This window comes from Bufo bufo, chromosome 3 (genome assembly GCF_905171765.1).
Source record: "Bufo bufo chromosome 3, aBufBuf1.1, whole genome shotgun sequence".
Taxonomy (NCBI): Eukaryota; Metazoa; Chordata; class Amphibia; order Anura; family Bufonidae; genus Bufo; species Bufo bufo.
Window position 1 is genome coordinate 64512707 of NC_053391.1, and position 288358 is coordinate 64801064.

The 288358-nt window shown below is 45.1% G+C and overlaps 1 protein-coding gene and 1 long non-coding RNA gene across 4 annotated transcripts; both read right to left on the reverse strand.

The window, feature by feature from the left end:
• Window positions 1–56776: 56776 nt before the first annotated feature.
• On the reverse strand, window positions 56777–200897 carry USP25 (ubiquitin specific peptidase 25). Of its 3 annotated transcripts, XM_040423223.1 has the most exons (26): window positions 200622–200897; window positions 177371–177448; window positions 168101–168245; window positions 161671–161794; window positions 156314–156476; window positions 148878–148964; window positions 145707–145844; window positions 144331–144407; window positions 135452–135525; window positions 133135–133283; window positions 121047–121174; window positions 120861–120956; window positions 118666–118827; window positions 117052–117254; window positions 115974–116044; window positions 113854–114082; window positions 110456–110656; window positions 103518–103654; window positions 101947–102060; window positions 88660–88755; window positions 82178–82356; window positions 66429–66507; window positions 65098–65177; window positions 61934–62057; window positions 60910–61105; window positions 56777–57838 (listed from the first exon to the last, which is right to left on the reverse strand). In XM_040423223.1, the coding sequence occupies exons 1-26, from the start codon at window positions 200661–200663 to the stop codon at window positions 57666–57668; spliced, it is 3345 nt and encodes a 1114-aa protein (XP_040279157.1). In that variant the 5' UTR covers window positions 200664–200897; the 3' UTR covers window positions 56777–57665. The 3 variants fall into 3 exon arrangements, with proteins under 3 accessions (XP_040279157.1, XP_040279158.1, XP_040279160.1); XM_040423224.1 differs by lacking the exon at window positions 88660–88755; XM_040423226.1 differs by lacking the exons at window positions 88660–88755; window positions 101947–102060 and having other exon boundaries at window positions 200622–200896.
• A 2300-nt stretch (window positions 200898–203197) lies between these two features.
• LOC120993222 lies at window positions 203198–216748 on the reverse strand. The gene is made up of 3 exons (XR_005777170.1): window positions 216673–216748; window positions 214071–214074; window positions 203198–203635 (listed from the first exon to the last, which is right to left on the reverse strand). It is a non-coding gene; the product is annotated as an uncharacterized LOC120993222 (long non-coding RNA).
• Between the last annotated feature and the right edge of the window lie 71610 nt (window positions 216749–288358).

The window sequence follows — 288358 nt, forward strand, 5'->3', positions numbered from 1 at the left end:
CGCCCACTTGGAGGGCACATACTGGCGGAAAATGAGTCTCCCCTTGAACGCAATGAGAGACTCATCAACCGCGACCTCCCTTCCAGGTACATAGGCCTCCATAAATTTGGCCCCAAAGTGATCGATGACCGGCCGTATCTTATACAGACGGTCATGGGCAGGATCACCTCAGGGGGGACATGCTGCATTATCGGAATAATGCAGACATTTCCGGATGTCCTCAAACCGGGAGCGTGTCATGGCCGTACTGTAAAGTGGGGTCTGGTATAGGACGTCCCCACTCCAGTAATGCCTGACACTGGGTTTCTTGACCAGGCCCATATGCAGCACGAGGCCCCAAAATGTCCTCATTTCGGCTGCACTGACCGGCGTCCAGCCACCGGGCCTGGCCAAAAAGGAGCCCGGGTGTTGAGCCACGAACTGTTGGGCGTACAGGTTCGTCTGCTCCACCATCAGATTTACCAGTGGGTCACTGAAAAAATGACAAAAAAAGTCATATTCAGTGTAGCACACTGTGGAAATCTGGATTCCTGATTGGCCTACAAAATCAGGAATCACGGGCTCGTATCGCTCTGGGCTACACCAGACTAGTTCACCGGCAGGGTACTCTGGTGGATTTAACTGGTGGGCCGGGAAACCAGTACGAGCCCCAGAGCTGCTCGTACCAGGCTGGGCCACAGGGTCCCTAACATGGCGGTCCCCTTGCTCCGTCTGGCGGCGTTTCCGCCGCCTTGGGGGCTCATCATCATCGCTAGATGATGAGGAGGACGCGGATGACAACAGGAATGTGGGGTCATCCTCGTCCTCACTGGGACTCTCTGAGTCGGAGGCAAGCTGGGCGTACGCCTCCTCGGCCGAGAACGTCTGGCGGGCCATAGGGGAGTGTTTGTCTGCGTGTGTATGTGCGTGTGTGAAACTCTTTATTTTGTGTGCGTGTGTGTGGGGGCACGGGTGTTCACGAACTCACCCTAAAACTAACAGGAAAAAAAAAAAACTAAAAAAAGGGCAAAAAATGTGAAAAAATAAATCTAAACCGCCGATCAACCGTCCGAAGTTGATCAGCGGTGGGGTGTGCGATTCGCTAACAGTGGCCAGACGCTAAGAGTGCCGGCCACAGTCAGCGTACACAAAAAAAATAAAAAATCCTGCACCCCAAAAAAGTAAGGGGGGGGGGGGCAGGGGGCAGCACCCCTGGGAGGTCTAGGGTCACACAGCTGTGCTGTGGACCCCAGACACCCTAACTTAGGGTGATGCAATCAAAGTTGAACAAACTAACTTTCCCTTTTTTTCCCCTGCCTAACCCAAACTTTCCCTATGTACCTGCTGGATAGATGGGGGGTGCTGGGGCACAGATTGGGTCCTGGGGGGCACAGATTGGGTGCTGCTGGCAGCGATGGAGGACACGTGCAGGCAGCTCCTCTCTCCTCCGGCTCCGGAACACAAAAGGAGGAGGAGAGGAGCGCCTGCATCTTTTGAATCTGCCGCCGGCCCGCCCACAGACCAATCAGAGGCGATCCTGAGAGGTGATGTCACCATCACCACTCAGGATCGCTGGATGGTGATTGGTGGGGTGAAATCACACCACCATCACCATCCTGTTCCGGGTTATCGGGTCTTCAGAGACCCGAATAACCCAGAAACGCAGAAAACCGCAGGTCTGAATTGACCTGCGGTTTTCTGCGATCGCCGACATGGGGGGGTCACAGGACCCCCCGCCGCATTTAGCCTAGGTGCCTGCTCAATGATTTGAGCAGGCACCGGGTTCCGATCACCGCCCGCCGGGCGGCAGTGATCGGAACCATACATGACGTACCGGTACGTCATGTGTCCTTAAGCACCAGGACATCATGACGTACCGGTACGTCATGTGTCCTTAAGAGGTTAAACTGAAAATGGCTGTTTTTCAGCTGATCCAAATTTTAGGACCACATGCCTTTAAAAGGCCAAATCTGTGAGAAGATGTGAATTCATTGTCATTTTCTGTCAGGTAGTCACACGTTGTGATGGCAAAGGCAAAAAAAACTCTCCCTTTTTGAACGTGGTCGGGTTGTTGAACTGCATAAGCAGGGTCTCTCACAGCGCGCCATTGCTGCTGAGGTGGGACGCAGTAAGACAGTCATTTGGAATTTCTTAAATGATCCTGAGGGTTATGGAAAAAAAAAAGTCAAGTGGAAGACCCAAAAAAATTTCATCAGCACTGAGCCGGAGGATCCAATTGGCTGTCCGTCAAGACACTGGACGATCCTCAACACAAATTAAGGCCCTTACTGGTGCTGACTGCAGCCCCATAACATCAGACGGCATCTGAGACTGAAGGGCTTCAAAAACAAAAAACGTCTTCAAAGACCTCGTCTCCTTGAACGCCACAGACCTGCTCGTTTGGACTTTGCAAGAGAGCACCAAACATGGGGCATTCAAAGGTGGAAGAAAGTTTTATTCTCTGATGAGAATTTTTTTTTACCTTGATGGTCCTGATGGTTTCCAACGTTACTGGCATGACAAGCAGATCCCACCTGAGATGTTTTCTACGCGCCACAGTGGAGGGGGCGCCATAATGGTCTGGGGTGCTTTTTCCTTCAGTGGAACAATGGAGATTCAGGAAGTGCAGGGGCGTCAAATGGCTGCTGGCTATGTCCAGATGTTGCAGAGAGCATTCCTCATGACTGAGGGCCCTCGTCTGTGTGGTAACGACTGGGTTTTTCAACAGGACAACGCTACAGTACACAATGCCAGCAGGACAAGGGACTTCTTCCAGGAGAATAGCATCTCTCTTTTGCCCCATCCTGCGTGTTCCCCTGATCTAAATCCAATTGAGAACCTTTGGGGATGGATGGCAAGGGAAGTTTACAAAAATGGACAACAGTTCCAGACAGTAGATGGCCTTCCTGCAGCCGTCTTCACCACTTGGAGAAATGTTCCCACTCACCTCATGGAAACGCTTGCATCAAGCATGCCGAAACGAATTTTCGAAGTGATAAACAATAACGGCGGAGCTACTCATTACTGAGTTCATGTTTGGAAGTTGGATTTCTGTTTTGGGGGGGGGTTTAGTTTTTTTTTGGAGGTGTTGTCCTAAACTTTTGATCAGCTGAAAAACAGCCTGTGTTAATTTATTCGTTGGTTTCATTAAATTGAATGCTCAAAAAATGTTTTGTCTCACTCCCATTTCTTCTTGTTGCATGTTGAAGCTCTACTTGGAACCTTGTTAAGATCCAGCCATGCTAAATATGATTTTTTGCCATTTTTCAAGTGGTCTTAAACTTTTGATCAGGACTGTATTTCTCAATGTATTCACACCAGACAACTGGCATAAATACAAGGTGAGGCAAAATTCTAGACACGCCCCTTTAACTGGTGTAATTTGTACTAAAAATTGACCTCCAATGTGTCGAAGTGTTAAATCGGAGGGAGGCTGTATATAGGGTATGGCTCACCAGAAATGGCGCATCTTACACTGCTGTAAAAGACGTATCACCTGCAGTTCTTTGGTGTGTTCATGAAGACTAGATTAAATATTTAACCATGTGCATCTGGCAGAATGGAGGACACGTAGAACACATCATGTAAAGCACTTTAGGAAATTTATAACCTCACGTAACTCATACACAAGTAAAGATGGGTTAAAGCTGACTAGCCAAGACTAATATATCACATGACCCAATTTCCATTGGAAAAACCTGAGCTGAATTCAATATGGCCGAAATTTGGGTGTGAAATTTGTGTTATGGCTGATAACCTGCAACCACATCGGATTTTGGTACTTTAGAAAATTTAGCTGATCCCTGCCTGTACAACAGATTACAATTTTTTTTTTTATTAGAAAATTTAACTGATCCCTGCCTGTGGAACAGATTACTATTTTTTTAAAGTTAGAAAATTTAACTGATCCCTGCCTGTAGAACAGATTACAATTTTTTTTTAAAGTTTGAAAATTTAGCTGAGTCCTGCCTGTGGAACAGATTACTATTTTTTTTAAGTTAGAAAATTTAGCTGATCCCTGCCTGTGGAACAGATTACTATTTTTTTTAAAGTTTGAAAATTTAACTGATCTCTGCCTGTGGAACAGATTACTATTTTATCCCCACTTTGTTACAAATATGGAACATTTTAAATTTTTTACCTTGTATCTCAATGGAACAATTGGGTTAAAATCCTAAAGGGAAAAAAAGATATTTGCTAGCAGTTTATTTTTAGTCTTGGTTTTGGCCAGAGAACCCGATGTAATCCTAGCTTGCAGCTTTTCTCCTCAGACTGAATTATTAGCATTGGAGAGAGGAATGAACTGACTTGACTGATATCTGGAGTCTCACTTCTAAACAATCCCCTTTAATGTACAATCTGAATGTAAATCCTCACTGGATTTTCATCTTAAAAGAAATTAATTCTTAAGAAGAACCAGGACAAACTTGGAAGAGTAGCATAATGTGACATAATGTAGCATGAGAAAAAGCCAGCAATCCTCCTGGGGCTTTCATCATCTTTACGGAATTACCATAACTTTTATATATTTTATGTAAGATGGGAGATGAAAAGCGGGGTACTCTCAGCTTCTTTTATTCTTCCAAAGACGAATTTAACAAAAAAGTGCCACCAATAATCAGCAGCAGAAACCTCCTACTGCATGCTGGGGCTGAGAATAGTGATATCAGAAGTACATGACCGCCTCCTGCTGCTAAAATGTAGGAATTACAGTTCAAGTTTAAAACATCACCCTTATTTAATCCCATTGATTTTAATTCAGTTTTTTTTAAAGTTTCTATAAGATAGTTCATCAGGACATAAGCTACCGAGCTGCATTGCTGGTCTTTCTTAACCCCTTCAGGACTTTTAGGATGAAGCATTTTGTTTCATTTTTCCATTACAAGAGCTATGACATTTTTATTTTTCTGTCGATATGGCTTATTTTTTGTGGGAAGGGTTGTATTTTTCAATGGCACTAATTTTGGGCTACATATTAATGACCTATTGATTAATTTTTTTAGTGTTTCTGGGGGAGAATGGAAAAAAACCCTGCAATTCTGAAGCTTTTTTACATAATACATATTGCCGAGATCATCACGTGGGAAAAATAAAGTTACTCCATGCGTCCATAGAATTATGGCAATACCAGGTCTATATATTTTTTTATGTTTTACCACTTTTGCACAATAATAAACATATTCAAACAAAAATCACTATATTCTAAGAACCATAACTTTTACATTTTTTTATTGATGAAGTATCAGGGCTTGCTTTTTTTTTCATTGGTACCACTTTAGGGTTCATAACACTTTTTGATCACTTTTTATTAAAATTTTTGAGGGCAGAATAAACAAAAACAGCAATTTTGGAATATATTTTCACAGTGTTAACTGTGTGGTACAATTTTCATGTTAAAGGGAATCTGTCACCTGCTTTTACCATTTTAAGCTGTCACCATCGCCATGTTCAGTAAAGTACCTTATTTCCTGCAGTCTTCTTCTTACTTTATTTCATTTTGTCCTTTTGATAAAAAAGCCCTTTTTATGATATGCTAATGAAGCTCCAAGGTGCCCAGAGGGGCGTTTTTTTCCTCTCTGGTGCCCAGTGACGCCCCCCTGCAGTGCCCAGCCCGCCTTAATTTGAATCCCAAGAACGCCTCCTGATCCTCAAATAACCTCCCCCTCCCCACGTCATCGTCTATCTTCTAGAAATGCCCCGTCCTTCTTCCTGTCGGCGGCCAGAAATCTCGCGCAGGCGCAGTATCGCCTGCGGCCTGTGCGATCATCAAGCTCCTGAGGGCAACAGCCTCAAAAGTCTCACTGGGCATGCGCCGAGCCCAGTGACGTAATCTGAGCGCTGTTGCCCTGAGGAGGTTGATGATCGCACAGGCCGCAGACGGTACTGCGCCTGCGTGAGATTTCTGTCCGCCGACAGGAAAAAGGACGGGGCATTTCTAGAAGGTAGACGATGACGTGGGGAGGGGGCGGAACCATTTGCCGGGGCTGTAGGAGGTTATTTGAGGATCAGGAGGCGTTCTTGGGATTCAAATTAAGGCGGGCTGGGCACTGCAGGGGGGCGTCACTGGGCACCAGAGAGGGAAAAAACTCCCCTCTGGGCACCTTGGATCTTCATTAGCATATCATAAAAAGGGCTTTTTTTATCAAAAGGACAAAATGAAATAAAGTAAGAAGACGACTGCAGGAAATAAGGTACTTTAGTGAACATGGCGATGGTGATAGCTTAAAATGGTAAAAGCAGGAGACAGATTCCCTTTAAGTTTATTCTGCTGGTTGATATAATTACTGTAATATCATGTTTATATATATTTTTTTATGTTTTACCATATTTGCACAAAAATTACTTAAAAATCACTCTGAGCCATAACTTTTATTTTTCTTTTATGGAGTGCATATGATTTTCTGATCACCTTTTCTTGTTTTTGTGTGAAAAGATGAAAAACAGATTTTTTTTTTACTTGATTCCCTATGCAGTATAATTGACATGTTAAGTTTATTCTGCAGGTCTGTATGATTACTGTGATACCAAATTTATACAGTTATTTATATTTTACCGTTGTTGTACAAAAAAACACTTTTTTTTTAATGTTATTGCTTATTTTTTGCAAGAACAACCAGTAGTTTTCCTTGGTACCATTTGGGGCTGCATATGACTTTTTGATCATTTGAATATTAGGATTTTGGGAGCATAGATGAACAAAACAATTTCTGGTGTTGATTTTTATTTTATTTTTACAGCATTCACTTTCCGGGTTAAATGACTTTATAACTTTTTAGAAGAGGTCATTCTGGTTACAGCAATAACAAATTTTTATAGGTTTGATTTGCTGTGGTTTCCTATTAAAGACTCTTTTATAAGTAAAAATGTGATCTTTGGCCCTTTTAAAAAAAAAAAAAAAAAATGTAACTATATTTATTAATAATAATAAAGACATATAAAAGTGTAAAAAATAGAAAAATAGAAAAAAAGAAAAAGAAAAACAGACATCAGATATCACCCTGTCAGGTGAACGCAGTGAAAAAATAAATAAAAACTGTGCAAAACAGCAATTTTTGGTTACCTTGCCTCACAAAAAGTGCAAAACCAATCGATCAAAAAGTCTTATGTACCCCAAAATGGTACCAATCAAACCCTCACCTCATCCTGCAAAAAATTAGCCCCTACATAAGGCTTTCAGAAAATGGCAACACAAAAACAAGATTTTATTTTCAAAAATGCTTTTGTGTAAAAGGTAAATTAATTTTAAAAAGTAGATGCATCGCTGCATCCGTAATGACCTGCCCTATAAAAATATCACATGATCTACCCCGTCAGGTGAATGGCATAAAAAAAGTGCCAAAACAAATCATATGTACCCAAAAATAGTACCAATAAAAATGTGTACTCTTCCCACAAAAAAATGAGCCCCTACATAAGACAATCAGCAGAAATTTTTTAAAAAAATATTTCTTTCAGAAAATGGAGACACAAAAACATGATTTTTTTCAAAAATGCTTTATTATGCAAAACTGAAAAAAATAATACACATATTTGGTATTGTCGTGTCTGCTCCTGCAACCTGCTCTATTAAAATAACATATGACCTATACTGTCAGGTGAACCCTGTAAAAAAACCAAAAAATAACAATTGTGCCAGAACAGCCACCTTGTCTCACAAAAAGCGTAATATTGAGCTATCAAAAATTATGTTACCCAAAATAGTACTAATAAAACTGTCACCTTATCCTGTGGTTTCCAAAATGGGGTTACTTTTTGGGAGTTTCTTCTGAAGGTGTGCATCAGGGGGTCTTCAAATGTGACATGGCAACTTAAAATTATCCCAGTGAAATATGCCCTCCAAAAACCATATGGTGCTCTTTTCCTCCTGAGACTTGCACTGTCCCCATATAGCAGTTTACGACCACATATTGTCACGGATGATGTTGCAGATAGCTGGAAGTTATGGATAAACATCCGAGAGGCTTGATCCCAAACTAAGGAGCATAAAGGTGACCCCTATAAAACCCTAAGAGCTCACCCTGACTGCTAAGCACATACAAGGGTCTCAGAGGTAGACGATTGCATGCCCTCGTACCTAGACTGTGTGACACCTGAAAGCCCTATAATAGTGAGGGGACACGACCACCAGCTCCCTGCACTTAATACGGAGGGAGTCAGGGTCACCTAGAATCAAGCCAGCAAGGAAACACAATACATGAAAGGACTTATCTGAACAAGCAGCCACAGAAGTCTCCAGCAGTGAACACTTCAATCCAGGAAGTAGTATAAACCGCAAAGTGAGGCAGTATGGGAGGGAATATAAAGGAAAGAGGATTAGTCTAAATAGGTGACACCTGGGAGAAGGAACCGAGATGACAAAGTGAAACCAAAACAAAGAACATCATGCAAGAGGTAGAAAAGGACGTCTGTCAGACCTTCTCACAGAAGTGGCGGTGACACATATGTGGCCAGGGTAAAATATATTGAGTTTTGTTTAACCCTTGCTGTAATGCAGGAAAAAATGATTAAAATGGAAAATCTGCAAAAACAAAAAGTGACATTTTACCTCCATTTTCCTTTCATTCTTGTGAAAGACCTAAAGGGTTAACAAAGTTTGTAAAATCAGTTTTAAATAACTTGAGGGGTGTAGTTTCTAAAATAGTGATCATTTATGGAGGGTGACTTCATAACTGAACTGGTCCTTAAAACAATGGGTTTTGGAAATTTTCTTAAAAAAAAAAAAAAGAATTGCTGCTAAAATTCTAAGCCTTCTAACGTCCTAAAAAATAAAATTACATTTATAAAATGATGCAAACATAAAATAGACATATGGGAAATGCAAAGTAATAACTATTTTATCTGCCATAAAAGCAAAGAAATTAAAATGTAGAAATTTCGAGAATTGCAAATTTTTCCACATTTTCAGTAAAAAAAAATTTTTTTTAGAAATAAAGGTAAAACATATTGACTCAAATTTATCACTAACACGAAGTACAATGTGTCTCGAGAAAACAATCTCAGAATGGCTTGGATAAGTAAAAGTATTCCAGAGGTATCACAACATAAAGTGACAAGTCAGATTTGTAAAAATTGGCCTGGGACTCAAGGTGAAAAGTGGCTAGGTACTGAAGGGGTTAAAGATATGCCCACTTTATAGTTTATAAAAAGGCTACCCCCTTTATTAATTCTCACATCACCTTTCTGGGTAGCAGTGTTTGAATGTAAACACTGCAGCCATGGCTCAGCTTTTATATGGCTGCTTCTTCCTCACATACACTTGCAATTTAGTAAATCCTTTGGAATTACCCTGGACCTGAACCGGGGAGTCATGTTTTCTCTTGCCTCTGTATGAAGCGCTGGTCTGTACAGTGCACAGCTACAAGAAAAAGTAAGTGCAATTACTTGAATTTCTGCATTGATTAAATTTATTACTGATTACTGCATTGACAGACAATAACAAGTAATAACACACAGACAGTTGTACCGTTCATGTCTTTTATTGAGAACATTGAGCAAACACTCATAGCTCAGGGGGAAAAAAGTATGTGAACCATTGAATTTATTAATCTGTAGATCCTCTTTTTTTAGCAATCGCCTCCACCAAATCCTTCCTGCAGCTGCAAATAAGATTTGCACAATGTTTAGGAGGAATTTTGGACCATTCCTCCCTGCAAATGAGTTTTTTCGTTTTCGACCATTCTGTAGTTTACTTGTGGAGGTGATTGCCACTAAATGGGGATCTTCAGATTATTAAATTCATTAATTGTTTGTGTGTTAATAGTTTAGATTGTGTGTGTCTATAATTGGGGCTTAGATGACAGTCAAACCATATTTTATTAGTAATCAATGCAGAAATCCAGGTAATGCAAAAAGGTTCACTTTGTTTTTCTTGGCACTGTGCACTTTACAGAGCAGAGCTCCATATACTCCCTGGTTCAGATCCAGTGTATTTAGGTCCTTCAATCTGGACGAAGCACAGGTCAGAGATGAGCAAAGTTTAAAAAAATTCAATTTGGCTGCTTTGCTGAAATTCAACAAGAAATTTGTTTCATTACGAATTAATTGTCACAAATCGCTATAAATCAAGTATACCCAGACCAATCTACCTAAAAGCAGCGTTTTCAAATCTGGCGTAAAAACAGTATTCAGATAGATTAGCTATGAATCTTGGTGCACTGCACGCTTATCTACACAATGATAAATTAGACATGCCGGTAACAGTAACAGACATAGTTTATAAGGCCGAAAAAAGACATTTGTCCATCCAGTTCGGCCTGTCATCCTGCAAGTTGATCCAGAGGAAGACAAAAAAAAAAAAAACCCTGTGAGGTAGAATCCAATTTTTCCCACTTTAGGGGAATAAAAAATTACTTCCCGACTCCAATCAGGCAATCAGAATAACTCCCTGGATCAACGACCCCTCTCTAGTAGCTATAGCCTGTAATATTATTACACTCCAGAAATACATCCAGGCCCCTCTTGAATTCCTTTATTGTACTCACCATCACCACCTCCTCAGGCAGAGAGCTCCATAGTCTCACTGCTCTTACTGTAAAGAATCCTATTCTATATTTGTGTACAAACCTTCTTTCCTCCAGATGCAGAGGATGTCCCCTCGTCACAGTCACAGTCCTGGGGATAAGTAGATGATGGGAGAGATCTCTGTACTGACCCCTGATATATTTATAGATAGTAATTACATCTCCCCTCAGTCGTATTTTTTTCAAATATGAATAACCCTAATGTTGATAATCTTTCAGGGTACTGTAGTTGCCCCATTCCAGTTATTACTTTAGTTGCCCTCCTCTGGACCCTCTCCCACTCTGCTATGTCTGCTTTTTTCACAGGAGCCCAGAACTGAACACAGTACTTTATGTGTGGTCTGACTAGGGTTGTTGCGGGTATCGAAATTTCGATACCCAATCGATACTTTTGTCCCGGTATCGATACGATACCGGGATTTTCGTTTTTTCGATACTGGGCTGCGCTTCTGCGCAGTCTAGTATCTCTGAACATGAGCGCGCTGCTATCGGCGCGCTCATGTTCTCTCTCAGCAGCACGGGGAGAAGGAAGCAGTCCTCCCTCCCCCTGTGCTGCTGCCGCTGCCACCAATGAGAAGAGAGGGGCGGAGGAGGGGCGGCAATGAGAAGAGAGGGGCGGAGGAGGGGCGGCAATGAGAAGAGAGGGGGCGGAGGAGGGGCGGCAATGAGAAGAGAGGGGCGGAGGAGGGGCGGCAATGAGAAGAGAGGGGCGGAGGAGGGGCGGGCGCACTGCGCCACCAATGATAGGATTACTATCGGAGCGATGGGAGGAGACATCAGCTTCACTAGTGGGCGTTCCTTTTCCCTGCGCTGCGATTGGACAGCGCTACAGCCAGGGAGAAGGAACGCCCACTAGTGAAGCTGATGTCTCCTCCCATCGCTCCGATAGTAATCAGCAGCATGTGGAGCAGGAGAGGAGACAGTAATGGGGCACTGCGGGCGAACGGAGCGGCGCCCAGGACTAAATGGTGAGTGCTGAGACATCGCTGGGCGCCGCTCTGTGTGGCCTAATAGTGAAAGTCTGGACTCATATACAGTAGTCAGTCTTTAACACATACAGGAGGCGGGTGCCGGCAATAGAATCGCATTGCCGGCACCCTGCCCCTGACAGGGAGCTGCGATCAGCGGCAGTTAACTGCCGCTGATCTGCTAGTACCCGCCTCCTGTATAAAGGGGTAAAATCATTGGTGGTGCAGTGTGCCCCCCCCCCCTCAATCCCCCCATCCCATTAAAATCATTGGTGGCACAGTGCGCCGGCCCCTCTCAACCCTCCAGTATTAAAATCATTGGTGGCAGTGGCCACAGGGACCTCTCCACTCCCCCTCATTGGTGGTGCAGTGGCAGCTTCTGATCGGAGCCCCAGCTGTGTAAGCCTGGGGCTCCGATCGGTTACCATGGCAGCCAGGAAGCCCTGGTTGCCATGGTAACATCCCTGATGCTGTGTGCACAAAGCACAGAGCAGCAGGGACAGTGTGGAGTCCTATTCACCCTGATAGAGATCTATCAGGGTGAATAGGAAAAGGGATGAAAGATCCCAGGTTCTAGCCCCTAAGGGGGGAAATAGTTATTAAATAAAAAGTGAAAAAAAACAAACACTAAAATATGAAGTATAAATCACCCCCCTTTTCCCAATTTCACATATAAAATATATAAATAAACATATTACATCGCCACGTCAGAAAAGTCCAAACTATTAAAATATAAAAAAAAAATCTAGGTGGTGAATGCCGGAACAGAAAAAATAAAATAAAAACTTGCGCGATTCGCCATTTTTAAAAATGAGGAATGCACGTGGCTTTTTTTGTTTATTTTTTTCGCGTGGTATCGAATGGTATCGAGTATCGCAATACTTTTTCATGGTATCGAAACCGAATCAAAAATTTGGTATCGCAACAACTCTAGGTCTGACTAATGATTTGTAAAGTGGTAGGACTATGTTCTCATCACAGGCATCTATGCCCCTTTTGATGCAACCCATTATCTTATTGGCCTTGGCAGCAGCTGCCTGACACTGGTTTTTGCAGCTTAGTTTTCTGTTTATTAAAATTCCTAGATCCTTTTCCATGTCAGTGTTACTGAGTGTTTTACCATTTAGTATGTACGGGTGACTTGCATTATTCCTTCCCAAGTGCATAATCTGTAGGTCAGCAGTCTCCTATGCTTTCTCTCCTCTCTCTCTGCAGCCTCTCCAATATTGTCCTACACTCTCTGACAGTTTGCAGCAGCACTGTCCCTAGTGCATAAGCGTCTTGTCACATCTCTCCCTATGCTCAGCTCACAGGAAAATGGTGGTGATCATGTGGGATCAGGGTTTCATAGGGCTCTGCCTACTTGTGACATCACAGGGGGATGGCTACCTGCAGATTGGCTGGTTGCACAGCATTATGGGTGATCTTGCGTTCCTGGGCTTGTCTCTTCTACACCTACATTCAATTTCTAACACATGCATCAGCCATTTTAGGAAAACTGATTTGTTACCACGAAGCGCGAGGTAATTCAAATTAGTTTGGAATCAGTTTTCCTAAACTTCGGACTGAATTCCGCTTCGGATGCCTCGTTTTGCTCAACACTAGTTATAACCTTTTTTATTTCACACATTGTTTTGCTTTTTTTAAATTGAAGAATAATTAGGCTTTTAATTTATAAAAATGGTAATAGAATGGTAAGAAAATTATACTTTTGTAGCCCAAGTTTCTTATGATCAAAGTCTAATTAAAATGTAATCAAATTCTTGTAATCTCCATCAACTCACTTACATGGAGCTGGCACTACATTGATTGCTGTTTTTAGGAGATTGTGTTAACTTTCTTTATATTTCATTTTTTCCTTTTTTATATTATTGCTTCTTGAAACACCCCGGTCCTATAAGGATAATGAGATGACTCTGCTCATTCTGTCTCCCCTTATACAGCAAAGCTGACAAGTTAAGGCCCTTTTACACCGGCTGATGATCAGGATAATTGCTATGTGTAAACCTGACGCTGATCACCCAACAAATGAAGAAAAAAATTCTCATTTGTTGGGTGATCCTATCTTTTATGTGGCATTAGAAGACATCGATTGTTGGCTGCATATTGCCCTGGGTAGATGATGGGATATGCTGTAGACCATTGAAAACTGTATTGGGAAGAGCAATCTTATGAACAGTTGTTCATCCCCATTCTTACAATGATAGCCACATGTAGACGGCACCTAAAAAGCACTAATTAAAGAAACACTCACACAGAAAATTTTATTCTCTGACCTGTTAAGGTACATTATGTAATCTGTAGTGAAGGTAATCTTCTCACCAGCTTTTGTATTTGTGAGTTATAACCTCCCTTCTGAGCCTCAGCTGTGTCATGTGACCAACACTCTGATCTCCAACTGACACAGAACAGGAAGTCTTATCTATTCATTCCTATGAGACTGACACTGAGGCTCCTATAGAGAAACTGGTTTTCTGCCCACACATAAGATGCTGTGTTATTTGAAGAGTCAAAGTGTTGGTCACATGACACAGCTGAGGATCACAAGAGAGGTTATAACTTACAAATACAGTCACTATTAAGAAGATTACTTTCATTACAGTTTACATCATGCACCTTTCTAACAGGTCAAAGAATAACATTTTTATGTGGGAGTGTTTCTTTAACATGCTATATCTTCGAGGGCGCTTGATAATGGCAGAAATCAGACCTTGTGACTGCTCTCGTGGCCAGTATGAAATCTGCAATATTTCAAGATCCATTTTTAGAAACTAAAAATTTAATGTTCCATAAAAACCTCTTAAATGAAGGTGGTCTATTGACCAGCTGTTCAGATACTAGATCCGCTGCAAAACCTCAGCAATCATCTAATCTTGCTGGAGAACACTGTGGTCTGCATGTAATATTGCCCTCCAAATGAATGGTGGATCGCATAATACATGGACAGAGATGCTCTGTTGAAAGTTCTCTGCTCTGGCTTATAGAGCGAGTCCCAAATGTCACATCATTTCATCCTAATAGGGTATATGGACAGGAGTCATTTTATTGAAACATCCTTATTAACCTCTTGCCGCACATGTAACGCCGAAAGCCTTTTGGCGTCATCTCGTGAGAGCCGAGATTTCGCGTGAACGTGCGGGCGCATGCACGCGCGTTCACAGCGACGCGCTGCTAAGAAGTTGAACTACAGCCTGCCAGCGATGATCATTCGCTGGCAGGCTGTAGATTCGATTTTTTTAACCCCAAAAAGGTATATTAGACGCTGTTTTGTTAACAGCGTCTAATATACCTGCTACCTGGTCCTCTGGTGGTCCCTTTTGCTTGGATCGACCACCAGAGGACACAGGCAGCTCTGTAAGTAGCACCAATCACCACACTACACCCCCCCTGTCACTTATTAACCCCTTATTAACCTCTGATCACCCCATATAGACTCCCTGATCACCCCCCTGTCATTGATCACCCCCATTGCGGACAAGAATAGGACATATTCTATATTTTTGCGGAACGGAAGTGCGGACCCGGAAGTCCGCACCCATGCTGGGTGAGAGAAATAACTCTGTAAATTGACAACTTTGTATAAAAAAATTGAAAAAGTTGTCATTTACAGAGATATTTCTCACACACAGTATGGGTATATGTAAAAAGACACCCCAAAACACATTGCCCTACTTCTCCTGAGTACGGCGATACCACATGTGTGACACTTTTTTGCAGCCTAGGTGCGCAAAGGGGCCCAAATTCCAATGAGTACCTTTTAGGAGGGCATTTTTAGACATTTGGATTCCAGACTTCTTCTCACGCTTTAGGGCCCCTAAAATGCCAGGGCAGTATAAATACCCGACAAGTGACCCCATTTTGGAAAGAAGACACCCCAAGGTATTCCGTGAGGGGCATGGCGAGTTCATGTAAAATTTTATTTTTTGTCACAAGTTAGTGGAATATGAGACTTTGTAAGAAAAAAAAAAAACATTTTCCGCTAACTTGTGCCAAAAAAAAAAAACTTCTATGAACTCGCCATGCCCCTCACGGAATACCTTGGGGTGTCTTCTTTTCAAAATGGGGTCACTTGTGGGGTATTTATACTGCCCTGGCATTTTAGGGGCCCTAAAGCGTGAGAAGTAGTTTGGAATCCAAATGCTTAAAAATGCCCTGTGAAATCCTAAAGGTACTCATTGGAATTTGGGCCCCTTTGCGCACCTAGGCTGCAAAAAAGTGTCACACATGTGGTATCGCCGTACTCAGAAGAAGTAGGGCAATGTGTTTTGGGGTGTATTTTTACATATACCCATACTGTGTGTGAGAAATATCTCTGTAAATGCCAACTTTTTTTTTTTTTTATACAAAGTTGTCAATTGCGGACAAGAATAGGACATGTTCTATATTTTTGCGGAACGGAAGTGCGGACCCGGAAGTCCGCACCCATGCTGGGTGAGAGAAAGATCTCTGTAAATTGACAACTTTGTATAAAAAAAATTAAAAAGTTGTCATTTACAGAGATATTTCTCTCACCCAGCATGGGTATATGTAAAAATACACCCCAAACCACATTGCCCTACTTCTTCTGAGTACGGCAATACCACATGTGTGACACTTTTTTGCAGCCTAGGTGCGTAAAGGGGCCGAAAGTCCAACGAGTACCTTTAGGCTTTACAGGGTTGCTCACAATTTAGCCCCGCCCAAAATGCCAGAACAGTAAACACACCCCACAAATGACCCCATTTCGGAAAGTAGACACCCCAAGGTGAGTCCGTGGGAGATTTATTTTTTGCCAGAAGTTAGCAGAAATGGAAACTTTATTATTTATTTATTTTCCTCAGAAAGTGTCATTTTCCGCTAACTTGTGAAAAATAATTAAATCATACATGAACTCACCATGCCCCTCCGCGAATACTTTGGGGTGTCTTCTTTTTAAAATGGGGTCATTTGGGGGGTATTTATACTATCCTGGCATTCTAGCACCTCAAGAAACATGACAGGTGCTCAGAAAGTCAGAGCTGCTTCAAAATGCAGAAATTCACATTTTTGTACCATAGTTTGTAAACGCTATAACTTTTGCGCAAACCAATAAATATACACTTATTGGATTTAAAAAAAAAATTAAAAATACACTTTTTTTTGAGAAAATTGCGGTCTATTTTGATTAATATAAAAAAAATGAAAAACGTCAGCAGCAATCAAATACCACCAAAAGAAAGCTGTATTTGTGAGAATAAAAGGAGGTGAAATTTATTTGGGTGCTAAGTTGCATGACCGAGCAATAAACCGTTAAAGTTGTGAACTGACGATTTGTAAAAAAGGGCCTGGTCACTAGGGGGGTATAAACCTGTGGTCCTTAAGTGGTTAAAGGCGTTATCCACAGTGGTGTATCTTGGTTTTGTGCTGCCCTAGGCGAGACTAAACTCGGGCACCCCCCTAATATAAATTTGACCCACCCCTTCCTGTCAAGGCCAAACCCCTTTCTCTCAAAACCCCACCCCTTCCTGTCAAGGCCAAACCCCTTTCTCTATAAACCCCACCCCTTCCTATGTGCCATCCACAGATCCCCCTCCCCGAAACAGTGCCATCCACAGATCCCCACTCCCCGAAACAGTGCCATCCACAGATCCCCCTCCCCTAAACAGTGCCATCCACAGATCCCCCTCCCCTAAACAGTGCCATCCACAGATCCCCCTCCCTAAACAGTGCCATCCACAGATCCCCCTCCCCTAAACAGTGCCATCCACAGATCCCCCTCCCCTAAACAGTGCCATCCACAGATCCCCCTCCCCTAAACAGTGCCATCCACAGATCCCCCTCCCCTAAACAGTGCCATCCACAGATCCCCCTCCCCTAAACAGTGCCATCCACAGATCCCCCTCCCCTAAACAGTGCCATCCACAGATCCCCCTCCTTAAACAGTGCCATCCACAGATCCCCCTCCCCTAAACAGTGACATCCACAGATACCCCTCCCCTAAACAGTGCCATCCACAGATCTCCCCCCTAAACAGTGCCATCCACAGATCCCCCTCCCTTAAACAGTGCCATCCACAGATGCCCCTCCCCTAAACAGTGCCATCCACAGATCCCCCTCCCCTAAACAGTGCCATCCACAGATCTCCCCCCTAAACAGTACCATCCACAGATCTCCCCCCTAAACAGTGCCATCCCCGACGCTCACAGGAGAACATTTATAAACTAATCATTAACTTTAACTTTCATCATTGCTAATCTCTTTACTGGATATCTTACTCTGTCTTGACTCTTAGTTCTGGTAACAGCAGGCAGTGCGGGCGGCGCTCACTCACTGACATCACGCGCCTGCTCCTCCCACTAGGCGGCGCAGGCGCGTGACGTCAGTGAGTGAGCGCCGCCCGCACTGCCTGCTGTTACCAGAGCTAAGAGTCAAGACAGAGTAAGATATCCAGTAAAGAGATTAGCAATGATTAAAGTTAAAGTTAATGATTAGTTTATAAATGTTCTCCTGTGAGCGGCGTGGCCCTGTATATTCTAACCCCCAGGCAAGCGTCCCCGTCACCATGGGAACGCCTGGGGGTTAGAATAAACCATCGGATCTTCTGAGTATACCGGCGGCAACATATAAGACGGATGGAACAGGGGCAAACAAGGCATTTTGCTGCCCCATTGGCAAGTGCCGCCCTAGGCAAATGCCTTGTTTGCCTCGTGATAGATACGCCACTGGTTATCCAACCCTTATAATGACCCCCCCCCCAATGCCCGGGCCCCTTGTATACATTATACTTACCTGCTCCCCGGCAGGTGACGCTAGGGTGGCTTGTGCAGGGGCGGCTGTGCCAGGATCTAGAGGGAGGCGAGTGCCGAAGAGCAGGTAAGTATAATGTATACAAGGGGCCCGGGCATTGGGAAGGAAGGGGTCATTATAGAAATTGGATAACCCCTTTAAATGATTTACCAGTCTAATTGTTGCACATCTGTAGCCAATAGCAGGATAAAAGTACAATAATGAAACATATCATATATACAGTACACAGAGTGTTGTAAAGGCAGAATAAATATTTCATTCTATGGAAAGTGTTTGGAAATAAATACCACGTTGAAAAGCTGCAAACACTTATACAAATCTGATATTTCACCTTATTACAGTCAGTATGTGGTCTGTATGCTGTCGCCGAGAGCACAGGCACTAAATATTAACAACCTGTCTCCCCAGTAACAGCGCGTTCTTTGTGTTTTCGTCACATGATTAACGGAATTTCTGCCGCCGACACGCTCGTCCAAGAATATATTACTGTAATCCATCTATTTCCCGGAATATAGTGGTTTACCTGCTATAAAAGTATGATCAGCCAGGCTTGAAATGGTAAAGCAGGCATTTCCGGGCAAACAAAAATGAAATCAGCAGCCCCTCTTCCTACTTAATAATTTTTTTTTTTTAAATATAGAAACAAATAAAAACTTACCTTTTTTTGTAGATAATAATTATTAAGATTTTGGTGCAGTTAAAAACATAGCTAAACCTACAATGATCCTCAACCACAACTATATTGAAATATAATAATAAAATAATAATAATATAAAAACAACGATAGACAATACAACTGCTATGGTGTCAAAAGGTGAGACTACATTTAGGTCCATAGAAATCTGTAAAACACGGCGGAGGCAGTGTGATGGCTTGCGCATGCATAGCTGCCAGTAGCACTGGGACCCTCGTGTTTATTGATGATGTGACACAGGACAGAAGCAGCCGGGTGAATTCTGGGGTTTTCAGAGACATACCGTGTGCTCAAATTCAGCCAAATGCAGCCAAACTGATTGGTCGGCATTTCACAATACAGATGGACAATGACCCAAAACATAAAGCCAAAGCAACCCAGGAGTTTATTAAAGCAAAGAAGTGGAATATTCTTGAATGGCCAAGTCAGTCATCTGATCTGAACCCAATAGAGCATGCAATTCACTTGTTAACTCCTTAAGGACGTGACTTAAGGACCAGAGAAGTACATATACGTCAGGGTGATGTATCGGGCGTACATATACGTCACGCCCGATCAGCGGTAGGGGTCCGGCAGTTACTGATAGCCGGACCACTGCTGTATGTGCCGGTGATTTCACGGCGCATAAACCCCTGCACGTGTGGGCTTCAGACATGTGCGGAGTGGCCATCGGGTCCCCGCGCTGCTGTGACGGGGACCCGATGGCAGGGAAGGCAGCCTGATGCCTTCCTTAGGCATTGTTGATGCCTTCCGGGAGAGCCTGTGAGATCCAACCCCCTGGATCTCACAGGTAAGCAGGCTGTAAGTGTATTACATTGAGTAATACACTTACAGCCAATGCATTACAATACAGAAGAATCAGATCCCCAAACGTTTAAGTCCCAGAGGGGGACAAGAAATAAAGTTGAAAAAAAGTTGAAAAAAAAAAAGCGTTCTTTTCCCAAAAAATTTAAAAGTTTCAAGTAAAAAAAAAAAAGCGTTATTTTCCCAAAATAAAGTAAAAGAAAAAGTAAATTAGGGAAAAAAAAAGAAAAGTACACATATTAGGTATCGCTACATCCGTATCAATTGCCTCTATAAAAATATCACATGACCTAAACCCTTAGGTGAACACCGTCAAAAAAATAAACTAAAAACTGGGCTAAATAAACCATTTTTTGTCACCTTACATCACAAAGTGAAACGCCAAGCGATCAAAAAGGCGTATGACCCCCAAAATAGTACCAATCTAATCATCACCTCATCCCACAAAAAATAAGCCCCTAAGACAATTGCCCAAAAAATAAAAAAAAACAATGGCTCTCAGACTATGGAGACACTAAAACATGTTTTTTTTATTTTTTTAAATGCTGTTATTGTGTAAAACTTAAATAAATAAATAAAAAGTTGACATATTAGGCATCGCCACATCCGTAACAACCTGCTCTATAAAAATACCACATGACCTAACCCCTCAGATGAACACCGTAAAAAAAAAGAAGACATTTTTTGTCACCTTACATCACAAAAAGTGTAATAGCAAGCGATCAAAAGGTCATATGCACATATGCACCCCAAAATAGTGCTAAACCGTCATCTCATTCCTCAAGAATGATAGCCTACCTAAGACAATCTCCCAAAAAATAAAAAACCTATGGCTCTCAGACTATGGAGACTCTAAAACATTATTATTTTTTTTGTTTCAAAAATGAAATAATTGTGTAAAACTTAAATAAAATATAAATATATATATAATAAAAAAGTATACATATTAGGTATTGCCACGTCCATAACGACCTGTTCTATAAAAACATCACATGACCTAACCCCTCAGGTGAACACCGTAAAAAACAAAAATTAAAAACGGTGTCAAAAAAGACACTGTAATTATGGTACATACCCAGCATGGTTACTCCCACTCACTATTTACTTTCTCATTGAAAAACACTTGAGGAAGAACTTATTAAAGTGGTTGTCCCACAAAAAAATTCTCTTTTCCTTATTTCGCTGTCCACCTCAGTAACATCACAAATGTGGTCACACATGGCCAGTTCCAGCCTTCAAATGCCATCAGCTATTGTGAATGTTAGAAGCTGTGACAGTTAGTCCTTATACACACGGCCGCTGCGTGCATTGGGGACTGCAATTTGCGGTCCCAAATGCACGGGGCACTATCTGTGCAGCTGCCGCAGATGGATCCAGACCGATTCAACTTGAATGGGTCCGTAATCCGTCCACACTGCCAAAAAATAGAACAAATTCTGTTTTTTTGGCGGTGTGGAGGCACGGAAACCCCACAGAAGCACTCCGTAGTGGTTCCATGTAGAGTTGAGCGGACACCTAGATGTTCGGGTTCGGCTGAACTTCACAAAAAAGTTCGAGTTCGGGACCCGAACTTGACCCCGAACCCCATTGAAGTCAATGTGGACCCAAACTTTTGAGCACTAAAATGGCTGTAAAAATGTCATGGAAAGGGCCAGAGGGCTGCAAATGCCAGCAAAATGTGGTTAAGAGCATGGCAAGTGCTCTGCAAACAAATGTGGATAGGGAAATGACTTTAAATAACATAAAATACGTAAAAATAAAATATAATAATCTTGATCTAGGAGGACGAGGTCCATATGGAGTAGGAGGTTAAGGAGGTGATGGATGTGGCGGTGTAGGTGGAAGCGGCGGTGGAGGAGATGGCTTACACTGATTTTTGTTTTTAAATTTATTTAACTTTTTTTAAATTAGGGTACACCCCAAAACATTGGGAAAAATAACCTGTGATAACCCCCTCCAGTCGTGCTAAACACACGTTCAGACAATACACTGGCTGCAGGGCAGCCAGCACCTCCAAGGGGTAAAGGGCAAGCTCAGGCCATGTGCCCAATTTGGAGACCCAGAAGTTGAAGGGGGCAGACCCATCATTCAGTACGTGTAGGTGTGTGTACACATACTGCTCCACCATGTCACACGTCCCCATGATGTCCACGATCCAATTGGATATCTTCTCTATTACCTTTGATGTTCTTTAATGCGCCTACCATGATGATCACGGGTGGCGGTAAATCAGGGTTCCAGGCTGGAGAGGGAGCCTGAGAAAGGGATACCACATCCAAGGGAGGTCAATGGATGAAATTAAATGTAATCGAGCGGAAATGTGGGACAAAGTATTAAAGCATAAGCTTCCAAGTTAAGGAGGGGGCGCGCGGCAATTATCCACTCCCGAGTCGGGGAGGTAGTGACGATGAATAACAATACAGGACTCTTAAGATGCCCTGTTATTGGAATGATTAATAAAATATAATAGGGAATGTCACTGGCGTATTTGGGATTTGGAAACGTTAGACAGGAGAGGCCCTGCTGCCGCTTTGTTGACTCTAGATAACTTCTGCCTGATCACACGTCCCTGTGAGGTCCACGATCCATTTGGATATCTTCTCTATCAACTTTCGATGTTCTTTTCTGAGCCTACCATGTTGATCATGGTTATCGGCGAATCAGGGTTCCATGTCGGAGAGGTAGCGTGAGAAAGAGAGACCACATCCAAGGGAGGTCAATGGCTGCAATGGGATGAAGCGGAAATGTGGGACAAATTATTAAAGCAGAAGGATCGAATGAAAGGGCAATTAAAGACGAATTTTAGAAATTTAAGTCCCTGTCACCTATGCAGAGCAGGGGTTTTTCATCGCCAGAAATGGGTTAATGTCACCCACCAATGGAACAGATTATTTTTAAAAATTTCGGTCCCTGTCACCTATGCAGAGCAGGGGTTTATTTACGGCAAAAATTGTAAAATGTTAACCCAAGAATGTAACAGAAAAATTTGTGAAATGTATTAACCTGTCTACTAGGTAGAGCAGGGGTCTATCACAACCAAAAATTGGTGAATGTCACCCAAAAATGTAACAGAAAAATTAGTGATTTTTTTTTACCTGTCTACTATGTATAGCAGTGGTATATCACACCCAAAAATTGGTGAATTTCACCCAAAAATGTAACAGACAAATTAGTGAATTTTTTTCATCTGTCTACTAGGTAGAGCAGTGGTATATCACACCCAAAAATTGGTGAATTTCACCCGAAAATGTAACAAATTAGTGATTTTTTTTTTTTACCTGTCTACTAGGTAGAGCAGTGGTATGTCACACCCAAAAATTGGTGAATTTCACCCGAAAATATAACAGACAAATTAGTGATTTTTTTTACCTGTCTACTAGGTAGAGCAGTGGTATATCACACCAAAAAATTCGTTAATTTCTAACGATAATTTGTTTTCCCTTAGTCCTAACAGCAGCACAGATGGGGTTAACTGCCCCCTGTGGACTGGTAGGACCGGCGGAATTTTTAATGAGCCCAAGAACCAATAAGCGATCTTAAGCTCCCAGAAAGGGAGGAGATCGCCCCCCAGCCCACCGTGTCTTTAACAAGCCTAATGTAACTAGGGTGGGATATTTGTGTGCTGCTGTTAGGACTAAGGGAAAACAAATTATCGTTAGAAATTATTGATTCCCTTACGTCCTACCAGCAGCACAGATGGGGAGATAGCAAGAAGAATCCCCTAGGGAGGGTCCTCATGCCTGGCAGAAGTAAGAACTGTCTGCCCAAAAGCCGAAAACTCTGCCACCCTAGCATCTATCATATAATGGGAGATGAAGGTTAACTCAGAGCTCCAGGAAGCCGCCTTACAGATCAACTCTAAGGGGAGAAGTCTTCTCTCCGCAACAGAGGTGGAGACAGCCCTAGTAGAATGGGCCCTCACAAACTCCGGAGGATCTAGAGATTGGGAGACGAAAGCTTCCCTAATGGCTTCCTTGATCCAGCGACTAATGGTAGCTTTAGACGCTTTACAGCCTTTAGACTTACCGGCAAACAGGATGAGGAGATTCTCATCTATCCTGAACTCTCTGGATCTATCCACATAGACCTGGAGGCATCTCAAAATATCCAGCGGGTGTCTGGCTGGAGTATCAGAGGAGGAGGCTGAAAACAAAACTGGTAAAGAGATTACCTGGTCAATATTTTGGAAGGTTGGAACCTTAGGCCTGAAGTAGGGTAAGAACTTCAGGAGTACTCTGTCCTGCAAGAAGATGATGTAAGGGTGAATTGCAGAAAAAGCCTGTAGTTCAGAGATCCTTTTGGCTGAAGCTACAGCCAGAAGAAAAACCACCTTTAAGGTCAAAAATCTTAATTCCACCTCCTCTAAAGGCTCAAAGGGGGGAGATGCTAACCCCCTGAGCACTACTGAAAGATCCCACTGGGGAATAGGTTTCAGTATAGTAGGCTTTAGTCTTTCAGCTCCCTTCAGGAAGCGTTTGATGAGTGGGTCCCGAGAATGCGGCCTGTTAAGGCAGGCCGAGATGGCACATATCTGTACTCTCAAGGTAGCTGGAGAGAGACCTTTATCTAGTCCATCCTGGAGAAATTGTAATATGGCAGGAAGGGGCGGATCTGCAGACGCCACCTGTTTGGAATCACACCATGACATGAAGATTCTCATAATTCTGGAGTAGGCCTTCTTCGTAGACTCTGCTCTGAAATGCGACAAAGTTCTCAGGACCGACTCGGAAAGCCCTTCTATGTTGGGAAGGGACTGATCAACCTCCAGGCTGTCAGGTTGAACCTGTGCAGATGTGGGCAGAGGTGAGTGTCCCACGACACCAGGGTCTGCTCCGGGGGGAGTCTCCAGTATTGTCCCCGACTCATCTGAATGAGCTGGGTAAACCAGGATCTCCTGGGCCAGAACGGTATGATGGCTATTACCGAGGCCTGATCCTGACGGATTTTTGTCAATACCCTCGGTATCATGGAAAACGGAGGGAAGATGTAAGCCAGCCTGAACCTCCACGGTATCGACAGAGCATCTATCGCCAGGGGGTTGTCTTCCCTGTACAGGGAACAGAACCTCAGCACCTTGGCGTTAAACCTGGTCGCCATGAGATCTACCTCTGGCATACCCCATCTGTGAACTAACTGCCTGAAGATCTCCGGATACAGAGACCACTCCATGGTCGGTAATCCTCGACTTAAGCGGTCCACGATCATATTGAGGGAGCCTCGAATATGAGTGGCAGATAGATGGGAAAGGTTCGTCTCTGCCCACCGAAGAATTACCCCGATCTCTGACAGAAGGGGCAATGATCTTGTGCCTCCCTGCTTGTTTATATAGAGAACCGCAGTCATATTGTCTGACTGGACTTTCACTGCTTTGCCCCGGATCTGAGGGGCGAAGTGAAGGAGGGCTAGCCGGATAGCTCGCATCTCGCGAAGATTGGAAGAGAGACGCCGCTCCAGAGGAGACCAAGATCCCTGTACTGGGGATCCGTCCAGGTGAGCGCCCCAGCCTACAAGGGACGCGTCTGTAGTCAATATGAGCCAAACTAGTTGGGTCATAGACTTTCCTGCTGGTAGCTGGAACCACCATCTGAGGGAATTCCGGGTTTGACCGGACAGGGAGCACAGGGCTGCCGTTCCATAAGTGTAAGACCTCCGACTGAAGGGGACGGAGGTGCCATAGCGCCCAAGGGACTGCGTCCGCAGCCGCTGACATGAGCCCCAGCATCTTCATGAGAGTCCGGATGGAGACTCGACGAGGGACATAAAGGACCCTTGCCAGGTCCTGAATCCGCGCTCTCCTTTCTAGAGTCAACCGGAGGGACATCTCTACAGAGTCGACCACGAATCCTAAATAATGGATTGAAGTCGATGGGCTCACATTCGACTTCTGCCAGTTGATAATCCAGCCCAGGCGGAGGAGAAAGGAGATTGCGATCTGAAGATGGTGGGTAAGGATCGGAACTGAAGAGGCTATGAAAAGCCAATCGTCCAGATAAGGAACAATAGTCAGTCCTTGAAGTCTCAAAGCTGCCACCACCGACACCACTACCTTGGTGAAGATAAGAGGGGCAGAACAGATTCCGAAGGGAAGAGCAGCAAACTGAAAATGCCTGCGAACCCCTGAAATCTGGACCGCGATCCTGAGGAACTTCCGGGAGGCGGGATGGATCGGGATGTGGAGGTAAGCATCCTTGAGGTCCAGAGTAGCCATGATGTCCCCCGCATTGAGGATATGGCTGACTGACCTTATGGTTTCCATCCGAAACCTGGTTTTCCTTACAAATCGATTGAGGAATCTGTCAATGATCATCCGGAGATCTCCCGTCTTTTTGGGAACCAGAAATACTGGAGAATAGATCCCTAGTCCTCTCTCCCTTGTCGGTACCTCCTCCAGAGCTCCCTTGGAAATATAATCCTGTATGTAGGATTCTACAATTTTCTGTTTGGCAGACCCGAAACTTCGCGTGGCGGTGAATCTTTCTGGGGGGAGAGAGATGAGATCTACCTGGTAACCGGCAGAGACTATACCCTGAACCCAGGGGTCTGCAATCTGATGGGCCCAAAGATGTTTGAAATGGGAGAGACGGCCCCCCACGGGAATCTGGGGGAGGGGTACGGGAAAGTCTAGAGGGGTCACGGCAGAGGCAGGAGGATTTATCCAAGAGCCTTTGGGAGGCCCAAAGTCAGGAGGGTTTCGCCTCCCTAGTGGGTTTGCGGGGGCGTCTCGAGGGTCTACGAGACGGCCCCCCCAATCTCTACGCCTAGTCTGCTGCCCTGAACGACCTCCACGATCCTGTCTGGTGCGTCCTCGAAAGGGCTGCTGGGGGAGACTCTTCCCTTTCTTGTCGGAAAGTCCCTCCATAATCTTATCCAATTCGGCCCCGAATCTGGCTCGAAAGGGAGCGCACATAGATTAAATTTGGACGCGTTGTCCGCATTCCACGGCTTCAGCCATAGTGGTCTACGGGCAGCCGAGACCAGAGCCATTGTTTTGGCTGCCAGTTTTAGTTGCATCTGGGTGGAGTCACACAAGAAATCCATGGCCAGATTGACTGACTTGAAGGCGGACAAGATGTCATCTCTGGAAACGCTCTGGTCCACGTCTGTCTAAATTTGATTCAGCTTGGAGCGTAGAAAGGAGGCTACTTCAGTGGCCGTAATAGATGTCGATGCTGAGGCAGCGGCCGCCGCGTAACCCCTCCTAAGGGTGCACTCTGCCCTCCGATCTAGAGGGTCCTGCAGACTAAACCCATCGTCTGCAGGGACCAGAGTGCGCCTGGACAGCTTGGCTATCGCCATGTCCACCTTGGGAATGGAACCCCACGATTCCACCAAGGGTTTAGCCATCGGGTACATAAGCTTGAACTTCCTGGTGAGGACTGGACCTTTCTCAGGCTTTCTCCACTCTGTGCGCATCACAGAGAGAAGGGTCTCATCCACCCTAAAGACACGCTGTGTCCGGACGGCGGGATCGGAGGACTCCCCCATGTCAACATCATGGTCCCCCGACCTGATGGACTTCAGCAACTTCGGTGTTTTCTCTGGAGGGAAAAAACAAGAAGTTAGTTCTTCTTTCTCAGAAGATGACCCCACCGAACAGGGGGTGGGTCTCTCGACCGGTGCAGCCACTTCCATGGGAGTCTGGGAGGATCCAGGTAGCCTCTCATTAAGAAGGCGCACAACTCCCTTTATGGAATCATCCACGTAGGTTTTCATCCACTGGAACATCTCCTGCATCGTGGGTTCCGTGGTTGCGTGTGTGCGACAACTTTCACACCTTGAGTAAGGGCAGTTGTCGTCCAAGGTTGTGTTACAGTCGTAACAGGCCAAGTGCTTTCTTTTGGCCCCGGACTTCCGCTGTTGATCAGAATCCCTAGGGGAAGCCATCACTGTAACAGAAAAAGAGACAGGTCATAACACCTACAAACACACAGGGAGGTGGAAAAAAGACCATATGGGCACCCACCAGCACTTGAAGCAATTAGAGCTGGAAGAAAACTACCCAAAGCAAAGCAAAGCAATATAAGCAAGCACAGGGAACTCTGGAGCTAGCTTGTCAAAGCGATGCTACCAGAGACTGAATGACCGGCTCTGGGCCGATTAAAAAGGGGAAGCCCCGCCCCCTGGGCGGGACCTCCAGAGAACAAACCCAGAGACCTCAAGGAGCCTTATTATAGGCTCAGCTTAAACCTATACATCTCCCTAACTATCCTGAAACTTCAGGATGTCGCTTGGAGGAAAAACAACCGAGCGGTGAGGAGAAAACCCCCACCGCGTCGGACATACGAGAAACCGGAAGGGACGTTGCGCACCTGCGCGTCAGTTCCGGAAGATGACGGCGCCGCACGAACGCAGCCGAGAGCAATACAGGGCACCGATGAGTCGCCAAAACCAGGCGGAAGAAGAGGGGAGCCCCCCCCCCCCCCCCACGGTACACTGTTTACAATATAGCCGCAATTAGGCCTAAGTAATAGGCAAAAAAAGGCAAAGGCAAACAAAGGGGCGATTTGTTTAGAAAAAAACAAGAGAGCCCCCTTCAGCACTCTTCAGCTCCCCGAAGGGGGACCCTCACGCCAGTCCACCTGTCCAAAGGACAGAAAAAAACACGGTGGGCTGGGGGGCGATCTCCTCCCTTTCTGGGAGCTGAAGATCGCTTATTGGTTCTTGGGCTCATTAAAAATTCCGCCGTTCCTACCAGTCCACAGGGGGCAGTTAACCCCATCTGTGCTGCTGGTAGGACGTAAGGGAATGGTGAATTTCACCCGAAAATGTAACAGACAAATTAGTGAATTTTTTCCACCTGTCTACTAGGTATAGCAGTGGTATATCACACCCAAAAATTGGTGAATTTCACCCAGAAAATGTAACAGACAAATTTGTGAAATGACATAAAATAAAATAAAATCTGTACAAATAAAAAATAAAAATAAAGATTTATGAGGTGGAGGTCCACATGGACTAGGAGTTTAAGGAGGCAGTGGACGTAGTGGTGTAGGTGGAAGCAGCGGTGGAGGAGGACGAGGTAGCCAACACTGGAATTTGGTTAAAAAATTTTTTTTTTTATTAGGGTACACTCTAAAAGAGTGTGAAATATCCAAAATACAAGAATGAGCAATTGCGCTGCAGTATAACAATGGCTGGTTCAGGCCGGTATACATGTCTATTCTGCACAAGTGCGTTATCGGCACTGGCCAGGTTGGTGGAGTACTCGAAACAGCGCAACAAGGAACACAGGTCTTGCATGGAGGCCCAGTCATTGGTGGTGAAGTGGTGCGGTTCCGCAGAGCGACTCACCCGTGAGTGCTGCAGCTGAAACTCCACTATCGCCTGCTGCTGCTCGCACAGTCTGGCCAGCACGTGCAAGGTGGAGTTCCACCTTGTGGGCACGTCGCATATGAGGCGGTGAGTGGGAAGGCCAAAGTTACGCTGCAGCACTGACAGGCGAGCAGCAGCAGGGTGAGAACGCCGAAAGCGCGCACAGACGGCCCGCACTTTATGCAGCAGCTCTTACATATCGGGGAAATTTTTAAGGAATCTCTGCACCACCAAATTCAGCACATGCGCCGGCAAGGGATGTGATTCAAACCGGCTAGTCTCAGAGCTGCTACGAGATTTTGCCCATTATCGCACACCACCAGGCTGGGCTTGAGGCTCACTGGCACCAACCACTCATCGGTCTGTTGTTCAAGGCCCGTCCACAGCTCCTGCGTGGTGTGGGGTTTGTCCCCCAAACAGATACGTTTTAAAACTGCCTGCTGTCGTTTACCCCTGGCTGTGCTGAAGTTGGTGGTGAAGGTGTTACGCTGACCGGATGAGGAGGCGGTAGAGGATGTGGAAGCAACAGGAGGCAAACTGAAGCACCCTGCAATCCTCAGTGGTGGAAGGACATGCTCCAAACTGCTATCCGCCTCAGGCCCAGACGCCACTGCATGTAACCAGTGTGCTGCTATGGAGATATAAACGTCCCTGACCGTGCTTACAGGTCCACCTATCCATAGCGATTTTGTCCCCCACTTGGTTGTGCAGGGAAGGGATGGCACGCCTGGAAAAGTAGTAGCGGCTGGGCACGACGTACTGTGGGACAGCCACCGCCATAAGGCTTTTAAAACTCCCCGTCTCCACCAGACGGAATGACAGCATTTCAAAGGACAGTAATTTTGAAATGCTGGCATTCAGGGCCAGGGATCGCGGGTGGGTAGGGGGGTACTTTCTCTTCCGCTCCAGTGTTTGGGAGATGGAGAGCTGAACGCTTCCGTGGGACATTGTGGAGATGCTTGGTGACCCAGGTGGTGGTGTTGCAGGCAGATCTTATGTTTGTGGGGTGGCAGGTGGCACTGTCACTCCAGAGGTGGATGAAGAGGCCGAGACTGCAGCAGAAGAGGAAGCAGGAGGAGCCAGAGACCTTTCTTGGTTTTTGAGGTGTCTACTCCAATGCAGCTTGTGCTTTGCACTTAGATGCCTGGTCATGCAGGTTGTGCTCAGGTTGAGAACGTTTATGCCTCGCTTCAGGCTCTGAATGCACAGCGTACAAACCACTCGTGTCTTGTTGTCAGCACATTGTCTGAAGAACTGCCACGCCAGGGAATTCCATGGAGCTGGCTTTGGTGTGCTCGGTCCCTTGCTGCGGTGGGCTGTAGCAGGCGTACTGTCTAGGGGACGGCTGCTCCGCTTTTGCACCCTGCTCCCTTTTCTGCTGTGCTGGTGGCTCTGTGCGACCACCGCATCTTCCTCCGAACTACACAGGTCACTCGCATGACCTTGATTCCATGTGGGGTCGAGGACCTCATCGTCCTCCACATCATCTTCCACCCAGTCTTCACCCCTGCCCTCCTTGTCGGTCTGCACACTTTCGAAAGCCCCAGCAGTTGGCAGCTGTGTTTCATCATCATCCGAGACGTGCTGCGATGGTCCTCCCATGTACTCATCTTGAAACATAAGTGGTTGGGCATCGGTGCACTCAATCTCTTCCACTTCTGGGGCAGGGCTAGGTGGATGGCCCTGGGAAACCCTGCTAACAGAGTCATCAAAAAGCAGAAGAGACTGCTGCATGACTTGGGGCTCAGACTGCTTGGCTGATTTGCAAGGGGGTGAGGTGAAAGACTGAAGGACATCGGCTGCAGGTGCCAACTCTGATCTTTCAGCAGGAGACTGGGTGGGAGACAATGTGAAGGAACTGGAGGCACTGTCAGCAACCCAATCTACTATCGCCTTTACTTGTTCTGGCCTCGCCATTCGTAGAGCCACATTAGGCCCGACCAAATACCGCTGCAGGTTCTGTCGCCTACTCGCACCTGAGGAAGGTGTTTCATTTGTGCATGTAGCTGGCACAGATCGACCACATCCTCTCCCTGCAACAGGACCTCCACCAGCAGTACTACGACTGGGGCCACGTCCCTTATTTGATGCTCTCCTATTTCTCAAATTTAGGATCTTGCCCAAAATGGGTGCTTTTTTTAATACCAGAATAGCACAGCAGTATCTAAAGCATGTATCTCACACGTACAGATGCAGACAAGGCCGCAAATATAGATTTTTGCCAAAAATGGGTGTTTATTTAATACCAGAATAGCACAGCAGTATGTAAAGGGTGTATCTCACAATGACAGATGCAGCAAAGGCTGCAAAATTAAGATTTTTGCCCTAAATGGGTGTTTTTTTAATAGCAGAATAGAACAACAGTATCTAAAGGGTGTATCTCACAATGACATATGCAGCAAAGGCTGCAAAATTACGAATATGACAGCAGTATATAACGCTTGAATTTCACACACACAGATGCAGCAAGGGCTGTAAATTTTTTGCCCAAAAAGGGTGTTTTTTTTTATTTTAAACCCAGCAAATTATAGCTGTATTTCTAGTTTAAATTGCACACTGACTAATGCAGCGGAGGCCCAAGATGGATGTTATTGCCAAAAATTGGTGTTTTTTAAAACCCAGAAAATTATTAAAGTATTTCAAGCTTGTTTTAACAATAACAGATGCAGCAAAGACTGCAATATTAAGTACTTTGCACAAAATGGGTGTTTTTTTTTTTACTAACAGAATATGACAGCAGTATATAACGCTTGAATTTCACACTGATAGATGCAGACAAGCCCGCAAATTAAGTACACTGCTCAAAAAAATAAAGGGAACACTTAAACAACACAATGTAACTCCAAGTCAATCACACTTCTGTGAAATCAAACTGTCCACTTAGGAAGCAACACTGAGTGACAATGAATTTCACATGCTGTTGTGCAAATGGGATAGACAACAGGTGGAAATTATAGGCAATTAGCAAGGCACCCACAAAAAAGGAGTTGTTCTGCAGGTGGTGACCACAGACCACTTCTCAGTTCCTATGCTTCCTGGCTGATGTTTTGGTCACTTTTGAATGCTGGCGGTGCTTTCACTCTAGTGGTAGCATGAGACAGAGTCTACAACCCGCACAAGTGGCTCAGGTAGTGCAGCTTATCCAGGATGGCACATCAATGTGAGCTGTGGCAAGAAGGTTTGCCATGTCTGTCAGCGTAGTGTCCAGAGCATGGAGGCGCTACCAGGAGACAGGCCAGTACATCAGGAGACCCAGCAGCAGGATCGCTACCTCCACCTTTGTGCAAGGAAGAACAGGAGGAGCACTGCCAGAGCCCTGCAAAATGACCTCCAGCAGGCCACAAATGTGCATGTGTCTGCTCAAACGGTCAGAAACAGACTCCATGAGGGTGATATGAGGGCCCGACGTCCACAGGTGGGGGTTGTGCTTACAGCCAAACACCGTGCAGGACGTTTGGCATTTGCCAGAGAAGACCAAGATTGGCAAATTCGCCACTGGCGCCCTGTGCTCTTCACAGATGAAAGCAGGTTCACACTGAGCACATGTGACAGAGTCTGGAGACGCCGTGGAGAACGTTCTGCTGCCTGCAACATCCTCCAGCATGACCGGTTTGGCATTGGGTCAGTAATGGTCTGGGGTGGCATTTCTTTGGAGGGCCGCACAGCCCTCCATGTGCTCGCCAGAGGTAGCCTGACTGCCATTAGGTACCGAGATAAGATCCTCAGACCCCTTGTGAGACCATATGCTGGTGCGGTTGGCCCTGGGTTCCTCCTAATGCAAGACAATGCTAGACCTCATGTGGCTGGAGTGTGTCAGCAGTTCCTGCAAGACGAAGGCATTGATGCTATGGACTGGCCCGCCCGTTCCCCAGACCTGAATCCAATTGAGCACATCTGGGACATCATGTCTCGCTCTATCTACCAATGTCACGTTGCACCACAGACTGTCCAGGAGTTGGCAGATGCTTTAGTCCAGGTCTGGGAGGAGTTCCCGCAGGAGACTGTCCGCCACCTCATCAGGAGCATGTGCAGGCGTTGTAGGGAGGTCATACAGGCACGTGGAGGCCACACACACTACTGAGCCTCATTTTGACTTGTTTTAAGGACATTACATCAAAGTTGGATCAGCCTGTAGTGTGTTTTTCCACTTTAATTTTGAGTGTGACTCCAAATCCAGACCTCCATGGGTTAAAAAATTTGATTTCCATTTTTTAATTTTTGTGTGATTTTGTTGTCAGCACATTCAACTATGTAAAGAACAAAGTATTTCAGAAGAATATTTAATTAATTCAGATCTAGGATGTGTTATTTTTGTGTTCCCTTTATTTTTTTGAGCAGTGGATTTTGCCCAAAATGGGTGCTTTTTTGAATAACAAAATATGACAGCAGTATATACAGGGAGTGCAGAATTATTATGCAAGTTGTATTTTTGAGGATTAATTTTATTATTGAACAACAACCATGTTCTCAATGAACCCAAAAAACTCATTAATATCAAAGCTGAATATTTTTGGAAGTAGTTTTTAGTTTGTTTTTAGTTTTAGCTATTTTAGGGGGATATCTGTGTGTGCAGGTGACTATTACTGTGCATAATTATTAGGCAACTTAACAAAAAACAAATATATACCCATTTCAATTATTTATTTTTACCAGTGAAACCAATATAACATCTCAACATTCACAAATATACATTTCTGACATTCAAAAACAAAACAAAAACAAATCAGTGACCAATATAGCCACCTTTCTTTGCAAGGACACTCAAAAGCCTGCCATCCATGGATTCTGTCAGTGTTTTGATCTGTTCACCATCAACATTGCGTGCAGCAGCAACCACAGCCTCCCAGACACTGTTCAGAGAGGTGTACTGTTTTCCCTCCTTGTAAATCTCACATTTGATGATGGTCCACAGGTTCTCAATGGGGTTCAGATCAGGTGAACAAGGAGGCCATGTCATTAGATTTTCTTCTTTTATACCCTTTCTTGCCAGCCACGCTGTGGAGTACTTGGACGCGTGTGATGGAGCATTGTCCTGCATGAAAATCATGTTTTTCTTGAAGGATGCAGACTTCTTCCTGTACCACTGCTTGAAGAAGGTGTCTTCCAGAAACTGGCAGTAGGACTGGGAGTTGAGCTTGACTCCATCCTCAACCCGAAAAGGCCCCACAAGCTCATCTTTGATGATACCAGCCCAAACCAGTACTCCACCTCCACCTTGCTGGCGTCTGAGTCGGACTGGAGCTCTCTGCCCTTTACCAATCCAGCCACGGGCCCATCCATCTGGCCCATCAAGACTCACTCCCATTTCATCAGTCCATAAAACCTTAGAAAAATCAGTCTTGAGATATTTCTTGGCCCAGTCTTGACGTTTCAGCTTGTGTGTCTTGTTCAGTGGTGGTCGTCTTTCAGCCTTTCTTACCTTGGCCATGTCTCTGAGTATTGCACACCTTGTGCTTTTGGGCACTCCAGTGATGTTGCAGCTCTGAAATATGGCCAAACTGGTGGCAAGTGGCATCTTGGCAGCTGCACGCTTGACTTTTCTCAGTTCATGGGCAGTTATTTTGCGCCTTGGTTTTTCCACACGCTTCTTGCGACCCTGTTGACTTTTTTGAATGAAACGCTTGATTGTTCGATGATCACGCTTCAGAAGCTTTGCAATTTTAAGAGTGCTGCATCCCTCTGCAAGATATCTCACTATTTTTGACTTTTCTGAGCCTGTCAAGTCCTTCTTTTGACCCATTTTGCCAAAGGAAAGGAAGTTGCCTAATAATTATGCACACCTGATATAGGGTGTTGATGTCATTAGACCACACCCCTTCTCATTACAGAGATGCACATCACCTAATATGCTTAATTGGTAGTAGGCTTTCGAGCCTATACAGCTTGGAGTAAGACAACATGCATAAAGAGGATGATGTGGTCAAAATACTCATTTGCCTAATAATTCTGCACTCCCTGTAATGCTTAAATTTCACACGTACAGATGCAGCAAGGGCTGTAAAATTGAGTATTTTGCCCAAAAAGGGTGTTTTTTTTAAAATCCAGAAAATTATAGCTGTATTTCTAGCTTAAATTGCCCACTGACTAATGCGGCAGAGGCCCCAGATGGAAGTTATTGCCAAAAATGGGTGCTTTTTAAAAGCCTGAAAATTTTTGACGTATTTCAAGCTTGTTTTTAACAATCACAGATGCAGCAAAGGCTGCAATATTAAGTAATTTGCCCAAAATGGGTGTTTTTTTACTAACAGAATATGACAGCAGTATATAATGCTTGAATTTCACACGTACAGATGCAGAAAGGGCTGTAAAATTGAGTATTTTTTCCCAAAAAAGGGTGTTTTTTAAAACCCAGATTATTATTGCAGTATTTCAAGCTTGGATTTCAATGTCACAAAAGCACATGTGCTGTGCTGGTGCACTGAGCTTGCATAAAATGGATGCAGCCGCCCGCCTAACCAACAGACGGATAAAAGTTCTTCTTCTCTGTCCCTGGGCTCAGGGCAGGGTAAAAAGATTGTGCACTGCACCCACACAACAAAGTCTATGTAGATCGCTGAGTTCAATTGCAGTTTTAATTAAAGTTTCTTTCCTATTCTCTCCCTTACAGCAGCAGCATCCTCTCCCTACACTAAGCACAGCAGAGTGACGTGCAGCGCTACGTGACTCCAGCTTATATAGAGGCTGGGTCACATGCTGCACTGGCCAATCACAGCCATGCTATTAGTAGGCATGGCTGTGATGGCTTCTAAGGGCACAGAGTTAAACGCTTGTTGACTGGCTGCTCTGCAGCCTTTCAAATAGCGCCAATAAATCGCTGAACACTGAACCCGAACTTCTACTGAAATGTAGGTCCATGGGGGTCCAAAAATCCAAAAGTTTGGTACGAACCTGAACTTTACAGTTCCGGTTCGCTCAACCCTAGTTCCATGGGGTTCCATGCCTCTGTTCTGCACCACAGCTTCCGGACACTTTCAAGTGAATGGGTCCGCATCCGTGATGCAGTGTGCACACAGCCGGGGCCCGTATATTGTGAACCCACTGTTTGCCGGCTGCAATACCAACACGGCCGGGTAACGGTACATGAGGACTTACAAGGAGCTCTGCAGCAGAAAGAACACCCTCTGAGCTGTGAGAATGCTGAAGAAAGGACACACCCCTGAGCTAATAGTGAGAGAGCTGCAGCATAAAGTACACACCCCTGAGCTGAAAGGGAGAGAGCTACAGCAGAAAAGACAAGCTCACTGAGCTGCCAGTCTGAAGAGAATCTAGCAGAACTGGAGCAATGAATGGGGAAACCTCTAGATCCATGTGAGGTACAGGGCTGGTTCTAGAAAGAGATTGTCATGTATTATATTATGTTAGATTTATTTATTTTTTTTACATTAATTGCGGGACAACCCCTTTAAGACCTGCATTTCATCTCAAGTGCACCAGAGCAGCACAACTGTAAGACATCTGAAGTATCAATGGTCGGCTGTGCACCACAAAATGAAATTGATGCCAGCTTAGATTGCTATTATTTAACCCAATTTCTGGTGCAAATTATGGTAAATCTGAAAATTTGTATTGACAGAAAACTGTCACAAAACCCAGTGTTTTGGACTTAAAAAGGCAAACCAAATTTATTTGTGAAGGAGGCCTTAACCCCTTAGGGACCGGGCTCATTTTCACCTTAAGGACCAGGCCATTTTTTGCAAATCTGACTAGTGTCACTTTATGTGGTGATAACTTTAAAACACTTTGACTTATCCAAGCCATTCTGAGAATGTTTTTTCGACACATATTGTACTTCATGACACTGGTAAAATGGCGTAAAAAAAAAAATCATTTTTATTTATAAAAAAAAACTAAATTTACCAAAAATTTGGAAAAATTTGCAAATTTCCAAGTTTCAATTTCTCTACTTCTATAATACATAGTAATACCTACAAAAAAAAGTTATTACTTTACATTCCCCAAATGTCTACTTCATGTTAGGATCATTTTGGGAATGAAATTTTATTTTTTAGGGACGTTACAAGGCTTAGAAGTTTAGAAGCAAATCTTGAAATTTTTCAGAAATTTTCAAAAACCCACTTTTTAAGGACCAGTTCAGGTCTGTAGTCACTTTGTGAGGCTTACATAATAGAAAACACCCAAATTCTAGAAACTACACCCCTCAAGGTATTTAAAACTGATTTTACAAACGTTGTTAACCCTTTAGGTGTTCCACAACAGTTAATGGCGATAACATTTCAGAATTTCGATTTTTTGGCAAATTTTCCATTACAATCCATTTTTTCCAGTAACAAAGCAAGGGTTAACAGCAAAACAAAACTCAATATTTATTGCCCCATTCTGTAGTTTGCAGAAACACCCCATATGTGGCCGTAAACTACTGTACGGGCACACGGCAGGGCGCACAAGGAAAGGAACGCCATATGGTTTCTGGAAGGCAGATTTTGATGGCTTTTTTTTATACCATGTCACATTTGAAGAACCCCTGATGCACCCCTAGAGTAGAAATTCCATAAAAGTGACCATATCTAAGAAACTACACCCCTCAAGGTATTCAAAACAGATTTTACAAGCTTTATTAACCCTTAAGGCGTTCCATAAGATTTAATGGAAAATGGAGCTAAAATTTCAGAATTTCACTTTTTTGGAAGATTTTCTATTTTAATTTTTTTTTTCCAGTAACAAAGCAAGGGTTAACAGCCAAACAAAACTCAACATTTATTACTCCGATTCTGCAGTTTACAGAAACACCCCATATGTGGTCGTAAACTGCTGTACGGGCACACAGCAGGGCACAGAAGGAAAGGAATGCAGTTTTTGAAGGCAGATTTTGCTGGATTGGTTTTTAGACACCATGTCCCATTTGAAGCCCCCTGATGCACCCCTAGAGTAGAAATTCCATAAAAGTGACCCCATTTTGAAAACTATGGGATATGGTGGCAGTTTTGTTGGTACTATTTTAGGGTACATATGATTTATGGTTGCTCTATATTACACTTTTTGTGAGGCAAAGTAACAAAAAATAGAAAATCTGAAATTTCATTTCCATTTGCCATTATCTCTTGTGGAACACTTAAAGGGTTAACAAAGTTTGTAAAATCAGTTTTGAATACCTTGAGGGGTGTAGTTTCTTAAATGGGGTCACTTTTTGGAGTTTCTACTCTAGGGGTGCACCAGTCCAGTCCTGCCTTCAGAAAACCATATGGCGTTCCTTTCTTTCTGCGCCCTGCCGTGTGGCCATACAGCAGTTTACAACCACATATGGGGCATTTCTGTAAACTACAGAATCAGGGCAATAAATATTGAGTTTTGTTTGGCTGTAAACCCTTGCTTTGTTACGGGAAAAAAAGGATTAAAATTGAAAATTTGCCAAAAAATAGCTGTTTTGGCACAGTTTTGATTTTTTATTATTTACAGCGTTCATCTGACAGGTTATATCATGTGCTATTTTTATAGAGCAGGTTCTTACGGACGCGGCGATACCTAATATGTATACTTTTTTTTAATTTATTTAGGTTTTACACAATATCATTTTTGAAACAAAAAAAAAATCATGTTTTAGTGTCTCCATAGTCTGAGAACCATAGTTTTTTCAGTTTTTAGGCGATTGTCTCAGGTTGGGTATCATTTTTGCGGGATGATATGACAGTTAAATTGGCACTATTTTTGGGTGCATATGACTTTTTGATCGCTTGCTATTACACTTTTTCTGATGTAAGGTAACAAAAAAATAGCTTTTTTGACACAGTTTTTATTTTTTTACAGTGTTCACCTGAGGGGTTATGTCGTGGTATTTTTATATAGCAGGTTTTTACGGACGTGGCAATACCTAATATGTATACTTTTTTTTATTTAATTAGGTTTTACACAATGATATCATTTTTGAAACAAAAAAAAACATGTTTTAGTGTCTCCATAGTCTGAGAGTGATAGTTTTTTTTAATTTTTTGGGCGATTGTCTTATGTAGGGTATAATTTTTTTGGGGGATGAGGTGACGGTTATATTGGCACCATTATGGGGGGCATACGCCTTTTTGATCGCTTGGTGTTGCACTTTTAGTGACGTAAGGTGACAAAACAAATGTTTTTTTAGCACAGATTTTTTTTTTTTTGACAGTGTTCACCTGAGGGGTTATGTCATATGATATTTTTATAGAGCCGGTCGTTACGGACGTGGAGATACCCAATATGTATACTTTCTTTAATTTTTTAAAGTTTTACACAATATCATCATTTTTGAAAAAAAATAAAATAAAAATCATGTTTTAGTTTCTCCATAGTCAGAGTCATAGTTTTTGGGCTATTGTCTTAGGTAGGGTATCATTTTTGTGGGATGACATGACGGTTAGATTGGCACTATTTTGGGGGGCATACGACTTTTTGATCGCTTGTTATTTACACTTTTTGAGATGTAAGGTGACAAAAAAATTGCTTTTTTGACAGTTTTTATTTTTTACAATTTCACCATAGTTTTTATTTTTTTAGGCATTCACCGTGCGGGGAAAGTAACATGACCGTTTTATAGATCAGGTCGTTACGGACGCGGTGATACCAAACATGTATAGAGAACTTTATTTTTGAAATTTTTGATCAGTGGTAAAAAAAAAAAAATTCCCACTTTTTTTTTGACCCAGACCCACTTGGTTCTTGAAGATCCAGTGGGTCTGATGTCTGTATAATACAGTATAATGTACTGTACTGTATTTTCACTTTACAAAGTCTGATCAGACTTCTGCCTTTAGCAGAAGTCTAATCAGCACCGTGGACAGCAGGAAGCCTGTGAAGGCGTCCGGTTGCCATGGTAACCATCACTCAACGCCACAACAGAGCAGCGGGTGATGGAGAGGGAGGGGGCCCTCTACCATCTAAGGCTGAAAATGCACAGCAGCCCCTGATGGGAGAGGGAGGGAGCTCCCTCCCTGTTAACCTCTTCCATACAGCGGTCCCTACGGAAGGGGTTAAACGGCTGACAAATGCGGTCCGCAATACGGCAACGGGCCGCACACGCCAGTGTGAAAGAGGCCATATTCAGAGAGCAGGAAGAGCTGAGCAGATTGCTACATAGTGTTTTTGTAGGACAACTTATATTTAATTAATTTAACTTCCTGCTTTGAAGTCAAAGAGGCAGTCCTATCAGTGATTGACAGACATAGATAGGACCACCTCCTTGACTTCAAAGCCCAGAATGAACAGAAATAGAAAGGAATAAATTGCAAGTTACAATGAATCTTTTCCCACAAAACTATATACCAATCTGCTCTGCTCTGCTCCTCCTGCTCTATAACATGCTACCTGCAGCTCAAGGTTCAACATGACAGCAGTCCTCACAATTTTTCAGTGTAGCTGTGTGCGCTGATCGCAGGGGGGCAGAGGGCATTAGAAAAATAAAAAAATAGCAACCTGGACTCTTTATCTGTAGTACTACTGAGGTAGTAATGGAGATCATGATCCTGGTGATAGATTCCCTTTAGCTTCTTCGATAGTGGGCATCACATTTGACTCTAGAATTCTTTGGATTTTATGGTTGACTCAACAACTGCAAGGTGCCAAGGGCCTGTGGCTGCAGCAAAAGCCCTAACCATCACCCCTCCACCACCTTGCTTGAGTTGGTATAAGGTATTTGTGTTGCTAGGCCGTGGTTGTGTTCATTTTTATGTCAAATATCTCCACTTTGGTCTCCTCTGTCCATTGCGTCAGAAGTCTTGTGGTTTGTTCAGACGCATCTTTGCAAACTTATGTCATGCTTCCATATTCTTTTTAGAAACAAGAGTCTTTCTTCCAGCAACCCTTCCAAACAAGCCACACTTGTTCAGTCTTTTTCTAACTGTACTGTCATGAATGTAAACATTTAACATACTGAGCCCAATTTCTCAGCATTGCAAGGTCTGACTTTAGGGTGAATTTGCAGGGACATCCACCCCTGGGAATGTTTTTCACTGGTGAATACTCTTTCTCACTGTAAAAAGATAGACTTCAAATTGTTTGGCAATGGCCTTATAACCCTTCCCAGATCCACGATCAACAGCAATAGCTTCTCCACGATCACGGATTATGCATTTCCTTCTTGGCATTGTGTTACACTTCTGAATGCTCCAGACCAGCAAACTGCCAAAATGTCTGCTTTTATAGAGGCAGCCACAGTTGCCGATGATCAATTAGTCAAGGACTTTTGCTTGGCAGCACATGGCCGCCACTTACCCTCTTAATTCCTATAGAAGCGGCAAGGGTGTACTTGATTTTTCAGTTTCTGAATTTTGGCCTTGTTCAGTTAAGTAATTTGTCATGTGTTGTTGTTCATCTGAGTTTATGTCCTTACACGTAAAACCATATAATTTGAAGTGGGATTACCTACTAGAGGTGATATAATCAGTTAACAGAGCGCACCTTTCTTTCTGTTTATCTGATGTTGAAAAAACTAAGTTAGATTATATATATATATATGCTCATAATTTGCAAGTGCCCGTGGCATTCCCTACTGACACAAGTGCCCACTGGAGACTGCTGTTGATCCCTCCTCCAATGTTTCACTGTAAGACAGCCCAGTGTCCTTAGGTCACTGACTCTGTTCATGCCACTGCCAGTTCACTGATGCAGCTGCCCACAGTGGGCAGTGCACTGCACATGCCTGGGCCCAGCAGTGAAGGATGCAAAGTCAGTGGGACGCTGGGAGAAGCGGTCAGCGGCAGTCTCCGGAGTGCATGGTCACTTGGATCAGTGAGGAATGTTCCTGGGCCCTTGCAAGTCATTAGCATATACACTCACCTAAAGAATTATTAGGAACACCATACTAATACGGTGTTGGACCCCCTTTTGCCTTCAGAACTGCCTTAACTCTACGTGGCATTGATTCCACAAGGTGCTGATAGCATTCTTTAGAAATGTTGGCCCATATTGATAGGATAACATCTTGCAGTTGATGGAGATTTCAGGGATGCACATCCAGGGCGCGAAGCTCCCGTTCCACCACATCCCAAAGATGCTCTATTGGGTTGAGATCTGGTGACTGTGGGGGCCATTTTAGTACAGTGAACTCATTGTCATGTTCAAGAAACTAATTTGAAATGATTCGAGCTTTGTGACATGGTGCATTATCCTGCTGGAAGTAGCCATCAGAGGATGGGTACATGGTGGTCATGAAGGGATGGACATGGTCAGAAACAATGCTCAGGTAGCCCGTGGCATTTAAACGATGCCCAATTGGCACTAAGGGGCCTAAAGTGTGCCCAGAAAACATCCCCCACACCATTACACCACCACCACCCTGCACAGTGGTAACAAGGCAAGATGGATACATGTTCTCATTCTGTTTACGCCAAATTTGGACTCTACCATTTGAATGTCTCAACAGAAATCAAGACTCATCAGACCAGGCAACATTTTTCCAGTCTTCAACAGTCCAATTTTGGTGAGCTCATGCAAATTGTAGCCTCTTTTTCCTATTTGTAGTGGAGACGAGTGGTACCCGTTGGGGTCTTCTGCTGTTGTAGCCCCTCCGCCTCAAGGTTGTGCGTGTTGTGGCTTCACAAATGCTTTGCTGCATACCTCGGTTGTAACGAGTGGTTATTTCAATCAACATTGCTCTTCTATCAGCTTGAATCAGTCGGCCCATTCTCCTCTGACCTCTAGCATCCACAAGGCATTTTTGCCCACATGACTGCCGCATACTGGATGTTTTTCCCTTTTCACACCATTCTTTGTAAACCCTAGAAATGGTTGTGCGTGAAAATCCCAGTAACTGAGCAGATTGTGAAATACTCAGAGCGGCCCGTCTGGCACCAACAACCATGCCACGCTCAAAATTGCTTAAATCACCTCTCTTTCCCATTCTGACATTCAGTTTGGAGTTCAGGAGATTGTCTTGACCAGGACCACACCCCTAAATGCATTGAAGCAACTGCCATGTGATTAGTTGACTAGATAATTGCATTAATGAGAAATAGAACAGGTGTTCCTAATATTTCTTTAGGTGAGTGTATAATCTAACTCCTTTTTTAACATCAGATTTACAGAAAACAGACAGAAAGGTGCGATCTGTTTATATCTACAGGGCAAAGATAGTTTAATATGTATAAGGTCTGTGAGCTCTTAGGTCTCTTCCTAGGCCATGTGATGACACATTTATCAGTCGTGGATCATTCAAGTGAATGGGGCTCAGCTGCGCTACCAAGTACATCTACTATCAAATGGACAGTGCTGTGCGTGGTGAGCTGCAAGAAGGTCGTGGCTTCACCAACCAAAAATAGACCATCAATATGAAAATCCAGGAAAACTAATATGGAAAATCCTACCAATCCACCATAGGCTTATGTGATTGGATTACCCATTATTTTTTTTTAAGACGTTTGCTTCTTGTATGCTCTAAAACAGCAGTAACCAATAAGTAGGTGGAGACCAGTATATCTTAAATCCCATGTTTGGCTAGGCTCTTACTGCGTGAGGTTTGTGATTGAAAACGGTAGTGACAAACGCACTCAACCGTGTTAGTGAATTACCAAGAGGCTTGTCCCAAGCAGTGCTACTAGCTAATGTATCCTACGTGTTCCCTGATGACCAATATACAGGGTGGGCCATTTATATGGATACACCTTAATAAAATAGGAATGGTTGGTGATATACTAATGTGCCACAAACAGGAAGTTAATATGTGAGGGGGGAAACTTTTCAAGATGGGTGGTGACCATGGCAGCCATTTTGAATCCAACTTTTGTTTTTTCAATAGGAAGAGGGTCATGTGACATCAAACTTATTGGGAATTTCACAAGAAAAACAATGGTGTGCTTGGTTTTAATGTAACTTTATTCTTTCATGAGTTATTTACAAGTTTCTGACCACTTATAAAATGTGTTCAATGTGCTGCCCATTGTGTTGGATTGTCAATGCAACCCTCTTCTCCCACTCTTTACACACTGATAGCAACACCGCAGGAGAAATACTAGCACAGGCCTCCAGTATCGGTAGTTGAAAGTTGGATGCAAAATGGCCGCCATGGTCACCACCCATCTTGAAAAGTTTCCCCCCTCACATATACTAATGTGTCACAAACAGGAAGTTAATATCACCAACCATTCCCATTTTATTAAGGTGTATCCATATAAATGGCCCACCCTGTACAGTACATTCTCATGTATAAAGAAAGCATGCAAAACTAATTATTGGATTTTTGTACTTACCGTAAAAATCAGTTTCTCGTTCCATTCATTGGGGGACACAGCACCATGGGTATACGCCCAGCTACCAGTAGGAGAAGACACTAGATATGAAAAAGGTTGGCTCCGCCCAGGTGGTCTATACCCTCTCCACAGACAGTAGGCTGATCAGTTTGTACCAATAACAGTAGGATAGAGAAACAAAAGCAAAGAACCAAAATGTCCTGAATCGGGGAAAACAAAGGGAGGGATCTGTGTCCCCCAATTAATTGAACGAGAAACGGATTTTACGGTAAGTACAAAAATCCAATTTTCTAGTTAATGTCATTGGGGGACACAGCACCATGGGATGTCCCAAAGCAATCCTCGATGGTGGGAAGGAAATCTTATGCAAAAAGTTGGGCGCACAGGTGCAGGAGAACCATGTGACCCATCTGGACTAGGAGAGGCCATAGCATGAAATGGTAGATTGAAAAATAAGGCAGTGAGCAGAGGTGCTCCAGGACCAGGAAGAGTCCAAATAAATAAAAAAAAATTGTGGGAGACCACCAGGATTTCAAGGACACGTGCCTGGGGAAAAAAGGCCATATGCAAGAAAGGAATAAAGGGAAACACCCAGCTCCACACAAAGTAGGAAAAATAAAGAAGCTAGAGGATAGGGAGAAGAGCTAGATGTCCTGCGCAAGAACCGAGAGTTGAACAAGTGCGCACTAGAGAGCCAGAGGAAAGATCTGGAAGAACCAGGGCTCCCTCTGAAGAAACAGGAGAGAAGTACAACCAGAAGGTGTCTGTTGGTAATGGCCTAGCATTCTGCATATAGAAGGAGCCTCCAGGAGGAGGAGTTATAAGAGGACAGACCCAACAAGAAAAAATAGACCATGAGGGAACCTGGCAGGAGAGAAAATGCCTGGGAAAAAAAGGACAGGAGGAGTCCTGAACCAAGGAAAAAAACTACTTGAAGACAAACTAAAGGAAGACCCTGTGGACCACTCCTCGGCAAAAGGAAGGCGATTCCATAAGGCCTGGAAGCAAAGGAAGCCGACCAGTAAGAGCACTCAGCAAGAAAAAAACTCTAAAATTGTCTCAGACCAAAAACATGGCCTGTCCCTGTCAAACACCATGTGAAGGCCAGGGTAGAGAGGAAACAAGGAAGCACTGAACGATTGAGAGAAATAATAGCAAAGACTCCCCATAGGAAGGGAAGCAAGCCTCCTTCCACTGCAAGGCAGGTGGGAAAAGAGAAACACCCTGGAAACCCCATCCTGCCAGAGAAAGCAACCAACCTCTGGGGGAGAAGCGGGTCCTTGGTAATGACCAGGAGAAGGGAATGTAAAGACATGGTTCCCACACAAAGAAGGTGAGAATCGAGCCTCAGAAAAATTGGAATAAAATATCACTGTGAAATGTAAGACCAGAGAAATCCCTGGCCACATCAAGTCTCAGGAAAAAAGGAACCAGTCACAGGCACTGGTAAAACAAGTGGGGACACACTCATCCAGGGATGGCCAACCTGTGGCTCTCCAGCTGTTGTAAAACTACAACTCCCACCATGCCCTGCTGTAGGCAGACTGGACATGCTGGGAGTTGTAGTTTTGCTACAGCTGGAGAGCCTCAGGTTGGCCATCCCTGCACTCGTCTGAGAAATATTGGAGTAGAAGAGAGACGACTCCAAACAGTTCTCAAATCGAGGGAAAGCGCCATCCCACAAGTGGCCAATATTAATGTAAATTACAAACTGGGGCAACAAACTCCCAGGTACCAGGACCTGGGGAGAAGGGAAGAGAGGTTAGAATTTTAAGAGGGAAACAAGCCTATGAGGACCCAGGAGGGAAAAGAACCAAACCGGGCCCAAAGAAGCAGCTGTCATACAGAGCATGTGGGGTGGCAGAGATGCCATGAGTAGCTTCCCCAGAGGGAACAAGCCAGCTAGATGGTCTAAGAATCATTGGGGCAGGGACTCCAAGCAGGATTACCCAGTCAGAGGCTCAAGTAGGGTCCACAGAACTGGACCACATGAGGACAATAATAGCCAGATTATAAAAGGAAAAATTAAATGTAGCAACCAAAAGGGAAAAAAACACATCAGCCATGGTTAACCAACCATCCTAAGTGTAGCGACTAGCCTGCTGTATAACACTGCCCCGAAAGAGGCAAGTACAGCAAACTGGATTTTGTAAAAGAATCACCAGACTTCCATATGTCAGAAAAGGATGCAGAATTTGCATGGGGAAGTCGGGAGAGACTACACTGACATGTAGAAACCAGCTAACAGCAGAGCAGAATGAAACCCCAGAGGAAGGGGGAAGAAACTGACAGGTGCAGACAACGGCAAGGCCCAAGAGAACGGGCACTTCTGTTATGTAGCACAACTAATCAGAGAACATAAGGGAGTACCAAGAACGCCTGGACAATGGAAGAACTACGGGACCATGTCCGATCCCAGAGAGGGCAGCGGAAAATTCCACCCACCAAGTAGGTGTGTGGTGCTCACTAGTCCTGTCACAGCCATATCAGAGAGGACGTCCAGCGATGACCCAGAAACTGCAGTAGCTGCTATGCTCACAATGCTGTGTATCCCTGCAGGATAGAACATCCAGTGGTGATCCAGGTACTCTGCCAGGACTGGGCAATGTAACTCTGAAAACAAAGCAGAGAGGCAGTAACAGGGCGAGTACTCCATCCATGAAATGGGGTAACGCGGCTGTGTGGAATACATGAGTACTTTATAGGGTTGACAAAGAAGAAACCTAGCATGATAGCCAACAACCTGCCCATAGCAAAGGGAGTGTGGTTGTCTGGTGCATAACAGGACTGAGAAGTCCTGTTAAGTAGTGCGTCAAGCAATAAAGTAAACATCATGCCTAGTACAGGGGCATTGAGAAGACTTGGTGCACTCAGAGGGCCTGGTTCAAGAGACACTGCATGTCAGATCTGAACAGGCCAGCCATATACTGGATCTAACAATTAGAACTCTACTCCACCCAAAAAGAGGGGGGAACATATGGTTACCAGGTACAAACTACAACCAGGATTGTTTGTCGGATACAGCGCCTTGAGATAGTACAAGTACACCGCCGAGGACTACAGTAATGGGGTGCCAGATGCATACTAGAACCAGAAAAATTGGATTTTTTGTACTCACCGTAAAATCCTTTTCTCGTAGTAGGCATTGGGGGACACAGCACCATGGGTATATGTCCAACTACCACTAGGAGGTGACACTAGACATAAAAAAGTGTTGGCTCCTCCCCGTTGGGCTATACCCTCTCCACAGACACTAGGCAGCTCAGTTTGTACCAAAAGCAGTAAGAGAGAGAAGAAAGGCAAGGAACCAACAACTCCAGTACCGGGAAAGATCAAGAGACCAGCCCGGAGAAGCGGAAGTAAAACAACATAGGGTGGGATCTGTGTCCCCCAATGCCTACTACGAGAAAAGGATTTTACGGCGAGTACAAAAAATCCAATTTTCTCGTGCATGGCATTGGGGGACACAGCACCATGGGACGTCCCAAAGCAGTCCCCAAGGGTGGGAAAAGGACAGCCATGCCACCGGTTGGGCATACAGGTGCGGGAGAACCACGTGACCCAACAGGGGGAAAGCACAGAATAGGCAAGAAACCTCATAATAAGGTAGAAACCCCAATGAAGCAACAGCGAAGATTGCCCGCACTCCAGGACAAATGCCTGGGAGAAGGACCCAAATGCAAGAAGGCGGCAAAAGGGAAACACCGAGCTCCACCAAAGGCTGGAGAGAGAAAGTAGGACAGCACCACGTAGTGGAGCTACCCAACATTCTAATTGACTCAGGCAAAAGCACAAACACCCTGAAGTCAAACCCTGACAGGCCAGGGAAAAAAGGGAACATGGACTCATTGAAGGCCATACGAGTGAGGGAAGCCATAGCAAGGCTCACATGAGAAGGGAGCAGGCCTCCCCTCAGCGCAAAACAGGTGATGAAGATAAGCGCCCTATTGAAAGGAAAAAACCCCAAAGACGATGACGGAAACCGACAACCCTTGTAAGGGAAGGGGTTGTAAGTAAATGCCAGGAAAAGAGAAAAGATGAGGCCGGCATCACAAAATCAGGAGACGAGGAACGAGCCCCTGAAAACAAAATATCGCTGAGAAGCGCAAGACCGGAGAAACTCTGGCCAAGAAGTATCAGGGAAAAAAGGGGACCAGATGCAGGCCCCGGAAATCTCAGCAGGGACACCCTGGAGTGAGAGAAGCCATAGCAAGGCTCACAATGAAGTGAGCAGGACTCCCCCCACCGCAAAGCAGGTGATAAAGTTAAGCGCCCTATTGAAAGGTTGAAACCCCAAAAGGCGCCAAGGGAAACCGCCAACCCTTGGAAAGGGAGGGGGTTGCAAGTAAAGGCCAGGAAAAAAGATAAGATAAGACCTGCATCCCACAACCAGGAGACGAGGAACGAGCCTCTGAAAACAAAATATCGCTGAAAAGCGCAAGACCGGAGAAACTCCGGCCAAATGGAGTATCAGGGAGATGCAGGCCCAGGAAATCTCAGCAGGGACACACTGGACTGAGAGGCATGGGAGGAGAAGGAGAGTACTCCCAACAGTCTAAGGAGGAAGATTCTACAAACAACGATTATCATACAGAATCTGCGTGGTCCATGAACGGGGACAGGGACTCCAGAAAGGAGTACCCGGTATGGGCTCACAAGGAACCAGGAACTGAACCACCAGAGGCCAACGAAAGGTAGAATAACCAAGAAAAAATTAAGAGAACCGCTACATGGGAAGGGATTGGTCATGGACAACTAACCATTCTAATAATAGTGGCTAGCAATCTATATACATTGTCCCGGAGAGGACAAGTACAGCGGCTTGGGTTGTACCACAAAATCGACAAACACCCATACGCATAAGGAATGGCGAAATCGTTATAAAGAAACTGGGAGTGACTACACGAAATGTAGAAACCAGCTGCGACCGACACACAGAAGACTCCCAGGGGGAGAAAGTACCAGACAGGCGCAGACAATAGCAAGGTCCAAGGGAACTGCCCTCTGTCATATAGTACAACTAAGCAGAGAATATAAGGGAACACCCGGACCCAGAAGGAACTACGGAACCCTGTCCGATGCCAGAGCAATCAGCAGAAAATTCACCTACCAGGCAGGTGTGTGGCGCTCAGTGTTTCCGTCCCTGACCATTAGGAAAGACGTCCAACGAGGAAAAAACGGTGACCCCAGAAGGATTCCGTGTGGCGGAGGACATCCAGTGATGGCCGAAAACCGCTGCAGCGGCCGGAGCTCACCAAGCTCGTACCCAAACAAGGTAGAAGATCCAGTGGAGATGACTGTACTCCACCAGGAGTGGTCCGCCCTGTAACAGAAAACAACGCGGGTACTCCTTATGATATGGGGTAACGCGGAGTGCCGCGGACAGAAGTACTTTATAGGGATGGCAAGAGCAACCCTAGCACGAAAGCCAACAACCACCTGGCCATGGTGTAGGGAGCATGGTTGTATGTGGACCACCCACCAGATCAGATCAGCCATATACTGGGTACACCAGAAGTAGTAGTAGACCGACAAGGTGGCGGTGGGGGTTGGGCTGGCCCACCCCTGCCAGATATGGTTACCGTACACATGCTGAACCAGGATGGCCTGTTGTAGTCAGTGCCTTGAGAAAACACAAGAAGACCATAGAGCACGACAGTAGATGTCTGGAGTATAGAATAGAGTCCAGGGAAGGAAGCACCCCGTAATACAGAAACTGTATGGGCCACAGATTGCACCCTAGGGCCCAGCACGTGGGCTAAAAATACACGCCTAAAACCGAGCTAAAGTGGCAGCATGTTGCACACTAAGGAGAGTGGAAACAAAGCCACAGCATCCGGAAATGCAACCGCATTTGGAGGGTACAGGTCTACAACCTGGTAAAGTAGCAATACGGCTGTGTAGTGCAGAGATACAACCAGACAGGTGCAATGGGTACAGCATCTGGAGATGGTAGAAGTACTAGATTTAAGATTAGAGAAATGTGGCCGCATGGTGCCCCCTAGGACCAGAGAAGTCCAGCGGCTACCGCGTTAGCAATGCTACCTATATTCCGCTCGGGAGGGGGAAAATAGGGCCACACGGTACCACAAAGAACGACAGGTGCACACCACAATTAAGTAAGTGCAATGGCAACTGAAGGAGGCCCTCTATTTCACCAGAGGGAAACAGGGCCGCAAAGTACTCCATAGAGCCAGACAGGTGTAACGGTTGCAGAAATCTACCTAAGAAGAGAGTAAGATGGCTGTTTGGTGCACACTATGATGAGGTAGGTGCAATGGCCACGGCAATTGGAGGAGGCCTCAATATCTCGTCCGGTAAGGGAGAGAAAATGCCACATGGTAAACCATAAAGCCAGACAGGAGTAACGGCTACAGCATCCGGAGATGGTGCAGGTACTCTACCTATGAAGGGATCAAGGTGGCAACTTGGTGCCCACTAGACACAGAGAGGGGCAATTCTGTGGCAATTGAAAGTGGCCTCTATATCTCGCCCGTAGGGAGAAATGTTGCCGCATGGAACACAATAGAGCCCGCCAGGGCCATAGAGCCAACCAGGGGTAATGGCTACAGCATCTGGAGTAAGTGTAGGAACTAATCGCCACGGCAACAAAAACAGGCCTGTATTCACTGATACAGGCTACTACAAAAGAACCTTTAGAGGCCGAGGAGGGTTACCAACCCTACAAGAGGCGTTTGCCTGAATTATCAGCTTGCCTGGAACATAGCCCCTGGTGAGGGGAACCAGGAAGGTCTGTCGTGTACAGCCTACGAGGGCGCACGTACCAAAGACACCACGTAGGTGTCCTAGTTGCTAAGCACGGAGACGGCTGGCTTACCAGTGCGGTAATTACCTGTGCAGGTAGGAGAGCGCCATCCGAAAGTCCACTAGAGGGACACCGAAACCTGGGTAGGGTAGGTTCCTCCGTGCACGTTTGTCTTGACCTCACAGAAGGCTTCTGTATGGTGGAAGACCGCCTGATGCTCTGTTCCGAGAGAATCGGTGCAGAGGTGTCCCCAGAGGCAACTGACAGAGAAGGCTTCGTCACCAGCCTCAGGCCTGTCCTGGGGAGATCCAAGGATGCCGAGGAGGGGTGGAAGCTAGTTAAGACCACCAGAGGTTGGTCCGTGGGCTACTCCTTGCGTGACCCTGTATCGACGTGAGCCTAGGGGGGAGAGGAGACCGCAATTCGTGGGTAGCGCTCCAGCGACTCCGCCGGGGATTGGGCGAGTCAGGCCAGGTTCCCATGGTTCGACAAGGAGGGAGCCCATTCAGGGGGGACCTACACAAAAGGGTGGAAAAGGGGACGACGACGACAAGGCGACCACATGGAAACCTCCGTAAGACAACGGACGCACGTGAAATACGTGGCGATCCGATGAGGAGGCTGGGAGAGGAAGCCCTCATAGAGCAGCAGGGCTGACCTAACTGTCCCCGGAGCCACTGTTCCAAGAGGTGCAGCAGCAGCAATAGATCAGGTGGCAGGGCCGGAGGAAGAACCGCCCCTCTGACAGAGCAGGGCAGCTGGAGCTGGATTGGGTAAGGAGCAGAGGCCCCTCCCACGGAGGGAGGGAGAATGAGAGAGCCCGGGAAGCCAGGAGTGGGCGGAGAGAAGGCTCCGCCCCACGTGACGCTGGATTGGGCAAGGAGCAGAGGCCCCTCCCACGGAGGGAGGGAGAATGAGAGAGCCCGGGAAACCAGGAGTGGGCGGAGAGAAGGCTCCGCCCCACGTGACCTGCGGCCTAGTCGGCCGAAAAGCCGGGGCCTAGATTAGGGAAGTGCAGCCGGAAACGGACGCTTGCGATCGCGGGGGCGTCCTGAAGCCGGGAGGAACACAGGGCCGAGGGGAATTGAGGAAGCCCTCAGGAAAAACACCCGAAAATGACCCCCATTAATGCTGCGGCTTCTGTGAAAGTGCCGGACCCAGAAGAGACATGGGCCTCTCTGCAGGTATTTTGGCCCCCAAATAACCCCCCCTTCATGGGGATAGGGGAGATAAAGTGGGTGGACCACCCAGCAAAGTGCCCCAGACCCTAAGAGGCCATGGGAGGGAGTTGGGGAAGGAGGGAGGGAGAAGGGGACTACAGGGCCCCCACAATGGATCCGGATCTCTACTTACCTTCCGATGTCTTCAGGCGCAGCAATGACCACCCCCTCGGCGGACTCAACACGGGAGCCGTGGGTCTACCGGAATTCCACTGCGAAAGCAGTTACAAGTGGGGACTGGGTGGCTGCCAGGTACCTGAGTACGCGCCCGCAGGGGGGCAACTAAAGTGGAACACGATGGAGCCACCCCTGCCGCAGGCCGAAACCTGCAGAGAAAGAAAAAATGATTGAAGAAAAAATAAAATAAAAAAGTAGCAGGATGACCTGCACAAAAAAGCAGGTCAGGTCTGCCTCCTATGGACACTAGAACAAGACTGAGCTGCCTAGTGTCTGTGGAGAGGGTATAGCCCAACGGGGAGGAGCCAACACTTTTTTATGTCTAGTGTCGCCTCCTAGTGGTAGTTGGACATATACCCATGGTGCTGTGTCCCCCAATGCCATGCACGAGAAAGAGTAATGAACACAGTGTCTGAGGATGGTACCATCACTCTGCATAAAGAGGGGTTACATGATTGCCTAGCACACAGAGCCAGGAAAGGGCAATGCAGGAGTCGTATGGGCCACAGGTTGTACCAATAGGGCACAGCACTTGGAGATACTACAATTACTCCGCCTGAGAATAGGAGTAATCTGGCTGCATGGTGCACACTATAATGAGAGTGGAAACATGGCTACAGCATCTGGAAATGTTATAGGTACTCCACTTGATAAAGGAGTAATATGACTGTGTAATAACTGTGTTATTGGGCAGACTAGATGGGCCAAATGGTTCTTATCTGCCGACACATTCTATGATGCACACTAAAACCAGACAGGTGTGATGGCTACAGCATTTGGAGATGGTGCAGGTACTCTACCTAATAAAGGAGTAATACGGCTGTGTAGTGCAGAATAAAACCAGACAGGTGTAATGGCTACAGCATTAGGAGATGGTACAGGTACTCCACCTAAGAAAGGAGCAATGTGGCTGCATGATGCACACTAGAACCAGACAGGTGCAATGTCTACAGCATCTGAAGATGGCATCTGTACTTTGCCTGATAAGGGATAAATACGGCTGCATGGGGCACACTAGAACCAGACAGGTATAATGGCTACAGCCTCTGGAGATGGTACAGGTACTACACCCAATAATGGAGTAATATGGTTGCGTGGTGCACACTAGCACCAAGATGGTGTATTGGCTACAGCGTCTGGAGAAGTAATACGGTGGTCTGGAACACTCTCCGACTAGGAGGGAGTGTTGAATATAGCCCCTGGTAATAGTGAAATTACTCCAGCTGAAAAGGAGATACATTGGAACCAGGAAAGTCTGCCGGATACAGCATTTGGCAGTGATACAAGTACCCCCCTGTGAAGGGGAAGGCGTACGTACCTGGGACACCACATAGGTGGGCCGGCGTGCTAAACATGGTGGCGGGTAAAGCACCACCTACTGGAGAGGCGGCAAGCTGACTTACCTGTGTGGATAATTACCTGTGCAACCAGAGGAGTGCCATCTTAAAATCCGCTAAAGGGGATACCAACCCTGGAGAGAGGTTCCTCAATGGACATTTGTCTTTGACCACCCAGAGAGATTCTGTATGGTGGAAGACCGCCTGATGCTCTGTTCCGAGTCAAAATCGGTGCAGAGGAGTCCCCCTGATGAGGCAGAAGAAACCTGAGGCGTTTCTCCCCAGTGCTAGTCTCGTCCTGGGAGGAAACCAGGATGCAGGGGATGAGCAGGACCTATGAGGGGAGACCCTAGGCCGCTATTGGACTCTGCCCCCTGATATGGACTGAGGCAAGAAGCAAAGGACTCCTGGGGGGAAGGGGGGGGGGGGGGGGGGGGGAAGAGATGTATGCTGCCGCATGAGGGCAGGGAAGAGCGCCATAATATCATCATAGCTGAGAATCGGCGCAGGCTACGGTGGAGGTGAGGGACCCACGTGGGGAGGTGACCCCTGAACAAAGTTTAGGGTAACCCGACTGAGCCCAGGATCTGATAGCACAGCAAGCCCCAGCCACACAAAGATCCTGGATGCTAGAAAAAAGGCGGGAACTGGCGCGGCCTAGTCCAGGCACAAGCCGGGGACTAGAGTAATTAGGAGGCCGAGGAAGGGAAGGACGGCCAGGGGGAGGGGACCCCGATAGAGTATGGATGGATGGGAGGGAAGGAATCCCTAACTAGGGTAGGGAGCATACTCACCATCTGGAGTCTTCGGGCGCCGCAGGGTCACCCCTTTCGGTAAACTCGCACTAGAGTGGGATTACCGGTACTCCACTGTGGATGCAGTAATGGGGGACTGGGTGACCAGCGAGGAATGCGCCCGCAGGGGGTGCAACTAAAGTGGACTTCCACAATTAAGACCCCCTGCTGCAAGATAAAACCTGCACCTCTAAAGTGAAGAGAAAAAATTTAAAAATAAGGAAAAAATCAGCAAGACCTGCAGGAGAAGAGCAGGTTGTGTCTGCCTCCTACGGACACTAGACTAAAACTGATTAGCCTAGTGTCTGTGGAGAGGGTATAGCCCACCTGGGCGGAGCCAACCTTTTTCATATCTAGTGTCGCCTCCTAGTGGTAGCTGGGCGTATACCATGGTGCTGTGTCTCCCAATGACATTAACGAGAAACTCTAGCCATCCCTAGTCCCATAGTAGACCACCTAAACAGACTCCACAAAAACTACATTGCATACAAGAAAAAGTTTGCTCAGTACTGCTCAGTATCCTACACTGCTCAAAAAAATTAAGTGAACACAAAAATCCTAGATCTGAGTTAATTAAATATTCTTCTGAAATACTTTGTTCTTTACATAGTTGAATGTGCTGACAACAAAATCACACAAAAATAAAAAAATGGAAATCAAACTTTTCAACCCATGGAGGTCTGGATTTGGAGTCACACTCAAAATTAAAGTGGAAAAACACACTACAAGCTGATCCAACTTTGATGTAATGTCCTTAAAACAAGTCAAAATGAGGCTCAGTAGCGTGTGTGGCCTCCACGTGCCTGTATGACCTCCCTACAATGCCTGTGCATGCTCCTGATGAGGTGGCGGACGGTCTCCTGAGGGATCTCCTCCCAGACCTGGACTAAAGCATCTGCCAACTCCTGGACAGTCTGTGGTGCAATGTGACGTTGGTGGATAGAGCGAGACATGATGTCCCAGATGTGCTCAATTGGATTCAGGTCTGGGGAACGGGCGGGCCAGTCCATAGCATCAATGCCTTCGTCTTGCAGGAACTGCTGACACACTCCAGCCACATGAGGTCTAGCATTGTCTTGCATTAGGAGGAACCCAGGGCCAACCGCACCAGCATATGGTCTCAAGGGGTCTGAGGTTCTCATCTCGGTACCTAATGGCAGTCAGGCTACCTCTGGCGAGCACATGGAGGGCTGTGCAGCCCTCCAAAGAAATGCCACCCCACACCATTACTGACCCAATGCCAAACCGGTCATGCTGGAGGATGTTGCAGGCAGCAGAACGTTCTCCGCGGCGTCTCCAGACTCTGTCACATGTGCTCAGTGTGAACCTGCTTTCATCTGTGAAGAGCACAGGGCGCCAGTGGCGAATTTGCCAATCTTGGTGTTCTCTGGCAAATGCCAAACGTCCTGCACGGTGTTGGGCTGTAAGCACAACCCCCACCTGTGGACGTCGGGCCCTCATATCACCCTCATGGAGTCTGTTTCTGACCGTTTGAGCAGACACATGCACATTTGTGGCCTGCTGGAGGTCATTTTGTAGGGCTCTGGCAGTGCTCCTCCTGTTCCTCCTTGCACAAAGGCGGAGGTAGCGGTCCTGCTGCTGGGTTGTTGCCCTCCTACGGCCTCCGCCACGTCTCCTGATGTACTGGCCTGTCTCCTGGTAGCTCCTCCATGCTCTGGACACTACGCTGACAGACACAGCAAACCTTCTTGACACAGCTCGCATTGATGTGCCATCCTGGATAAGCTGCCCTACCTGAGCCACTTGTGTGGGTTGTAGACTCAGTCTCATGCTACCACTAGAGTGAAAGCACCGCCAGCATTCAAAAGTGACCAAAACATCAGCCAGGAAGCATAGGAACTGAGAAGTGGTCTGTGGTCACCACCTGCAGAACCACTTCTTTATTGGGGGTGTCTTGCTAATTGCCTATAATTTCCACCTGTTGCCTATCCCATTTGCACAACAGCATGTGAAATTGATTGTCACTCAGTGTTGCTTCCTAAGTGGACAGTTTGATTTCACAGAAGTGTGATTGACTTGGAGTTACATTGTGTTGTTTAAGTGTTCCCTTTATTTTTTTGAGCAGTGTATAAGGCCTTTCTTAGGTGCCATTCACACTACCGTATTTTTGGTGCGGATCGCACACAGACCCATTCATTTCAATGGGTCCTCCAAAATTTTTTTAAAAAATAATGACAGCACACTGTCCTGTAAACATGTCCTACTCTTATTGGATGCAACACGGACATCATCTGTATTTTTTGCGGATTGCAATGCATACGGTTGTGTGAATGCACCCTCATAGCACGTTAACCCTTTGCTGGCGAGCAGTGCACATTTGGGTACTTATGGGTCTAAAACTCAGGAGGTGGTGGCAGCAGGTTGAATGGACCGTGTTGTGGTTTATACCCAATTTGCAGCCTGAGTGTCAGGTGAGAAAAGGACTGATTGAGCTAACAGATTAACCCCTTATAGTCGCACCCACGTCACATCCTTTTTCTTTTAAAAACAAATTTATTCGAGAAATAATGTGCTGATTTTCTAAAGATAAAAAAAAAAATAATAATCCTTCAATGAATCAAGAAACAGATTTTAACCCCACAAACCCATCCATTAAGTACTGCTCAGCTCATCAAAAATAATCATCTGTTCATACAGAAATGTACAGTATCTTATTTTTTTTGCAAACAGAGTAGCCATAAATAAAAATTTATTCTTAAATGTCATTTACAAGCTACCAGGTGTCATGTCCTTTAACACAGCGCCTGATAATTAAAATGGCTGCTCTCACAGATAATAAATCCAGCCGTAATGAAGAAGAAAAGAAAAGGCGGTTGATAAAATTATTTTTTTTGTAGATAAAAGCAATGTAATACTGTCACAGAAATGTGGCCAATGAAGCGGACTTGTCATAAGTATTTTGGGATAGTTTGGTTGCATTTGCTCTGTTTAAAATGGATGCTGAAGGCCATGCGTAACTCAGGTGTGGTTGCGGTCTGGCTAAAAGTCTATACAGTCATTTTGTCTTTAGCAGTTTGTAACATAAGGAAAAGTTAAAAACTATAGCAGCAACAAAGCAAACCTTGTCATGGGAAGGCATGAGTTAAAAACTAAAAGAAAAAAAAAAAAAGTCTATACAATGTGCGTAAAAAGGTGCATTGTTCATCTCCCATCAGCCGGTGTACGACTAAGTGACAACATAATTCGAGCAAACCGCTCGCACAGCTCGTGCGTGGAGAAAGTAGGAAGCTTTGGCGGGTCGTTGAAACCTTTGATTTCTGTCGAGCAATCGAGCAGTTTTGGCAGGAAGTCAGTCAGCTTTTCTTGCAGACAGGCTGGAGAGAAGAGAGGAAAAAAAAAAAAGGATGAAGAGGATCAGTGAATACACAAAACAAGCCCATCCACTCTACAGCTGGCCAACAGTCATGTCCATGGTGTCTGGCCAGAAGAGGACACAGGAACTGGACAAGGTTGAAGGGCATCTGTCAGCAGTTTTGTACCTATAGAAACATAGAATGTCTCGGCAGATAAGAACCATTTGGCCCATCTAGTCTGCCCAATATACTGAATACTATGGATAGCCCCCGGCCCTATCTTATATGAAGGATGGCCTTATGCCTATCCCATGCATGCTTAAACCCCTTCACTGTATTTGCAGCTACCACTTCTGCAGGAAGGCTATTCCATGCATCCACTACTCTCTCAGTAAAGTAATACTTCCTTATATTACTTTTAAACCTTTGCCCCTCTAATTTAAAACTGTGTCCTCTTGTGGTAGTTTTTCTTCTTTTAAATATGCTCTCTTCCTTTACCGAGTTGATTCCCTTTATGTATTTAAAAGTTTCTATCATATCCCCTCTGTCTCTTCTTTCTTCCAAGCTATACATATTAAGGTCCTTTAATCTTTCCTGGTAAGTTTTATCCTGCAATCCATGTACTAGTTTAGTAGCTCTTCTCTGAACTCTTTCTAGAGTATCTATATCCTTCTGGAGATATGGCCTCCAGTACTGCGCACAATACTCCAAGTGAGGTCTCACCAGTGTTCTGTACAGCGGCATAAGCACTTCACTCTTTCTACTGCTTATACCTCTCCCTATACATCCAAGCATTCTGCTGGCATTTCGTGCTGCTCTATTACATTGTCTTCCCACCTTTAAGTCTTCTGAAATAATTACTCCTAAATCCCTTTCCTCAGATACTGAGGTCAGGACTGTGTCAAATATTCTATATTCTGCCCTTGGGTTTTTACGCCCCAGGTGCATTATCTTGCACTTATCCACATTAAATTTCAGTTGCCAGAGTTCTGACCATTCTTCTAGTTTTCCTAAATCCTTTTCCATTTGGCGTTTCCCTCCAGGAACATCAACCCTGTTACCTATCTTTGTGTAATCAGCAAAAAGACAAACCTTACCAGCGAGGCCTTTTGCAATATCACTTATGAAGATATTAAACAAAATCGGTCCCAGTACAGATCCCTGTGGAACCCCACTGGTAACATGACCTTGTTTTGAATGTTCTCCATTGACTACCATTGTCTGTCACTCAGCCACTGCCTAATCCACTCAACAATATGGGAGTCCATGCTCAATGACTGCAGTTTATTGATAAGTCTTCTATGTGGGACAGTGTCAAAAGCCTTACTAAAATCTAGATATGCGATGTCTACTGCACCTCCACCGTCTATTATTTTATTCACCCAGTCAAAAAAATCTAAGATTTGTTTGACATGATCTCCCTGAAGTAAACCCATGTTGTTTTTCATCTTGCAATCCATGGGATTTTAGATGTTCCACAATCCTATCCTTTAATAGGGTTTCCATTAATTTGCCTACTATTGATGTCAGACTCACTGGTCTATAGTTGCTCGATTCCTCCCTACTACCTTTCTTGTGAATGGGCACGACATTAGCCAATTTCCAATCTTCCGGGACGACTCCTGTTACTAATGATTGGTTAAATAAATCTGTTAACGGTTTTGCCAGCTCACCACTAAGCTCTTTTAATAATTTTGGGTGTATCTCATCAGGCCCCTGTGACTTATTTGTCTTCACCTTAGACAGCAAACTTAGAACATCTTCCTCTGTAAAGATACATGCATCAAACGATTTATTAGTCATTCTTTCTAGTGGAGGTCCTTCTCCTTTTTCTTTTGTAAAAACTGAACAGAAGTATTCATTAAGGCAGTCGGCTAGCCCTTTATTCTCTTCTACATACCTTCCGTCCTTTGTTTTTAATTTAGTTATTCCTTGTTTTAATTTCCTTTTTTCATTTATATATCTGAAGAATGTCTTATCCCCTTTTTTCATAGACTGAGCTAGTTTTTCTTCTGCCTGCGCTTTAGAAGTTCTTATAACTTGCTTGGCCTCTCTCTGCCTAATCTTGTAGATTTCCTTATCTTCATTGCTCTGGGTTTTTTTATAATTACAAAATGCTAGCTTTTTATTTTTAATGATTTGGGCCACTTCTGCTGAGTACCACAGTGGTCTCTTCCTTTTTTTGTTTTTACTGACAAGTCTAATGCAATTTTCTGTTGCCTTCAATAATGCACCTTTTAAGTAGTCCCATTTCTCCTGGACTCCATGTAATCCTATGACACAGGCTGACCTGTTACATGTGCTCTTGGCAACTGAAGACATCTGTGTTGGTCCCATGTTCATATGTGTCTGCATTGGTGAAAAAAATGATGTTTTAATATATGCAAATGAGCTTCTAGGAGCAACGGGGGCGTTACCATTACACCTAGAGACTCAGCTCTCTCTGCAATTGCCGCATCCTCTGCACTTTGAGAGGGCAGGCAGTGAAGATGTCATATTACGCCTGGACCTGTCAATAACAGTGGAGAGGGCGCGGCAGCTGCAGAGAGAGCAGAGCTTCTGAGTGTAACGGGAACACCCCTGTTGCTCCTAGAGGCTCATTTGCATATTAAAAATATAAAAAAAAAAAAAAAACAACAGCAATTCGGGCACATATGAACATGGGAACCACACAGATGCCTTCAGAAGCCAAGTGCACATGTAACAGGTCAGCCAGCTTCATAGGCACAAATCTGCTGACAGATGTCCTTTAAATGGGTTACCCGGTAATAAATATTGAGGGCTTGGGCTACATGGTGATCTTGACCGTGACACCCGAGGCCACAATATCGATGTGTAGACCCAGCTTAACAGAGACTCACTTACTATTTCGGTCGATGACATGAAATACTACATTTCATCTGTAGCGGCCATGGCAGAGGATCAGGGGGAAGTAACAGCGACTGCAGCAATCAGCGGCCGACATTATCTAAAAAGGGGTTGTCCTGAGGAGTCAACCCACTTAATATGATCATTCTCAACACTAATTAATATGGGCCATTTGGGACCCGGCTCCTGCTAGGTATAAGAAAGGTTACACTACAGAGACTCACGTTCCATTTCTTGTCCCAGGTAGGAACACCAGCGATTCCTCATGTCTTCTACAGCAATAATGTCCTTTTCCTCCATTTCATCAACCAACAGCATGGGCAGGCATGGCACAATGAGTTCGTTCATGAGAGTCAGGCCGTTGCTGACCGCTTCGGTGTCTCCAGACTCGAACATGATTGCGGCTTTCTCATTTAGTTTCTTCGAGACACAAGAAATATGGGTTCATACGCAACTGAATGTGCATGAATATGGTGCATTGTGCAGACTACTACAGTAGTAGTCCATACACCAAGAGCTGTACCTAGAGACAGGACCACATTTCCAATGGTCGGGAACAGAGGTTACATAGTACTAAATACCACTTAAAGGGGTCGCAATGGAATTTCACCCATTGAAGCGAATAAGCATCATTTATAGGAAAGTTTATGCTGGAGCTCTGAGCAGGATTACTATGAATAAACATCATGAATTTAGGGAATCAAGGTCATTGAGTTAGGGTTAAAGGGGTTGTGTCACTTCAGCAAGAGCATTTATCATGTAGAGAAAGTTAATACAAGGCACTTACTAATGTATTGTGATTGTCCATATTGCTTCCTTTGATGGCTGGATTCATTTTTCCACCACATTATGCACTGCTCATTTCCATAGTTACGACCACCCTGCAATCCATCAGCGGTGGTCGTGCTTGCACAGTATAGGAAAAAGCACTGGACTTTCTGGTGGCTGGGACCGTGGCACCGCACATAGGCTGGCGCTTTTTCCTATAGTGTGCAAGCACGGCCACCGCTGATGGATTGCAGGGTGGTTGTAACTATGGAAACAAGCAGTGTATAATTTGATGGAAAAATGAATCCAGCCAGAAAAGGAAGCAATATGGATAATAACTGTATATTAGTAAGTGCCTTGTATTGAGTTTCTCTACCTAATAAATGCCATTTGCTAAAGTGACACAACCCCTTTAAGCTATACGTAGAATGGGTTGTGTGACATCAGGCACATTTTCATAGGCTACAGCCATTTACTTACCAGAAAACACTCTCTTCGATAATGGGATATCAGCTCGTCGTCATGTCCTCTGTACTGGCCTCTTGAAAGCAGATCCTTGTTGTACTGGTAGCCATAAATGAGGTACAGCAATGCGTCAACATAACTAAAAGACAAGACACAGTCCCTTTCACCTAATAAGCTTGAAATATTCAATTTATCTTATTAATAAACTAAAATGTGTTTATGTGTATTTTTTTAATTTATTTATACAAAGCGTTTACCTTTTTTTCCCTCCAGCACTTCAACCCCAGCCATTCTCTGTTGTTACATTTAAATTTTTCACTCTCTCCCTTCCTGAAGCTATAACTTTTAAAAAAATTTCCATTTGAGGGCTTATTTTTGTAAGGACAAGTTATACCTTCTATAGGCACCATTTAATATGGCATATGATGTAGTGTAAAAAAATTCCAAATGGGGTGAAAATGGAAAAAAATAATTCCGCCATAGTTTTATGTGTTTTGTTTTAGCAGCGTTCCCTATGTGGTTACCTTTATTCTCCAGGTTAGTATGATTACCACATTTATATAATTTTTCTTTAATAGAAATACATTAAAGTAAAAACATTTTTTTTTTGCATCACCAGATTCTGACCCCTTTAACTTTACAAAGCTGTTTGAGGGCTAATTTTTTGAAGGACTGTGTCATATTTATTGATACAATTTTGGAGTGTGTATGACTTTTTAATAAATTTTTATTCAATTATTTGGGGAGGTGAAACAACAAAAAAAAATTGTTTAAGTAATTTTTTCCCCCTGTTACAGCAGTCACCGTATAGGATAAATATTTTTAGATTTTAATAGTATGGGCGTCTTTGGGATGCCTACGATTTTTTTTTTTTTTTACTGTATTTTTATAAATTTTAAACTTTTTATTTTAAAACATTTTAAAAAGTACCCCTAGAGGACTTGAACATTCGATCATTTTGCTTCTCCCATAGATTCCATAATTTAAGAAAGCAGCCTATGGGAGATTCAATATATTCCTATGGAGTACTGCCACCTGCAGGCCTACATAGGAATATACCTGTGGGTAGGCATCATAGCCTCAAGCAGGCTTAAAGCTACCATCACCAATGAACAGCTTTCCTGACCTCAGCAAGGGGAGGTCGTTTGGGCTGCAGTTCTCCTGGAGAAAGCTGCCTCAGATGTAGTGATCACAACTGACTGCGACATCGGAGAGGTTAAATGTCTGCAATTGGTGTTATTGCCAATCACAGACCCTTGTGCTGTTTCACATGGGCGAGTCTATTGCGGGAATCACACGCCGTGTGTGAGAGTGATCCTCTGCTCTGAACTTGCAGAAGCGCACAGCACTATAAATCATGATAATGCCATGTGCTCCTGGAACTGTGATTCACGCAATGGACTCGCTCGTGTGAAGCAGCCCTTTAGCCCTAGGTGCGTCCTGTATAAAACAGCAGAAACCCGTTGGCTATTTTTAAAGACAAGATTTGTACCATACATGTATAGCGCAAGTTCAAAAGGGTTTTACTGGGACCTCCAGCAATGACAAAAACAGTAATTCTAGAGTCCCCTCCCTAGTTGCATGAGTAATAACGGCTCCATATGGTACTGCCATAGATCGTGCCAAGCACTGTAGTTGACAGTCACATCAAAGTGAATGGAGCGGTGATCATGCATGTGCACTTGTTATTAGTGCGAAAACCCCTATAATTTCCAGGATCTGTGGTTTCTCCAAATCCTGAATTAGAAGCAGGAGCCCTGTAATGTATTACAGTCCCACTCCTGTGGGGGATAGGTCATCATTAATTCCTGAAAAACCCCTTCCCGACTGCCTAAACAAAGATGGCGCTCGCTTGCGAACTCCCTAGTGAATGTATGTGAGCGCCTATCACTTCGAACGCACACATTTAACCCCTTTGATGAGGTGGTAAAATGCGACCACGGCAATTGTGAGGTTAAAAACCAGGAGCGCAGCAGCCTCGGTCTTCCTGAATGATAGGAGGCTGGTGCACAATAGGAACACAATAAAATTCTCAGTAAAAATGCTAAAGCATTGGAGTCTATGAGAGAAGCAATCTAATGAGTGCTTGTTCAAGTTCCCTAAGGGAATTATTAAAAAGTGTAATGAAAAGAATAAAAAAAAAAAAAAGAAAAATTCTAAAATCAACCCCCTTTCCCCAAATTATAATAAAAATACATAAACAAAAAAAAAAACATCACGGTTAGCGTCACATTCGAAAACGCCCGTACAAATATAAAAATATTTATCCCATACGGCAAAATATAAAAAAGTCAAAATTGGCCAATTCGCCATTTTTTGGGATGCTTCATCTCCCATCAAAATTTTAATAAAGAGTGATCACAAAGTCACACACCCCAAAATAGTATCATTGAAAAGTACAGATTGCCCCACAAACAAATGAGCCCTCATACAACTCCGTACACATGAAAAATAAAGTTATGGGTGCCCGAAAATGGCAACGCAAGGAAAAAAAATAAGTTTTTCTTTTTCTTCCAGCATTAAAATTCAAGAAACAAATCAACATATGTAGTAGTATTGTTGTAACCGTACTAACCTAAAGAATGAACGTAATAGGTCAGGTTTACGCATAGGAAACTATGTAAAAGCAAAACCCATAAAACTGTGGCAGAATTGTGTTTTTTTATTTATAATTAAACCCCCTTTGGAATATTTTTCCCGCTTCCCACTTCATTGTTTTCAACCGTAAAAGGTACCATTAGAAAGTACAACTTGTCCGGCAAAAAAAAACGAGCTCACATATTGCCATGTGAATAGAAAAAAAATATAAGTTATGGCTTTGGGAAGGCTGGGAGTGGAAAACAAAAGATAAACAGAAAATTGCCCGGTCCTGAAGGGGTTAAACTGTGCTAGTACCAATACCAAAATAGAGTTAAGTGTAAGGAAGAGACTGCAGGAGAGAAGTTTGTTACTTGAGATGGTAACCTAATCTTCTCCAGGTGGAGGTAGAGCACCTGGGGGACCCGTAGGAATGAGAGAGGACATTGTATTCTGTGTATGAGATGAGCAGTAGACTGGGAGATTCACGGTAAAACAAGGAACATTAGAAACCGAGACGGGAAATCCAGAACATAAACTAAAACGTGACCATACCAACACATGTACAACTGCTGAAATGTCTGAAAACCACAGCCTCGTACCTCTTGTTCTGAAACAGTTCCAATCCAATCAGGATTAACATTGTTGTGTCTCGAAAAGTGCGGTATTCCTTGTGCCACCTCTATTCAAGAGAAAGTCAACAAAAAGGATGGTTAGACGAACAGGATCCATAAACAGAAGTCATTATCGAGAACAGGAACCGTGAGAACAGACATGTACCCAGCAGTCAGTCACATTAACAAAACTTGTCCCAAAAAAAGTCACATTGTTCCAGCAGCAGGAACGCCACTGCGATGAAATATGTCCGTTTTCAATGGTGAAGGGGGTTGTGCCTTTCCCCTATGGGGAAGGTTGGCAAACCCAACTCTTGGGAGACCTGTAAAGGGAAGCATATTTCCCTGCTTCCCAAAGTTGGCTCCATGGCTCCTTCTCTCCCTAGGCTCTGCTACTCTGCACGCTCCCAGGATGCAAACTTCCATTTTGATGCTGTTGCAGCCAATCGTTGGCAGCTGCTCCCCTTGCATCATGTCAAACGGTCACGCGACGCAAGGGGAGCGGGTCAAAGCTCTGGCCAGTGATTAGTTGCAGCGGAGTCAAAGCAGAAGTTTACGTCCTCTGCCAAAGGGAAGGGGTGGGGGGGGGGGGGGGCGGCCAAAAGGTGCACATCCCCTCTAAAGGGGAAGACTTATTTACTCCACACTGAATGGACAGGAATTCTAACTGGTGCACGTCAGGACTGGTTTGGTCTAATCGTGGGAACACAACAAAGTGGGCGGACAATGTGAGGCTGTTGTCCAGGTGCTATGGCTGATCTGCTATGCCAGATAAAGAGACTGGAAGAAAGCAGCATAGCCGATGACAAAATTATAAAAAAACAGACAACCCCCTTTTATTCACACTATAAGGGCTCGTGCACACGACCATATGTATTTTGTGGTCCGCAAAACATGGACCCGAACAGCCAGCCCCTAATAGAACAGTCCTTTCCTTGTCCGTAATGCGGACAATAATAAGATATGTTCTATATTCTTGTGGAACGGAGATACGGAAACGGGAAAAAACAGAATGGACATGGAAAAAAAATATATACATTCAGGTGTATGAGCCCTAATAGGTGTGTTTAGCACTAGCTGACAAAAATGCACAAATATAGTATTCTAGTAAATCAGTAAGGTCAATAATGAGCCACCAGAAAGGGTGAAGACGTCCCCCGGAGAGAATGAAGCAGTGGACTGATGAGCATGACCGATCCAATCAGCAAGGGACACAGGGACCGCTAAGCGTGCCAGCGAAAGGGTGGTTATAGGTGATAAATACTTTGAGGGACAACCCCTTTAAACGTAACACATATAACGTTACATTGTATACCAACCTTGTACTCCTCCATGTTAACCTCATCTGGTTTTATCAGTTCCAGCTTAGCTTGGGCCACTTTCATAATGTTCCGACAACTTTAAAAAAAATAAAAAAAATGTATATGTTAAAAGGTTTTCCTTGCGTCGAGAATAAAATGTATACTTTTTCTTCCCTGGGTTGTGTCTGGTACTGCAGCTCAGCTCTATTCACTTTAAGGCTACTTTCACACCTGCGTTAGGAGCGGATCCATCTGGTATCTGCACAGACGGATCCGCACCTATAATGCAAACGATGGTATCCGTTCAGAACGGATCCGTTTGCATTACCATGAACAAAAAAAATAAAAAATAAAAATAATTTATTTTTTTGTTCATGATGATGCAAACTGATCCGTTTTGACTTGCATTGAAAGTCAATGGGAGACGGATCAGTTTTCAATTGCACCATATTGTGTCAGTGAAAACGGATCCGTCCCCATTGACTTACATTGTAAGTCAGGACAGATCTGTTGGGCTCCGCATCGTCAGGCAGCGTTTTGGTGTTCGCCTCCAGAGCGGAACGGAGACCAAAACGCAGCCAAACTGATGCATTCTGAGCGGATCCTTATCCATTCAGAATGCATTGGGGCTAAACTGATGCGTTTTGGGACGCTTGTGAGAACCTTGAAACGGATCTCACAAGCGGACCCAGAAACGCCAGTGTGAAAGTAGCCTAATGGGGCTGAAATTCAATATAATGCACAACCCAAGGACAAGAGTGGTGCCATTTATGCCTAAACTAGAAGAACAAAAACATTAAAAGACAAGAAAGCAATATAAAAATTAGCATAGAATATTAAAGGTTTTGTCTCACTTCAGTAAATGGCATTTATCATGTGGAAAAAGTTAGTACCAGGCACTTCCTAATGTATTGTGACTGTCCATATTGCCTCCTTAGCTGGCTAGATGAATTTTTCCATCACATTAGGCACTGCTCATTTCCATGGTTACAGACCACGTTGTAATCCATCACTGGTGGTCGTGCTTGTACACTATAGGAAAAAGCGTCAGCCTCTCTGGTGGCCGGGACCATGGGAGCACATAGGCTAGTGCTTTTTCCTATACTGTGCAAGCACGGCCACCACTGATGGATTGCAGGGTGGTCTGTAACGATGGAAACGAGCAGTGTGTAATGTGATGGAAAAATTTATCCAGCCAGCAAAGGAGGCAATATGGACAATCACAATACATTAGTAAGTGCCTTGTATTAGCTTTCTCTACATGATAAATAGCACTTACTGAGGTGAGACAATCCCTTTAAGAAAAATAGAGCTCAACTCGCCCACAGCTTCACAGTCTTTAGATACTTCAAGTCCAAAGTAGGCCAGTCTAAGTAGCGATTCACACGACAGTTCACACGGCCGATGCCTGTGTTTTGCGGACCCGCGGTTTGCTCTCTGCAACACGGGCACCAGCCGTGTGAACTCTGCATCGCGGACCCCCTAATTTCAACGAGTCCACAATCAGCAAGATGCAGCAAAAGCTCGGACATGTTCTATATTTCGCTGCATGTTGGGAATTGCGGACCCACTGAGCTCAAAGAGTGCGCACCATGATGCGGAGTTCTGTGGTGTTTTGCAGACCTGCAGTTTTACGGTCTGCAACGCAGGCACCAGTCGTGTGAATGGGGCCTAAATGTAGACTGTATGCAGCCATTTCAATTCAGTTTAGGGGGTGTTCACCTTCAGATAATTCTCCAAGTCCTAACATGACTTCCTGATCTCACCTGATACTGTACCAATAGTATAAGGGTTCATGCACACAGCCGTAGCCGTTTTTTTTCAGTCCGAAAATTACGGATTAGCAAAACACGAATACCAAATTTTGTTGATCGCTACGTTCTGCCCTCTGTTAGAAGTGCCTATTCTTGTCCCCAAAAAGGAGGCAGCGGAACGGTCGTGTGGATGCGGACAGCACACTGTGTGCTGTCTATCTTTTGCGGCCCAGTTGAAATGAATGGGTCCTCATCCGACCCACAAAAAATGCAGATCGGATGCGAACAGAAACTACGGTGGTGTGCATGAACCCGAACAACGTGAAAAAGTTTGTTGAGCTAATGTTGGCAAAATTAGTATTACTGTGGAGGGACACATCCCCAACTGGTAACACCCAGCTGGACATTCATTTCAAACTGCTAGTGATTTATTCATAACTTCTAAAGGCAGATAATTACTAAAGCAGACATTTCAGGAGAAGTGACAGGTCCTCTCTAGGAATCTGACTTCTAATACATTTCCCTCTTCTCGGCCCCTGAAAATTACATGCTTATGCCTGAAAGAAAAGCTAAATAGCACAAAATAATTTTAGAAAACACCACTATAGTTATAGCTGGCTGTAATGTAAGGCACTGTGCAAATGCCTTTAAATGAAAATGAGGATTATTTTAATATTTACAAAATTTTGGGGTGTGAATTCATTACCGATGCGATGATTATACCGGGGAGGACATGCCCCAATAAACAATACTAGACCCAACCGGATAAGGTGCCTTCAGAGCATTGTCCTAACACACATACATACATTAGAGAGTCCCAATCTGAAACCACTCCAATACATTCCTGACCCCCTGCATATCTGGCCAGAGAATTGATAACCCCCTCACCATCTTCTTGGAATCTGTGAACGATACTACACGTTACTACAGGGCAACATTAAAGTTACTGCACTTGCCTCATCCAAGAGGCCTAATATATTTGATTAATTGTGACACTTCCCTATAATCCTCAAGCTGGCTTGTGAAAAGGGTCAAAAGCCAGTGGCCGAAAATACATAAGGTCACAAGTGTGTCATCGCCTCAGCTCTAGTCAGCAATGGACGGATTGTTTTTCATTCCATTTATTGCCACCAAAACCGAAAAACCCAACACGAAAGGACAATGTTGAACGTTCCGATGAAAAGGCTTCCTTCTGTATGTGACATTTCTTTTAGAAACATCAGACCCAAATAAAAAAATTTAAGCAGAGACCTTAAAGGTTATGTACACCTTTGGGGGCATTTGTTTTTTTTATGGTTGCATTATACTTATTTTGAGCTCAAAATTTTTTTTTTCAATTGGTCCTTATTAAAGAGGACCTTTCATAGGTCCAGACATTCTAAAATAAGTAGCACGTTATGTAAGGCATAAAGCAGGGATCTAATGGCGCTTACTATTTTTCCTGGGCGCTGCGCCGTTCGCCCGCTGTGCCACTGTTGAATTCTCCCGCCTGGTATGCTAATGAATAGCATCGGTACAGGGAGGAGGAGACGCCAGGGTTTCTCAATGGGCGTCTCCTTCTCCCTGGCTGTAGCGTGGTCCAATCACAGCAGAAAGCGTCACAGCCTGGGAGAAAAAAAAAACGAGATTTTTGTATAACTTACCAGTAAAATCTCTTTCTCGCTCTTTCCTTGGGGGACACAGAAGACCTTGGGTATAGCTCATCTCCATAGGAGGCGTGACACTAAGTGAAAGCTGTTAAGCCCCTCCTCCACAGCTATACCCTCAGCCTGGAGAGAAAGGCAGCCAGTTGCGTGTCCAAGCAGTGAGAAAAGGCAAAGTCCAACAAGGAACCAACAAGCCAACTACCCAACGGGTAACACAAACTCGGAAACCGTGTAGAGAAAAACAACGAATGGGTGGGTGCTGTGTCCCCCAAGGAAAGAGCGAGAAAGAGATTTTACTGGTAAGTTATACAAAAATCTCGTTTTCTCGCCCAGTTTCCTTGGGGGACACAGAAGACCTTGGGACGTTCAAAAGCAGTCCAAAAGGGGAGGGACCACAGCTCCAAGGCGAAGCACCCGAAGGCATCAAGGAACCGCCGCCTGCAGACCCAGGCGGACCAAGGCAGCATACGCCGAAGCCAGAGTATGCACCCTGTAGAATTCTGTAAAGCGTGCAAGGAAGACCTGTGGCCGCCTTGCTCAAATGCATGGCCGAAGCCCAAAGCCTCCGGCCCAGGAGGCACCGACCGCTCTGGTGAAATGAACGGTGACAGTAAAGGCAGAATCCTGCGCTCGGTGCGGTAACCTCAGCAATAGCCAATCTGATAAAGCGGAGGAAAACCACCCTGGAGTCCGTCAACTCTAAGCGCGGACCTCCAGGAAACCCAAGAGACCGAACGTCGACAAGAGTAGGAGATCTCCAAGTAAAAACTGCAAGGCACAAACAACGTCCAAATTGGTGAAGTGTTGAAGCGAAAGGCAAACACCACCTTCAGAAGGAAGGAACGGGATGTAGAACAGCCCTGTCCTGGGAAAAGACAGAAGGCTCAGAACAAAAAGGGAGCCATTCAGGCACCTGTCAGAGACATGACTGATACAGAAACACAACCGTACAGGACAGGAGGGGTAGAGAGAACTTCTGTAACGGCTCCAAGGACAAGATTGGAGCGCCGAGAACTCAGTATGTAGTTCCCAGGGCGGTACCGAAGGACAGTACAGAGGAACCAAAGAGCCATTTCGAGTAAGAAGGTCTTGACAGGCCCAGAGGGCCGGGGAACGCTGGAAGAGGAAGAACAGCGCTGACACTGATACCTCAAGTAAAGGAATCCCAGTCCCAGGTCCAGGCCGGACTGGAAAAAAGACAGAACCATGGGGAGAGAAAAGTCAGAGTGGGGAATGCACAGCTTCCCACAGAACCCCAGATAAAAAAACCATAAGTCTTACGACAGATCCTGGACGAAATACAGCCAGGAGCGGGCAGTAGCGAAACCGCTGGAGTCGCCTGGCAAGCGGGCGAAAAACCAAATGTGATCAGGCGCAGACCAGTAACACGGGCAGAAGTTGACAAACTGGTCCCGTCGGCCCCCGAGCAACGTTGTCCCGTATCCACCCGAGTGGGGGAGCAGAAGGACAGACGGAAAGGAACCAAAAGGGTCCGCCCAGCATCCGCCAGATGCCAGGACAAGACAGGCTATAGTCCATGCTGATGTAGCCATGTTCTACAGTCCCGGTGTAGGAGATCAAAGGATAATCTGGACCGAAAGGTAGTCCCCCCAAGTTACCGAGAAGGTAAGTCTACAGCAGGACCATTGTCTTAGAATGGACCACACACTCTGCACTCAGCGGGAGGACAGAACGCGGTAGACTCGATAAATCGGCACAGCTAATACAGCCAGTGTGAACAAGGGAGACAGTACGAGGCCAAAAGGAACACCGGAACCATCCACATGAACAACCATGCTCTCCCCAGAGGGGAGGACAGTGAAGGAACAACCTCTGAAGTCTGGCGGGACAGAAGCCACATCAGAGTGATCTGTACCGAGCGGCGGCCAAACAGAGCCGGCAAGATAAGGTAGTCGAGACAAAGGCCGGCATAACACCCTCCAACCGAACGGAGGAGTGGGCAACAGGGAAGCCATAGGACAGCTCAAAAGCAGAACCCTGCTACACTGTGAGATGCCCGGTTCACCGCCTCGCAGAAGGAGAATACCCTGAAGAACCCAAGGCGGAGGTCCTCCGGACCTGGGTAATCGAGCACCCAAGAGAATTTGGGTGACCTTCCCGAGAAAAGCGGCCCGCACCTGGTAGCAGATCAGACTGTAGCGTAGAGGCGCCAAGAGGAAGGACTCATACCACACTACATCCGAAGAGGAGGAAATTGCAGCAGGCAAGGGAACCGCAGTCCTGCCAGAGCCAACGAAGAATTCGAGGGGCGATCCAGACAACCGCACTCTCGACCATGTGACCACTAGCGCAGGGAAGCAATACCGCGGAAGGACGAATGGGCACGCATCTAGGAACCACGAACATTCCCTGGGATGAAGGGCCAACTAAATGAATGAGTACCACCCAGCTCCGTGCAGCAGAGAGCAAGTAGAGCCCGTCCGGGTCAGGTGGACAGAATGAACTCCTTAGAGACGAGTGCAAGGTTTGTGGCAGGCATCGTATCCCAAGAAAACAAAAGTATGCCGCAGGAAGTAGATGAGGCATACGTACGAGCAGCCCGTAAGCAGTGAGAAGGCCAACCCACCTACAGGAGGAGAAGGCATACACGGCCCAAACAACGCACAAGAACGTCCGCTCACTGCAAAAGGTTAATTTAGCGAGAAAGGGGGGGCTCGCCACAGAGTGCCACAGCATGTACGGAATTGCAAAGTGCAACCTGAAAGGGAGTTATGCACAAGCCTAGTATAGCATGCGATGGAACGCAAGCAGTCCGCCCCGAAAAGGGGGGAAATTGTATCTGGCAAACTGCAGTCGGCAAGAGTGCAAAGGCCGGTCCCAAAAGGGAGTGATGCCTAAGGCCGTACCTACTTCAGAGAAGCAGGACATACCCTATAATCCAGCAGGAACGCAGAAGGTCCACCTAGTGAAAGGGGAACATGCACAGGGGTATCCTAGCATTAAGTGAATGTGCAATAATACACCAACACTGAACTTAGCGAGAGTGCAACTACTCTGCCAATGAAGGGGGACATGTACAAGTCCAGCACAGCCATACAAGGACAGCTGTGAATCTCATGAGCGTGCCAAATTCTGCTCATGGGATGAGGGGTGGTCACGCACAAGGCCAGCACCGTATCCAATGGAAGCGCAAGCATTCCACCCATATTAGAGGGCCATTCTCATGGGCAGCAATGTATCCGGTGAGAGTGTAGCATGCCGCCCAGAAAAACGGGGGGTAAAGCACATGGCCAGCATCTCATCCAGGGAGAGTGCGAGCACACCGCCATGCATGGGAGTCATACACATGGCCAGCAACGTACTGGCGAAAGACAAACACAGTCAGTAAGAATGTGTGCATGTCGCCTGAGGAAGGAAGGCATGCCCCTGGCTGGCAGCGAATCCAGCAAGAGTGCGTACACCGCCCACGGAAGAGGGGTCATGCATATGGCCGACAGCGGATCCAGCGAGAGTGCAAGCACCCTGCCATGTATGGGGTACATGAACATGGCCAGCAACGTACCTGCGAGGAAACAACCACAGACAGAGGGATGTTGTATGCTGCCTGAGGGAAGGAGGCATACCCAAGGCCGGCAGGAATCCAATGAGACTGTAGCATACCACCTATGAAATGGCCGGCAGCGAAACCAGTGAGAGTGAAGCATAGTAACATAGTACATAAGTGCATCATAGCACATCAGTGAGAGTGCAGCATTCCGCCTATGGAAGGGGGTCGTGCACATAGCCAGTACCGTATCCGGTGAGAGTGCAGTATTCCGCCTAAAAAGGGGGGTCATGCACATGATCGGCAACAGATCCAGTGAGAGTGCTGCGTTCCGCCCAGGAAGGGAGTCACACACACACATGGCTGGCTCACGCACATGGCCGGCAGCGAATCCAGTGAGTGCTGCGTTCCGCCCATGGAAGGGGGTCACGCACATGGCCGGCAGCAAATCCAGAGAGAGTGCAGCGTTCCGCTTATGGAAGGGAGTCGTGCACATGGCCAGCACCGTATCCGGTGAAGGTGCAGTATTCCGCCTAAGAAGGGGGTCATGCACATGGCCAGCCGGCAGCCAGGGAGAGTGCAGTATCCCGCCTAGGAGGGGGGGGGGGATGCACATGGCAGGCACCATAACTGGAGAGAAGATGAATGCTGCCTACGGAAGGGCCGCATGCACTTGGCCAGCGCCGTATCCTGGAAGATGCAAGAAAACCGCCTAAAAGGGGAAATGCCCTAGCAGCGACGCAGGCTGGGAGCGCAACACCATGCCGCCTGTGGAAAGAGGTCATGCAGACATGCAGCACTACTGATGAGGCTGCAGCGTCCTGCGCAGTCCAATAGAAATCAGTGATCTATTATTATTTATTTTATTATTATAATAATTTTTTTTTTTTTTTTTTTTTTTTTTTTTTTTTATATATATTTAAAACACAGCCTCTCCAAGGCTAAAGGGGAGCCACCATATATGGGCACCTGAGAAAAAAAGGGGGGCCAACTATACAGACCCATTTGGGAGCCGGCCTGTACCCAAAGGGTTAACAGGGATCCGGCCTGGAGGGCGGCGTGCGATCCCCTGGGGGCGGAGGAACCTCCAGGCGGGAAGAATTCGCGCCTGGAGAGGTTCCCGCCCCCTCCACCAGAGACCGGAATATTGCGGCCTAGTAGGCCGCGAAGCCGGGGGCTAAATTTGCGGCGCCCGGCCCGTTATACCGCCGGGACCTGAGGCGGAATGGCGCTTTAAACCGGCCGCGGGAGCCCACCCCGCGGGCCGGTCGGAATTGCGGCCCAGCAGGCCGCGAAGCCTAGGACCAAATTTGCTGAGCCCTGGCGACCGGCACCGATGGTCGGACGGGGCCTGCTGGGGCATAGTCAAGCCCAATGCCGGCCGCGGGAGCCCACCCCGCCGGCCGGAAGAGACAGGGACCCGAAAAGGCGGTTTGCCGGCCGCGGGAGCCCACCCCGCCGGCCGGAAGAGACAGGGACCCGGAATGGCGGTTTGCCGGCCGCGGGGGCCCACCCCGCCGGCCGGAAGAGACTGGGACCCGGAATGGCGGTTTGCCGCCGGCTCGGCCGCACCGGAATATTAGTGCTGTCCGGAGGCGAGGCCTTACTCCACTGCAGCGTCCTGCACTCTCCGGTAAGGCCCAATGTGATCAGGCGAGATGGGGGGGGACCCAAAGACGGGGTGCCCATGAGGAGAAGGCAGGCGACGGCTGACAGCCACTAGCTGCATGTACTATGAGGGCCAGGAAAAAAGGGGGGGGGAGGCAGGGAGCAGATTGCCGCTCTGCGGCACCCCAGGAGCCAGCCTAGGTCCAGCAGTAGTATGGGGGGTCAGGCACGCAGGAGACCATTGGGTGGGGGGTGGGGGACGTAGGGCTGGAGAAGCCACTCTCTTACCACAGCCGTCTTCACCCTCGGTCCATTCCAGCAGGGTCGCCCCTTCAGCTACTGGCACCGTAGTGGCAGGACGCTGGAAGAGGGACTTGGCGTGCGGGCGACCCTTGCGCTGGCGGGATGTAGGGGAGCTGGGCTGCCCTGATCCACCTTGCCTTCTGTGGGGGAGGCAGCAGTGCGGATGACCGGCACTGGCGCAGCTCAACCCCGGGAGAACAGAGAGGTCTAGTGCGACTCTGTTATCCCTGATGATCTGGAACAAAAAGAAATAAAAAAGTAAAAATCTAAAATTTAAACAAGGAGAAACCAGCCCTGCAGAGCAGGGAGTGTCTTGCCTCCTTGGACACTAAGCAAAAACTGGCTGCCTTTCTCTCCAGGCTGAGGGTATAGCTGTGGAGGAGGGGCTTAACAGCTTTCACTTAGTGTCACGCCTCCTATGGAGATGAGCTATACCCAAGGTCTTCTGTGTCCCCCAAGGAAACTGGGCGAGAAATTGGATTTTTTCTGTACTCACCGTAAAATCCTTTTCTCGTAGTAGGCATTGGGGGACACAGCACCATGGGTATATGTCCAACTACCACTAGGAGGCGACACTAGACATAAAAAGTGTTGGCTCCTCCCCGTTTGGCTATACCCTCTCCAAAGGCACTAGACAGATCAGTTTGTACCAAAAGCAGTAGGAGAGAGAAGAAAGGCAAGGAACCAACAACTCCCGTACCGGGAAAGATCAAGAGAGCAGCCCGGAGAAGCGGAAGTAAAAAACATAGGGTGGGATCTGTGTCCCCCAATGCCTACTACGAGAAAAGGATTTTACGGTGAGTACAAAAAAATCCAATTTTCTCGTGCATGGCATTGGGGGATACAGCACCATGGGACGTCTCAAACCAGTCCCCGAGGGTGGGAAAAGAACAGCCATGCCCCATGTGGGCATACAGGTGCGGGAGAACCATGTGACCCAACAGGAGAAAAGCACGGAATAGGCAAGAAGCCTCATAACAAGGGAGAAACCCCAATGAAGCCACAGTAAAGACTGCCAGCACCCCAGGACAAATGCCTGGGAGAACGACCCAAATGCAAGAAGAAGGCAAAGGGGAACACCCAGCTCAGCCGAAGGCTGGAGAGAAAGTAGGACAGCACCGCGTATTGGAGCTACCTAACATTCTAATTGTCTTAGGCGAAAGCACAAACACCCTGAGGCCAAACGAGTGAGGGAAGCCATAGCAAGGCTCACATGTGAAGGGAGCGGGTCTCCCCTCACCGCAAAGCAGGTTTAGAATTTAAGCGCCCTATTGAAAGGAGAAAATCCCAAAGGCGCTAAGGGAAACCGCCAACCCTTGGAAGGGGGAGGGGGTGGTAAGTAAAAACCAGGAAAAGAGAAAAGATAAGACCTGCATCCCAAAACCAGGAGACGAGGAACGAGCCTCTAAAAACGAAATATCGCTGAGAAGCGCAAGACCGGAGAAACTCTGGCCAAACTAAGTATCAGGGAAAAAAGGTGACCAGATGCAGGCCCAGGAAATCTCAGCAGGGACACACTGGAGTGAGGGAAGCCTTAGCAAGGCTCACATATGAAGGGAGCAGGTCTCCCCCTACCGTGAAGCTGGTGATGAAGTTAAGCGCCCTATTGGAAGGTGAAAACCCCAAAGGCGCTAAGGGAAACCGCCAACCCTTGGAAAGGGAGGGGGTTGTAAGTAAAGGCCAGGAAAAAAGAAAAGATAAGATAAGACCTGCATCCCAAAACCAGGAGACGAGGAACGAGCCTCTGAAAACAAAATATCGCAGAAAAGCGCAAGACTGGAGAAACTCCGGCCAAATGAAGTATCCGAGAGATGCAGGCCCAGGAAATCTCAGCAGGGACACACTGGACGGAGACATGGGAGGAGAAGGGGAGTACTCCCAACAGCCTAAGGAGGAAGGTTCTACAAACAGGAGGAGGTCCCTCCCGAAGGAGACCATAAGGTGGAAATGCAGACCGTAGCACTAAACCACTCAACACCAGGTACTTGACGTGGGAGGATGGGAAGATAGACACGAATTCCAAGAGGTCCACAAGGCTATTGGAACCCACAAGGGGAACAATCAACCCAGGCCCCTCCCAAACAACGATTATCATACAGAATCTGTGTGGTCAAATGAACGGGGACAAGGAATCCAGAAAGGAGTACCCGGAATGGGCTCACAAGGAACTGAACCACCAGAAGACAACAAAAACCAGAACCACCATAGGGGAAGGAATTGGCCATGGACAACTAGCCATTCTAAGAATAGTGGCTAGCAATCTGCATACATTGTCCCGGAGATGGCAAGTACAGCGGCTTGGGTTGTACCACTAAAACGACAGACATCCATATGCATAAGGAATGGCGAAGTTGCTATGAAAGAAACGGGGTGTGACTACACGAAAAGAAGAAACCAGCTGCGACCGACATACAGAAGAATGCCAGGGGGAGAAAGTACCTGACAGGCGCAGACAATAGCAAGGTCCAAGGTAACTGTCCTCTGTCATATAGCACAACTGAGCAGAGAATATAATGGAACACCCGGACCCAGAAGGAACTACAGAACCCTGTCCGATGCCAGAGCAATCAGCAGAAAATTCACCTACCAGGCAGGTGTGTGGCGCTCAGTGGTTCTGTCTCTGACTGTCCAGTGATGGCCGAAAAACTGCCGCAGCGGCCGGTGCTCACCAAGCTACGTACACCAACAAGGAGAAGATCCAGTGGAGATCACTGTACTCCACCAGGAATGGTCCGCCCTGTAATGGAAAACAACGCGGGTACTCTTTTATAATATGGGGAACGCGGAGTGCAGCAGACAGTAGTATTTTATAGGGATGGCAATAGCAACCCTAGCACAAAAGCCAACAACCACCTGGCCATGGTGTAGGGAGCGTGGTTGTATGTGGACCACCCACCAGATCAGAACAGATCAGCCATATACTGGGTACACCAGAAGTAGAACTAGACCAGGCATCCTCAAACTGCGGCCCTCCAGCTGTTGTAAAACTACAACTCCCACAACGCCCTGCTGTAGGCTGATACATGTAGGCTGTTCGGGCATGCTGGGAGTTGTAGTTTTGCAACAGCTGGAGGGCCGCAGTTTGAGGATGCCTGCACTAGACCGACAAGGTGGAGGTGGAGGTTGGGCTGGCCCACCCTTGCCAGATATGGTTACCATGTACATGCTGAACCAGGATGGCCTGTTATGGACCGTGCCATGAGAAAGTACAAGGAGACCATAGAGCACGACAGTAACGGAGTGGCAGATGTATGGAAGAACCAAAAAGGGAAGTAACCAACATCCGCAGCACAGATTAGAGCCCGGGGAAGGAAGCACCCAGTAATACAGAAACTGTATGGGTCACAGATTGCACCATAGGGCCCAGCACATGGGTACTAAAAATACACGCCTAAAACCGAGGTAAAGTGGCTGCATGTTGCACACTAAAGAGAGTGGAAACAAAGCCACAGCATCCGGGAATGCGACCGCATTTGGAGGGTACAGGTCCTCAACCTGTTAAAGTAGATATACGGCTGTGTAGTGTAGAGATACGACCAGACAGGTGCAATGGGTCCAGCATCTTGAGATGGTAGAGGTACTAGATTTAAGATTAGAGCGATGTGGCCGCATGGTGCACCCTAGGACCAGAGAAATGCAGCGGCTACCTATATTCCGCCCGGGAAAGGGAAAATAGGGCCGCACGGTACAACAAAGAACGACAGGTGCACACCACAACTAAGTAAGTGCAATGGCAACTGAAGGAGGCCCTCTATTTCACCTGAGGGAAACAGGGCCGCATAGTACACCATAGAGCCAGACAGGTGTAACGGCTGCAGCATAGAGACGGTGCAGGAATCTACCTAAGAAGGGAGTAAGATGGCTGTTTGGTGCACACTATGATGAGGTAGGTGCAGTGGCCACGGCAATACAAGGTGGCCTCAATATCTCGTCCGGTAAGGGAGAAATAGTGCCGCAAGGTACACCATAAGGCCAGATAGGAGATAGTAAAGGTACTCTACCTATGAAGGGAGCAAGGTGGCAGCTTGGTGTCCACTAGAATCAAACAGAGGCAATTGCTACAGCAATTGAGAGTGGCCTCTATATCTCGCCCGGAAGGGAGAAATAGTGCCGCACGGAACACAATAGAGCCCGCCAGGGATATTGGATACAGTATCAGGAGATGGTGTAGGTACTCTACCTATGAAGGGAGCAAGGTGGCTGGAAACAGAAGGCAATTGAAGGCAGCCTGTATATCTCGCCCGGTAGGGGGAAATAGTGCCGCATGGAACACCATAGAGCCAGCCAGGAGTAAAGGCTACAGCATCTGGAGTAGGTGTAGGAACTCTACCTATGAAAGTAACAAGGCGGCTGGAAACAGACAGATGTAATCGCCAAGGCATAGAAGCCGGCCTGTATTCTCTGGTACAGGCACTACAAAAGAACCTTTAGAGGCCGAGAAGGGTTACCAACCCTACAAGAGGCGCTTGCCTGAATTCTCAGCCTGCCTAGAACATAGCCCCTGGATAGGGGAACCAGGAAGGTCTGTCGTGTACAGCCTACGAGGGTGTACGTACCAGAGACACTGTGTAGGTGTCCCAGTTGCTAAGCATGGCGACGGCTGCCTTACCTGTGTGGTAATTACCTGTGCAGGCAGGAGAGCGCCATCCGAAAGTCCACTAGAGGGGCACCAAATCTGGGTAGGGTAGGTTCCACCGTGCATGTTTGTCTTGACCTCACAGAAGGATTCTGCATGGTGGAAGACCGCCTGATGCTCTGTTCCGAGGGAATCGGTGCAGAGGTGTCCCCAGAGGCAACTGACAGAGAAGGCTTCGTCACCAGCCTCCGGCCTGTCCTGGGGCGATCCGAGGAGGGGTGGAAGCTAGTTGAGACCACCCGAGGTTGGTCCGTGGGCTACTCCTTGCGTGACCCTGTATCTGAGCGTGGCGCATCTGCAGGAAAGACCCTGGGGGGGGGAGGAGAGGAGACTGCAATTTGGTAGGCAGCGGTCCAGCGACTCAGCCAGGGATTGGGAGAGTCTGGCAAGGTTCCCATGGTTCGACAGGGAGGGAGCCTATTCAGGGGGTGCCTACACAAAAGGGTGGGACAAGCCAACCACATGGAAACCTCCGTAGACAACGGACGCACGTGAAACACGTGGCAATCTGATAGGGAGGCTGGGAGAGGAGACCCTCATAGAGCAGCAGGCTGTCCTATCTGTCCCCGGATGCCACGTTCCCAAGAGGTGCTGCAGCAGCTATAGATAAGGTGGCAGGGCTGCAGAAGGATGAGGCAATTGAGAGGGGAGGGGGGGAGCCTGCAGAAGCAATTCAGCCAAGCAGCAAGATGGCGACCCGGTGAGAGAAGGAGCCGGCAAGCAAGAGGAAGTACCGCCCCTCTGAGACAGAGCAGGGAACCTGGAGCTGGATTGGGCAGGCAGGAGAGGCCCCTCCCAGGCTCCCCCCACGGAGCGGAGGTGACAGAGCAAGCCCGGGAAGCTCAGAAGTGGGCGGGGAGTTGCGGCCCAGTAGGCCCGAAAAGCCGGGGCCTCAATTATTGTAGCGCGACCGCGGAACTGCTCCGGAGCTGCTGCGACGAACGGGGGCCAGGTGGGGGAGAGAACTGGAGAAGCGACCCCCAGAGGGAGAAAAAACGGAAGGCCAGGGGGCTTCTGGGGCCAGGATACAGCTAAGAGATGTCAACCCAGTCCCCTCCATATTAAGGGAGCAGGTTAGGTATCCGGGAAGGGAGGAGAGGGGGGGGGGGGGGGGGGGGGGAACGTGCCAAGGCCCGGAGAGGAGGGTGGGAGACCCTAATCTAAGGGAACATACTCACCCTCAGACGTCTTCAGGCGCAGCAATAACCACCCCCTCGGCGGACTCAACACGGGAACCGTGGGACTGCCGGAATTCCACTGCGGAAGCAGATTTGGGGACTGGGTGGCTGCCAGGTACCCGAGTACCCGCCCGCAGGGGGGGCAACTAAAGTGGAACACGATGGAGCCACCCCTGCAGCAGGCCGGAACCTGCAGAGAAGAAAAAGATAAAAAGAATGAGTGAAGAAAAAAATAAAATAAAAAAGTAGCAGGATGACCTGCACAAAAACGGCAGGTCAGGTCTGCCTCCTACGGACACTAGAACAAGACTGATCTGTCTAGTGTCTGTGGAGAGGGTATAGCCCAACGGGGAGGAGCCAACACTTTTTATGTCGTGTCGCCCCCTAGTGGTAGTTGGACATATACCCATGGTGCTGTGTCCCCCAATGCCATGCACGAGAAAAAGAAAAATCAACTTCTCCCTGGCTGTGACGCTCTCCTCTGTTATCGGACAGCGCTAAAGCCATGGAGAAGGAGATGCCCATTGAGAAACCCTAGCGTCTCCTCCTTCCTGATCCAATGCTATTTATTAGCATACCAGGCGGGAAAACTGCAGGGGGGCACAGCTGGCGAACGGAGCAGCACTCAGGAAAAATAGTAAGCGCTATTAAATCACTGCTCTATGCCTTACATAACGTGCTACTTATTTTATAATGTCTGTAACCCATTAAAGGTCCTCTTTAACAACATGCAATCCTTTTTTGTGTACAGAGCTGAGATGCTCTACTAGCTGCCTGTGGATTTTCTGTCTTTCCCGTCATCTGAGGAGCAGACAGACTCCTTATCTCTGCTCTTTGACATTATAAACACTCAAAGCTCAATCCTTATCTTACTGATAAGAATGTTGCTTAAATAAGTGTTTCTGACCTCTCAGTAGTTTAGAAATAAGGGTAATTAGATGACTACAGGTGGAAGAGGGAGGTGCAGTGGTGCTGGATCGGAGTGACCGGGGAAGGTAAGTCTATGACTGTTTAAGATATTGTTTTATTTCACTGAACTGCCAAAATAATAAAGCATCTGCTGTGGTCCTGTCCAGATCTCAGCCTCCTTTTCGATGTGTCTATGAAACTTCAGAATTCACGGAAAAGTCTGTTTACCGTTCATCAAAACTCAGGTTGCGATCAGCAAATTGTTCCAGGAGGGTTCTCTCAATGATCTTCTTTGGCGCCTGGCTCTGGATGAAGTAGACGATTGCATGTTGTAAGCGGTAGTCCGTCTCCGGAGGTGGATCCTCTTGTGCCAATTTCAATAGTCGCGCATACTCTGTTTTGATGGCCTGAGGACAAAAAACAGCCAAAGTTATTTGCAAATGGGAAAAACCTGTAAAGCTACAAAAGATGATTAAAACACGAACACTAACCGATACAGATCTCCATTGTAAAATAACTGGAGAAATCGCATGACCATCCACACCATAATGTTTGTACTCGCATAATTCCGTCAGTACAATTTATTACAGTTGAGGTCGGGCAGAAACACACAGCATTATAAATCATTATAATGCTGCGAGTCCATGTCATAGGAGCAGCAGTCAGAACTGGAAACATCCCTGACACACGAATCATATTTCTTGCACCGAATACGCTCGTGTGAAATTAGCCTATCAATGAGACATGTCACTATACAATCTGATACTGTTTAATCAGTGCTCACGTGTGAAATATGTAGGGTTCTACCCTATAGACAAGGGGGAAACCCACACACTTCCAGGAGGAATAACAGGGGAATGGTACAACAGTTTTAAGAAAAGATGCTTCACAGTCACACAATAAGCCGAGGCAACACATAACTTTAAATATGTCTTGAAAAAGACACGCTATCTTAGAAGGAATTATTTAGTGACATTTATGAGAGGTTATACAACTTTTCAGTTTATATTTTTCTCAGTGCATTGTATATTAAAAACTGTACTACTGCTACATAGAAACCATCAGCAAGCTGCTTAAATTTTTTTTCTCAAAAGGCTTCAGAGTTGGTTAAAAAAAGAAAGAAAAAGGAAGCAATACTCCCATTCCAACACTTAGTGTGTCCTTGCTGGTCTCTACTACCACACGAAATACCAGCTCAGCCAATGACTGGCGGGGATAGGTCACAGCTGGGGCCAGTGATGTCCTGTGTGTCGAGCCTGGACCAGGAAGTAGAGACCAGTGGAAACCTGGTAACCAGTGGAATGGGAGCAATGTGGGATCAGTGACTTTCGTAATCCATGCTTACCCCTTTGAGAAAAAAAAGAAATGCTCATAAACAACCCCTTTAAAGTGTATAATGGTATACTGCTGTGAATCGGTTGAGTGCCCAGTTTGGCCCATTACCACCTTAAAGGGAATCTGTCACCCTGTTTTTGGACTATTACCTATAGCAGTGGTCCCCAAACACTGGCTCGCCATGGCAGTCCTGCGTTATGACCATATGTACTGGCAATTGACAAGGTGGCAGACCTATCCTAGATTTACCACCAAACAGTGCCAATTTGGATGGTATAATAATAGTGTTAAATATTTCCGTGGGAAATTTATCAGCAAATGTTTGCAATTTCATATTTTTTTTTTTCTCCACATACAAAATTTCTCTCTATTTTTGAATTGGCTGCTACTCCCAACATCACAGAAAGGTGAATGAGGCCCACAACATACAAAAGGATCTTCAGTAACACATGAGTAGTCCTGCTGTCAGCTCTCAAAGCTGCACTGAAATATACCGTCTGGACGACTGTGCTGTTATTACATAAATGTAGAGGACCCATGGGTGCATGCACAGCAGTCCTGACAACTTATTTCAATGCAGCTCTTCGGCGCTGACAGCGGGGGAACGGGAGGCAGTAGTAGAATAAAAAATACTGATCTAGACTCCTTATCTGCACTACTACTCATGTATTACTATAGATAATAGTCCAAACAGGGAGTGACCTGTACACGAAGAGCAGAGCGATCTACAAGCGGGCATTAGGAGTGACAGGGGTGCCGGGGAACGGGGTAAGTATAGGGCCACTTTCACACCAGCGTTTTTGCTGGATCCATAATGGATCAGCAAAAACGCTTCAGTCACGATAATAAAACCATTCTGAATAGATCCGGTTGTATTAGGTCTTCTATAGCCATGACGGATCAGTTTTCTATCGTCAAAGAAAACTAATCCGTCCCCGTTGACTTACATTGTGAGTCATGACGGATCCGTCTTGCTTAGCACCACATCGGGGACAGAAAAACGCTGTTAAGTTTTGTCCCCATTGACCATGAATGGGGACAAAACTGAAGCGTTTGCCATCCGCTATTGAGATCCTATGACAGATCTCAATAGCGGAAAGGCAAAGTGCAGATGTGAAAGTAGCCTAACCTGTATGAGCTGCCCGGGCATTTTGGGGGGCATTATAGGGGTTGGATAATCCCTTTAAACAGATAGGATCAGACCCATGCCGCTGACGGCACAGCTCGTGTTCCCGTGACATCAACAGGATCTACCATTACACCTTACTGTAGTAAAAACACTGCTCTGAGGACATAATGGTGAATCAATTTGTGGGAGGGGCTTATACGGTATTGTCTGAACTGCTCCTGTCCACGGCCTGCGTATAGTACTGCAGATCAGCCCCATTCATAAGAATTAGGCTTCACACACTCAACCATGTCTGTCTTTCTCTCACTCCCATCCATAAGGGCTATTCTAATCCACAAAATGGACCAGAATAGGACATATAGGGGGATATTTATCAAACTGGTGTAAAGTAGAACTGACCATAGCAACCAAACCGGTTATACTCTATATCTATCAAACAGGTGTATAATATATATGTTTGTTACAAGTGTGAAACAACTGAAAATATGTCATATTCTAGGTTCTTCAAAGTAGCCACCTTTTGCTTTGATTACTGCTTTGCACACTCTTGGCATTCTCTTGATGAGCTTCAAGAGGTAGTCCCCTGAAATGGTTTTCACTTCACAGGTGTGCCCTGTCAGGTTTAATAAGTGGGATTTCTTGCCTTATAAATGGGGTTGGGACCATCAGTAGCGTTGAGGAGAAGTCAGGTGGATACACAGCTGATAGTCCTACTGAATAGACTGTTAGAATTTGTATTATGGCAAGAAAAAAGCAGCTAAGTAAAGAAAAACGAGTGGCCATCATTACTTTAAGAAATGAAGGTCAGTCAGCCGAAAAATTGGTAAAAACTTTGAAAGTAAGGGCTATTTGACCATGAAGGAGAGTGATTGGGTGCTGCGCCAGATGACCTGGCCTCCACCGTCACCGGACCTGAACCCAATCGAGATGGTTTGGGGTGAGCTGGACCGCAGAGTGAAGGCAAAAGGGCCAACAAGTGCTAAGCATCTCTGGGAACTCCTTCAAGACTGTTGGAAGACCATTTCAGGGGACAACCTCTTGAAGCTCATCAAGAGAATGCCAAGAGTGTGCGAAGCAGTAATCAAAGCAAAAGGTGGCTACTTTGAAGAACCTAGAATATGACATATTTTCAGTTGTTTCACACTTGTTTGTTATGTATATAATTCCACGTGTTAATTCATAGTTTTGATGCCTTCATAGTCATGAAAATCAAGAAAACTCTTTGAATGAGAAGGTGTGTCCAAACTTTTGGTCTGTACACTATATATATATATATATATATATATATATATATACACACACACATACATACATACATACTACACACATACTACCCACACACACATACACACATATATAACACAAACACTGAGCAAAAATATAAACGCAACACTTTTGGTTTTGCTCCCATTTTGCATGAGCTGAACTCAAAGATCTGAAACATTTTCTACATACACAAAAGACCCATTACTCAAATATTGTTCACAAATCTGTCTAAATCTGTGTTAGTGAGCACTCCTCCTTTGCCGAGATAATCCATCCCATCTCACAGGTGTGGCATATCAAGGTGCTGATTAGACAGCATGAATATTGCACAGGTGTGCCTTAAACTTCCCACAATAAAAGGCCACTCTGAAATGTGCAGTTGGATCACACAGCACAATGCCACAGATGTCGCAACGTTTGAGGGAGCGTGCAACTGGATGCTGACTGCAGGAATGTCTACCAGAGCTGTTGCCCGTGCAATGAATGTTCATTTCTCTACCATAAGCAATCTCCAAAGGCGTTTCAGAGAATTTGGCAGTACATCCAACCGGCCTTACAACCGCAGACGACGTGTAACCACACCAGCCCAGGACCTCCACATCCAGCATGTTCACCTCCATGATCGTCTGAGACCAGCCACCCGGACAGCTGCAGCAACAATCGGTTTGCATAACCAAAGAACTTCTGCACAAACTGTCAGAAACCGTCTCAGGGAAGCTCATCTGCATGCTCGTCATCCTCATCGGGGTCTTGATCTGACTGCAGTTCGTCATCATAACAGACTTTAGTGGGCAAATGCTCACATTCGAGGGTGTCTGGCATGTTGGAGAGATGTTCTGTTCACAGATGAGTCCCGGTTTTCACTGTTCAGGGCAGATGGCAGACAGCGTGTGTGGCGTCGTGTGGGTGAGCGGTTTGCCGACGTCAACGTTGTGGATCGAGTAGCCCATGGTGGCGGTGGGGTTATGGTATGGGCAACGAACACAGGTGCATTTTATTGATGGCATTTTGAATGCACAGAGATACCGTGACGAGATCCTGAGGCCCATTGTTGTGCCATTCATCCACGACCATCACCTCATGTTGCAGCATGATAATGCACGGCCCCATATGGCGAGGATCTGTACACAAATCCTGGAAGCTGAAAACATCCCAGTTCTTGCATGGCCAGCATACTCACCGGACATGTCACCCATTGAGCCCGTTTAGGATACTCTGGATCGGAGTATACGACAGTGTTCCAGTTCCTGACAATATTCTGCAACTTCGTACAGCTATTGAAGAGGAGTGGACCAACAATCCACAGGCCACAATCAACAACCTGATCAACTCTATGCGACGGAGATGTGTTGCACTGCGTGATACAAATGGTGGCCACACCAGATACTGACTGGTTTTCTGACCCCCCCCCCCCCCCCCTCCCCTCAGTAAGGCAAAACTGTGCACATTTCAGAGTGGTCTTTTATTGTGGGCAGTCTAAGGCACACCTGTGCAATATTTATGCTGTCTAATCAGCACTTTGATATACCACACCTGTGAGGTGGGATGGATTATCTCAGCAAAGGAGAAGTGCTCACTAACACAGATTTACGCTGGGTTCACACCTGAGCGTTTTACAGCGCGTTCCTACGCGCTGTAAAACGCTCAACAAGGAGAAACCAATGCTTCCCTATCGGCATGGTTCTCACCTGAGCGTTTTACAGCGCGTACGATCGCGCTGTAAAACGCCCGACGCCCCAAGAATTTCAGGAGCTTCTTTGGGGCGTATTGTCGCGCGTTCTCGTACATAGACTTCCGGGAACGCGCGACAATGGGCGTTTGCTTGTCTCCGCGGCGCGAATGTAAACGCCCGTACATTCGCGCATACAGAGCGTACGTTCAGTGCGCTCTGGTGTGAACCCAGCGTTAGACAGATTTGTGAACAATATTTGAGAGTAATGGGTCTTTTGTGTATGTAGAAAATGTTTCAGATCTTTGAGTTCAGCTCATGCAAAAAGCATTGACGTGTGCCATAGAAACAAATAGGTCAGTATGCCATTTAAAAAAAAAAAAAAAAAAAACGTGGCTAGCATACGAATGAAAAATATGGTTGTGTGCACGAAGCCTAAAGATATAATGAAATACCAAACACCGCCCGTGGACAGACACAGGGCTGTTTCTTGGGGGGGAAAGCAGGCAAAATCTTACACTTTAAGACTGATGACCTATCCTCTGGACAGGTCATCATCATCTGATCTGTGGGGGTCCGACACCCAGGACCCCCGCCGATCAGCTGTTTGAAAAGGCAGTAGAGCTGCTGCCTTCTCCAGCCTTGCTGAGGCCATGTGATATCACATTCATCTGTCACGTGGCCTAGACGCAATTCAGCCCCAGAGAAGTGAATGGGGCTGACCACAATACCAAGCACAAGCGCTGTACTACGTGTACGGTGCTGTGCTTGGTGAGCACGGAGAAGGCTGTGAGCGCCGGTGCCTTCTCAAACAGCTGATCGGCAGGGGTCCCTGGTGTTGGACACCCATCGACCAATCAGATTCCATCTTTCAGAGCTCCTACAGAAAGTGAAAGGATCAATCTAATTGGTTGCTAGGGGCAACTAAGCCAGTTTTCCTTAGCACTAGTTTTGATAAATCTGCCACCATGTAAGTGACAGGGCTTGCCAGGAAACCTAACAGTGACTATAAAGATCAGATATCGGTAGGGATATCCTAGCATCGTTGCCACAGATGAGGAGTCTTTTTTTATGTGGTTGTCAGGCAAACTATTTCTTAGCAACCGGTCTGTCTCATATTACGTCAGATTACCTCACGCTACATTTGGTGGGTTCCCAGAAATTCTGACAATGTGACAGACAATGTGTCATCGGTAAACACGAAATACACGCTGACCATGACTGTAAAAGCAGAAAAAATACGAAACAGAAATATTCAAGACACAAGAACAGGAAGCGGACGGCAAATGAGAAGGTGATCATAGTCTGTACCTTAAAGAACCCTGCTTCGGGCCCACACCTGTCATACACATTCCTGGATTTACCTATGGCCATGATAATGCCTTGCATGTTTGGGGTCATCATGACCTGCCACAGAGGATTCAAGTTTTATTGATCATTCATCATATTAGCGAAATTGACCTTAAGCATGCAAAGCAAAAAAAAAAAAAATCCCAAAGCCGTAATGTATTAAAAGCAAGCGGCCACATGCATCCACAGCTGATGGTTTGCTTGCAATACACCAGATCATGTTAATGGAGGAGATGAGGGGAGACCAATGGCCGCTGCAGCAGACAGACACATGCAGCACGAGATCCTAAGAGTATTAACCAGTCGAACACAGGACTATCCAGGAAGACGAGGCCTATACGTCCTGCTTGCTGACAGTCATTTACTAACAGCGCAACGCCAGATTTTGGGGTAAAAAATAATTTTGCAACAACAAGTTTACCAACTTTTTAAAAGTCCTTGTGACAATATTTCGCCACATGGGCGTTTTTACACTGTCCTCGCCACTGGAGAGTGCAGGGGCCTGGACGATGCCAAGGCCAACTTTGAGTTTCCGGAAATTTACATCAGGGGCTGGTGTAGAGATCACTCCAGGAGCATGGACGGCCGGAAAGATGCACCTAAGTTATGACGAGCTGTGCCTCCTCATAAATTAGGCGCATCCTCCGGCAGACCACTGCTATAGGTGGGGTTTTTTTTCCTTAAAATTTGCCATAGCAAAACCATTGCAATCCCCCACATGGCACACGCAAACTAAACACCTGAAAAGCATACTAGCATAAAAAATGCATTCATTAATACAAACGTAGCAGTTTTTGCTAGTTAACAGGGTACTAATGAAACTCTTCCCTACTGGCAGCAGAGATTCCGATTTCTATTATACACCAGATGCCTATTCTGCTTCCATGCATGGATGATGGGCGAAGCTGTGATTTTAAGATGGCCAAACACATTCCTGCGGCACTCCAGCTGTTGTGAAACTCCCAGCATGCTCCATTTATTCCTATGTGAGTTCTGAGAAGAGCATAGCAAGTATGCATGCTGGGAGTTGTAGTTTAACAACAGCTGGAGTTCTGCAGGTTGCCCACCCCTCCATTAGACTGTGGGCCAAATCCAGCAATTTCGGCAGGACCAACTGACCATGTCATGTGTGTTAGAAGTTTGGCCGTCTATTATTTGACAGCCTAAGGCTAAGGCTAAATGTGTCGCACAACATTTTTTGTAATAGTCAATAGTGTCACAAAAAATCCATCAAGTTGAAGTGCAGTTGTACCGTTTTTGTTACGTCGCCATATAGCCTTAGCATAAAACTCCAAAGCCCCAATGCTAAATCAGTTACAACCCCCCCCCCCCCCCTTCTTGCCACCAATTGTGGTTTACATGGCAGAGGCTCCCTCTCAGGCACCCAGCCCCTATGGTTGCATCTCCGACAAAAAACTGCAGTATTTCCCGAAGGATCAAGAGTATATAAGATCCAATTCCAATAGCTGCCTAGGAGTTTTCTTAATTTCAGTGAACATTTCAATACAGCTAGCGTAATAACCCTTCCGCAACACAGACTTAAACGTGTGCACCTTAGTAGTCTATACACATTACGGACAAGGATAGGACTGTTCTACTAGGGGCCAGCTGTTCTGCAAAACATGGAATGCACACGGACATCATCCGAACTGCGTTTTGCGGACCGCAAAATACATACGGTCGTGTGCATGAGGCCTAAGGATCAGGTGGACCATGGCAGGGAGGAAGAAAACAAACCATAGACTGGAAGATGGCGAAATGGCAGCCAGTGTGGAGCAGGCAACTATGATTATTTTTCAGTATGGAAGGCAGGCTGAGGACATCTGTTAGAAATTACGTATTCCTGGACAACCCCTTTATACAGCACAATTATCGGGAACATGCATTCCTATAAACACTCATTCCTGATCATTCTCCCGTGTAAAGGTGCTGCTGATCACCCGATGAACACGCAAATGCACGTTCATCGGGTGATCATCATTAATCCTCTGTTGCCAACGAATCTGTATGGGGACAAGCAATCACAGCAGCCATCGCTCCCCCCCCACAGGGGAGGCGAGTGCTGCATGCAAATGCAGTTCTCACCTCTTCCGAGTTTTCCTAAACGATTGGTTTGTTCCTGATAATTGCCTGCTCAGTCGCTGTGTAAATGGACCTTTAGTGATTGGTAGGGGTTTCAGCACCTGGACCCCCACCATCAAAACTTCATACATGAATCCGTGTTATGTTCAGCATGAGAAGCATTCATTTAATTGCCCCCTCTAACCTTCCTCACCAATTCCTATGCTGTTTACTGTATATTATGAATGCTCCATTTCCCCACCACCCTAATCTGTAGTGACGAAAGAAGGTGCAGGGCGACTGCCATGTGGCTGCTCTACAAATCTGTTGTAAGGTAGCGTCGGCCCTTTCTGCCCAAGTGGTGGAAACTGATCTTGTGGAATGAGCACCAAAACCCCCCGGGGGAGCCTTTCCAGCTGAAGAATAGGCCAAATTAATGGCTCTCACAATCCATCTGGAAAGGGTTTTAGTAGAGGCTGGGAGACCTTTATTTTTCCCACTAAATTGAATGAACAGCTTTGAGGTTTTCCTCCACTGACTAGTAACCTCCAGATAATGGGATAGGCATCTTTTTACATCTAAACAATGGAGTTTTTCCTCTTTTTCATTCCTCGGATTTTGACACAGGGAAGGAAGGATAATGTCCTGTGTTCTATGAAACATAGAAACCACTTTCGGTAAGAAGGAAGGGTCTGGTTTAATGAGTACCCTATCATCTAGGGCGAAGTAGAAAAAGCCGAAATTTCACCAACCCTCCTCGCTGAGGTAATTGCCACAAGAAAAGCGGTTTTGAAGGACAAGATTTTTATGGGTAATTCTTTAAGTGGCTCAAAGGGAGGCTCCATGAGGACCAAGTTGAGGTTCAAGGGGGGAACTGAAGGACCAGATATAGGTCTAAGCCTGCTGATGGCTTTAAAAAATCTTCGGACCCAGGAGTGGTTAGCGATGGGAGAATCAAAGAATGCACTCAGAGCGGATACCTGCACCTTAAGAGTACTTAGCCTCAAATTCTTTTCATGACCGGCTTGCAGAAAATCTAAGATCTTACACATAGGTGGGGGATTTAAAGGATTCACCGGATCTTTGGCAAACTTCTGGAAGGTGTTCCAAATTCTGAGATAAATGGAAGAGGTGATGTCCTTTCTGCAGGATAGCAAAGTGGAAACTACTTTCTTGGAGAGTCCTCTACTTTCTAGGATTTCCCCCTCAAGAGCCATGCTGTTAAGTGTAACTGCCTCACACTTTGATGGTTGACCGGTCCTTGGGACAGAAGGTCTTGCCTCTCCGGGAGAATCCAAGGGTCTGTCAAGGATAGCTTCCTCAACCAGGTGAACCAGGTTCTTCTGGGACAGAATGGAGCAATTAAGATCACTGTCATTCTTTCTTGTCTCAACTTCTGTAGGAATCTTGGAAGAAGTCTTAACGGAGGAAAGGCGTAGAGGAGCTGGTTCGGCCAATGAAGGGAGAAGGCATCGATCCCTGTTGGTGAATCTCTCGCGCTGAGGGAAAAGAAAAGACGACACTTTGTTTTCTCTGGTAGCAAATAAGTCCAGATAAGGGGGCGACCCCAAAGTTGAATTATTTGATCGAAGACCATTTGATTCAGACACCATTCCCCCTGGTCTAGTGTATTTCTGCTTAAGAAATCTGCCACCTTGTTTTCCGTACCCTTTTGATGTACTGCCATAAGGGACGGAACAGAAGGAATTATAAGGGAAAAGATATCTGCTGTCAACTGCATAGGATTCTCTGATCTGGTTCCTCCTTGCTTGTTCAAATAGGAGACAACTGTGGCGTTGTCCGAAAAAACTTTTAGAGCTTTTCCCTGAAGTAGAGGAAGAAACTCTTTTAAGGCGAGAAAAAAACGCTCTCAGTTCCCTCATGTTTTGAGAGTCTAGACTCTGCTCTCTTTCCCAAACACCTTGCCTTAAGTACCCTTGGCAACAGGGCCCCCAACCGGAAGGACTTGCGTCGGTGGTAAGGGTAACAAAATTTTGGGGGGGGTTGGGGGTGGCGCTTGAGAGCAGCTCCGTCTCCCACCAGCAATCCTGAGCCATCCTGTATCTAAGGACTGACATATTGATCTCTGAAAGATTATCTGGGGACAGCGAGGAGACCAGACTCAAACCATGAGCCCAAGTAAGGCACAGCTGGCGGCGGAGCGTCTCAAGGAGTTCGCAAGACAGGACTCCCAACATGGCGCTGTGGCCTCCTCACCATCCCGCGCGGCCAATACAAGGAGCCAGTCCTTTCAACAGCTCCCTTCGGACACAGAACCCGCACCGGAACTCACCTTGCAGGCCTCACATCACCAGCTGATGGCGGCAATCACCGGGTGCCAGGCCTCCCTGACCGGGAAGATAGAGGAGGTCAGGGTGGACCTGGGCCTACTACGACATGACGTGCAGCAGCTACGGGAGAGGGTCAGACTCACCGAAACCAGAGTGTCTGACCTGGAGGACCTGACTAATCCCTTACCGGCGAGAATAACCGCTGTGGAAGCATCAGTGGAGCTGTATCGTCAAAAATGCGACGATCTGGAGAACCGTGTGCGTCGCAATAACGTGCGCATCATTGGCATGCCGGAGCGGGCGGAGGGCGCAGATCCTGCGGCCTTCTTAGAGGGGTGGTTCAGAGAGTTGTTCCCGAACGCTGCCTTCTCCTCAGCATATGCCGTTGAAAGAGCGCACCGTGTCCCGGCGAGACCGCTTCCACCCGGCGCCCCTCCGAGACCCCTGCTTGCCCGCATGTTAAATTGGCGCGACAGGGACCTTATCCTAGCACAAGCCAGAGTCGCACAGACCATTTCGCTGGGCTCAGCGAACATATCTCTATACCCGGACTTCTCCGCTGACTTACAGAAGAGGAGGGCCACCTTTGTCTCCATCAAAAGACGCCTTCGTGAGATGAACTTCAAATATTCAATGGCGTATCCTGCGCGTTTGAGGATCATAGATGGCGAGAAATCATTATTCTTTTCCACACCTACTGAGGCGGAGAACTGGCTATCCGGGAGACCCAGACGTTCTCCTCCCAAGTGATCCTGAATGAGGTCAAGGCCTTATTATTAACAGCCAGAGACTCAGGGTAACCCCTGCAAGGTTTGCATTGTGTCTGCTATATGATCTCACTCATTTGTATTTCTCCCACTTTACCTGTTTCCTAGCTTGGTAATATACCACCTCACTTATATATGGTCTCAGAGATGATGAAGGTTAATACCATATGTTGTTGATCAGATATAATGCATATAGTCGGTAATATATGACACCAATGTTGGGGGCCGCTACTCCACCTGCACTGGGTTTACATCCACATACACCGTGCAGGTCCCCCAATGCATGTGGCCACTTGCTAATACAGGTATATTTCATGTTTTACAGGTTCACCCGTTGTTTGGGTGGTCTAATTTATGCCTCTTGTTTTCCGCTTTTATTGAAATGCATCACAGATGTTCTATATGTGTTTTGACCCATGCACATCATCTCCGCCATAGGAAGTCCCAGGAGCGGGGCTTTTCTCCTACTTTTATAACTGGTACTAATTATGGCGGACATTAAAATAATGTCGTGGAATGTCAGGGGGATGGGCGGACCTAGGAAACGCATGGCTGTTTTTTCACATATCCGGAATTACTCCCCTCACATCCTAGGGCTGCAGGAGACGGATCTTACCATGGAAACAGGGGGGAGGGTAAAGAAACCATGGGCCCAAGGGTGGAGAGTTCGAATGGTAATTCTTATTGCAGAGGCGTGTCATTGATGATTCACCGGGCGCTCAGATGGGAACCGCACCATACAAGTATTGACCCAGAGGGGAAATTTGTATTTGTCTATGCCCACATTAATGGAATGCCGTATGTGATATTGAACATGTATAATCCTCCTCCGGCCAACCTCTCGCTGCTTCAGGCAGCGGCGGGATTTGCAGCGCAATTCCCATCAGCCGGGATTCTCGGCATGGGAGACCTCAATATGACCCTAGATAACTTGAAAGACAGATTCTGTAATCCGTCCATTAATCACCCTGAACGGCCCTTAATCAGAACTGCTCTAGCACGTCTGCTGTCTGAGCTGGGATGGATTGACATATGGAGAGAGAGATACCCTGACAGAATAGAATTTTCGTGTTTTACTCCTTCAAGAGGAGCTCTATCTAGGATTGACTACCTCCTGGGCACCCCTGGCACCTATATGGCAATACGAGAGATCCGATATGGGACTCAAGGTCCGTCTGACCATGCACCTGTAATGGCCTCATTAGATAACCCTTACGTGGCAGTCCGTACTCCCAAACAGCGCGTACACCCATTCTGGCTTTCCTTGATGTCCCTGAATGATAGGGTGCCCGATCAACTACACACATTTTTTGCGGCTCACCCAGTAGATACAGACCCGGCATTATTTTGGGACACCCTGAAGGCCTTTTTGCGTGGATGCCTTAAGTCCTCCATTTCGTACATTAAAAAGTCCACTCGCTGCAGGGAGGAAGAGTTGGGCATGCAGTGCAGAAACGCAGAGTTTGAGTATGTCTCAAATCCCACGGAAGAGAACAGAAGGGAATGGTTGCTGAAAGGTAGAAATTACATGAATCACTTGCAGGAGAAGAGTGACCGTAAGATGCTCTTCTGGCAACAGCAAACTTTTGAACAAGGTAGTAGAGTGGGTAAGGTATTGGCACAGATAGTGAGGAGGAACAATATGGCGCCCCCGATACTCCGCATAGCGAACAAGGATAGTATTGTAGTATCAGACCCTGGTGGGATTTTAGACCGTTTTGGTGAATTTTATCAGGATCTGTATTGTTCACATGCTGAGTATTCTTCCCAGTCACTGGAGAATTATCTGCAGGAAGTAACACACCCCCAATTATCCGAGTCGGACAGGGAAATATTAGATGAGGAGATCACACTGGAAGAGGTGAGTGAGGCGATTGCAGGGTTAAATAGGGGAAAGGCCCCTGGGCCAGATGGAATTCCACTGGAAGTTTATTCTAAGTATGTGGAGATCCTGGCTCCGCAGCTGTTGAGCATGTACAAATCATCTTTAAATAGTGGTACTCTTCCGGAAACATTATACGAAGCCTCTATTGTAGTTTTATTAAAACCTGACAAAGATCCCCTGGAGTGCGGGTCATATAGGCCCATTTCGTTGTTAAACTTGGATTACAAAATCCTTACTAAAGTGTTGGCAAATAGGCTAAACAGGGTCATATCAACTATAATACATGAAAATCAATCTGGGTTTATTCCTGGTAGATCTACCTCTAGTAACATACGTAGAGCACAGGTCATCACCCAATTGGGATGTGCAAACCACAACTCTTGGGCCCTGGCTGCCTTAGACACCGCCAAGGCGTTCGACTCCGTTGAGTGGCCTTACTTGGTACAGGTACTGCGATTTTTTGGCTTTGGTCCTGTGTTTATTAAATGGATCAATATCCTATACAAATCCCCGACGGCGAACATAATGATCAACGGCTCGTTATCATCCACTTTTAGTCTGCACAGAGGCACCAGACAGGGATGCCCCCTATCTCCCTTACTATTTGCAGTGGCCATTGAACATTTAGCATTAAGGATTCGCCAGGATGAGGTTTATAAGGGTATTATGATGGGAAATAGAGAAGATAGGTTGGGACTATACGCTGATGACCTCATTTTGTACATGGACTCCGTAGAGTGTACTTTATCTAGGGCAATATCCATTATTGAGCAGTTTGGTGTATTCTCCGGACTATGTATAAACTGGACCAAGTCAGCCATTATGCCTCTGTGGGCTTCGGGGTGGCCTTCGGTGTACCAAAACTTGCTAGTGGTGGACAGGTTTAAATATTTAAGAGTCATTATTACCAAAGTCCCAGGGTCAGCACATCTGTTAAACATTGATCCCCTGGTCTCGTACTTCGTAGACAAGTTCAAATCCTGGAATACTCTGCCGTTGTCCACCATGGGCCGCGTGAATTTAATTAAAATGATCCTTCAACCCAAAGCCTTGTACATGTTGGAACATGCTTGCGCACCTGTACCACGAGCATTCTTTGACAGGTTACACTCCCTTATGGCAACATTTATATGGGGTAGAAACAGAAGAAAATTAGCCATCAGGTCTCTGCAGAGGAGTTGGGACCAGGGGGGTGCGGCTTTACCGGACTTACATTTATATTTTCTTGCTGGTCAGTTGCGGTATTTGGTGCCATGGGTGACCCAGGATGTGCTTCCTAATTCTGAATATTATCTGCGGGAGTTCTTGCAGCTCTCCACCCTATGGCCTGTCCTGGAGGGCCAAGCATCTATGACGGGTTTGCTCCTTCCAATCCATAAGTTGGCACATCAGGTGTGGGGAGCTGCAAAGTTACAGCAGTACAGGGATCTGCCGGAGGATATTCCATTATGGAATAACTTATTGTTTCCGCACCTAGTACAAAGAGAGTGGGAGGTGATATGGAAGGGATATGGCATATGCTACCTAAGGGATTTGTATGAAAACGGCATTTTATTCTCCTTCTCACAACTGCAGGCTAGGGCGGGTGTTTTGAGGCCACACTTCTTCAGGTATCTACAGTTGAGACATGCCTTACAGGCCCAGCTGAGTGATCTGAAGAAAATCGTATCGGCTTACCCGTTGATAGGAGTTTTTAGGACGCAGGGCCCACGGGGACTGATATCTGCCATTTACACACATTTACTTAATCTAAAGATCTCAGCATCTCCATTGACAGCAGAAAGTAAATGGAGAGGAAATATAGCTAATCTGACAAATGAGGAATGGAGTGAAGCACTGGAAGCCCCAGTGACAGTATCTCCGTCCCTTAATAACAGATTGATACAACTCTTCATTTTGAACAGGTGTTACTTAACCCCAACTACGCTCTTTAAAATGGGCAGGAGAACGCACACGGAGTGCCATAGGTGCTCACAATTAAATGCGGATTTTTGGCACTTAATATGGGAATGTAGTTATATACAGGCTTTTTGGAGGGAGGTGGTGGCTGTAGTATCCTCCCTGATTCCAGATTCATTGGTGGTTTGCCCCAAGCCCTGCCTATTAGGTATTATAGAAGAAGAGTCACGTTCACGATATACACTCACTTTCATTAAGGAAGTTTTGTTTATTGCCAGGAAAGCTATTGCCATTAGATGGATGGCGGACAGACCCCCTTCGATTAGTCAGTGGAAAACCATGGTCAACAATATTATTCCCTTTGAGAGGATTATGTATTCTCGCAGGGGCTGCTCTCAAAAGTTTCAGAAGATATGGGGACCATGGTGTGCTTCTCCTGTGACCGCTACGGCGGCCCACCTACATTCTGTGACTTAACCAATATGCTCAATTAGCTATGTATCTTCAAAGTTTACTAGCGGGATTTATTTGAATTGAATAAAGATAAACCATTATTTATACTGTACAATATTGACTAAGGATGATCATTAACATGATGTGCGGGGATCAATGGGTTGCGATTTATTTGATATCTGTGATGCTACAAATTGTTCAACTTATCATTGCATTCTTAATTGTAATGTACTACTTTGTAAATTGTAATACACTGTGAATGTACTGTTAAATATCTTGCTTTTTTATTTTCAATAAAGCGAGTTTAAAAAAAAGATGCAATCTCCTGTTGTAAAGCTAGATTTTTTTTTCGAATTTCCTAGAAAATTAGTAATTTTGAATCTGTCCGGTGGGTGAGAGACAAACTCTAGGCAAAACCCTTCTCTTATAACGCTTAAAATCCAGGGACTTGAGGAGATTTTTTCCCAAGCGTAAAGGAAGTGAGAAAGTCTGCCACCCACGGGAGAGAAACAGTCATTGCTGAGATGGTTTAGAGGCTGAGGAGGATTGGGAACTGAACAGGAAGCCCTTACTTTTCCTATTCTTGTTGTCTGCTCTGAAGTCTTTTCTCTGGCCCCTATAAAAATCCTTCTTGTTTTTGCGAGAAAAAAACGCAGTTTCTTCGGGGGTCTGGAGACAGGGAATCCTTTTTTATTGTCTGAAGCTTTATCCAAAAGGTCGTCCAAGACGGACCCAAAAAGATAATCGCCCTGACAAGGAATTGCGCAAAGCTTATTTTTTGATCCAGTGTCTCCCGACCATCCTTTTAGCCAAATAGCTCGTCTGGCTGAATTAGAAAGTGCAGCAGACCTAGCATTTAATTTTAAAGCATCTGCCGAGGCGTCAGAAATAAAGTCTACTGCTTTAAGTAGAGTGGGAAAAACGGCTAACAATTGATCTCTCTGGGTTTTATTCTGAATGTGAGATTCTAATTCTTCTAGCCATAACTTCAGAGACCTAGCAGTGGATGTGGCGGCAATATTCGGTTTGAACGCTTGAGCTGAGGTCTCCCAAACTTTTATTTAGGTAAACCTCTGCTCGCTTATCCATAGGGTCTTTAAGAGTACCCAAGTCCTCAAACGGTAGAGCCGATTTTTTTGAGATTTTTGCAACAGGTGCATCCAACTTAGGAGGCCTGTCCCAATTAACTGAGTCTGCCTCATCAAAAGGATACTTCCTTTTCACATTTTTAGGGACAATTTTTTTTTTTTTATCGGGTCTTTTCCATTCTTTCTGTATCAAAAATTTTATATTCTCGTTTACGGGAAAAACTCTAGATTTTTTTTCTGCCCGAGGTCACCAAACATGATATCCTGAACGGATTTTGGGTCTTTGGATTCGTCTACCTTCATGTTCGCACGAACTGCTTTTAGTAAAGCTTCCGTATCATCCGGGGATTCTTCATCTTGGGACGAGTCTGGGCTATCTAGGATTTCCCCTGTATCACTATCTTCTAAAGGATCAGAGTCAGATTTATTAGCCATGCCTGATCTGGTTCCAAGGGAGCTCGAGGCTACAGAGGGGAAGCTCTTTTTGAAATCTTTCAAGGAATCAGAGACCTCTGTCTTCACCATCTCCCTAATACTCTGCAGAAGGGATGGGGACTCCTCCTCCACTAGTTTCTCAATGCAATGTTGACATAGCATTTTCGACCAAGAGGGTGCAAGTTTCTTTTTACAGACGGCACATTCCTTCCCTCTGGTTTTTGAGACTGCCTTTCTAGGGCCCTCTTTTATAGTCTAAAAGGCAAGAAAAGAAAAGGGGAAAGGAGATTTAGCCTGACTAAAGAAAACAAGTGATGGGGAATGATCCCCCTTACCCCACCAGGAGTACCGGTCTGCTCTCATGACCCTCCTGCTGATCGGCGCGTTGGGCACTCTCCTCCTCCATGATGCTGTGGGATAGAGTGACTCCCAGGATCCAAAAAATCCGGCTTCCTTTAAGGCTGGCTGGGCTGCTGCTGACCGTGCGCCTCCTGTGGGTCCAATTCCCTCGGTCGGGTCCTGCTGAAGCCATCTGCATGCGTTCCAAATACCGGAAGTCTCGCCGCCGAGAACCGGATCTCGCTTGGATCGCGAGATTTTTGTCCCCCTGAGAAGCGTGGTGAGGAGGAGGCCCCGGCCCGCCTGAACACTGTCAGGAAGGACCGGCGTGCCGGAAGCACCTCTCAGTGCGGCCGGGACTGCAGAGTAGCGCCAGCGCGGCGTAACCCAGACCCCAGCAGCAAGCACTAGACTCCGGCCAGCGGCTCCTAGAGGAGACTTACGCTGGAACAGGTAACCCCACTCCGAAATAATTCTCAGGGGCCCTGCAGCCTAACCTTTTTCTCTCCACGAACCATTTCTGTCTAGGACAGGAAACAGGAACTGGTGGTCTTGGGGCCATGCTCCTCCTTATGAGCTCTCCAGGAAAGTTCCTGTTTCCTGTCCTGGATGGAGGCGGTCTCTCAAGGGTGCTGTCATGGGCGTAAGGGAAATAAATCTGGACTAGTTTCATTTCTAAAAAAAATAAAATAAATAAAAATAAAGTCATTGCTATTATTTTCTATCCTACACTTGAGAATACAAGAACTGGATTTTAAGGAAAGACTCTCTGAGGTACATCCCGAGGTGGGACCTGCACCTATGGGACATTTATGGCATAGCCTACCGATATGTTACAAATGTTCAGATGGGACAATCTCTTTAAAGGCAGCGTACACACAGGGGAGGCAATTTAGTTTTTATCATTTCATTCATTTTGAGCTAAAATATTTTTATTATCATTCAATTGATTAAAAATGTTTAACAGTTTTTTCTCTAGAGGCTTCAGTTTCACTGCATCTGCAGACTACTGCTTTCTTCTTCACACTGAATCCGTCTGCGAGCCGCTCTGACGGCTCGATCTGTAGCCTTTATCTCTACTTTCCTGACAGCTCATAAATTGTAGCTGAATTCTCATCAGTGTGTTCAGGAGATAAAAGGGTACAGATGGAGCTTTCGGATAGTGTCAGGCAGAAATCCATAGCTGGTAGATGCAATGAAACTGAAGGCTGTCGATGAAAAACTGTTCAAACTTGTTTTTTGTTTTTCTTTTGCCCAAAATGAGTAAAATGCCAAAATAATTTTTTTTCATTTATTAAAATTTCATACAGGAAAACCAGAAGCAAAAAAACAACAACACTTAAATCTTAAAAGGGATCTTCCCATAATCAACACTTAGACATGACAGGTGATAAGGGTCTGATCATGGGGGTCCGACTGATGGAATCCCCAAGATCACAAGAACAGTCCCTGGTCCATGTTCAAATGGAGTATTGGTCAGGCATGGGCACTACCGCTCCTTTCTATGGGACTGCCTGCCATAGTCCAGCGCTGTACTGTGTGATCTCAGCCAGTCTCAAAGAGACTAAATGGGACTCCTAGCGATCACAGATTTCTTAATCCTGTGAATAGCTTATATTAAAACCTAACAAAAAAAAAAAAACAACAACGTTGAAACCGAAGATTTTTTTCATGAGGGGTGAAAGACCGAGACACAAACTGGTTAACGCACGACTGTTCTCTCCCATAGGTAGAAATGCAACTGTACCAAAATGAGGAATAAAAAAAACACAAAACGGAGAAAGTGTTAAGAATAATCGTCCCAAGCAGAATCAGGTGTCACGTCCTGGCATGAAACATGCACACAGCCTTATTCCCAGCGCCCGTGAGCAATGCCTGATGACCTGCATACACCAGTGCTATATTAGTTGAGAATTTGGTTGGCATGCCACAGAGGAACAGTGAGTCAGGCAGCAAAACAAAAAGCGCCAGGGGGAGGGAAGAGATGGCACAAAGGGGTGCTCAGCAGCCAAAAAAAAAAATAAAGGTACCTCATCGTCATAACCCCCCTCCTCTGACTCAATAACAAAAGTCCCTATGTGAGGGATCGCCACCTCCACAACTCGCTGGCTAGGAGCTGTTGGGACTGGGGTGTTATCAGTGGGCTGCAGAGAAAGAGATTATGGGAACACAAAGTTAGCTATGTTAACATGTTACAGTATCAGCCATCCCATAATACACAGATATATTAAGAAAAGGTCCAACACTGGATTAAACAGGTCTTAACAGAGAGGCCGTAGAAGATTTCTTCCATAAACAGCGCCACTTATGTGCACAGGCGGCACCTGGTGTTGCCCTATTTAAAGGAGAGTCTGAAAGAACGTTTTTTCCCATTAAACTAAGCATTGCAGACACAGGAAAACAGAATCTTTCTTAGGGCAACCCGCTGCTGTGTTGCGTTTGGGGGGAGATTTATTAAGAACGGCGCTTCCTGCGCCAGCCTTAATATCCCCTGCGCTGCCGGAGGATGCACCTAATTCATGAAGTAACACAAGCCTCGCCATATATTAGGTACATCTTCCTGCAGTCCGTGCACCTAAACGGAAATCTATGACAGCTGTGAGCTGCCGCAGATTTCTAGCTTAAAGGGGTTATCGTAATTCTAAAACGCCCGGACCACTCATATACATTATACTTACCTGCTCCCCGACACCTGCGTCGCTCCTGATGCCACGGCCGTGCAGGGATTCGGAGCGACAAAGGTACCAGGGAGCAGGTAAGTATAATGTGCACAAGGGGACCGTGTATTGAGCGGGGTGGGGGGGGGACGAATGGCGGTTGGTAGATTTGCACCAGAAAACTGGCGTAAATGAAGATACCTTTGTCAATGCAACTAGCCATGCCCCCTTTCTGTCCTTGCCAAACCACATAGGAAAAATGGCAAAGGCAGAGTAAAACCGGAAGTTGCTGTTTTTAAAAGGTTGCAAACACATACTCTGACTATTTACTGCCACTTTTCTGAAGCAAGGAAGATGATAAAATCCCCCCCCTGCTCTAATATGCAAATGAGTTGTGCAGTGCCCTGAAGCAGCGGCCCTTCACAGAGTAAGCCCCTCTTTTCCCATGTTGATTGACAGGACCACAAGTTTGAATACTGCTCTCTCCTGGCCCTTTAATCTTGCACGTTTTCAAAATATCTGTGCACAGGGCCAGCACTTCAGTGCAACAAAGGGCTCAGGCAGAATATCTGGTGCACACTGTGCACAGTAACCCAGGACACTTTCCACTTGTCCAGCCCTGTTCAGATGAGCAGTGCTGACGAATCCGGGCACAGCAGGATGGTGGGCTATCAAATGCACAGCGTGCACCAGGTAGTGCGAGAAGTGGTGCCGTCATTGCGATGCTTAGTGTAAAAGGCAAAAAAACTCTTTTGAGGTTCCACTGACAGAGATGGTCACGGAGAAGCCTGCCTATAAATCAGACCCATGAAGTGGTGACCAAAAAATTAGGTTTGTGTTTACACCAGAAACATGTGCAACATCACAAAGCAATTCATACATGACCTCCGTGCTCGTAACTGGAGACACAGAACTAAAATCCAAACCATAAATGTTCCTCTAACCGTTTGCAGGACAGCCTCCGAAGCTTTGTCTTCAGACTCTGTGACGGCCTGGGTAATTGCACTAGTGGTTTCTTTAATCTCTGTGGACATCTCGGCTTTCATGGGTTGCTCCATGTACTCAGGGTCTTTCAGTGGAGCTACAAATAGAAAAAGAATAGTAAATAGTTACTCGAGACTTCATTCTAGATTGATAACCAATGTGGTTCATGTGTCCACGTAGAATATCTCAAAGGCAACCCGTCGCAAAAAGGGGATTATGTGCACAGTAGTAAAGAAGTGGTTCTTTAAAGGGGTATTCGTATCACATACAATGGGGGCATATCACTAGGACATGACCCCATTGTCTGATAGGTGCGGTCCCACCTCTGGGACCCACAACTACAATGAGAACAGAGCAGGGAGAGCTGTGGCTGGAGGACCCCGGATTTCCCGGGGTCCGTCCACCACCAAGTGCTGCTCCCATAGAAGTGAATGGGAGCTCACCAACCATTAATTTCTATGGGGCAGACGGAAACAGCCGAGCCAGCGCTCGGCTATTTTCGGCGGCCCCATAGAAACGAATGGAGGGCAGCTGCGCATGAGCAGTAAGCCCTCCATTCATTTCCCCGCTCCGTTCTCATCAGGGCTGTGGAGTCGGTAGATAAATGCTCCTCCTCCTCAGTTTTTGGTACCTCCGACTCAGACTCCCCGACTCCTCTGTATTTAATATGCAAATGTATTTTATACATTCCTTGAAAGAAAGAAAGAAAGAAAGAAAGAAAGAAAGAAAGAAAGAAAGAAAGAAAGGCAACATACATGTCATTACCACAGAACTACTGGCGAGGAGCCGCTGCCTTCTCCTTTGTGCTGAAGATCGGGCAGTGGGGGGATCCAGGAAGGGGCATTTATTGTAAAACCTGATTTCCCTAGTAGAATCCCATAGTCATGTTTAAGTTTAAGCTAAGAATCTGAGTTTACAAGTTTTTATAGCCTTAGCTGAATGACAGCAGTTTTTAAAATGGTTTGAACTATTGACTATCCATTCCCTTCACTTAAACAAGTGTCTAGTCCTGCAAAAAACATATTTACTTAATCAGTTATCAGTGAGAGGCGATGTTAACCATGGGCGATGCGTTCCCTGTAACAGCGGAACACAACACAATGGAAAGTATAAGTATTGCTGCTCCTTAACTGTGCGTTGCGTGCCATATAGTGAAGTATATGAAAAGCATGCTTCTTCACGGTCACTTAACGTGTTCGTTTTGCGGTAACGTGACGCACTGCATGCATTGGCCTTTATTCTTACAGTAGAGAAGTACCGTATTTTTCGCAAAAGTGGGGGAAAAATAGCAGTGCGTCTTATGGGGGCGAATGCTGCGACCGTCCGGTGAATAGGCTGAGAGGGAGGAGGGGCTGGGGGCCGGCATCTGTTTCTGTAATGGCAGCGGGGCCCGGTGCAGTCACTGTATTCTACTACACCGGGCCCCGCTCACTGTAGTATACGGTAATCATATCTAACTTGTGGGTATTGTTAAAGTATTCCAATCATCTTAAATCTAGCGCTGTACTACTTACTACTAACTTCTTGGCAGTCAGGAGGCCGGGTGGGCGCTCATATCGTAGCTCACTACGTCACGCGCCTGGCCGCCCACTTTATGAATGAAGCAGGCACCGGGCCCCGCTGCCATTACAGAAAAAGATGTCGGCCCCCATTCACTACACAGGGACACTGTTATGGGAGGGGATCTGTGGATGACACATAAGATAAGATGCCCCCATAACAGTGCCATCCACAGATGCCCCCATAACAGTGCCATCCACAGACCACCATTAGTTCAAAAGCACACCTTTTGGTTCAAAATATTTTTTTTTCTTATTTTCCTCCTCAAAAACCTAGGTGCGTCTTATGGGCAGGTGAGTCTTATAGGGCGAAAAATGCGGTAATTAATTATAACTTTTTGTGAATTGGGACATTTAAAATTGTTTTATTTTTTTTATTCCAATTTAAATCTAGTAGGAGTCTGAGTCAAATTCGGTTCATTTTTTGCCGACTCCAACTCCAGGTACCCAAAATTGCCTCCGACTCCTCAACTCCGACTCCACAGCCCTGGTTCTCATTGTAGGGACCCGCACCTATCAGACAATGGGGGGCATATCCCAGCGATATGCCACCATTGTCTGTGATGGGAAAACCCCCTTAACCACCTCAGCCCCCTAGCTTAAACACCCTTAATGACCAGGCCACTTTTTACACTTCTGCACTACACTACTTTCACTGTTTATTGGTTGGTCATGCAACTTACCACCCAAATGAATTTTACCTCCTTTTCTTCTCACTAATAGAGCTTTCATTTGGTGGTATTTCATTGCTGCTGACATTTTAACTTTTTTTTGTTATTAATTGAAATTTTACGAAATTTTTGCAAAAAAAATGACATTTTTCACTTTCAATTGTAAAAATTTTAAAAAAAAAACGACATCCATATATAAATTTTTCTCTAAATTTATTGTTCTACAAGTCTTTGATAAAAAAAAAATGTTTGGGTAAAAGTTAGCGTTTACAAACTATGGTACAAAAATGTGAATTTCCGCTTTTTGAAGCAGCTCTGACTTTCTGAGCACCTGTCATGTTTCCTGAGGTTCTACAATGCCCAGACAGTACAAACACCCCACAAATGACCCCATTTCGGAAAGTAGACACCCTAAGGTATTCACTGATAGGCATAGTGAGTTAATAGAACTTTTCATTTTTTGTCACAAGTTAGCGGAAAATTATGATTTTTTTTTTTTTCCTTACAAAGTCTCATATTCCACTAACTTGTGACAAAAAATAAAAACTTCCATGAACTCACTATGCCCATCACGAAATACCTTGGGGTGTCTTCTTTCCAAAATGGGGTCACTTGTGGGGTAGTTATACTGCCCTGGCAATTTAGGGGCCCTAATGTGTGGGAAGTATTTTGAAATCAAAATGTGTAAAAAATGACCTGTGAAATCCTAAAGGTGCTCTTTGGAATGTGGGCCCCTTTGTCCACCTAGGCTGCAAAAAAGTGTCACACATCTGGTATCGCCGTACTCAGAAGAAGTTGGGCAATGTGTTTTGGGGTGTCATTTTACATATACCCATGCTGGGTGAGAGAAATATCTCGGTCAAAAGACAACTTTTCCCATTTTTTTTATACAAAGTTGGCATTTGACCGAGATATTTCTCTCACCCAGGATGGGTATATGTAAAATGACACCCCAAAACACATTGCCCAACTTCTCCTGAGTACGGCGATACCACATGTGTGACACTTTTTTGCAGCCTAGATGCGCAAAGGGGCAGTATAAACACCCCACATGTGACCCCATTTTGGAAAGAAGACACCCCAAGGTATTCAATGAGGGGCATGGCGAGTTCATAGAAATATTTTTTTTTTGGCACAAGTTAGTGGAAATTGATTATTTTATTTTTTTTCTCACAAAGTCTCCCTTTCCGCTAACTTGGGACAAAAATTTCAATCTTTCATGGACTCAATGTGCCCCTCACGGAATACCTTGGGGTGTCTTCTTTCCGAAATGGGGTCACATGTGGGGTATTTATACTGCCCTGGCATTTTAGGGGCCCTAAAGCGTGAGAAGAAGTCTGGAATATAAATGTCTAACGGTGAGTTCATGTGAGATTTTATTTTTTGACACAAGTTAGTGGAATACGAGACTTTGTAAGAAAAAAAAACAAAAAAAAAAAAAACAATTTCCGCTAACTTGGGCCATAAAAATGTCTGAATGGAGCCTTACAGGGGGGTGATCAATGACAGGGGGGTGATCAGGGAGTGTATATGGGGTTATCACCCCCCTGTAAGGCTCCATTCAGACGTCCGTATGTGTTTTGCGGATCCACGGATCTGTAAAAAACATACGGACGTCTGAATGGAGCCTTACAGGGGGGTGATCAGGGAGTCTATATGGGGTGATCAGGGGTTAATAAGTGACGGGGCGGGGGGGGGGGGGGTGTAGTGTAGTGGTGTTTGGTGCTACTTATTACTGAGCTGCCTGTGTCCTCTGGTGGTCGATCCAAGCAAAAGGGACCACCAGAGGACCAGGTAGCAGGTATATTAGACGCCGTTATGAAAACACCTGTTAGGGGTTAAAAAAAAAAAAACGCATCTACAGCCTGCCAGCGAACGATCGCCGCTGGCAGGCTGGAGATCCACTCGCTTACCTTCAGATCCTGTGAACGCGCGCGCCTGTGTGTGCGCGTTCGCAGGAAATCTCGCGTCTCGCGAGATGACGCATAGATGCGTGACTCTGCCTGGAGCTGCCGCCTCCGGAACGCGATCCTGCGTTAGGCGGTCCGGAGGCAGTTAAAGGATATGTACACTTTCGAAGACAATTTTTTCATGATTGCATGTTACTCATTTTTGGCCAAAATTTTTTTCAATTGGCCTTTATTAAAAATATTGAGCTGTTCTGTCACAAAGGGTTAACCGTTTTTCTAGCTCTGTGACTGGTACTTTCACTTTGGCCCCTTTCACACGGGCGAGAATTCCGTGCGGGTGCAATGTGCGAGGTGAACGCATTGCACCCGCACTGAATCCAGACCCATTCACTTCAATGGGGCTGTTTAGACAAGCAGTGATTTTCACGCAATGCAGGCCCCATAGAAATGAATAGGTCTGCGTGAAAATCGCAAGGGAGGAAGGAAGGAGAAGAAGGAGAAGAATGAGAAGAAGGAGAAGAAAAAGAAAGAAAAAGAAAAAAGAAAGAAAAAGAAGAAAGACGAGCCCGGCTGCGCAATCAAGTGGATGAGGTGAGTTACATTTTATTTTTATTTTTTAACCCCACAATGGACCTTTTACTTAGCATTCAGAATTAAAAGAATGCTATTATTTTCCATTATAACCATGTTATAATGGAAAATAATAAAATATACAGAACATCGATCCCAAACCCAAACTTATGAAGAGTCTCTCTCTGTTCGGAGGACGAGGCGCATCCATGCACTGCGTGGACTGGTCATTGTGATGACGTACAGAGACGTGTGGCTGCATCAGTCACCTACTACAGCCAGTGATTAGTTGCAGCGGTCATGTCCCTGTGCCATTCGCTATTTCTTGCTCTTTAACCCAGTAGTCGTATTCTCAGCTATACATTTCTTATGTCAGGATAGCACAAAAACAGACATTACAGTGAAGGGGAACGGATAAGGCTACATGCACACGACAGTGAAGAACGACAATGAAACAAAAGGTTTTTTTTACGTCCGTTTTCAGAACCATTGCAGTCTGTAGGGCTTTTCACAAGACTGATTTTATAATGGCCAGTGAATAGCGGCCGTCAAAAATTAGGTCATGTCCTATTTTTGACAGTTTTCACGGGCTGACAGACTCCACTGAAATCAATGGGACCGTTTTTAACGACTGCTTAGACAGGAGTGCGCCCGTCTAACTGCACCATTCTCCATTTCTTGCTGTTTAACCCAGTAGTAGTCTTCTCAGCAAGAGAGAATGACAGGGGACCCGGCGTCCTCAGAACAGGACTGGCAGGGTTTGGCGAGGTGCCTATAAGCTTTTTTTTTTTAATTATTTTCTATTTACACCACACTGCGCCATTTTAAAGAATTTTTCCACTTGACAACCTATTTAAGAAGGTACTCCTATTAAAGGAGCAAACCCAACAGAACATCACAATTTGCTCATTTAGGCTACATGCCGAGGACTGTGAAAAAAACGGCCGTTAAAGACTGATACACTGTCAGTTTTTCATGGCCGTTTTGTATCCGTTTTTCATGGCTGTTAAAACTGGATTTCAGTGGCCCCCAGCAGTAATATCCCCATAGTGGCCCCCAATCGTATTGTTTGTTTTTCGCAGGAAAAAAATAATAAAATAAATCACTCACCTAATCCACTTGGACGTGCAGAAGCAGTTCAGTCTCCCTCGATTCTGAAGGACCTGCCTTCAAGCGTGACGACGTTACCACGAGGATCACGTGGTGACGTCATCATGTTTGAGCGCAGATCCTTTGGCAGGTCCTTCAGAATTAAGAGAGGAGCGACTGCCTCTGCGCATCCAAGTGGATGAGGCGAGTGATTTTTTTTTTAAAACCCCCTAAAAGGCTATATTGCACATTGCCGTTAGACGGGTGCACTCCTGTCTAAACAACGGATAAAAACGGTCTCATTGATTTTAATGGAGTACAAAGGACATCCTATTTTTTGACGGCCGCTATCCACTGGCCGTTATAAAAAAAAAAGCCATGTGAATGGCCCTACAGACTGCAATGGTTCTGAAAACAGCCATGGGACGACCATCAAAAAAAAAAAAGTCTGTCGTGGCATGTAGCCCTAACCGTTCCCCTCTGTCTTTGTGACATCATGACACAGAAAATGTATAGCTGAGACTACTACTACTGGCTTAAACAAGCAAAGGAAGGTTTCAAAGGGATATTAAAGGGGTTTTCTGCGATTTTCATATTGATGGCCTATTCTCAGGAGCCTCCTTCCTCACAGCTCACCAACCACAGCACGGTGCATTCAATAGCGGCTGTGCTTGGTATTGTAGCTCAGCCCCATTCATTTGAACAGGACTGTGCTGCGCTTAGGCCCTGTGACCGATTAACGTGATGTCACATGGCCTAGGAAGATGTCTAAGTGTTCACGGAGTGCCAAGGCCTCTTCATATAGCAAAGCAGTAGGGTTGCTGGGAGACTGACCCCTATTAGTGAGATATTAATTATCTATATTGAGGATAGGCCATCAAAATAAAAATCCCATAGAACTCCTTTAACCATAATGGCTTTTGGAGATCATATATACTCCTTTCCCTATGAAAGTATGGACAGAAGCCTTCCACTGGATGAGGAGTAAGAAGCTGAAGCGTCCATTTCTTTAGAGACGCTATTAATGTGTTATCTTTTGGGGTGCTACTTCAAACAGAATCAAAGGGATCCAGGTAAGGCAGTGTTGAGGTTACTATACCAGGAACTGAAGAAGGTGTTGGCTTTAAGGTTTTCTGCGCAAGCAGCATCTTCTCCTGTTCAGCTTTCCGGAGCTGCTCCTTGTCCCACTCTTCCAGTTCCTTCTCAAATCTTCTGTTGTCTTCCTTCACAAATTCCTTTAAATCAGGGGGTAAGGTGTCCATCCCAGCAAGAACCTGGCCGGTCTCCTTATCGTACTCCTCTAGAAGGACATAAAGATAGAGCATTTAAATTGTCACTAACTTTTCAAACAACTATGCACATATGGACATGTGACCACTAGAAACTTTGTAATATGTCTCATCAGTGAGAAATGTCCAGATCTCATGTTATTAGCCATTTAAGCCTTCCCCCCCTCTTTCTCATTGCTTTTCACTTTGAAATATACTTGATGACTGCTCAAGATGGGACCAGCTCTGCTGAAGTATCAGAGTGCAGCTTGGAGCAATTGTTTCCCCAAAAGCCAAATGCATGACACTGCATTCTTATTCTGTGGGCATAAACAACGCAGAATAATAATAATCATCCATGCACTCAAAAAATGTATATCTGTAGGGTGTGTATCTATAGCGCTCACAGGGTGTTCCCATATGCAGAGCTCCTGACATCATGGAGGTTCCCTATAGCAAAGATATGACATGTATCTGCTTGCAGGAGGACCAAGTAAGGACAAGCACACCACAAGCGATGAGAACTTTTGTTCTCTTTAGGCCCCCTGCACACGACTGTTTTTTTCCCCCCGTTTACTGGCCGTTTTTTGCGTTCCGTATACGGAACCATTCATTTCAATGGTTCCGCAAAAAAAACGGAATGTACTCCGTATGCATTCCGTTTCCGTATTTCCGTTCAAAGATAGAACATGTCCTATTATTGCCCGCAAATCACGTTCCGTGGCTCTATTCAGGTCAATGGGTCCGCAAAAAAACGGAACACATACGGAAATGCATCCGTATGTCTTCCGTTTCCGTTCAGTTTTTTGCGGAACCATCTATTGAAAATGTTATGCCCAGCCCAATTTTATCTATGTAATTACTGTATACTGTATATGTCATACGAAAAAACGGAACAGAAACAAAAAACGGAACGGATCCGTGAAAAACAGACCGCAAAACACTGAAAAAGCCATACGGTCGTGTGCAGGAGGCCTTACTTTGTGATATTTCTGTGGATAGATTCACTGGCTGGTTACAAAATGAGGCTCGACCCCAGTGGAGATATCCCCCTTGGATCAGTTGTCTAGTGGCCACTGAGGAAGAGGATAGAAGTCCTCGAAATGCGTCTGACAGAACCAGAGAGAGTCATAACTACCCACCAATACCCTGTATATCGACTGCAACATCTACGAGAGATTACAAGTATTACTAAAATTCTCTACTCGAGATTCGAAAACTCACGTCTAGATTGCTACCTCCTCCATATACCACGTGATATACAACTCAAGCTCCGCCATTCAAGTCATTAGACACAGCACCACGTGAGACGCCAGCCTTTACCGCAAAAATCTAAATTTTATGGCTGCTATATAAAGATTCGAGACATACCGAACAACAACAAGGTGGGTAAGTCTTTATATACCACGAGGGACGCGTCTGGTAAAGACGCCAAAGCAACTAAACAGTGAGTATCACCTTACGAATACTTGCAAGTAAACTGAGTGTTTCACAATCGGAAAGAGTGACGTTTACTTATAAAGGACTGTCGTTTTCCATTCGAACATTTAACAAGACTAACTTTGAATACTATATTGCTCGAATATTCAATACTTGGAACATTTTTTGAACATTGAATACTTCGACCGTTCCATTTATCTCTGATTCGTCGATTTAATCAGACAGTTTAAGGTTCTATATTGGATCAATTATTCATACAGAAATTTATCGACCAATATCAACGTGCGCGCATAAGATTTTTTATATTTTTATATTTTCATTTTATATTTTACACTGTATTATTATATGTATATGTGGTTATAAGTATTTGTATGTCTACCGATTTTTTTTGATTATTCGTCGATATTTTAACATTTATTCGAATAAATTTTTGCTATTTAATCACTTGGTTTTAGAGGTGTTTTAGATGGCGAGTGCTGGTTTAACCAATATTTGATTACAGTCTCTACAGTCACTGCACTAACTGTACCCTATAACTCCTCCTGTCGCTAGCCGCCAGGACGACGTCCTATTGTACAGCAAGGCAGCGATTCCACCGATGATAATGGACACATTAGGGATGGGAGGACAGCCTGGACCAAACAGATGCAGACAGGCCACACCAGGACACAGGTGATACGCATGCTGGAAGGGCGTACTCGTCACACCTTCCCCTTACACGCTCTTCTTCTTGTATATATACGGTAGATAAGGGATAACTGATCTAGTGGGCCATTAGATCAGTACGATCAGTGATCTGTATATGGAAACAGATCATGTGTTTTTTGCAGCAAGAATGAAAACATTCTAAAAGTAAATTGTACATAAATAAAATGAGAAAAATATTTGTTCTCCCTCATGCTTTACACTGCAGCTATAGGTGCTTACATGGCTGCCCAGAAAGTAAATACAGGATCAGACTGTTTCCCACAATCAAGTGCAAAATGACTATAAAGGAAGATCATATATATATGGAAGGAAAACTTCACCTATCCTGTTACATTTGAAGGACAAATTTAGGAACCCTTTTCTCTCTCAGAGCTACAGACCTTTTTATAAAAATAAGTTCCCAATCACACGACCGTATTTTTGCTATGCGTTTTTTGTGTATCGGATGCAGACCCATTAATTTCAATGTGGCTGCAAAAAAATGATGAAAAAAAGATAACATGTCCTATTCTTGTCCGTTTTGCACTGTTAGGCTCCATTCACACGTCCGCAACGTGTTTTGCGGATCCACGGAGCCGCAAAACACGGAAAGCGGCAATGTGCGTTCCGACTTTTTGCGGACCGCACATTGCCGGCACTAATAGAATATGCCTGTTCTTGTCCGAAATTGCGGACAAGAATAGGACATGTTCTATTTTTTTGCGGAACGGAAGTGCGGATCCGCAATTCTGTGTCCGGGCAGCACATCGTGCTGCCCCATAGGAATGAATGGGTCCGCAATTCCGTTCCGGAAAATGCGGACGTGTGAATGGAGCCTTACAATGAGTCAGCAAAAAAATAAAATAAAAATATAGATGCAACACGCAAGTCACACGAACACCATTAGTATTTTTGTTGGATCTGTGTTTTGCGGACCGCAAAATACATGCGGTCGTGTGAATGCACCCAAAGACATGTCAAAGAGCTCATTCATTTCCAGGACACTATGGCAGCCTTGTGTGGCTGGCTAGGTCCACTGGGGTCTCACCCTGGTTCATGCCACAGTCACACAAGCCTGTATTCACATGCGCACTACAATTACCTTGTATCAGATGCTGCTCGCCGTCATTTATGTACATCAAACAATAGGCACTGGCATTCCTGTAGCCTCCAAAGGAATCCCGCTCCAGCTCTTCCCATGAAGATTTTGTCACAGAGATGTCGTTGTATTTCATCCACCGCTTCTCATTATGATCAAATATATAGGCCCAGTAGTGACCGGCATTTGCTTGTCCTTCATGCACCAACACAGCATGTAATCGGTAAGGGACCTGAAGACAAAAATTAAGAGATCATTCTGGCTTGAAAAATTTACCATCCGTACAAAGAAGCAGCAGATCGGATCTGAGAAGGCAGCCGTGGAACAGATGAGACGTTGCTGCCATCTTTGGAGCATAGAGTATTCAAACATTTTACTATTGATGGGCTATCCTCAGGACAAGCCATCAATATCTGATTGATGTCAGCTGCTTCAGAGTAGCTTCAGTATTGGAACTACACTGCTCCATCCATTGCAGAGCTACTCTGAAACAGCCAATTGGAGAATGTGATCCCGTTTGATCAGAGAATAGACCATCAATAGTATCCTGAGCTACTACTTTAACCCCTTTAACCACTGTGGCGTACTGGTACTTTACAGTGGTGGTTGAGGGCTTGTATTGAGCCCGCTCCATATGAGGTGGTTGCCGGCTGCATCATACGGCAGACACCGGGCTGCAATGATGGGGAACGGCGATGCCTGATAACACCTCCCCGTGTACAGCTATAAGTGACTGTCAGCTATCTCTGTATACACACTTACACAGAGAATGCCATCACTGATAACACCTCCCGTGTACAGCTATAAGTGACTGTCAGCTATCTCTGTATACACACTTACACAGAAAATGCCATCACTGATAACACCTCCCGTGTACAGCTATAAGTGACTGTCAGCTATCTCTGTATACACACTTACACAGGAAATGCTATCACTAATAACACCTCCCCCGTGTACAGCCATCAGTGACTGACAGTTATCTCTGTATACACACTTACACAGAAAATGCCATCACTGATAACACCTCCCGTGTACAGCTATCAGTGACTGACAGTTATCTCTGTATACACACTTACACAGAAAATGCTATCACTGATAACACCTCCCTATGTACATTTTGTGGTGACAAGTTCTTTTTAAAGGGTCGCGCCAAGAAGAAGAAGAAAAAAAAAAAAGAAGCTGAGTACAGTGCTTAACTACCTCCAACAGTTCTATAGGGAAGAATAGAGCGCAAGCGCACATGATTGACTACCACTCAATTCATATGGGGGAGGGGTGTGGAACACAGGAACCCTATTCTCGCGACATTTATCCCCTATACAATGGATCAGGGAGAAGTTTAAATCTTGGCACAATTTCCAACTGGACACTCATGGAATATTTGTGTATACTGATTGAGGCTTGCCCTGCACTCTCCATCTTCTCTTCCCTCTCTCACTAGCCTGTCACAGGACCACCATTCTCCATATAGGATGATGGAGTCCAGGAGACCTGTAATACGGTCAGTAGTTGGAAAGATATAACAAGGCTACCCCTGTCACACCAATAAAACCCTCCTGTTCACCCCTATGTACACTATACTTGTGTTTCCTATCATGCATTCTGTAGCGATCAGTCCTTGGATGTAAAAATGTCTGAAGGTTATATCCACCTTTGAAGCCATATTTTTTATTTTATTTTTTTACTTCTTCAGTGAAAAATGTCCTACCGCTTTAGGTCTACAGCCATTATGCAGACCTATGTGTTTCCATGGTAAGAGAACAAACAAACCCAGTGTAATCTGATACTGCAGTCATACGCCTGTCTGTCCCCAACTTGAGTGTACGCCGTTACCATGGAAACTCATTGATCTGCATAACAGCAGCAGACACAGAACCAGTCGTTTTTTTAAAATTAAGACTATTTGCAAAGTTGCTTTATTTTTCATTGTGGATACATCAGAGCAATAAAATGGGTTGAAAAAGTGGACATAGCCTTTAAATAATTCTCCCGTCTCACCTGCGCTTCCCACCAAAGTGTGGGCTTTAGGGAAAAATATATAGAGGGATTGTGGTTCTGGTAGCTGAATGCACGAGCACATACATACCGTCCTACTGCAACACACAGGATATATAATAACTTACTTGTGTCATAAACTTGTCCGAATACATAAGTTCTATGGTCCTATGGATTCTACCTATGCTGTCCTGCAAGTCTAAAAATACAAAATCACATAGAAAACACAGGTGATTACAGGAAGTTCATTTGTTTTGAAGACAATTTTGACTGAGAAATGAACAAATAATAAAGTTACACGAGGTCTACAATCACGCCTCGGAGCAAGTGTTAATACGGTAAACTCCCCTTAAAACTTTGTTTAAAGAGAGTCTGTTAGCAGTATTGACCATGTGAAACTGCTGATAGCACTAGATAGGGGCCTCCACTCTGCCGAGTAACAACTGTAGCGTCCAATCAGGAGACCACTGCAGCTGTCATTCAGAGCAGAAGGAGGGGCTGTTAGGCACTTCACAGTGGAGCTCCCCCTCCTGGGCACTTGCAGGTACAGAACCTCGCAAAATACAAGTTCATAAACTGAAGCGGAGGACAGTCACAGGATGATTACCGGACAGAAATGCAAATAAGTAGCTGCCAGATACCTCTGATGCCGCTTATCGCTGGACTGAATAAGGCTGAGGCAAGGACAATCCTTCTCATCTGGCCTTTGTTTTCCTGGACAGCAGCTCCTGACCATGGACCCGCTAATGTCTATGGGTATACTATCCCTGCATTTATACACCTGAGGTACGGTGTATCGGGTATACCAAAGCATAGGGGTTGTCCCATGAAAAATATTCTACATGTTTCAAACCAGCTCCTGGATCTGAATAGTTTTGTAATGGCACGTAATTAAAAATGTAGCATAGCCACTGAGTTATTCAATAAAATGTATCTGTATAGCGCCCCCTGCTGTTTATTCTTTTCCCTATTTCTCTGTCGACCTCGGTAACCTCACGTCCATCTTTCAACTGTCACACCCTCCCCAAGAAAGGACACGCCCCTGAACCGCTAGCCTAAAGAGGGTCTAGCATAGCAATGAATCGGGAGAGCTCTTTTTTTGCGAGTTACAGGGCTGGTTCTAGGTTTGTTAAAACGAGATCGTCATGTACTATATCATTGCTGATTTTCACTTTTCACATTAATCATGACATAACCCCTCTGTACCTCTAGTATCCGTTTCCACTTCTGTCCTCCACCGGTGCAGACAACCCTCTAATACTGTCAGCTCCTCGTCAGTTATGTGCCGCGGTGCAGGGTGCATAGGTAAATCTGGAGGTATCCTGGACTGTGTGAATGGTTTGTGAATGACCGTGCGCTGGCTGGCTTGTGTCTCACTGGAGGAGGACGACCCCTGATGCTCCATTGTGCTGAAAGGATTCAAATGGTTATTCATCTCTTGAGGACAAGAACATTTTTGGGGATTTTTCCTCTTTAAATTTCTGCTGCCATAACTTTTTTTTCCACCGTAGTTGTATATGGCTTCCTTTTTAGTGGTACAAGTTATACCTAATGTAGGAACTAATTTTTGGCACATATTACATTCTAACATTTTGGATTTGAAATGAAACGAACAAGATGTGCTTTAACTGCAGACTGCAGCTTTAATTTGAGGGTCTTTACATCCAAATCAGGTGAACGGTGTAGGAATTACAACAGAGCCAAAAATGTTAGAATTGTGTCGATGTCCCAATATTTATGGACCTGACTGTACGTTGGTGTTTAATTTATATTCATGTTTATTTTAGCAAAAATCTATTCAGCAGCAGTTTCATTTTTTTTTTTGTGGGGGGGGGGGGGGGGGGGGGCGGAGGTTTGTAGCCTTTGGGACACGACCATATTTTGCATCAGCTTCCGATCCACATTTTTTGCGGATAGCACACAGACTCATTTCCATGGGTCTGCAAAAAAAACTAAATCCGACAGCACAAGGATGTCATTCGCTTGCTGCACATATACATATGTCCATTCTGCAAATTACAGAACATGTCTCATTAGGTCGCGTGTATGAAGCCTTAGTGGTCTAAGCAATGAGACCACCTCCAATAACCAGAATGCAGGAGCTGTGGCAGCTGTCAGTCGCCTATGCCCCTATTGGGTGCTGTCGGCCCCTCCTGACTTTACACCAAAGATGCAAAGACTTATGTAATACGTTCTAATAGCCAAAGGGTTGTCTCACGTCCAACATTAGTAGCATATCGCCAGGATCTGCCACCAATGCCAGAGGTGGGACCCGCACCTATCACTGGAACGGAGCTGCCAAAGTTAACAAGAGCCCATGCACGGCCACCTTCCATTCATCTGTATAGGAGTGCCGAAAATAGTCAGGTGGCGTGCATGGCTATTTTTGGAGGTCCCACAGAAATGAATAGAGAGCGCACCGCACAAGCGCAGCTACCGCTCCATTTACTTCTATGGAACTGCTGGAAATAGCAGGGTGGCCGGGCGTGCGTGGTGCTTTCTTGTTCACTTTGGGATCTCAGTTTTGGAGATGGGTGCGGGTCACGGGGATGGGACCTGCCCCTATTAGACATTGTAGGCATATCCTAGCACGATGATGCACAAATGTAGGGGGTGAGCCAACCCCTTTAAAGTGAAGCTGAGGGGCTCCAAAGGATTATGGTGTACTGACAGATGCCTTAATGGGGGTCGGGGAGCATAGACCACCCCTGATTAGAATTTGCTAATTAGCATACTGTAAACCGATAAACTGCTGAAGATGAGAAAACTCAAATTCATGATTAAGAAAAATATACGGTTTCTTTGGAGTACGAGACTTACCTTTGCATTGGTTGGGTAGCCACCGATCCACTAGGTGGGGCACTTGTATCAATATCCCCCACAGGGGAAGTGCAGACCGGTTTGCTGGATGCAAACTCTAGGGCGTACTGTAACACATCTGCCAGAGGGAACCGTTTCGGGCCGGAGCCATAACTTAAATATCTGGACACATGACACAAGATACAGATAAGATGATCAAAGGATGGATATATGATGGAAGACATTTTGTAATAAAGAATAAGGCCTCTTTCACACGGGCGAGAATTCAGTGTGGGTGCAATGCGCGAGGTGAACGCATTGCAACCGCACTGAATCCGGACCCATTCACTTCTATGGGGCTGTGCAGTTGAGCGGTCATTTTCACGCATCACTTGTGCTTTGCGTGAAAATCGCAGCATGTTCTATATCCTGCTTTTTTCATGCAACGCAGGCCCCATAGAAATGAATAGGGCTGCGTGAAAATCGCAAGCATCCGCAAGCAAGTGCAGATGCAATGCGATTTTCACGCATGGTTGCTAGGAGATGATGTTAGTAAATTGATTTAAGTCAATTTACTGTAATATTTTCTCTTATAACATGGTTATAAGAGAAAATAATAGCATTCTTAATACAGAATGCATAGTAAAATGTGGCATGAGGGGTTAAAGAATAAAAAACATTAACTCACCTCATCCACTTGCTCGTGCAGCCGGCATCATCTTCTTTCAGGACCTGCCAAAGGACCTTTGATGACGTAAGATCCTTCTATCTTCATTCAGCAGGACCTGCGCTGACGTCACCACGCGGTCAGTGCGATTACGTCAAAGGTCCTTTGGCAGGTCCTGAAAGAAGAAGAGGAGATGCCGGCTGCGCGAGCAAGTGGATGAGGAGAGTTAAACTTTATTTATTTTTTTAACCCCTTCAGCCCTATTGTACTATGCATTCTGTATTAAGAATGCTATTATTTTCCCTTATAATCATGTCATAAGGGAAAATAATAAAATCTACAGAACACTAATCCCAAACCTGAACTTCAGTGAAGAAGTCCGGATTCGGGTCTGGGTACCACAATCCGTTTTTTCCAACAAAACAAAAACAAAAAAAAAACGGAACAGACACGGAAAGAAAATACGTTCGTGAGCCCTTAATCAATGGTGCCTGATCAGTTTTTCTTCATTACAGAAAAAAAAAATAACAGATCAGGCACCCTTTGCGGTCCCCAATGCACGGACACTAGCCGCGCGGCTGCCACAACGGATCAAGACCTGTTCAACTTGAATGGGTCCGTGATCCGTCCGCACCACAAAAAAATAGAACATGTTCTTTTTTTTTTTTTTTTGCGGTGTGGAGGCACGGCGAGAAACCCCATGGAAGTGCTCAGTAGTGCTTCCATGGGGTTCCGTGCCTCCGTTCCGCACCTTCTGGCTTGCAAGCCCATTCAAGTGTATGGGTCCGCATCTTTGATGCGGTGAGCACACGGCTGGTGCACGCATATTGGAGGACCCGCTGTTTGTGGGCCACAATACGGGTACGGCCGGGCAATGGCCGTGTATATGAGGCCTTACAATGATTTTTTTTTTATTTTATTTTTTTGGTTTTAAAACATAATTTTTATTTTCATGTCTGAGCAGGTTTGTTCAGTTTTGATTTAATACAACCGGATCCGGCCGAAACGGAGCCATCAGGATGAATTAAATGGAACAGATGCTTTTGATTCAGGTTTTGAGAGCCTCTGCCGGATCTCAAAACCTGAATTAAAAACACAGATGTGAAAGTAGCCTTACTTATTTATGTTAGGCTAGTTTCACACTAGCGGCAGGGGAGTTCGGCAGGCTGTTCTGGCGGGTGAACAGCCTGTCGGATCCGTCCTGCCGCTAGTTCACGTGTGCCCCCCGAATGCCGCTCTGTCCCTATTGACTATAATGGGGGCGGGGGAGGAGGTCCGGCGGCAGTACACGCCCACAGGCGGCCAGACTAAAAGTACTGCAGGCAGTACTTTTAGTCCGGCCGCCTGTCGGCGTGCGCTGTCGCCGGACCTCCGCCCCCATTATAGTCAATGGGGACAGAGTGGCAGTCCGGGGGCACACATGAACTAGAGGCAGGACGGATCCGACAGGCTGTTCACCTGCCAGGAACAGCCTGCCGAACTCCCCTGCCGCTAGTGTGAAAGTACCCTTACAGGTCTGAAGGACAGGGCTGGGAGCTGCCCTGGATACCTTTCTAGCCTCTGCTGTAAAACTGTAAGGTGCTCTTTAAGTCTCTTGATTTCATCTCGTTTTAGCCTGGTCATTTCCCGATTTTTGTGCATATATCTATTAAAATGGAAAAGAAAAATGAGAAGTTTGATCATCACATGAAATAAAAGCCCAAAGAACAATCAAATGAAGGCAGCGCTTGCTTACCTGTCCATATACAAACATGGAGGGAACTCTAGCTTGTTGTGGATCTTCTCTGGTCTTCCCAAAGCCTGATTAAACTCAAACCTGGACAGTTCAAACGTCAGAACAGGTGGAAGCTCTGTAAACCAGTGCTGAAATTAAAAAGTTAAAAAAATAAGCCCTTTTATAAGGCTGAGGATCTGAAAAATTATTGGGGACAAAACCGTACGAACACTCGTTCCTGGAAAAACGTCATTACAGATCAGTGCCCGCAATGTTGGCCCTTAGGACACACCTCTTGTAAGGCAAGTGAATGGGGTATAAAATGCCCCGCCAATGACAAGCTCTGGAAAAATTCAGTGCAGAATAATGACCGCACTGCAGATGTTATAATTCTAAGCATAATCATTACTGATTATAAGATCCCACAAGGAAAAGCCACGGATTTTCTCCATTATATAACAATGGGGCTAATCTGGGTGGGGATCCTCTGGTATGACTGCTGGAGAAGATCAAGTTTCAGGTGTGGATTTCTGTCACATTCTGTAAAAAGCATATGGTGGATCTGCTTAAAGGGGTTGTGTCACTCAAGCAAATTGCATTTATCATGTAGAGAAAGTTTTCTCGCTCGTATCATTGTGGGACACAGGAGACCATAGGGTATAGCTGCTGCTGCCACTAGGAGGCGCCACTAGGCATAAACAGTGTTAGCTCTGCCTCTCAGCTATACCCCTCCTGCTTACACTGAGCTAATCAGTTTTAGCTTAGTGTCTGTAGGAGGCAGACCTCCCTGCTTTGCAGGGCGTTGTGTTTTGTTATTTTTCCCTTTTTTTCCCCTTTAGGTACGGGAAACAGACGCCTGGCCTGCCTATTTACCCGGGGAGGAAGGCCAGTGTCTGTTCCCCTCACCGCCCGACCTCCCCCCAAGAAGGCAAAAGTGGACCAGGGCGGCTCAGCTCCCCTGCATCCCACCAGCCATGGGGTCACCTGCATTACTGCAGTCCCCCCTCCACTCCAGCCTCACTACCACCTCGGTGCTAGTGACTGAAGAGGTGACCCTGCTGGTACACCGAGGGGGACAGGGGGGAGGGAGTGAACAGAAGAGGATGAAGATGGGGTGAGTATTGTGAACAAAGGGTGAGTATAACCCTCTCCATCCACCTCCTCCTTTAATCTCTCACCCCCACCTCCCCTCCCCATTCCTCCGGCAAGTGCCGTTTTCCTACTGCATTGGTTTTCTCCTTGAATACTGTCTCAACTTCTAACTCTCCTCCTTTTCAGGTGGCGTACTTAGGCAAAAAATTCCATGGCTACTACTGTATGTCCTCTTCCGTAGGTGGAGTATTTACGCTAGGACTAAAGATCGTAGCTACTACTGTAGGGCCTCCTTCCCAGGTGGAGTGTCTACCCTGACTTTGGTTTTTGTGGCTACTAGGGTATAGCCTCCTTCTCAGAGGGAGTATTTACGCTAGCGCTACATATCATGGCTACTACTGTATGGCCTTCTCAGGTATTGCACTAGCCCTTGTTTCGGTGGTTATCATCTGTATGGGTTTCTTCTCAGGGGAAGGATTTGTGTTAGCACTCCATGCCATGGCTCCTACTGAACAGTCTCCCCCTTGGGTGGAGTATTTGCTTTAGTACTACATACCATAACACCTTCTATATGGTCTCCTCATCAGGTGGAGTATGGTGCCATCACTGTATACTATGGCTTCTACGGTATGACGTCCTCCTCAGGTGGACTATTGCGCCAGCACTAGTTCTGTGGCTACTCCTATCTGACTCCATTCTCAGGTGTAGAATTTGCCTTTGCCCTAAGTGCCTTGTCTACCACTGTGTGGTTCCCTTCTAAGGCCTGGGGCTTACGTTCCCCCTGCAAGCCATGGTAGCACCCGCGTTGTTTTCCTCCTCAATCCTTGCATTTGCATTGGATATGGTTCTGTGGTTTCTACCACATTGCCTTCTGTTCAGTTCCATGTTTCGGCACAGGCTCTGTATGCGGTAGCTTCTACCGCTTCTCTCCTTCTATAGGTGGAACCCTCACACTGGTCCTATGTGTGGTGGTTGTGTCTACATTCCCTCTCAGGTGGATCTCCAGCTCATTTTACACGACCAATGGATTCCGTTGCACCAATAGGTGATTTGTCCACTCATTCCTGATGGCATGGTCATCTGCAGTACTTCCATTCTCTGACCAGGTATTTGCATTAGTATTCATGCCATAGCTGATGAGCCATTCACTTCTGGTGCGCACTTTTGCAGGGTTCTCCCTGGTTGGCATAACCCCCTCATTTCTATGACATTGGTCTACCACATGGTTTTCATTTCAAGTGGGACATTGGCGCTAACTGTTGATGCTGTGACACCATCAACACTGCCTCTTTTAAGAGAGGAGTAATAGATTTGACATGTCCTTATGTAGGGGACACACCTATTCAGGGCACATACTGTGCTTCAACTGCTTTTCCCCCCTCACTGGATGAGACTATGGTGCTGTCGCATGTTGTCAATGCTAATAGAGGTTTCGTTGCTGGAACGCAGCATCCTTTCTACGTTATGCCCCTCCGCAAGACGAGTAATTGCACTCTCTCTTCCCCCCCCCCCCCCAGATTATGGTATGTTCTGGTTCCAGCATCACTCGCAGTTTTCCTTTTGTCCAGTGGCGGAGGTTGCTTTGGCTGCACTCTTCTGCCGCATTGCTCTCTGCTGCACGGCTGGGATGCTATTGATCACCGGGGACACAATCTTTTCCTCTCAGACTACACTCCATTTGTCTATGTTTTTTTATTTTCTTCCTCCGATTGGTTCCCATTGTGGGTTTTTGTACCCCTTGGCCATCCCTTATCTCTGTCTTGATGAGTGATCATATTGCATACTTTTTAGTCTCTTCTCGCGCTGGATTCTTTACCAGGGAGCGGCTACTCGCTATTTTCTTTTACAAATTGGCCCACAGGGGTCTCCTCACTGTTGCGCCTTTTCATAGGTAAATGCATTGATATCCAATTATTCTAGTCAAGATGGATGTTCTTTGTCTTTAAGAGACATGCTCGACTATATTTACAATTTTGTGAAGGCCAAAGTAAGGTCGCACAAAGGTTTCTGTAAAGATGTATGTTGTATGATATCTCTGGGAGAAAACAAGGCCCATTCATATCATTACGGTCCATAGATCAACAGTGTGAGAAACATTCAGAGAGACGCCTAGAGGTCTGTCTCTAATTGCTACAAGTGTCAGAATTAATCCCTATAGCTTTGAATTAAAGCTTCTAAGGTCAAATGTATAGAACACGTTTTATTCAGACTTACGAAGTTAACCCTTTTATACTATGATGCAAATAGCTTACACAGCAGTGCCACCTAGGTATGAGTAGGTGACATTACAACAGTAGCAAAAGTGCATTCTGGGTGAAGTTATGTCGTCACATTTCTTATCAGTGGCCACGCCCATCCGACAATGATTGGAAAGTTCCAAACTAGGAAGGTGTGTCTAACTGATAAGTTTATGATTATAAACCACACACAGTGAGAGAGAGGGAAGTTGAGCTCTCTAGAGGGGTCTATCAAGATGAAAGCCACGGTGAGATGCTCTATGATGGATCACCCAGCTTTCCTAGGAGCAGAAGTGAGACTTGGTAAGAGACACAGAAAATTAGATTTCATTTTATTAAGACTAATTTGATAGTGTGGGTGAAGTTATACCATCTAGATTGGCGAATAAATAAATAAATTAATCGATCATCTCCATATTGAGATGTAGTCTTAGGATATTGTGAGACTTCATTCTACCTGAAGAAGAATCAAGACTCAATCTAGCAAAGCATTAAATGATTGCTTATATTTATATATACTGATCGAACATTATTTGCCAAGCTAAATGATGGGTTCCCACGGGAAAGACTTGTTTCAAGTCCTTCCCATTTAAGATCTGGTCTAGCAAAGATCCTAGATCCCTGTTATTTGTCTTAGTCTTACCAAAGTTATCTCCTTGGATGGATTTGCCCATGCCTGAAGTCATGTGATGTGTAGTTGGTTAGAGGGGGGCGGAATGTATTTAGCATTCCATATTGACATCTAGGATTAGACATGCCCATACTGATATCATGAGGTTTCCTCTGAACAGAAGTAATATATATAACTTATGTTCCCATTTTGATATCCTAACCTAATAATAGCTGTCATAATGTGACAAGTTATTTCCACTCACATGTATTGTTAAGCTTGTAAATGCTTTAAATCAATGCAATATATATTCATTTGCATGTATCATTGTGTTTACTTATTTAGGTTTATAATCTTGTAACCAATAAAGCTGTGTATTATTGTATAATGCAGAACTACATGTTTATCATTAACGTCATCTCACGTCAAAAGAAAATAACTTATTAACTGAGGAAATAGTCGGACTCAAATGTGAATTGTATCGATTAGTATGTCTACAATTCACCAGGTCGTGATTTTTAAGAATGGGAGATGCCTACAGGACTAGTCCTCTGCCAGTTGCCCAGTAATTCCTTCCAGTTTTCCCAGTTTTTTCCTGGGTTGAAGTATCCCATCCTGATACTTACACATTTGGTAAGGTCGTGTCTGGCTTTTCCTGTTGCTCGTTCGCCAGGTCTAGTGCATAACCAGATTCTACAGGTTAATTTCGGTTGAGTAGACACCCCTCGGTTTTCAATGGGACCTATTGCCATGCAAGACATCCTGGGTTTCCAGTCTAGTTATTCGGAAGTGCCTTCTGTACATCATCCTCAGTCGTCAGACATGCTTATCCTTCCTGTGGATATTATGTGCTGCTATCCACATCTTCTGAAGCCTCTCGAGCCCTTGGGCTTCGTTTAACTGGGTTTTCCTCTTTTTGCCCAGTCTAAGACGCCGTGCGTTCTACGCTCTCTGGCTGGCCTTCCTGGTTCATGCTCTTCCTGTCCTATTCAGGGTTTCTGTGCTTCCTTTCCCCACATTTCTGTGTGGGATCCCATGGCCAGCCTTAGATTTGTTCTAGTCTTATTTCTTCCCCACGGTACTGCTTTAGAATGTCCCATGGTGTCCTGTGTCCCCCAATGATACGAGCGAGAAAATAGGATTTTTGGTGCTTACCTGTAAAATCCTCTTCTCGCTGAGTTCATTGGGGGACACAGCACCCACCCAGTAAGTACATTGCTGGTTCTTTTTGGTGGGTCCCACCTGTACTTGGTTCTGACCCATCTCCAGCTCTCTTTCATACAATTGGTTTCTGTTGGCTTCTCCTCGCTGCTCTTACTGCTTTTGTATAAACTGATTAGCTCAGTGTATGCAGAAGGGATATAGCGGAGAGAAGGAGCTAGCACTTTTTTTGCCTAGTATCGCCTCCTAGTGGCAGCAGTAGCTATACCCTATGGTCTCCTGTGTCCCCCAATGAACTCAGCGAGAAAAGGATTTTACAGGTAAGCACAAAAAATCATATTACAAGCCACTTACTAATGTATTGTGAATGTCCATATTGCCTCCTTTGCTGGCTGGATTCATTTTTCCATCACATTATACACTATTAGTTTCCATGGTTACGACCACCCTGCAATCCAGCAACGGAGGTCGTGCTTACACACTACTGGAAAAAGCGCCGGCCTCTGTGGTGTCCGGGACCGTGGGAGCACACATGAGCTGGTGCATTTTCCTGTAGTGTGCAAACATGGCCACCGATGCTGGATTACAGTGTGGTCATAACCATGGAAACGAGCAGTGTATAATGTGATAGAAAAATGAATCCAGCCAGCAACGGAAGCAATACGGACAATCACAATACATTAGTAAGTGCCTGGTATTAACTTTCTCTACATGACAAATGCAATTTGCTGGAGGGAGACAATTCCTTTAACCCCTTAAGGACATAGGACGTACCGGTACGCCCTATTTCCCGAGTCCTTGAGGACCAAGGACGTACCGGTACGTCCTAACTTTTAAATCGGGATTCCGGCGCCCGAGGGGTTAAACGGAACGGGATTTCGGCTGAAATCCTTCAGCCGGCATCCTGTGACAACGCCAGGGGGGGTGATGTGACCCCCCCGTGTCGGCGATCGCAGCAAACCGCAGGTCAATTCAGACCTGCGGTTTGCTGCGCTTTTTGCAGTTTCTGATGCCCGCGGTCCCTGACCGCGGGGATCAGAAACTTTTGAGTGCCTATAATCTATATTTTTCAGGGGGTGTCGCATGCGGTGGGGGCGTTGCGGGAGGCGGGCTGTGTAGCAGGCGGGATCGCGATCCCCCGCCCGCCTCCCCATGAATGATCGTTGGCTTCTAGTGGTTATACCAGGGTGCCAGCACATTGCTGGCACCCTGGTATAAACGGCTGACATCTGTGCAGATGTCAGCCGTTTAACCCTTTCCATACCGCGGTCCGTACGGACCGCTGTATGGAAAAAGTTATCTGTCATCGGTCAGGGAGCTCCCTCCCTCTCCATCGGGGGGCTGCTGTGCCTTTGCAGCCCCCCGATGGAGGGAGAGAGCCCCCAGAGAGCCCCCCTTAGCCCCGTGCTTACCCTTCCCCGTCTGCGAAGTTCTGAGCAGACGGGGAGGGTTCCCATGGCAACAGGACGCCTGCTCAGGCGTCCTGCTGTCCATGGTGCTGAACAGATCTATGCTGAAAGCATAGATCTGTTCAGTGTAAGTAAAATACAGTACAGAACAATATATATTGTACTGTACTGTATTATACAGACATCAGACCCACTGGATCTTCAAGAACCAAGTGGGTCTGAAAAAAGTTAAGATAAAAAAAAAACATTTATCACTGAATAAAAATTAAAAAAATAAAATAAACTACACATATTAGGTATCGCCGCGTCCGTAACGACCTGATCTATAAAATGGTCATGTTACTTTCCCCGCACGGTGAACGCCATAAAAATAAAAAAATAAAAACTATGAGAAAATTGAAATTTTGCCCACCTTACTTCCCAAAAAAGGTAATAAAAGTGATCAAAAAAGTCGCATGTACGCCAAAATAGTACCAATCAAACAGTCATCTCATCCCGCAAAAAATGAGACCCTACTCAAGATAATCGCCCAAAAGCTGAAAAAACTATGGCTCTTAGACTATGGAAACACTAAAACATGATTTTATTTTTGTTTCAAAAATGAAATCATTGTGTAAAACTTACATAAATAAAAAAAAAGTATACATATTAGGTATCGCCGCGTCCGTATCGACCGGCTCTATAAACATATCACATGACCTAACCCCTCAGATGACCACCGTAAAAAAATAAAAATAAAAACAGTGTAAAAAAAGCCATTTTTTGCCATCTTACGTCACAAAAAGTGTAATAGCAAGCGATCAAAAAGTCATATGCACCCCAAAATAGTGCCAATCAAACCGTCATCTCATCCCGCAAAAAATGAGACCCTACTCAAGATAATCGCCCAAAAACTGAAAAAACTATGGCTCTTAGACTATGGAGACACTAAAACATTTTTTTGGTTTTAAAAATGAAGTTATTGTATAAAACTTACATAAATAAAAAAAAATTTATACATATTAGGTATCGCCGCATCCGTGACAACCTGCTCTATAAAATTACCCCATGATCTAACCTGTCAGATGAATGTTGTAAATAACAAAAAAAAAAAACGTGCCAAAAAAGCTATTTCTTGTTACCTTGCTGCACAAAAAGTGTAATATAGAGTAACCAAAAATCATATGTACCCTAAACTAGTACCAACAAAACTGACACCCTATCCCGTAGTTTCTAAAATGGAGTCACTTTTTTGGAGTTTCCACTCTAGGGGTGCATCAGGGGGGCTTCAAATGGGACATGGTGTCAAAAAAACCAGTCCAGCAAAATCTGCCTTCCAAAAACCCTATGGCATTCCTTTCCTTCTGCGCCCTGCCGTTTGCCTGTACAGCTGTTTACGACCACATATGGGGTGTTTCTGTAAACTACAGAATCAGGGCCATAAATAATGAGTTTTGTTTGGCTGTTAACCCTTGCTTTGTAACTGGAAAAAAAATATTAAAATGGAAAATCTGCCAAAAATTTGAAATTTTGAAATTGTGTCTCTATTTTCCATTAAATCTTGTGCAACACCTAAAGGGTTAACAACGTTTGTAAAATCAGTTTTGAATACCTTGAGGGGTGTAGTTTCTTAGATGGGGTCACTTTTATGGAGTTTCTACTCTAGGGGTGCATCAGGGGGGCTTCAAATGGGACATGGTGTCAAAAAAACAGTCCAGCAAAATCAGCCTTCCAAAAACCAAACGGCGCACCTTTCACTCTACGCCCTACTGTGTGCCCGTACAGTCGTTTACGGCCACATATGGGGTGTTTCTGTAAACAGCAGAATCAGGGCAATAAAGATACAGTCTTGTTTGGCTGTTAACCCTTGCTTTGTTAGTGGAAAAAATGGGTTAAAATTGAAAATTAGGCAAAAAAATGAAATTCTCAAATTTCATCCCCATTTGCCAATAACTCTTGTGCAACACCTAAAGGGTTAACGACGTATGTAAAATCAGTTTTGAATACCTTGAGGGGTGTAGTTTCTTAGATGGGGTCACTTTTAGGGAGTTTCTCCTCTAGGGGTGCATCAGGGGGCTTCAAATGGGACATGGTGTCAAAAAACCAGTCCATAAAAATCAGCCTTCCAAAAACCATACGGCGCACCTTTCCCTCTACGCCCCGCTGTGTGGCCGTACAGTAGTTTACAGAAACACCCAATATGTGGCCGTAAACTACTGTACGGCCACACAGCGGGGCGTAGAGGGAAAGGTGCGCCGTATGGTTTTTGGAAGGCTGATTTTTATGGACTGGTTTTTTGACACCATGTCCCATTTGAAGCCCCCTGATGCACCCCTAGAGGAGAAACTCCCTAAAAGTGACCCCATCTAAGAAACTACACCCCTCAAGGTATTCAAAACTGATTTTACATACGTCGTTAACCCTTTAGGTGTTGCACAAGAGTTATTGGCAAATGGGGATGAAATTTGAGAATTTCATTTTTTTGCCTAATTTTCAATTTTAACCCATTTTCTCCACTAACAAAGCAAGGGTTAACAGCCAAACAAGACTGTATCTTTATTGCCCTGATTCTGCTGTTTACAGAAACACCCCATATGTGGCCGTAAACGACTGTACGGGCACACAGTAGGGCGTAGAGTGAAAGGTGCGCCGTTTGGTTTTTGGAAGGCTGATTTTGCTGGACTGTTTTTTTGACACCATGTCCCATTTGAAGCCCCCCTGATGCACCCCTAGAGTAGAAACTCCATAAAAGTGACCCCATCTAAGAAACTACACCCCTCAAGGTATTCAAAACTGATTTTGCATACATTATTAACCCTTTAGGTGTTGCACAAGAGTTATTGGCAAATGGGGAGGAAATTTGAGAATTTAATTTTTTTGTCTAATTTTTCATTTTAACACATTTTTTCCACTAACAAAGCAAGGGTTAACAGCCAAACAAGATTGTATCTTTATTGCCCTGACTCTGCCGTTTACAGAAACACCCAATATGTGGCCGTAAACGGCAGAGTCAGGGCAATAAAGATACAATCTTGTTTGGCTGTTAACCCTTGCTTTGTTAGTGGAAAAAATGTGTTAAAATGAAAAATTAGACAAAAAAATTAAATTCTCAAATTTCCTCCCCATTTGCCAATAACTCTTGTGCAACACCTAAAGGGTTAATAATGTATGCAAAATCAGTTTTGAATACCTTGAGGGGTGTAGTTTCTTAGATGGGGTCATTTTTGGGTGGTTTCTATTATGTAAGCCTCGCAAATCGACTTCAGACCTGAACTGGTCCCTAAAAATTTAGTTTTTGTAAATTTCTGAAAAATTTCAAGATTGCTTCTAAACTTCTAAGCCTTATAACATCCCCAAAAAATAAAATATCATTCCCAAAACAATTCACACATGAAGTAGACATATGGGGAATGTAAAGTCATCACAATTTCTTGGGGTATTACTATGTATTACCGAAGTAGAGAAACTGAAACTTTGAAATTTGCAAATTTTTCCAAATTTTTGGTAAATTAGGTATTTTTTTGTGCAAAAAAAAAAATTTTTTTGACTTCATTTTACCAGTGTCATGAAGTACAATATGTGACGAAAAAACAATCTCAGAATGGCCTGGATAAGTCAAAGCGTTTTAAAGTTATTAGCACTTAAAGTGACACTGGTCAGATTTCCAAAAAATGGCCTGGTCCTTAAGGTGAAAATGAGCCCGGTCCTTAAGGGGTTAAGGAAAATACACAGACAGTAAAAAAGTTATGTTTGTAAAAACAGGGCCCTCTCATCAGCCAGAGGGAGGTGCACAATATGGCTCTATGTCCTGGAGGACCCCCTGATAACACATATGTCCTCTGGAGAGTGCAGGGTACAGCCACTTATCCCAGAACCAGAGTGCTCCTGCTGCTAGTATGGATAATCTGTGTGAACAGTGTGCAAGAACTTCAGTAGAGGGAAAATCCTGAGATTACAGACTACTCAGAAGATCTTGGGCAACGCTACAGAATACGAGGAGATGCACTAAGAAGACTGATTGGTGATGGGAGTTTCTCTCTCCTTAATAAGATGCCATTTTGGAGAACTGTATGGAAAGATATGAAGCAGGCTGTTATACCTCCATACACCACTGGACGAGACCCTTACAAATCTCATCCACAAGCTGCGGACGGCATCAAAACCAGAATTTGTATGTAACTTGACATTAAATCCACAGTTTACTGTGCCGATATATGTTGCGGATCAGAGAAAAATCGGCATCATCTTCACACTGAAACCCACAGCAAAATCTGGTGCAGATTTTGCTGCTGTGGATCTGCTACATGTGGCCGTACGCCAAGACAAATGCCACCATGACAGGCCCTAGCATCTGTGTACTTCAGACCAGGCAAAGAAAACCCATCTCTTAAAGGGATTATCCAGGTACTTATATTGATGACCTACTGTTAGGATCGGCAGAGGTCCGACACCCGAGACCCTGCAAGATCTCAGTTTGTCAGTTTGCAGTTTCTGCAGCTCCTGAAGCCATTTCTTCATACTTTTATCATTCTAGGTTTGGCAATCCTCTTGCTGCCTGCCATGTCTGGACACACACAGTGATGGAGATTTATTAAAAGTGATATAAAGGAAAGCTTGCTTGATATGGGCAACTAAGCCATCAGATCCCATCTTTTGTTTTTCAGATCTCCGTAAAAAAAAGAAAAGGCGAAATCTTTACACCAGTTTTGATAAATCTCCCCAGCGATTGAATTACTGTTGCCAGTCCATGTTACAAAGGATCCGTCCTCTTGATAAGGCCTCATGCACATGGCCGTGCTCTTATTGCGGCCTGCAATACACGGCCCCGGCCATTTGTGCACAACATCACAGATCCCGAAAGAGCGGTGCGGAACGGAGGCACAGAACCGCACTGCAAAAAAATAGAACATGTTCTATTTTTTTTTTTGCAGTGCGAACGTATCACGGACCCATTCAAGTGGAATAGGTCTGGATCAGTCTGCGGATGGTTCCAGAGCATTGGGGACTGCAAATTGCGGTCCCCACTGCAGAGAACAGCCGGGCAATGGCCGTGTGCATGAGGCTTAAAGCAATGCAGTGTCGAGCAGTCACGGCAGTACTTCTGTATAGAGGGAGGCGTGCTGTCCAGCAGAGAGGAGTTCGTGAGAAGCGGACACCATGCTACGGCTAGCACTGCGGTGCTGATAGCTGACCCCATGTTAATGTGCGCTGCAAATACAATACCCCAAATGTCGTAGGGGTAACTACTAAATCACGACTTACAGACTATGACCGCTTTCACTATGGTCTTGCCATTACTGAAATTGATGAATTCATAGATGGCAAATATCCAGAATTTGGCAGGGCTGTCCCAGGGTGCCTCAATTTTACCAATTGAAATGTTGGTAAGTAGGTGAATTATGTGTCAGATCCTTCAGGACAAGAAATGTTCTTGGCAGCCATTCTCTGCTAATAGATGAGAGATCTGAATAGAACCTCTTGTGGTAAAGCACAATTTCCTAACATAGAAATTAACAATGGGTTTTCCAAATGAGACATGCCCTTACATCCGACTTCTAGCACATTGTACGTGATCCATGTCTTTCACAGACAGGTAACATTGACGTCTCTGTGCTCCTCACCTCCTGACCAGACTTGCTGCAGTTCTCTGAATGTAATGACTCAATCTCTCCCTCGATCATCGCAGCCTCCAGGCACTCGTGTAAGTCTTTAAAGCCGTTCACCTGGAGAGGGTACTGCCCAAACATCTCCGTGTTTTCAAATTTCTTTCCTTGGCAAGAAACAATCAGACATTAGAGCTGAAACGGACGCCACAAAGTTGGAAGACCATGGAAGACTTCGACTGCCAGTGACTGCAGGGCCCCGCTATGACAGATCTGGTCATTTGCCCATTGTTAGTCAGCAGTGTAAAGTATTATCTATTAACATTCGCAACATAAATTTAGGATCATTCAGCGGCATACATCCAATGGAGATACAAGGCTACTATAATGATCAAGGTCTATGGACGCTCAGTGGCAGACGTCCATTCACCCAGTGTCCTCACAACATTCAGTTATGTATTCAGGACACAGGTACAATTGGCTTAATTAAAGGCATTATCCAAGATCTATAATGCCCCCCCACACAGAGGTTGTACTTACCTCGCTCCCCGACACCCGTGTTGCTTATGATGCTGGCACGGCCACCACTGCATCTCCCAGTCTTGCGGATCAAAACATTAGGCGGGGGGGAAGGAGTTTGAAGCAGCCAATAGTAGGCCATGATGGGGACGAGTCTCCTTAGCATCAAGGGTGACGCTAGGGAGGCTCGTTCCCGTCACGGCCTACTATTGGTTGCCCCCCACCCCCTCCCAGAATGTTTTCATCCGTGTGGTGGGGAGATGCAGTGGCTGCCGTGCCGGCATCAGAAGCAATGCGGGTGGTGAGGCAAGTACAAACTCTGTGAGGGGCACGGGCATATGGGGGGGCATTATAGCTCTTGGATTACCCCTTTAAGCATCGCTATTTTATATACAGGTGAAACTAGAAAAATGTGAATATCATGCAAAAGTTCATTTATTTCAGTAATGCAACTAAAACTTAGAATATTGTGAAAAGGTTCAATTTTCTAGGCTCAAAGTGTCACACTCTAGTCAGCTAATTAATCCATACCCCCTGAGCAAAGGGGACCTGAGATTGTGACTTTGGGGTTTCATAAGCTGTAAGCCATAATCATCCAAATTATACCAAATAAAGGCTTGAAATATCTCGCTTTGCATGTAATGAGTCTATCACATATGTTAGCTTCACCTTTTAAGTTGCATTACTCAAATAAATGAACTTTGCACAATATTCACATTTTTCGAGTTTCACCTGTATATATCTACATATTTTTTGCAACAATTTCGACAAAACTACAGCAAAACACTTATGACTGCATGAGAATTATGGCAAAAAAATAATATCTAAGCAAATTATTTCAATGCATGCCCCTGAATTCACATACAGTCATTTAAGTAAAAAGCTATTAATTTGAACTGTTGATTTATCTTAAAGTGTAGGTTTACTTTTAAACACATTATATAAAAAAAAATATCTATATAAAAGAATACTGAGCTTGTATTATAGCCCAGAGCAGCATTCTTAATTCTGCTGGTCCAGCATGTAATACATTCAACACACAGCACAAGTTTCCTGAGCTTCACCAACCAAAAGATTTCTACTAAACTGTTAGGGCTGCACATGGCCGGCTCTTTGATAGAAATGCCTATTCTTGTCCGGAGTTGCAGACATGAATAGGACAAGCTCTATCTTTTTTGCGTGGCCGAGGAACGGAACTATGGATGTGGACAACACACATCTTTTGCGGCCCCATTGAAATGAATTGGTCCACACCAGTTCCGCAAAATTGCAGAACAGACCCAGAACTATGGCCGTCTGAATGAGCCCCTTAAAAGGAGTAATCCCATCACATACAATGGGGGCATATCGCTAGGATATGCCCCCACTGTCTGATAGGTGCAGGTCCCACCTCTGGGACCCGAACCTAAAATAAGAACGGAGCGGGGAAAGTGGTGGCTGGAGGACCTCCGTCCACCACCAAGTGCTGCTCCAATAAAAGTGAATAGGAGCGCACAGCGCACACGGGGCCCCTGCTCCTATTCATTTCTATGGGGCAGACGGAAATAGCCGAGCCAGCGCTCAGCTACTTTCAGCAGCCCCACTGAAATGAATGGAGGGCTCCATTCATTTCCCCGCTACGTTCTCGTTGTAGGTGCGGGCTCAGAGGTGGGACCCGCTACTATCAGACAATGGGGGCATATCCTAGCGATATGCCCCCATTGTCAATGGGAATACCCCTTTAACTGGAGGTTCAGAGATAAAAATTGCCACCAGCACAAGTAGCTTAGACACACACAGAAGCGCAATCATCCCTGAAAACACTGCAAATACCAACCTTCATGCACGCCAACTGCCAGGAAGCGCCCGTAAAACAGCTCCACCATCGGGTTCTTTGGCTTTTCTCCATCTCTGACAAGCAAACAAAAAATAAATACAAAACATACATATGAATTGTTCAGGTAGGTGTGTGTATTTATATATGATAGATAGATAGATATAGATATCTCTCTATCGGTTTTGCTCCCATTTTGCATGAGCTGAACTCAAAGATCTGAAAAGTTTTCTACATACTCAAAAGACCCATTACTCAAATATTGTTCATAAATCTGTGTTAGTGAGCACTTCTCCTTTGCCGAGATAATCCATCCCACCTCACAGGTGTGGCATATCAAGGTGCTGGTTAGACAGCATGGGGGGGAGGGGGCAGAAAACCAGTCAGTATCTGGTGTGGCCACCATTTGCCTCATGCAGTGCAACACATCTCCGTCGCATAGAGTTGATCAGGTTGTTGATTGTGGCCTGAGGAATGTTGGGTTGGTCCACTCCTCTTCAATAGTTGTGCGAAGTTGCAGAATATTGGCAGGAACTGGAACACGCTGTCGTATACTCCGATCCAGAGCATCCCAAACATGCTCAATGGGTGACATGTCCGGTGAGTATGCTGGCCATGCAAGAACTGGGATGTTTTCAGCTTCCAGGAATTGTATACAGATCCTCGCAATATGGGGCCGTGCATTATCATGCTGCAGCATGAGGTGATGGTCGTGGATGAATGGCACAACAATGGGCCTCAGGATCTCATCACAGTATCTCTGTGCATTCAAAATGCCATCAATAAAATGCACCTGTGTTCGTTGCCCATACCATAACCCCACCTCCATCATGGGCCACTCGATCCACAACGTTGACGTCAGTAAACCGCTCACCCACGCTGTCTGCCATCTGCCCTGAACAGTAAAAACCGGGACTCATCCATGAACAGAACGCCTCTCCAACATGCCAGACGCCATAGAATGTGAGCATTAGCCCTAGCATTAGCGATGACGAACTGCAGTCAGTTCCAGACCCTGATGAGGACGACGAGCATGCAGATGAGCTTCCCTGAGACGGTTTCTGACAGTTTGTGCAGAAATTCTTTGGTTATGCAAACCGATTGTTGCTGCAGCTGTCCGGGTGGCTGGTGGCAGACGATCATGGAGGTGAACATGCTGGATGTGGAGGTCCTGGGCTGGTGTGGTTACACGTGGTCTGCGGTTGTGAGGCTGGTTGGATGTACTGCCAAATTCTCTGAAACACCTTTGGAGACGGCTTATGGTAGAGAAATGAACATTCATTGCACGGGGAACAGCTCTGGTAGACATTCCTGCAGTCAGCATGCCAATTGCACGCTCCCTCACACGTTGCGACATCTGTGGCATTGTGCTGTGTGATCAAACTGCACATTTCAGAGTGGGCTTTTATTGTGGGCAGTCTAAGGCACACCTGTGCAATATTCATGCTGTCTAACCAGCACCTTGTGAGGTGGGATGGATTATCTCGGCAAAGGAGAAGTGCTCACTAACACAGATTTAGACAGATTTGTGAACAATATTTGAGAGTAATGAGTCTTTTGTGTATGTAGAAAATGTTTCAGATCTTTGAGTTCAGCTCATGCAAAATGGGAGCGAAAAGTGTTGCGTTTATATTTTTGTTCAATGTATGTATATATATTCTATCTTAACTCAACGACCCAGGGCGAGAATGCTCGTCCTAAATCGCACTTAATGCTAGAGGACGAGCGTTCTCGTCCTGCAGTCGTTCCTCCGTCCCCCGCGTGCGGTGCCGCGATCAGCGGCAGAGATCCGGCTGTTACTGACAGCCGGATCCCTGCTGCATCCACCAGCATTGGTGATAACGACGATGCCGGTGGATTAACCCCTCATATGCCGCGGTCAGCGCCGACCGCGGCATATGGGAGGTTTGCGCTCCCTCCCTCACTGCTGTGGCGGGGACTCGATGTTTACCATGGCAGCCCCAAGCCAAGCATGTACGGAGGCCTAGCCCCCAGGCTGGGTCTCCTAGGCAACTGTTAGCGTCTTACAGTGTAAGACACTAACAGTTCAATACAGCACAATACAGATGTATTGTGCTGCATTGAAACAGGGATCAGACCCTGTAATGTTGAAGTCCCAAAGTGGGACAAATAATAAAGTAAAAAAAAAGTTAATAAAATGAAAGTTAAAAAAAAAAAATTAAAAGTTTCAAGTAAAAAAAATAAAAATAAAAAAAAGCATCCTTTTCCAAAAAAGGAAAAAAAAAAAAAAATTGTCAAAAATAGGGAAAAGACAGACATATTCGGTATAGTTGCGTCCGTATCGACCAGCTCTATAAATATATCACATGACCTAACCCCCTCAGATGAACACAGTAAAAAATTAAAACTGTGCTAAACAAACAATTTTTTTCACCTTACATCACAAAAAGTACAACAGCAAGCGATCAAAAAGGCATACGCACACCAAAATAGTACCAATCTAACCGTCACCTCATCCCGCAAAAAATGAGCCCCTACATGAGACAATCGCCTAAAAAAAAACAAAAAAACAAAAACAAAAACAAACTATGGCTCAGAATATGGAGACACTAAAATAGCTTTTTTAAAACCAAAAAAATGATGTTATTGTGTAAAACTTACATAAATAAAATAAAAAGTATACATATTAGTTAATCGCTGCGTCCGTATCGACCGGCTCTATAAAAATATCACATGACCTAAATTCTTAGGTGAACACCGTAAAAATAAAAACTGTGCTAAATAAACAATTTGTCACCTTACATCACAAAACGTGTAATGGCAAGCGATCAAAAAGTCATATGCACCCAAAAATAGTGCCAATCAAACAGTCATCTCATCCCGCAAAAATCATACCCTACCTAAGATAATAGCCAAAAAACTGAAAAAACTATGGCTTTTAGACTATGGAAACTCTAAAACATGATTTTTTTGGTTTCAAAAATGAAATCATTGTGTAAAACTTAAATAAAAAAAATAAAAAAGTATACATATTAGGTATCGCCGCGTCCGTGAGAACCTGCTCAATAAAAATACCACATGATCTAACCTGTCAGATGAATGTTGTAAATAAGAAAAAAAAAAAAAAAAAAAAAAGGTGCCAAAACAGCTATTTGTTACCTTGCCTCACAAAAAGTGTAATATAGAGCAACCAAAAATCATATGTAACCTAAACTAGTACCAACAAAACTTCCACCCTATCCCGTAGTTTCTAAAATGGGGTCACTTTTTGGGGGTTTCTACTCTAGGGGTGCATCAGGGGGGCTTCAGATGGGACATGGTGTAAAAAGAACTGTCCAGCAAAACCTGCCTTCCACAAACCGTATGGCATTCCTTTCCTTCTGCGCCCTGCCGTGTGCCCGTACAGCTGTTTACGACCACATATGGGGTGTTTCTGTAAACTACAGAATCAGGGTCATAAATATTGAGTTTTGTTTGGCTGTTAACCCTTGCTTTGTAACTGGAAAAAAAAAAATATTAAAATGGAAAATCTGCCAAAAAAATGAAATTTTGAAATTGTATCTCTATTTTCCATTAATTCTTGTGGAACACCTAAAGGGTTATCGACGTTTGTAAAATCAGTTTTGAATACCTTGAGGGGTGTCGTTTCTAGAATGGGGTCATTTTTGGGTGGTTTCTATTATGTAAGCTTCACAATGTGACTTCAGACCTGAACTGGTCCTTAAAAAGAGGGTTTTTGAGAAATTTCAAGATTTACTTCTAAACTTCTAAGCCTTGTAACGTCCCCCAAAAATAAAATGCCATTCCCAAAATGATCCTAACATGAAGTAGACATATGGGGAATGTAAAGTAATAACTATTTTTGTAGGTATTAATATGTATTATAGGAGTAGAGAAATTGAAACTTGGAAATTTGCTAATTTTTCAGAATTTTTGGCAAATTTGGTATTTTTTAATAAATAAAAATGAATTTTTTTGACTCCATTTTACCAGTGTCATAAAGTACAATATGTAATGAAAAATCTCTCTCAGAATGGCCTGGATAAGTCAAAGCGTTTTAAAGTTATCACCACAAAGTGACACTGGTCAGATTTGCAAAAAATGGCCTGGTCCTGAAGGTGAAAATGAGCCTGGTCCTTTAAGGGGTTAAAGGTAACCTGTCACCTGGAATTTGGCAATAGAGCTGAGGACATGGGCTGCTAGATCGCCGCTAGCACTTCTGCAATACCCAGTCCCCATAGCTCTGTGTTTTTATTGTGTCAAAAAAAACGATTTGATCCATATGCAAATTAACCTGAGATAAGTCCTGTCCCTGAGATGGGTCCAGTGTGAAGGACCCCAGCACCGCCCCGCATCCTCTGATTCTCCTCCTTGCTCCCCGACATCACAAAGCTAGAGTATCGTAATCTCGCGATGCGCAAGCTAGCGCATGCGCAGTTCGCATCCGCAGGCTAATGCCAGCACAGGGAAGGAACACTATGCAGCCACTGTGCATGCGCTAGCTCGCACATTACAGAAACTGACCTGCAGTGTGGATTTCGAAATCTGCATTTCCAAATGAAGGGTGAGATCTGCAGCAAAACTGCATCAAATGTACACCAAAAGACACTTCTAGAAATTGCAGTATTTGCTGCAGTTTGGGTGCAAAAACATACAGAAATAAGCACAGAAATTAGCGCGTGTCTTCTGCGTGTTCACTGGCTCCCATGTGCAGGTACACTAAATGGGGTATTTTAGGATTTTACTATCAACTGCCAATCTTTAGGCCAGATCTTCAATACCTGATGTACTACAGTTAAAGAATGGAACTGAGCATGTGCGACCACCTCAGTAGGTGGACAGAGAAATAAGGAAAAGAACAAACAGTGGATGGCGCTACAGAGATATATTTGAATAAATTGAGTTAAATTTGCTTCATTTCCCCTCCAGCCTCAAGTGTAATGTGCATGTCACTTAGCTCTTCAATTGTCAGGAAATGTTTGCAGCCCAAGGGCAGCGCTGGAGATCTCGACTGAATTACTAAATAGCAAATAAGGCAATTACAAAATGTGATAGCTGGCTCTGAAAATCCACACAGTCGAGGAAGGTGCAAGTCGCAATACTGATAGCCAAATGTACCCAAACGAGAGCGTTTGAAACAAAAAATAATTTTTCTGATTTAGACTAAAAAAAATGCACTTTTTCACCCCCAAAAGTGAGGGAAAATGGAAGTGCGTCTTATAGTATGAATGCTATTGACCGCTTCATAAGCATGCGGGTGGCGCAGGGATGCAGTGTGTCTTGACTGTGTACCGTCGTGGCCAAAAGTTTTGAGAATTAGATAAAGATTGGAAATTGGAAAAGTTGCTGCTTAAGTTTTTATAATAGCAATTTGCATATACTCCAGAATGTTATGAAGAGTGATCAGATGAATTGCATAGTCCTTCTTTGCCATGAAAATTAACTTAATCCCCAAAAAAACTTTCCACTGCATTTCATTGCTGTCATTAAAGGACCTGCTGAGATCATTTCAGTAATCGTCTTGTTAACTCAGGTGAGAATGTTGACGAGCACAAGGCTGGAGATCATTATGTCAGGCTGATTGGGTAAAATGGCAGACTTGACATGTTAAAAGGAGGGTGATGCTTGAAATCATTGTTCTTCCATTGTTAACCATGGTGACCTGCAAAGAAACGCGTGCAGCCATCATTGGGTTGCATAAAAATGGCTTCACAGGCAAGGATATTGTGGCTACTAAGATTGCACCTCAATCAACAATGTATAGGATCATCAAAAACAAAAACTATAAGGCTCAGTTCACACCTGAGCGTTCTGAAAGGAGTGCTCTGTATGCGCGATTGTACGGGCGTTTACAAGCGCGCATACAGAGACAAGTGTGCACACAGTGTCGCGCGTTCCCGAAAGTCTATGTACGGGAACGCGCGACAAGCGCCCAAAAAAACGCTCCTGTACTTGTGTGAGCGTCGGGCGTTTTACAGCGCGATCGTACGCGCTGTAAAACGCCCAGGTGAGAACCATGCCCATAGGGAAGCATTGGTTTCTCCTTGTTGAGCGTTTTACAGCGCGTAGGAACGCGCTGTAAAACGCTTAGGTGTGAACTGAGCCTAAGGAAAGAGGTTTAATTCTTGTTAAGAAGGCTTCAGGGCGTTCAAGAAAGTCCAGCAAGCACCAGGATCGTCTCCTAAAGAGGATTCAGCTGCGGGATCGGAGTGCCACCAGTGCAGAGCTTGCTCAGGAATGGCAGCAGGCAGGTGTGAGCGCATCTGCACGCACAGTGAGGCGAAGACTTTTGGAAGATGGCCTGGTGTCAAGAAGGGCAGCAAAGAAGCCACTTCTCTCCAAAAAAAACATCAGGGACAGATTGATCTTCTGCAGAAAGTATGGTGAATGGACTGCTGAGGACTGGGGCAAAGTCATATTCTCCGATGAAGCCTCTTTCCGATTGTTTGGGGCATCTGGAAAAAGGCTTGTCCGGAGAAGAAAAGGTGAGCGCTACCATCTGTCCTGTGTCATGCCAACAGTATAGCATACTGAGACCATTCATGTGTGGGGTTGCTTCTCATCCAAGGGAGTGGGCTCACTCACAATTTTACCCAAAAACACAGCCATGAATAAAGAATGGTACCAAAACACCCTCCAACAGCAACTTCTTCCAACAATCCAACAACAGTTTGGTGAAGAACAATGCATTTTCCAGCACGATGGAGCACCGTGCCATAAGGCAAAAGTGTTAACTAAGTGGCGCGGGGACAAAAACATTGACATTTTGGGTCCATGGCCTGGAAACTCCCCAGATCTTAATCCCATTGAGAACTTGTGGTCAATCCTCAAGAGGCGGGTGGACAAACAAAAACCCACTAATTCTGACAAACTCCAAGAAGTGATTATGAAAGAATGGGTTGCTATCAGTCAGGAATTGGCCCAGAAGTTGATTGAGAGCATGCCCAGTCGAATTGCAGAGGTCCTGAAAAAGAAGGGCCAACACTGCAAATACTGACTCTTTGCATAAATGTCATGTAATTGTCGATAAAAGCCTTTGAAACGTATGAAGTGCGTGTAATTATATTTCACTACATCACAGAAACAACTGAAACAAAGATCTAAAAGCAGTTTAGCAGCAAACTTTGTGAAAACTAATATTTGTGTCATTCTCAAAACTTTTGGCCACGACTGTACAGCGTCAGGATGTAGTGCACACACTATGACCCGACACTGTGTGACATCAGGACATAGCGCAGCGCAGGCCAGAAGAGGACCAGGAGGTGGTGAGTGAGTAGCAGAGCCGTGCGAAGCAAGCAAGGTAAGTTTATTTATTTTTTTAAACTTCTCATCTGAGGTCTGATTTGATCCGAAGTCTGATGGGGGGTCTGATCTGAGCGTGAAGGAGACTGGGGGGGGGGGGGGGGGGGGTGTCCTGATCTTAGGCTCATGGACCCTGGGGGTCGATCCGAGGCTCATGGACCCTGGGGGTCTGATTTTGGATTCTGATCTGAGGTCTGATGAAGAAAGGAGGTCTGATGGGGTCTGGTGAGGGTTGGGGGTCTGCTCTGAGTTCTGACGAAAAATAACTTAACTTTTCTTATTTTCCTCTTCCATAACCTAGGTGTGTCTTATAGTTAAAAAAAATACGGTAGTTTATTTACCAATTTATTGATTTTATCCCAGAAAGACGGCCTGAGGTTCCCGCCTCCTGAAGCGCAATTCACTACAACGCACATAGAATCTGTACACCGCATCCATGTATGTGGTGTACAGATACTGATTTGTGTTATACTGTATGCGCCGCAGTGAGCGATGTCCTGAGAGGAGCACATTTCCTGCTCGGATACTCTGCACTGATGTTCTATGCAGAGGTTTCAGCCGAGCACAGTACGGACAAGCAGAGCTAGTGCCCGTCCTCGCTGCGCTCTGCGTAGAACATCAGTGCAGAGTATCCCGCACTGATGCTCTATGACAGAGCTTTCAGCGGATGGTACGGAGCAGGGAGATGTGCTCCCTTAGGACAGCGCTCACTGCAGCGCAAGTTATACAAAGTAGTATCTGTACACCGCATATATGGATGCTCAGTGCTCTGTAGTGAATAGCGCTTCAGAAGACAGGAACTTCGGGGATAAAATTTTAAAAGCAAATAAACTATATTAGAAAAATTATTTTTAGGCTATTTGTAACACTGAAAAAAAATTTAGGTGAGCATTTAGATACAGCTTAACGGTCCATTCACACGTCCGTTAGTGTTTTGCGGATCCGCAAAACACAGACACCGGCAATGTGCGTTCCGCATTTTGCAGACCGCACATCGCTGGCACCCTCATAGAAAATACCTTTTCTTGTCCGCAATTGCTGAAAAGAATAGGACATTTTCTATTTTTTTTGCGGAACGGAAGTGTGGACAGCACATTCTGGCCCCATTGAAAATGAATGGGTCCGCACCTGTTCCTCAAAATTTTGGAACGGATGCGGACGTGCGAATGGACCCTAAAGCTAGAAGGTTGTCTTCTGGGATATCTTTCGGCTTATAACCTGGCTCTGCACATGGTGCCGCTGTCAAAGCTAAAAACAGAAGTATCCACTCAGGTCAGCAAGGCTTCCAGTGTATGAGGAGCCCACGTTCATAAGGGCATGTTCACATGTGTTATATTTGCCTAAGAAATTGTATTTACTAGAGAATCCATAAGAGAAATATAAGGCTGCGTAAAACACCCGGAGGCTATGGCGCCCATATTTAGAGTCACAATTTGCAATATATATAGGCCACCTTAAAATGTTATTTATTTAATAACATCAGGCTAATGTCATACAAAAAAAAAAAATATATATATATATATATATATATATATATATATATATATATATATATATATATATATATATATATACATACACATTTAACCTACTGCCAGATGACAAAACCTCAAACTCACCGTTCTTCCTCTGCTTTTATCTGGAAAGCGTCCTCCAGCCAATCCAACAGTTTGTGTGTGAATTCACTGACATCTTGCTGCAGGAAAGATGGAGAATTAGATTAATGATGCTGAAAATACTGCGGGCTGCACACCTGGATCCACAAACCTAGGACCCCCTGCAGCAAAAGAAAACATCCACCTTTTGCTTAAAACGACCGCGCTACAGAAAAGCAACGCGATCGATGGACATGACTTCCCGGACCAAGGCAGAGGAAGCAGCTGATCGGAGGGGGTGCAGAGAGTTGGTCCTACACAGATACTGATGGCTTATGCGGAGGCTAGGTCATTATTATTTAAAGGGAGTCGGTGACCAGTTCTAAGCTTCACATCTGAGGGCACAATGAACCGGTGAAACAGATCCTGAATATGTGAACTGACAGATAGAGATTTTGGTAAAAGCCGCAGTGAGCGGCTCCGGAGCAGAGCGCTGGAGTCCAAAGCTCCTGGTGACTGATATACATGATGTACAGATGGAAAGCTGCCCATCAGAGGCAGGTGGTCAGGGACAGCCGGAAGCTCATGAGCATCAGGACTCGTGCACTGTATTGAGTGGACTCCAAGGCTCAGCGCGTGATTTTTAACAAAACATCTAAAATCAATTCAAGTGATTGCCCCACGTATTAATCAGGGTCTCTTTCACCAGTTTAAACATCATTCACACAATGGGTGTCAGACGACCGTTTTAGAACTAATTGAAGTCAATGGGGCTATTCACATGGCCGTTTCTTTTCATGAATAGCGCCCGTCAAAAAACAAGATATGTCCTATCGAAATCAATGAGACTGTTTTTAATGGCTGTTTAGACAGGCGTGTACCCGTGTAATGGACATTAAAAACTGGTACACTGTGAAAAGAAGGGCCTTTCAGGGGGGTAAAAAATAAATAAAAATAAAAAAACGCGCACACAACACCACTACTCACGAGAGATTTTTTTTTTTGCCTGCACTTAAGGGGGCAATTTATACTAAGGGGCACATAGGCAGCCATTAACAATACTGTTGGGTAAAATTAGGGCCATTTTCTGTACTGTGGGGCACAATGGGGGGTTATTATATGTACTGAGGGCACTGCAGGGTTTGGGAATAAAAAAAAAAGCCTACAAAATTCATCCGTTTTTAACAGTCATTAAAACCGATAACTGCCTGAAAATTGTTGCACATACTGATGCAAAATGGCCATTTCTGACTTTCTTTTTTCCAAAATCTTTAAAAAGAAGGCCAATCTGCAGTAAACTGGAAGTTGTTGCCCATAGCATGGCATCACCTTGAAGTTGCAGGGTCCATGCAGATGACCCCTAATAACAACATTTCATACCTGAAGGCGTCTGTGCTCACCTGTTGGGATTCACTGGATTTGAAGGCATCCTTCAGAATCTCCACCGCCCTGGAAGGATCCACATATTTCCTTTTAGAACTGACCAGCAGGGAGAAGAGATACCGCAGCTCACGCATGAAAGGCAGATTCCTGTGTTCCTAAGGCGCAAAAAAAAAAAAATGGAAATCACTCCTTGAGGTTTTAAGACCTATTTAAGAGCCTACAAAGGCATTCATTGTTCACATACTAAGCAGACCACTGCAGCAGATTCCATCTCCGCTATACAGATGTAGCAGAGCCGATTTAGTTATGTAGCTGACCTAGTCAGAAACAAACACAGTGGGATCCACTGGATAGGTGACATATTGCTAGATCTGTGGGAGTCCAACCCATGGGACCCCGACTGATCACCAGAAGAGGGAACCCCATTCCTCCGAGCTACAAGACGATGGGTAGGAGTGGTATGAATGCCCTGCCTCTCCATTCAAGTCTATGGGGCTGAGCACTATGCTTGGCCATCTCCATCAGTGCCAAAGATTTTGAATGGGGCAACAGGGCACATGCCTGACCATTGCTTCATTTAAAAGGGAATGTCTTATCAGAAAATTACCAATTGATTAAATCAGGTTTTTATGTTAAATATTTTAATATTTTGCCAAAAATGGTGCAGTTGTGGCAACGGTCATAGGCCTAATAATAGGTCAGTGGCCACATGGGCCATAGATACAACAGAATAGAGTGGACTCGTTGACTTATACGGGAGAGATTCTAGACATGCTCGGTGACCTGTACAAAGGTCACTGTACAGGGAGGGGAGTAGATATGCTGTGTGCATCACTTAAGGTGAAAGGCTGTATCCTGTGTTAAATATATATATATATGATCTGTCATTGTAATTCTGCCTATGATAATAATGAGATGACTGCTAAAAAAGTGACCTGTACAGAGAAAGAAGTCTCAACGCATTACTAGTCTTCGTGACCAGTGCAAAACCTGCAGGATTTTTTTTTAATACAGATAGAGAGACATGGAAAATTGTGGGGAAAAAAGCAACAATTCAGAATAATTATGCATAACAAACTTATAATTTAAACAATAGTTCATTTTCTGATGACACATTCCCTTTAAACTCCTCATCTGTTGTTTCGACCTCGTTAGTGGTAATGGGACAGCTCAATACCATTTCTGGAATTGAAGGGGATAAAAGGAGCTTGTCCCAAACTAAACAGACATATAGGGGGTTGTTCCATCTGAGACATACATGGTATATCGACAAGATATAGATGCAGGTGCCACCTCTGGGACCCACTCCTATCTCAAGAACAGGGCCCCAACATGAATGGAGAACAACGCTCATGTGCTCGTAGTCTCTATTCACTGCCATGGGACTTCCGAAAATAGCTGAGTAAGCACCATTTTCAGAAGTCTCATAGCAGTAAATGCAGAGCATCCCACGCAAGTGACACCACCCCTTCATTCACCACCTTGGGACAGCCGAAAATAGCTGCGCCAACATAGAGTTGAGTGGAGGATGGCAGCTCATGAGCATCTTGCTCTCCATTCACTTCATGGCTCCGCTACAGGGATTGGACCGGAACCTAGAGGTGGGACCTGCACCTATCAGACATTTACAGCATATCCTATCAATATGCCATAAATGACCCAGATGGAAATACCCCTTTCAGTGCATGGCCGGCCTTACTGGAAGAAAAGGAGGTCTTAATCGAGTGATGCCTGCTCACTTCTAGGACTTTCATCGACCAGTTTCACTTAAAGGCTATGGACACCTTTAGGGCAATTTTTTTAATGATTGAATTGTACTCATTTTGGGCCCAAAATCATTTTTTCAGTTCTTCCTCATTACAAATGTTCAGCCATTAGTGAGATAGAGGTGTTAAAATCAGTCTGTTTGCAAGCTGTCACAGTCTATTTTCTTTGAATCCATCATCTGAAAGCTCCTGTTTAGATCTCATCTCCGAACCTTATAAACACTCAAAGCTCAAATCTTACTAAACTGATAAGAATGTGTCTTGAAACGGTTGTCCGTTTTTTTATATTGATGACCTATCCTCAGGATAGCGTCACCCATGATGCTAGGGAGGCTCATCCCTGCCACCGCGGTGTGGTGACCAGGGAGCCAGGTAAGTAGATTCAGTGTGGGGGGCCCAGCAAATGGGGGAGCATATTTTAGTCTTGGATAACCGCCTTTAAAGAAGTGTTTATGAGGTCAGAGATGAGAGCTACACATGAGTCCTCAGATAATGGGATTCAAAGAAAATAGACTGACAGCTCGCAAACAGACTCATTTTTAACCCTTGTATCTTAGAAAAGGCTGAACATTTTTAATGAAGACCAATTAAAAAAGTGATTTTTAGCAAAAAAAATGAGTAAAATGCAATGATAAAAATTCCCCTGAAGGTGTACATAGCCTTTAAAATGTAAATGCTACAAAGAAAGTAATTGTCATGGCAGGATTGGTCTTGTAGGTCTGCAGGCAGGAACGCCATCTCATTTACATGAAGGTCAATCACTTTTTTAATGTTCCGTTTCCACATGGACAAATAAAAGTACTTATTAAAGCAGCTGCTGCCTCTAATATAAAAGAGGCTTTGGACGAAGACGCATCGAGGACCCACATACGAAACCGAGTGAAATGCAATACCGCACAATGCACCTTACAGAGAACGGCTCATCGGCTTCTCCTGTCTTGGTAGTTTGCCAATAGCGTCTGACATTTAAAGGAAAAGTCTATCTGACAGCCAGGACAGTATGATGGTCTCCACTCCAGGAGCACAATAGCGATGAATGGTGCATCAAGCCATTTGTAAAAGTCTCTAGTATTTGCTAGGTTCCTCTTCCTTCATATTACAGAATGTGGTGCTTGTTGGCGAAGCTACACAAATGCATTAACCATGCATCAAGGAAGGGCGCGATGTCGCTCAGTATTGTTTTTAAGCATTTCAAAGTAAAACATGGCCACTAATAACCAGGGAGCCAGTCAGGAGTGCACGTTGCCTGTGGTTCGGGGCCACATGAAACTCCAGAGAGGTTCCCTTTAATATGTGAGGGTTTATGTGCCATCAAACATGATATTTTTTTAGACTATTTTGTGCAGGGGATGTTTAAGTGTTCATGACGACACTGAGTCATACAGGACGTATGCCCACGCATATAACGAACAGCACACCCACCTTTTGGTTTCGTGGAACATCCTGAGCGCTTGCAGGGGGGCTGTAGTTTAAAACTAGCCTGCGAAATTCTAGAAGGTTGAAGAGAGACTGAAAAAGGAAAGATGCAAGTATGTTTAATTTCATATAAATGTGACAGTGACGGGTTCCTTTATACATCATGCTGTTTGCACCCTGTAAATGGCTGCCCCCTACCTTCCTAAAGGATTTGTCTCACTTCAGCAAATGGCATTTATCACGAAGAGAACGTTAATACAAGGCACTTACTAATGTATTGTGATTCTCCATATTGCCTCATTTGCTGGCTTGATTTCATTTTTCCTGGAGCTTTTTCCTACAGGGTGCAAGCACGACCACTGCTGCTGGATTGCAGGGTGGTCGTAACCATAAATACGAGCAGTGTATAAATGGGATGGAAAAATGAATCCAGCCAGCAAAGGAGTCAATATGGACAATCACAATACATTAGTAAGTGCCTTGTATTAACTTTCTCTACATGATAAATGCCACTTGCTGTAGTGAGACAACCCCTTTAAGCTCCCAAACACACACACACACACAGTGGGTCAAACATGCACCTTTGGCAGGATCAGCCAACTTTCTAATCTCTTTGGAGGACCCATCATCACCTGAGCATCTCAGACAGCCAAATTATTTCAATGGGGTCAATGCAATTCCTCATTTGCCCTGGGGAGGCACTGCATTGAACGCCATCGCTGGAGGTTGCAGCCAATGATCAGTTTACCACATGCTAACTTAAAGCATATTTGCCAACTTTTTAAAGATGGCTAACATGAGAACTTCATGGAGCATTGACAAGGTATTTTTGGGGACCCCCCCTTTTTTTTTTATGTGTGTGAAGCCATATTACCAAAAACACAGTATACATCCACCTGAACAATTAATTTCTGTGAATATTTACAGGCGAGCCGGTCAGGAGAATCTACACTGTCCACATCATGACACAACGAGGTTTCGTTCACACATTGACTTAGCCCTTTCTTTTTTTATTTAGCGCCACTAAGGGCCCATCTGTCATCGGCTGCTTTTCACACTTGTCAAAATAAAATAAGATGTCGGTCCCACCTGCTAATCGGGTCAGAGACATCTCTCCTCACTGGAGAAAACACATTGGCAGTATCTGTCTGGTGGACATGTGCCTCGCCAGTCAGAGCAGATGCCTCAAATGAAAGAATATATAAAGCGTATTCACAGCCAACCAGGATATAAAAAGAATGAGCCGGTCGCTGTGCACAGGTTTCAGGAAAGATGAACTTGGCCTACGTCAATGGCTGACATTTGTGACACTTCAGGGTTACCTAATCAACTTTCTGAAAGAAAGAGGGGCCAATGATCCACCAACTGGCGTCAGATGGGTAGTGAAAATAATTGTGATTCAATGTTGCCCGACATTTCTTTAAAAAAATAAAAAGTTTTCTGGGACAACAACATCGCAATCCTTTCCTCAGGATTGGCCATCAATATCTGATCTCGGACTCCTGGCTCTCACACCAATCAGTTGGCTAAAGGTCCTGAGCTGCAATACCAGTAACAGCCACTACCAAATATATGGCACTGCATGTGGTAAACAATGAGGGGGTCGAACCTTGTCCAGAGAAACATTTTACTAGTCACATTAGACAGCTGCTACAAAGAGTGACCATCTCCATGAAATGAAACGGCAGACAGCAAGGGCCCTCAGGGACCACCTTCTTAAAGGGCATCCAGCAACAGTTTTGTACCTATGACACTGGCCGACCTGTTACATGTGCGCTTGGCAGCTGAAGGCATCTGTGTTGGTCCCATGTTCATATGTGCCCACATTGCTCAGAAAAATAATGTTTTAACATATGGAATTGAGCCTCTAGGAGCAAAGGGGGCGTTACCGTTACACCTAGAGGGTCTGCTTTCTGCTACTGCCGCACCCCTACACTTTGACAGGTTAAGGCATGATCATGTTTACACTGCCTGCCTACGATGAAACAACTGCTTTAGAACAACACAGGAGCCTCCTGTGTCTCTGTAGGGCTGCGTTCACATTTCCATTTTGGAGAGCCGACTGCCTGATTCGGCACAAATGCTGTTGGGTTGGTCAGACAAAAAAACGTTGCATGCAACGGTTTCTATCTGTCTGAAACCTGGCATTCATGCCGGAAAGCGGTCAGATCACTGCCGGAACCTCATTGCAGTCAATGGGGATCCCGCGGTTCTGGCAACACAGGATCCTGCGAGATCCAGCAGACTGCTCTGTGCTGGAAGAGCCTGCTGGATCTCCTAACAAAGATGTGAACGAGGCCCAAGTGTGATCTCTCCCTCCTTATCTGTTCTGAGCACCAGAAATGAAAACATAGTGGGATGTAAGAGAAAGGATGTCACAGCAGTACAGTGCTGCCAGAGGGGAGACACTCCCTGCTTCTGAGTGAAATGCATCTAGCTGTGCTTCTGAAACAAAGAATAATATGGCTGAAAAAGCCATTAGGGATGGCCCAAACATAACTGTTCCTTCCCAGTTAGGACAGTACAAAGAAGCACAGCAATTATGCAAACTTTCTTTTCAAAACTTAAGTACACTTTAAATCTGCAGCACGTCCCCCTACGGATTTCAACCTTTACAAGGCATATGGTAAAAATCTGGGACAAATCCACAGCTAAATGTTTGATGAATACACATGTAACACTATTAACAGCAGAAATTCTGCCCTCTGTGGGCACAACCTCAAGCTATCACATGGGTGCACTGCTTGTGACAGAAAGTTATATTAGGGCTGTGTCTTCTAAAGAGCCGCGCAGCAATGTGCTCATCACAGGACAGATCTCCTGAAAGTAAACAACTAGATGACTGCAAGCAGAGATCTTTGTCACTGCTCATGCTCTAGATTTATAGGTACACACGTCTGATCTGCAACTTGATCCCAACATGTAGGCCGGGTTCACAGACGGCAACGTGTTTTTCCCTTGCTGCATTATTTCATTCACGTAATTCACCACCTTCAGGACGCTCCATTCATACAGTGCAAACAAACAAACAGTCTCGTACAAAATAAGCAGCCCAACAATGGCTTCCTTCAGACCACGCGGCACCGGCCTGTGAGTCAGGGACTGAAGTAAACACGCCCGTCTCAGCAGATGACAGCAGCGGTGAGGACTCGCCATCTGTTACAGAACTCGTGGTTAATTTAATTTCACGGAGTCCGAAAAATTTATTGTAAACAAACCAAAATAACATTTTTGGATCAACAGAACGGAATAGACGCGAGCAGCTGACTGGCAAATTAACAGCGCGTGGCGGTATATCTTCTGTTAGCAGGGGCAGCAATGGCAAGAAATGTACTGCAGAGGGCGGCACAACTGTCACAGGTACGGACAAAGAGTGGCTGTTGACGGATCCGTTTTAGCAAGAGCCATCATCGGTAGACACTTTTTAGAACCCTAATGCAGAAAAATGCGATTTCTGCAGCCCTCCTTAAAGGGGTTGTCTCACTTCAGTTAAATGGCATTTATCATGTAGACCGTTTAATACCAGGCACTTACTAATGTATTGTCCATATTGCCTCCTTTGCTGGGTGAATTCATTTTTTCATAACCTTATACACTGCTCATTTTCATGGTTACAACCACCGTACAATCCGGGGCTCTTCCTAGAGCTGGACACCCCACCAAACAAAAAAAGGCATTGATAAGATAGGTGACCAGGAACCCAATGGTCACTCTGGCTGAGCTTCAAAGATCGTGTGTACAGATGGGAGAAACTTCCATCACTGCAGTACTCCACCAATCTGGGCTTTATGGCAGAGTGGTCGGAAAGAAGCCTCTCCTCGGTAAAAGACACAAGAAAGGCTACTTTCACACTAGCGGCAGCCTTCTCCGGCAGGCTGTTCACCTGCTGGAACAGCCTGCCGGAGAAGGCTGCCGCTAGTGTGAAAATAGCCAAAGCCGCCTGGAGTTTGCAAAAAAGCATCTAAAGGACTATATGAGAAACAAGATTATCTGGTCAAACCAAGATTTAACTTTCTGGCCTCAATTCAAGTATCATGTCTGGAGAAAACCAAGCACTTCTTATAACCTGCCCAATTCCATCCCTACAGTGAAGCATGGTGGATCAACATCATGCTGCGAGTTTTTTTCAGAGACTGGGACAGGAAGACTGGTCAGAGTTGAGGGAAAGCTGAATGGAGCAAAGTACAGAGATATTCTTAATGAAAACCTGACCCAGAGCTCTGGACCTCAGACTGTGCTGAAGGTTCCTCCTCCAACAAGACAATGACCCTAAGCACACAGCCAAGACAACACAAGTGTGGCTTTGGGACAACTGAGTGAATGTCCAAATGTGGCCCAGCCAAAGCCTTGAACCCAATCAAACATCTCTGGAGAGACCTGAAAATGGTTGTCCACCAACAGTCCCCATCCAACCTGATAGAGCTTGAGAGGATCTGCAGAAAAGAACGACAAAAGGTCCACAAATCCAGGTGTGCAAACCTTGTTGCATCATACCCAAGAAGACTGGAGGCTGAAATCTCTACCAAAGGGGTTTCAACTAAGGGTACTTTCACACGTTATTCTTTTCCGGCATTGAGTTCCATCCTAGGGGCTCAATATAGGAAAAGAACTGATCAGTTTTATCCCCATGTGAGAGAAGGATTTATTATTTTATACATATATAATTAGAACATTCTGTCCACTAGATGGCCGCAAACCATATGTATGAGAAGGTCAATAAGGGAGGGGGAAGAGGGGGATTACTGAAACCACTCCTATCAGGTTAAGGAGCCAATAGTCTCTTCTTAAGGAACACCCCTTTTGTGATGTCATGTCTGCTATTTAAGTGAATGTACTGTGAATAAAGGCTCTTCTACCATGGCTCAGGGAAGATGAGAAGATGCTTTCATGAAACCACCTAGTTTGTCTGGTCTCATTATAAAGCAGTATGGTGTACACATACTTATTCTTCTAATTGATTTGGCACCACACAAAGAAGAAGGAGAAGCGCATGAATTGCGACGACACCCATGCATTCTGAACGGAGAGTAATCCGTTCAGGATGCATCAGGATGTCTTCAGTTCAGTCTTTTTGAATTTCAGGGCGAAGATAATACCGCAGCATGCTGCGGTTTTATCTCCGGACAAAAAAACTGAACACTTGCCTGAATTTTTTTTCCATAGGAATGTATTAGTGCCGCATTGACGGACTTGGTATTCCGCTCTGCGCATGCGCAGACCTTTAAAAATGTGAAAAAAAATTAATACCGGATCCGTTTTGCCGGATGACACCGGAAAAACGGATCCGGTATTGCAATGCATTTTTCTGACTGATCAGGATCCTGATAAGGGTACTTTCACACTTGCGGCAGAGTGATCCGGCAAAACGTATGCCAACTGATGGCATTTGTAAGACTGATCAGAATCCTGATCCGTATGACAAATGCATTGAAATGCCGGAACAGTCTTTCTGGTGTCATCCGGCAAAACGGATCCGGCATTTAGTTTCTTCACCTTTTTTTCGGTCTGCGCATGGACGGATCCGGCACTAATACATTCCTATGGAAAAAAATGCCGGCATTCAGGCAAGTCTTTTTTTTGGTCGGAGATAAAACCATAGCATGCTGCGGTTTTATCTTTTGCTTGAACAGTCAAAATGACTGAACTGAAGACATCCTGAACAGATTACTCTCCATTCAGAATGCATGGGGATATAACTGATCAGTTCTTTCCCGGCATTGAGCCCTTTTGACGGAACTCCGCCCCGGAATAGAAAAACGCTAGTGTGAAAGTACCCCAAGTCTAAAAAATGCCTGGTCAGAAAAAATTACATGCGTTTGCATACAGTTTGCCTGATCAGGCAACGGAACTGCCTGCCGGAATTAAACAACGCAAGTGTGAAAGTACCCCAAGTCCTGAGTAAAGGGTCAGAATACTTATGTCAATGCAAGATTTTAGTTTTCACTTTTCAATAAATTAGCAAACATTTCAAAGATTCTGTTATCACCTTCTCATTATTATGAGGTATTGATGGGGGGGAAACTTTTTTTTTCTTCTTCCCATTTTAGCACAAGGCCACAAAATCAAATGTGAAAAAAGTGAAAGTGTCTGAAGACTTTCTGAATGCCTTGTAGGACCACCGCCCACGTACACACCGTAGAGTTGGTAAACATAAGATGAGCAGGCTCTGATTCTCCCATGAGTCAGGGCATTGAGTTACAAACTTGGCCAGGGCACCAGGAGATCACGCACTGAAATCTACAAGGCCTCTTTTTATGTCTGTAATGAGTCACCTACTTCTAGGAGAACACCAAGTAAAATTCCGTACATTCCCCACATTGAGGGCAGGGAAAGATTTACAAGGACGCCACAATCCAATGAATGCCAACCTCTTCTCCACGTGTAAGTGGTTCAATGTGACTGTCTTTTAATCGCAGTGACAATGGCAATCTATTTAAGCTAAAGGCCTATTTTTGGTGATCGGCAGGTAGACAGTACGGACTAGACTGAAGGCAGCCAAATGCATGAATGTCGACAAACCAGCAACCATCAAGGAGGATCAGACACGCTGGCCTGCAACATGCGCGAACCTTTGTTCTCTGGAAAGATAAGCCGCCACCAGAGGTGTCTGCAGCGGCATATTCCACTGCCTGCTGAGCTCACATACATTCTGTTCACCCAACAAACCTCTAAAATACACGCAAGGCTACTTTCACACTCGCGTTTGGTGCGGATCCGTCATGTATCTGCACAGACTGATCCGTTCAGATAATACAACCATCTGCATCCGTTCAGAACGGATCCATTTGTATTATCTTTAACATAGCCAAGACGGATCAGTCTTGAACACCATTGAAAGTCAATGGGGGACGGATCCGCTTTCTATTGTGTCAGTGAAAACGGATCCGTCCCCATTGACTTACTTGTGTGCCAGGACGGATCTGTTTGGCTCAGTTTCGTCAGACTGCAAGCAGCGTTTTTAAGCCTCTAGGAGCACCGGGGGTGTTACCATTACACGTAGAGGCTCTGCTCTCTCTTTAACCGCCGTGACCTCTCCACTCTAATTGACAAGGCCAGGCATGATCACATTTACACAATCAAAAAGTGTAGAGGGCTCGGCAGTTGCAGAGAGAGCAGAGCCTCTAGGAGTAATAGCAACACCCCCGTTTGCATATATTAAAACATCATCTTTCTCAGCAATGCGGGCACATAGGAACATGGGACCAACACGGATGTCTTCAGCTGTCAAGTGCACATGTAACAGGTCAGACAGTGTCATAGGTACAAAACTGCTGACAGATGCCCTTTAACTTGAACCTTATTCACTCATTTATGTCCATTTCTCATCTGCGAAAAAATAGCTCGTTTTTAACTCATGAATCATAAATCACCATTATGCCGGATTATCAGGATCTCATTACTCCGCTTGACACACTTTCAATTACAATATAATAAATCCTCACCTGGATGACTGCACTGAACCAGCAGGTGTTCCCCACATTCTTCAATCCCACGGGACAGTTGTCCTGACGCTTCCTGTCATAGGGATTAGGAGAATCGCTCCAAACCTCTGTGTGCGTCCGTTTCAAACTGGCCTTGTTCTCCGCTATACTGGCCTCCAAAACCCTAAACATAGCAGGAAGACACAGGCCGTTAGGTCACAACTGGCGCTCCAGTGTTTTCTGTGTTTTTGACCAATGTGCATCAAGGGAGGTGGTTGGGGTAATGTTATCTTAATAAATTTTATACATTTTCACCAGTCTGATAATTATATCCATTTTGTTCATAAGTTTGTGTCACCGTTTGTGCCATTTACCCATGTTACTTAAAGGGACTGTCCATTTATTTTTTTTGTTTAGAGAAAAAAAAAAAAAAATTATAATTTCTGATGCAAATGTACATTTTTGCGCATGTTTCTTTATTAAAAGGCATCAGTCAGCAGGTTTGTACCTATAACACTGGCTGACCTGTTAGGCTACTTTCACACTACCGTTCAGAGCGGATCCGTCTGGGGTCTGCCCAGACGGATCCGCTCATATAATGCAGACTTGGGATCCGTTCAGAACGGCTCCATCTGCATTATATTGTAGAAAAAATTCTAAGTGCGAAAGTAGCTTCAGACGGATCAGTCCAGACTTTACATTGAAAGTCAATGGAGGATGGATCCGTTTGAAAATTGAGCCATATGGTGTCATCTTCAAACGGATCCGTCCCCATTGACTTACATTGTAAGTCTGGACGGATCCGCTTGCCTCAGCACGGCCAGGCGGACACCCGAACGCTGCTTGCAGCATTCAGGTGTCCGCCTGCTGAGCAGAGCGGAGGCTGAACGCTGCCAGACTGATGCATTCTGAGCGGATCTGCGTCCACTCAGAATACATTAGGGCTGAACGGATGCGTTCGGGGCCGCTTGTGAGACTCTTCAAACGGAGCTCACAAGCGGAGCCCCGAACGCTAGTGTGAAAGTAGCCTTACATGTGCACTTGGCAGCTTAAGACATCTGTGTTGGTCCCATGTTCATATGTGTCCGCATTGCTGAGAAATATGATGTTTTAATATATGGGAATGAGCCTCTAGGGGCAACGGGGGTGTTGCCGTTACACCTAGGGGCTCTGCTCTCTCTGCATTTGCCAAGACCTCTGCACTTTGATTGACAGAACCAGGTGTGATGTTCTCACTGCCTGGCCCCGTAGCTCAAAGTTCAGAGAGTGCGCCAGTCGCAGAGAGAGCGGAGCCTCTAGGTATAACTGCAACGCCCCCGTTGCTCCTAGAGGCTCATTTCCATATATTAAAACATCATTATTCTCAGCAATGCAGACACATAGGAACATGGGACCAACACAGATCTCTTCAGCTGCCAAGTGCACATGTAACAGGTAGGCTTGCCACCTTTCCCAACAAAAAATACCGGCCGAGTTAAGCCACAGCCAAAAAGGGGTGTGGTTGTGGGGCGTGGCTAAACACGGGGTGTTAAGTCACTATCGTACTGTGGCTCCCAACAATATTGATGCCCCCATTAGTGGCGCCCAGAATTAATAATGCCCCCATTAGAGGAGCCCAGAATTAATAATGCCCCCATTAGAGGCGCCCAGAATTAATAATGCTCCCATTAGAGGCGCCCAGAATTAATAATGCTCCCATTAGCGGCGCCCATAATTAATAATGCTCCCATTAGAGGCGCCCAGAATTAATAATGCTCCCATTAGCGGCGCCCATAATTAATAATGCTCCCATTAGAGGCGCCCAGAATTAATAATGCCCCCATTAGCGCCCCCCCAGAATACTGTCCACATCAGTACCGTCCCAGTAACAGTAAAATAATGGGACCAACAGTGCCCCCAGTTAGTATAATGCCCCCCCCAATAGTGCCCCCGTTACAATAATGCCCCCCCCATTAGTGCCCCCAGTTACAATAATGCCCCCCCCATTAGTGCCCCCAGTTACAATAATGCCCCCCCCATTAGTGCCCCCAGTTAGAATAATGCCCCCCCCATTAGTGCCCCCAGTTAGAATAATGCCCCCCCCATTAGTGCCCCCAGTTAGAATAAGGCCCCCTATTAGTGCCCCCTTCTTTGTTTCTGGGAGGGGACACACACCACTCACCTCATCCATTTTCGCTACAGTGAACACTCACTGCTGACTGGAAGCTCAGGGCAGGACCTGTGCTCCAGCGTGATGACTCCTCGCAGGTCCTGTCCTGAGCTTCCAGTGAGCTGCACGAAAAAATGGAGGAGGCGAGTTTTTTTTTTTTTTATCAAACACAAACGTGTGGGGAGGTTAGGGCTGCACTAATGAGCGATCCGCAATGGAAGCGCTCATTAGCAGCAGTCCTGTTAGGTAAATACCAACACTTGACATTGCTGGTAGAAAAAAAAAAAAAAAAAAAGACAGACAAGGCCACTAAAATACCGGGCGTGTGGCAACCCTAGTTACAGGTCAGCCGGTGTCGTATGGCCCAGGTAATGAGGAAACTAAATAGGACTAAACATGGTGTCAGCCGAGGTGACATAACAATTACTACCTAGAGAAATCTCTCCGCCTCATATCTGTCCGCGTCTGTTTTACTATGTGCACTTAGGTGTAGAATATGGCTTCCTGATGCTAGGCGATCAACATGGCTGGCTGTTGCTTGGTGATTTTGTTAATAAAGTTAATTGTTAAAATAAAACGCAAAACAGACGAGACAGAAGAATGTGCAAGCTGATCCTGCAATTAACTTTATTATTAACACAACAAAATCACCAAGCAACAGCCAGCCATGTTCAAGATCGCCCATCAGGAAGCCATATTCTACACGTAACTGCACATGATTCCACGGATGTGTCCTGTGTGCTGACCCTGTACATCCAGGTCATGTAACCCTGTTTACCAATTGCTGGGGGTCACATGACCAACCGGCACATTTAGTCCTATGTATGTATCACACAGGACTAGCCATGGGCTATACCATTCTACACTGTAAACAGGGGTCACCTGAATCTATATAGAAGTCGTATATGAGAAGAATGCTGAACACATGGATATTAGAAAACTGTAAGATTTCCTATTCTATAAACAAGTACATAAAAAAATAAAAAACTGAAACTTCCCTTTTAAAAAAGAACTATCAGATTTCCTACTGTTTAAGGGCTCATTCAGACGGCCGTATGAATAGGTCCACATCTTTCCACAATTTTGCCGAACGGGCGCGGATCCATTCATTTCAATGGTGCCGCAAAAGATGCAATCAGCACATTGTGTGCTGTCCGCATCCGGAGTTCCGTTCCGCGGCTCCGCTGAAAAGATAGAACATGTACTATTCTTGTCCGCAATCACGGACAAGAATAGGCATTTTCTATTATGGTTGCAGCCACGTGCGGTCCGCAAATTTTACATTTGGTAAGTATCTAATACCCTGATACTTTCTGTTCTGTAGAGATCACTTTTCAGCAGTCATTTGAAAATCACAGGCAGGATTACAATAATAGATATCGCCTATATATAGATAACACAAGTTCCACCTTTCACAATAGCGGACGTCACAGCTCGTTTCCTCCCCCTCCCTGCCCAGTGACCCCTGCACAGGTCACAAAGCTTGCTTACATTCCCCTGTAGACGCCAATGAACATTTTTGGGTCTTATGGTCTATGTGGCTGCTATAAAACACATCTCTGAATGCTGTTAAATGGATTATCCAGGATTAGAGAAAAACATGGCTGCAGTCCACAGGTTGTGTCTGGTATTGCAGCTCCGCTCAATTGGAGTCACTGAGGTACAGCTGCAATACTGCCAACAACCAGTGGACAGGTGCAGGGCTGTTTTTGGAAGAAAGTAGCCATGTTTTTCTAATCCTGTTCAACCCCTGGGGGTTGTGTCACTTCAGTAAGTGGCATTTATCATGTAGAGAAAGTTAATAAAAGGCACTTACTAATGTATTGTGATTGTCTATATTGCCTCCTTTGCTGGCTGGATTCCTTTTTCCATCACATTACACACTGCTCGTTTCCATGGTTACAGACCTCGCTGCAATCCATCAGTGGTGGCCGTGCTTGCACACTATTGGATAAAGCACTATGTGCGCTCCCATGCTCCCGGCCACCAGAGAGGCTGGCATTTTTTCCTAAAGTGTGCAAGCATGGCCACCACTGATGGAATGCAGGTTGGTCTGTAACCATGGAAACGAGCAGTGTATGAGATGGAAAAATGAATCCAGCCAGAAAAGGAAGCCAAATGGATAATAACAATACATTAGTAAGTGGCTTGTATTGACTTTCTCTACATGATAAATGCCACTTACTGAAGTGAGACAACCCCTTTAACTCCATCTCGCCCCCATGATAACGTATCATTTACCCATATTATCATGGCTTTTAAATTAAAACTGTGTTTTTCTGCCATTCTCACGTGTTTTTTCCACCGTTTTGGGTATTTTTTTTCTATTTTAAAGGGAATGTCAGCAGTTTTGACTATGCTAAACTGCTGACAGCACTAGACAGGGGTTGGGGGGAGCAGTACAAACATACCTTTTGTGGACATTTTCTCATCAAGAGTAGTGCGAGTATTAAGTATGACATCTGTGTCACGTCCATATTGTATCCATTATTTTATTTGGGGGGGGGCATCCCTTGTAAATGCCCGCAAAACGGACAAGAATAGGACATGTTCTATCTTTTTTTTTTTTTTGGGGGGGGGGGGGGGAATTATAGGACATACGGATGCAGACAGCACACAAAAGTGCTGTCCGCAATCTTTGCAGAACCATTGAAAACAATGGGTCCGCATCCAATCCATAAAAAATACAGATCGGATGCGGACCGAAAATACAGTCTTGTGAATGTGGCCTAAATGTCGCTAAAAATGCATTTTAACACTTTAAATCATTTTTCAACTGTAAAAAACGTGCACGCCCGATAACCGCATTGCAAAACACTAGAAAATTGCCATAAAACGCATTTTGTTTTTTAATTGCATTTTCCCTGCATTTCAAAAGCACAAAAACCGCAACGTGTGAACCCAAGCGGAACAAGTGAAACCAGTTTTATTATGCAAGTGATGCAGTACCTTATTTTAACCTCCAGATGTCGCTGATGCAATTGTCTACATGTATTTGTCGAGGACTACACTTCTCCTCACACAGCAGTGATGACTGCCGGCTATACACTGAAGTAGTATTTGGATGGCCTTGAAATCATAAATAACAGTTGGACACTTGATTAAAAAGTCTTCAAAATCACCCAATTTCAACACACAATAGTGTCCGCCATCTTGGAAGTTAAAATAGGCCTTCAATACTCGGCTGACCTGTAACACAAGATGAGCACTAATGCCGAGGTTGACCGACCTGCTGATGGCTTGTTCCTCATCCGTAATTCCTGTCTCTCTGAACGTCCTGCTGGACTCCTCCAGGCTCAGGGCGATGGCTCTCTGCAGGTCATCCTTGTCATCCCCAGTTAGGTCAATCACATCTAGAAACGGATACAGGACATCATTGTGATACCATGTGACCACTGCAGTCAACCACTAGGCCGTATTTGGTTGACAATGTGATATCTTCACTGCAGCCAGATAAACCAAGCCTGTGGTGGACAACCAGTGCTGGACCTAGTAGGCAAATACTGTTGCTATTATTTTCAGCCATTTCCCAACATTATATGGACAACCCCTTTAATCCTGAACTGCCCCATAATAACTACTTACTGCAGACATCTCTCTGCTCTTCTTTGTTTCTTAGGCTCTTTATATTCTAAACACACAAACTAAAATGCTATAAAACAACTGAACAGGTAGAACAAGCCTCGGCTTTTGTAAAAGAATCTTCTTGGGCCTACATATGCTGTTGTCATAATCTCCGCCAGGCTTCTTTGTGAGGATAATGGAAGGCTATTGCTAGCCAGTCATTTCTGCCAGGTCTTCAATGGGTTGTAGTTTGCACACTGCCCGCGAGATGCATGCTGCTGTACCAGGCACAGTCCGCAGACCCTCCAGTGCCTTATAGGCCGAGTTTACACTTCAGTTATGGTCAGCCAAAACCCATAGTGAAGCCTACTCAGAGAAAAAGTATAATGGAAACATGTTCTGCGTTTATGACCCGCACCTAGTTTTGGCTCACAATAAGTGTCCATTCACACGACCGTTAAGTGTCCGCAAATTGCGCATCCGCAATACACGGATACCGGCTGTGTGCGTTCTGCATTTTACTGACCATTTGTCCGTTCCACAAAAATATAGAACATGTCTTATTCTTGTCCGCATTACGGACAAGGATAGGACTGTTCTATTAGGGGCTGGCCGTTCTGTTCCGCAAAATACGGAATTCACTCAGAGGTCATCCGTATTTTTTGCGGATCCGTGTTTTGCAGACCGCAAAATACACACGGTCGTGTGCATGAGCCCTTAACTGCATCTGTGTCTCTCCATAGAGAAATGACCAAGGTCATCTGGTTCCTATGTTTTGTATGCATGGGACACGGAGTTACCAGAGCTCTTGGCTGCAAACTGCGATTTCTACGTTCAAGATGGCGGACCGAAATGGCATTGTATTTTAAAGATGCAAATGAAGGGTTAAATGAGGGAAAATAGAAGCAATGTTGTAATGAGGGCTAAATAAGGCAGGCGTTTGGGTATGATTTCACGTGTCTGCTGGCGTTTCTATTTAAAGACTTTAAGGGGTAGTTTATCATTTGCAAGTCTGCACATTCCAGTCTCATCAGCTTAGTACATGACGTACACCATTACACCGGTATAGGCTTGATGTAATATATGGAAGAACATTCCAAACACCTCTGCGCCACTATATTCTACCAGTAGAAGACATCAGGAATGCCCAGTTTAGTTTAGGCCGCGCAGACAGAGAAGGGCACAAAGTGAAGAACCCCTCCGAGAAGTTCTCAGGTAAGGAGGTTGTCTATGGAATCTACTTGGTTCCAGCTGGTCAGAGTCATGGCCCACCTGCCATGTGTTCCGACGTCACAATTTATATACGGATGGGATCGGTGAACCAAATTTTTAATCGTCAGAAATTAAAAATTCTGTCGTCCACACCAGAAACTTAAGGGGTGGTCTCACGAAGACAAGCCCTATACACATACTGTATTAGTGCATATGGACATCAAAGAGAGGGGTTCCTCTGCTCCCCTATATGAACCAGAATGAACCACCATGAACCACTGCTCGGTTAGACTACATCCTATTCCGAAGGGTTCAAGCAGTGCTTGTAGGACATGGACGGACACATTTTGCTGGCTGGCTGGCCTTAACCCAGTAAAATTAAACGTTTGTTGCATGGGTGCCGGGAGCAGATAAGTTGATCGGCACAAGACACACTTTGCAAGAGTTGACCAACATTACTGTACCGGGGTTGTATCGCACATTTTCCTCAAAAATTGCAAACTAGCACAGGTTTGCATGTAATAATGGACGAAGCAGCGTATCACTGAATAGCCACGCAGATCTAGCCATCTTGGAAAGCCCGATGACAACTCCGGCCGCAGTTGGAATTAAAGCTGTGTTCATAGCGAGACAAGACCTGTCCATATGTCTGATTAGGGGATATACATGTCAAAGGGCAGGGTCCCATGCTAGAGATCGCTGTATAAGCCAGAGAAGCTAACAATCAGTGGCCAACGCTCTGGTGGAATTAGAGTTGTTGCGATACCAAATTTTTGATTCGGTTTCGATACCATGAAAAAGTATTGCGATACTCGATACCATTCGATACCACGCGAAAAAAATAAACAAAAAAAGCCACGTGCATTCCTCATTTTTAAAAATGGCGAATCGCGCAGTTTTTATTTTATTTTTTCTGTTCCGGCATTCACCACCTAGATTTTTTTTTTATATTTTAATAGTTTGGACTTTTCTGACGTGGCGATGTAATATGTTTATTTATATATTTTATATGTGAAATTGGGAAAAGGGGGGTGATTTATACTTCATATTTTAGTGTTTTTTTTTTTTTTCACTTTTTATTTAATAACTATTTCCCCCCTTAGGGGCTAGAACCTGGGATCTTTCATCCCTTTTCCTATTCACCCTGATAGATCTCTATCAGGGTGAATAGGACTCCACACTGTCCCTGCTGCTCTGTGCTTTGTGCACACAGCATCAGGGATGTTACCATGGCAACCAGGGCTTCTGTAGCGTCCTGGCTGCCATGGTAACCGATCGGAGCCCCAGGCTTACACAGCTGGGGCTCCGATCAGAAGCTGCCACTGCACCACCAATGAGGGGGAGTGGAGAGGTCCCTGTGGCCACTGCCACCAATGATTTTAATACTGGAGGGTTGAGAGGGGCCGGCGCACTGTGCCACCAATGATTTTAATGGGATGGGGGGATTGAGGGGGGGGGGCACACTGCACCACCAATGATTTTACCCCTTTATACAGGAGGCGGGTACTAGCAGATCAGCGGCAGTTAACTGCCGCTGATCGCAGCTCCCTGTCAGGGGCAGGGTGCCGGCAATGCGATTCTGCTGCCGGCACCCGCCTCCTGTATGTGTTAAAGACTGACTACTGTATATGAGTCCAGACTTTCACTATTAGGCCACACAGAGCGGCGCCCAGCGATGTCTCAGCACTCACCATTTAGTCCTGGGCGCCGCTCCGTTCGCCCGCAGTGCCCCATTACTGTCTCCTCTCCTGCTCCACATGCTGCTGATTACTATCGGAGCGATGGGAGGAGACATCAGCTTCACTAGTGGGCGTTCCTTCTCCCTGGCTGTAGCGCTGTCCAATCGCAGCGCAGGGAAAAGGAACGCCCACTAGTGAAGCTGATATCTCCTCCCATCGCTCCGATAGTAATCCTATCATTGGTGGCGCAGTGCGCCCGCCCCTCCTCCGCCCCTCTCTTCTCATTGCCGCCCCTCCTCCACCCCCTCTCTTCTCATTGCCGCCCCTCCTCCGCCCCTCTCTTCTCATTGCCGCCCCTCCTCCGCCCCTCTCTTCTCATTGGTGGCAGCGGCAGCAGCACAGGGGGAGGGAGGACTGCTACCTTCTCCCCGTGCTGCTGAGAGAGAACATGAGCGCGCCGATAGCAGCGCGCTCATGTTCAGAGATACTAGACTGCGCAGAAGCGCAGCCCAGTATCGAAAAAACGGAAATCCCGGTATCGTATCGATACCGGGACAAAAGTATCGATTGGGTATCGAAATTTCGATACCCGCAACAACCCTAGGTGGAATAGTGTCGTTCATATTAGGGATCGACCGATATTGATTTTTTAGGGCCGATACCGATAATTTGTGAACTTTCAGGCCGATAATTTATACCGATATTCTGGGAATTTTCATTTTTGAGAAAAAAAATAAAAATTCCTACACAAATCTGCTGAAAATTAATATGTTTATTGTTAACGTGTATTATATATTATATTTTTTTGTAAATCTTTTTCATTTATACTTAATATTTTTGAGTTGTTTTTTTTTACTAACTTTTAGCCCCCTTAGGGACTAGAACCCTTGTCCCTGATAGATCTCCATCAGGGTGAATAGGACATCACACTGTCCCTGCTGCTCTGTGCTTTGTGTACACAGCAGCATGGAGCTGAACATGGCAGCCAGAGCTTCAATAGCGTCCTGGCTGCCATGGTAACCTATCGGAGCCCCAGGATTACACAGCTGGGGCTCCGATCGGAGGAGGAGGGGAGAGGGGATCCTGTGGCCACTGCCACCAATGATTAATACTGGGTGGGGGGGGGGGGGGGAGCACTGCGCCACCAATGTTTTTACTATTGGGATGGGGGTGGGGGGCGCACTGCGCCACCAATGATTAATACTGGGGGGCTTGGGGGGGGGGGGGCGCACTGCGCCACCAATGAAGATAAGTCTCTCAATCATTCATATACAGGAGGCGGGAGCTGGCTGCAGAATCACATAGCCGGCTCCCGACCTCTATGAGCGGTAGCTGCGGTCCGCGGTAGTTAACCCCTTAGGTGCCGCGGATCGCAGCTACCGCTCATAGAGGTCGGGAGCCGGCTATGTGATTCTGCAGCTCCCGCCTCCTGTATATGAATTAATGAAAGACTTATCTTCATTGGTGGCGCGGTGGCCACAGCCCCTCCCCTCCTCTTATCTTCTCTCCTCTCATTGGTGGCAGCGGCAGCACAGGGGGAGGGAGACACTGCTTCCTTCTCCCCTGTGCTGCGGAGGGAACACAGAGAGCGCTGAGAGCAGCGCGATCTGTGTTCCCAATACGTTATCGGTATATCGGCAAAATAGATGCTGATACCGATAACGGTCAAAATCCTCAATATCGGCCGATAATCGGTCGATCCCTAGTTCATATATTACATGGACAGACATTGATCTGAATGGTCTACATGCAATGCGACATTTCCCCTGCAGGTGGCGCTGCAGGGAACCTGTCCGCAGCAAACCCCATCCCAAACCGCCAGCAGTGAGTTTCGAATGATGATTTTCTTACTGCATTCTGATGAGGCAGAAGGAGGATAAAAGCTAGTTTTTCATACGTCCGCGGTATTTTCAGTCAGGTTTGAAGTCAAGGGGGCAGCGGCCTCTTTGTTTCAAGTCAAGGTAACCGCGTCCCCTTCCCTGCCCCTTCTCCTGTGACTGCCAGCCGGCTGTCGGGTATAAGCGCTGTCAGTCACAGGGAAGGGGACCCGGTTACCTGGACTTGAAGCAAAGAGGCCGCTACCCCCTTGACGTCAAGCCTGACTGAAAATACCGCGGACGGAGGATAAAAGCTAGTTTTTCATACTTCTGCCTCATCAGAATGCAGTAAGAAAATCATCACTCGAAACTCACTGCCGGCTACTAGAAGGTACGGCTGGCGGTTCGGGATGGGTTTTGCCGCTGAGAGGTTCCCTTTAACCACAACACACAAAGCTATAAATGTTGCACCATATAATAAATAGTGACTAGCCGGGAGTGAACAAGGTTAACCAGTGAGACCAAAATTATAATGTACCAATCCCAAGTACAGGTAGCAGCTTGTTGTGGCGTAACTGGTTCCAGGGTACACGGCACAGTGCGACTCGCGTCGCTAATCGACAGGAACACGTAAGTGACTGCACGTCGCAGCCTGTTAAATCTCTGGCTAAAGCAGATGTCAGAGATACGGCGTGTATTGTACAAGAGCAGGATGTTCTGTCAGGCTGACATCTTATCTCGTACAGAGAAGGTTCCCAAGACTCGCAGCAGGAAACATCCCGGATAAAGACGTACACAGAGCGCTATTAGACCCCAATTAGGAACATCACGAAGAAGTGACTTCTTCTAAACTGGTTGCAAAGCCAAGAGATAACAGGAACGTCATCATTTCTTAAATTACCAGTAAGGCTACTTTAACATTGGAGTTGTTATTTCTGGTTTTGAGATCCAGCACAGGATCCGTGCCATTCACTACATCTGGATGCATCCGTTTCGGCCGGATACGGTTGTATTAAATCAAAACTGAACAAACCGGATCCAGTATGAAAATCCTTCTAAGTCAATGGGCGTTGGATCCGTTTTTTTCGCGAACAAAAAAAAAAAAAAAAGCACAAAAAAAAAAAAGAATCCAGCACCATTGACTTACACAGATTTTCATGTCGGATCCGCGTTTCGCAAACTGGACAAAACCACAGCTTGCAGCAGTTTTGTATCCGGCACCAAAACAGAATAGATATTTGCTATATGGTTATATAAATGTAAAATACCTAAAAAATCATTGTTGTAGTACAGTGGTCTCCAACTTGTCCCGCTCCAGTTATACCTCAGGACCTGGGGAGAGATGTAGTTGGAGACCAGATGAAGACCTGATGCAGGAGCCACCTACTTGTGTCCGCCTGGCTGCCCACGCTGATGTATCGGTCATTGTTGGGGATGGCCGTCTGATAGTAGCTCGCTTCTTCCGGCTGAGGGAGCTTGGCATTGTTCGCAGTGAGAAACGCGACCGCTAACTCCAGATTTCCATTGCTATCCTGGGAAAAAAAAGTTATATTATTGATTTAATGAAGTCAAAAAGGAAAAACCCTGTGTATGTGCACGACCTCCACACGGTTCCCTTTTTTTAAGATGTACTTTATTGTCTTTTTTTTTTTTCATTCATACTGCATAAATTCATCTTATATATATATTAGATAATTCACACAATAATATACGCCGCAATCCAAATTATTATGCGAATTGGATCTAAGCATCAAAAAGATGTCGTTTTCTGTTTTTTAAACCAAACTCACGGACGTATTGTGTCTTAAGCCTCATGCACACGTCCGTGGAACACGGACCGCGTGATACCGGCCTGGATTTCTTCTGAGTGCAGGAGCGCACGGCGTCATTGGTTGCTATGACGCCGTGCGCTTCCTGCTGCCGCAGTACAGTATTACACTGGTATGATCTGTAGGCCGGTATCACACGGTCCGTGTTCCACGGACGTGTACATGAGGCTTTAGGGCTCTTTGGATCACTGAAATCAACCTCAAAACACTGTTGCTAATTAGTTTGCCAGGTGAGCCCAATTAAAGGAAAGCTACTTAAGGCCTCTTGCACACGGCCATTGTGCTCCCGTGGCTGTATTGCGGGCCGCATACGGCGGTTCCGCAATAGACAGGGCACCTGCCATGTGCATTCCGCATCACTGAAGCGGACAAATTCACTTGAATGGGTCAGCAAATCTGGAGATGCAGTGCGGAACGGAACCCTATGATGCTCCGTTCCGTGCCGCAAAAAAATCGAATTTGCTCTTTTTGCGGAACGGACGGATCACAGAAACATTCAAGTTTAATGAGTCTGGATCCGTTCCAGACGCACGGACATTGCCAGTGCATTGGGGACCGCAAATTGCGGTCCCCAATGCACGGAACGGAACCACAACAGCCGTGTGCAAGAGGCCTAAGAAGGATGTTCCACATTATTAAGCAGGCTACAGCTTTAAAGTAATATGGGAAAGAAAAAGGATCTCTCTGCTGTCAAAACGGGACAAATAGTGCAATGCCTTGGACAAGGTATAAAAAACATTAGATATTTCACGAAAACTAAGCGGTTGTCTCACTTCGACAAATAGCATTTATTATGTAGAGAAAGTTCATACCAGGCAGTTACTAATGTATTATTATCCATATTGCTTCCTTTGCTGGCTGGATTAATTTTTCCATCACATTCTAGACTGCTCTTTTTCATGGTTACGACTAGGGATGAGCGAATAGACTTCAGATGAAGCATCCGAAGTCGATTCGCATAATACTTCATTTGAATACTGTACTTCGCGCGCGCTCTGTACAGTATTAGAATGTATTGACTCCTATGAGCCGAAGTTAGTACGTCACGAAGTCTCACAAGACTTCGCATAACAACTTCATAAATTAATTTCAACTGTAAAAAAAACATTTCCCAAACTCTGGGGTTCGGTTCCAAGTGGCACCTTGGAAGCGAACCAGAGTTCGGGAAATGTTTTTTTTTTTTTTTACAGTAGAAATTAATTTACAAAGTTATTATGCGCTCGCTCCGTACAGTATTCAAACAGTATTATGCGAATCGACTTCGGATGTTTCAATTCACTCATCCCTAGTTATGACCACCCTGCAATCCATCAGTGGTGGTTGTGCTTGCACAGTATAGGAAAAAGCACCAGCCTGTGTGTGCACCCAATGGTACTGGCCACAAGACACGCTGGCACTTTTTTCTATAGTGTGCAAGAACGGCCACCGCTGCTGTATTGCAGGGTGGTCGTAACCCTTGGAAACTAGCAGTATATAATGTGATGGAAAAATGAATCAAGCCAGCAAAGGAGGCAATATGGAGAATCACAATACATTAGTAAGTGGTTTGTATTAACTTTCTCTACATGATAAATGCCACTTGCTGAAATGACACAACCCCTTTAAGCGTGATCACCGTACTGTAAAGAGATTTGTGGTCGATTCAGAGCATGGGCGGGTTTGTGCAGATAAAGGCATAATGAGGAAGGTTTCTGCCAGAAAAATTCATCGGATTAAAAGAGCAGCTGCTAAAATGCCATTACAAAGCAGCATACAGGTATTTGACGCTGATGGTGCCTCTGGAGTCTGGACAGTGCAGATGGAGTGGTCCAGATGGATGGAGTAGTGGATGGTTGGTGTATGGCCACCACGTCCCAATAATGTCAGCAAGGAGGTGGCAGAGTCATGTTATGGGCTGGAATCATGGGGAGAGCTGGTAGGCCCCTTCCTTTAGGGTCCCTGAAGGTATGAAAATGACCTCTGCAAAGTATATAGAGTTTCTGACTGACCACTTTCTTTCATGGTACAAAAGAAGAACTGAGCCTTCTGCAGAAATTCATCTTCATGCGTGACAATGCATCTCATGCTCCAAAGAAGACCTGTGTCATTGGCTGCTATGGGCATAAAAGGAGAGAAACTCATGGTGCGGCCACAATCCTCCCCCGACTTCAGTCCTATTAAGAACCAGTGGAGTATCCGCAAGCAAAAGCTCTATGAGGATGGGAGGCAGTTCACATCAGAGCAGCAGCTCTGGGAGGCTATTCTGACCTCTCAAAAGAAATTCAAACTCTCCAAAAACTCACGAGTTCAATGGATGCAAGAATTGTGAATGTGACATCAAAGAAGGGGTAACTTGACCTGACATGTTTTTGATTGAAGTAGGGTTGTTGCGGGTATCGAAATTTCGATACCCAATCAATACTTTTGTCCCGGTATCAATACGATACTGGGATTTCCATTTTTTCGATACTGGGCTGCGCAGTCTAGTATCTCTGAACATGAGAGCGCTGCTGTCAGCACGCTCATGTTCCCTCAGCAGCACAGGGGAGAAGGAAGCAGTCTCTCCCTCCCCCCCGTGCTGCCACCAATAAATGGAGAGAGGGGCGGGCGCACTGCACTACCAATGATAGGACTTTTCCTACACAGAGCGGCGCCCAGAGATGTCCCTTACTATTATTTCTGGGCGCATCTCCGTTCGCCCGCTGTGCCCCATTACTGTCTCCTCTCCTGCTCCATATGCCAATTACTATCGGAGCAATGGGGAGGAGACATCAGCTTCACTCCTGGGCGTTCCTTCTCCCTGCGCTGCGATTGGACAGCGCTACAGTCAGGGAGACGGAACACCCACTACAGAAGCTGATGTCTCCTCCCCATTGCTCCGATAGTAATTAGCATATGGAGCAGGAGACGGTAACGGGGGCACATCGGGCGAACGGAGCGGCCGCAGGAATAATAGTAAGTGCTGGGACATCTCTGGGCGCCGCTCTGTGTAGCCTAATACTTAAAGACTACTTTATATGGGTCCAGACTTTAACACATAATACAGGAGGCGGGTGCCGGCAGCAGAATCGCATTGCCGGCCCGGCACCCTGCCTCTGACAGGGAGCTGCGATCAGCGGCAGTTAACCCCTCAGGTGTGGCACCTGAGGGGTTAACTGACACTGATCTGCCAGTACACGCCTCCTGTATTAAGGGAGGGGGGTATCCCCCCCCTTAACCCCCCACCCCATTAAAATCATTGGTGGCACAGTGCCCCCTCCCCCCAGTATTAAAATCATTGGTGGCAGTGGCCACAGGGTCTTCTCTCCTCCCCCTCATTGGTGGTGCAGTGGCAGCTTTTGATCGGAGCCCCAGCAGTGTAATCCTGGGGCTCCGATCGGTTACCATGGCAGCCAGGACGCTACTGAAGCCCTGGCTGCCATGGTAACATCCCTGATGCTGTGTGCACAGAGCACAGGGCAGCAGGGACAGAGCTCTATCAGGGTGAATAGGACAAGGGATGAAAAAAATCCCAGGTTCTAGCCCCTAAAAGGGGAAATAGTTATTAAATAAACAAAAAATATTAAGTATGAATCACCCCCTTTCCAAATTTCACATATAAAATGTATAAACAATAAAATAAACATATCACATATCGCCACGTAGGAAAAGTCCGAACTATTAAATTATTTTTTTTAAAAATCTATGCGGTGAACGCCAGAACAGAAAAAAAATAAATAGAAACTGCGCGATTCGTCATTTTTAAAATGCTGGATGCACGTGGCTTTTTTGGTTTATTTTTTCGCGTGATATCGAATATCGCAATACTTTTTTATGGTATTGAAACCGAATCAAAAATTTGGTATCGCAACAACTCTAGATTGAAGTAGGTAGCTTTTGATCTCAGTAGAAGTGACCACCTAATGCTGCAAATTCAATAAATGACCATTTCTGTTTTTTTACAGCCTATAAAATCTTTTGAAACTTGGCTGTGCATAATAATTTGGAACAGTGCGTTTTGAGTTTTTTTAATTTGTGGGAAAAAAAGAAAGCGGTTATCCTTGGATGTTTGTTCAATAAAATTTGATTTATACTCTAAAGGTTGATGACTTGCAAATTAAAATGAATAGTTTGCATGACATGACGCTCAATTCATGGTGGGGCCCCATTCTTGAGACAGAAGCAGAACCCAGAGGTGGGACCCACACCTATGGGACAAACCTTGTAAGATAAATTCTACCAGTCTCGGAAATCCTATTCACCCCTAGGGAATATATGTCATACATGGCATTCTGCAAGCCCCATTCAAATGACTGGCATAGTCACTGAAATCTGCTGTGTGTGAATATACCTGTATGTTGCCAACATCCTGGACTCTTTGGGCTATTCCCGGCCACCTCACAGTCATCTTCTCACTACATAAAAAGCAGCCCAGATGAACCTGAAATTGTTATTTTTCCCACATTCTCCTGACGGACATAATCATCCCTGCAGTTTATCACGCTATCTGCCCCCGGCCCTCACATTTTAGCTGTAAAAACAACTAATAGCCATCAACGTAAAAACATCCAGAGCGGTCACCTTTACATGGCGGAAATAATCGTCTGCACTTCACCCATGTCCTCCCCATCTCGCCTCCCTACAAAATCCACAATACAGAATCACAGCAAGCACAAAGAGAAAGAGCCTCAAAACGGCAACAGCCTTCTACATTTTTCAAACCAGCACCTGGATATGAATACTTTTGTAATCGCATATAATTAAAAACATTTATTAAGACCGCTGTTTTGGACGCCGGTCTTAATAAGCCCTTTATTTTGGACCTGCTGAAGTAGAGGCGCTGGCCTCTCCAAACCTTTGGCGTATCCAGCGCCAGTCTAAGGGTATTTTCACACTTGCGTTAGAGGATCCGGAAATCTGCATGCAAAACGGATAGCATTTGTTTCCGGATCCAGCTGACAAATGCATTAAAATACCGGATCAGTCTCTCTGGTGTCACCTGGAAAAACAGATCCGGTATTTATTTTTTTCGCATTTTTAAAAAAAGGTCTGTGCATGCGCAGACCAGGAAACAGGATCAGTTTTTTCCCGGAAAACTTGGTAAACGGATCCGGCATTAATATATTTCAAGGGAAATTAATGCCGGATCCAGCATTCCGGCAAGTGTTCCGGAATTTTCACCGGAGAAAATACCGCAGCATGCTGAAGTATCTTCTCCGGCCAAATACAGTTAGAGGGACTGAACTGAAGACATCCTGATGCATACTGAACGAAATGCTGTCCATTCAGAATGCATTGGGACAAAACGGAAGTTTTTTTTTTCGGTATTGAGCCCCTGTGACGAAACTCAATACCGGAAAACTTTAACGGTAGTGTGAAAGTACACTAAATGTAAAACGGCTCCCTTGCTGGCTTAAATTTAGACCATTTTCTAAGCCTAAAACAAGCGTAGAAAATGAAGAATGACTGTCCCCTTCCCGCCACTCTCACTTTTTCACACCTGGTAACTGCAGATTGTGGCGCAAATAACCTTTGCGCCGCAATCTGCACCAAAAATACGCTTAATATAGGCGTATTTATAATAGTAAATGACCCCCATAGTTATACGGAATCTAAACTGTTCTGTACATGCAGGTAATAAATCCCCCATACCGGACTAAAAGCGGCCTATATTATGTTTAGGAATTCAGCATTGGTAATTAGGTTTACAATTTGTATTGGGGGATGGAAAATTAGATATTACATTATTCTCAATACCTGCATGGAAACCTTTTTGCATTCCTTTAACACGCGCAGCATTCAGTTTAGACATGTTTGGTATGCGTGAACTCCTCGCATCTTACAGTTCTTGAGAAAAATATTTTATTTTTGTTAGAATTTTACTAGGCTATGCCTTTTAGTAGCAAATTTGAACTTTGCTAAAAATCACCGTTTGCTGCAGTTGCATGAAGGGGGTCTATTCATTATTGGGTTATATTTGTATACAGAGTGGGTGAAGTTTATAAAGACTGGCGTTCACTGGCGTAAGGTGCATCTAATTTATTAAGAGGCAAATGGTTCTTAATAAATTACTCACGTCTGGTAATCTGTGAGCCAGAAACTCAAGTCTATGCCGGCAATATCCTACGCCTGCTTCTGGCGCAAGTTATACTAAATCCAGCGCAAAAAGTCACAAATTACGGCTGAAATATGGTGTACGCCATAATTTGCACAATAGTGGCGTAAATAGCTTAATGGATGCCCCCGGTATGTTTTGCTCTCCCCAAAAAATGCAGATTTGTATTTGTAACACTTGAGCATATATTGCATGGCCTCTTCCAGTGTTTTAAGAGCACAAGCTCTTGGTTCAGGTATATTCTTGCGGTGTAGACGAGATTTGCACACCTCATTACATTACATTTACGTTTTGGCTTTTTTTGTATATGTAAACTGCCGCTTGGATGTGTGTTTTAGGTGCATACTTTGCTATTTTTATTTTATCAGTTTTTTTTTTTTAATTATAAACAATTCATATTTGTCACAAAGTAACATGAAGGTGAACATGGTTGTCCACAGTCCATCAAGACAGGTGTAATCATCCGGTTGTCAGACCTTTCACCGATCCTGACATTGTGAACTAAGTATCATGACATATACAGCGGCGCCCAGGGATCTCACTGCACTTACTATTATCCCTGGGCGCCGCTCCGTTCTCCCGTTATGTCCTCCGATATGTTCGGGGACTTGGTTATAGTAGGCGGAGTCTGCCCTTGTTCTGCTGGGCGTCTCCTTCTCCTAGGCTGTAGCGCTGGCCAATCGCAGCGCAGAGCTCACAGCCTTGGAGGTTTTTTTCTCCCAGGCTGTGATCTCTGCGATGCGATTGGCCAGCGCTACAGCCTAGGAGAAGGAGACGCCCAGCAGAACAAGGGCAGACTCCGCCTACTATAACCAAGTCCCCGAACATATCGGAGGGCATAACGGGAGAATGGAGTGGCGCCCAGGGATAATAGTAAGTGCAGTGAGATCCCTGGGCGCCGCTGTATATGTCATGATACTTAGTTCACAATGTCAGGATCGGTGAAAGGTCCTCTTTAAGGAAATATATAGGTTTGGTGGGTGCTTCTACTTCAAGAATTGTAATACCTAGAAGGAGGAGAGAGGAGCGGGCGCATTAATGATCCCTTAACTTTTCTGCAATTTTTATTAAAAGTGACACTTTGATGCAGAATTGCATGAACGTGTCTGTGTGCATAGAGTCTAAAAAAAGATGTGGGTAATTTGGGGAGGTTTAGTATGATGTTATTGTGTAATTAAAGATTAATTTTTAGAGGGTTTAATGGGGGGTTTTTAGGGAAAAAAAATAATCTAAGCAACTGATTTACCCTCATTCCTAGGAGACGCAGATCTGAATCTCACATTTATCATGCTCTCCCTCCACACCCTCCATTGTTCACCACATATGGCTGCCAAGTTTTAGGAACTGCCCCGACCTCCTCCCTCAGCTATGCAGCCTCCGTACAGTAATAACCATTAGCCTAACAGGAATTCACACAGCACTACGCCGCACCATCCGATCAATGCCAAGCACTGAACTGCCAGTAAGAAAACCCTACAACGTATAGAAGCCTTAGCACATGCAATGCCCAGGGTGAAGCTGGCCGCACACATACATCCGATGCATACCTGCCGAACCCGCTGCATTCAAGCGGGACCAGCAGTCAACCATCTAATGCGCAGGAGGTGAGACTCCCCCGACCGACTCCCCCAATGCCAGATGCTAAGAAACATAAGTGGGGGAGGGGGGGGCTGTTGGACTTCAAGATGTCGGATACTTTTGTCCTAAGGAAAATAAACTTCTGCTTAATGTTACCGTACGAGTCTGCCGAATTCCGACCACTTTTAACTAATATTTTTTTTGCCATTTGGTTTCGCAGCCCAGCAGGTCTGGTACTTAAAGAAAACCGTCCACTCTCCTAACTTGCCTGTTTCAGCAACTACTCATTCCTCATAAAATGACAATTTGGCACTTCGCGTTGTACCGTTTCTCTGTTATTCCTCCTGAGAATGTATGAATACATTGGCAACTGGGTATTATCCTTCCCCTTGCCAAAGAGGTGCACCCCTACACAGTCTGACATCATCAACCCTGACTCCCCTTCCGCTATTATTCCCTGAGAAAAATAGGATTGGGCAAGTTAAAATGTAATATTCCCTATCCCCCCCCCCCCCCTCCTAAAACATCTGCCAAATCAACATCAGTTGGATATCTTGTGCATATTAAATGGTCTGTCAACTTTACCAAAATAGGCATGTTCGGCCGACATTAAAGGGGTTGTGCCAAGTTTGCAAGTTGTCCCGTAGTCACAGGATAGAGGATAACTATCTGAACGCTGGGATTCTCACCTCTGGGGGCCCCACTGATCCCCTGATGGAGCGGCAGGTCAAACATGCACCCCGCCTCTCCATTCATTCCATATGGGGCTGTTTGAGCTCAGCTATTTCCAGGCGGTCCCATAAGGAATGGAGTGGCAGGGCGCATGCTTGACCTGCCGCTCCATCTGACTGGGGAAACGGGATCCTCATTCTGGGGATCGGTGGGAATCCCAGCAGTTGGACTGCTATTGATCAGTTATCACCTATCCCATAGATAGGGGGATCACTTGCAAACTTGGCACAACCCCAAGTAATGAATATTATGGGGAATACAATTATTAAGTAATACAGGTGTGTCAGGACCGATGACCGATCCACTTTAAGACCTTTCCAGATTCTATTTATTTTTTATTTACACCTAACAATTCTTGGCACCAAAAAATAAAGCGCACCTCGTTAATAAATCTGGCATCTCTTACAGCTCCACTTATCTGGAGTTTTAGAATAGTAATACTCACTTTTAGCGCCTGCTGAAGTACTTGAAGATCATTAATTCCTGTGATCTCCCTCAGCTGATTTATAAAGGTCTGCTGGTGCTAGAACACAAAAAACAAAAACAAAAATAAAAAAAAAGAGACAGGTAGACATGTTACTACAGGCGTTCCTAAAAAGGTTAACAATTGGTTTGCGCAGCAGCTGGAAAGTGAGACAAGGGTCTTCATTGCTGACATCTAGTGGCCAGTATGACAACTGCAATATTCAATCATTTTTCTACAGTCAAGCACACCACTTAGTAGGGCGCAGTCTGAACAGCAAATTCCCATTCGTCCGTGCACTGGCCAGAAAAAAAAAGGCAATTTCCACAGCGCTCACTCTACTCTTCCTTCTCCTTCAAAAGTGGCATTAGTCTGAAAAAGGCCGGTTAGGCCGAAACGTCAATTTCACACGAGCGTATTCAGTAAGAGAAATATGGTCCCTGTTCAGAGATATTTCCAGTTCTGAATGCTTCTCCTATGACATGGCATTATAATGATTTATAATACTGTGTTTTCCTGCCGAGCTGAACCTAAATAGTATTCACATAATGCCGTCAGTACAAATCATAAGAGTTGAGGTCAGGCAGGAACACACCGCAATATGAATCATTATAACGCCTTGGGTCCATGTGATAAGAGCAGGATTCAGGAAGAGAAATACCACTAACACGGAGCAGATTTCTCACACTGAATATGCTCGTATGAAATCTACAGCCTGTGCGAGCTGCCCTCTTTGGATGCTTTCCTACCTTTCCACACAATGATCTGCCGTGTACCACCTCATTCCCCTCTCTGCTGCTCTCTCCAAGACCTCATTCACACATAAGTGGATTTTTATGGACCACAGTCCGTGAAAACCTGTCCTGCCGATTGCACGAAGCGCACGGCGTCATAGCAACCAATGACGCAGCGTGCTCGTGCACTCAGCGGGAGAGGCTTTCACGGACCGTGGTCTGTGAAAATCCACGTATGTGTGAATGAGGCCTAACACTGAGAGAAAGGAGGTAGAGAGCAAAGTCAGTAACAGGAGCATCGTTCTGACGGAATTATGATCAATTCAACAGCATCACCAACTAGGTGAAGGATTTCCACACACTATGCATAAGCAAAATGGAAGGAAAGGTTTTAATGACGACCACGTCTTTAATTTAGGAAGCAAATGAACTACAAAGCCTTAAATCTCCTCCCTTAAAAAGTGTAGAGGTTGAAGCAATAGGGCAGAAAAAAGGACTTAAGATTCAGCTGCTCTTATGGGGCCGTTTACAGCAGCCTGTATCCTGTAAATGGAGAGTAGATTCCAGAGTAGATGGCAATAACCTTCCCTTTTTTTTTTTTGGACGGGCAGATTTGCTTATTCTCATCTTCACATGAACCCTTTGTTTTGGAAACTGGACACATACACAATGACAACATTGATGAAACTTCCTTCCTCAAGCTGAATGAGGACATAAACCACTGGACGACATACAATTACCTTCATTACATTTTTTTGCTTTTACTTTAGCACTTTTAGACATCTGCTTAGTGGTGAATGGAAACACTAGCTTACATGAAAAGGTGGAAACCTTTTTTGATCATGGCCAATTGACATAAATGTAGGCCTCGTTACAGTGTGTTGGTGCTCTCTCGTAATGAGCCATGCACCTGCTTTGGTCTCCATTCATGCATAAAGCTATATTCAGTTTTCTACTGGTTTCCAGTAAAGAAAGATAATATTGACAGTTACCAAGTCAGAACAAAGCTGGCCACATGCATATCAGCAGATAAAGTATGTGTGTATATATATATATATATATATATATATATATATATATATATATATATATATATATATATATTATTTATGATCTGCACAAAAATCCACAACAAAATTACCATGTCTGAATGTGACCCTAAATCCATCTCTCAGCATTCATCAGCCAATAGTTCCCTAATCTATTCTTAGGCCTCTTTCACACGGGCGTTGCGGGAAAATGTGTGGGTGCGTTACGGGAACACCCGCGATTTTTACGCGCGAGTGCAAAACATTGTAATGCGTTTTGCACTCGCGTGAGAAAAATTGCGCGTGTTTGGTACCCAAACCCGAACTTCTTCACAGAAGTTCGGGCTTGGGATCGGTGTTCTGTATATAGTATTATTTTCCCTTATAACATGGTTATAAGGGAAAATAATAGCATTCTGAATACAGAATGCATTGTAAAATAGCACTGGAGGGGTTAAAAAAATTAAATAAAAATTTAACTCACCTTAGTCCACTTGTTCGCGGCCCGGCATCTCCTTCTGACTTCATCTGATCTCTGTGCAGCAACAGGACCTGTGGTGACGTCATTCCGGTCATCACATGGTACGTCACATGATCTTTTACCATGGTGAATCACCATGGTAAAAGATCATGTGACGTACCATGTGATGACCGGAATGACGTCACCACAGGTCCTTGACCTATAATTAATGCTCACCACAGGTCCTATTCAGTAAAGGGGACAGAAGGAGATGCCGACATCGCGATCAAGTGGATTAAGGAGAGTTAATTATTTTTTTTTTAACCCCTCCAGCGCTGTTTTACTTTGCATTCTGTATTCAGAATGCGATTATTTTCCCTTATAACCATGTTATAAGGGAAAATAATAATGATCGGGTCTCCATCCCGATCGTCTCCTAGCAACCATGCGTGAAAATCGCACCGCATCCGCACTTGCCTGCGGATGCTTGCGATTTTTACGCAACCCCATTCATTTCTATGGGGCTTGCGTTACGTGAAAAACGCACAAAGAGGAGCATGCTGCGATTTTCACGCAACGCACAAGTGATGCGTGAAAATCACCGCTCATGTGAACAGCCCCATAGAAATGAATGGGTCAGGATTCAGTGCGGGTTCAATGCGTTCACCTCCCGCAACGCATCCGCGCGGAAAACTCGCTCGTGTGAAAGGGGCCTTAGTGTTGTACCTTTACAAGGAGCAATGACCCGCTAATAAATCTGCTGCGGACATACAGGCTCACCACCAAGTGGTGGACCTTCTTCTATGGTGTCCATATGCCCTAAATTCCATCATATCTAAAAGGGGTACTCCCATCTCAGACATTAGTAGCATATCGCTAGAATATGACATCAGCGTCATAAAGGAAAGGAGGGACCCACACCCATCTCAAAAATGGGGCCCCCCCAAAGGAGGAGAGTGCATTTCCAGCAGTCTCGTAGCAATGGCCATGCATGCAAGGTGCAGTCTCTATTCAGCTACATGAGACAAGTGCGCCCACTTGAATGTTTTCAGAACTCCCACAGCAGTGAATGGAAGAGTGTGCAGTGTGCTCTCCTTCACTTCGGGGCCCCATTCTGGAGATAGGTGCAGGTCCCACCTCTGGAACACCCTCCTATCTGACACGGATGGCATAGGCCAATGCCCTTAATAAGACAACCCCTTTAAAGGGGTTGTGCAGGAAGTGTATATATTGATGACCTAGCGGTGGTGCAGTGTAATTCAACTGAATGGAGCAGGTTCTTGTCATTACACTGCACTTCCAAGACGACCAGCAGTGTATGAATAGGAAGCAGAATTCGCATGGAACACCACCACCTCCTCTTCAAACAGCTGATCTGGATGGGTCATCAATATATACTGCCTGCACAACCCCTTCAACTCCACCGTTTTCAGCACTTCAGGCTTCTATTCTATTCCACTATACTTTACACTGCAATTCTTCCTCTACAAATTAACAGCTATGTCTACTAGATAGCCCAGCACACAAGTCACAATGTGTGTTGTTTTAATTAAAACCTATTGCAAAGTTACTTAAATTTTTTAAAAACGGTTGCAAAGGACGAATAATAATGATAATAATGTTAGCACATGTAACAGGGTTATTAAAATATCGCTACATAATCTGCACAATCAATTTTTACATAGAAGTAACATGGCCAAAGCCCTTCATCCTTTTTGGCTACATTCACATGACCGTATGTGTTTTGCGGTCCGCAAAAAATAAAAATAACACACGGATGACGTCCGTATGACACCCGTTTTTGGGCGGATCCATTGTAACAATGCCTATCCTTCTCCGCAAAACGGACAAGAATAAAACATTTTCTATTTTTTTTTTGCGGGGCTAAAGAATGGACATACGGATGCGGGTAGCACACAGTGTGCTGTCCGCATTTTTTGAAATGAATGGGTCCTCATCCAATCCGCAAAAAAATAAAAAATAAATGAACGGACTCAAAATACGTTTGTGTGAATGTAGCCTAAAAGGAACCGATCAAGTTCAATATGGTGTCTGAGCTGCAGGCAGCATGTTATAGAGCAGGAGATGCTGTGCGGATCGATATCGTTTTGTGGGGGGTCAGTATACCTTGTGTTTTTTTCCATTTTAAGGGCACCTGCCAGCAGATTTGTGCCTATAAAACAAAAATATCGTATTGGGTTGCTCAACCGAGAGTATAGATGGGTAGGTGCAGCTGCTAGAGACTCACCCAGTCTGAAAAATGTGCAAATAAACAAATAGCAGCAGGCACACTTACATGCCTCGCTCCACGTGGAACGCCGAAAAACGTACATACAGACAGACAGATACAACAGACGGAATCCACGGGACTGCGAAGGGAACATCTGGAGAGGTAAGCGCCGTGTTAGTACCGGAGAATACGCGGGACGCCGCGTTGAGTTACACCGGCCCGAAACCCATTTACCCCCACCGGCAGGTCCTTAAATAACCGTCTCTTTGCTATTATCAATAAGCGCCGATACTAACTCTTTATATATGGCCAGTACTACTGCTTTACATATTACTGCCCATTGAGAACCTTTTGGGCTGAATATTATACGTCAATTTGATTGCTCTACAATTGGTATACATTTTGATACTTCTTATATTAACTTCATGTCGATATTACCTTTCCAGGACACTGCCTAAAATTACAGCTCCACACATTCCTTTTGAAATTGGAAAACTCCCCATTATTGCTGCTACTATAGGGACAATGTAGAATCTCTCAGTGGATAGTTTATTCTGGTTATATATGCTGCTAAAATTTATTCCTTACCTATATTACAACTTTATAGATTTTAAATTTATAAGTGTAAGGGCTCATGCACACGACCGTATGGCTTTTTCAGTGTTTTGCGGTTCGTCTTTTACGGATACGTTGTTTGTTTCCGTTTTCTTTCAGTTTTTCCGTATGCCATATACAGTATACAGTAATTACATAGAAAAAATTGGGCTGGGCATAACATTTTCAATAGATGGTTCCGCAAAAATGGAACAGATACGGAAGACATACGGATGCATTTCCGTATGTGTTCCGTTTTTTTTTGCGGACCCATTGACTTGAATGGAGAATAGGACATGTTCTATCTTTTCACGGTACGGAAATACTGAAACGGAATGCACACGGAGACACTTCAGTTTTTTTTGCTGAACCATTGAAATAAATGGTTCAGTATATGTACCGCATACTGAACTCAAAAAACGGACAGTATACTGAACACAAAATACTGTCGTGTGCATGAGCCCTAATGGATTTTAGATATTAAATACGTACTCCATATGTAAGTGTGCCTGCTACTATTTGTTTATTTGCAGATTTGTCCCTATGACACTGTCTGATCTGTTACATGTGCACTTGGCAGCTGAAGACATCCGTGTTGGTCCCATGTTCAGATTAGCCCGCATCGCTGAGAAAAATGAACTTTTAATATATGCAAATGAGTCTCTAGGAGCAACGGGGACGTTACCATTACATGAAGACGTTTACACTGCCTGGTCCTGTCAAAGGGGAGATAAGACCCTGATGGAAGCTACTCTCACGCCGGTAAAGGATAAAAAAAAAAAAAACGGATAGAGGCCCTAGAGTGGCTTTTGTACATAAATACCATCCCTTCAATAGGAAATTTGATTATATTATCCGGAAACATTGGTCACTGCTGGGTAGATAGTATCCCCAAATATTAGAATTTCGTAATCCACCGTTAATATACAATAGGCGCATGAAGAATTATCGTGACCATCTAGCAAAAGCGGACATCGGCCCCTCTAAAAAGAGCATGTGACAAAGCATGCCGACGACTCCGAGAAATAGCACTTACCCCTGTTTACATTGTGCCCAATGTTCCCATGTCATTAGGGGCGATTCTTTCCACCATTCATATACGGGTAAATCTTAATATACAGGGCTTTTTTACATGTGAATCATCTAACGTAATCTATTTAATTGTCTATGTGGCCTAGTGTATATTGGGGCGACCATGCAGGCTGTAAGGGACCGTATATGCAAACATAAGTCCACAATACGGACTAAGAATTTGTTGTTACCAATACCAGCCCATGTTAATAGTGCATGTCATTCTATCTCCCAATTGAGATGCCAAGTATTGGAGCAGGTCACAAGGCATAGGAGAGGTGGAGATATTAAGAAACTGTTATTACGTAGGGAAGCCTATTGGATCCATACCCTGGGCACTTTACAGCCCAGGGGACTCCATAGGGATTATGAAATTACTCAACTGGATGATAAATGATGTATATAATGTATTAATGATTATTTGTTTCCCTTTCAGACGGCGTATTCAAGATGACACTTTGTGATTTTGCGGTATCGTTTTTATATTTGATACTTTATCTTTATTGTTATTTTGCAAGCTTGTAATTTGATTATGAGCAATTTTGTGATCAGATTGTTATACTTTGTATATATGTCTTCAATTACTTGTTGTGTAGGCTGGTGTATACGCCGACCACTTGTGATTGACAGATGGCTATGGCCGCCTTACCTGGGCGTCTGACGTCATCCCACGTGTGTGTGGGGAGTCACTATAACTTGAGATTTGGATCATTTTGGGAAATGTTTGCTGACGAAGGCTGGACGGCCGAACGCGTCCTATTACTGTAAATATTGATGGAATAAATATCAAGCATATGAATTGAAGAAGCTGTCCGCTGGGATTCCTTTGCTGCATATCCCACGGAATGGTCATCAATAGAAGGCTACATGCACACAACAGTGAAAAACGGACACGTGATGTACATTTTTACATGTCCGTTTTAAAGGGAACCTGTCACCGGGATTTTGTGTATAGAGCTGAGGACATGGGTTGCTAGATGGCCGCTAGCACATCCGCAATACCCAGTCCCCATAGCTCTGTGTGCTTTTATTGTGTAAAAAAACCGATTTGATACATATGCAAATTACCCTGAGATGAGTTCTGTACGTGAGATGAGTCAGGGACAGGACACATCTCAGGTAATTTGCATATGTATCAAATTGTTTTTTTTACACAATAAAAGCACACAGAGCTATGGGGACTGGGTATTGCGGATGTGCTAGCGGCCATCTAGTAACCCATGTCCTCGGCTCTATACACAAAATCCAGGTGACAGGTTCCCTTTAAGACCAATGGTAGTCTATGGGTTATTCACATGGCAGTTATTTTGACTGTCAGTGAAAAACGGACGTCAAAAAAACAGAACATGCTCTATCTTGTCCGTTTTTCACTGACCGACTGCCCCCATACAATTGAATGGGTCCATTTTTAACGTCCATTTCTCAGAATGGCATCAGTGAAAAAACGTCCATTAAAAATTGTGCATGTAGCCTTAAAGGGAGTCTTTCACCTAATCTGAGCGTTTTAGACTGCTCATATCAGGTTATAGACTCTTTGACCCTCATTACAATCGTACCTTTCTCTTCTGTGTCCCTCGTCCAGATAATGAAAATAACACTTTTTAAACTTATGCAAATGATCTTCTGAAGGTGCCCAGGGGCGGCGTTACTGGGCGATGTGCCGCTCATGACATCCGCCGGCTGGAGGTGTGTTTTTCTGGGCACATCGCCCAGTAACGCCGCCCCTGGGCACCTTCAGAAGATCATTTGCATAAGTTTAAAAAGTGTTATTTTCATTATCTGGACGAGGAACACAGAAGAGAAAGGTACGATTGTAATGAGGGTCAAAGAGTCTATAACCTGATATGAGCAGTCTAAAACGCTCAGATTAGGTGAAAGACTCCCTTTAAAGTCCCGAAGAATCCCTTTAATTGTACGTGTTGCCAGGATGCTGCATCATCAGACACATCCCCTGGTGCCCAAGGGGCCGTGACCAGATATACAGAGTGCGACAATAAGGAGTGTAGTTATATACTGCACAATATTGACCTCCAGGATGGATAACAATCCCCAATTAGTGAAGAGGGATGAGGAAATGTTCCAGTATCCAAACTTTCCTCCAGGGTTCTTGAGGACTACGATGACTACATCAGCCTGGGATCTAGTTTTCTGAGGACTCTTGCAGCTCTCCCTCCTCCAATAAAGTAACTCAAAATGGTTATAAGGCAGCGGTTCTCAACCTAGGGGTCGCGACCACTTTGGGGGTCGATCGGCCCTTTCCGGGGGGTCGTCTGAGGCTTCCTATTGTGGGTCGCCCGCACAACGGCAGCGGCCCCTTATCCTCGCGCACAGGAAGTCATGTCCTATCATTGCCTGTGCTTGAAGGAGCCTGACGTCTGGACGGGTAAGTCGGGCCGCCTGTCTGCTGAGGTCCGAGTTTTTTCATTAATGACACCGCCGCTGAGCACCACTGCCACCAATGATTTAATTGAGCCTGGCTAATTTTATTTAAATTATTTGGCTGAGCAAGGCTTAATTTATTTGGGGGGACATGAAGCACCGCTGATATATTTATTTGGGGGACCCTGAACACTTCTGATTTATTTATTTGGGGGACCCTGAGCACCATTGATTTATTTATTTGGGGGGGGGGGGGACCTGAAGCACCGCTGATTTATTTATTTGGGGGACCCTGAGCACCATTGATTTATTTGGGGGAAACCTGATGCACCACTGATTTATTTGGGGGTACCCTGAGCACCGCTGATTTATTTATTTGGGGGAGACCTGAAGCCCCGCTGATTTATTTATTTGGGGGACCCTGAGCACTTCTGATTTATTTATTTGGGGGGGGACTTGAAGCACCACTGATTTATACACCATGCTTCAATACAAAATTTCATTTATTTGTAATTAGAAATAAATATTTGACAATATATAACATTTTGTCTTAGTGATTAATTACTCTGCTTTAATTATGTTCAATTTGTAGCAATAAAAATACATCCTGCATATCATATATTTACATTACAATTCATAACCGTAGCAAAATTAGTTATGACGTAGCAAGGAAAAAAAATGTAATGGTTGGGGGTCACCACAACATGAGGAACTGTATTAAGGGGTCACGGCTTTAGAAAGGTTGAGAACCACTGTTATAAAGGGTTGTTTCCATCATATAAAGTGAAGGTATATAGCTATCATATGACATCACTTTCAGGATCGTGGCGGGTCCGACCTCTGGGACCACCACTGATCCTGAGAACTAAGGGGCCACAGAGACTGATGCTTCCTGTACATCCAGGTGGATGGACGACCGCCATGGAGGGAAATCGTGGAAGAGGTCCCAGTGTTATGGTCCATTCTGTCGCAGGAATGGTGGGGATCCCAGCAGTCGGTCCCTCACCGATCATAAGCCATTGCTTCTTAGCATTGGAAAAATCTATTAAGGAATTATGTAGAACATGTATCCTTGGCAGTGAAAGTGTCAAAGGGGCGTAATCAGAATAACAGGCAATTCATTAATACTCCATAGCTTCTAGTAACTGGAACTATTTGCCATCAGGAGGTTTTAGCTGTTTACAGACTATGGGGTGGAACTGAGGAATGTGTGCTCGCCCGGCTGCTCCTTGGCATACCAAACCAGCGTCCGCTCCAGACTTACACACCTAGCAAAAACATCCTTAGTAAACACGGAGCGTCACACACTCTAGTAGAATGTAATCGTGCAGACACGTGAGGTCCAAATTCTTCATAATGAGGTTGGAAACTATATTAGGCGTTCCGGATCGATATGTGTAGATGTTCCACATCCGTATACGCGCTGTATACCTGCAGCCATGACCCCCGATAGGACCGTCTCCTTGACACCAAAGTCCAAAATGAGCAGGAATTTAAAGAGGGCCTGTCCTCGGATTCCACCCCCCCTTAAAATCAATACCTTATACTGTAGTCCGCCATCAGCAGATGACATTTTTTTGTGCCACTATGCTCCCCACTCCACTCTGTTCTGGCAACTATTTATGCTAATCTGTGGGAAAGGTACAGGGAGAAGGAGACCTCTGTTCTCCTCAGGGGGCGTCTTCTTCTCCCTGTCGGTGAAGTTGCGGACTACTTCCTGGGATCGGCACCCACTCCGATCAACTGCTCTTCAACATCTCCGACGCCAGAAACAGGTACAGGAACTGCACAGCTTCATCCTCTATGGAGTGGCCAGGAATGGTTATTACAGGGCAGCTCCCACCCACCTGAATGTGTAACCTGCCCTAGTCATTATATAGTGAACGGAGCCGCGTAGTTCCCATACCTGTTTGAGGCGCCAGACTTCCTGCAGAACAGCTCATGCAAGGCGGTCAGAACCCCACCGATCTGATAGGGCCGACATATCCCAAGGAATGGTCATCAATAGAAGGCTACATGCACACAACAGTGAAAAACGGACACGTGCTGTACATTTAAAAAAAAAAAGAAACTGCCCAATACCACCGTGTCCCTGAATCTTCTCCTTTAGCTGCATTTACAGCTGTTTTGGGGGCGCAACGGAGGCGCAAGTACCAAGGAAACAATCTTTCCTCCGCCGGGTCTGAAGACTCTGGGATTTTCAGGAAAGCCCCTTTAAACTTGGATGCAGTGGTGGAACACATTCTCTTAGTGCCCCAGCCAGGATTTCCAGGAACTGTCCCACCACCGGCCCCTACAAACAGCGGTCACCTACTGAGCCTACCTCAGCAAGGTAGCAGATGGAAGGCACCATGATAGCAGAATGAAACCACACTGTCATCAGTAACAATGGTGAATATAGGACCGCGGGGGAGCTGTATACACAAAACAGTCGTTTTCAAGGTACTGAAAACAATATAAAGCAATCCTGTGAATACACTACAAATGGCTTCATCTGGAAACCTCTTGCTCACATTTTGTTCATTAAAAAGGTGGAAAACGCTGTAATACAACGGCAATTCCAGAGGAAAAAATACCGTACAGAAAACGTCTTTTAAGCCGGAAATAAAACAGAACAAGTTTGAGACTCTGAATCATCCAAATATCGAAAATTATATAAAAAAAAAAAAAGCAGATGTGGAATATTGAGCAGAGCTAAGCAATGAAAAAGGGACCTTTCACTAGGACCAGGGACACAAGAAAATTATTGCATGGCACCAAAAATCCTGACTGATCAGCAGCACATCGCCCGTACAAAACACGATGTGCTGCCGACAAATGATTGTAATAACGACCGAGGAAATGCATGGAAATGAACTTCCCGATCAGTAGCGGATCTCCATACGCCTGGGTAAAAAGGCCCTAAGTTATCATGGACTGTAACATTACAATCTTAAAAGGGACACAAACAAATATCACATATTAAGAGCCTATATGTGAATGTTTTATGCAAATGTTCTGGATGTAGTTTTTAAAATCCCTTCCTGTTTTCTACTTCCTGTCCTTGCTGTTTAATTTCCCAGACTTCAGTACAGCAAACGGCCTCGCTCAACCTTCCCAGCTAGAGAGGGAAGGGGACGAGTGGCTCAGAGCATCACACTAAGGGCTCGCGCACACAACCATTGTTGTTTTGCGGTCCGCAAATTGCAGATCGACAAAACACGGATACTAACAGCATTCATTACGCATTTTGTGGAAAGCAACGGCCAGTGTAGTGCCCTAGAGCAAGGAGTACTTTGATATTTGCCTATATCCCCTAGGCAAAGTAAAAACTTACTTTATTTTATCTAAAAGGGTTAACTTGCACTGTTTAATTCTGTGTAACCGGTATATATACATATATATATATATATATATATATATATATATAGAGAGAGATATATATATATATATATATATATAGAGAGAGATATATGTTGTGATATATATCCTGTTCATTATCACTGTATTGACATGGCTCTGTGGAAAGGGTTAATGAATACTGAGAGACTGTTAGGGCTTTGATTGAGAAGCTGGTAATTTTCCACAGCTGCCATAGGGTTTAAAGAGGACCTCTCCCCTCTCCTGACATGTGTTCCCCATGTAACAAAAGTTCTGAAGCATCTAGTCTTATGGATCTATGTAAGTTATGAATGAATTGCCATTAGCCATCAGTAAGGTTAGCAGTCTGCAGTAAGAGTACAGGGGGGAGGTAACAAATTTGGGGGGGTGTATCTGCACAAACTCACTTTATCCAATTAGTGCTGCCATTTTCAGTCTGTGCAGACTGCTAACCTTACTGAAGGCTAATAGCAATTAATTCATAACTTCTAGTAGAGGAATGGCACAACATACAGACATAAGAATAGATTCTCCAGACTTGTTATTACATGGGGAATGCACGAAGCTATTAAAACACGCATGTCAGGAGAGGGGAGAGGTCCACTTTAAAGAAGACCATGTTTTGGAGGGAAAAATCCAGACTTGTTTACCACCAAAAAGCAGACAGCCTGACCTTTTAAATGTCTGTTTTTTAGCTATGTTTTTATATCTGGAAAACCCGCTGTGTCTTTGCCATTGAGTGTCATTGAAGCTCTAATGTAAGACTATACCAGACGGGAGCTGAAACATTGTATCTGTTTGTGCTGAGTTTCTCCACTCCACCCCTCCCACTAGAAGGTTCCAGTCTGGCAAAAACTGAGAGAGCAGTCAGAGCCCCTAGTGTGCTGCAGTTAGGGACCAGTGCTTGGAGGGGAGACTCGTGCCAGCCTGCATGAGTGACCAGAAGACGCTGAGATGGGGACGCTGAGCCACAGACCATGGGTCAATAGCCCTGTGACCAAGGAGCCACCCGGACTACTGAGCTACAGACCGTGGGCCCTTGATCAGGATGCTAGCATTCTGAAAGAGAGAGGGACAGCTAGCTCAAGCCTTTCCTCAACAACAGACCCTTCTTCTGCCAGGGAGGAGATTGGAGAAGCCAGCCCTACGCCTCGCCTGTATGGTTTTGTACCTGAATCCCTCCAATAAAGAAGCACCCTGGTTTACTGCTGACTCTCTGGACTTATTTCCCGTTGGGGTGCATCACGCCGTACCATCCCTCCCGGAGTGCAGCAACACGTGGTGACACCTCAACGGTGTCCGGGGGACCCAGCGGATTTCAGTGCGGTTGCTCCACACATGAATCCTGAACGTGTGCATGTACCCTAGAAGTGAATGAGGCTGAGCTGCAATACCAAGCACAGCCACTATACAGCGCTGTGCTTGGTGAGCTGAGGGAAGGCCACGGCGCAACTGCGAGCCCTGGTGGCTTCTCAAACAGCTGATTGGCAGGGATGTCGGGTGTTGGACACCCACTTATCAGATACTGATGACCTTTCCAGAGAATAGGTAATCAGTTAAAAAACCCTGGAAGCACTCTGTAGTGCTTTCATTGGGTTCCGTGTTGGGTTCAAGTGAATGGGTCTGCATTAGAGATGCGGTGCACAAACTGCCGTTGCCCGTATATTGCGGACCTGCAATATGGGCACGGCCAGGTGGATGAGCCTTTAATATGCATGGCGATTTGTCCGTATGACAAGTGTAAACCTAAAAGAAATCAAAAGAGGAAAGGAGATGATTGTAAAGCGTCCTCAGAACACAACACATTAAAAATGGTTTCATGCTTCCCTATATACCCTAAAGGGAAAATGTCTTATATACATATCTTATTAAAGAGGACCTCTCCCCCCATGCATTCAATAACAATTCTGGAACATCTATTCCTATGGCTCTATGTTGTGCCATTCCTTTATTATTTCTTCTAGAAGTTATGAATTTCCAGCAGTCTGCAGTAAGGGTACAGAGGGGAGGTAACCAGTTGGGGGTGTGTCCCTGCACAGACTCACTCTATCCAATCAGTGCTGCCATTTTCAGACTGTGCAGGTACACACCCCCAACTGGTTACCTCCCCTCTGTACCCTTACTGCAGACTGCTGGCAATTCATTCATAACTTCTAATAGAAATAATAGAGGAATGACACAACATACAGACATAAGAATAGATGCTCCAGAATTGTTATTACATGGGGAACGCATGAAGCTATTAAAACAGGCATGTCAGGAGAGGGAAGAGGTCCTCTTTAAAATAAATGGGGAAGCAGAATATTAAAATACAGGAAAGCCACGTGGTTATAGTTTCCATGTAAATGCACCATATGCGGCAGCGCATGTGTTCATAAGAAGTGAAACCACACTATTAATAAAAAGTTACAGCTGTGCTAAGTTTAGAGCAGAAAGCCTTCTCGGCATCACAGAGTGCAGATCATAAGCTGTGCTCAAGGACCGTCAAAGGGGTTAAACATAGGACAAAAGGCAAAATATCTCCACATGAAACACAAAGGGTCCCGTCTCATGACGACACCACCAGCAGTACGTCCTATTAAGGCAAACGGAGACCCTGGAGGGTGCCCCCCCTATGAGCGGATACAATTCTGGAGGACTCCTGCAACTCATGTATTAAAAAGAGCCATTTATCTTCCACCAATGAAATCAGCTGCTTGTACGGGGGGGGGACCACATTCTTTAAAGGATTATATTACCGTATATTGTAACAGGTTCAAGAATAAGCACAAAATAAGGTGGAAATAAAAACAGAAAATAAAATGAAAGATATATTTTTTCCCACATTCTCCCATCACTTAGATACCAATTCCCTACTTTCCTCCAATGTTGGGGGTTCTATTGAAACGGACTTCAAATCGCCATACGATTCTGTCATAGGTCATAAACCTTCTTTATAATTGCTGCCTATAAAGGCCTCAGCAAGCTCTGAAAATAGTCTCATTTGCATTTCTTAGGGGAGGCAGTCAGGCTAGATTCACACACAGTATTTTTTAGGCTTTTTTTTTTAATTTCCCCATGCATTTGTTATTTTTTTTTTTTTTAACACAGTTTTGGTAAGGATTTTCATTCCTGGCCATTGTCAATGGAATTCTGGATGCGGAATCAGGGTCAAGAACGGACAGGAGACCTCTTTTTTCTGCGGTGTGGTTTTTAAAACTGCACCACATGGATTAACATGCAGTTTCCCCACTGAACACAAGTTCTACATGGATTTTTGGTGCGGAATCCATGGCAGTGATTAGCAAAAACACTTCCGTTTTTGATAATACAACCATCTGCATCCGTTGGATGAACGGATCCGGTTGTATATCTTTAAAATAGCCATGACGGATCCAGCACTAACACCAGGGCGGATCAGTTTCTATTGTGTCAGAGAAAACGGATCCGACACCAGCGACTCTACATTGTGTTTCCATGTTGGATCCGTCTTCCTCCGCAACCCATGCCGGACAGAAAAAACGCTGCTTGCAGCGGTTTTTTTGTCCAGGTAATGGGAACGAAACCAAACGGAACAGAATGCATTCTGGTACTTTCCGTTCCGTTTTGTCCCCATTCATTAGTTTTTCTCTCCGGTATTGAGTTCCTCTGCCGATCTCAATACTGGAAAAGAAAAACACAGATGTGAAAATCGCCTTAGTTCCCCCCTCTGCGCTGCTGCTAGATAAGTAAATAGTGTGATCCTATTGAAGAAGGGGGTCCATGTGCTGCTTTCAGGTATAAGAGCATGGTGGGGGTCATCTGCTATTTAGGATGAGGTGGTTATACGCTATATTTGTATGGTTTATGTTTAGAGGACTGCAGTAGTAATTCTATTCCTACAATATGACGGTGCATCTCCACTATCTGGCAGTGTTACAAACCCCCCCCCAACCACCCGAGTACTTATTACACATGTGCCCAGCCCAGCATTTTGGAAGTCTCCAGTTATAGATTCAATTTCCTAGTCAACATATTTCCTGGCAAGGAGATCTCTGCCAAATCCTATGGGCATAGTCTGACCTGGCATGTCTCCCTATCCCATGACTGCCACCTGTTCCCCCACGCTTTACATTATAAGGTTTCACTGCCATGTCTGAGGTGCCCTGTGCCAAACAGCTAAGAAATCTGACATTGGTTAACCTTTCCGCCGCCGCGGCTTTCAGGTTAAAAGGAAAACATCCTTTATAGCAGAGATTTGCATCGGCTTCTGGAAAGACAGAACGGGTGACACATCTAATCAATATGGAACCTGAACAAGCAGCACTCCTTCACCCATCACACAGGAGGTCATTTATGAAGACTGGCATTTTAGACGCCGGTCTAAATAAAGCCCCATAGCTGGCGGTGGACTCAAAGAAGTTATGAAAAGTCGCCGGCCTCACATTCAGCGCCAGTTCTAAATGTAAGACAGCTTTGAGATCCCACAGGTTTTCCAGATGCATAAAAAACACAAGAACGTTCTTTCAAAACTTTGACTAGATGGTATAATGGTTCTTACAAGCTTTACAAAATGGGTCTCGCAGACGATGATTTATGTTGGCGATGTAAGACACAAAGAGGTTCGCTAGGTCACATTGGGTGGCATTGCCCATCAATTCGCTCCTATTGGGACCAAGTTGAACAAAAAAAATTAATGAAATATGTAACACCACAATAGAGTGAACTCCCAATCGGAACTTTTATGGCTACCCTCCAATAAGTGGCAACCATCGATGTTTAAGGGTCCATTCACACGTCCGTAAGTGTTCTGCGGATACGCAAAACATGGACACTGGCAATGTGCATTCCGCATTTTGCGGACCGCACATCGCCGGCACTATAATGGAAAATGTCTAATCTTGTCCGCAATATTTTTTGCATGGATGCGGAATTGCGGATCCGCAAATGCGGACAGCACATTCCGGCCCCATTAAAAAAAGAATGGGTCTGCCCCCGTTCTGCAAAATTGCGGAACGGATGCGGACGTGTGAATGGACCCTAATTTACCGACCCTTCTAGTTCCAGCAGCTAGGTTACTAATTCCGTTAAAGTGGTTAAACTCTTCACCTCCCTCACTAAAGAATTGGTACGAAAAGATTGACCAGATTTTCTTGATGGAGGAATTGGCGAGCTGGGCAACTAGGTCTCATTCTAAGTTTTTGCTGCTATGGAAGCCACGGAAATTCATCTCTGCAGAATTGTGGCCTCTGGCATTAGAACTATTAAATGAATAGGTAGGACTTGCTGCTTTACATACTTAGACTGCCGTCATGCAAGGTTTTGTCGTTCCGTAGTTATTGTATGGGTTATTCATCTAGGTGGTCTATTCCCACCAGTCTCCAAATTGTTGTACATTTCTATGTAACATGGAGATCTGTGTTCTTACATAATACAAGCCATTGTATATCTTTACCTTCCCATCCCCCCCCCACATCTCACATCCCCTCCCCCCTCTCTGCTTACCTTATTACATTTATGTTCACTTTGTATGTAATATGATGCTCTGATAACGACAATGTCATTACGTCTCACTTGATCACAGTTCTGTATGCTTTGTATTAATAATAAGAGATTTGTAAATGTAAGACGGCTTCCTTGCTGCTCACATTAGACCTAAAATAGGCCTAGAAACTAGGAATGAGACGGGCCTTCCGGCATATCCCCTTATGTAGACCTGATGTGAGCGGGGGAAAAGTCGTAGATTGCAGCTCAAATAATCTGCGCCAAAAACACAGTCCTAATATTCGGTGTATTTCGGATAGTAACTGACCCCCACAGTTTTTGGATTCTTATCTACAGCACAAAGAGGAGTCAGAATAAGACTAGACGCCAAATCAGACTCCTGAAGGAGGTTTGCAGGAGTCCAAGAAGATGGATACTGTACCCCCACAGTGGAGGGACACTCCCAGGAGAAACGGTACGCGTCTTCTACGTGCCCGCATGCTGCTCGAGGAAAGTTCTGTCGGCTCCTCCATCGCGTCCAAACAGGAAAAATAAGAAATAGGATCCTCTGCATCCAAACAGTAAAATCCACGATTCTTTGTTTCACTCGCCTAAAATGTACAGCAGTGCAGTAGCAAAAGGCCAACGCGTTTCAGATGAAACAGATCACACTTGGACACGCAAGTGACCCCTTGCACACGAGCGTTATTTGGGTGAGCTGCATTTTTTTTGCGTCTCGGATGTGGACCCCCTTCACCAAGTTCAATGGGGCCGCAAGAGATGCGAACAGCAATCTGTGTGCCGTCCGCATCTGTTGCTCCGCTCCGTGGCCCTGAAAAAAAAAAAAATAAATAGAACATGCCCTATTCTTGTCTGTTTGCACCCACGGCACAGTTTGTGTGTATGAGGCCTAAGGGTGAGCGTTTCATCAAAACACATTGGTTCTTTGCTACTGCACATTTTAGGCTACATGCACACGACCGTATGTGTTTGTTGCTGTCCGAAAAAAATTAAAAATAAAATAAAAAAAAAATCCGTTTTTTTTTGCATATCCGTTGTAACAGTGCCGAAAATGGACAAGAATAGGACATTTTTTTTGCGGGGCTACGGAACAGACATACTGAGTGCGGACAGAACAAGGTGAAATAATAGGGGCCGCATCCTATCCGCAAAAAAAAAAAAAACGGATGGACACGGAAACATAACGACATTCGTGTGCATGCAGCCTTAAGATATGACATGAAGAATGGTTGACTACTGTTTGGATGCCGAGGAGCCCCTTCTTTCTTGTCGGGACAGAAGTCCGAGTAACCATATACCATTCCTCTGAGCGAGCAGTGATCGGGGATGAGGGATCATTATCCGCACTTATATGCAGCCATGATCGCTGCTGTATGGGGATGAAGGATCGTTACTACGATTGCTCATCCCTATATGATGATGTGGTTTGTGGGTGGCACATCCCACGAGCTGCTGAGAAATGAGGAATTTTGGTGTTGCGTGAAACATGCGATCACCCGACAAATGAGAGCACGCAGCACGAGACAAGTTTTGGGGAGTAACGTTTGTACGAATCTCCGTTCCCGATACCTGGCCCGACCCTCTGCTCTCCAGCACAACACATCACATGGAGAAGGATCTAGAGAAGCGGTTACACAGGCAGTGCCAACCTCTGCCCAGCAGAAGTATTAAAATATCAACTAAGGAGCCCGAGGGTAGGATCCGTCTCCTGCCATCATGTCACACGGAGCTGCAGATATTAGGAACTAGCGGATCTGTCTTCCAGTCGGCGTCCTCCCAGGAGGCATATACTGAGCTGTAGGGTCACAGCCTTGGGGGCACATTGATGTAATTAGGTTGAGGATCCGGTATGTGGCTGAGAAACACTGACCGAGGCAATGTCCTTACGAGAGAAGCAGCAACTGAATAAATAAGTGGAAGGCGCACAATCGCCGGGGGCTCTTCTTCTACCCGCCAGGCCTGCGCCATTTACTGCAAGTCGACAAACTAGAGGCATGGGAGCTCCAGGATGGCGGCTGCCCCTGGTGTCACGGGAGTTTACGATAGTTGGATGACTGGTTGACAAAGGGGAGAGAGTTTTTATGGTTTATGCCGTAACATCAGCACCCACAAAGCGTTACGATGGGAGTAGCGGCATTAGAAATAAAAAAATTAAAAAAAGGCTGGTTGGCGGATTCATATCTCCAACAATTCAGTGCAATTTGCACATACGTTGTCTATGTTCAAAAAAAAAAGGTAGTCCTTAAGACCTCCTGCACACGGCCGTTTTATTTTCCCCGTTTACTGGCCGTTTTTTGCGTTCCGTATACGGAACCATTCATTTCAATGGTTCCGCAAAAAAAACGGAATGTACTCCGTATGCATTCCGTTTCCGTATTTCCGTTCCGTTTTAACATAGAACATGTCCTATTATTGCCCGCAAATCACGGTCCGTGGCACCATTCAAGTCAATGGGTCCGCAAAAAAAACGGAACACATACGGAAATGTATCCGTATGTCTTCCGTTTCCGTTCCGTTTTTTGCTGAACCATCTATTGAAAATGTTATGCCCAGCCCAATTTTATCTAAGTAATTACTGTATATGCCATACGGAAAAAACGGATCGGAAAAACGGAACAAAAACGGAAACAAAAAAACGGAACAACGGATCCGTGAAAAACGGACCGCAAAACACTGAAAAAGCCATACGATCGTGTGCAATAAGCCTAGGGGATGTCCAAAACGGATGCTGTACAGACTGAATGTTGCAGATTGAGGTGAATGGGGCCGCATCTGCAAATAGCGGGCACATGGCCGGTGCCCGTGCATTGTGGACCACTGTTTGCGGTCCGCGGCACAGGCTGCACACATTCATATCGAGAGGGTAAAAAGCTAACCGCTCACCATGGTGTCACTACTAGACAATCCTCGGTGATGTATATGCATTATAGAACAGCTCTATTGTTTCCTACAATGTATCAGTATGGATAACAGGCACTGTACAGACTGAAGAGCACAAGAGGTTAGCCTCTGGAGGTGAGGAACAATGCCTCGATTCACTGACAGTAAGCAGAGCTTTTGACAATGGGGACAACACAGAAACAAATTCATTAGGAAGTCTCAGAACATGACGGTCAGTCCGCTCCCGATAGATTACAGCTCTTGGTGATTGCGGCGCCGACATTCACGGTCAACTTCCTGATCTGACAACTGGCAGCTCAAATAATATAAAAAAAACTAAGTTATCAGACTGGGCGGAGCGCAGACTCCCATCATCAGTACCTGCAGGAGACTGGAAACAGTGCTCAGAAGAGAACCCAAAAACCTGCATGACTGGGAGAGGTTTCCAGGAGACATCGCCATCAGTTTTATTACTGGGGATATAGTGATTGTTTTAAAAGGGCATCTGTCAGCAGTTTTGTCCCTATGACACTGTCTGACCTGTTACGTGTGCACTTGGCAGCTGAAGACATCTGTGTTGGTCCCATGTTCCTATGTGCCCGCATTGCTGAGAAATATGGTGTTTTAATATATGCAAATGAGCCTCTTGGAGCAACGGGGGCGTTTCCATTACACCTACAGGCTCTGCTCTCTCTGCAACTGCGGCGTCCTCTGTACTTTGGCAGGACCGGGTGTGACGACATTTTCACTGCCTGGTCCTGTCAGAGTGCAGCAGTTGCAGAGAGAGCAGAGCCTCTAGGTGTAATGGAAACGCCCCCGTTGCTCCTAGAGGCTCATTTGCATATATTAAAACACCATTGTACTCAGCAATGCGGGCACATATGAACATGGGGCCAACACAGATGTCTTCAGCTGCCAAGTGCACATGTAACAGGTCAAACTGTCTCTAGGTACAGAACTGCTGACAGATGCCCTCTCGCAGATCATAAATATATCATTACAATAAAAAGTCACCATTTTTGCTGCAGTTTTCCGCTATACGCCCAGTTATGGCATATGGACATCATGGGGAGGTCAACCTACTGGAAACCTTCTCTATAAGCCAAGGTAGAAAACTGCAAAGCCAAAACTTAGACAGTGGAGTCTGCCGAGGCATCACACGGCCGCCCATCGGTTGTGGCCACCGCAGGGAAAATGACCGGCTGTACTCCATAAAGCAAGGGTTAAACTTGTCAGGCCAGAGGCGAGCAGGGTCCCACCATGGAGCTGTACGCTTAGGGCCGATTCACACGGCTGCGCTCAGTCCAGGAAACACAGCCCATGTGTCAGACGCATCTCCCCCCGACCTCACTGCAAGTTAGTCATTTATTACAGTCAGCTCCTATCTGGTTGTGGGTCCATTGTACTGTACTCATATCACTGTCCGGTCAGGTCGGGGGCGCCACGCTTCAGTCCAGGAGGTGCACATGAACCGCGTTTCCTGGACCGAGCGCGGTCGTGTGAATCAGCCCTTAGAGAAGCCGGAGCAGCAGTGTTCAGCCGCTCGTCAAGGTGGATAAAGATTTAAACATCTAATCCAGGGATCAGAAACCTTCAGTGGCTGTGAAACCACAACTCCCAGCATGCACACTTGGGGTACTTTTACACTAGCGTTTTTCTTTTCCGGCATAGAGTTCCGTCACAGAGGCTCAATACCGGAAAAGAACGGATCAGGCATATCGCCATGCATTCTGAATGGAGAGTAATCCGTTCAGGATGCATCAGGATGTCTTCAGTTCAGTCATTTTGCCTTTTCAGGACGGAGATAATACCGCAGCATGCTACGGTATTTTCTCCGTCCAAAATTCCGGAACACATGCCGGATCCGGCATTATTTTACATTGAAATGCATTAATGCCGGATCTGGCCCTAAGTGTTCGGTTCCGTTTTTCCAGGTTTTGCAGTCTGCCCAGACCTTTAAAGATGCGAAAATGATAAATACCGGATCCGTTCTTCCGGATGACAACCGGAGAGACGGATCCGGTATTGCAATGCATTTGTGAGATGGATCCGCATCCGGACCCGTCTACAAATGGTATCCGTTTGCATACAGATTGCCGAAATCCAGCAACACAAGTGTGAAAGTGCCCTTAACCTGCGGCCCTCCAGCTGGTACAAAACTACAATTCCCAGCATGCCCTAATAGCTGTAGGCTGTCCAGGCATATTGGGAGTTGTAGTTCTGCATCCCCGGGTCAGGAGATATCACAGGAAACCACAGTAACCATCTCGGGCCGTGTTCACAAGCTGCAGCCCTCGGGGCGTACAGTACTGGTCCACAAGGTGGTCGCCTCACAGTCCGCCATGTGTGAACGCGCCCTTAGAACGCCCAGGTCCTGAATGGCAGATCTGCCTGCGTCCAGAGCCCGGACATGCGGACCACCCAGCTTTCCCAGAAACAGATACCAGCGAGACCCAGCAGCATACAGCCACATTTCTCCTGCCCCATCACTGTAGGGCTGTATTCACACATTAGATCGCTTCAAAAACCGCAGCAGAATCTGCAGGTGCGATTACATCCCCGGTCCTCCCAGCCAGTGACAGCGCCGCCCCTCCCCCCTCAGCTCCAGGACTAGGCTCCAAAACCGCAGGCTCTAGTAAGCAGAGGATCCGGCGCCGCAGCCACCTCCCCCGGCCTCCCTCCTGCTTGCCTGCCGCCCACACCCCGGCCTGGAGCTGACGGTACCGCGGGTCCTGTGTGTACGGAGCCTGACACAATGTATCACCCTGCAGGTCACGTGGCCCCATGGAATTCTGCCCGGCCGGTGACATGTGACGCTTCCTGCAGAGTGTAAGCTCCTCGGGCCAGCCTCCCCTCCCCCCGTATGTCGCCGGTGCTGTACACTACCGCCGATGTGAGCGACATAACTGTACGGCGCTGCGGTCTAGGTCGGCAGCACAGAGACAGGTTCTCAGCCTTGGCACACAATGCACACGTCTGGGGAGGTGCCATGCAGGGTGCCCGGCGCTGTGCACACACCGGGGGCAGCTCCTACCTTCTGGGAGTTCTGCTGCAGGACATTTTGCTCCACGGTCATGGCCCAGCTCCTCCCCGCGCTGCTTCTGCTGCTGCTGCTGAGATCCTGAGCACGGGGCAGCGGCTGCGGGGTGAGCGGCTGTCGGGGCAGCGGGCGGGCACATGGGCCATGCACTGCGGGGGTCCACGAGCCGGGAAGACGAGCCCCAACCGCACCGCAACTGCTGCTACACGACGGCACCGCCCGAGTCTCCTGAGCGGCGGTACCACTCCCACTCCTCACATGGCCGGCAGGGGGCGGCCGCTCTCCAGCAATGCTGGCATGTCCACCAGGGGGCAGCCGAACTAGAGCGCCGCTCCCCGCCCTGCTGCTGCCGGTGCGTCCGGGTACTTCTCGTCACGTACTCGGCGCCGGTCACACCTAACGTTACTGCGCCGCAGTGCGAGCGGCTGAGGAGGTAAAGGGGTTTTATGTGCCGTACGCTGACAGTATACACTGCACTGTACTGACATTGTACTGCTCATGCTCCTCCTATATACACTGCACTGTGCTCCTCCTATATACACTGCACACAATACACTGCTCATATACTGCAGTCTATTGCTCCTACTAAATACCCTGCACTGTACTGACAGTATACTGCCCCTGCTGTATGCATTGTACTGCTCCTGTGTACACTGCACTGTACTCCTGACATTATACTGCTCCTCCTGTGTACACTGCACTGTACTCCTGACATTATACTGCTCCTCCACTATACACTGCACTGCACTCCTGACATTGTACTGCTCCTCCACTATAGACTGCACTGTACTCCTGACATTGTACTGCTCCTCCTGTATATACTGCACTGTACTCCTGACATTGTACTGCTCCTCCACTATAGACTGCGCTGTACTCCTGACATTGTACTGCTCCTCCACTATAGACTGCACTGCACTCCTGACATTGTACTGCTCCTCCTGTATATACTGCACTGTACTCCTGACATTGTACTGCTCCTCCACTATAGACTGCGCTGTACTCCTGACATTGTACTGCTTCTCCTATATACACTGCACTGTACTCCTGACATTGTACTGCTCCTCCTGTATACACTGCACTGCACTCCTGACATGGTACTGCTCCTCCACTATAGACTGCACTGTACTCCTGACATTGTACTGCTTCTCCTATATACACTGCACTGTACTTCTGACATTGTACTGCTCCTCCTGTATATACTGCACTGTACTCCTGACATTGTACTGCTTCTCCTATATACACTGCACTCCTGACATTATACTGCTCCTCCTATATACACTGCACTGTGCTTCTCCTATATACACTGCACACAATACACTGCTCATATACTGCAGTCTAGTGCTCCTACTAAATACCCTGCACTGTACTGACAGTATACTGCCCCTGCTGTATGCATTGTACTGCTCCTGTGTACACTGCACTGTACTCCTGACATTATACTGCTCCTCCTGTGTACACTGCACTGTACTCCTGACATTGTACTGCTCCTCCTGTGTACACTGCACTGTACTCCTGACATTATACTGCTCCTCCACTATACACTGCACTGCACTCCTGACATTGTACTGCTCCTCCACTATAGACTGCGCTGTACTCCTGACATTGTACTGCTCCTCCTGTATATACTGCACTGTACTCCTGACATTGTACTGCTCCTCCACTATAGACTGCGCTGTACTCCTGACATTGTACTGCTCCTCCACTATAGACTGCACTGTACTCCTGACATTGTACTGCTCCTCCTGTATATACTGCACTGTACTCCTGACATTGTACTGCTCCTCCACTATAGACTGCGCTGTACTCCTGACATTGTACTGCTCCTCCACTATAGACTGCACTGTACTCCTGACATTGTACTGCTCCTCCTGTATATACTGCACTGTACTCCTGACATTGTACTGCTCCTGTGTACACTGCACTGTACTCCTGACATTGTACTGCTTCTCCTATATACACTGCACTGTACTCCTGACATTGTACTGCTCCTGTGTACACTGCACTGTACTCCTGACATTGTACTGCTTCTCCTATATACACTGCACTGTACTCCTGACATTGTACTGCTCCTCCACTATAGACTGCACTGCACTCCTGACATTGTACTGCTCCTCCACTATAGACTGCACTGTACTCCTGACATTGTACTGCTTCTCCTATATACACTGCACTGTACTTCTGACATTGTACTGCTCCTCCTGTATATACTGCACTGTACTCCTGACATTGTACTGCTTCTCCTATATACACTGCACTCCTGACATTATACTGCTCCTCCACTATACACTGCACTGTACTCCTGACATTGTACTGCTCCTCCACTATACACTGCACTGTACTCCTGACATTGTGCTGCTCCTCCACTATACACTGCACTGTACTCCTGACATTGTACTGCTCCTCCTGTATATACTGCACTGTACTCCTGACATTGTACTGCTTCTCCTATATACACTGCACTCCTGACATTATACTGCTCCTCCACTATACACTGCACTGTACTCCTGACATTGTACTGCTCCTCCACTATAGACTGCACTGTACTCCTGACATTGTACTGCTCCTCCTGTATATACTGCACTGTACTCCTGACATTATACTGCTCCTCCACTATACACTGCACTGCACTCCTGACATTGTACTGCTCCTCCACTATAGACTGCACTGTACTCCTGACATTGTACTGCTCCTCCTGTATATACTGCACTGTACTCCTGACATTGTACTGCTCCTCCACTATACACTGCACTGTACTCCTGACATTGTACTGCTTCTCCTTTATACACTGCACTGTACTCCTGACATTGTACTGCTCCTCCACTATACACTGCACTGTACTCCTGACATTGTACTGCTCCTCCACTATACACTGCACTGCACTCCTGACATTGTACTGCTCCTCCACTATACACTGCACTGCACTCCTGACATTGTATTGCTCCTCCACTATACACTGCACTGTACTCCTGACATTGTACTGCTCCTCCACTATAGACTGCACTGTACTCCTGACATTATACTGCTCCTCCACTATATACTGCACTGTACTAAAGTCCGGGGAAGGAAAGACAACCAAAGGGAACCACAACTAAACAACAACAGACCAGGCCCCAAACCTAGGGAATAAAGAGGTCACCTCCTAGTGCAGTACGCAGCCCTGCAGGGTGAGGCGAATGTGAGGTCACGGTTAATAGGCAGAACGAGGGTTGCTCTTGGTACTCACAGTTTTTATATACCCTGGGCCGCAGCGTCGGACTGGGGTACCTAGGACCCACCAGTAAAATTAATTTTGGGGGCCCACCGTATGCATACATTTAAATATAATAAACAAGTTTTCTATATGAACATAGGCTGGTTGAGGTGCTGTACATTGAATATATGTATGTATGCAGTAGGTCTACTGTGTTATCTGCCACTTGTGCAGGGGGTGGGAGACTAGGGGCCCACCTTGCTCAGGGGGCCACCGGGGGATTCCCCTGTGGGCCAGTCCGAGCCTGCCCTGGGCAGGCGTACAGCAGTGATGGAGAGGCTGGCACATGGATCCTCTGGGGCACTCTCTGTGTATAGGGACCAGGCCAGGTGGTAGGTGAGGTGCCCTGGGTGTTGCAGGTTTAATGTGCCTGTGGCAAGATCCCTTTAAGTTCGTGACACCAGTGCCGGTAACGGTGGCACACCGATTTCCTTGTAGTAATAATTGAGGAACACACGTTGCAGTGAACCAAAACTTCCTTTTACTGAACAGTTTAACTATTTACAGTCTTTAGGCAGTTCCACATGTAACAGGGTTGTGACAGGCAGGCTTGATATCAAATGGCAGGCAATGTTCTTGCAAGATACTCAGAGGGTTAAACACTTAGGCTGGGTTCACACCTGAGCGTATTCGATAGGTGCTTTTTACAGGCGTTTTTATCGGGCGTATTTTGTGGCGTTTTAGTATTTCGGAATACGTACTTGTACTTCTTGGGGCGTAGGGCGTTTTACAGCGCGTTCGTACGCGCTGTAAAACGCTCAGGTGAGAACCATGCCCATAGGGAAACATTGTTTTTTGCCCGTTGAGCGTTTTACAGCGCGTAGGAACGTGCTGTAAAACGCTCAGGTGTGACCCCCGCCTAACAGATCAGGCTGCACTTTTCCTCACATCCTGTCTGGCTTTCACCAAGGCCCGTATGCCATATTGCTGGCTTTATCCTTGGGTAGGGAAAACTTCCTCTGGTATATATCTCCTTGCTGTAAATATATCCTTCTGCCGTTAAGCTCTCTCTCTCTTTTGCTGGAATCAACTTGGCTCTGCACTGTACTTTTATAGGAACTTAGTTTCTCAGGAGGTAGACTCTTCTCCTGGTGGCAACTTCGGAGCTTCTTTTGCTCAGGAACCTCAGGCAGGCTAGACTGTCCTAACTAACCTCCTGGAATATGCTGCACTGCTCTCTTTCCTGTTTGGGCCTAACTATATATACTAGGGGTTCCCTAGCTCCCTCTACAGCTTGGGAGGAGAAACTACACCCCTAACAGGCCTGGTACACAGGAGATAACATAAATAACATGACATTACGATGCAAATACAAAACACCATTCTCCCACAGGAGGTGGGAGCAACGTAACCCTTAGTAGTGCCCACCTTTACGTAGTGGGACACTACATACCCCGTTGCTTTGATGTTGCCCGTCCTCGGCGCAACACAAGGGGCCCGCCCAGCTGGACACTGTGACCTGAAAGACAAAAATGCAAAGCAGGCATATACATCTACATTTGCAATGAAAATATCAGGCAGATCCGCTGGTAAAGGAACAAGTGCAGTGAAAAGGGGCGTCGTTCTCTTCACTCAGGATAGTATAGGGAACAGGGGCGCTGACCTGGTACAGCGTATCAGGAATAACCAGGATAGTCCATAATGATAATGATAGAAAATGCAAATATAATATAAGTTCCTGGAGGCTCAAAAGAACAAAATGAGTCTGTACCCGGGTCTTGTGGACAGTTAAACAGGGTTTCTCGGGAAGAGTTACTCTAGTCAACAATGTAGTCTCCGAATCTCACAGGTAGGTGCCCCTTAGTAGGCCACGTGGACCTTCTTAGGCCTCATGCACACGACCGTTGTGTGCATCCGCGGCCGTTGTTCCGTTTTCCGTTTTTTTTTCGCGGACCCATTGACTTTCAATGGGTCCGTGGAAAAATCGGAAAATGCACCGTTTGGCTTCCGCGTCCGTGATCCGTTTTTCCAGTCCGTGAAAAAAATATGACCTGTCCTATTTTTTTCACTGACAACGGTTCACGGACCCATTCAAGTCAATGGGTCCGTGAAAAATCACGGATGCACACAAGATAGTCATCCGCGTCCGTGATCCGTGTCCGTGATCCGTGTCCGTTTTTCCTATCATTTTCAATGCAAACTTGACTTAGTTTTTTTTTTCTCTTTTCATGTCCGTGGATCCTCCAAAAATGAAGGAAGACCCACGGAAGAAAAAACGGTCACAGATCACGGAACAACGGAAATACGTTTTGCGGACCGCAAAAAAAAACGGTCGTGTGCATGAGGCCTTATTGGCAGAGGCTCGTCCTGCCTTGGTTCAGGGGGAACCAGAGGAATCCACAGGCTCTGGAGCCCTTTCAGGTATACCCTGGGACAGGTCATCCACTAAGTTCAACCAGGGTGTGAGGAACCAATGAAGTGGCTCTTTGTCATGTATCAGGTTCTCAACAGCCTGCATAGGATCAACAGGTTGGGCTGATGACTCTGGTTCAGGAGACTCTAGCTCAATGCCCCCTGCTGTAGTCTCTCCTTCTATGCAGGGTTTTAAACGATTCCTGAGTACGATCTGGGAGCCTTTACCTTCCCTGGAAATTTGGTAAACATGGGTCTCAGCATTAGGAATATCAGTTATGATATAGGGAGTCCTCTCCCACTTACTGTCCAGCTTGCTGGTTCGGTGGTTATTCTTTAACCACACCATGTCCCCTAGAGCTAGAGGTTCTGCATGAGCAGCCAGGTCATAGTCTCTCTGCTGCCGCTCTCGGGCAATTTCCATGCACTCCTGAACAATCTCCTTAGCATTAAGGAGACGTCTTTGATGCTCCACCACCCAATCAGTCTTTGGTAGCGGGTTGATGACATCAGGCACTTGTACATCCAGGGAGTGGTCGGCAGGCAGCCTCCCTTGACGGCCGAACATCAAATAGAAGGGCGTGTACCCGGTGGAACAGTGAATGGTATTGTTATATGTATACATGAGTTGTGGCAGCAGAGCAGGCCAATTACCCCTTGTCTCAGGGGGTACTGCTCTCAACATTTCAATGAGAGTTTGATTCATCTTTTCACAGAGTCCGTTACCTTGTGGATGATAGGCTGTGGTCCGGACCTTCTGGCAATTATGTAGCAGGCACATCTCCTGGAACAACTGTGATTCAAACGCAGACCCCTGGTCGGTGAGGATCCTCTCTGGGCAGCCCTAGGGTAGGAGGAACTGCTTCCAGAACGCCTCAGCCGCAGTCTTGGCTGTCAGGTCCTTCACAGGCACTGCTACAACAAACTTAGTGCAGTGATCAATAATGGTCATGGCATAAGTAAAACCTGAGCCACTTGGCTCCAACTTCACATGATCAATGGCAGCAAGTTCTAAGGGAGTTTTACTCATGATAGGATGGAGAAGCGCCCTCTGGTCATGGCGTTCACTTCTCCCAACGGCACAGGCAGTACATTCCCAGCACCACTTTTCAATGTCTTCTCTCATCCCAATCCAATAGAACCTTCTGCGAATGGTGGCCTCAGTTTTCTGTACGCCGAAGTGTCCGGACTGCTTATGATACATCTCTGGTACGTGGTATGATACATACCGCTACGTGGTATGAGGATTTGGTACACCCTATCGCAGGACACTGGATCCAGGCTCCTTCTTAGCAACAGGCCTTTTTGAAGGAAGAGTTGGTGGCGCTGTCTCCACAGTCTCAATAGTTCTGGGTCTGCACTCTTCCTGCGGACTCTTTCAGGAGTTCTTCCACTAGTAAGGAAGTCAAGCAGTTCACCGAGGACTCTACTTTCTGACTGGAGCTTAATCCACCTTTCTTGTTCGCCCCTGGACTATTATTCGGTGGAGAGAGATCAGCAGCTGAGTGATTTTCAGTGTGAACATTATCTTGCTGAGCAAATTTGTTGTAAAATGCCGGCATTTCCACTTCTTCCCAGGCATCCTTTGATTCATCTGGTGCTTCTGTAGTGGGAAGCCGAGACAGGGCATCAGCATTATCATTTGAGCGGCCTGCCCAGTATTTCACAGTGAAGTCATAGTTGGCAAGACGAGAGGCCCATCTTTGCTCCAGAGCCCCTAACTTGGCTGTATTCAGGGGATTTTTGTCCGTGAAGGCGACAAATGGAGTGGCAGCAAGGTAGTCCTTGAACTTTTCAGTCACAGCCCACACTAAAGCAAGGAACTCCAGCTTGAAGGAACTATAATTCTGATTGTTTTTCTCAGCTCCCCTCAGGGATCTGCTGGCGTAGGCAATCACCCTCTCTTTGTTGTCTTGCACCTGAGCCAACACGGCTCCCAGGCCTCTTTTACTGGCATCTGTGTAGAGGTGGAACGGCTTCTGATAATCTGGGTAACCCAGGACAGGGGGTTCAGTCAGCTTCTTCTTTAGGAGCTGGAAGGCAATCTCCTGTTCTTCATTCCATTCAACAGGGATAGGAGTCTTTGGACTCTTTTTTGGATGCCCCCTTAGGAGTTCCTGGATCGGATCCGCAATCTGTGCAAAATGCGGGATGAAGCGTCTGTAATATCCTGCAAAGCTGAGGAAACTTCTCACCTCCTTCACGGTGGTAGGAGTAGGCCAATTACGGACAGCAGCAAGTTTATCAGGATCAGGCTGGACTCCCTCTGCACTAATAACGTGCCCTAGGTATTTTACTGCTGGTTTCAGTAGGTGGCACTTGGACGGCTTGATTTTAAGGCCATATTTAACGAGAACTTGAAACACTTCAGCCAGATGTTTTAAATGATCCTCATACGTCTTGGAGTAGATAATGACGTCATCCAAATATAGCAATACAGTCTCAAAGTTCTTATGGCCTAAACAACGCTCCATCAACCGCTGGAACGTCCCTGGAGCGTTACACAGTCCGAAAGGCATGTAAATAAATTCAAACAGGCCCATAGGTGTAGTGAAAGCGGTCTTTTCCGAGTCTTCTGGGGCCATAGGTACCTGCCAGTATCCACTGGTTAAGTTCAGGGTTGAGAAGTAGGCTGATGACCCCAGGGCAGTCAAAGACTCTTCAATGCGTGGCAACGGATAAGCGTCTTTATGGGTGATTTGATTGATTTTTCTATAGTCCACGCAGAACCTAATGCTGCCATCTTTTTAACAAACAAGAACGAGGGGCGCAGCCCAGGGACTATGACTGCCCCGTATTATATTAGAGTCCTTCATTTCCTGTATCATCTCTTTTACGGACTGATAGGTAGTAGGTGGTATGGGTCTGTATCTCTCCTTGATAGGAGGATGAGAGCCAGTGGGTATGGTGTGTTTGATTACACTGACCTCTCCGTAGTCCGTGGAGTGCTTGCTGAAGGCCTTGTGGTGCTCTTTCACCAGATTCAGGACTCCCTCTATTTGGTCCTTCGGGGTAGACTCGTTCCCCACATAAAGTTCTTCCCACTAGGATACTGAAGAGGCGCTGGCAGGGGCGCTGCTGCTCTGTGCTGTTTGGAACGTCTCCGTGGCAGGCAGACGGATAACATCCTGGAAGGATACCTGGAAAAGCTGAGCAATAGGGCAGTGCTTAGAGAGAGTAACAGGGTGATCACCGAAATTAATTAATCAAACAGACAGGCACTTTACCTTGAGATACAGTCACCAGGCTCTTGGCTGCTCGCATGAAGGGATGATTCTCAATTTGGATGGGCTCCACTAGGGCTTGATAGTCTTGGCCCTGGATACCTAGCACGGCACGACACCACATGATGATCTGGGAATTCGGTGGCAGGATTACCGGCCGGTTATCCCGGATCCGGGTAGTACAGATTTCTCCTTTTCCATTTGCAAATTTTTGCTGAGCACACAGCACACTGATAGTCTTCTGAATGACTCTTTTAGAAGCAGGTGAAGCTGGATTGGTTCAATGCCTCAAGCACCTCGGAGTAACAATTTTTAAAGACATTTGTCCCTAAGATCACAGGGTGCTTCCCTTTATCTCCGGCTTGCACCACAATTACACCTTGCTGTGGTAAGGTGGCTTCTCCCACCTGAAGGGTAGGTTCCCAGTACCCATGGACTTTCCCCGGCTTGCCGTTGCTCGCAATGATATCCAGCCAGGATTCCGGTGACTGGGTGAGGAGACTTGAATCCCAGAATTTGTCAAAGGTGGGTCGTTGAATGGTGGTGACCTGAGACCCAGCAGGGCTTCAAGAGGTATCCCGTTGATGCTTACGATTCTTAGACCGGTAACTTGGTCGTCCATCAGGTTCTTTGGGGTAGACCTCTTTATATGCAGGTGGGAGGAGTCAATGGTCTTTCCCATTCCTCTATTTTCCTGCACACCTTTTCTAGGCTTTTAGTGAGATGGTTAACTTGTTCCATTAACGCCGCCACCACATCGGTTACTGAAGCCTGGGTGGCTTGATTGGCTCCGGAGGGTCTCACGTTATTAGTTTTTGACTGGCAGGCCTGCGGTTCAAGGGAGGCCGCCGGCCCTGAGAGCAGGTTTTGACCCAGGATACTGATGGCCAGCTCTTTAACCCCTTAAGGACATAGGACGTACCGGTACGCCCTATTTCCCGAGTCCTTAAGGACCCATGACGTACCGGTACGTCCTAACTTTAAATAGGCATTCCGGCGCCCCAGGGGTTAATCTGAACAGGATGCCGGCTGAAATCATTCAGCCGGCATCCTGTCACAACGCCCGTGTCGGCGAACGCAGCAAACCGCAGGTCAATTCAGACCTGCGGTTTGCTGCGCTTTTTGCAGTTTCTGATCGGGGATCAGAAACTTTAGAGTGCCTAAAATCACGCAGGCGGTGGGGGCGTTGCGGGAGGCGGGCGGTGCGGCAGGCGGGATCGCGATCCCCCGCCCGCCTCCCCATGAATGATCGTTGGCTTCTAGTGGGTATACCAGGGTGCCAGCACATTGCTGACACCCTGGTATAAACGACTGACATCTGTGCAGATGTCAGCCGTTTAACCCTTTCCATACCGCTGTATGGAAAAAGTTAACTGTCATCGGTCAGGGAGCTCCCTCCCTCTCCATCGGGGGGCTGCTGTGCCTTTGCAGCCCCCGATGGAGAGGGAGACAGCCCCCCGCAGCCCCGTGCTCACCCTTCCCCGTCTGCGAATTTGTGGCAGACGGGGAAGGTTCCCATGGCAACAGGACGCCTAAAAGCATAGATCTGTTCAGTGTAAGTAAAATACAGTACAGAGCCCTATATATTGTACTGTATTATACAGACATCAGACCCACTGGATCTTCAAGAACCAAGTGGGTCTGGGTCAAAAAAATGTAAAAAAAAAAGTGAAAAAAGTTTAAGATAAAAAAAAAACATTTATCACTGAATAAAAATAAAAAAAATAAAATACACTACACATATTAGGTATCGCCGCGTCCGTAAAGACCTGATCTATAAAACGGTCATGTTACTTTCCCCGCATGGTGAACGCCATAAAAATAAAAAAATTAAAACTATGAGAAAATTGAAATTTTGCCCACCTTACTTCCCAAAAAAGGTAATAAAAGTGATCAAAAAAGTCGCATGTACGCCAAAATAGTACCAATCAAACCGTCATCTCATCCCGCAAAAAATGAGACCCTACTCAAAATAATCGCCCAAAAACTGAAAAAACTATGGCTCTTAGACTATGGAAACACTAAAACATGATTTTTTTTTGTTTCAAAAATGAAATCATTGTGTAAAACTTACATAAATAAAAAAAAAAGTATACATATTAGGTATCGCTGCGTCCGTATCGACCGGCTCTATAAAAATATCATATGACCTAACCCCTCAGGTGACCACAGTAAAAAAATAAAAACGGTGTAAAAAATGCCATTTTTTGCCATCTTACGTCACAAAAAGTGTAATAGCAAGCGATCAAAAAGTCATATGCACCCCAAAATAGTGCCAATCAAACCGTTATCTCATCCCGCAAAAAATGAGACCCTACTCAAGATAATCGCCCAAAAACTGAAAAAAACTATGGCTCTTACATAAATAAAAAAAATTGTATACATACAGTATTAGGTATCGCCGCGTCCGTGACAACCTGCTCTATAAAATTACCACATGATCTAACCTGTCAGATGAATGTTGTAAATAACAAAAAAAAAAGTGCCAAAAAAGCTATTTCTTGTTACCTTGCCGCACAAAAAGTGTAATATAGAGCAACCAAAAATCATATGTACCCTAAACTAGTGCCAACAAAACTGCCCCCCTATCCCTTAGTTTCTAAAATGAGGTCACTTTTTTGGAGTTTCTACTCTAGGGGTGCATCAGGGGGGCTTCAAATGGGACATGGTGTAAAAAAAAAAACAGTCCAGCAAAATCTGCCTTCCAAAAACCGTATGGCATTCCTTTCCTTCTGCGCCCTGCCGTGTGCCCATACAGCGGTTTAGGACCACATATCGGGTGTTTCTGTAAACTACAGAATCAGGGCCATAAATAATGAGTTTTGTTTGGCTGTTAACCCTTGCTTTGTAACTGGAAAAAAAATATTAAAATGGAAAATCTGCCAAAAATGTGAAATTTTGAAATTGTGTCTCTATTTTTCATTAAATCTTGTGCAACACCTAAAGGGTTAACAAAGTTTGTAAAATCAGTTTTGAATACCTTGAGGGGTGTAGTTTCTTAGATGGGGTCACTTTTATGGAGTTTCTACTCCAGGGGTGCATCAGGGGGGCTTCAAATGGGACATGGTGTCAAAAAAACAGTCCAGCAAAATTAGCCCTCCAAAAACCAAACGGCGCACCTTTCACTCTACGCCCCGCTGTGTGGTCGTACAGTAGTTTACGGCCACATATGGGGTGTTTATGTAAACAGCAGAGTCAGGGCAATAAAGATACAGTCTTGTTTGGCTGTTAACCCTTGCTTTGTTAGTGGAAAAAATGGGTTAAAATTGAAAATTAGGCAAAAAAATGAAATTCTCAAATTTCATCCCCATTTGCCAATAACTCTTGTGCAACACCTAAAGGGTTAACGACGTATGTAAAATCAGTTTTGAATACCTTAAGGGGTGTAGTTTCTTAGATGGGGTCACTTTTAGGGAGTTTCTACTCTAGGGGTGCATCAGGGGGCTTCAAATGGGACATGGTGTAAATAAACCAGTCCATAAAAATCAGCCTTCCAAAAACCATACGGCGCACCTTTCCCTCTACGCCCTACTGTGTGCCCGTACGGTAGTTTACGGCCACATATTGGGTGTTTCTGTAAACGGCAGAGTCAGGGCAATAAAGATACAGTCTTGTTTGGCTGTTAACCCTTGCTTTGTTAGTGGAAAGAATTGGTTAAAATGAAAAATTAGACCAAAAAATGAAATTCTCAAATTTCCTCCCCATTTGCCAATAACTCTTGTGCAACACCTAAAGGGTTAACAATGTATGCAAAATCAGTTTTGAATACATTGAGGGGTGTAGTTTCTTAGATGGGGTCATTTTTGGGTGGTTTCTATTATGTAAGCCTCGCAAATCGACTTCAGACCTGAACTGGTCCCTAAAAATTGAGTTTTTGTAAATTTCTGAAAAATTTCAAGATTTGCTTCTAAACTTCTAAGCCTTATAACATCCCCAAAAAATAAAATATCATTCCCAAAATAATTCAAACATGAAGTAGACATATGGGGAATGTAAAGTCATCACAATTTTTTGGGGTATTACTATGTATTACAGAAGTAGAGAAACTGAAACTTTGAAATTTGCAAATTTTAAAAAAAAATTGGTAAATTAGGTATTTTTTTGTGCAAAAAAAAAATTTTTGGGACTTTATTTTACCAGTGTCATGAAGTACAATATGTGACGAAAAAACAATCTCAGAATGGCCTGGATAAGTCAAAGTGTTTTAAAGTGATTAGCACTTAAAGTGACACTGGTCATATTTGCAAAAAATGGCCTGGTCCTTAAGGTGAAAATTAGCCCAGTCCCTAAGGGGTTAAAGTCCAAAAACGCACAATTGGGGTGTTGGGCCGACAGCATCCTCAACTGGCCCTTAAAGTGCTCAGTGCTTAAACCCGCAATGAACTGCTCTCTCAGAGTTCGGTCCTGGTCCTCAGCCTCCCGGGGGTCCACCTGGACCACATCCCTCAGGGTCTCTTGCAGGGACAAAGCAAAATCACGGAGGGACTCACCAGGCTGTTTCTTCCTGCTGAAAAATCGCATCTTAACTTCTGACACCGTCCTGGCCTCAAACGTGGTGCCGAGGCGATCAAAGATCGTTTCCAGGCTACTCTTTTCGGAACTGGGCCATGACATGACCTCCCTGCGGGCGGCCCCTTCTAACTGTGCTAAGAGGATCTCCATTTGTTGCTCCGCGGAGATGGGATAGAGCCGGAATAAGGCCAGGATCTGGTCTCTGAAGTCTTTTAATTTGTGGGCTTCCCCGGAGTATCGCGGGAACCAGGGGGCCCCAAAAAAATATGCCATGGTCAGCGGCATCAGGCTGGATGCTGCCGCAGCGGCGGGCGCCCTGTTGTCAGCTGCGTGCACCACAGAAGGTTCATCGGGGGCCACCTGCCCCGCTTCTTCAGGTGCGGACATGGCGTGGTCTCTGAGAGCAAGTTCTGGAAACAGACCCACACTGGGCTTCGCTCGCTTAAGCGTTGCTATGGGTGACCACGGAGTGGGTATGGCCCTTTAAGGAGCGATGGAGCAGGCCAAATCTGAATCGGATGTACTTTCTCCCGGATTAAGTCCCTTGTTACTAACGAGGGGCCTCCCCCAGTCCCCCAGCAAGGATCGGAATCTTCCCGGTACTTGTATACAAAGGGGCCGATGAATACCAAAGTTTATACTCACTCCGGTGATGCGCAGTCCAAGTCTCGCGAGGTACGTGGTTACGTCGTGCGGAGGGAACCACAACTAAACAACAGACTAGGCCCCAAACCTAGGGATTAAAGAGGTCACCTCCTAGCACTCCCTGATACTCACCCTAAGCTGCTAACAACATGTGCAAATCTCAATAGTAGAAATGCACAGGAACCTGAGACTGCTGAAACACTGCACCAAACCCTCAGCTTAGGGAACAGGGAAAGAGGCAACCGGCTACTTCCAAACTGAAGGAGCCAGTGTCTCCCTGAGGCCTAGTCAGGACAGACACACCAAGAAAAGGGAAAAGGTCTTAGCTTGAGAGTAGTGCGTGTACTACAGAAGGTTCATCGGGGGCCACCTGCCCCGCTTCTTCAGGTGCGGACATGGCGTGGTCTCTGGAGGCAAGTTCTGGAAACAGACCCACACTGGCTTCGCTCGCTTAAGCGTTGCTATGGGTAACCACGGAGTGGGTATGGCCCTTTAAGGAGCGATGGAGCAGGCCAAATCTGAATCGGATGTACTTTCTCACGGATTAAGTCCCTTGTTACTAACGAGGGGCGTCCCCCAGCAAGGATCGGAATCTTCCCGGTACTTGTATACAAAGGGGCCGATGAATACCAAAGTTTATACTCACTCTGGTGATGCGCAGTCCAAGTCTCGCGAGGTACATGGTTACGTCGTGCGGAGGTCCCACGTGCAGCGTCAAGAGATGGGTGTGGCTTCTCTGAGCTCCAGGATTCAAGGTAGGCGGTATCTTCTTTACAGGCAGGGCGGTACCTTTCCTTTTTCGCGCCAGAGGGACACAACGATGGCGCAACTATTATCCAGTCAGCTTAAGCCATCTTTAAGCACAAGGCTGTCAATTCACTGACAGCAAGCGGTGACTTAGGAAGCGGCAAACAGTCCACAATATACAGTTTTCACACCGCGATTTTTCACTGTTCTTTGGCCCAACTTTTTCAAATAAACAGATAGGGCATTTATCACTTTATAGGCAATATTGGCACACAGTTCAGATTCCACTATGGCGTAGAAATAATCCGTAATCCTGTTCGTGGCGGCAAAATATGCAGTACGCAGCCCTGCAGGGTGAGCGAGTGTGAGGTCACGGTTAATAGGCAGAACGAGGGTTGCTCTTGGTACTCACAGTTTTTATATACCCTGGGCAGGTGTACAGCAGTGATGGAGAGGCTGGCACATGGATCCTCTGGGGCACTCTCTGTGTATAGGGACCAGGCCAGGTGGTAGGTGAGGTGCCCTGGGTGTTTCAGGTTTAATGTGCCTGTGGCAAGATCCCTTTAAGTTTGTGACGCCAGTGCCTGTAACGATGGCACACCGATTTCTTGTAGTAATAATCGAGGAACACACGTTGCAGTGAACCAAAACTTCCTTTTACTGAACAGTTTAACTATTTACAGTCTTTAGGCAGTTCCACATGTAACAGGGTTGTAACAGGCATGCTTGATATCAAATGGCAGGCAATGTTCTTGCAAGATACTCAGAGGGTTAAACACTTACAGATCAGGCTGCACTTTTCCTCAGATCCTGTCTGGCTTTCACCAAGGCCCGTATGCCCTATTGCTGGCTTTATCCTTGGGTAGGGAAAACTTCCTCTGGTATATATCTCCTTGCTGTAAATATATCCTTCTGCCGTTAAGCTCTCTCTCTCTTTTGCTGGAATCAACTTGGCTAGCACTGTACTTTTATAGGAACCTAGTTTCTCAGGAGGTAGACTCTTCTCCTGGTGGCAACTTCTGAGCTTCTTTTGCTCAGGAACCTCAGGCAGGCTAGACTGTCCTAACTAACCTCCTGGAATATGCTGCACTGCTCTCTTTCCTGTCTGGGCCTAACTATATATACTAGGGGTTCCCTAGCTCCCTCTACAGCTTGGGAGGAGAAACTACACCCCTAACAGGCCTGGTACACAGGAGATAACATAAATAGCATGACATTACGATGCAAATACAAAACACCATTCTCCCACAGGAGGTGGGAGCAACATAACCCTTAGTAGTGCCCACCTTTACGTAGTGGGACACTACACTAGCACTCCACTATACACTGCACTGTACTCCTGACATTGTACTGCTCCTCCACTATACACTGCACTGTACTCCTGACATTGTCACAGGAAGTCCGGGGAAGGAAAGACAACCAAAGGGAACCACAACTAAACAACAACAGACTAGGCCCCAAACCTTGAGGTCACCTCCTAGCACTCCCTGATACTCACCCTAAGCTGCTAACAACATGTGCAAATCTCAATGGTAGAAATGCACAGGAACCTGAGGCTGCTGAAACACTGCACCAAACCCTCAGTTTAGGGAACAGGGAAAGAGGCAACCGGCTCCTTCCAAACTGAAGGAGCCAGTGTCTCCCTTAGGCCTAGTCAGGACAGACACACCAAGAAAAGGGAAAAGGATTTAGCTTGATATGTAACTGGAACAGGAGAACCACCACACAAGCAGAGCACTCTACAGAAGAACTATCAGCTGGAAGGAAACAAGTGAGAGGCGGAACATATAAAGAGCCACCTGACTGATAAAGAGCAGCATCTGCGAAGGGGTGGAAACCTGTCAGCAACAATGAAAACAAGAGATCTGTCAGATCGACTCCTGAGTCTTCTGATTATTTGAACTTCTAAGATCTCTCCCAGGGCCGGCGGTGACAGACATTGTACTGCTCCTCCTGTATATACTGCACTGTACTCCTGACATTGTACTGCTCCCCTGTATATACTGCACTGTACTCCTGACATTATACTGCTCCTTCTGTATACAGGGCATTGTACTGACTGTGCTGCTCCTCCTATATACACTGCACATAATATATACTGCACTGTACTCCTGACATTGTACTGCTCCCCCTGTATACAGGGCACTGTACTGACATTGTGCTGCTCCTCCTGTATATATTGCACTGTACTCCTGACATTATACTGCTCATTCTGTATACAGGGCACTGTACTGACATTGTGCTGCTCCTGATATATACACTGCACATAATATATACTGCACTGTGCTCCTGACACTGTACTGCTCCTCCTGAAAAGCTTGAAAACATGTTGGAAGTCCTGCCAGGATCAGAAACGGAAGAAGTGGGGACAGTGGTGGAAAATCTAAGAAGCCCTACTTAAAAGCAAGGCAGCTTCAGTTTTTTTCAACTTCGACCATAAGGCTACTTTCACACTCGCATTTTGGCTTTCCGTTTCTGAGATCCGTTCAGGGCTCTCACAAGCGGTCCAAAACGGATCAGTTTTGTCCTAATGCATTCTGAATGGAAAAGGATCCTCTCAGAATGCATCAGTTTGCCTCCGTTCAGTCACCATTCCGCTCTTACACAATGTAAGTCAATGGGGACGGATCCATTTTCTCTGACACAATAGAAAACTGATCCGTCCCTCATTGACTTTCAATGGAGTTCATGATGGATCCGTCATGGCTATAGAAGACATAATGCAACCGGATCCGTTCATGACGGATGCATGCGGTTGTATTATGGTAACGGGAGTGTTTTTGCAGATCCATGACGGATCCGCAAAAAACACTAATGTGAAAGTAGCCTAAGTTGTTCTTTTTTTTATTACAAAAAGTTTGACATCATTTAAATGTACAATTTATAATATTTACTGTAAATAAGATATTTGTAAATTTTTTATACTAAAATATATTTGTAAAATTTTAAAATAGTCCGATAGAGCACACAGTGTATAGCCATATACCTCATTCATGTGACAATGATTTTTATAAAATTACAAATATTTATAAAAAAAATTGTATAGAACTTTTATTTGGTGTTGGCTTCTTATTTAAAGAGGACCTTTCATCTGTTTGAAGGCAGTTTCACACTAAAGGCAAAACCTCCCTGGCTGTGACTCTCTCCGCTGTGATTGGATCGCGGCACAGCCAGGGAGAAGGAGACGCCCATTAAGAAACCCTGGCATCTCATCCCTGTACCGATGCTCAGTATTTGCATACTGAGCGCGAGAACTTCAGGCGGGAGCAGCGGGGCGTAGGGGCGATGTTTTAATTAAAAAAAAATGGATGGCAGCATCAGAGCGGGGTACCCCGCAAGTACAGGTATTTAGCTCCTATAAGTAAAACAGATGAAAGGTCCTTTTTAAATAAGTTAACTCTAAATCTTAAAGTTTACTTTTGAAAAAAAAAATTAACATATTTAATGGATAGAATTTATGATTTATCATACTTTAGATAATTTAAATAAATAAATTAGAAAAAACAACTACCGTATTTTTCGCCATATATGACACACTGGCCCATAAGACGCACCTAGGTTTTAGAGGAGGACAATAAGAAAAAAATATTTTTTATTAGATCTCAGGTCAGACCAGCTCAGAGCCCAATATAAAGAAGACCTCAGATTAGACCTCCATACCTCATATAAGCCCCCAACCTCATTTCAGCAGCCCCCAGCCTCAGATCACAAAATAAAAAATCCACTTACTTCTTCCTGCTGTCGGCTGTGCTGTGACCAGACGCTCACAGCGCGAGGTCACAGATCGCCCTCACGCTGTGCACAGGACAAAGAGCTGAATCTGTTAACACATTTAATCTAATCCAAGAACCCTTGCCCAATTGATCCATTTTGGATCTCCTCCTACCATCCAACAGAACAACATCAGATACCAAGAAACCTGTTTGTTCTCATTTACCAATTCACCAATCCGCAGTGCAGCAAAAAAGGCTAAAACAAAAGCAGTAGGAAAGAGACACGCCTAAAATTGATCCAAACCATTTGCAAAACCGACCACAAGTGAACTAACAAATATGCAGGAATAGGTCTTCTATTATCCAAGGAAGTACATGAGTTCCCTCTCAGCATTTGTTTAACTGGGAAAAAAAACTACATAAAGCCAGCTTGCCCAGCAACTTAAAACATAACACTTGCCAACACTCTGGTAATGGAAGAAAAAGACAACTGCTGTGCCACAAAATATATAAAATAACACCAACATGACATCAGGATTCCTATAATCACCCGCAATAGTGTTACAAAATAAAATCCAGTCATGCCATGCGGCTGAATAAACAGCCCTTGTTTTTGGAGCGAGTGACCTCTTGATATTGTCTGAAATTATTCCAATATTAAATTCCACAAGTGATGCAGACAGGGGACGCCTTGCCGCGCTGCTTCCGGAGCCAAAGACCGAATCCTCTCTCACCGGCAACAAGAGAGAGAATCGGCTAAGTCACTGCCTGTGCCAGCCACAAACTTTGCTTTCAACCAAATATTGAGTTGAAGACAACATACAACCAGATGCCTCAATAATTTACCAGTTAAAAACATAGAAAACACAGTGCTTACTGCAAATAAGGTATGCAAATGAGCTCTTAGCACGCTTTGTACTCTCTGCTCTGCGCTGATGAGGGGCAATCACCCCCAAAACAGCTGTCTGCAGATGAGATGCTGGCTTAGTTATTTTCCAAGTCATGTCTCAAGGCCTGTTTAAAAAGTTGGACATTGACTTATAGGAAAGATACCTCACACCTGGTGGCATTAGAGGCAGAGCTGGCTAAGAGCTCATTTGCATGCTCTCTTCCCAGAATTCCAGAGGAGCATTGCCTGGCTTATAAGATTAGGCTCTCTCCAAAGGAGAAATAGTATTCCCCATGGCAAATAGTACACCCTTGTTATCACTATGCAACAGAATACATTTGTTTCGGAAATTACTACCCCAGAAAACGATAGCCAACACCACCTGAAATAGCTCCAATAACATTATATTCTTGTTCATCCTCTTTATCCACCCAAGCCTCAGGCCATTGCTCCGCAGACCACTGTCTGTTCTAATAAGCTCCATACCCACAACTGTCAAGTGTCAACAGCATTAATAGAAAGAATCACTGTCCTGAAATTACTCCTGCCAAAAACTGCATCCATTAAATTTCCCCAAGAATGCAAGCCACAAACCTAAGTCTTCTTTTACCCCTTCTACCCTGGAGGTTTTTTTGCTTTTTCGTTTTGCACTCCATGCCTTCCGTATATTTTTCATTTACATATCCGTATGAGGGCTTGTTTTTTTGTGGGACAAGTTGTACTTTCCAATGCCACCATTGAATATTGCATAGAATGTAGTGGGAAGTAGGAAAAGAATTGGGTGGTGGAATTGGAAAAAAATGCAATTTTGCCACAGTTTTACTTTTTTTTTTTTTTACGGAGTTCATTATATGGTAAAAGTGACTTGTGATCTTCATTCTCCAGGTAAGTATGAATCTGGTGATACCACATACAGGTGAAACGCAAAAAATTAGAATATTGTGCAAAGTTCATTTATTTCAGTAATGCAACTTAAAAGGTGAAACTACTACTACTCATTACATGCAAAGCAAGATATTTTAAGCTTTTATTTGTTATAATTTGGATGATTATGGCTTACAGCTTATGAAACCCCAAAGTCACAAAGATTACTAGAGTGTCACACTTTGAGCCTAGAATATTGAACCTTTTCACAAAATTCAAATTTTAAGCTGCATTAATGCAATTCCTTTTAATTTGCATTACTGAAATAGATGGACTTTTGCACGATATTCAAATTTTTCAAGTTTCACCCGTATGTATAGTTTTTTTAAAAAGTTGACTTTGGAAATTTTCGCAAAAATTTTAAAAATTGCTTCTAAACCTTCTAACGTCTAAAAAAAAAAAATTACATTACTAAAATTATGCCAACATAAAGTAGACATATGGGGAATGTTAAGTAATGAATATTTTATGAGGCATCACTATCTGTCTTAAAAGCAGAGAGATTCAAATTTACCTTTAACATGAAGTACAATGTGTCACAAGAAAACAATCTCAGAATGGCTTGGATAAGTAAAAGCGTTCCAAAGCTATTACCACATAAAGTGACACATGTCAGATTTGCTAAATTAGGCCCGGTCAGGAAGGGGGTAAATGGCCCTGTCTGGAAGTGGTTAAAGGCTGTGCTGTGTTATGATGTCACAATTAGAGTTGAGCAAACACCTGGATGTTCGGGTTCGACGGGTCCGGCCAAACTTAAAAAAAATGTTCCAGTTCGGGACCCGAACTTGACCCCGAACCTGAACCCCATTGAAGTCAATGAGGACCCGAACTTTTGAGCACTAAAATGGCTCTAAAAATGTCATGGAACGGGCTAGAGGGCTGCAAATAGCATCAAAATGTGGTTAAGAGCATGGCAAGTGCTCTGCAAACAAATGTGGATAGTGAAATGACTTTAAATAACATAAAATACGTAAAAATAAAAAATAATAATCTTGATCTAGTAGGAGGAGGTCCATATGGAGTAGGAAGTTGAGGAGGCGGTGGATATGGCGGTGTAGGTGGAATTGGCAGTGGAGGAGGAGGAGGTAGCCTACACAATTTTTTTTTTTTATATATATTTTTTTTTAATTAGGGTACACCCCAAAACATTGGGAAATATAACCTGTGATAACCCCCTCCAGTTATGCTAAACACACGTTCAGACAATACACTGGCTGCAGGGCAGGCCAGCACCTCTAAGGCGTAAAGGGCAAGCTCAGGCCATGTGCCCAATTTGGAGACCCAGAAGTTGTAGGGGGTGACCCCTGTCAGTAAGTTAGTGTAGGCGTGTGCAAACATACTGCCCCACCATGTCGCACGTCCCTGTGATGTTCACGATCCAATTTGATATCTGCTCTATCAACTTTCAATGTTCTTTTCTGCGCCTACCATGTTGATCATGGTTAGCGGCGAATCAGGGTTCCACCCTGGAGAGGGAGCGTGATAAAGAGAGACCACATCCAAGGGAGATCAATGGATGAAATTTAATTGTGATCGAGCGGAAATGTGGGAAAAGCTATTAAAACGGAAGAATTGAAGAAAAGGAGGGGGCGCGTGGCAATTACCCACTCCCGATTTGGGGAGGTAGTGATGATAAATAACAATACAGGACTCTTAAGATGCCCTGTTATTGGAATGATTAATAAAAAATTTATAGGGAATGTCACTGGGGTATTTAGGATTTGGAAACGTTAGCCAGCAGAGGCCCTGCTGCCGCTTTGTTGACTCTAGATAACTTCTGCCTGATCGCACTTCCCTGTGACGTCCACCATCCATTTGGATATCTTCTCTATCAACTTCCGATTTTCTTTTGCCTACCATGTTGATCACGGTTATCGGCACGAGGTAAGTTTTTTTAAATTAAATATGATCGAGCGGAAAAGTGGGACAAATTATTGAAGCGCAAATGTGTGACAAGTTGTTAAATTTAAGCATTGAATGAAAGGAGGGGGTAGCCTACACAATTTTTTTTTTTTTTTTTTTTAAATTAGGGTACACCCCAAAACATTGGGAAATATAACCTGTGATAACCCCCTCCAGTCATGCTAAAAACACGTTCAGACAATACACTGGCTGCAGGGCAGGCCAGCACCTACAAAGCGTAAAGGGCAAGCTCAGGCCATGTGCCCAATTTGGAGACCCAGAAGTTGAAGGGGGCAGACCCGTCATTCAGTACGTGTAGGCGTGTGCACACATACTGCTCCACCATGTTGCTGAAATGCTGCCTCTTGCTAAGACGTTCCATATCAGCTGGTGGTGCTGGTTGTTGTGGCGTGCTGACAAAGCTTTTCCACATTTCGGCCATGCTAACCCTGCCTTCTGAGGTGCTGGCAGTGCCCCAGCTGCGTTGGCGACTTCTTCCTCCTCCTCTGCCTTCGCCTTGTGCTTCCACTGTGCCCCCGCTGTCAGGTGGGAATGCCACCAGCGCGTCTACCAGCGTGCACTTGTACTCGCGCATCTTACGATCATGCTCCAGTGACGGAATTAAAGGACGGCACGATGTCCTTGTAGCGGGGATCCAGCAGGGTGGCCACCCAGTAATCAGCACAAGTTAGAATGTGGGCAACTCGGCGGTCGATGCGGAGACACTGCAGCATGTAATCGCTCATGTGTGCCAGGCTGCCCAGAGGCAACAAAAAGCTGTCCTTGGGAGGTGTATCGTCTGTGTCCTCTGTATCCCCTCAGCCACGCACTAATGATGGCCATGGGCTGGTCTGGGTGCCACCCTGCTGTGAACACGGTTCCTCCTCATCCTCCACCTCCTCATCCTCCAGAACTGTGCCCTGGCAGGACAATTGTGTGCCTGGCGTCTGTGGGTGCAGGAACCCACCCTCAGAGCCACTTGTGAATGACTGGCCGGAAACCCTATGAAATGATCCCTCTTCCTCCTCCTGTGCCACATCCTCGCCAGAAGCGTTTTTTCAAGGAGACATAGAAGTGGTATTGTAACGCTGATAATGGCATCATCGCCACTGGCCATGTTGGTGGAGTACTCGAAACAGCACAACAAGGAACACAGGTCTCGTATGGAGGCCCAGTCATTAGTGGTGAAGTGGTGCTGTTCCGCAGAGCGACTGACCCGTGCGTGCTGCAGATGAAACTCCACTATGGCCTGCTGCTGCTCGCACAGTCTATCCAGCATGTGCAAGGTGGAGTTCCACCTGGTGGGCACGTCGCATATGAGGCGGTGAGTGGGAAGGCCGAAGTTACGCTGCATCGCTGACAGGCGAGCAGCAGGGTGAGAACGCCAAAAGCAGGCACAGACGGCCCACACTTTATGCAGCAGCTCTGACATATCGGGGTAATTTTTAACCACTTAAGGACCACAGGTTTATACCCCCCTAGTGACCAGGCCCTTTTTTACAAATCGGCACTTCACAACTTTAACGGTTTATTGCTCGGTCATGCAACTTGGCACCCAAATTAATTTTCCCTCTTTTTCTTCTCACAAATACAGCTTTCTTTTGGTGGTATTTGATTGCTGCTGAGATTTTTCGTTTTTTTTTCTGATATTAATCAAAATAGACCGCAATTTTCAAAAAAAAAGTGTATTTTTAACTTTTTCTGGTAAAAGTGTTCAAATATAATTACATTTCTATACAAGTTTGTGTCAGAATTTATTGTGCTACATGTCTTTGATCAAAAAAAATCCAATAAGTGTATATTTTTTAGTTTGCGCAAAAGTTATAGCGTTTACAAACTATGGTACAAAAATGTGAATTTCCGCATTTTGAAGCAGCCCTGACTTTCTGAGCACCTGTCATGTTTCTTGAGGTGCTAGAATGCCAGGATAGTAAAAATACCCCCCAAATGACCCCATTTTTAGAAAGAAGACACCCCAAAGTATTCGCGGAGGGGAATGGTGAGTTCATGTATGATTTAATTTTTCTAAAAATATATATAAAGTTTCCATTTCTACTAACTTCTGGCAAAAAAATAAATAAATCTTCCATGGACTCACTATGCCCCTCAGTGAATACTTTGGGGTGTCTACTTTCCGAAATGGGGTCATTTGTGGGGTGTGTTTACTGTTCTGGCATTTTGGGCGGGGCTAAATTGTGAGCAACCCTGTAAAGCCTAAAGGTACTCATTGGACTTTCAGCCCCGTTGCGCACCTAGGCTGCAAAAAAGTGTCACACATGTGGTATCGCCGTACACAGGAGAAGTTGGGGAATGTGTTTTGGGATGTATTTTTACATATACCCATGCTGGGTGAGAGAAATATCTCTGTAAATGACAACTTTTTCCATTTTTTTATACAAAGTTGTCAATTTACAGAGATATTTCTCTCACCCAGCATGGGTATATGTAAAAATACACCCCAAAACACATTGCTCTACTTCTTCTGAGTACCACATGTGTGACACTTTTTTGCAGCCAAGATGCGCAAAGGGGCCCAAATTCCAATGAGTACCTTTAGGATTTCACAGGGCATTTTTACGCATTTGGATTCCGTGAGTGGTATTGTGAGTTCATGTAAGATTTTATTTTTTGTCACAAGTTAGTGGAATATGAGACTTTGTAAGAAAAAACTAAAAAAAATATAAATTTCCGCTAACTTGTGACAAAAAAAAAATCTATGAACTCGCCATGCCCCTCAAAAGTGATCTTTATAGCGCCACAGCGATTTTACGGTGTTTTTGCAGTGATCAGAAAAAACAACATTTCTGTCACTGCGGTGGGGCGGACTGAACGCAAGTGTGCGCACAAGATCAGGCCTGATCGGGCGAACACTTCGTTTTTTGTAGAGCCTGAGGTGACCCTAATGTACAGATACTATATAGTACTAGTGCTGATTAGCGACAGCGATGACGCTAATCAGCGACTAATCAGTGACTGCGGTGCGGTTGGCTGGGCGCTAACTACCTAACAAGTAGCTAACTAACTGGCACTGATAAGAGACCATTAGGCCCCATTCACACGTCCGCAATTCTGTTCCGCATTTTGCGGAACGGAATTGCAGACCCATTCATTTCTATGGGGACAGACTTTGTCCCGCTCGTATCCGGAATTGCGGATCTGCACTTCCGGGTCCGCACTTCCGTTCCACACAAATATAGAACATGTCCTATTCTTGTCCGCAATTGCGGACAAGAAAAGGCATTTTCTATATAGTTCTGGCAATGTGCGGATCCGCAAAATGCGGAAAGCACATTGCCGGTGTCCGTGTTTTGCGGATCCGCAAAACACATACGGACGTCTGAATGGAGCCTTACAGGGGGGTGATCAATGACAGGGGGGTGATCAGGGAGTCTATATGGGGTGATCAAGGGGTTAATAAGGGGTTAATAAGTGACAGGGGGGTGTGTGTAGTGTGGTGCTTGGTGCAACTTACAGAGCTGCCTGTGTCCTCTGGTGGTCAATCCAAGCAAAAGGGACCACCAGAGGACCAGGTAGCAGGTATATCAGACGCTGTTAACAAAACAGCGTCTAATATACCTTTCTGATGCGATTTTTTTAACATCTACAGCCTGCCAGCGAATGATCAGCGCTGGCAGGCTGTAGTATAATTTCTGAGCAGTGCGCCGCTGTGAACGTGCGAGCGTTCACGCTAAATCTCGGGTCTCACGAGAACTGAGATCGCCGCCGTCCTGACGCCTTTCGGCGTTAGTGTGACGGCAAGAGGTTAAAGAGGACCTTTCATCAGAATCAAGTATGTAAACTGAATATACATACATGGAGAGCGGCGCCCAGGGACCCCCCTGCACTTACTATTATCCCCGGGCGCCGCTCCGTTCTCCGGTGATAGCCTCCGGTAAAGTCATAGTTAGGCTCCACCCATTTGAGCCTGCCGGCGTCTCTTTCTCCTATGCTGTAGCGCTGGCCAATCGCAGCGCTCAGCTCATAGCATTGCTAAGAGCTGAGCGCTGCGATTGGCCAGCGCTACAGCATAGGCGAAGGAGACGCCGGCAGGCTCAAATGGGTGGAGCCTAACTATGACTTTACCGGAGGCTATCACCGGAGAACGGAGCGGCGCCCGGGGATAATAGTAAGTGCAGGGGGGTCCCTGGGCGCCGCTCTCCATGTATGTATATTCAGTTTACATACTTGATTCTGATGAAAGGTCCTCTTTAAGGAACCTCTGCACCACCAAATTCAGCACATGCGCTAGGCAAGGGATGTGCGTCAAACCGGCTAGTTCCAGAGCTGCTACGAGATTTCGCCCATTATCGCACACCACCAGGCCGGGCTTGAGGCTCACTGGCATCAACCACTCATCGGTCTGTTGTTCAAGGCCCGTCCACAGCTCCTGCGCGGTGTGGGATTTTTCCCCCAAACGGATAAGTTTTAAAACCTGCCTGCTGTCGTTTACCCCTGGCTGTGCTGAAGTTGGTGGTGAAGGTGTTACGCTGACCGGATGAGGAGCTGGTAGAGGATGAGGAAGCAGAGTAGGAGGAGGTAGCAACAGTAGGCAAACTAAAGCGCCCTGCAATCCTCGGTGGTGGAAGGACATGCGCCAAACTGCTATCCGCCTCAGGCCCAGCCGCCACTGCATTTACCCAGTGTGCTGTTAGGGAGATATAATGTCCCTGACCGTGCTTACTGGTCCATGTATCTGTAGTTAGCTGGACCTTGCCACAGATGGCGCTGCGCAGTGCACACCTGATTTTGTCCCCCACTTGGTTGTGCAGGGAAGGGATGGCAAGCCTGGAAAAGTAGTGGTGGCTGGGCATGACGTACTGTGGGACAGCCACCGCCATAAGGATTTTAAAACTCTCCGTCTCCACAAGAGACCTTGTAGTCAGCACATTGTCTGAAGAACTGCCACGCCAGGGACTCCTTGGAGCTGGCTTTGGTGTGCTCGGTCCCTTGCTGCGGTGGGCAGTAGCAGGCGTACTGTTTAGGGGATGGCCACTTCGCTTTTGCACCCTGCTACCTCTTCTGCTGTGCTGGTGGCTCTGTGTGACCACCGCCTCTTCCTCCGAACTACACAGGTCACTCGCATGACCTTAATTCCATGTGGGGTCGAGGACCTCATCGTCCTCCACATCATCTTCCACCCAGTCTTCACCCCTGCCATCCTTGTCGGTCTGCACAGTTTCGAAAGCCGCAGCAGTTGGCACCTGTGTTTCGTCATCATCCGAGACGTGCTGCGGTGGTCCTCCCATGTACTCATCTTGAAACATAAGTGGTTGGGCATCGGTGCACTCAATCTCTTCCACTTCTGGGGCAGGGCTAGGTGGATGGCCCTTGGAAACCCTGCTAGCAGAGTCATTAAAAAGCAGAAGAGACTGCTGCATGACTTGGGGCTCAGACTGCTTGGCTGATTTGCAAGGGGGTGAGGTGAAAGACTGATGGACATCGGCTGCAGGTGCCAACTCTGATCTTTCAGCAGGAGACCGGGTGGGAGACAATGTGAAGGAACTGGAGGCACTGTCAGCAACCCAGTCTACTATCGCCTGTACTTGTTCTGGCCTCACCATTCGTAGAGCCGCATTCGGGCCTACCAAATAATGCTGAAGGTTCTGTCACCTACTCGCACCTGAGGATCTTGCCCAAAATGGGTGTTTTTTTAATAACAGAATAGAACAACAGTATCTAAAGGGTGTATCTCACAATGACAAATGCTGCAAAATTAAGTTTTTTTGCCCAAATCAGGTGTTTTTTTAATAGCAGAATAGAACAACAGTATCTAAAGGGTGTATCTCACACTGACAGATGCAGACAAGGCCGCAAATTTAGTTTTCGGCCCAAAATGGGTGTTTTTTTTAATAACAGAATAGAACAGCAGTATCTAACGCATGTATCTCACATTGACAGATGCAGTAAAGGTTGAAAATTAAGATTTTGGCCGAAAATGGGTGTTTTTTTTAATAACAGAATAGAACACGTGTATCTCACATTGACAAATGCAGCCAGGGCTGCAATATTAAGTACTTTGCCCAAAATGAGTGTTTTTTTTAAACCCAGAATATTATTACTGTAATTCAAGATTGCATCTCACACTGACAGATGCAGACAAGGCTGCAAATTTAGTGACATATGACAGCAGTATATAACATTTGAATTTCATATGTAGAGATTCAGCAAGGGCTGTAAAATTTAGTATTTTGCCCAAAATGGGTGATTTTTTAATACCAGAATAGCACAGCAGTATCTAAAGCGTGTATCTCACACTGACAGATGCAGACAAGGCCGCAAATTAAGTATTTTGCCCAAAAAGGGTGTTTTTTTAATAACAGAATATGACAGTAGTGTATAACGCTTGAATTTCACACGTACAGATGCAGCAAGGGCTGTAAAATTGAGTATTTTGCCCAAAAAGGGTGTTTTTTAAAACCCAGAAAATTATTGCTGTATTTCTAGCTTAAATTGCACACTGACTAATGCTGCAGAGGCCCCAGATGGAGGGTATTGCCAAAAATGGGTGATTTTTTTTAAACCTAGAATATAATTTCAGTAGTTCAAGCTTCTATTTGACTATCACAAATGCACATATGCTATGCTGTTGCACAGAACTTGCATAAAATGGCCGCCGCCCACCTGACTAACAGACGGATAAAAGTTATTTTTCTGGGTCACTGGGCTCAGGGTAAAAAGATTGTGCACTGCACCCACAAAACAAAATCTAGGTAGATCGCTGAGTTAACAAGCACTTCAGATTAAAGATTCTGTCCTATTCTCTCCCTCACAGCAGCAGCATCCTCTCCCTACACTAATCAGAGCAGAGTGACGTGCAGCGCTACGTGACTCCAGCTTATATAGATCACATGCTGGGTCACATGCTGCACTGGCCAATCACAGCCATCCCATTAGTAGGCATGGCTGTGATGGCTTCTAAGGGCACAGAGTTAAACGCTTGTTGATTGACTGCTCTGTAGCCTTTCAAAAAGCGCCATAAAGTAGCCGAACTGAAATGTTCGGGTCCGGTGTCCAAAAATCCTTTACAGTTCGCGTTCGCTCAACCCTAGTCACAATACATGTAGAGATGTCTTAATTTATAAGGCTTCTTTTATTATGATAATGTCACCGTATTTTTTGTCTATTCCAAGGACAATATTTCTATTGTGATGATATTTTTGTGTGCCTTTATTTTCAGGCTATGTTCTAGTGTGAGGTTATGACTAAGACTTGATATCGAAAGGTGGCAACCCGTTATGGCTCATGTTCCTGCACTTTTAATGTATACCTAATAAAACTTGGATTTTAACAGCAGACGACCGTGCTAGAAGATTTTTCATTTTCTCATTGCAAGTTTGCTGGTTCGAGAGCTCCGTGCACGTCTCTTGCTAGCAGCGGGTGTACTAGTGTGTAGTAGTGTGACAATGTTACATTTTTGTGTGCCTTTTCTGTATTTGTAGGTTGTGTTCTATTTCACAACAGTGCAGTTTTTGTTTCTTGGTTGTGTTCTATTGTGATCCTGATGCATTGTGTTAAGTCTTCTATTTATGCACTGTGCTATATTTTGATGATGTCACATTTGTCTGGGTTTCATTGTGATGATGTCACAGTTGTCATTTGTATTCTTAGGTTGTGTTCCATTGTGATGATGTCATGATGATGTGTCCTTATTTCTAAGCTGTTTTCCATTATGTTGATGTCGCTACAAATGGTGTCTTCATTTACTATATAAATTGTGTTCTCATTTGTTGATGTCACAGTCATCTTTATTTATGCACCCTGTTCCATTTTGATGATGTCACCATTTCCTGTTTTGTTTTGGAAGCTGTGTAGCATAGTACTGCACACTCGTGGTAGTTCCATATACATGTTGTAGTGCTGTATACACAGACTGTATTCTCCCATACAAGTAGGGATACTGTATTTCATATGCTCACCCATTATTGCCTTGTATAAGATTAGTGCAAAACCCCTTTATGTATTCTTAAAGGGGTTGTCCGGGTTCAGAGCTGAACCCGGACATACCTCCATTTTCACCCATTCAGCCCCCCTGACTTAAGCATCAGAGCAGTTCATGCTCCGATGCTCTCCTTTGCCCTGCCCTAAATCGTGCAGGGCAAAGGCATTTTCAAGAGTTCCCGTGACGAACCAGGCTCTCCATGGGGCTGCCAGGAAGCCCGGTGATGTCACCGGCACTGATGAGCGGGCTTTAGCGCTGCCCTAGCCAGTAAAACACACATCTGAGGCAGCGCTAAAGCTTCCGCCTGGCAGTGTGTTATTGTAAACAAAAGAGCCCGTGCCCTGCGCGATCTAGTGCAGGCCAAGGGAGCGCATCGGAGCATGAGATGCTCTGATGCTAACATCAGGGAGGCTGCCTGGGTGAAAATAAGGGTATGTCCAGGTTAAGCTCTGAACCCGGACAACCCCTTTAATGGATAATGGGGAGGTTTGGCTCCGTAGGTTTCATCTCAGTCATACTCAACATATTTCACTGTGATTGCTTTTACTGTTCAATACACTATCTGCAATGTTATATTTTTACACTGCAGTATAATGTATGTTACCTTCATCTGGACGGTCACTGTCTGTTGTATCATGTCTTGTGTGCCAGGGCTGGAAAGTACAGCCCTTTAGCCAAATGCAATGCTTGTAGCCAGCTGGAAAGGTTACTGTCACAGACATATTTCCTTACTCAGAGAATTGTATAGCATTTGTGGCATATTGTGACAGGTTGGCCCGCCATGCCTTCTTCTAACGCTACAAGCTGCATTCTTGAGATAACTTTATATGATGCGACAAAGGGGCACCTAAGTCATCTACCTTGGTGAGCCCGGACAAATCTGTGCCATGATGGTTGCTGTTATCTGTGAGGATATTGCGCTAGTATACGTCTCCTGTGCACATGTGCTGAGCATCTATAGACTAAATAAGAGGGTAGGAGACTTGTATCAGTCCCTGTCAGTGTCACACTGGCGAACCTTGGTCTCTCTGGAAGAATTGTTTTAGCAGTTTCTAGTTTTTGTTAGGAATTTAAGTGTAACACGGCTGGTATGGACCCACAGAGTCACAGAACGGATTTGGCTTAGGGCTATTTCTAAGAGCATTTTTTAAATGGCTCCCCCACTTTGACCTTTTCAACCCTATACAGGGATCTGGTCTTTGCTGCAGGGGAACCACCAGGTTTCTACATTCTGGAGTAATCTTCGTTCAGTGACAAATGACTCAGGCCGGTTTAGAGACAACAGCGTGAGGCACAAAGGGGACAGGCGAGATCCTTGTCAGTGAACAAGACAAGGTTGTGGCAGGCAGAGTTCATTCATTCTGGAAAATAGAAAGATGGTCATGGTAGGTGGGACCGGTTTGGTACATTCAACAGACAGAAGTCAGGGTAGGAACAGATGCAACTTGGTCAACAGGCAGAGGTCAGACACGAACAGAATAGACCACTGCCAGGCTAGAGTAGCTAGTGCCTTATTGCTCTGACAACTTCCCATAGGGGAAGATGATTTAAAGGGAGTCTGTCACCACAATTTTACATTATAGACCGCTTACATATCGCTGTAGCATAACTATACATGAGTCAAATGGTACCTTTGTTGTGTTGTTCTGAAGTTCAACAGAGGCAAAATCGCTGTTTTATTTATATGTAAATGAGGGCGCGCAAGTGCCCAGGGGGCGGCGTTTGGGCTGTAAGTGCCCAAGCTGTTCTGCCTTCTTCTTAGATAACTCCTCCCAGCCTCTTGCTTGGTCCGCCCTGTAAGCCCCTTGCATCATCCAGTGTACTGGCCGAGACCTGACGAGTGCGCAGTTCACCGCCAGCCCGGGCATGCGCACTGTGATGACCATTGGGGGCAGCAGCATGGCCCCATGCAGTGCGCATTCGCCGGCGGGAACTCGGCCAGTACACTGGATGATGCAAGAGGCTTACAGGGCGTGCCAAGCAGCAGGCTGGGGAGGAGTTATCTAAGAAGAAGGCAGAGCGGCCTGGGCACTTGCGAGCCCTCATTTACATATGAATAAAACAGCGATTTTGCATCTGTTGAAGTTCAGAACAACACAACAAAGGTACCATTTGACTCATGTACACTGCGTGCAGAATTATTAGGCAAATGAGTATTTTGACCACATCATCCTCTTTATGCATGTTGTCTTACTCCAAGCTGTATAGGCTCGAAAGCCTACTACCAATTAAGCATATTAGGTGATGTGCATCTCTGTAATTAGAAGGGGTGTGGTCTAATGACATCAACACCCTATATTAGGTGTGCATAATTATTAGGCAACTTCCTTTCCTTTGGCAAAATGGGTCAAAAGAAGGACTTGACAGGCTCAGAAAAGTCAAAAATAGTGAGATATCTTGCAGAGGGATGCAGCACTCTTAAAATTGCAAAGCTTCTGAAGCGTGATCATCGAACAATCAAGCGTTTCATTCAAAATAGTCAACAGGGTCTCAAGAAGCGTGTGGAAAAACCAAGGCGCAAAATAACTGCCCATGAACTGAGAAAAGTCAAGCGTGCAGCTGCCAAGATGCCACTTGCCACCAGTTTGGCCATATTTCAGAGCTGCAACATCACTGGAGTGCCCAAAAGCACAAGGTGTGCAATACTCAGAGACATGGCCAAGGTAAGAAAGGCTGAAAGACGACCACCACTGAACAAGACACACAAGCTGAAACGTCAAGACTGGGCCAAGAAATATCTCAAGACTGATTTTTCTAAGGTTTTATGGACTGATGAAATGAGAGTGAGTCTTGATGGGCCAGATGGATGGGCCCGTGGCTGGATTGGTAAAGGGCAGAGAGCTCCAGTCCGACTCAGACACCAGCAAGGTGGAGGTGGAGTACTGGTTTGGGCTGGTATCATCAAAGATGAGCTTGTGGGGCCTTTTCGGGTTGAGGATGGAGTCAAGCTCAACTCCCAGTCCTACTGACAGTTTCTGGAAGACACCTTCTTCAAGCAGTGGTACAGGAAGAAGTCTGCATCCTTCAAGAAAAACATGATTTTCATGCAGGACAATGCTTCATCACACGCGTCCAAGTACTCCACAGCGTGGCTGGCAAGAAAGGGTATAAAAGAAGAAAATCTAATGACATGGCCTCCTTGTTCACCTGATCTGAACCCCATTGAGAACCTGTGGTCCATCATCAAATGTGAGATTTACAAGGAGGGAAAACAGTACACCTCTCTGAACAGTGTCTGGGAGGCTGTGGTTGCTGCTGCACGCAATGTTGATAGTGAACAGATCAAAACACTGACAGAATCCATGGATGGCAGGCTTTTGAGTGTCCTTGCAAAGAAAGGTGGCTATATTGGTCACTGATTTGTTTTTTGTTTTGTTTTTGAATGTCAGAAATTTATATTTCTGAATGTTAAGATGTTATATTGGTTTCACTGGTAAAAATAAATAATTGAAATGGGTATATATTTGTTTTTTGTTAAGTTGCCTAATAATTATGCACAGTAATAGTCACCTGCACACACAGATATCCCCCTAAAATAGATAAAACTAAAAACAAACTAAAAACTACTTCCAAAAATATTCAGCTTTGATATTAATGAGTTTTTTGGGTTCATTGAGAACATGGTTGTTGTTTAATAATAAAATTAATCCTCAAAAATACAACTTGCCTAATAATTCTGCACTCCCTGTATAGTTATGCTACAGCGCTATGTAAGCGGTCTATAATGTCAAATTGTGGTGACAGACTCCCTTTAAATAACTCATGATCAGGCTACATACGTACTGGCCCTTTAAGAACTGGGGAGAGCACATACACTCACCTAAAGAATTATTAGGAACACCATACTAATACGGTGTTGGACCCCCTTTTGCCTTCAGAACTGCCTTAATTCTACGTGGCATTGATTCAACAAGGTGCTGACAGCATTCTTTAGAAATGTTGGCCCATATTGATAGGATAGCATCTTGCAGTTGATGGAGATTTGAGGGATGCACATCCAGGGCACGAAGCTCCCGTTCCACCACATCCCAAAGATGCTCTATTGGGTTGAGATCTGGTGACTGTGGGGGCCATTTTAGTACAGTGAACTCATTGTCATGTTCAAGAAACCAATTTGAAATGATTCGAGCTTTGTGACATGTTGCATTATCCTGCTGGAAGTAGCCATCAGAGGCCAAATTCGGACTCTACCATTTGAATGTCTCAACAGAAATCGAGACTCATCAGACCAGGCAACATTTTTCCAGTCTTCAACAGTCCAATTTTGGTGAGCTCGTGCAAATTGTAGCCTCTTTTTCCTATTTGTAGTGGAGATGAGTGGTACCCGGTGGGGCCTTCTGCTGTTGTAGCCCATCCGCCTCAAGGTTGTGCCTGTTGTGGCTTCACAAATGCTTTGCTGCATACCTCGGTTGTAACGAGTGGTTATTTCAGTCAATGTTGCTCTTCTATCAGCTTGAATCAGTCGGCCCATTCTCCTCTGACCTCTAGCATCCACAAGGCATTTTTGCCCACAGGACTGCCGCATACTGGATGTTTTTCCCTTTTCACACCATTCTTTGTAAACCCTAGAAATGGTTGTGCGTGAAAATCCCAGTAACTGAGCAGATTGTGAAATACTCAGACCGGCCCGTCTGGCACCAACAACCATGCCACGCTCAAAATTGCTTAAATCACCTCTCTTTCCCATTCTGACATTCAGTTTGGAGTTCAGGAGATTGTCTTGACCAGGACCACCCCCCTAAATGCATTGAAGCAACTGCCATGTGATTGGTTGACTAGATAATTGCATTAATGAGAAATAGAACAGGCGTTCCTAATAATTCTTTAGGTGAGTGTATGTGCCCTAAGGAAGCAGAGAATAGCAGGAAAGAGAAGGAGAGGCTAAAGAAGCCTATACCATGGGGCAGGCAAGACTACAAGTCAGGAGGGAGCAAGGAGATGCTGGCAGGCATGGATAAGCAGTGTCAGAGCGCTGCAGGAGAGGGTGTAGGAAGATGGCAAGGGGCATGGATTGCAGACAAGTTTTGTGTTTAAATTATATATTTTGTGGCCAGCATCATATCATACCATGCCAACCAGAGCCACGCCAGTTTCTTCATCTGTGCCAGTAATGGATCCCACCTTCCCAGTGAAAGCTATGCCCAAATATCAGTGACGCCAGAATAAGGTCCCTTTTAAATGGAGCAATGCACAGGGCAATGATTGGAAATGAACTGTTCATTCCTGATCGCTGAGCTGCAGTAGGGTTGCATAGATATGTAGCGATCATCCCCTCTTTATAGGGATAAATAATATCTGCTGTTATCATTCATTCCCATACAGATTCATTGTTTGTGGGCAGCAGATTTCTATGTACATAAGGTGCTTTTCTGATAACAAACAATGATTTTATGTGCCACCTTAAAGATGAAACCACCCCACAAATGAACTTTTTTTCTGGTTTGTTGGGTGATCAGTGGCTCATTACACAGATCTTGGGTGATCTGTATGAGAAATTAGTTTTTCTGAGCCCCCTGAGTGTTTTGCAGGGGCATTTAATGCATGTTATATACATTAGCTTAGCACAGGTAGAGCTAAGTGGAGGCCTGTGACAGGTCTTGATAGCCAGATGATGGCGTTTCTTAAAGATCTTAAATGCAGTTGTTTTTTTTTTTTGCTTTTATTAAATAATTCCTTATTAGTTTGATTAAGTTGAAACTCAAACTGTAGTATACTTTCCAACAAACTTACCAAGGTCACTCCCACATTGCTGCCACAATATGGGACCATCCAAAAAAGAAGATAAATAAGAAAAATAAGACACAGTGGCAAAATTCTAAGTAACTGGGTAGAAAATGTTTTGATCTTACAGAGTCAGTATTTGATCTGAGCATGGTATGGCAGTCTTAGTTTAAAGGGGTTCTCCGAGAATTAAGAAAATGGAAATACGTATATATAACTTTATTATAAAAATATTTTCCCAAATACCTTTCATTATCTATAATGGCTCGTTTTGTCTAGGGAGCAATCATTAGGAGAAATAAAATGGCCGCCGTACTATTAGTACACACAAAACCTGCCCTAATTACAGAGCAGGAGAAGTTACTTCACCACAATAAGCCATAGTGTTGCCTCATCCTCCTCTCTTCTCTACCTGTCAGGGATTATGATCCTTAATACAGTTTAATATGACCTTCAGATAAATAAATAGAGGAGGGTGCGGGTGTGGATAATGAGCAACAGCACTTGTATGCAGTCTCCATTACCACAGTCTGTCCTGTCAGTCTTCTCTGTACTTCATGTCTCCTCATGAACTCCACTTCTACAGAGATTCAGCAGAAGATCTTATCAGCTGTATTCCGGATCTTAATTCCTGACAAGCAGAGAGGAGGATAAGCTCATTGTTCTGAAGTAACTTGTCCTCCTGTGTGATTAGGACAGGTTTTGTGTGTACTAATAGGGCAGCAGCCATTTTATTTACCCTGATGACTGCTGCCCAGACAAAACAAGACATTATAACTAATGGAAGCTATTTTAGAATAAATTTATAATAAAGTAATATTTAAGTATTTTCATTTTTTTTAATTCCCGGAGAACCCATTTAAACACACTGTGGCACTTTTGTGGAAACTATACAAAGCATTCTGTTTTTGTACCTTCAACCATTCAGTTTACATTGTAAGCTCTTATGGGCAGGGTCCTCCTTCCTTTTATCACATTATTCATTTGTTTGCATTCCTTGTTTGTCACTTCCCCATTGTTATTTCTGCCGAATTCGTTGACTAATAATAATAGTGATGTATGGTGGTTTTATCTAGGTACTGTTTTCCTCTATACATTGGTTGTACCTAGGGATGAGAGAATTTGTGTTTTCAAGTTCGGCATACAGGTTCGGGTTCGGAATTCTATGACGGCATGCACCATGCATTGCATTCTGGCATAATAGAAGTCTATGCTGGCCAATTATGACAGAATCTAATACGGAATGCCTCTTATAGGCTTCTATGGTGCATGCTGTCATAGAATTCTGTTATGGTCCGTGGTAGCGGAATCCATAACGGGATTCTCCGATAACCCAAACCTGTACACCGAACTTGAAAACACAAGTTCGCTCATCCCTACTTGTACCTTATAAAACGGTTTTGTCTAAACTCCATGCGACTCCATTGTAAAGTCACGTGTATTTGTATTAAAAGGTTACTTATCTTCATTGGTGGCACTGTGCGCCCCCCCCAACCACCCCAGTATTAAAGTCATTGGTGGCAGTGGCCACAGGATCCCCTCCCCTCCTCCTCATTGGGGGTGTAGTGGCAGCTTCTGATCGGAGCCCCAGCAGTGTAATCCTGGGGCTCTGATCGGTTACCATGGCAGCCAGGACGCTACTGAAGCCCTGGCTGCCATGGTGATCTCCCTGCTGCTGTGTGTACTATGCAGAGGGCAGCAGAGAGAGTGTGAAGTCCTAGTCACCCTAATAGAGCTCTATCAGGGTGAATAGGACAAGGCACTATAATAATAGATGCAAGCAAAACATATGGACTAAGCCCTCACTCTATTGATAAATTCTGAGACACTTGGTCAATACATTTTGATCAAAACACATCTAAGCCCACCTACCAAGCGACAAGGTGGTCTCAGTTCAGAAGGGTCCTACTCTAAACCTACCTATGCCGTTATGCATTTATGTTCAGGAGCGCAGACCCCGCAGATATAGTGTGTTGCTCCTAGTTACCTCCATGTGTAGCAGCAACCGGTGGGATGAGGAGCACACACAACCAGGGCCGGCCTTTGGGGTGTGCGGGCTGTGCGGCCGCACAGGGCGCCATAGTAACAGGGGCGCTGGGCGGCCGACAGCTCGCAATGTAATCTGCGGCAGGCGAGGCTGTACTTGTGTTCTCCCTCGGGGCGCCCCCTCCATCTCCCCCTCCCCTGTCTGACCTGATTCGTTCCTCCTCCCCTGTGTCTGGCCTGCCTGCTGCCAATAAGAAGAGAGACAGGAGGAGGAGGGGAGGGGCTGTGGCCACTGCGCCACCAATGAAGAAAACTGACCTGAATACAAATACAGGAGGCGGGTGCCGGAATCAAATAGCCGGCACCCGACCTCTGTGACAGGGAGCTGCGATCAGCTGCAGTTGAGTTAACCCTTCAGGTGCGGTACCTGAGGGGTTAACTGCCGCTGATCGCAGCTCCCTGTCACAGAGGTCGGGTGCCGGCTATTTGATTCCGGCACCCGCCTCCTGTATTTGTATAAGAAACGTTGGTGGCACAGTGCCCCCCCCCCCAAAAAACACCCCAGTATAAGAAACATAATTGGTGGCTCAGTGCGCCCCCCCCTAGTATAAGAAACGTTGGTGGCACAGTGCGCCCCTTCCCCCCCAGTATAAGAAACGTTGGTGGCACAGTGCGCCCCCCCCCAGTATAAGAAACATTGGTGGCTCAGTGGGAAGTGCCAATGAGGGTTAAAAAATAATTTAAAAAAATTAACTCACCTCCTCCAGTTGATCGCGGTCTTTCTTCAGGACCTGTGGTGACGTCACTGAGCTCATCACATGACCCATTACCATGGTGATGGATCATGTGATGTATCATGTGATGAGCACAGTGATGTCACCACAGGTCCTTTGACAGGTCATGAAGAAAGAACAGAAGACGATCAATTGGAGGAGGTGAATTAATTATTTTTTTATTTTTTAACCCTCATTGGCACTGCCCACTGCGCCACCAATGTTTATTATATTGAGGGGGGGTGCACTGCGCCACCAATGTTTATTATATTGAGGGGGGGCGCACTGCGCCACCAATGTTTATTATATTGAGGAGGGGCGCACTGCGCCAATGTTTATTATACTGGGGTGTTGGGGGGGCGCACTGCGCCACCAATGTTTATTATACTGGGGTGTTGGGGGGGCGCACTGCGCCACCAATGTTTATTATACTGGGGTGTTGGGGGGGCGCACTGCGCCACCAATGTTTATTATACTGGGGTGTTGGGGGGGCGCACTGCGCCACCAATGTTTATTATACTGGGGTGTTGGGGGGGCGCACTGCGCCACCAATGTTTATTATACTGGGGTGTTGGGGGGGCGCACTGCGCCACCAATGTTTATTATACTGGGGTGTTGGGGGGGCGCACTGTGCCACCAATGTTTATTATATTGGGGTGTTGGGGGGGGCGCACTGCGCCACCAATGTTTATTATACTGGGGTGTTGGGGGGGCGCACTGCGCCACCAATGTTTATTATACTGGGGTGTTGGGGGGGCGCACTGCGCCACCAATGTTTATTTTACTGGGGTGTTGGGGGGGGCGCACTGCGCCACCAATGTTTATTATACTGGGGTGTTGGGGGGGCGCACTGTGCCACCAATGTTTATTATACTGGGGGGGCGCACTGCGCACAACGATGGGTTAGGGAAATTTCACAGCAGAGTGCGCATGCGCTGGGAGCCTCGCCGGCGGTTAGGGTAGGGAAAAATTATGGGCCAGTGCACAGGTGCGGTGATCGGATGGATGTTCTCAGCAGGACACCGGCCGACACTGCGCATGCGCTGGGAGCCTCACCAGCGGTTAGGGTAGGGAAAAAGCACTGGCCCGTACGTAATTTTTCCCTTCCCTAACCGCTGGTGAGGCTCCTGGTGCATGCGCAGTGTCGGCCGGTGTCCAGCTGAGAACATCCATCCGATCACTGCGCCTGCGCACTGGCCCATAGTTTTTCCCTACCCTAACCACCGGCGAGACTCCTGGCGCATGCGCACTCTGCTGTGAAACTTCCCTAACCTGACGTTGTGCGCCTGCGCGGCGCTGCACACCTCCTCACGTCATGTCCGGTGCGACCGGAAGTGACGAGGGTAGGGAAATCTCACGAAGTAGGGAAGTATGACATTACACCGGCCTTTGGGGTGTGTGGGCTGGTAACTACTTGGTTGGATAGTCAGCCAGCCTATGCCATGATGCCAGCAACAAGCAGTGGGTTTTTTTTTGTTGGGGGGGGGGGGGCGCCACAAGGTTAGCTCGCACAGGGCGCCTGGACACCTAAGGCCGGCCCTGCACACAACTATATGTACCACCTTAATCAAGGTCGCCTATTAGATAGGTGGGGCAAAAGTGCACATGAATACTATTATAGTGCATTATTTTCTGTGATTGTATAAATGTAGCCATGTACATCCGCAACATTCATTATCATATCGTGCAGGATGTTTTATATATTTTTATCCGTGATTAGAATATGACAAGGGATGAAAAGATCCCAGGTTCTAGCCCCTAAGGGGGCTAATAGTTATTAAATAAAAAGTTTAAAAAAAAAAAAGTTTAAAAAACAAACAAACACCAAAATATTAAGTTTAAATCACCCCTTTCCCAATTTTACATATAAAATATCTAAAAATAAATAAACATATTACATATCGCCACACCCAAAAAAGTGAGAACTATTAAAATATAAAAAATAGCTCCTTTGCGGTAAACACCGTAACAGAAAAAAAAATACATAAAAACCTCGCAAATGGACATTTGTTAGTCACCTTGTCCCCCCCAAAAAATAGGATCGGACTGTTCGATTATAGGCCGGACGTTCCATAAAATGCGGAATGCATGCTGCTTTTTTGGTGTTTTATTTTTTTCGCGTGGAATCGAATGGTATTGAGTATCGCAATACTTTTTTATGGTATCGAAATCGAATCAAAATTTTGGTATCGCAACAACCCTACACGGAGCATGAGTGAAGTGAAGCCTCTCACTCACCGCTCCGTGGCCTCCCGACTCGGCACTGCGCTGCACTGGCCAGGGCCTTGCGTGCACACATCGTCAGTGTCTGTGACGTCAGGTCCCTCCCAGTGCATGCTGGGAAGAAGACGCAGTCCGTCTCCTGCGGGCTCAGGTCTGCACACTGCCAGGAAAGGTAAGTATAAAGTTAGCGGGTGGGGTGTTTGAAGGAGGCACCTGTGATTTGAAGGGGCTGATGGCGCTGGGGGACATGGATGGCAATGGCATGGAGGGGCTGATGGTGCTGGGTGGGGGACATGGCATGGAAGGGCTCATCTGATGGCACTGAGGGAGTGGGGGACATGGTGGATGGCATGGAGGCACTGGGGGAGGGGGACATGGCATGGAGGCACGGGGGAAGGGGGACATGGCAATGGATGGCATGGAGGCACGGGGGGAGGGGGACACAATGGATGGCATAGAGGGGCAGATGGCACTGGGGGAGTGGGGGACATGGCATGAAGGGGCTGATCTGATGGCACTGGGGGAGTGGGAGACATGGCAATTGGGCTGGCAATGGATGGCATGGCAGAAGAACAGCCTGCTGGAGTATACCGTATTGGGTATAGCCAGATACAACCAGCTATATGGTCTCATTGACTATAATGTGGTCCAAGGCCATCTGTCCATGTTCCGGCATACATGCTGGTTATCGTCCAAGGCTTTTTTTTTTGTCCGGCCAAAACCCAGCTTGAATGCTGTAAAAAGGCCGGACCCCGTTACAGTCGATCGCTGCAGCAGCCGCCAGTATCCAGCTATACCCGATATGGTACATTCTGGCTGTTCTTCTGACAGAATGTATATTGCAGCTGTGAAAGAAGCCTTATGTGTGTGCAATTATTTGCTATACCACTGTAAGAAATAAAAATATAGTTTTTATAAAGCAATAAGTTATTTTAAGAAGGTTTTTCTTATTAGAGTACTTGATTAATCGTAAAAATAATCAGTAGAATACTCGATTGCTAAAATAATCGCTTGCTGCAGCCCTATAAAAAAACAGGAATGCCCCTTGAATCACCGGCCTTAGAGGGGACTCATCTCCATCAATGATTGGCTGAGTGGGCCTTTCTTGGCATTTTCGGTGTGTCCAGCCTGGAGACTGGGAAGCAAAGAGCAACAGAGAATGGAGTAGCAACAGAACAGCATTGGTGGGGGATCCGTGTAGGTGAGTATTGCTTCTTTTTTATTTTTAACCTGTTGTGAGCCATAATGAAAACATTTAGGGTAAATGCACATGTTCAGGATTTATGTGCGGACAATCCACACTGAAATCCGCAGTTGTTCACAGGGAAATCTGTGCAGTCAATCCACATCAATTGGTGCGGATTTTCCGCATGCAGATTTTACTCACCCCATTGAAGTGAATGTAGAAAATCCGGTCAGGAAAAATAATATAAATTGACATGCTATGAATTTTAAATCCGCACTGAAAAAAATCTGCATCGTGTGCATGAGAATTTCAAATTCTCATAGAATACAATGTACATGACCTATGGTACAGATTTTGTGAACGCAAGTCCGCGTGGAAAATCCGCATGCAATCCTGATCGTGGGCATTTATCCTAAGTCTAAACCGTAATATTTAGCTGTGAATTGAAGAATGTAAATGCTCTGTTACCTGTGGTCTATGTAAGCATTAGATCCTGCATATTGTTTGGGAATGATATGGTGGCATTATATAGGCTGTTATATGACAGTAATATGTGAACATTTGTAGCAACTGTATGTTGTTATTTGGACACTGGTTTTGTAGTGGTATAGTCTAGGCATTATTTTTTACAAGCCTAAAAGTGTCTTAAAGTGTTGAGCAGGGAGGCCTTCTTTTTTATCCAAGGCACCATTGTTCATTTAATTGACCCTGTGGATAATTTGTGTTTAAATTTCAGCTGTCTCTAGAAATTTCTAAGAACGTTGGTAACCATGCAAGTGAAACTGCAGTCTTCTACATCAAAATTAATAAGATGATATGAAACACACATGTAAAGCCAAATATCATATGTAAGGGTACTTTCACACTTGCGGCAGGACGGATCCGACAGGCTGTTCACCATGTCGGATCCGTCCTTCCGCTATTTCGCCGTGCCGCCGCTCCGTCCCCATTGGCTATAATGGGGACAGGGGCGGAGCTACGGCGGTGCACGGCGAGAGCCGCCGGACTAAAAAGTCGGACATGCAGGACTTTTAGTTCGACAGCACGGCGAAATAGCGGAAGGACGGATCCGACATGGTGAACAGCCTGTCGGATGCGTCCCGCCGCAAGTGTGAAAGTAGCCTAAAATAGATATATGTAAGTACTTGCTGCAAATGTAAATTTTGGTGTGAATTTCTAGCAAATGAATGATCTGAGCTAAGGTTTATTTTAAAAGAGTGTTTCCCATATAAAGGACATGAGATTGTAGTGTGAAACATATTATGAGGGGCAGATTTATTCAGTTACATCCTTTTACTATAACGCGATAAGACCGCCAGCGCCCTCTGGTGGTGCAACAGATATTAATCTATGACTGCGATCACTTATATAAACAGGGTTGTAGTTTGCAAATTCAGGGACAAAGGTATGATCAAAAGAGGTATAATTAATCCCATCATTATATATAGTAAGAGTATAAAACACAGGCCGAAAGCACATGGAAAACCTGTGTGACCTTGAGTACTGGCACATCCCTATGATCCTGCCTTATGTTTAAGAACTCATTGTGCCTTGTGGGGGACAGATCCAGCATAATACCGCTTGTAGCGGAACATGGCACAATTTTTTTCTTTCTCATGTCTTCCATAAGAAAAATTGACGCCACATATATTTCCTGTATGGGCCCATACCAGTCTATAGCTTGGCGGTAAAAATATATCAGTCATAGGAGATAATAAAAAAGTTAAGCAGGTTACTAATAAACATGTTGTAATTGTGCTCTGATCCTGTTATTGAATTGAGCATACTTGTAACTATATATGCCCAACGTGGCCACTAATAAATAAATGAAGAACCATTATGGATGTGATCCGCCCTCTTTCCCCTCCTATATCGATGTGTAGATTTCTGAGAATACTAGGTACCTGCATTTCCAGGTTCATCAATGGGGAGGCTTAATGGACCTTCCGACTATGGACACTAATGTTGGAGGGTCTCAATGAGTCAGGTAGTAAATTAAAATAAAATAAAATCACATTTTTTTTCTAGAAAAAATGTATCCGGTCCATCACATATATCTTCTACTTTTTAATTGTGTTATTTGCATATTTTTTTTATATTTATTCTATTTGTGTTTATTATTTATGAGTGTTAAAATTGTTTTATACATTTTTATTGACCGGTTCCAGTTTTTATCTGGTCCAGGTTTTGTATGTTGCCTGAACCTGTATAAATTGTGCTCGATGCTACGCTTTCACTGTGTCTGATGAAGAAATCGACACACTTTCGAAATGCAGTACATAAATAAAGCAACTCTGTGGTATCCTGCTCTCTTCCGCCCCCTTCATTTGGATGTTTTTTTACAAATTATTTCAGGGTGCATTGTGTGTGACACTATTAAATTCAGGGAGAATTATGTGTGATACTATTCATTTCAGAGTGATCTATGTATGGCACTATTAATTTCAGGGGGCACTATGTGTGGCACTATTAATTTCAGGGGGCACTATGTGTGGCACTATTAACTTCAGGAGGAACTATGTGTGGCACTATTAACTTCAGGGGGCATTGTGTGTGGCACTATTCATTTCATGGGGAACTATGTGTGGCAATATTCATTTCATGGGGAACTATGTGTGGCACTATTAATTTCAGGAGGAACTATGTGTGGCACTATTAATTTCAGGAGGAACTATGTGTGGCACTATTAATTTCATGGGGACCTATGTGTGGCACTATTCATTTCATGGGGAACTATGTGTAGCACTATTAATTTCATGGGGACCTATGTGTGGCACTATTAATTTCATGGGGACCTATGTGTGGCACTATTCATTTCATGGGGAACTATGTGTAGCACTATTAATTTCAGGAGGAACTATGTGTGGCACTATTAACTTCAGGGGGCATTGTGTGTGACACTATTAACTTCAGGAGGAACTATGTGTGGCACTATTAACTTCAGGGGGCATTGTGTGTGGCACTATTCATTTCATGGGGAACTATGTGTGGCAATATTCATTTCATGGGGAACTATGTGTGGCACTATTAATTTCAGGAGGAACTATGTGTGGCACTATTAATTTCAGGAGGAACTATGTGTGGCACTATTAATTTCATGGGGACCTATGTGTAGCACTATTAATTTCATGGGGACCTATGTGTGGCACTATTAATTTCATGGGGACCTATGTGTGGCACTATTCATTTCATGGGGAACTATGTGTAGCACTATTAATTTCAGGAGGAACTATGTGTGGCACTATTAACTTCAGGGGGCATTGTGTGTGACACTTTTAATTTCAGGAGGGACTATGTGTGGCACTATTCATTTCAGGGGAACTATGTGTGGCACTATTAATTTCAGGAGGAACTATATGTGGCACTATTAACTTCAGGGGGCATTGTGTGTGGCACTATTCATTTCAGAAGGAACTATGTGTGGCACTACTATTTTCAGTGGCACTGTGGGGAACACCATTATATTCAGGGGAGCAGCGTGGGGCACTATTGTATTCAGAGGGCACAGTGTGTGGCATTATGAGGAGCTTATATTTGCTACAAATATGAGGTGTGACTGAGATAAGTCTTCATGACAGTTTAGTTTGGTCTGAATGGAGAATGGGGGTAGTCAGAAAATGGGGTAGTCAGTGCCAGCAAACCCCCCAGCCCCCTGATAAAATCCTGCATACACCCCTGGAGTTGGCTCTTAAAAGACTTCCCGTTTAAGGGACACCAAACAAACGTTCTTCTAAAGCCTCATTCACACGTCAGTGTTCGGTCAGTGATTTCCATCAGTGATTTTGAGCCCAAACCAGGTGCAGCTCTAAACACAGAACAGGTGCAGATCTCTCCATTATATCTTACGTCTGTGGAGGCTCCAATCTTGGTTTTGGCTCAGAATCACTGATGGGAAAACACTGATGTGTGAATGAGGCTTAAAGGGGTTCTCCTGGAATCAAGAAAATTAAAATACTTAAATATTCCTTTATTATAAATATATTCCCAAATACCATTCATTATCTATAATGGTTTGTTTTGTCTAGGGAGCAATCATTAGGAGAAATAAAATGGTTGCCGTCCTATTAGCACACACAAAAGCTGTCCTAATCACACAGGAGGACAAGTTACTTTACAATGCTGAGCTCTCCTCTCCTACTTGTCAGGGATTATGATCCTGAATACAGATGATAAGATCCTCAGCTGAATCTCTGTAGGAATGGAGATCATGAGGAGACATGAAGTACAGAGAGGACGGACAGGACAGACTGTGGTAATGTGGGGCTGTGGTAATGGAGACTGCATACAAGAGCTGCTGCTCATTATCTACACCTCCACTATCCTCTCTATACTTCATGTCTCCTAATGAACTCAATTCCTACAGATATTTCTCTGAAGATCAAAATAAGCTGTTTTCAGGATCATAATCCCTGACAAGTAAGAGAGGAAGATGGCGCAGATCTTTAACTTGTCCTCCTGTGTAATTATGACAGGTTTTGTGTGGACTAGTAGGACGGCGGCCATTTTATTTCTTCTAATGATTGCTCCCTAGACAAAAGAACCATTATAGCTAATAATTGGTATTTGGGAATATATTTATAATAAAGGAATATTTAAGTATTTTCATTTTCTTAATTCCCGAAGAACCCCTTTAACACTGTTGAGTTTCTCTGCTTTTGCAGATCTGGTTGCACAGACATTTGCATTTATTGATCTCCACTGGTATCACACTATTGCTGATACTTTGCTCTCAGTTCACATTTTTGCTGTGTTGTTCCCCGAAGCAAATTCATTTCTGCTTTGCCGTAAAACAATCTGAATTAAAACCAACCTCTTTATTATGGGTACATTGTACAGCAGATTATTCGTATTTTATTTATCCGTGACAGTAGCCGGAGGGAAGATGCTTCTGTCATTACACCAGGAAGGCTCATCAGCTGAGCGCTGCAGTTCAATACTGGAACGCCCTGAAGAAGTATAATATAAAACTGAAAAAGAAAAGTAAAGTTTAATTTATTTAATAAAGGAAATCTAAGTACATGTGGAATGGCTGTTTTTTTAACCCCTTTCATTCTCACATTACAAACCATAAAATTTGTGTTTTTCCATGAATGCAGTTGTACGATTCTAGTTTTAGTTTTCATTGGCACCATTTTGGAGTACATATAATTTAGATTGTTATTTTTTTGGGGGGTGGAATGCAAAAAACCCCCCCAGAAATTAGGCCTTTTTTAAGCATTTTTTTCCTATGAAAATGTTTATTCATTGGTTGGTATTATGCAGTAATTTCATGGGGACCTATGTGTGGCACTATTCATTTAATGGGGAACTATGTGTGGCACTATTCATTTCATGGGGAACCATGTGTGGCACTATTAATTTCATCCTATACGCAAAAAAAAAACGGATCGGAACAATTAAATCAAGAGATAAAAGAAATACTTACGTTTAGTCAACATTCAGACTTCAAAAATCAAGAGTCCAAACTACAAAAAAGTTTGGACAGCTTAAAAGATTAAAGAAAGAAAACATCGAAAATATATTTGTGATTAATTAGATTTCGATACTGACCGTATATATAAACGACTTACTCAAGAAATGAGGAACCTTAAAAACTGATACTTTATTTCTAATGTAGATAAAAAAAGTAACCTACCAAGAAGGCTGGCTCTAGTAGGTACAAAATACAACTATACGTAATTATAAAGAAACATAAACAAACCACAATAGCAGGAAAAAACAAGAGGATGTGGACAGTATCTGAAATATGGGGTACCGGTATACCAGGGGGGAGACTGTCCCTAATGAAACCCTGGTCAAACCTCAGCCTGGGGACAACCCCTAAAGGTGGAGTCTCCCCATCCCCGTACCTGTCCTTATTTGCCCTAAGAAGCCCTGCGTGGTCGGACCTATTACAGGTTCAGCCCGACGCGTTTCCCCCGAAGTGGGTTCATCAGGGAGTATGTAAGGGAAAAATGCGGTCCAGAAGCACAAGATAATAAAAGATAGACACAAAGATACACAAAAGACTCCACTAGGCGTGGTAAAACAAGGGAAAAAGATACATCCTACCACATGTAGTTCACCGTAAACAGAAGGCAGGAGATACTACATGGAGGGTTCCCTTGCTAATCCTGACGCCCAGGGGGTGCAGATGATGCAGCCTTAGAACAGATAATCAGTCCCTAAAAGCATAAAGGGACAAGAGCCCATGGGGACATAAGTCCACAAACATCGGGTAATTCAAATCTCCAAAAAAAGGGTAGAGGGGGAGAAAAAATGACACATATCAACAACTTCACAGGTACCACATATTGCCAAGCAAGAAAGGATGAACCTTGTCCTACTAAAGGCAAGAGTGGTTCAACCAAAGATAATGATGAACCAATAAAAAGATATAAGTGGTGGTAAAGAAGCCACAAAAACAAATAGTATGCTTCCCGCATCCATGACGAGAAGTGTACTTTTGTTCTACTGAGGCGGAGACGTAGGTGATGAAAAAGGAAGACCCCTAAATGAAACAATTAAAGGTCAGTCTTTCATTCAAGCCCATGGGTGATTGTGATCTACATCTATAGATCCATTCAGTCTGGGGGTGGAGTTGCAGAGCATGGTGCAGAACGTGTGAAACTGTAGTTCCTCACCACACCGCTCAGTTAACAGCATAATAAGCGACTTTCTACAGCTAATTATGGCCAAATTATCTAAGGAAAGAGGAAGAGAGCTGGAGCTGACTCCCAGAACGAAAAAATCCCAAGGGGATATGAATAAAGAAGAAGAATCTCTCTCCGGCTGACAGAGGGAAGATGGCGGCGGCTGAGTCTCGTGCAGCCGTACATGAGGAAGATTCAGATGGTGGCAGCTCCTGTGCCTTTTCTGACACACAGGGTGAACGAGACCCGATGCCAATAACCAGATCCTTCCTGAAAAAAATCGCTAGCTCAAGCCTTGTCTCCAGTGATGAGAGAATTAGCTGATATCAAAACAGAAGTGAAGCACATGGGGCACAGAGTGGAGGCGCTCGAGGAGGTGCAGTCCTCTGTGGTTCAGCATAGTAAAGGTATGCAAACACAATTGCAAACACTGAGGAATCAGATTAATAATACCTACAGGACCAAGAGAATCGCGGCAGGAGGAAGAATGTGCGATTGAGGGGTATCCCAGAAACGGTACCACCTGAAGCCTTGTCGGATACAGTAAGACAAGTTTTTTCCATCTTGATTCGGCCAGAACGTACAGCCAATGTCACCATTGAACGGGCACATAGGGCACTCAGACCAAAAACACCTGCAAGTGACCCTCCTAGAGACACGGTCTGTGCCCTGCTTAACTATCTGGATACCGCAGCGATCCTTAAAGCGGCCAGAGAAAAAGATGAACTATTGCTGGACTCTCACAAAATTTTGATATTCCAGGACCTAGCAGCTAGCACGCTTGCTAAGCGCAGAGCGCTACGGCCATTAACTGAAGTATTAAGAGCTAAGAAATTGCCCATGTGGTGGCTATTTCCTTTCGGCCTCAGCACTACCATCAATGGTAGACAGTTAGTGATTCGAAACCCGGATGACCTGTCCAAGATCTGGAAGGCCTTAGAGATGTCCCCGCTGGAAATTCCATCCTGGCTCCCATCTGCATCAATGGAGGACTCACCTTCCTTGAACTCTCCTCAGGAATGGCAATCCACGTCTAGATTCAAGTCTCCTAAGCTAAAATCTACCTCCAAAGAACCTGCTATTTACTGAATCTCTACACATTAGTTGTTTGTATGCTATGAGTGATTCAGATACTCTATTAACCCTTTCATTATCTTTCCAGTGAGAGAAAGTGATAATGTACAACTTTTCCTCTAGTTGCAGGTTTTAAGACATATTTTTCACCTGTTGGGGGTGGACTTGGAGGCGGGCGCTTCTCTCTCTATACTTTGGTGGGAGGGCGGCCCGTCTCTGATTCTCATCCCCAAGTAATATGTAAGTCGTTATAGATGGTCTATGTTTAAGCGGGTGGAGACCCTAATGTTAATTAGGTAACTCCACTATGTCGTCGTCCCCCTATCCTCACCACTGTATTACACACATACGCCATGAGGTGTCGTTGGGACCTGGGAGTCCCTTTTACTTGTTTATAGTAACCTAGACCCATTTTTCTTCCCTAATGAACCCCTTGAACCCAGTGGTTTTTAAATGGCAAAATGACAGACTCACCCAACAAGTGCAATATTGCTGAGATTACTCTCATATCGCTTAACGTTAATGGCATGAATATACCACATAAACGCAGAGAGAGGGCAGACATCGCATTTCTCCAAGAAACCCATTTCAGACATAGACATACACCTAATATGTTTAGTAAATGTTTTCCAACTTGGCATCATGCCATGTATTCTTCCGCTGCCTACAATCCATCCAAATCCCCCAATTATCTGAGGAGAACAAAACAAAACTTTTGCAACCCTTCACTAGTGAGGAGGTGAATAAGGTATTAAATACAATTCCTTCTGGTAAAAGACCCCGGACCCGATGGTTTTCCAATAACATACTATAAGAAATTTAGGGATATCTTATCGCCCCCCTTTTTTAGACTCTGCAACTCTCTATTACAGGGAGGCGTTCTACCCCCACAGACGCAGGCGGCTCATGTAACAATCATTCATAAGGAAGGGAAGGACCCTGAACAATGCAGCAGCTATAGGCCTATATCTCTCCTTAGCACGGACATGAAATGGTGGGCCAAACTGTTGAGCCAACGTATAGCGTCCATGTTGCCTAGTCTTGTGGGGGAGGAACAAGTGGGATTTGTACCAGGTAGAGAGGGCAGACATAATATTAGCAGGGTCCCACACGCTATATATTATGCTAAACAAAAAAATACACCTTTAGTTCTCCTTGGAACCAACGCCAAAAAGGCGTTTGATAGGGTGAACAGGCATTTCATGAAGAGAGCACTGGAATCCTTTGGTATACTGAATCAATTTAGTGTGGCTATACTCTCACTTTACTCCTCACCCTCGGCTAAAATACCTGTTAATGGTACTATGTCTGATGCCTTCTCCATTACCAATGGAACTAGGCAGGGATTCCCTCTCTCTCCTACGCTTTTTGTATTGACCTTAGAGACATTATTATTGAAATTCAGACAGACAATCTCCAGATATTAGAGGTCTACAGATAGGAAAAAAATGGCTGCCTTCGCTGATGATTTACTCTTATTAATCTCCAACCCGCAAGATGCATTGCCTAAAGTAATGGATATCTTTAAGAGGTTTGGTGAAATATCAAACTTTAAAATAAATTTTGAGAAATCGCCGGCGTTAGCAGTATCCATTCCTCATGCCCAACTGACCTAGATTAAAGCATTAACGACATTCAAATGGCCCCACCAGTCCATCAAATATCTGGGCATAATGGTCCCAGCGAACCCACGGTTACTGTTCCACTTGAATTATACTCCTTTACTGAATAAGATACAATCCTTTCTATCCAAACCCTCACTCCCAATGGTGTCATGGTTGGGAAAAAAAAATATCCTCACCACATATGTCCTACCACAATTTTTATATTTATTACGTTCCCTCCCTTTTACTTTACCTAACACTTATCTAAATACACTGCCTATCAATAACATGGCTGGCAACTGGTGTAATATTATTTTTGCATATATCGTTCACATGCTCACATACTGTTCTTCTGAGTTCCCTATATGTCTTACCGACATAATCCTTGGGGCATGGGCACTGGCAGATGTATACCAGCCCCTTGCTCCTGCAATTGATGAAATCAAGGTTAGGGAATGTCTCATTTGTCACGGAGCACGTGATAGTTTTAGCCACACAGATGAACTCACATGCCTTGCTGGTGCCGCAGTGACACAACCCCGGTGGGCGGCACTCTAACCAGGTACCTGGTCCCGACGGGGCTACATAGTGACTGTATACCAGCCGGTCTCTTAAGCTCCTTCCCCTACGGTAGGTGACACTCGGGTGAGGAGAAATAGCATGAGTGAGGTCAGGGTTCATCAACAGGACAGTGTCAAAAACAACACCAATATGCAGAACATCCCAGAAGCAGCATCATCAATGCACTTAGGGACAAATACCTCCAGTATGACAGTACAGCAGAACGTGGGCCCTACATCAGCGGGGCAGCCAAATGTAAATATGTTTGCAGTACCACCTACAGCCCCCCTTTTTTAGGACAGAATGGTGTCCAACTGAGAGACAGGGAAAAATGGGGGTACAACTCCAAATAATAAATAATGGTGAAGGTGGGCACAGCCAGGGATCTGACTTGTGCCCTACACCAGAGAAAATTGATGCCCACTATGAAGGTGTGGCTAGGAAAGATCAAATGGTTGAGGAACCAAATAAGGCCCAGGTTATAAATCTGTCAACACTGTCTTTAATGGAGGCACAAATTAAATTACTACAAAAAGGTCTCGCATTTACACCAGCACCAAGAGTTGATAAATTTACTTGCTGAAGGATATTCATTTGTTTGCGCGAAAGTTAGCACTGCACAAGCAATTTGTAAACACAACGTTTAACACAGGCAAATTGATCCAGAAAGAACAACAATCACTGAGGACCCTGGAGAGTCTTCAAATGGAGAGTGAAGGCTTTGTCTCTGAGATTGAACCTCCATTAACAGATCTGAAACCCAGATCCAGATGGACTCCTCCCTTCTTACAGTATAAAAATATTGAAGCCTTTGTAGAATTGGTATCTCAAGAGATTGAGAAATTGCAAATAAAAACGGATAAAATTCAGAGAAATTTAACATCTGAGGAGTTGAATGCACTTGATGAACTGAAGACAAATAAAAACATTGTTATAAAATCAAGGGACAAGGGAGGTCCAAGATAGGATAGATCATGATCAGATGGTAGAAAGACTGTTGATGGATAAAAAAAAACATGGAATTTTGATAGAAAATCCTACAAATAAATACCTGAGTGAACTACAAAAAATTTTGAGGACGACCAGGGATCGATGCTTGATATCTAAAGAAGAATGTGAATTCCTGCACAATAAAAGTCCAATGATTGCAACCTTTTACGCACCCCCAAAAGTGCATAAAAATAAGACACCGATACGGGGACGACCGATAGTCTCAGGAAATGACTCGTTGACTCAACCTGCTAGCGAATACGTGGATGTTATATTGAGACCTTTCGTAACATCATTACCTTCATACATCAAGGACACAACTACTGTACTTTTAAAAATTAATGATATTACTTTAACCAAATCCACGTTTTTAGCTAGCTTAGATGTAGAGTCCTTGTACAGCAATATCGAACATAAAATTGGTATTAAAGGTATTAAAGCAGTAAAGTACTTTCTGGATACAAAAAGCACATGTTTTCACAAGCACAATGAATTTGTATTATTTTTGTTGAGATTTATACTCACTCAAAATTATTTTCTATGCAACGGTACCTTTTATCATCAGACGAAAGGTACCGCGATGGGGACCCCTTGTGCACTGGCTTTCGCTAATCTTTTTCTAGGGTGGTGGGAAGATAAAATTGTTCAGAGACACTTTCACAATTTACGAGTCACATTTTATTTTGAGGAAGATTCATTGACGACGTGCTGTTGTTCTAGGAAGGAGAAAAACATGAATTTATAGAATTTGTTAATAGACTGAATAACAATGACATAGGTATGCATTTTACCTTTGGAATTCACCCAAATGAAATTTGCTTTTTGGATTTAAAAAATCCAGAAAGAAGGAGATAAGCACATTCTGACGGATATTTTTCGTAAGCCGACCTCGACGAATAGTCTCCTCCATTGGACAAGTTGGCACCCGACAGCACTAAAGAATGAAATACCGGTTGGATAATATTTAAGAGCTAGGAGGAACTGCACCACGGAGGAGGCTTTTAGAAGAGAGGCAGATGATCTATTTAAATGCTTTAGGGCTAGAGGTTACCCACGGAACACCCTTAAAAAGGCTTACAACCAAGCGAAGAGTCAGAAGAAAGAGGATCTCTTATCACAAAAAAATAGGAATGACCCTACACATGAAACCAAAGTAATAAGATGCATTGGAACATACGATGGAAACCACCAACAAATAATGAACATCTTGAAAAAACATTGGAAAATACCAGTGATTCGGACCTGAGTGGGGTATTATCACCATATCCCAGTGTAACCTATAGAAGAGGACAGAATCTCAAGGACAATTTAGTCCATAGCTTCCGCCCTAAAATGCAATCGAGTAATGAATCTTGGTTAAAATAAAAAATGACGGGGTCATTCTTATGTGGGAACTGTACTCTAAATACCCAAGATCAAGAAATTCAAAAATCCGGTTGGTGGGCGTAAATATATCATCAGAGATTTTTTTAATTGTCAAAGTAGTGGGATAGTATATGTGGCATCCTGTACCTGTCCGAAACTATATGCGGGCAAAACGGTGCAGGAACCTAAGAATATCAGGACATAGTGCCATAAATACAAAAAAGGATACTTCTCTCTACAGACATATTGCATATGCCCATAATAACAACCTGCAAGTCCTTAAATTTTGGGGACTGGCAAAAATAAAATTGGGACCAAGAAGTGGAAATTTGGATCAAAGATTGCTTCAGTAGGAAGCATGATGGATCTATAGACTACAAACCTTAAGTCCAAAAGGCCTAAATGAGGGATTTTCATATGCGGCCTTCATTTAAAGGAAACCTGTCATCAACTTTATGCTGCCCATACTAACGGCAACATAAAGTAGAGACAGGTGAGTTGATTTCAGCCGTCTGTCATTTCAAAGCTAAAAGTAAGTAGTTGCTGAGAACTGACATCACAATCATTGCAGACTAGGCCTGGAAAAGAGTCCCGGCCACCTGAGTAGAGTCCTGGTTATTCATGAATTCCTGCTCTCCTACCCACCTGCTGATGACTGACCGTCTTCTACCTGGTTTTCTCCCTTTCTCTCTAGGAGAGAACTGCCAACCATCAGCAGATGGTCGGGGAGAGCAGGAGATTATGAATAACCAGGACTCTTCTCAGGTAGATTTGACTCTTTTCAAAGCCTGAGCTGCAATGGTTATGATGCTGGTTCTCAGCAACTACTTACTTATAGCCAGTGGCATAACTAGAAATGACTGGGCCCCACAGCATATTTTTGAATGGGGCACCCCACTCCCAGTAATTTTTTTGCAACCCCTTCCTTTCATGCCGCCCCCATTCCTATGGCTAGTAAAGATCGCTCTCTCAGACCAGGCCCGACAGCTGTTCTTACACTGTCTATACTGTCGCTGTATATCATTTCATTGTGTAATACTGTTGAGGGGGCCCTGACAAAATCTTTTAGTCCTACTCCTCCTGAATGGGCCCCTTCGGGGTCAGGGCCCCAAAGCAGCCGCTTCCCCTGCTTCCTCTATAGTTACGCTCCTGCTTATAGCTCATGAGTGACACAGCGCTGAAATCTTCATTTCTGTCAGTATTTTATGCTGCCCTCAGTGAGGTCAGCAGAAAGTTGATGACAGGTTCCCTTTAAGTCACTTCTTAAGAATAAGACGGATAGATATAATTAATAAATAAATTTTGGTAGTGATAAGTTTGGATAAATTATGTTAAATTGGCCCGCACAATTGGTTTTCATTATCCCCGGCTCTCCATATAGAACTATGATTCAATATAATATAAAAATAACATGATTGAGTATGATTTATTGAAATAGTGTTATAAATAATTTTATATACTAAATAAATTCATTATTAATCATTACGATACCATAAGCAATATGAAGTAGCAGTGAATATCACAATACACAATAGTATGATCATGTAAAAAATAATTTATGAATATATGAAACAATTATGAATGGACATTACATCATAAAAGATATGTTAAATAGGATATATAGATTAATTTGGTAATATAATAGATCATAGAATTAACTGTGTAACACAAATTGAGTACACTGTAATCACATTAAAAGTTTATATTTAATTATATATATACATAGGATCACTGTCTTTTTATTTTATTTAATGATGTTTAAATACACTTTTAAAAAAATTCTGCTCCATTGGATATGGTTAATGTAGTTTATATCAAATTCAATTATGTATCAAATAATGTAGTTCATGTTTAATCAGGTATTGTATAAGTTAAGGTAGTTTATATCAAATTTAATCATGTATGAAATAATGTACAGGGTGGGCCATTTATATGGATACACCTTAATAAAATGGGAATGGTTGGTGATATTAACTTCCTGTTTGTGGCACATTAGTATATGTGAGGGGGGAAACTTTTCAAGATGAGTGGTGACCATGGCGGCCATTTTGAAGTCGGACATTTTGAATCCAACTTTTGTTTTTTCAATAGGAAGAGGGTCATGTGACACATCAAACTTATTGGGAATTTCACAAGAAAAACAATGGCGTGCTTGGTTTTAACGTAACTTTATTCTTTCATGAGTTATTTACAAGTTTCTGACCACTTATAAAATGTGTTCAATGTGCTGCCCATTGTGTTGGATTGTCAATGCAACCCTCTTCTCCCACTCTTCACACACTGATAGCAACACCGCAGGAGAAATGCTAGCACAGGCTTCCAGTATCCGTAGTTTCAGGCGATGCACATCTCGTATCTTCACAGCATAGACAATTGCCTTCAGATGACCCCAAAGATAAAAGTCTAAGGGGGTCAGATCGGGAGACCTTGGGGGCCATTCAACTGGCCCACGACGACCAATCCACTTTCCAGGAAACTGTTCATCTAGGAATGCTCGGACCTGACACCCATAATGTGGTGGTGCACCATCTTGATGGAAAAACTCAGGGAACGTGCCAGCTTCAGTGCATAAAGAGGGAAACACATCATCATGTAGCAATTTCGCATATCCAGTGGCCTTGAGGTTTCCATTGATGAAGAATGGCCCCACTATCTTTGTACCCCATATACCACACCATACTATCAATGTTTTTGTTCTAACAGTCTTGGAGGGATCTATCCAATGTGGGTTAGTGTCAGACCAATAGCGGTGGTTTTGTTTGTTAACTTCACCATTCACATAAAAGTTTGCCTCATCACTGAACAAAATCTTCTGCGTAAACTGAGGGTCCTGTTCCAATTTTTGTTTTGCCCATTCTGCAAATTCAGTGCGCCGATCTGGGTCATCCTCGTTGAGATGCTGCAGTAGCTGGAGTTTGTAAGGGTGCCATTTGTGAGTAGCTAATATCCGCCGAAGGGATGTTCGACTAATGCCACTCTCCAGTGACATGCGGCAAGTGCTACGCTGTGGGCTCTTGCTGAATGAAGCTAGGACAGCCACTGATGTTTCTTCATTAGAGACAGATTTCATGCGTCCACATTTTGGCAAATCCAACACTGAACCAGTTTCACGAAACTTAGCAAGCAGTTTGCTAACTGTAGCATGGGAGATGGGTGGTCTCGTAGGGTGTCTTGCATTGAAATCTGCTGCAATGACCCGGTTACTGCGTTCACCAGACATCAACACAATTTCTATCCGCTCCTCACGTGTTAACCTCGGCGACATGTCAATGGCTGTAAACAAAGAGAAACTTGTAAATAACTCATGAAAGAATAAAGTTACGTTTAAACCAAGCACACCATTGTTTTTCGTGTGAAATTCCCAATAAGTTTGATGTCACATGACCCTCTTCCTATTGAAAAAACAAAAGTTGGATTCAAAATGGCCGACTTCAAAATGGCCACCATGGTCACCACCCATCTTGAAAAGTTTCCCCCCTCACATATACTAATGTGCCACAAACAGGAAGTTAATATCACCAACCATTCCCATTTTATTAAGGTGTATCCATATAAATGGCCCACCCTGTAGTTTACATCGTATTTAACTAGGTACTGTATAAGTATGTCCCTCATTTATACTGTAAAAAAGCTGGTAGATGCCCCCAAATCCTTGAGCAGTCTACTCATAGACACACTGTATATACTGAGGTACTCTAGTATACACTAGTTGAATGCATAAGAAATAATCCATTCAGCCTTGCTCTCCCCTCATTGGATATAGCGCGGTGAGTGCCGAGAAAAGGGAGGGGGAGCAGAGCTGGAGTGAGTAGGAGACAGGTAGAGGGGCTGGAGCGGGGGCGTCAAACTGATGTGTGTGTGCTCGCGTTCACTACAGGCAAACTGCATGTCATTCATAGTAAAAGGGACAGCGAGTGGTTGATGGAAGGAGGGCGGGGAATGAATGTTAATTTAACAGGTCTATGTCAAGCGCGCGGACGCCAGTACCCTTATCTCCCCTGACGAAGCCACACATGTGGCGAAACATGTCGGGAAGGGTTGTTGTAGTGCATTTAGTTTTAGGCAGAGGACAGTGGAGGGTTTAAATCAATCAATACAGGGACAGTGAGAGGGCATATGTGAAATAGTAGGTGTATGTGTGTGATATAGACACCTAGTGCCTGAATTGTGGAATTGTGTGTGTATAGAAGATACTCTGTATCAGTGTGCTTGATCTGGTAGCCACATTGTATCGGACTGAGCAATGTAGGCTTGTGTGAATATGTATTCAGCAGTGTGCGTTTATAACATGCAAGGCAATTGACAAGAGAATGCAGCTTACAAGAATAATGAAGCTGCATGATAACAGACTGTCAGATAATGTGGTCTCTCTGAGCAGCACTGACATTTAATAGAATGATCATGGCTATAGAATAGTATTGATAGCACACATCTCAGACCAAATACAACTGGTGTATTTTCACCCCCACCCAATATAATATCTGCTGAGTAGTAGCAGAAAGTGTATAAAGAAAGCAGTGCAAAGCACTATACAGTGTAAATAGACTCTAAGAGGTGTGACGGTGAATATATACTCAGAATAATAACACCAAACTAAATAAAAATAGTGTTTATTTAAACACAAAAAGGACAGTTCATGCACAAATATCTCCCTTTCCCCGGTTATTAATAATAATCATTAGTGACCCTGTTCCTTCTGGTAGTCATATGTTGTTGTTTTTTTGGGCTCTTTGTGTCTGTAAGGTTGGCCACCCCTGCTCTAAAGGAACAACTTTTAGCAAATGAGGCAGTGGAAAAATGCCCCAAGGGTCATTGAAAAGGGTGTAGGCAGAAACCCTTCTGTCCTGTGTGGGGGGCCTGGTTTGATCTTTACTATGGGGCCCTTACTTCTCTATGTACACCACTGGACAGACTGATAGAGGATCCTGCTTGCGAGGGCTTTCATTCTACGAGGAAAGGGGAAGAAGTAGGTGAGGGTATAAGCTGCTCAGAGGAATGTGTAGTGACAATGGGGTTATTGTAGAATTTCCAGAATAGATGAGGGGGGCTTACAATCTGCAAGAGAAGAGGTAAGGAGACATTAAGTGAGGGTGAAAGATGCTCAGATAGTAATTTAGGGGCAGCAGGGTTAATGTAGGTTGTGGGCTTTTTCTGAAGAAATGGGTTTTCAGTTTGCTTTTGAGAGTTTGGATGGAGGGGGAGAGCCTGGTGTGCTGGGGTAGCTTGTTCCAGATTATAGGTGATGCACCTAAGAAATCTTGGAGACAACGTATGAGAAGCCAACAAGAGGAGAGCAAAAGAGGTCTTATGACTGGAAATTAAGTGTGAGGAGGTATTGCGAAATTAGGTCTGAGATATATGGAGAGGACAGGGTATGGGCCAGTCCATACCAGCCAGTGAAGGTATTGGCAGAGGAGGAAGGTAGAGAAGAAATGAGGGGAGGGTTGGATAAGTCGGATGGCAGAGTTTATGGATTGGAGGTGTACATGACTGTTAGAAGGAAGGTCGCAAAGGAGAATGCTGCAGTAGTCTAGGGGGGAGATGAGGACACACACTAGCATTTCTGGTGGCTTTGGATTAAGGAAGGGCTGATTCGAGAAATGCTTTTGAGCTGCAGGTGGCAGATAAGGTTAGGATGTTCTGTTTGAAGGACAGAGTGGAATCAAATATTATCCCAGGGCAGTGACCTGAGCAAAGTGTGGCGCAATTAACTGCGACTGATAGATCTGGTTTGGGGTACTGAGTGAGATGGGTGCAAAATGATTAAGTCTGTTTTCTCCATGTTAAGGCTCTCTAGAAGGTTGATATAGCTGATAAACAGACTGGGATTCTGGATATCTGGGAAGTGACATCTGGGCCACAGAGGTAAATTTGTGCATTGTCTCCATTGAATTGCCACTGTAAGCCACTGTACTCTACGTGCCATCTCAGGTCAAAGATTTAGATGCAGATGAGTAGTGGGTCCCAGTATAGAGCCTTGAAGGACACTGGCAGAGAAAGGGTTGGATGAAGTTGTAATGTGTGAGTGGGAGACAATGGTTGGTGATATATGACAGGATCCAGGAGAGGGCCAAGTCTGTAATGAAAAGAGATGAAAGATTTTGTAACAGGAGCAAGTGCCTGTGTGGAAGGCAGAGGAAATGACGACCACTGAGTAGTATAAAAGAAGAGGACAGATCTAGGAGGAAGAGGAGCACAGAGTAATGTAGAAGACAGGACAGATCTAGGTTGAGGAGCACAGAGTAATGCAGATGACAGAACAGGTCTTGAAGGAGGAGCACAAAGTAATGTAGAAGACTTAGGACAGATCTAGATGGAGGAGCACAGAGTAATGTAGAAGACAGAACCGGACCAGGAGGAGAAGCATAGAGTAATGTAGATGACAGGACAGGTCTAACAGGAGGAGTGCAGAGTAATGTAGAAGACAGAGGACAGGTCTACGAGGAAGAGGAGTAATGCTTTTTAGCTATGACAACAGAACATCAGTGATTTTGGGTCAGAAGCCAGATTGTAGTTGTTGAAAAGTGCACCGGATGAGAGGTGGGAGGGCAATTTAAAGGCTATGTACACCTTCAGAGGCAATTTTCTTTATGGTTGCATTTTAGGGTACTTTCACACTAGCGGCAGAGGACTCCGGCAGGCTGTTCCGGCGGGTGAACAGCCTGTCGGATCCGTGCTGCCGCTAGTGCATGTGTACGCTCCGTCTCCATTGACTATAATGGGGGTGGGGCAGAGTTCCGACAGCAGCGCACGCCGAGAGGGGGCCGGAATAAAAGTACTACATGCAGGACTTTTATTCCAGCCCCCTCTCGGCGTGCGCTGCTATGCTGCCGCCGGAACTCCGCCCCGCCCCCATTATAGTCAATGGAGACGGAGCGTACCTCCAGTGGCATGCGTGCACTAGCGGCAGCACGAATCCGACAGGCTGTTCACCCACCGGAACAGCCTGCCGGAGTCCCCTGCCGCTAGTGTGAAACTAGCATAACTCTTTTTTTTTTTCAATTGGTCTTTTTTCAAAAATATGGATCCATTCTGTCACAAAGGGTTAACTGTCTGTCTAGCTGTGTGACTGGTACTTTTAATTTCACTTTGTGCCAGTCATCTATTAACCCTTATCATTAAAGAGGACCTTTCACTAGAATAAAACATCTAAACTAAGTATACAGACATTAGAACAACAAAGAGAAAGGAGCTCAAAATGCCAAATGATGAATGTAATAAATATTTTATTATGACATAACAAGACATCAAGGTTACATACAAAAGATGCAGTAGGGCAAGGAACAAAAAAGAGCAGGGAGAGGAAAGAACGGCGCCACCCTGGGAGGGACACTCCGGTCATAAATGATGATGTATAAGATCAGCGGGATGGATGTATGGTAAAAAATATATATTTTATATAGATGGGGTAGCGCCATCCTGGTTGGTTCACTCCTGGTCTGATCTTTGGTGAGTCATATCTGCTATTTAACTCCCCGGTTCCCTTTCATTTGAATGTTCACTTACGTGCTAGGGTCTCTCCCTGCTGGCCGGGTGTGTATGTCCATGTCAGTGTGGGCCTTGCAGTTATTTCTAGACTCACTTTTTTCATTTATACTCACTGTTTATCTGCGGGTAATATATATTTTTTACCATACATCCCTACCGCTGATCTTATACATCATCATTTATGACCGGAGTGTCCCTCCCAGGGTGGCGCCGTTCTTTCCTCTCCCTGCTCCTTTTTTGTTCCTTGCCCTACTGCATCTTTTGTATGTAACCTTGATGTCTTGTTATGTCATAATAAAATATTTATTACATTCATCATTTGGCATTTTGAGCTCCATTCTCTTTGTTGTTCTGACGTTGTGCTCGGGAGCTTGAGCCGAGTCATTTTTCAGGGGTGTCGGTGTGGGTGTATTTGGGTGGGCACTGTATCCCCCCTTCTTTTCCCTTCCTTGGCGCCCCTAGGGTCATCCCCCCTTTTTTTTCCCCTAAGTATACAGACATGAAGAGCGGCACCCAGGGATCCCCCTGCACTTACTATTATCCCTGGGCGCCGCTCCGTTCTCCCGTTATAGCCTCCAGTATCTTCATAGTTAGGCTCCACCCAGGGGAACCTGCCAGCGTCTCATTCTCCCATGCTGTAGCGCTGGCCAATCGCAGCGCTCAGCTCATAGCCTGAGAGGCTTTTTTTTCTCTCAGGCTATGAGCTGAGCGCTGCGATTGGCCAGTGCTACAGCATGGGAGAAGGAGACCCCGGCAGGTTCCCCTGGGTGGAGCCTAACTATGAAGATACTGGAGGCTATACCGGGAGAACGGAGCGGCGCCCCCGGGGATAATAGTAAGTGCAGGGAGATCCTTGGGCGCCGCTCTCCATGTCTGTATAGTTAGTTTAGATGTTTTATTCTAGTGAAAGGTCCTCTTTAAATTACTAAGAGGTCATAAACACTTATTTAAGCCACATTCTTATCAGTCAGATAAGAACTGAGCTATAATGAGTGTTTATCATGTCATAGATCAGAGATAAGGAGTCGGCAGATTAGCTGGTTGACGGAAGAGAAAAAATTCAGAGGTTGCTACTAGAGCATCTCAGCTCTGTACAGAAAGAAGGGCTCCATATTTTTAATAAATGGCAATTTTAAAAAAGATTTTTTGCTCAAAATGAGTGCAATGCAATAATAAAAATTGGCCCCAAAGGTGTACATAGCCTTTAAGGTAGTCATGTTTTTCTAGGAGTTTTGATGCAAACAGCAGTAGTGAGATGGGACAATAACTGAACAATGAGGATGGGTTTAAGGGATGGCTTCTTTAGGATCAGTGTAATGGCTGCATGTAAGAAGAAGGTAAGACACCAGTGGTTAGTGATAAATTGAAGAGATGGAAGAGATGGAATAGATGGTAACGTTTGGGATGAGGTGAGAGTGGATGGGTCAAGCGAATTGGTGATGAGGTGCGATTTGGAGCATAGGCTGGAAAGCTTTTCATCAGGTATGTTTACATGTTTGGACTGTGGCTGCAGTGGAGTCTCTTAAAAATATACAGTAAATCCACAGGTTTTTCACTTCTCACAATATAGTAGGAAAAAATTTGTGGAAATAAAACAACAAGTTTCATGAAAGAAAAGAATATATTCTCATTAACAATTAAATTGGAACACCAAGAAGGAAACTTTGTGGAATTATGGAAATCACCGGATCAATGGACATGTTAATAATATGCAAATGATAAAAAATGGAAACAAAATATTCAAAACATCTTGATTTATTCAGTAAGGAGTATGAGCGCCACATGCAGAAATACACACATTTACATTCCTTTGCATACTATCAATGAGGTTATTAATGAAATCTTCTGCCATGCTGAATGCACTTGGGCACGCAAATCATCAAGATAAACTGCTGGTAACTCCCTTTGCAATTGCCGACCAATGATTTCCCAGGTGTGCTCGATGGGAGACAAGTGTGGAGATTCTGCAGGCCATTGTAGCACATTCAGGCCATGCAGCTGAGTTCCTGGTGCTTCCATTGCTCTTTGAAGTAAAGTCTTTCCTTTCCCTTTTGTATTTTGTTCGTGTTCTGTGTGTTGCATTTCCCTATTGTTTGTATTAGGCCTGAAGAAGACTCCTTCGGTTTGGAGGAACAGGTAGTCTCGTCCCTGCCATTAGTACTAGGGTCCTATAGGGCTTGATAGGACTCTCGGTATTCCTGCGCATGAACTCACCTACCTTTGGGGTCTGTTTGTACTAGTAGTCAGTTAGGATTTTGGTTAGGGTTTTCACTAGGAGGTGTCCATCTTCCTTCCCTAGTTCTCAGGCCTGATTCCCTGTTCCCCTCTTATCTCCTATGCTCGGTTTGGTGTTTCCCTACCACATCAAAGTGAGACAACTATAAACACTGTTGCTTAGCAAAAGACTCTCTAACTAAGGGCGTGAGACCAGCCCATCACCCTGGCAACTGCACTAAGACTGCGAGTTTTAACTATTTTCTGCCCAACCATAACCATAAGGCCTCTTTCACACAAACAATACGGATTGGGTTTTGCATGCAAGTTTAATCAATTTCTGGGACCGGGGACCATACTAGCCCACCGCGTCATGTGACAAGTGTTGCCCAAGCCCTTCAGGCCGATTCACCTCACGCCCTCACACGCTGCTATGCCCTGCACCAGGCCGTAACTCGAGCATAAATCACCACCTAAAGCCTGCAAGCACACCCACGCAATAACACTAAACTTTTGCCGCCACCACCTGCCCGTTATAAGGTCGACAGGACACCCCTGAGTGTCCCACTCGCAAGCACACACACACGCGATAGTTAGCCTCACAGAAAAACAACATACAGCCTCAGACTGCACACACACTCTTTATGGAGCTAACAGGTTTTTAAGGTTACAAGACAAACCATCAAACTTTTAGGTTTAATGTATGAAAAATGGACAGCACTTGGTTACAAAAACTATTAACAAGAGACATACATAAATGGCAAACAATTGTAAAATAAAAAGGAGAAAACATAGAAAGTTCTGATACTTAGCAGTTGCGTGGTAAAAGTCCTTCCCTCCAAGGAGATTTGGGCAGAGTAATGGTGCACAAACCAATTCGATTGGATCTCCCACTTTGTGACATACAAATATCCCAGGGATTACAATTTTATGTCTTCCCTCAAGGGGCAGGCCTGAGGGGGATTATCCCTCACACTTCTGACTCAGCCCCTCTGGGCTGGGCTTCATTACACATGCAGCCTGCCCCCCTGGCCATCTAGGGAACAGGTATGAAAATATCCAAAAGATATTTTCCCAGTTGCCCTGGTGAAGATACATGCCCCAGGCCTTCTTCATAATTCATATCTCATCGCTCCAAGTCCTAGCATATCAAACGTGACACGTCCAGGAAGCTCGGAAGGTGAGATCCTTCTTTTAAGAAGATGAAGGCGAGTTGATACGCCATGTCTGGTGTCCATGCGATGCCCCCATCATACCAGAGCTGATGAGCTTGATTTTGGGGACATCCGCCCCTTCCAGAACAAGTTATGAAGGATTACAAATTATTGTTCATTCTCTGGTTAGGAAGCCTCCTGTTGACAAAAGGTGCCAGAGAGTCTGCAGTCTCCTGTCCTGAACTGTGATCAGCAAACGGGCCCACCCTCGTTAGCAGCTCTGTGCTAACTACATCCCGGGGAGCAGTTTGGCTGTATCCCAGGTACGAGGCAGACAGCTCGACTCTCTCTTTATGCAGCCTTAAAGGGTTTCTATCACTTTGTATGACATATTTAGGTGTCAGACACTAGCGATCCGCTAGTGTCTGCTCTAACAAACCATCCTAATATGATAGGCTTTGGGGCAGCCGTTTTGCTAAAATAACAACTTATATCTATATGCTAATGAGCCTCTAGGTGCTATGGGGGCGTCATTAGCACCTAGAGGCTCCGTCTACCTTCATAAACTGTCGCCGCCCAGCGCGTCCCTCCAGCCTGCCCATCTCCTGCTGAATGCGATCCTCTCCGTGCGTGTCTCTGTTCTGCGCATGCGCAGTGAATGTCTGACCGCTTCCCTGCTCAGACATCTCCACTGCGCCTGTTCCTCGGAGCACTATGATGTCATCGGCGCAGGCGCAGTGGAGATGTTTGAGCAGGGAAGCGGTCAGACATTCACTGCGCATGCGCAGAACAGAGACACGCACGGAGAGGATCGCATTCATCAGGAGATGGGCGGGCTGGAGGGACGCGCTGGGCGGCGACAGTTTATGAAGGTAGACGGAGCCTCTAGGTGCTAATGACGCCCCCATAGCACCTAGAGGCTCATTAGCATATAGATATAAGTTGTTATTTTAGCAAAACGGCTGCCCCAAAGCCTATCATATTAGGATGGTTTGTTAGAGCAGACACTAGCGATCACACCGGAATATGTTACACTACGACATATAACCATAAAACATATAATATCACAGCAAACATTATAATAACTTGGGATAAGGTGGTCCTTATTCCTGACACCCCCCATTCCCCCATTTTTTGACAATCGTTGATAACTGATATGTCGCACAATCATCCCTCATGACTTGATCAGATTTTTTAGTTTTCATGTCGCTAAATACACTTTGCTTTCATTGTGGCTTTATGCCCCTCCCACGAGCCACAGGTTGGAGCTAGGTGCTTAAAAATTTGTTCATCTGGACATTTTAGCGACACCTGCTACTTCCTTGATTTATATAACCTCACGGCTTGTTTTTCTTGATGTTCCTATTTCAATGGTGAGGAGTGTAAATAAGAAAATGTAATAATATATCCAAAATAATGTATAAGAAAAATATTACAGCCTTCCATATAATACTCAATATTCCCTGGCCATAAAATATATTTTCCATTTACTCATTATTTATTCTGGGATATCTTCATCCATTTTCATCGGCACAGCTGGAGGATGTGCCAAATTTATGCAGAGGCGCAGGCCTCTAATAGATGTTGGGCTGGCCATGCGACAGGCTAAAAGCTAAGGCAGCCTCCTAGCTGCTGTAATTCCTGTCTTAAAGGGGTTGTCTCATTTTAGCAAATGGCATTTATCATGTAGAGAAAGTTAATGCAAGGCACTATCTGCAGCACGGGGTAGACGGGAGCTTCTGCACATGTGCGCTCCCACAGTCCCGGCCACCAGAGAGGCCGGTGCTTTTTCCTATAGTGTGCAAGCACGACCACCGCTGCTGGATTGCAGGGTGGCCATAACCCCTGGATACGAACAATGTGTGATGTGATGGAAAAATGAATCCAGCCAGAAAAGGAAGCAATATGGACAATCACAATACATTAGTAAGTGGACTTTCTCTACATGATAAATGCCAATTACTGAAGTGAGACAACCCCTTTAATTCATGTCAAAAAACTGAATGCAGATTAATGTTCCAGGTCTGCTGGCTCACCTCCTCCCACCCTCACTACGCCCCCTTTTCTAGCCATTTCTGAAAAGTGGCGCGAAGCAGGAAAACCTAAAATTTTGCCGCAAATATGGCATGCTCCAATATTTGCGACTTTTTAACACCACAGTAGCATAGCATAAATACCATAATACATATCCCCCATAGATTCTGTTCTAAAAGTTCTCCACTCCCTGTGTAGAATAACCCCCAATATTTCTGCCTGTTCAATGGAAGGACGCTCAGGTGTCTTTAAAAAAAAATCCACAGCATTTATGATTCGCTTTCTCTAATTTTAATTGATTTTCTGTAGGAAACATACCATAAATTTGAAATATAACCTCACTTCTTCTATGACCTTGTCTCAGAGTTTCTCGTTTTCGATATAACTTGACTTTTGGCACCGAGTCGCAGCAGCTACAATGCCATATGCCATATATTGGGGAAAATGGATTTCTGTAATGCGTTCAAAAATTTTTTTTTTTTAATGACCTTGTCAAAGAAGATGTATGTTTAAAATTACAGGCACCTAGACTGCCCACAAAATGTCATCATTAAACACTCGGCGCTGCGCTTGTTTTATATGGTTCAGATCGGTTGTGTTGTATTCTCCACTTAAAGCTGATTCATATATTATTTGCTGCTTGGCTGCAAACCATTCTGGAATCAGAGCTGATTATATCAAGATGCTCAGTTTCTTGATGCCGTTTTCCATGCCGTTGCATTTTTTTTTTTTTACAGATGAAACAAGTTAAATTAATGTATTTTACCTGTAAAAACCCAAACTGCATCAGGATGTTTCTATTGTAGTTTTGATTTGCTTTTATTATCACCTTAGGCTGCATTCACACGTCCATGGTGTGTTGCGGACCTGCAAATTGCGGGTCCGCAACACACCAGCCCGGCGCCCCCATAGAAATGCCTATTCTTGTCCGCAAGCTGCGGACAAGAATAGGACATGCTCTATCTTTTTGCGGAGCTGCGGACCCAAAATCGGGGCCGCGCTCCGCTATTGCGGCTGCAGACAGCACACTGTGTGCTGTCCGCATCCATTCCGTCCCCATAGAGAATGAATGGGTCCGCACCCATTCCGCAAAATTGCGGAAAGGATGCGGACCCATTTTGCGGACGTGTGAATGGAGCCTTAACCGCCACATGTGAACATACCCTTACATTTTGACGAGGGCTAAATTGTGTTGGCTAGACAACTCGGTCAGAGCATCTCCAAAACAGCAGTTCCCAGAATGCGGTGGTTAGTACCTACTAGGGATGAGCGAATTGACTTCGGATGCTTCATGCGAAGTCGATTCGCAAAAAACTTTGTTTTAATACTGTACAAAGCTGGCGCTCTGTACAGTATTAGAATGAATTGGCTCTGATAACTTCGGAAATTAATTTGTACTGTAAAAAACCTTGGTACCGAACTCGGGTTCCGAACCCAAGTTCGGTACCAACGTTTTTTACAGTACAAATTAATTTCCGAAGTCATTACACGAAGTCTCGCAAGACTTCGCAAAGTAATAACTTTGGCTCACCGGAGCCAATACATTCTAATACTGTACGGAGCACAAAGTGCAGAGGGGCATGCATGCGTGCATCAGAAGTGGACTGTGGAGTAATGGTGGCCTAAGGGCTCTTTCACACTTGCGTTATTGTCTTCCGGCATAGAGTTCCGTCGTCGGGACTCTATGCCGGAAGAATACTGATCAGGATTATCCTAATGCATTCTGAATGGAGAGAAATCCGTTCAGGATGCATCAGGATGTCTTCAGTTCCGGTACGGAACGTTTTTTGGCCGGAGAAAATACTGCAGCATGCTGCGCTTTTTGCTCCGGCCAAAAATCCTGAAGACTTGCCGCAAGGCCGGATCCGGGATCAATGCCCATTGAAAGGCATTGATCCGGATCCGGCCTTAAGCTAAACGTCGTTTCGGCGCATTGCCGGACCCGACGTTTAGCTTTTTCTGAATAGTTACCATGGCTGCCGGGACGCTAAAGTCCTGGCAGCCATGGTAAAGTGTAGCGGGGAGTGGGGGAGCAGTATACTTACCGTCCGTGCGGCTCCCCGGGCGCTCCAGAGTGACGTCAGGGCGCCCCAAGCGCATGGATCACGTGATCACATGGATCACGTCATCCATGCGCATGGGGCGCTCTGACGTCATTCTGGAGCGCTCCGGGAGCCGCACGGACTGTAAGTATACCGCTCCCCCGCTCCCCGCTCCTACTATGGCAACCAGGACTTTAATAGCGTCCTGGGTGCCATAGTAACACTGAAAGCATTTGGAAGACGGTTCCGTCTTCAAATGCTTTCAGTACACTTGCGTTGTTACGGATCCGGCAGGCACCTCCGGCAACGGAAGTGCATGCCGGATCCCAACAACGCAAGTGTGAAAGAGGCCTTAATGATTTAACGAGTCACATATTTTTACATCATTTGGACGTCCATCACTTAGGCTTCGTTCAGATCTCTGTCTGGAGGTCCGGCAGGCTGTGTCCTGTATATTTTCACTGGATCCCCAATGACCGCAATGAGGTCCGGTCATATGGACATACGGAAACAGAATGCACACGGAGTATCTTCCGCAATAAAAACAAAACGGACACGGAAAGAAAACACGTTCATGTGCATGAGGCCTAACTGGGAAATAGATGGTACTGCATACTGTGATCCTCCAGGGCGCAATGTTCTGCTGGAAAACGTGCCACATACCCCCTACCTTAAGCAGGCTGTCTTGCAGAAATTACATACAAATTTCCTGGTGGATTTCTGTGTGTTTCCGCACCAAAGACCACACGTGTTACTTGCATTTTTTGGTGCAGATTTGATGTGGATTTTCCAAAGACATGCTGGTGACATGGCGGGTGAATTTCCGCACGGAAAGAAAAAGCAAAGTGTACATGAGATTTGTCTAATCTTATTCACTTTTCTGGCAATGTATTAGGCCTATTGCACACGAACGTGTGCGCTCCGTGGCCGTATTGCGGACTGCATTTGCGGATCCACAAAACACGGGCACCATTCCGTGTGCATTCCGCATCACGGATGCGGTCCTATTCACTTCAATGGATCCGCAAATCCGGAGATGCGGAACGGAAGCAAGGAACGGAACCCTACGGGAGCACTACGGAGTGCTTCCGTGGGGTTTCATCCTGTACTTCTGTTCCGCAAAAAGATAGAACATGTCCTATCTTTTTGCGGAACGGCCGGATAACAGACCCTTTAAAGTGAATGGGTCCGTGATCCGCTGCGCCTGCCCCACGGACGGGGTTCGTGCATCGCGGCCCGCATTTTGCGCCATGGGGGAGCATTAGGCCGTACTGTGTGAGGGCTCATGCACACAAACATATGTCCATATTTCCGTCCCACCAAAAAATAGAACACATCCTATTATTGTCCGCGTTACGGACAAGGATAGTACTGTTCTATTAGGGGTCAGTTGTTCCGTTCCGCAAAATACGGAATGCACGCGGACATCATCCGTTTTTTTTTGCGGACCGCAAAATACTTATGGTCGTGTGCATGAGCCCTATAACTTACAGGAATTAAAGGATCTAAGGCTAATCTTGGTGCCAGATTCCACTGGACTCCTTCAGAGGTCTTGTGTAGTTGATCTGTTTTCATAGTAAAGGCTCACGCACACGACCGTATGTATTTTGCGGTCCGCAAAAAATACGGATGATGTCCTTGTGCATTCCGTATTTTGTGGAACGGAGCAGCTGGCCCCTAATAGAACAGTCCTATCATTGTCCATAATGCGGACAACAATAGGACATGTTCTATTTTTGTTTGCGGAACGGACATACAGAAACAGAATGCACACGGAGTAACTTCCGTTTTTTTTTGCGGACCCATTGAAATGAATAGTTCCGCATATAGTCCACAAAAAAATCGAAACAGACACAGAAAGTAAATACGTTTGTGTCTCTGTGTAGCATTTTACCACAGTCTCACATTGACATCATCAATGTGAACATTGGGGGTCATTTATCAAACTGGTGTAAAGTAGAACTGACTTAGTTGTCCATAGCAACCAATCAGATTCCACCTTTCATTTTGGACAGCACCTTTGGAAAATGAAAGGTGGAATCTGATTGGCTGCTATGGGCACCTAAGGCTACTTTCACACTAGCGTTCGGGTGTCCGCTCGTGCGCACCGTTTGAAGGGGCTCACGAGCGGCCCCGAACGCATCCGTCTGGCCCCAATGCATTCTCAGTGGAGGCGGATCCACTGAGAATGCATCCGCCTGCCAGCGTTCAGCCTCCGCTCCGCTCAGTGAGCGGACACCTGAACGCTGCTTGCAGCGTTCGGGTGTCCGCCTGGCCGTGCGGAGGCGAGCTGATCCGTCCACACTTACAATGTAAGTCAATGGGGACGGATCCGCTTGAAGATGACACTATATGGCTCAATCTTCAAGCGGATCCGTTCCCCATTGACTTTCAATGTAAAGTCTGAACGGATCCGCTCAGACAACTTTCACACTTAGAAAATTTTCTAAGTTTTAATGCAGACGGATCCGTTCTGAACGGATGCGAACGTCTGCATTATCGGAGCGGATCCGTCTGATGAAACATCAGACGGATCCGCTCCGAACGCTAGTGTGAAAGTAGCCTAAGCCAGGTCTACTTTACACCAGTTTAATTAAATGACCCCAATTGTTTTCACAGATCTGTAAAGACATATACCGTACAATGTAGTGATCTAGAGTCTGTTTGCAGTTTTTTGAAAGTTGTACTTTCTAATGGCACCATTTAATATTGCATACTATGTAGCGGGGAGCTGGAAATAAATTCAAATAGGAAAAAAATGTAATTCCCCCCAACAGTTTTATGGGTGTTCCCTGACCTCTTCCTTTCATTTTCCTGGTCAGTACAATTACAGCAATACATTTCTATAGTTTTTCTTGCTTTTAATACCAAAAAAATAAAAACCTTGAAAAATTTTTTTTCTTTTCTTTTCATTGTTCTATTCTGACTCCTATAACTTTTGTAGTTATGTGTACGGAGCTGTGTGAGGGCTCAGTTTTTTCAGGGTGATCTGTACTTTTCATTGACACCATTTTGCGGTGTGTATGACTTTTTCAGTATTTTTTTGTGGGAGGCAAAACCACAAAAAAACCTGCAAATTGGCCATTTTGACTTTTTTCCGTTTGCTGTATGGGATAAATATTTTGATATTTTGATAGTACGAGTGTTTTTTCACAAGCCAATGCCGATGATTAGGGTTGAGCAAAGCAAGCATCGGATCATAGAGCTATTCTCAGGACTTCGTTTGAATGCTGTACGGAGATCCATCCCTGTACGGCCCTGAAATGTATGGGCTCCAGCGAGGAGAAAATTCATTATATACGCAGTCTCGCGAGACTTCAGTGAAAATCTTCGGCCATCAATTTTTAAAGCAGAATTGTGTTATGGATTCCGTTACCACGGACCATAGCGCAATTCTATGACGGAATGCCTTTAGAGGCATTCCGTTATTCATTCCGTCATAATAGAAGTCTATGGGCTACAAAACGGATCCGTCCCGTTTCCGTTATAACATAGTTTATAAGGCCGAAAAAAGACATCTGTCCAGTTCGGCCTGTTATCCTGCAAGTTGATCCAGAGGAAGGCAGAAAAAACCCAGTGAGGTAGAAGCCAAAATTCATTCCCGACTCCAATCAGAATAAGGCCGAATGCACACGGCCGTGGAACACAGACGTGAGCGGTCCGTGGTATCCCGGCCTGGCATCCCGCTGAGAGCAGGAGCGCATGGTGTAATTGTTTGCAGTACAATCTCAGCAGGATGCCAGGCCGGGATACCACGGACCGCTCACGTCTGTGTTCCACGGCCGTGTGCATTCGGCCTAAAGCCTCTTTCAGACGTCTGTGGAACATGGTCCGTGAGATACCATACCGGACTGGCATTGCAGGAGCGCATGGCGTCATAGCAACCAATGCAAGCAATGCCAGTCTGGTATCTCTTGGACCGTGTTCCATGGATGTCTGCAATCAGAATAACTCCCTGGATCAACGACCCCTCTCTTGTAGCTATAGCCTGTAATATTATTACACTCCAGAAACACATCTAGGCCCCTCTTGAATTCCTTTATTGTACTCACCATCACCACCTCCTCAGGCAGAGAGTTCCATAGTCTCACTGCTCTTACCGTAAAGAATCCTCTTCTATGTTTGTGTACAAACCTTCTTTCCTCCAGACGCAGAGGATGTCCCCTCGTCACAGTCACAGTCCTGGGGATAAATAGATGATGGGAGAGATCTCTGTACTGACCCCTGATATATTTATACATAGTAATTACATCTCCCCTCAGTTGTCTTTTTTCTAAAGTGAATAACCCTAATGTTGATAATCTTTCAGGGTACTGTAGTTGCCCCATTCCAGTTATTACTTTAGTTGCCCTCCTCTGGACCCTCTCCTACATAACGGAAACGGGACGGATCCGTTTTTCAGCCCATAGACTTCTATTATGACAGAATGAATAAGGGAATGCCTCTAAAGGCATTCCGTTATGCATTCCTTTATAGATTTGCGTTATGGTCCGTGGTAATGGAATACATAACGCAATTCTGCTTTTACCACAAAACGAAGCGTGAACGAATTTCATAACATGAAATTCGCTCCTCTCTATTGAAAAGCATTTTAAAACTTGAATCCCAAGTCGGCTTCGGTACGGCTGGTTCCTCGGTACTGAAGCCGACTCCGGATTCAAGTTTTAAAATGATTTTTAAGTTTAAAACTCTAAGTCTGAAGTTATTCACCAAAGTCTCACGAGATAACGAATTTCTCCTCGCGGGAGCCCATACATTTGAATGCTATACAAAACGAATCTCCGTACAGCATTCAAACAAAGTCCTGAGGATAGCTCATCAGTATTTTAGCACTACACAACCCCTTTAAGATCAGACATTTGACATGGCCATTCCAATACACAAAGCTTCTTTTTCAACCATTTTTAATTGATTCGGGTCATTGTCCTGTTGCATCACCCAACCTCTCTTCAGCCGGAGGTCATGAACGGTTGCCCTTAAATGCTGTCAAATATATGGCGACACCTTAGAGAACAATGACAGAATTCATTGTTCTCTCAGTGATAAGCAGGTGTCCAGAACGTGCACACCACACCACGCAGAGTGCCTACCTACAGACTTCTACCTTCATTCATACAAAGCCATGGCATTGCTAGGACATGCTGCAGTTTATGAAGCAACAGCATGTTCCCCGGTGAGTTTTTGTGTTATTTTTCCCCGTAGGCTTAAGTAGTTGCTGATCTCTGACAATAAACCTCCCTATTTTATAATCCCAAGTGAATCTGGATTTTACTGATCTGAAAATGACATAACGTATTCTCACATTTTTCCACTGGATGGCGCTCTCATTCTTGAAATAAATTGCTCTGCTGACACAGAAGGAGCTAGTTTAGTGACTCGTTTGGAAAAGAAAAACTAGCAATTGATAGCAATTGCTAATGAAAGCTTCAAAAATATTTTAATTTGTCCTAAAATTATTGTAATTGCACCAAATTTATCACAATAGCATGTGGGTTTATTAATTTGGTGCAACTGGCTTGGAATGTCAAGTTTTTTTTTTTACTTCACCCCACAGCTTTGTACCCGCACACGGCCGTTGTTTTGGTCCGCATCCAAGCCGCAGTTTTGTCGGCTCAGATACGGACCCATTCTCTTCAATGAGGCCGTAAAAGATGTAGACAGCACTCCGTGTCCTGTCCGCATCCGTTGCTCCGTTCCGTGGCCCTGCAAAAAAAATTATAGCATGTCCTATTCTTGTCCGTTTTGCGGACAAGAATAGGCATTTCTACAATGGGCGGCCTGTTCCATTCCGCAAATTGCGGAAGGCACACGGGCGGCTACCGTGTTTTGCGGATCTGCAATTTGCGGACCGCAAAAAACGGAACGGTCGTGTGCCTGAGACCTAAGGCCACATTTTTCTTTTTTGCTTGTAGAAAACACTATGAAATGTATATTTTTTTGGTCACACATTTTTTTTTTTTTTACTTTTATTAAGGGCTCGTTTACACGACCGTTGGTGTCCCGTTCCCGTATTTCGAACTGCATTTTCGGATCTGCAATAAACGGGCACCGTTCTGTTGTCATTCCTCATTACAGATGCGAACCCATTCATTTCAATGGCTCAGCAAATCCGGAGATGCGGAACGGAAACACGGAATGGAACACTACGGAAGCACTACGGAGTGCTTTTTGTGGTTCCGTTCCGTGCCTCCGCACCGCAAAAAGATAGAACATGCTCTATCTTTTTCGGAACGGAGGGATCGCGGACCCATTCAAGTGAATGGGTCTGCGAACCCCATGCACCTGCACCATGGAAGGTGCCCGTGCATTGCAGACCGCAATTTGCGGTTCACAGCACGGGCACGGGACACCAACGGTCATGTTAACGAGCCCTAAGACTGTTGTTTTACACGCCAGTCTTAATCTATCCCCTGTTAGCGTCAGATATGCTACACAATTATTATGGAGTGCATGCCTCTAAATAAGGCCTCTTGCACACAAACATTTTTATTCTCCGATTACGTTCCGATTTTTAACGGACTATATATGGAACCATTCATTTCAATGGATCCGCAAAAAAACGGAAGGTACTCCGTATGCCTTCCATTTCCGTATTTCCGTTCCGTTCAAACATAGAACATGTCCTATTATTGTACGCATAACGGACAAGGATAGTACTGTTCTATTAGGGGCCAGATGTTCCGTTCCGCAAAAAACGGAATGCACATGGATGTCATCCGTATTTTTTGCGGATCCGTTTTTTGCGGACTGCAAAATACAGAAAAAGACATATGATCGTGTGCAAGAGGCCTAAGGGCTGTTTCACACGAGCGAGTCCATTGCAGGAATCACGCTCCGTGTGTGAGAGTGTGATCCTCCGCTCTGGACTTGCAGGAGCGCACGGCATTATCATGATTTATAATGCTATGTGTCTCTGCTTGACCTTGTTTCTGCAGGATCATACTGACAGCTTTATGTCACTATGTAGAAAGAAGGCCATGCAGAGACACATAGCATTATAAATCATGATAATGCCGTGCGCTCCTGCAAGTCCAGAGCGGAGGATCACACTCTCACACACGGAGCGTCATTCCCGCAATGGACTCGCTCGTATGAAACAGCCCTAATTGTGATGCATCTGTGCAGGTCTGTGAGCCAAAATCAAAATCTACCCCGGCAAGGGAGCCGTCTCCTTATTGGAAAAGTGGCCTGAGGGGCCGTAAAGTTCCAAAAAGTTGCAAAATATTGTTCAAGCACGGTATGCACCAAATTTTCAGGTTTTTGATACCAGTTTTCTGGCATACAAGGGTTGATAACTGCCCTCATGGTATTATAGGGCGTTTTATATTGTCCTACGGACCAACAATTGGAGCAATTTGGTGCAATTTGAACCAGGATTCTTCTGAACTAATCTCCACTAATGTTCTATCAAAAGTGTGTGTTTTATTATATCACGTTACATTATAGGGTGCATTTCATTACATTGTATTACATTACACTGCAGTACATTGTATTATATGTTACATTACACTATTTCATACATGTTAATGGGTAAGATTTTCCTGCATTAGAAGTGAAGTCTGCATTGTGTCACTATGAAATAGCACCCAGTCAGTTTACAGTGAGGTGAGTGCTGAGCATATCTCCGCTGTCAATTACAATATCACTACAGATGACTTTGCACCTGCAGGGGCATGTTCAACATGTGCTGTCCTCAGAAGACTGAGATGAAGGAGCACAGCACATAGAATACACATAATATAAGGGAGATTCACCCCGAACCTTACCTGATGCATCAATGGCCTCATGTTAATATTTTTTTTAAAGAACAGTTTTAGTTCTTTAAACAACTAGTGATGGACGAACATCTGCCGGGACTATTCGCGTTCGCGCGGCGGTCCCCATTTGCTTTAATGGCAGGTAAACCTGAAAAACCTTCAGCTCATATTTGCAGTCAGCAAACACTTACTAGAGGTCCCACAACATGGACAGTGATATACCAGAGGGGGATCATTGGCAAAAATTCCCACAATAAATATGTATTTTAATCAGGGGCCATTTTTATCTCTTAATGTCTTAAAGTGAAACTCTTAAAAATGTGCCCTGCTGGAGCCTAGAAATTTTTTATTTCCTATCAGTTTGATGTATACAAATGTGCAGCACTCCACGATTTTTGTATCCTGCAGAGTCCATAAAAAAAATATATGTTAACGTAATTTTTTTTTTCTACCATGGAACTGTATTGTGAACTGACGCCAATGTACGCCATCAGTCTGAGGCATCTGTTAACGCATACATTTTTGGTATGCATTAAATGGATGGCAAAAATAGGATGTGAACCCAGCCCTAGTGTCAGAATAAGCACCAGTACACAGCGGAGCAGCGTGGCGGAGAGGGGAGGCCACCATGTACTGACAAAGCGCTACCTGGTCCTGGTGGTCAGGGATGAGGACTGTGTTTCCCAAGAATCATTTTCTACTGGGAAATACATACAGGGCACAGTATAATACACTAGAATCTATATAATATACAGTCAGGTCCATAAATATTGGGACATTGACACAATTCTAACATTTTTGGCTCTATACTCCTCCACAATGGATTTGAAATAAAACGAACAAGATGTGCTTTAACTGCAGACTGTCAGCTTTAATTTGAGGGTATTTACATCCAAATCAGGTGAACGATGTAGGAATTACAACAGTTTGCATAATAATAATCATAAATCAAACTTTCACTTTTTAATACTTGGTTGTAAATCCTTTGCAGTCAATTACAGCCTGAAGTCTGGAACGCATAGACATCACCAGACGCTGGGTTTCATCCCTGGTGATGCTCTGCCAGGCCTCTACTGCAACTGTCTTCAGTTACTGCTTGTTCTTGGAGCATTTTCCCTTCAGTTTTGTCTTCAGCAAGTGAAATGCATGCTCAATCGGATTCAGGTCAGGTGATTGACTTGGCCATTGCATAACATTCCACTTCTTTCCCTTAAAAAACTCTTTGGTTGCTTTTGCAGTATGCTTTGGGTCATTGTCCATCTGCACTGTGAAGCGCCGTCCAATGAGTTCTGAAGCATTTGGCTGAATATGAGCAGATAATATTGCCCGAAACACTTCAGAATTCATCCTGCTGCTTTTGTCAGCAGTCACATCATCAATAAATACAAGAGAACCATTTCCATTGGCAGCCATACATGGCCACGCCATGACACTACCACCACCATGCTTCACTGATGAGGTGGTATGCTTAGGATCATGAGCAGTTCCTTTCCTTCTCCATACTTCTCTCTTCCCATCACTCTGGTACAAGTTGATCTTGGTCTCATCTGTACATAGGATGTTGTTCCAGAACTGTGAAGGCTTTTTTAGATGTCGTTTGGCAAACTCTAATCTGGCCTTCCTGTTTTTAAGACTCGTCAATGGTTTATATCTTGTGGTGAACCCTGTGTATTCACTCTGGTGAAGTCTTCTCTTAATTGTTGACTTTGACACACATACACCTACCTCCTGGAGAGTGTTCTTGATCTGGCCAACTGTTGTGAAGGGTGTTTTCTCCAGCAGGGAAAGAATTCTTGGTTCATCCACCACAGTTGTTTTCTGTGGTCTTCTGGGTCTTTTGGTGTTGCTGAGCTCACCGGTGCGTTCCTTCTTTTTAAGAATGTTCCAAACAGTTGTTTTGGGCACGTCTAATGTTTTTGCTATCTCTCTGATGGGTTTGTTTTGTTTTTTTCAGCCTCATGATGGCTTGCTTCACTGATAGTGACAGCTCTTTGGATCTCATCTTGAGAGTTGACAGCAACAGATTTCAAATGCAAATAGCACACTTGAAATGAACTCTGGACCTTTTATCTGCTCATTGTAATTGGGATAATGAGGGAATAACACACACCTGGCCATGGAACAGCGGAGAAGCCAATTGTACATTTGGCCAATTGTACTTTTGGTCCATTAACAAGTGGGAGGCACATATGCAAACTGTTGTAATTCCTACACTGTTCACCTGATTTGGATGTAAATTCCCTCAAATTAAAGCTGACAGTCTGCAGTTAAAGCACATCTAGTTTGTTTCATTTCAAATCCATTGTGGTGATGTATAGATCCAAAAATGTTAGATTTGTGTCGATGTTCCAATATTTATGGCCCTGACTGTAAAGATATTAGCCCTACCCCTGAATAATAATACAATTAGGTGGTCATTTATTATATAGAAATACGTCTGTTAGGCGTATTTCTGACACAGCTTGTGGTGCAAATGTCTTTAGCTCCGCAATCTGCATATTTTTCCCGCTCATGCCAGGTCTAAGAAAGGATGGCGTGGGCAGGGAAAGGGATACAGTTATAGCTATCCAGTTATTGGATACCACCGCCATACATTGACCGGCTAACACCTTGTACAATGACCGGATAACACCGCCATAACCGTGACCGGATAAAAGGGTATAAGAGGGCACAGTAAGGGAATGACTAGGGGCACTGCACAGGGTGTGGTGAGAGGGCACAATGCAGGGTATAAGGGGGCACAGTACAGGGTGGGGGGGCACAGCACGGGGTGGGGGGCACAGTACTGGGTGGGGGGCACAGTCACATGAACCTGTGACATTAGAAGGTCCTTATGGTGAATGCGGTTCATACGCCACCATAATGAGAGACAGAGGAGTGAACCAGGGGTGTCATTAGGTGGCTAAAGATAAAAAAAAATTAACGATCGGTCAGTACAGGCCCCAAAAATTTGCCAATATGAATTCACATGACAGCAAAGAACTTTGGATTCTGTGGCTGGAGGAACATTAGGTTGTCACAGGTTAAAAAAATTAATGTAGGCCAGTGCAAATACAGGTCAAATACATATGTTTAAAATAACTAAAAATATTAAATTGGATTAAAAAATGGCTAACGAAATCCCCCCTCTTGAATAAACCCCAAATGATAATAGGTGAAATTCAATTACACGTGGTCATTACAGGTGTTGAATTCCTCTGAGATTCATGCCTCATTCATTTTTAGAAATGTGAGGTAGTCCACACTGTCGTGTCGTGAGCTAGGCGAGTGCGCTTATCGGTCACGATCCCCCCCTGGCTGCGCTGACGTCCTTTCAGACAGGACACTCGACGAGGGGCAAGCCAAGAGTTCCATGGCAAATTGTGTCAGCTCTGGCCACAGGTCAAGCCTGCGCACCCAGTAGTCAAGGTGTTCCTCGCTTCTCAGAGCACCCACATCGGCCGTTAACCCGATGTAGTCGGACACCTGTCGGTCTAAGGCGTACCCCGAGGCTGGATCTGGAGGGCGGCTGTCGATTGTTGGCTGCAAGAATGATCTCATATCCGAAGTGACCAACACATCTTCAAACCGCACTCTTTTGCAGGCGTGGTAGGATTGGTACCCGCACCTGTTACTCTGTGGGTGGAAATTCCTCTGCCAGCGCCCGCAACAGCAGAATGCAGCATCTCTCGCTGCAAGGCCTGGAATGCTGCATTCTGACAGCCCTCTGTGATGCTGGTAACATGTCTGCCATTTGTGTTTGTACCGGGGGTCTAAGTACATTGCCACCCAGTTCATGTCCTTGACCTTTATGTTTTTTATACGGGGGTCCCTCTTCAAACACTGGAGCATGAAGGCCCCCATTTGCACTGCTCATCGCCCAGGAGAATGTCGTCCTCGGTCTCCTCCCCCATCCACGAAAAGTTTAAAGCCTGCTCCTTTTGCTCCTCCTTCTCCTCCCCCCAGCCACCATCCTCCTCTGACTCCTCTTCAGACTCCTGCTGACTTGTCTCAGATGGAGTAGCCCCCCTAGGAATTCATTCAGCATTGCGACTTCCTCATCTTCCAGCTCCTGCTCCTCGACGGCTTGATCAATGACACAACGCAATGCACGCTCCAGAAAGAAGGCATAAGGTACGATATCACTGATGGCGCCCTGGCTGCGACTGACCAGTTTGGTGATCTCATTAAATGGCTGTAGAAGTCTGCATGCGTCGCGCACGAGCAGCCAAGCTCCCCAGAACCTTTCCTGCCACAGAGTTCATACAGGTAGTCATTAACGGCAAGTTGCTGCTGGAGAAGCCTATAAAGCATATACAAGGTGGAGTTCCAGCACGTCGGGCAGTCACAAATCAGACGTCTAACAGGTAAGTGGTGTCGCCACTGAACGTCAGCAAGATTTTCCTGGCCTGCCGCAAGACGTCCTGGACCCCGGAGTATTTGGCAACGAATCGCTGCACGACTAAGTTCAGGACGTGTGCCATGCACGGCATGTGTGTCATTTTGCCCTGTTTCAGCGCACTCAGCAGATTGGCACCGTTGTCGCACACCACTTTACCAACTGTCAAATTGAGCGGGGTTAGCCACTGATCGGCCTGTGATCGCAGAGCTAATAGGAGTGCAGGACGAGTGTGGCTCTTTGCTTCCAGGCACCACAGCCGCAGCACAGCATGGCAACGTCTCACCTGGGACGTCGAATAGGTTCTGGGGAGATTGGGGGGTGCAGCGGAAGAGGCAATAACACAGGAAAAGAAGGAGTCAGCCGAGTAGGAGGAGAAGAAGAGGCAGGCCTTCATGCAATCTGTGTCAGTAACACCAAATCCACACGGGTGCGACGGGTTACATGCTTGATGTCCGTCAGAAGGTTCACCCAGTGGGCAGTAAAAGTTATGTACCTTCCCCGCTGGTGTTTGCTAGACCACGTGTCAGTGGTCAGACATATCTTGGCACTGACACTGTGCCATAGATATATTAACTTGCTGCTGAACGTGGCCATATAGTTCTGGGAAGCCCTTCTGGGAGAAATATTTCCTTCCGGGGACCTTCCATTGCGGTGTGCCAATGGGCACAAATATTCTAAAGGCCTCAGAGTCCACCAATTTATATGGCAGTAGTTGGCGGGCTAGCAGTTCTGACAAGCCAGCGGTCAGCTGTTAGGCAAGAGGATTATCCAGCGCCATAATTTTTTTACGCTCGAACATTTGGGCCACGGAAGCTTGCCTTGTGCCAGATGAACGCGACGACGGCACGGTGGAAGGTGGAGTGGAGGACAAACGGGAGGAGAGAGGAGAAGGAGAAGAGGCAGGACGTGGAGCGCCGGGAGTGTGGCTTTGTGGGTTCTCATGGCGTTGCTCCCACTGGGCTCGGTGATGGGAGGCCAGATGCCTTCTTAAGGCGGTCGTCCCTAGGTGAGAGTTGGACTTACCGCGACTTATGCGTTGACAGCACAGGCTGCAGATGGCAACACTATTATCAGCAGCTGACATGTTAAAAAAATCCCACACTGCGGAGCCATGTGCCGGCGCCCTAGGAGCGCAAGATGAGACAGTGCATGGTAGATGGCTCGCTCCAGATACATTTGCAGTCTGCTTTTTGCCTTCTGTGCACTGTGAGTTCTGACTGCTTCTCCTCCATCTGCTGCTCCGTCTCTCCCTCTGAACTCCCCTCCTCTTCCTCTCTTGTGGGTACCCACATGACGTCCATCAACACGTCATCATCGTAAACTGCACCACCACTGACATTAGAGATCTCGAAGTAGGCAGCAACAGCAGGGACCACCCTCCTTGGGCTGATCTGGGTACTGTCATCAGACTTCTGGGTGGCGGCCGTTGCTACCTCCTCTTCCTCATCCGATGCCAAGAATGGCTGTGCATCGGTAAGGTCTGGGAATGGATGGGAAAATAATTCCTCTGACTCGAGTAGAGGGGCTATGGTGGTGGTGGTGTCTTTGGGGGTGCACACAGCAGAGAGTGAGAAGGGTGCAGATACAGAGGATGAGGAGGGTGCAGAAGCGGAAGGCTGAGTGAGCCACTCAACCAATTCTGGTGCGCCCTTTGAAGTTATCGCACGTGCCTTCTCCAACTTCCCACTTAGGCTCCAGCTTGGTGCTCCTGCCCGACCCCTACCATCCCTGCGGAATGGTCTGCCTCTTCCTCTGCCTGTCATTTTCTAAATGACCCTCTGCCTAAGTCCGTAGAGAAAAGCAGTATTTGTGGAAGAAGGTATATGGCAGCCTTCAATCAGTATTTAATGGAAGAAGGTATATAGCAATAGCACCCCTCAATCAGTATTTTGTGGGAGAAGGTATATGGCACCCCTCCATCAGTATCTGGCGGAAACGGGTATATGCCACCCCTCAATTCGTATTTTGTGGAAGCAGGTGTATCGCAGCCCTCAATCAGTATTTGGTGGAAGACGGTATATAACAATAGCACCCTTCAATCAGTATTTAGTGGAAGAAGGTATATGGCACCCCTCAATCATTATTTGGTGGAAACAGGTATATAGCACCCTCAATCATTATTTGGCGGAAACGGGTATATGGCACCCCTCAATCAGTATTTTGTGGAAACAGGTGTATCGCAGCCCACAATTAGTATTTGGTGGAAGAACGTATATAACAATAGCACCCCTCAATCAGTATTTTGTGGTGGATGGTATATAGCACCCCTCAATCAGTATTTGGGGGAAACAGGTATATAGCACCCCTCAACCAGGATTTTGTGAAAGAAGGTATATCGCAGCCCTCAAGCAGTTTTTTGGGGGGCAACAGGTATATCACACCCGTTGCAATTAGTTACTCCAATAGCGTTTGTCCTATCTAGCTGCGGTATCGCAGCAGAACCGCACACAACTGCTGCACAATACAAATGCAGTATAATATAATTTCTATGTTAGAAAGTATATCACACCCCTCTATATCACACCTATCGATAGCACACCTATACCAGTCCTTAAATTGCGAGATTACGGCGCTCTGGCTTTCTGACGTCGGGGAGCAAGGAGGAGATTCTGAGGATGCGGTGCTGGGCTCCTTCACTCTGGACTCATCTCACGTACAGGACTCATCTCATATTAATTTGCATATGGATCAAATCGTTTTTTTTACACAATAAAAGCACACAGAGCTATGGGGACTGGGTATTACGGATGTGAAAATAAAAGAGTCCAATTGCCCCCGAAACAATGCCAGAACAGGCCAGAAGCACTGAGGTTAAGAAATGATAAGCTCAGAGTCCTGTCTACAAATGCTCGCAGTTTAGGTAAAAAAATCAATGAACTTGGGTCAATAATGGCATCTGAGAATGTAGATTTAGTGGCTGTTACGGAGACATGGTTTAATGAAAGAAATGACTGGGACATAACCATACCAGGGTACTCTTTATACAGAAGAGACAGAGAAGGCAAGAAAGGAGGAGGAGTGGCCCTGTATGTGAAAGATAGCATTAAATCTAACCTAATACAAGTTGGTGAGGCCAACATAGAGTCAGTTTGGGTTACGTTGCAGTTTGCTAACCATGCAGTAACTCGTGTAGGTGTGATATATAGACCACCTGGTCAAGTTAAAGAACTAGATGATCTACTAGTTGAAGAAATAGCTAAAATGACAATGAAAGGAGAAGTTATCATTATGGGGAGATTTCAATCTTCCAGATATAAACTGGAAAACCAAAATAGCAAGTTCTACCAGGAGTACAGATATTCTAAATTCCCTACTGGTGGTTATCTCATACAACAAGTGGTTGAGGAGCCAACCCGGATGGAGGCCATTTTTGGATTTGGTATTCACAAACGGGGATTCGGTATATGATGAGTCATTGTAGGCGAAACCTTGGGATCTAGTGATCACCAGTCAGTGTGGTTTAATATAAGAACTGTGAAAGAGTCCCACCACACAAAAACAAAAGTTTTAGATTTTAGAAAAACAGACTTTTCAAAAATGAAATAGTCATAAATGAGTCCTTATCAGACTGAACGGATTACATGGAGTCCAGGAGAAATGGGACTACTTAAAAGGTGCATTATTGAAGCAACAGAAAATTGCATTAGACTTGTCAGTAAAAGCAAAAAAAGGAGGAGACCAATGTGGTACTCAAGCAGAAGTGGCCCAAATCATTAAAAATAAAAAGCTAGCATTTTGTAATTATAAAAAAACCCGAGAGCAATGAAGATAAGGAAATCTACAAGATTAGGCAGAGAGAGGCCCAAGCAAGGTTATAAGAACTTCTAAAGCGCAGGCAGAAGAAAAACTAGCTCAGTCTATGAAAAAAGGGGATAAGACATTCTTCAGATATATAATGAAAAAAGGAAATTAAAACAAGGAATAACTAAATTAAAAACAAAGGGACGGAAGGTATGTAGAAGAGAATAAAGGGCTAGCCGACTGCCTTAATGAATACTTCTGTTCAGTTTTACAAAAGATAAAGGAGAAGGACCTCCACTAGAAAGAATGACTATTAAATCGTTTGATGCATGTATCTTTACAGAGGAAGATGTTCTAAGTTTGCTGTCTAAGGTGAAGACAGATAAGTCACAGGGGCCTGATGAGATACACCCAAAATTATTAAAAGAGCTTAGTGGTGAGCTGGCAAAACCGTTAACAGATTTATTTAACCAATCATTAGTAAACAGGAGGTCGTCCCGGAAGATTGGAAATTGGCAAATGTCGTGCCCATTCACAAGAAAGGTAGTAGGGAGGAATCGAGCAACTATAGACCAGTGAGTCTGACATCAATAGTAGGCAAATTAATGGAAACCCTATTAAAGGATAGGATTGTGGAACATCTAAAATCCCATGGATTGCAAGATGAAAAACAAACATGGGTTTACTTCAGGGAGATCATGTCAAACAAATCTTATAGATTTTTTTGACTGGGTGAATAAAATAATAGACGGTGGAGGTGCAGTAGACATCGCATATCTAGATTTTAGTAAGGCTTTTGACACTGTCCCACATAGAAGACTTATCAATAAACTGCAGTCATTGAGCATGGACTCCCATATTGTTGAGTGGATTAGGCAGTGGCTGAGTGACAGACAACAGAGGGTGTAGTCAATGGAGAACATTCAAAACAAGGTAATGTTACCAGTGGGGTTCCACAGGGATCTGTACTGGGACCGATTTTGTTTAATATCTTCATAAGTGATATTGCAAAAGGCCTCGCTGGTAAGGTTTGTCTTTTGCTGATGACACAAAGATATGTAACAGGGTTGATGTTCCTGGAGGGAAAGCGCCAAATGGAAAAGGATTTAGGAAAACTAGAAGAATGGTCAGAACTCTGGAAACTGAAATTTAATGTGGATAAGTGCAAGATAATGCACCTGGGGCGTAAAAAACCCAAGGGCAGAATATAGAATATTTGACACAGTCCTGACCTCAGTATCTGAGGGAAAGGGATTTAGGAGTAATTATTTCAGAAGACTTAAAGGTGGGAAGACAATGTAATAGAGCAGCACGAAATGCCAGCAGAATGCTTGGATGTATAGGGAGAGGTATAAGCAGTAGAAAGAGTGAAGTGCTTATGCCGCTGTACAGAAACACTGGTGAGACCTCACTTGGAGTATTGTGCGCAGTACTGGAGGCCATTATCTCCAGAAGGATATAGATACTCTAGAGAGAGTTCAGAGAAGAGCTACTAACTAGTACATGGATTGCAGGATAAAACTTACCAGGAAAGGTTAAAGGACCTTAATATGTATAGCTTGAAGAAAGAAGAGACAGAGGGGATATGATAGAAACTTTTAAATACATAAAGGGAATCAACTCGGTAAAGGAAGAGAGCATATTAAAAAGAAGAAAAACTACCACAAGAGGACACAGTTTTAAATTAGAGGGGCAAAGGTTTAACAGTAATATAAGGAAGTATTACTTTACTGAGAGAGTAGTGGATGCATGGAATAGCCTTCCTGCAGAAGTGGGTAGCTGCAAATACAGTGAAGGGGTTTAAGCATGCATGGGATAGGCATAAGGCCATCCTTCATATAAGATAGGGCCGGGGGCTATCCATAGTATTCAGTATATTGGGCAGACTAGATGGGCCGAATGGTTCTTATCTGCCGACACATTCTATGTTTCTATGTTTCTATGTTTCTATGCTAGCGGCCATCTAGCAACCCATGTCCCCAGCTCTATACACAAAATCCCAGTGAGAGGTTCCCTTTAAGAAGCAGAATCTGGCAGAATAAAATTTCATTCACGCCCCTCCTCATGAGAAAAACACCACAAAATGTTTGTTTATCCTGCTCCATTCAGCCCCTGCTAGTGCTGTCAGCAGTTTAGCATGGTCAAAGCTGCTGAAACATTCCCTTAAATCTTGACTCAGACAGGCATATTTTCTATGTTATCTGTGTGTGCAACGGGACTGCACACACATGGCACACTGGTCCATTAAAGTCAGTGATTTAATACAGAAGTCCGTTTTGATACACGGACCATTAGTCATGCAGAGAACGTTGCAGAATACACTATTCTTGTCCATTTTTCATCCAAGACTTACTTCAAGTATACGGGAACAAAAAAAATCCTTTAAAAAAAAATATGGTTTATGTCCACACTTTTTTGTGTGGACATAAACCATAACTGCAGCGTGCCGCAGGGGAGGAGGGGAGAGGAGGATAGGAGTGATAGTTACAAGAATAGTGGTCGTAGTAATGACTCTTTCTGTCACTCCCCTCGGCAATGCAGTGTTGGGAAGTGCACACCTTTCTTCTCTTTGGGGCACAATTTAGGGTTCTCCTGCATGATGATGGTTGAGGTGCCCTTGATGTTGAAGGTTTTGAGGTGCAGGGTCCCTTGGTGCAGCTGTGGATGCCGTTGTAATGGTGCAAGAAGCAATGCTGAGAAGTTGTGCA

What these genes read in the sequence shown, in the direction of transcription:
- USP25 (XM_040423223.1), bottom strand. Translation starts at nt 200,663, where the DNA reads ATGACCGTGGAGCAAAATGTCCTGCAGCAGAACTCCCAGAAG. An exon ending in GGTTCAGTGCAGTCATCCAG is followed by an intron (nt 148,965 to 156,313) that starts GTGAGGATTTAT and finishes TTCCTTTTTCAG; the next exon opens with TCTCTCTTCAACCTTCTAGA. An exon ending in CGAGCAGCATCTGATACAAG is followed by an intron (nt 110,657 to 113,853) that starts GTAATTGTAGTG and finishes ATGTCCTTCTAG; the next exon opens with AGGAGTACGATAAGGAGACC.